Source organism: Oryza brachyantha, chromosome 2 (genome assembly GCF_000231095.2).
Source record: "Oryza brachyantha chromosome 2, ObraRS2, whole genome shotgun sequence".
NCBI classification, from domain to species: domain Eukaryota; kingdom Viridiplantae; phylum Streptophyta; class Magnoliopsida; order Poales; family Poaceae; genus Oryza; species Oryza brachyantha.
Window position 1 is genome coordinate 1,656,735 of NC_023164.2, and position 211,464 is coordinate 1,868,198.

Sequence of the window (211,464 nt, forward strand, 5' to 3'; positions counted from 1 at the left end):
ATTTATTTACTTGCCACATTATCTTTTATCGTAGATAACAACTTATTTAATATTATGGACACCATCCTAGTCATTGGGTTGAGAATGCCCTTAATAGTACCGTGTTCTTAGGGCAGTCCCAATGGAAAAAGCTGACACGTTTACCATGGTATAAAAATCATCTATAGAAACTATTGTTTCCAATAGAGGTGTCTTCAAGTAATAATTATTTTTTCTTTCTCTCTGCTAACCCTATATCTTCCACCAATGATGAGTATGACACATGCTCCCTAGAAACTAGTGGTTTCTTTCCAATGGTGAATTCATGGTTTCTTAGTGCATTGGGTGAAGAGAAGTCTTGGTTTCTCCATGAGGAAACCATTTCTAATTTTTTTTCTCTCTTTCTTCTCTTTCTTCATTAATTAGGCTGTCATGTCATCATTTTGCTTATGTGGCAAGCTATTTAATGAGGATAGAAACCACCATTAATACACCATTGGGACTGCCCTTATGACACAAATGCAAAAAACAAAAGGACATCCTTCTCCATAGATTTGAGTCCTTAAGCCTCTTAAGCAATTGTTTGTGCAAACCACCCTAAATGTTAAGCATGTTTCTCACCATCACAAACTTATTAGCACTCAAGAGCTTTAATAGCATTATCATTAATTATTTAAAACTCGATTATAGGTTAGATGCACTTTCACTTACTAATATTGTTCAACGAAAACAATACGTAGATAAACACATATTTTTTATTTGTTGAAATGTTGTTCATGCAAGTTTTACCATCGAAAAAACATATGTTGATTTTTTTTGGGGTAAATGAAAGGTCTGATTGTCTTGTTGGTTGTTGATTAATCATGTTGATAGAGCTATCGTAAGCAGCGGTGGATCGTTGAATTTGATGTAAATGATTTAAACCGTTAAATTTGTTTAATGAGTAAAATAAATCGGTGCATTATAGGATAGGGTAGATAAGACAAAGTAAATGCATTTAGGGAAGTTTTTTTAAACAAATGCTGATGAATAAATCTTTTATAAGAAAATCTACAGTTTAGGAGATAGGAGTAGTAAGAAAGTGTATCCATGATAATGTATAGGCGACAAGATTGATTATTAGAGTGGCATATTAAACAGAAAATATATTGCTACTGTACACGTCACATGATGGTACTCCGTACTTGTATATAGTAAGCACCCATACTACTACTTGGAGACCTCGACAGCCACATGGCAAAAGGTCAAATACTCATCAGCAAGTTCATCACCAAAAAGGTTTACATCGTTTTCTTTTACAACAAAATGACTCACCAGTGACAGGCCAGGAAACACATTTTGATATTGTATTATTTGGTATTGTAGATGCTAATTACCGTCTCTAAAATATAAACATTTCTCGATTGTTTAGCCAAGATTAAGATTCATTAGAAAAATTATAGTGTTTATTAATAGATGAGAAATATATAGAGGTGGGAGGATAGACACGGATAAAATGAGAAGACGTTTAAAGATACTTATATTATAGGATAAAATTTAAATTATAGAAATAGTTAATTTTAAACGGGAGAAAATATTTTCTAATAAATTTGGTCGACCAAAGTTAACATTTTTCTGACTTGGATAAACAATCTTGAAATATGGAAGAGAGGGAGTACTCTACTTCTATATATAAAAAGAGTAAAGTACGCCTCCGGTCCCTAAACTTTCCAAGGTGTGTCATTCCGGTCCATAAACTTTTAAAGTATGTCATCAAGGTACCTAAACTCAATTTGGGTCTTACGTTAGCCCGTAACGGGTCTTATCCCTTTGATATTAACATAAACCCTCACCAAACTGTCTAGCACTTAGAAAGAGTTGGATGCACGATCTGAAACTAACGAACTGAATAGAAACAACGCAGGCACTGCCAGGAAACTGAAACACACACACACGCGCTGAATAGAAACTGACGAACTGAATTGAAACACCCGCACGCAGCCGTTTGCACTCTAGCACTTATACGTTCGGTTAAAAAAAAGCATCTCTGTGCATCTCTGTTCAGTATACGATCACTGCTTTCAAGCAGTCTGAAACAGCGATAAAAAAACAGAGGTTCAGTCATAAACAGATTAGTATTTGACACAAAGATAGCCAGCAAAAAAAAATCACATAATTGTCATCTTAACCAACACAGTGCATCCAAACAAAAACATCTAGTGATCAACCAGTATTCCTTAACATAGTGCATAGAGTAACGAAGCTGCATACATAATGCATACAGACAAAAACATCCCATGATCAATACTATGCACTCTAGTACTTCACTAACTACATGTTGTGATGCACTCTTATTTTTTCTTCGACGAGGGGACTTATTTGCAAAACCAAAACCATCATGTGGGCAGGCCAGACCCGTTACGGGCTAACGTAACACCCAAATTAAGTTTAGGTACCCTAATGACACACTTTGAAAGTTTATGGACCGGAATGACACACCTTAGAAAATTTAGGGACCGGAGGCGTATTTTACCTATAAAAGATAACGTAAAAAGGTTGTTTTATAGCTTCTTTTTTTGGAAGATAACCATTTTAACTAAATGATTGGTCAAATGTACAAAGAAAGCCTGTGGACTGCGCTTCAGTATTGTTAAAGCAGCTAATCCCTCTTTTGGGGTTTTTTTTAAAAAGACAAACGACATATTTAAAAACAAAAAATGGTCTAGTGATTTTAAAAGGCAAAGCTAAAAAAACCTATAATGAAAAACCTTAAAATCAACTTCAGATCAAAAGTTGAAGTTTAAATTTTGGCTTATATAAGCATAATTAAATGACAAAATACGGAGATGTACCTATGTACTGGAAAGATCCATGCGTTGGCAGTGACAATACTGTGAATTTATAGGGAGGTCAGGTCAACAAGCCAATGGACAGCAACAGCAATCCTCTGTGTTTGATAGTATCAAATGGTATAGGCAGCATCTGTTGGATTTTTCATAGTTTTCTGGCTTAACCAAGGTGATTAAATTCTACGGCAGTAGTATTAGTACTAGTACAGAGATCAGTTAGATGTCTGAAGAATATCTGAAACAGTAACTATTATATCAGGTGCTCAACTCTGTATACTGGTACTAGTACTGAAGACATTCATACGGTCACAAACAATGAGACCAGATAATTTATTAGAGCAAGTTCAATAGTATAGCCAGCCGTTGTCTCTAATTTGTCTATAGCTAACTTAATAGGCAATTCATACAATAGCATAGATTACATAATTAATATTCGGTTTCACCTGTCATACACACATGTGTCTTGGAATCTGTGTTGGAGCTGGCTACAAATTAGTAACCCGCTGCCCTTATCTCTCCTCTTTTATTTTTTAAAAATATATTTATAGCTGGCTTATATCCTGCACATAGGGAATAGAAAAATAAGAGAAGAAAGCTGCCATGAAAGGAGAGCACAAATGGATGGATTTGGCTTGTCTCCTCTCAGGGAGGCAAAGCTTATTCTCTGGTCTCCTCCTCCATGGGTCACGCCCAAGACAGCTTTGTACGACCTAACCTCACCTGGTCACCTCCAAATTCCTCACGGGCAGCTTCACCCACACTGACCATACTGTAAATCTGTGTACTTAACTATGATAGTAATGGTAATTACTAATTAGAAGTGAAGAAACAAATGAAATCGATTATGAAAGTAGTCTTATAATGCAAATGTTTATAAAGAAGTTGCTACAATGCTAAGGGTCAAGTGGGTTGAGAGGAATTTTGTGTAAATTTTAGAGAAACTAAGGGCCCCTTTAAATCATAAGAATGAAAAAAACAGAGAAATAGAAAAAACATATGATTCTGATATAAATATAGGTGTAAAACAGATAATTACAAAATACAGAAAAAACATATGAATGACTGTTTGATTGGACCACGTGAAAAACATAGAAATTTGAGGAGAGATAAGACTCAAAGGATCTTTCCATGAGGTTCAACCTCTCATTAAATTTTCTTTAAAACTTGTATAGGAAGATGCATTTCATAGGAATTTCATATGATTTTATAGGGTTCATTCCTTTGATTCAAAGGATTTTGTAGAAAAAATTTCTAGAGGAATGAAATTCTCTAAAATTCCTATGAAATTTCTTTGAATCAAACGGGGCCTAAACTGTTTGTTACGAAAAATCCTATAAAATTTCCATGACCTGACGAAGAAACCTTAATTAAATGAGTAATCTGGACAGAGTTGTTAAACCTGAAAATGTACAATCAGAGTTAGCTCAAGCTGGAGTACTAAAGTTTAGTTTACTGCTTTCATGCAGGCATGACATGCATGATGCCGACCGCCTCGTCATTTTCAGCTTCATGCGTTATTTTCTTGATGGAAGATTATCTTATATTTTTAGTAGTTATCTAATGGTATAATTGATAAAATTTACTACTATATAAAATGGTAGTATATAAAAATATTATTTTAAAAAACATGTTGTTTAATATTTCGAAAAGTGTGAGAAAAAGTTTAAGAAAAAAACTAAGAATAATCTGTTAAGAAGAACACAACCTATCATTACTTTTTTCAGCTTCAAGCTACTTCTACAAAAGTTCTGCTGCCATCATCACAATAGATCTCAACTGTAAAGAAAGTCTCGTGATTTTCCCCTACTCTTCCCTCCTGAATTTCACCTTTTTTTCTCACTTTGAGTATTCATGCAAAGTATTCAAATACAGTATCATGAGAGTGTTCAAAAGCCAGGAGAAGCCAGTATGCATGCAGCCTTTACTGCTATGGACACCTGTCACAGACTCAGTCACAGCTCTACAACAGTAAAAGAAATTGCAGCACTATTAGTTAAAAAAATGTGGCTGAAAAAGTTACTGCTGTTGTTGCTGCGGGGTGGTTTTCAAAGACATTTATAAATGAAAAAAATATGACTAAAATTTTTATATACATATTTATAATTATTTAAAAGTGAATACTGAAAAATAAACTTCTATTTAAATTTTTAACCTGCAAATATAAGTATAAGTAAAAGGATTGGTACTTGGAGAGTAAAATGTTTAGAGATAATTATCAAAAGTTTATGGTTAACAGTTAAGCTAGCTTCTTCAAGCTGCCGACAAGATCATCTAGCCGGCAGGAAAAAAAAAGGAAAAGGAATTGCAACTTTTGTATCTCTCCTTCACAACTGGAGTCGTCAGGTCACAGCCACAGGCATATGCTGAGCTACATGTTCTGAAATGACCTGAGCAAACGGGTGAACCTCGCAGCTGCGCTGCACAACCTGCATCTGAATTCTCTTGCAGCCACTCAAATTCAGAGGAAAGAAATTTTCATCAGCAGTGACTGCTATGACTTATTACATGTGAGATAGGAGTAGTAAATTTGCCGACAAACACATTGGCTGCTTATCTGATACCTGTAGAAGCTAGCAGAACATGTTCTTGCTGATGAATTGCAGATGAAGAGGATCTTATCCTGTCAAATTTGCTGCTAGCTCGATGGATTTGGATGGCCACTGAAATCAATTATAGTCTTTTTTTTCCCTTTGGTTTTCTTTATCTTACAATTTGAAAAAAAAATTCTCATAGGTAATGATAGATATACTCACATAGCAAGAAAATCTCTTTAGCTTGAGTGGTGTCATCTCATGTTTGCCACTGCAAATAATCCAATAACCATAGGCTTCCAAAAGGCTTTATTCTGCTAGGATATGATCTAAGGATCTCTTTTATCAACTCCTAACAGATAAAAAGGCCATAGGTGTTTTTACCCCAATTCTATTAATCAAGAAACAAAGGCCTACTCATCATCAATTACATGCTTTTATTATGGTCCCAACTTTATGGATGCAACATTACAGCTAAATGACATGGAGGAACATCCAAGAAGCATAGAAACGAATTAGCATTGAAGAGTTGTGTGTGCAAGAATCTCAATGGATGCCAGGCTTTTGATGGATATGGCTCTAGGGTTCAACCCCCCTGTGCATGCATAATGCTGCTCCTGGTCCAAGTGCATGCATATGATTAGGATGGTGAGGTGACATTGGCACCTAATGTGTTCTCCTTGGAAGATACCCTGCTGTTGCAATTTTGCATTACCCTACTTATCTCCAAATTATGATCTGAAAAGTTCAGTCTAATTTATTTATGCTCTGAAGAATTCAGAGTCTAGCTTGGATTACTTTGGATTGTGTCTTAGTATGGACATTGCAAGGGAGGTTGGCCCAGACCCAATTAATTTTTTTTATCAACTTATCAAGTTAAGGGAAAAACAAACAGTTCTTGGGTAACTTGTAGTCAAGACAGGAACAATGTAGTGAAAAATTCAGTCTAATTTTTACTCTGAAAAATTCAGTCTAGCTTGGAGCCTTGGATTACTTTGGATTGTTTCTTGAGACGGAAATTGCAAGGGGGAGGATAGCCCAGATCCAATTAAATTTTTTGGTCAACTTTAAAATAGAAATATCAAGGGAAAATATTCAATTCTTGGGTAACTTGTACTCAAGACAGGAACAATGTGGGGTTCTCTTTGATGTCTGATGCTAACAGTTCTGGTCAGTTTGGACCTACAGAAAGCTATTGGAATCTTCTCTTTTTTTTTCTCGATAGGGACCAAAACGTTATTGTTGCAAGCCTCACAATCCAAGTAGAAAGTTTCTGAAAGAGCAATTCAATCAGAAATTTGTACTTGCATCTTGTGAGATTGCAGAAGGCAATAGGACAGAATAGGCAAATAGGCACTGATACTTCATTACTGTCAGACAACCGTATTTACTCTGATTCTAGACAACTTTCTGGCATCAACTTCAGCAAACAGTAACAAAACTCTACCAAGAAGCTAGAGCTAACTGATCAATTATTCGGCTAAATGATTGTTTCAGATCACACACTAAGCCTATTCATGATAAGCCTGAGATAATCCAGCTGCCTGATACCAGAAACGAAGAAAAGGATGGGTGACTCTCTGAACATTCAGATCTCCAGGTAGCCAACTTGCCATCTGAAAACAGATGCTTCTTGCTACTCTACAATGCCCAGTTTGCATCTGCTGTCTGCCTGATCACAAGCCATGTCTTGTCCCTGCAAATGCAACTGCTCCTTGATGGCTGCATTGCCTGCATATCTTGATCTAATAGTTGAAGTCGGCAGCCACTGTATATCGATGCCAATGGCTGCTGTTGAGGCCAGCAGAATATCTATCAATCTGTGTCCAAGAAAGATACATTTTATTACCTAGCTTTTGTATTTACAAAATGGAAGTTTGCACCAGAGGTTCACCAATCACTAGAATTACTGCATGAACTAGAAGAGCTTATTACATGGTAAGATGATGTGACGTGTGTTCCATATGAACAGGCCATATTCAGGTTCCTGACAAATGTTTGTGTAACCTAAAATACAGCAACTGATGGTTACGTGGATCGCCGTCGAATCTTCAGGTATCCAAACTTGCCCGCACCTGGAGATGAGCCGTCGAAAACAATCGGTAGGTACCCAGTAGCAGCTTTGTATCTCTTCTGAATCTGAAAACACCAAGATGATATTTTGTTAGCATGCCATGCCATGAACATACAAACATTGTGGTGAATCAACTCTAACAAGGGTTCATCTTGGATCTTTTGCAGTTAGGATCATCCCTTGTGTATGATGGACGGCGAATATACCTCAAAAATCTCTTCACTGCTTTTCAGGCAATTTTTCCCAATAACACAAACCGAGCCCCCAGACCCACCACCAGTTATCTTTGCACCAAATAAACTAGGACTTCCATCTTGTGAGTTCTTCCTGTGCTGGAATTCTTGCACTAAATTAACAAGCCTGTCGGTTCCGTCAGAACCAAGTCCACAAGCATTATAACTATAGTGGCACTGCCAAAAATAAAATAGAAGGGTGGTCAATACAGCACCATGGTCGCTAGGTCTTGCAAGTCAAGATATACAAAGATTTCTGGTTTTTTTTTATAAAAAAAATACCTGATACATCAGTTCTCCAAGGGCTGAAAGTTGCTCGTCTGTTTTAGCTGCTGTTAATAGTGCTTTAAAGGCCTGTATCAAAAGTATAAGAATTGTCTAAAATACAGGGGGAAGGAGTACGTTATTTATGGAGAAAGAAAAGTAAAGTTAATTCTGAAAACCATGGCTTCTGAATTTGATCCAAGATAGTTTTGGTGCACTATAACTTTATGACAAAACAAACATGCATCTATTTGTGTATAGAGGTCAGGAAACAAAGAATTCAAGATGGTGAAGATTTGCCTGCCTCTAGAGGAATTATTTAGAGTTAAAATCTACAAATAATGAAAATAAAACAGCACTCAAATGAAAATCAAGAAACATGATGCAAGGACCTTAACAACCATTATGTATGCAGAAAGTGTAGATAATCTGGTTTAAATATATCAAACCTCAACTCGGAAGTTCTCGTATATAGGATGTCTAGTAGGAGCCTTCACGCAATAAGATCGTTTTGGGTCAACAACTGTTACTGCATCATTATGATCTCCATACTTCTCCAGAAATGTATCCCCTGTTATGATCTCTGGAATATCTCTTGCATAGACAGCTTCATATCTGAAAGTATTGCCACAGGAAATCATAAAACATGGCATGCACTGGCGCGGAGCTATACAAAATTTTCTGCCAATAGCAAGGTAATGAGACCTATGAGGTGGTAGGCTGCACAAATATTCGAGCGAAGCTTCAGATTTCAGAAGATCTACACCATGTTCTTCATATTCATCAGAATTTGTGTCGCCTGATTGCATAGGAGGACAGGAGGGTAGTGATTGTGAAAGAAGGTCAGATGCAGCACACTTGATCATTTTGCGCCCCATGTAAGTGCCTACCCTTACAGAGCCATAGTCAGTCCCACCAACACTACATGCCCCAAAGAAGAGAATGGTTAACTCCAATGCATCCTTGCAATGACATCGGTCTTGAAAGCACATAAATTTCAATACAGAAAGTATCTACCTATGCCGTATCCCAGAGTCAAGACCCCAGAATCGAATATGAGTTGGAATGCTAACCAACTCTTTCACTTCTGCAGGCTGCAGCAAAAAAATTGATCAATTGATTATAGAGAAAGTACAAAGTGGACTAGAGGGATGAGTGGGTCTGGTTGCTACTCCCCCCAGGAGCTGATACCCTTACTAACCTGACAAATCATTGCAAGAAGTTTGTTAGCTTCTCCACACGCAGATGTCATTTGATCCATTACCCCACAAGGTGCTCCAACAATGCAATTCTCGACCTGCATAATTGTCACCAATAGAAGATCCCTTCATTACAAAAAACAGTGAAGCTACATCCATTCATTTATTAGTACTTTACCTTTTGACACAGTATAGCAAGATCCCTTGGAGGGATATTTAAACCTAAAACCAAGAAAAGGACATGAATTGATGTCAACCAGCATGTGCAGTTAAATTAAATGTGATGCTAACTTCAAATTCAACCAAGAGAACAACATGAATGACATTATCACTTACCATAGGCTGCAGCAATAGCAGACATACTGGCAACCTCGACTGATGCAGAAGAGGAGACACCTTTACCTTCAGGAACAGATGAAGAAACCTGAGGATTCAAATAAAACTATCATTGAATGACCAATACATATTATGAGTAACAAACGACTACAAGTTTACAACTTCATTCTGATTTAAAATAACATAAAAGATCAAAGCTGACCAGAATGCTCATGCTATCTCTGAAGACCACGCCTAGCTCGGTCATCAACACAAGTATTGTCCCAGCAACATATGCAGCCCATCTGAACCAGAACAGGTTTATCCAATGTGAATATGCATGACTTATTATTTTACAGATTAAAATGATGGATTTTTCTTACCTTTGGGATGGGTCCTGAGAGAAATACTCTTTGGCCTTATCATAGGACATTGGTTTGTCACCATCCATGAAATCAGACAGATCCATATCAAAGGTTGGTGCCCGATTACTCAATTCAGAACCAAATGATACCTGTGCAAACATATTTTCAAGACACAGTTGTCAAATAAGCTCTGAATCATCCGACTAAATATATGCCATATCTTTGGTTGTCAAATGAAAGATGAAGTTTAAAGAGTGCATAACAAACTAAAGGGAAGTGAATGCTTGGAGATTTGGTCACAAACAACATACAATCTGTAACAACGGCACTGCTCCACCATTTGCTAGTTGCCTAGCCTGTGTGTGCTTCCATAGCTTCTGCTTGATAGGATTACTTCTCTGAAGAGCAACATGACAGGCCTCTCGAATAGGCATCTGGTAATTTGGAGCATCCCAATGTCAATCGCACATTCCAAAAGAAACAATTACTCTGTTTCTAAAATATATAAAATAAATCCTACAACATAGCAACTTACTAGGAAACATAACTTGCATATAAATATTACACGAAGTTCTAGGTTTCTAGACAACTATTAGACATTCAACCCTAGGAACAAGCAAATAAATGTTTTCAAGGACAAGGTTCAGACCTAAACAAGTAACCTAAATATTGATGGAAAATCTCAAATTGACTTATAAAATATTACTAACTCACAGATTCATCTGTCTAAAAGCAACTATATGAATTCTATAAAACGTCCATGTGTTATGAAATTTCCAGGTATATGCCAGTATGCCACAATGCATGCAGGAGGAACCCCTAAACGAATATACAGGGTAAGTTACAGGAACAACATAAACAACAGTTACATGTACACTGGATGAATCTTTAAATATTGAAATCATTTTCAATTGTGCGATGTTTATCACATAGTGGAATTACATTAAAGCTCATGTATAAAAGAAATGCCAAATTTTCTTTCAATTCAAATTACCTGTAGTACAAGACTTCCTGAATAATCTGCAATACCACCCATGACATCTAATCGTCCAGGTGCTCTTGCAACATATATTTCCTCCTACAAAAAACTGATCATTCAAAAAAAGAGGATTTGCAAAAGGAGAGTGAGAGATAGCGTATTTTTGTTTTTTTCCCCTATCATTGTAATTTTACCCCGTCCATTGTGGAGAGAAGAAATGGTACAATAAGATAAAGAAACGACAAGTACCTCCCAGTCAAAGAAAACAGAAGCAGCAGACCTCTCTCGGGATTGCTTCTCAGGGCTCCTTGGATCATTTCCAACAAGTCCTGATAAACTCGTCAAAAATGCCATTGTATCAGTTAACCCTTGCATGTCTCCATGGAGTATCTCGAAGTCCTCGAAAGATCTGAAACCAAAACAAAATTATTTGAATGACATGACAAAGTGCACTTCTGGATAAAGCATATGTTATTGCGAGAGGGTAATTTTTCTTTCAAGAAAGGAATATACAGTGAAGGGATATGCAGACTTACGACTCCACACTTCCATTAGCCTCATGATATGTTGGTGCTGGACGAACACCAGTTTCCTTCTCAGACAGAGAATACCAATCAGGAATTCCTACATCCCTCCCTGGAGCCCTTTGTAGTTGATATCCTAGAACTATGGCATCACGCAAACGTCTTGCTCCGCTCAACTGTATTTGTAAACAGTGAAAATTCATTAAGACCAGAAATTGTGAAAATTTGACTGTAACCTAATTACAAGTTTATTGGTTCCCAAAGCTTTCCAAAGCAGCAAGTGAATCTTCTATTTAAAATTGGGAGTTAGCCACTACATGGACAGTTCCATAAAAAAAATATTCTAGTGCAAAAGAACTAATAATAACCTCCAGGCTGAAATGGTTTTAATGAGTATCAGGACAAGCAAAAGGCACTAGTGTTTTCTTATCCGACAGATCTCACTTTATATGTATAGGTGAAAGCATCAGAGCAACAAAATTTCCATACAACACTAAAAACAGATAACTGGAGATATCAAAAGTCTCACTTGATCTGAAAGTTTCAACATACATATTAAGCTCATTGATCACAGTAAGTAAACAATTATGTACAGTAACTGACCTTGCCAGAAATATACTTCTTGCCAACAGCAGTGTCTTGGAGGATATGTGCAGCCACCTGAACAATTCATTATTAGCTTATCATTTATTATCAAATGCAATCTAGACAACCTGTGAATCACATCTAGTTTAAGGAAATCAGGATCCTTATCTTTTTGCTTATAACCTAAAATTTGAATTTTAAAACTTAAAACTTAAATTTGAGTTGATTTTGAGTTTTTTTTTCATCGCACTTTATTTTTCAGTCTTTGCTTTTAGAATACTAAGAACACATATATAAAAGTTTTACCCAAAAATTATATTTTAATCACCGATAATCCATTTTTCTTATGCTTTATATAAGCCTAAAGATGGGGTATGTGTGTATCCAGTTGCCCCTTCCTGAGGAGATTACCTCGCCACCATTTGTTGGACCATCATAGCAAGGATGAAGTGTTACAGCACGTTGCAGATAAGGTTTCCAATGTCCAGTGAGTAAATCCCTCCGTATCATCTCAATGCCACATTGATAATGCTGTTTTATTGGGAGAAAAAGAGAATACCGGACAGCATGTCAAGCTTCATGAGCGACTGCCACGGGTGGAGCCATGAATACAAAAAAAAAATGAAGATAGAGATGTTTCAACCTCAAGCATATTCCTCAAAAATGGCTCTTCATTGAAATAATCTCTACGAACAAATACAAATGGCAGTTTATATGCCAAAGCCTCACTCACAGTGCCATACCCAATTTTCCCTGCACAACAACCAACAGAATTGTTACATGTTTAGATCAGAAAAGGTAAGTAAATAGCATTTAAGGCCTTAACACAGAGAATATAACATTGTATTACCAAGCATACAGTCAGATGCTGCCATTAAATCAGGTGTGTAGGCATCCTTTGCGAGCTTAATGAAATTTGGAGGAAGCTCTTGAGTTGCAGATGCACCACATACCTTTAGAAAAAAAAACATAATTTAGCCAGGAATATTGATCAGGTATTGGAGGGAAGAAAAATCATAGTTGTAAAAGAAGACATACCAAACAGATCCATCCATCAGGCAACCACTCTTTCTTCAATTTCCATCCTGCTGGCTGAAGAGGAAAAATAGGACAGTCACAATGGCATTAATATTTACTTGCAATAACAACGACAATAAATCACAAGGCAAACTGATAACTTTTTATAAGTTCATTTATCCTTAAATTTGCTGTCTACATCAACAACACTTGGATAGTATGGTAAAAAAAAATCAATTATAGAATTATATTGTAATTACCAATAGATCGCACAGAACTAAATTAGTCTAAAAGGACAATAACAGCATCGGTTGAATTACAACATAGAGCATCTATATATAAGAAAAATAACATTCTGGCTAATTAAAGGTTCACCTGTCCTCCAAAGTTGAAAATGACCATCTTAACATCATCTTCAATTCCTAGTTCCTTCCTCACCTGATATATGGAGATTTTCTAAGTCAACAGAAACTGAGAACATGGGTAGAGTTTTCAGAGCAAAAGTCTCCAGGACAGCTGTACAGACCTCAGATCTAGATTTATGCAATCTTCTCACCACAAGAGGAACATCAATCACATCACGGAAAGCAGGCACTGCAGACGATAAAAAATTAATCACTAATGTACTTCAAACCAACATACAGGATCTTTGGTTGTATTATCATTCAGACAGACGTACTAGGGCAGTATCCAGGGAGTCGTAGTAAGAATTCACAATGTGAATAATCTTCTGCTATCTGCAGTTGTTCCCAACATAAATGTGGTTATTGAACAGGTTGAATTAGTCTAACTTGCAATGTAAACAATGAAAATATTACAGACAGCATTAGCCAACCAACTAGCTGATGGAATCAGGAACAATTTTGGGAAAGGAAATGATAGGCACCTGCCACACAATTGAACGATGATGGTGTCCAGCTACTACAACATATTCTGCATAAATGAAGTCCCAGCTGCACATAGAAGGCGGAAGTTAAAGATTGTACTTTGTTTCAAAAAGATTAAGTAAAGAAAACTGCAAAATGAAATTATCTAGAGAAAAAGATGGGTAACACATTTCATGGAAAATATATTTTTGTTTATTTTAGGCAAATTTTTTTATCATGGCAAAGCACGGTCATTTAGCTAGTTACTATACATTTCTTCGATAGTGGGAAATTAGAAAACAAGGGATGTTTATGCTCACAACTAGTCAATTTCAGGTAAAGTTATTGTTAGTGTCACTCAGAGCCACAGATTTTTTTATGGCTAAGTAGATAACTCCTGTGTGCAGCACCAGTGCTGATTACACGAGGAAATGAATGGCATGTAGAATAGTATTTCATTAGCAGTGCAAAACAGATAAAAGTTAGGTAACTGTAGCAACTATGCAGTGGTGATAGCACCTATGTCAAAATGTTAGCATAAACATTGCATAACGTGAGAACCTATAATGCTGCAACTACTTCTAAAATTCCCTGTGCATCATCATGCCCTTTATGACACCTAGATAGAGAACACTAACCTGAAATTTGTGACGCAAACCGATCGAATGCCCGCATCTGCAGCCGCCCTGCAGGCGACGGGGACGACATCCGAAACCTGACAAAGGCCAACACCACATTTGCTTCAGATGCCGTAAAGATCCATGGAGAATCAGATTAAAAAAAAAGACAGACAGTCAGTGGGTGGTATGTTGCCATCCTCAGGAGAAGCACCATACCACTAAATCGGCCTTGATCGAGTTGAGCCATTCCACCTCAGTCCTCAGAATCGACTCTCTTGGCACCACGGCCGTCTGATGATACTGCACTCCAGGCCAATGCCAACAAAATCAGTCACAAATCCACAGCAAAAAGCATTAGCGGGAAGTAGTAAGGTAGATTATGGGGCTCACGAACCTTCTCGAGGGAGGCGAGGCGGTCGACGGTGAGGGCGTCGGCCTGGACGGCGCCGCAGTCGAGCAGCACCTTGCGGATGTGGAGGTTGGGCAACTTGATCTCGGTGGTGAAGACGAACTCCGGCGCGCCGGTCACCACGTGCACGTCGTGCCCCGCCGCGATCAGGTGCCTCACCACCTTGCACAACCAAAACCAAGAACAATTTCAGAATTAAAAGAAAACCTCACAGCTGATGAACTGAAACGGCAGAACCCGCCACCCAACAAAAATCGAATCTTTATCTCACGATCAGCACCCAGACCGCCGGAGACGAACACGAATCCTCCCCCAAAACGACAAAAAAAACACACTAGAGAGAGGAGAGAGACCTCGAGCGCGCGGGTGGCGTGGCCGAAGCCATGGCCGGTGATGTAGTACGCGAAGACCAGGTGCTGCGGCGGCGCCGACACCGCCTCCTCGTCGCCTCCCGGAATCCTCATCCTCCTCCTCCCCCCAAAATCTCCCCACTTTCTGCTACAAAGTTCGATGTTTTCTGGGGCTCGACACTCCTCTCCTCTTATATAAGTCGATCACATCACCCATCCATCGATAAATCGATAGGGAGGAGACGACGTGGACTCTGTTGTTATCCGAAATTAACCAACTGCCGCGCCGATTTTTTTGTTTCTTATTTTTTGCGCGGTTTGTTGCGCATCTTTCTGCTGCTGCCAGAAGAAACATGGATGCAATCTGCATGGTGCCGGCAGAATCAAGAAGCCAAGCTGCAACAGAGAGCAGATCATGGAAGCAACAGCAAGTAGCTGGGAGAGTTGGGTTTTATCTTATCCAGCAGCCAGGATTCGCTCATATCCTATTATGGAGGATTATCCGATTGGATTATATGATGAAATTATCCATCCCTTGTACTACAGCCTATCCAGTGGGTTACAAGTTAGAACTGATAGCATCTGGTGGGATCATCGATCAACACCGCCCGTAAAAATGTTTTCTCAAGCGAGCAGCACGTGCGGTGTTTCGTAACAGAAAACAGAAAATATAGTATATTCCCTCTTCTTTCTTTATTTGACACTTAATTTCTTTATTTGACACGGTTGATTTTTTATTAAAAATTTCTTTAACATGATATATCATATTTTGTATTATATTTGTATATAATTGCTCAAATATTTTGGGGTATATTCAACTTCTAACATAATTAAATCAGAGGCAACCGAGTCATTTAAAATCAACATCAATGTTGTCAAAGCTAATATGATACACTAATTAAAAAAATGGTGATTTGGATAGAATAAATCTCTCCCCCGTGGTGTTTCTATAAAAAAAATTAGAAGAGTGACATATAAAGAGTGTCACTTCTGAAGAGTGGCAAATTGTTAAAATACCTCGCTAGCTCCTCTTAGGCACGTGGGGACAACTCAAAACTGATTCTCTATTTTGGAAATGAGGATAAATTTATCACAATACCTTTTAGTGCCAGTACGTGACAATTATACATAATTATATAAATAAATTATATGACAGTAAGTCTTTTAGGTTAGAGTGAAACTATGAAGCAACAAAATCCATTTACATATCCGTAGCCTATTTTTATGAGTAACTCTACTCCAAAAATATAGAATCTATACAATTTAACATCACTAGGACTCTATGTAAGCTAAAGTTGGGAGGTAAAGCTATGCAAACATGCTCATATAATATGACTCCCTAAAACTTTGTACTTGGACCATAAAAAAATTAGAGAGAAACTATGCAATGACACGGTTCCGGCACGGGATAACCCGATACCTAGGTATATGTGGACCGGTTTGATTCATATGTATCAAGCTACCATGTTTCAACGAGATGTCATTTTCTAACATTTATGTAAAAAAATATTAGGTCCAAAAAATACCTTCTATTTAAAGAGAAGCAAAAACTCCGTTGATATTCCTCGATTCTGAATAGGATCAGGTTGTAATGAATCCTAAGGTTCAATAGTTTCACTACGGTTTTATTTCCTTTCCTTCTAAGGAATCCCAGTAAGAAAATAAAGGACCTGTAAGCAAAGGCACCTTTCTCCGAATGGAAAAAGGAATAAAAATGAACTCTCGGCCTCTTAGATTTTGAGTATTTTCTTCCTCTTAGTTTTTGAAATGTCTTATGGGTAGAATTCACATGTCCCTAAAAGGTGCTATCAACTCCCTTTCTTGCCAATCAATTTCTCAAATTTATATCTATTAAAAAGCATATACAGAGAACTACTACCGTACGGGATGCCGCTACAGTAACGGGATACTTTAATGAGGAAGTAGCAAAGGGCAAACGTTCAAAACGCAAGCAGCAAAGCAGAGAAGCGGAGCACACGTGATCAATTTATTTAATGATCCCGTTGAGAACGATATTCCGTTCCCTGGACTTTCTGATATTAAAAAACTAACAAATTTTAGAAAAGCCCATCAAAGTTGTATAAAACAACCTTTGACACGTACCTTACGTATCATGGTTCTAAAGTTTCATAAAATTAACCCTTCATAAAACCATACCCTATACATGTTAAGTATACACTTACTATAAGTTTTAAAGAGTTTATAAAAAAATTGATTATTGATTTCTTAATAGAGGCAGTTAATTTAACCATTTGTATTTGAATATAATTGTTTTAGATGTGCTAAATTTACATGAGATTTGAATAAGGAGGGGTTTCTATACAGCCCTTTAACCATAAAACCTATGATTATATGGCGCAAGGCATAATTTATACTCGTGGTAATATACAACTTTAACCATTAAACGTAGAGTTATTTGAAATTTACTCATAAAATAGGAACATATATCTACAATATCACAATGGGAAAGAGTACTCCTAAAAGACATTGAGATGTTAAATCCAACATGCTAGATAAATTGACTGGATGCCAGCAATGCATACAGCCATGTGTTGTTTCGTAACAACAATGGTGTACAAGCACTCTAATAATGGAACTGTTGTCCAAGATCAGCACTACGCTAGGAGCTATTATGCACATAATAGTCATTTTCCAAGTGATCTAACGAGGCAGCTATTTGTTGTATAGCTCGTGGATGCTAACTAACTGGAGTATTTTCTTCATCCTTAGTGTAAGTGAAAAGCAGCAGTCAAGTCGCAGCAATGCCATCCGACAGTCACCTTGACCACATAACATGGGCTGAAGGGTTTGGTAGCGACGACGGGGTCATACAGTGTTGTTGCCATTGGTGAAGGCTGTCATTGTCGATTGTTGCAACAGTTATTTCAGGAGATTCCTCGACATCCATAGAGTCGACTTCTGTCTCATCAGACTCCATGGGCACTTCAAGAAATTCTGTGTTTTTCGAATTGGAAGTGGGCAAATCAGATATTGTGGCAATCTTTGGTGGTGTCCAAGGAACCAAAGCCAAGGAGTTGCTGCATCCAGGAGATTTGTCCTCCAGCCTATGATAGTTCCTTTCATTAAACGCTTGATCTGAAAGACGAGAGAAAATGGTGAGTAGCGATTTCAAGGTACAAATGATAATCTTGTCATGACATACAACACACAAGTATAACACTAGAAATTAGAAAATATATCCACATAAAGTTCGGGAAGCTATACAAAGCCAGTGCAGCAAGCTCTCCCTTGAAGTTAATCATATTATGCTTATCACTTAAAAACAGGACTCACATTAAGCATGTCACTATGTACAAGTATGCTAGAAGTATAGAGGCCTTTTTAAGATAAAAGTAAAAAGAAAATAAAAGGCAGGGCATGCAGCTAATAAGCTTGCATGACAGCGACATAGCACTCAGGTAGCATACATGTTTGACTACTAGCCAGTTAGCCACGAAACTAAACAGTAACTTTGCAAGATAAATTCTGCAGATATTATTTCAATATCAAACTTGGATACATTACAGATCTAGAGTGTAAAACACAAAAAAGCCTAACACTTCAGTAGCAATAGCATATTCTCCTACATATTTATGACATTTGACACACCCGTGACATATTGTAAAACTACAAAATAAAGTACTACAAACATTTAAATATTCAGAAGAATACAAAGAGTAGTCTATAAATAATAGAAAATGTTGTTTCATGATCAACTTACTCTTTAGACCACGTATCAAGTCTGGACTGATGATGATTGAAGGGTTCAAGGTCCCAGGCCCAAGGCAAACAGTGTTGTCTACTGGCTTGTATAAAACAAGTGCCTTATCCTCACTTGACGGATGAGATTCCATGCCACCTCTCACCATGTCTTCCATAATGGGCATGCTAACAACATTGTGGATTTCCTCTCCTAGCATCTCATGTCCAAATGGTGTGGAAGGACCTGGCATTTCTTCTTCCATAATAGGTGGGAGTCCAATATCCTACAAACAATAGTCGGCATCTGTTCAGCTAAATGTAACAGCACAACAAATTTTCTGAATATGTACTTACAGGGAAAGTAAAATATCGAACCAAATATATACTACAAATGGTAGAATGCACATTTATATCCTGAAGCAACTAGCCAACTACAAATGAGACTTACTTTCTTCAAGCAAAACACTCCTACTGGTAACATTCAGAACCAAAGGGAAATATGGCAATACATGCTCATCAGTGAGAATATCTCCCACTAGAATACTCAATTGGGACGGCGATGCCATAACAAAACCATACATGCAATGCCCGCACCAGCGATGGACATCTTATTAATAATGAAAGGAAACAACATTATCAGGAAAATGATCAAACAAACAAACAAGATGGTCCATTGAAGTACCACGGACCACAAAAAGAAGTTTGCTGGTGGTTCCATACAGATGCATGGTGCTGATAAAGCCTTTATAAATCTGTTGAACAACTGCATGGAAATAAAGTTTAGAGAAACAGCTGATACCACAGCTCAAGTACAAATGAACCCCAAGTACTCAAATACATAATGGCTATGCTTTCATTCAGTTGTTTTATTTTGTTGGAAATTTTGTAGTGATCTAAACTCTCATCGTACAGCATGCAGATGTAACCAAGCATCTCCTGGTAGTGGTACTGACTAGCAAGAAAGGAAATTCGGTAACAAACATACTGCAATAACACGCTGGATTCTTGGATGGAAACAGTTGGACTTGAGCAATGCACAAATCGTTTTTTCAGCTTCCCTGAATAATCTCATTGCAAACACAGCACTGCACAAAATTAGGGCATCCATATGCATCTCCAAATACAACCACAAATGCACCAAACGAAAAGCTAAACTACCGATCCCAACATGAACTGCACTAGAACAATCCAGCTTAGAGCGAAGCACAAAGCTACAAAACAAACCCTCGTATACCAAACGAGAGCTTGGGGGAGGGGGGGGGGAGAGAATGGCGATGACGGCGGCTCACCAATCTGCGGCTCTTCGCGGCGGGGCCGGAGAGGGAGAAGTCGGAGAGGCCGTCCACCACCTGGTCCAGCTCCTTCCTCTTCCCCATGAACCCCACCATCCCCCACCCACCTCGGGTGGGAATCAATCGGCTTGAAATCGCGCGGTTTCCTCGCGAGCCCCGCGCGAATCGAGGCCCGGGATGGTCGGGGCCGGGGACTGGGCTGCGGCGGTTGCGCAGGGCGGCCGGCGGCGCGGGGAGCGGCGGGTTTCGCGGGATCTCGGCGGCGGCGGCGGCGGAGGAGGAGGAGGAGGTGGGGTTCGTTCGTCCGCGTGGTGGTGTGTTTGGCGGAGCCGGATGGATGGTTCGAGAAGGCGAGGTGGAGGAGCCCACTCACCCGCCGCTGACATGTGGGGCCGGAGCCCTCCAATAGGATTTGCCTGATGGGACTTAAGCTCGGCCCGTACATGTTTTGTGGCCGGGATTGAGGCCTGTACGATTAAGGCCACTAATGATGAGTACGGCAGTAGCAATGAGGCCCGGCCCGAACACGTTTATGGTTCGATCCGGGAGCTGCGATTAGGGGTAAAAAAGATCGCTCGTTAGCTCGTTCGACTCGTGACAAATTTGGCTCGGTTCGAGTTGTTTTATTTTTCTAACGAGCCGAGCTAGCATTTTAGCTCGTTAGAGATAACGAGCCAGCTCGAGCTAGCTCGTGAGCTGCTCGCGAGCCTAACGAGCTAGACCAAATACACGCGATTCATCGGTGATCATTGATTCCACCCCAAAATACATGTGTTCAGTACTTCATAGGTTCACCATGTGATTTGTTAGTTCAAACTTTAATATTTAAATACAATTTCATATGATTTATATGTTTAAACTAAAAAATTGCTTGTATAATTTATTGAAAAATTGTTTAGATTCACTCTTCATCCATGGCTCATGAGCCTAACGAGTCAGCTCGAGCTTTGTAACGAGCCGAGCCGAGTTGGATTTTTAGCTCGTTACGATAACGAATCGAGCCAAGTCGGCTCGATATCCACCCCTAGCCGTGATCGAACCTTGCGACATTTGGTTTTGATGGATCCAATTGGGAAAAAAAGGCACGTAAAATGTTATATTAACATATAATTAGTTAATTACAAAAATAAAAAGTGGATTGATATGATTTTTGAAATTAAGTTTTCTATATTTTTTTAAAAAATATATCATTTAGCAGTTTAGAAAATATACACATGAATAAATAAAAGAATCTGGTTTAGTTAACTAGTCAGAAAAAATACGGCCTATACCTTTTCCACAGATCGATGGACATTTTTTTGATAAAAAATCCATACTCTATATTCACAGGTGGAGATATATAGCCATACACCATAGGCTCTAGGTGATAAAGCTATAAGTCTCTAGTGAAAAATGGCATGTGGGGATTTAATGTGACCACGGCTACTACGGATACAACCATTGCTCATGTCAAGATCCAGATGATCAAGTGTCGGAATTCGATTCGGCCACACGCTACATTGCTAACTTCAAACGCTCGCCAAATTTACATACGACCTCCGTTTTTGCTCCATGAGTATTTGATGGAAAGATCTTAGAGTCATCTTTCCAATGGATCCAGCCTCATCATCAAATTTCATCCCAATCATCCGCAGATAGAGAAACAAGTTGTTGCGTTAACTGTCATGGACCTTTGGCCTTGTAACTTTGTTTGGGACCCCGGCCCAAAAGGGCCCAAGTGGAGTGCGTCCTAATCTGTTGGAGCACGACCCTAGGGCACCATTGGTCATCCTCCTACCCCTATAAATAGCTAGGTACCCCTTTAGTGTTATTGAGGTTTTGTTAGATTAAAGTTTAGCCTTTGCGACACGTGTGTGTTGGCGCAACCACTTGGATACTTGTTCTTCGGAACCCAACTTATCTTTTGTATTCAGTTTCTATTTGCAATATCAGATTGCTTTTATCTCGTTCTTACTTGTTTCTTCGATTTGCTAGTAGGAATAAGGTTGATTTGCACCGGCAAGATCAACAACCCAAGGAGAGGTGTATCGATCGCTAAGGTGCAACACAACGTCTTGTACGGTTATAGTCGGATCGTTAACGTTTCTCTCAAATCGTAGTTATCACAACTCACAGAAAGATCGGACCACCCCGTGCACATTAGGATTAATGTGCGTGTGGTGAAAAAAAGTGGGATTAAAGTAGACCCGGATGAATTACTAGAAGTGTGAAATTCGCAAAAGTGGAATCTTAAATTTAGGACCTGTTTGGGAGCACTCCAACTCCAAAAAATCAACTCCAGGATTAGCCAATCCAGGATTCGCAACTCTATAATTAACAAATCCAGGATCCCGAGTACATGTTTGGCAAATTCGTGTCTCCAACTCTAGGAGAAAGAAAGCCCGGTGAGATATGACTTTTTTACCCTTTTACTATAGCGAGTACTTATATTAGAGGGATTACGAAGATTGGGAAGATATATTCCGCCATCCATGAAGGGCCACCGACAACAGAAGGGGCGTCGGTGCCCTAGGGTTTGGTGGTCAGGGAGGGAGGCGGGGTATTGTTCACGATGAACAGTACCCCGTGAACAGTAACGACGGGAGGGGGTCAGTTTTTTTTAGCGAAGGGGTACGTATGTAATGGGTGGCATTGGTGGGTAATTACCCCTCAACTCCATGTTTTGGTTGATAAGATTGGTTTTTGGAGCACCCCTGGAGGAGCTCTAGGAAAAACATGAAGTTGGCCTCTAACTCCAAGATTTTTTTGAATTTGGAGTTTCTGAAGTTGGACGTGTTTGACAGGAAAAGTTTGGAGCAAAGCTAAAAATATTGGAGTGGAGCTGTGCCAAACATGCCCTTAGAGTGACATTTGGGGTGAACTACAATCCATTTAAGTCTAAATGGGCCAGGCCTTTTGTATTGAGGCCCAGAGCCCAAAATTAGCGCGGCCCAAAGAAAAAAAGGGAAAAGGCCCAGCTCTCTGTCACCATCCCCCAAACCCTCGACGGGCTCAAAATTTTCTCCGAGCATTCCCCACCTCGCCGCCCAAAACCCGAGCGCGCTCCAAAACCCTCCGCCGCCGCCGCCGCCGTCGCCGCCGGCGAGGCCTCCATGGCCTCACCCACCCCCGCCGCCCGAAGAATAGCCGGCACCGAGGTCCCCATCCCGGGATCCGACAGGCTGCGGTGGATCGACGTCACCGTCCCCTCCACCGCTCCCCCTGCGGCGGAGGGCGATCCCGACCCCTTCGTCCTAGTGCCGCCGCGCGCCGCCTCGGGGTTCCACGTCGTCTCCTCCGGCGACTCGCAGTGTTACCTCGCCTGGTACGTGGTGTCGCCTTCCCGCAGCGGCTTGAGCTTCGTGGGGTTCTCTCAGGATTTTTTTTTCTGTGTTTGAGCTAGTGATAGGATCGAGCTTAGCTGGGTGGCAAGCAGTTTTCTGGAGTGGGAGTTGATTTTGGTCTTATTCAGTCGGTACTTGTGGAACTACACTGCACACTCTGAAATCAGAATCGCTGTAGTTGCCTATTTTTTGGGTGCTCCGAGAGTTAAGATTGTCAGAGTAACCCTAGGTCTGTGGTAACTCCAGCTAGGCATCCAATAAGTTGACTTGCGTGAACTTGATTCTGCATTATCCAGCATTGTACCATCACGCCATAGTTGTGGTCAGGTCTAGTGCATTTCGTTGAACACAGTACATGTCATCGCAGGACAGTGGCATGGTTAAAAATCAGCGGCATACATGACAACCATTTTATGCAGGAAATGTTATCATCTGACAGAAACTTATCTGCTAATAGTCCAGTGGAATTCCTTGCCGTGCAATTTTCTCGTACACTAAATTTCAGGAACATATGTTAAACTCTGTGCAAGTGCATGAGTTCCCTACATTTCCTACACTTTTGCCTTCTACTGATGAAGCATGTTGCGCAAAATACCTTCAGTGGATCTTTCTTTTTTGAGCCATTGGCATTATGCTGCATTAATATTTCTTGTGAAATAGCCTGTTATGAGCTAGCTAATAAGCATCATTGAGACGTCTTTGCTATGAAGCTAGGAACATGCTAAAATTGTTAATATGAGAAATCACTACTGGATGTGTTTTTTTCTAAAGAAAGAAGATGCCTTCTGTTACAGGAGGCTTCATGAGGAACACCAAAATGTACTAGAGGTCATCGAACTCTGTGCTTCCAAGGAATTCCCAAGCACTGGACTGCGGTTGGTATTCCAGGAGGCGCTATGCCCGTTCTCCTTCTTATGTTCACGCGAGGTTGGTTCATTTATGAGTCCTATGCAAATAAAGTATCATAGCATGTTCAATAATTTTCTGGCACATCAATACATGAGATACTGGCGTATTCACTTCTGTGGTAATGCAGGGTGGCAGACGTGGCACACCTGTATATATGCTGTATGTGCTTACTGTTTCTGGAGTTGCTCTCTTATGCCACTTGCACAGCCCATTTTCCTATATGTCTGGTTCAATATTTCCTGAAGACGATATAGTTGAATTTAGTCTCCAAACCCAAGCACAGAGTGCTAAGGTTACAGCTGTAACAGCGAAGTTAGGATGTCTAGTGATTGGGCGGCAAGATGGGTCAATCTGCTGTTACAGTCTTGGCAAGTTAGCTCAGAATTCACCAGGCAAGTCCATAGATGAGTTCTAGATGACTGTACCTTCAAAAGGTCCTTCCGAGGTTTTCTGAATGTTACACTGTCTGCTGCTGTAGGCTTCTTGAATGAGCTCCGAGATGATGCTGGGATAGGGCGTTTATGGACTCTCGTGTCAAGGTACTTATTTTCTCCTAACAGTTCACCTGAGAACATCTATATAACATAGCTCCAAAAACTACATAACCTAGGAGCATTCAATGCAATTTCATACATTGTAGACTCCCTTGACATTTTAATTAGGAGAAATAAATTACATGCTCCTGCAGAGGTTGACACCCTAGGGTTTGCCCTTCCCCATGTTGCTCACATGTGGTCTGAGGACCCACTTGTCAGTCATACATGAAGTGGAAAGTCCTAGAGTACCAATCTATGCAGGGGCATATAATTGATTCCCAGACTGTTGCAAGTCTGGGCTCAACATATTTTGTTGTGTATGGAAGCCCAGTATGCTCTGAAACTTGTCTTGTTTTTCTACATGTGACAACACATGTTGTCTACCATTTATGCAGAACAAAGGCTGTGGGCCCTGTACAAGATATAGTAACAGCTACCGTAAATGAAAGGGAACTGCTATTTGTTCTCCATCTGGATGGAAGTTTGCGCATATGGGATATTCTTAATCACACTAAACTTCTCAGTTACAATGTTCACTCGAATGATATCGAAGGTAATTTGTGGTGCCTTTATGTGCTTCAGGAAAGGTCTTATACCGAACTGGTATTTGGTTATTTATGTTATTGTTCTTTGTAATAAGTGCTGTGTTGATGTTGTCAGCAGTTAGCACATTTACATCATTGTTTAATATGTTAAGCAACAACTTACAATCGAGCTGTTACTAGCACTATATTCGCTCTGCTCAAGGTCCATATGATCTGCCAACAGCTTGCATGGTATGTTTATAAAATAGGGACAAGGGATGGATCATGGATGCATCCAGCAGTTGCACTAAAGTATACTACCTCCTTCTCACAATACTAAAACCTAGTACTGGATTTGACATAACCTAGTAAAATGAATCTGGACAAAGGGGGTGTCCAGATTCATTGTACTAAATTGTGCCAAATCTTGTATTAAGTTTTATTATTTTGAGATGGAGGTATATACTAGATTCCTAGTAATTGGTCAAATGTGGCAATTGTTGGTGTTGGTAGCCTGGTATAACCATCTAAGTATCTACCTGTGTCTATTTCAGTGAGCTCCATGAAATTTCCAACAGAGCAAAATAAGTATAACTAAGTTAGATAATAGCTAGCACATGGGGTCTATTTGTCAGCAATAGTTACTTTTATAGGTTTGATAGATTATTTTGAAAAGTGTAAGACTGCAAAAACATTTGATGCAAAACAACCACTGAATAGCAACCGCTTCTGCAATTATCCCTTTTGTTTTGGCTATCCTTGAAGCAAACAGGATATGTTTGACATCCTCTGAAAAAAAAGGATGTATTTAAGTTGTTACTTACGCTACTTGTTGTATCTATTCTTTTTCTTGAATTGTGTTTTTCTATTAAAGTATTTTTTTGTCTTTAGGCCAACCATCTAGGGTATGGATAGGTGATGCCGATGATGATCAAGAGTTGATATCTTTGGCTGTTCTGCATCAAGGCACTGTGGTATGTCAAGAAAAATGTCTCACCAATAAACTTACTTAATCATCTGGAATGCACAAATTTTTCATGCTATGCCTTTTCACTTATCAATCGACTCTAAAACATAATGCAGAAACTATAAAACTATGTCTGTTAAAAATGGATATGTATCATTTGTGGTGAAAATGGTGCATATTGAATGCCTACTATGTACATGGGGTCATCTAGAGTCCACAATGAGGAAAACAGTGCTTCATTAGTGATGCATTACACCTTGTGGCTACCTTGTCATTAATGATTGGTAGGGCAAATGCAGTTGACAGATAGGTGATGATGATTGTGGCTTGAACTTGTCAGTTTGTTATGGGTGATTTTGAAATGCAGAAACAAGAAAGTGGGTTGGAAGAATATGGAGTTGTAGATAGTTAGATACCATGTTGAAATCAAAGAATGCTAACCGATTGTTATTTCTGATCTCGGAGTTTCCAACATTGTATTAATGGCGAAACATGGTTTCTCTGTTGACAAGACAGGGCTTCCCTGGTCAAAGATTATGCCATCATGATATGCTAGGTGCTAATAATAGTTTGTTATTGTCTTTGCAATAAGATTTTTTTTTCTGTTTTATTGTTAAATTTTTCTTTGGTAATTATGCCATTCCATTGCAATACTTTCATTTATATACAGTAGAGTATATTCTTCTTAGTCTTCTGTTGCTAGATATGGCCTTCTATAGGGAACTGGGCATTACCTTAGGCTTAAACTTTAGATGTTGGATTTCTCTTTGTTCATGCTTATGTTAACCACTGTGTTGATTCTTTTAACTATTGTTGAATATTTGCAACATGACATGGTATGATAAAAGCTGCTATTCTTTCAGCATTGTTTCTGGAAGTAGATGACTAATTTGCTTTCTTACACTGTAAAGACTCCAGCTTGTGACCGCGTAGCTGTATATGGTTTCAGTTTTGGTGCTGGCGAAAGGTTCTTGTTCTCTCCTGAACCTTCGGTTTTTTCTATACCTTTGCTGGAGGTAAACAAAATCATCACCACATTACATTATGCTTCCTTATATCTATATATATGGCCTTCTTCAGGTTTCCTGTTTTCAGAAGAGAATTTGAGTGCCAGTAACAACTTATCATGGTCCAGTGACTATGTTCCTGCTCATTGAGGGGCAAATATTGTCAGCTTACTGATGGAGTAATTCATTTTCTTTTTCCCAGGGAAAGCTTTTTGACTTGAAGATAAGCATGAACAAGCTTTGGATACTTAAGGAAGTTGGATCAATGCTATATGAAATAGTGCAGTATGACTTTGATTCGTAAGTATGCTGTCCTTCATTGTTGCCTTAAGAACTGTGAGATGGCATTGATCAAATAGTTTTCTGCTTTGAGTTTGTGACTGTTTCATCAGCAAACCAACTTGCAATTTGTACTCATGGTCTATATTTTATGTGCTCTTATAATGATTCTCATTACGCTGCAGAAAGCAAAATTTAGGGCTCCCATTGTTTTGCTGGAAGAAAAACTGGAATGGTTTATTAGCAAATGAAAACAAATTTATGGATAAAACTTTTATATAGATGTCCATAGTGATTCAAAAGCAAATGCTGTAAAATAAACTATGATGGAAAAAAACACAAAATCAACTTCAAAGTTTAGTTTTAAAATTTAAATTTTGGCTCATAAAGTCATAAGCAAAAGAAGTGAAACGATTGGAGCCTAGGTTTATAATTCTATATTGCATATTATATGCTATTATTTTTATTACACGCAGACCGTGATTTCTTGATTGCCTCGGTCTCATTTGCATTGCTAGATGATTACATTTGCATTTCTTTGTTTTCGTTGGTATGATATAAGCTCCCTCTGCTATAGGTGGCCTGTAGAGCTATAGTAAATTTCTGATGACTGATCTGTGATGATAGTTGCTTTGTTAACCTCTGTTGTATGATGCATGTGCTTTGGGCCATGGTGAGTTCTGGGCCTCTGTCATGTAAACAGTGAGCTACGAAGCTGCCTTAAGGAGGGGGGTGGGGGGTGAATGTAACACCTTGGTCCATTTGAAGCCTAAGTCCCATGTGGCCCATAAGTGGTTGTGTAGTAGTGATTTAATACTACCTTGGAAGTTTAGATAGGTGAGAGACTGCTTATAAGCCTTGGTGCTCTAATCATGGTATTCCCTGGTTAACCCTTTTACACGAAGCGCGAACGAAAGTGTAAGTGAGATACTATGCGAACGTGGGTCCACTCAGTCTGTAGAGTGGACTAATGCAGATTTTGGAGATAGGGTGTTACATGCGGCCATTCTAAGTTGCCCTTAGGATGACTACTCCCTTTGTCCCAGCATTCAAATTAGGTCTTGGAATGAGGTTATTTCTCCACCTACCTCCTCATCACGACCACTCCTATTTGATTTCTCTACGCACCTCCTCTTCTCAACCAATGATAACTTCCATTTAATTTTACAGACTTTCTTAATACTCGTGTTCAACTCCAGAAATACTTGCATTTTTGGGATAGAGGGAGTAGTAAACTATTGGAGTAGTGGTCCCTACATGTGTAACTCTGGAATTGCTATCTCAGTGCTGAGGTCAATAAGCATTGAACATTGCTGAAAGATTCCTAAACCTTTACTTCAATTCACCTGCCATAGATCAGCTGAGCACTCTGTTTAAATCTATCAAGTAGCTGATTAGCTAATGGATTTGTGACCATGCTTATGCACTTCCTCCATCCCAAAATAAGCTTGCTCCCTTTGTGGTATGCCGATGGGAATTGTTCTGAGAACTGAAAACAAATCATAAACAATCATTAGAAAAAATAAAATGATTATTGGACATGCACAACTGGAAATTATTGGGCATACACTCATGTGCACCATACAAAATGGTAAGAAAAGAAAAGAAAACAAAGTTTGACAGACGAATGCAAAATTTTATTCACAGATCTTCATATGTGTACTGTACATTTTTTTTTTCCATTTCTGCAATTACAAATTAGATCAATTTTTTGCATGAAAATTTTCAAGTTCATATGCACTAACTACTAGTTACATGAATTTATGGATAGTTTACTGAACTGCACGTGTAAAATCATGTAATAGGTTCATATGCTAGAAATGTGCGAATGCCTTTCCACATTAAATTGTTTTTATTTTAGTTTTGACTTGATTTTGTCTTTGTTTTTTAAGCTAACTTGAGTACATACAGATAAAATTGGTCACACCTGCTTTTGTTCCTCAGTCATTTTTTGGGTGCCCCCCTCCTCTCTCTCTCCCACATCAGTATTACTACTAGGTCATTTTGACAGTGTCCAAATATTTGCCTCAATGTAAATAACTGCAGTGAGGCAATGCATTCGTATGTGCTACAAGAAGATTCTATCAGTGACCAGTTGTTTCAAAGTTCCGAGAATACATTGGATGATTTGGTCTGGACAGCTGATTCAATATTCTCTTCAAAGAAGGTAACTGTAATTTCCTTGAGGTTATTATTCATAGTTCTAAATTGACATGTCATGTACACCTTGAGGTTATTATTTATAGTTCTAAATTGATATGTTGTGTTCAGATAAGGTCTTCTATTGATTTGATTTGAGATATATGACTTCTGTTCAACTTGAATTACGAGGTTATGGCTTCACATTGCTGTTAGATTTCTTGTCCTCTGAAATACTTAAATTCCTGATGTGTGTTTGGTTCTAAAAAACTTGCTCATTTAAACTAAGAAATTCTTAAAACATTATAATTATCCTATTGACATGACCTTTTATAGTTAGTTTATCGTTTTTGCTCTATTTCTGTGGAATATATCCTTTAGCTATATAGATTTCCTCTATATTTTTATTTCATTGTCAGCCGTGTGAACCTTCTCGATGTTCTTCAGTTATGTAGACCTCTTTTGTATCTCTAGGAGCAAACATTCAGTTTTATTTCATCCATGTTTCTGCGGAGACTACTTCAACCAGGAGTGAATCACTGTTCTGCTCTACGTGAAACCTTGTTGGAGCACAAGAGGTTTATATCAGATTCTGATTTCCAGTCACTTACGACTAGTGGATTGCGAAAAGAAATATTATCCACCATAGAACAAGAGGTGCTTTTGCTTATTTTTTAATTAACCAATTCTTCTTTTAGGCTTCCTGATTTCTAGTTGTAGCATGTGTCTTAGCTAAATTTTCATATATCCCATTATTTTAGGGAAGTTCTCAGACGGCAAGTTCTACTGCTTATCATTGGAGAAAGTTTTCTGCACGGTATCTTCACAATTGGTGCTGGAGCAATAGGCCATATGGGTTGCTTCTTGATACAAACAGAGAAGTTTTTGGTTTAATAAGAAAGGGTTCATTTTCTCTCTTTCGTTCTTTGGAGGACATGGAGCAGCTTATTTACGGTTTGTTACTTTTTCCTAGTATTTGATAGTCATATTAAAAATTTCAACTATCATTTATGAGCTATTGGGTAATACTTATGAGCTTAACACATCAGGCTCCTCTGATGACCTGTGCAATCTTGATGGCATTGGGGTGAACTTATTGGATAATAAATCTCAATCTGAAATCCTCATTGAAGTCCTAAGGTGCATGAGCCATATAAACCATCTACTGGGGAGATCTGCTGCTGCGATATATCATGAATCCCTCATCAGTTCTGTTATATCATCTGATGAAATCATTTCTCAGATCTTAAAAATTCTGGATACTGGTTTCTGTCCTCAATCTCCCTCTGCCCTCATTACATTACTTGGAACAGATGCTTATGCAGAAAGAAGGCAGACAGCTCACAAGAGTCAGAGGAAGTTTTCTGTTGAAATGTTACTATCTTTTCGTAAATTGCAATCAAAATCCACATCCTGGTCAGCAGTATTTGATGTGATTGAGAGCTTCATGAAGTATTTGAACACAAACGTGACCATACAAGAGTATGAGCTGAAGAGAGTTTACAATGTGAATACTGCATTATTGGTTCAAGCTAGTTCACAGGTAGCAAGAACGATGTTCGAATCCACTTTTGATCTGTTTCTGTTCCTCAGTTATCTGGTCTCCATTGGTGGACAGGTATGTCATATTTTTGTATTTTGATATTTCTATCTGATGTACATGTGTTTACTCAACTCGGTTACTGTAGTAGTTCTTGTCTGCCATATAGTTCAATATATATGTGTACTGAGACTGAGCGTGCATCCTTGTGTACCTCAAGGTCCTCAACAAGTCAAACTTGCTCCAAATGGTTAGAACTCGTGAACATCTGCAAATACTGATCAAGATATTAGGTTGTTCTTGGCTTGCATCAACCGGAAGACAGTAGACAGATAGCCATTTTAGTTGGCCACCTAGTGACTCAGTAAATCTCGTGCACATTTAGTTCATTTGACACCCCAACTTTCACTATCTATGCACTAAAAATAGTTTTAAGGTGAACACATTGCTATTTTTGCATGTCCATTTCAGTGTTTTTTTTTGTAGAGTCCAGTAGTTCACATGATTCTTGCAGGCCTATGTGTAATTTGTGTTGTACTTTTATTGAACTGTAACTCAATGCTTCTTCATTGATACACACTATTCTTGAATGGTGAACAATTTTTTTTTATCTGTTTCACTAATAAGACAATGGTCCAAACCAGGTCTCTTTATCGCAAAATGATGTTGCCAGAATAAAACTGAAGCTGTTCCCGGTGATTCAAGAAATACTGGGACAGTGGATTGTTCTCCACTTTGTAGGAATTTCACCTACGACACCACCAACTATTGAGGATTTCAGCTATCAGCTTTCTTCTCTCCAGCTAGGTTAGAACTTCCTACAGTATGTTCGTTGCTCTTATTGTTGTTTGATACGTGCTCTTGAATGTGGACCTTTTCTCTACCAAAAATATGTTTCCTGCTGTATTATGATGAGTTAATGAGTTCATATAAATAACAGAAGATATGCCATGTTGGTATGATGCACATGATCCTTACATCATTAGAGACTAGATTAGTTCATCTTCATTTCTTGCTAATGTATCATGGTGCCCCTTTTGTGGGAATGGCTTGATTTGATCCTTAAGAAATAACCATTATCTCGAATACATGGAATGTATCCACATGGAGGACAGACCCAACTAACAATGAAACTAATTATTTTTTATCTCTAAGTGCCAATTAGCATGGCAGCTACAGTACGCAGTTGTACTGTTCATATGAACATTTTCTGCCCGCGCCCTGGATATTGTTTTTTTGAGCCATCTCTGAATGCACCAGAAATAATTCTAAATACAGTGCACACCCAGCCTCTTTTGATATCTGGGGTCTTTTAGTCAAGTTTGGCAAATTAGGCTTAACAGTTAATACATTTTAATAGTACTACTTTCTTATAACTTTCTTGATTAAGAAATAACTCTTTCTCATTATTTCAATTCTTTCAGGAAAAGCTGATGACCTATCTTTGCACAGAAAGTTTGGCTGCTCTGATTTTACATTGGCCTGTTTACTTGATTTTCCAAAATCTGCTGACGGGAATGTTCTTTCACCCTGGTTTCCTAATCCAACTGAGCTTGTTAACTTGGTAAGGAGGTTTAGTTGTTCAATTATGAGTGGAAATAGTGCTGGGAATGTGGACAGTTTCTTGAGTTCCACAATTAATCTGGCAGCAGTTCTTGTTCGCCATGGTCAATATGAAGCTGCTCAGGTATCGTTTTTGTTGGTACCGCTTAAATTCATTATTCATTTCTTGTTTGATGTGGTGCCACCATGCTATTTACAATAAAAATATGACAACTATTATCCTTTCCCCCCTCTCTGTAGAGTCTTCTGGGCATTCTCGAAACATACATTAACTATGAGAAAGCATCCCAAGTTGACCGGGATACAGATCTTGCATGTTCATCATGCCTTCATCTCAATGGATTTTGCCTTCTGTTGCTTGCACATGATGAAGCAAACATTGTCCTGAAAGAATCGAAGGTTCATGAAGCTATCTGTTGCTTCTTCAGGTACCACCTTCAGCACTATGCAGAGTTGTGCACTGTGATTTACAGCTTACCAGGACATTAGTGTCATGAAGTGTTCCTAATGTTACGGAGTACTGATGAGTTACAAAAATCGTTATTATTTGAATGTTCCGAGTTGTACATTGTGCTATGCAGCATTGTAGAGATCCTTTTCTCAGTTTTCTGTTATCTTAATATATTTGTAATTGGATTATGCTCACCGCTTAATGGTTCTCGTAGAAAAGTCTAACTAACCAGACATTGAACTAACTTCCTGTTTTTCTTGCGGCTTGAATTTAGGGGAAAAATGAATTATCTTGCATCAGTCAGAAAATGTAGTTTGCATCCTCCCAAAGAAGTAAAAATAGTCTCCTTTCGGTTATGCTTATAAGTCTTTTCATTGTAGTTTATTGTACAGAATTTGCTTTTAGAACGATAAGAACACACATGCAAAAGTTTTACCCACAAATTGTTTACATTTGATTATTTGTGGTTATGGCAGTTTCTGAAAATCTCGTTTCCCTAATTAATTATTCAGTTCGCATAAGTTATTGGCATACAAATGCAATATGTTAGCAGTACATTTGGCATCACGGAACTAGTGCCTACCAGTAAATCCAATTCATGGTTTACAAAATATGTACTGATGTGTTTTGAGAATAAAGTGAACTTGGAATTAGACTGCATCTCTGGTCCTTAAGCAAATAACTAATTTCTTCTATCAGCCTATAAGTAGTATATTTCCATTTACCTGATATATGGAGTTCACCGAGCATTTCAACGGATGATTTCACTTTTCTGTAATATAAATTAATCAGCACTTAGGTAACAGCAACTATTAGTTTTTGTCACTATTAGTTTTGAGTATCACACCAAACATATCTGATGACCAGAAACTCAGGATCACATTGGATAAAAAATGCATGGCCTTTTCTGTTGGTTGTGCAAGGGTTGCTGGGAATCCAAAGTTCAAATAGAAAAATATGGGAAAAAATTATTGAATCCCTGGAGATTTGTGTACTTGCCTGGATTTTTTCTCTGTTATCAATACTCTCTTTTTCTATATTGGCGATTGACTGGCTCGTTCCTTGGAAAACAGAGCTGCATCTGGGGAAGAAGCTCCAAAGGCTCTGCAGAAGTTCTCTGTGGAAACAGGGTTTCAAATCTCTGGTGACATCATTTTCTTACTTCTGCTCGTCATATAAATGGTGGCATTGATTCTGGTGACATCATCCCAACCGTGTCCTAATCCCTTTGAATTTTTTCAGGGGAATGCAGATCTTTTTCATCATGGAGGCTTCACTACTATGAGTGGGCAATGCAGATTTTTGAGCAGCACTCCATGAGTGAAGGGGCATGCCAGTTTGCTCTTGCTGCTCTTGAACAAATAGATAGCATCATTGATGATGGAAATGAAGCTGAGGATGTCCCTGAAACTGCAACTATGATTAAAGGGCGGCTATGGGCCAACGTATTCAAGTACAAATTGGATTTGAAAAACTTTCGGGAGGCGTATTGTGCAATAGTCTCAAATCCAGATGATGATAGCAAGTATGTCTGTTTAAGGCGTTTCATCATAGTTCTTTGTGAGCTCGGCGAGACAAAGGTTTGCTCTGTTTATTTACTGTTTTCACTAAATGCATTGAATAGTTTAGTGATTTACCAGTTGTTTTGTCTGATGTCCTAGATTCTAGTGGTCATGACACCTGTTTATCTCTGCCATACATCTCTGGCTCTAAAAATAGGACATGTTGCTAGGTAATTGGCATTGATTCTGTTTGTGATTTTTTTATACTCTTTACAAAAATACCTTATTGAGTTGGATATTGATTTTTGACTATGTGCTGTCGGTTGGCAGAATTTGGCCGCGTTCGGCAGCCCCCCCTTAGTTAACTTATCTCCCTCGTTTTCCACGCACACGCTTCCTGAACTGCTAAACAGGGTATTTTTTGCAAAAATTTTCTATAGGAAAGTTGTTTTAAAAAATCATAATAATCTATTATATATTTTTTTAATAATTAATAATTAATTAATCATGTACTAATCTATTACTACGTTTTCTGTGCCAGAGCATAAGTTAACTTATGCCCCAACGCCGAACGCGGCCAGAGCATAAGTTAACTTATACAATGAAAAGGGGGGGAGACTTGTGTGATGACAGATTATGTTTTGGGTTGGTTATGTGAGGACCTATCAAGAGAAGTTTTGCTTTGTTAGAAAAGATCCAAGAGACCTTTAGTTCTTTTTTGTCCCTCCGTTGCAATGCCATTTGGTGGGATGGCGCTAGATGGTTAGCAAGAGGAGATGCTAAATGCGTTTGGTTTTCGTTTTGGTTTTTTTGTGTAAAAGTACTGTTACATTTCTAGTAATGGAAATGGGAGAGGGCGTCGACCCTTTCTAGTTCCAAAAAAAAAGTAACAGTTAAAAATATATAATTGTTCTTTTTTTTTTGGATAAAAGCCAAAAGGCCCAGCCTTTCATTAAAGCCAGAAAGAGAGTTTGGGGACCGGGGTCAACCGGTTTTACATGAAGTTCAGCACCACACCATGATTACAAAGAAAAAAAAACTTCTACCTCCAAAAGACAGCACCTTCCGGATACAGAACAAACAAACTAACGAAAACAGCCAACTTTCAGAGAGCTGGGCGCACAAGAGAAACAGAAAGAAAAGCAGCATGCCAAACTTCAACCTATCCCTACTCTTGTTCCTTTGAGATTTCTGGTAGTAAGCTGCAAAGACTTGATCCATCGATCCATGATTTCATCCTCTCCAGGTTTCAACAGCTTCCTCCACTGCAAAAGGAGACAAATCACCCTGAACATAAGAAGAATAGGAGAAGAAATGATAACATCTCTAAACACCATGTCATTTCTCACTGTCCAAAGTTGCCAACAACAAGCAGCAAGCAAGCAAAGATTTAATCTAACATATCGACCTCTATTATTACTTAACATGTAATTATCAAACTCCTCAAAACTGGCAGGAGAACCATCCCACCCCAATGCATCTCTACACACACACCAAACAAAACAAGCAATTGGGCATTTAAAGAAAATGTGATTTGCATCCTCACGGCAATTACAAAGCTGGCAAAGATAATTGTTCTATTTTCTGTATTGTGAGCTATTCAGTTTGATTTTTCACTGTGCAATCCATGTTCACTGGGTGATTAGAGTTTAAAGGAGCTTGTCATCTGTTGAATTAGGTTCTTTGCAATGGCGAGATACCATTCACTGGCTTGGTGGAAAAAGTGGAGCAAGAACTCTTCTGGAAGGTTTCCTCTCTCTCTCTCTCTCTCTCTCTCTCTCCCCCTCTCCCTCTCCTTCTATTATGCATTACAAAAAAAATCTTTTTCTAATGCACCTGTCATGTGATTTTTTTTTCTATTCACAGGCTGAGCGGTCAGATCTTCTGTCTAGACCGAATCTTTACAAGGTCCTTTATTCATTTGAGGCTTATAGGAACAATTGGAGGAAGGCTGCTGCATATATGTATAGATATTTTGTTAGATTGAGTAGAGAGGGTAATGCTGGTGGAGCCCGCCAACTCTCTCATGTGTTGCAAGAGAGGTTGCATGCTTTGTCTGCTGCTATCAATGCATTGCAGCTTGTCGATCCCTCATTTGCTTGGCTTGATTCTGTATGTGAAGCGGATGATCAAATCTCACCAAGTAAAAAGCCACGTAATCTTTTGATGGAGAACTGTATGTTCTGTTACTCTCAAGTACAGAAGTACTTAGCAATACCTTTGCACAGCTATTTTTTTACTGAAATTTGCACAGCTAATTTCGTTATTAAATATTTCTTTGCTTTACAGCTGCTTTTGGCACAGATTCAGAGCTGTCTAGGTTGAAGTTTTGTGTTGACATTGGAATTCTTGAAAAGGAATATACACTAACAGAATCACTGTATATGCTTAGCACTATAAATTCTAGATTCAACTTTTCAGGTATATGTCCCCAACTTCATGCAAAAAATGTAAATATTACTTGAGACTTGAATTTGTGTCCAAGCTTTGGCCAATCTATATCTCGTGAGAATGCAGATAACCAATCTATTGAAGCACTGATGGATATTCTTATAAATGAGAATATGTATGACCTGGTGTTCACGATTGTGCTGAAATTTTGGAAGGAGTCAGGAATGAAAAGGTGATTGGTAGCGTTGTATTGATAGGTTCTTGCTTATTTGGATCAATGCTTCTTTGTATTATGATATTATCTAACTTTTAATGTTTCATATTTCAATTGTAGGGAGTTGGAACGTGTATTTGCTGCCATTGCACAGCAATGCTGCCCTAGTAGAGTGGGCAACTCAGGGTGTGTTTAACTGTGTAGTTCTGCCCATTCTGTTTCTCTGAAATTGATTTTAATCTAATTGACATATATTGTCATATTGTAGCAACTTTTATACTAGTAATAACAATGGTTTATTTTATGATCTTATCACAGGAAGAATTTGACCAACATCCAACATGTTTTACTGCTGACATCTTCTGAGGATGATGCGCGGGATGGCAATGGTAACAGTATTGCCAGGGTCCATCAATCCCAAGGAAGTTGCCACTGGGAAACTCTTGAACTATATTTGGTCTGTGCTCATTGCTTCTTATATTTAGTGTTTCTCTGAAATGAATTTCGTTTTTTATTCAAGTTTATGAGAAAATCTTAACGTATTGCATGATACTCTGACAGTTCTGAAGGAGCTTCTCTGTCCGTTTACTAAAAATATAACCTTTTTACCTCTGTTCCACAGGAGAAATACAAAGATTTGCATCCAAGGTTGCCTATCATTGTTGCAGAAACACTTCTTTACACAGACCCTGAGATTGAGCTACCACTTTGGCTAGTTCAGATGTTTAAGGTGATCTCCTGGTGCATAAAGTCCAGTTGTTACATCGACTAACTGTTGATTGACCGCTGACCTTCCATTTGTACTTTTAGACTACCAAGGCTGGTAACAGGATGATTTCATGGGGTATGTCTGGCACGGAGGCAGATCCTGCTGCATTATTTAGATTGTATATAAATTATGGCCGGCACACAGAAGCGACCAATTTGTTGGTCGAGTACTTGGAATCATTTGCATCATCGGTAATGGATTTTATACAAACTTCAAGTATCCAATTTTAAGATGTTTGTAAGCACATGTTGACGGTTAGACCCTTTGAAACCATCCTGCAGAGACCGGTGGACGTTCTCCACCGCAAAAAGATGTCTGCGACCTGGTTCCCATACACTGCCATCGAGAGGCTGTGGTGTCAGCTAGAAGAGATGCAAAATGCTGGGCACAGCATGGATCAGTGTGACAGGCTCATGAAGTTGCTACATGGAGCTCTGATCAGTCACCTGCAGCAAGTTAGTAGACATCCCCCCCCCCCCCTCAATTCTTGTTTTTACTTTCTAGATGTCACATGTTGAATTTTAACCTGTTTTGTTTTGGGCTACTAGGTTGTGGTTGACTCAGATGACGTGCTTTCATCAGTCGGAGGAGGGCAAGGAATAGGGAGCCAAAGCAACTGATTTTTTTGGTTGTTCTTGATAGAGAGTAAGCAACTGAGATCTTGTGAGCTGTGGATTAGGGTGTTTTACTATGTTGTGTAGTAGTATGTAATAGATCACCTGTTCCTGTAGACAGGACGATGGCCCAATTGTAAATCTTTTCAACACTTCTGTGAAGGATATGGTTCCCTCGTTTGAAGTGCCAGTAGACATAGGTAAAGTTTTCTCCTTTGGTGTTTTCTCCTGGCGAGTTTGTCTGGCATGTATCACCTTTCCTGGAATGGAACTTTTCGTGGTGACGACAAATAGCTTTATTTTCAAGAGGCTTTCTGCACATTTCCGTCCCGGCGTTCTTCTCCCTTGCCCAATCAAGACCGCATAATTACGATCGGACGGGTGCAAAGTACCCAAAGCCTTATGATTGTTTTTTTATCTTTAAAACATTTTTAAATTAAAATTTTAAAATCAAAGCCATGCCAAAACTTATTTTCAGATTTAAAATTTTTAACCACGTCACCCTAAACATTTGACAAAATATATCCAATGACTATTCAATTAAGCTAATTTAGTGTAGTAGATAGTGTTATATTTTCAAATATATGTAAGAAGTTTAACTTAGAAAAAAGTGGAAGAACTTCTTACTCCTTTGTTTTTTATCTGATGCCGTTGATCTTTGATGTAAAATAATTAATAATTACTTTCTGTAGTTTAATATATGGTGTTGTTGACTTTTGTTACACATTTGATCATTTGGCTTATTTGAAAAGTTTTATAAGAATATGCGGAAATGTTAGTTATAATTAAATTACATTAGTAATAACAAATTGAATCACAATAAAATAAATAATAATTACTTAGATTTTTTTTAATAAGATTTAGATTTTTTTAATAAGATGAATGGTCAAATGTACAGTAAAACATCAACGACATCATTAAATTATGAAGTATACATTTCTTTTAAAGGTGAAGTCAAACCATAGATCCAAAAATAAATGATATCAAATAAAACAAATGAAAAGAAGTATAATATAAAATGAATGGAGTGAGAGAAAGGGTTAACGTGTTAACCTGCACGAAAGCAACTCCCTATATACAAACTTTTTGTATATAAGTCTATATACCAGCTTTATATACAAGATTTTTAGTGGATAATATTTATAAATACATATTTTTTAAGATGGTATTTTTAATATAGATATTTTTTCTTCTAGATACTACCTCTATCTCAAAAAACTACACTTAGCTACTCTTGTTTGTCTCACAAAGACTCTATTTTGAGTAATTATTGCATCAGAGTTGGGTAGTGGGAGACTAACACAGTAAAATTTGAAAAAAAAACATGACACAAATGTATTAGTTTTTTAAAGCGAAGGAATTTTAGTCTATGTGGCTTTATACAGGTATACGCGAAGTGAGTTAAAAATAAAGTCTTTCTGCGACAGATTGGATTGTTCCTACAATAAAAACATATATAACTTTCTATCCATAAAACAAAATTTATACATATAAAAATAAAGTTCACAAAAATTGTATATATAAACTTTCTACGTACGCACAGAACCATTTATCCAGGCATGGATCCATTGGTCCGACCCGATAAGGAATATATTCTTCTTTTTCAGCAACCCACCGCCCGTTTGGGACCTTTAACGGGTATGGGCGAAACCGCGAAAAAGCAGCGGATGCGGGGAACCCTCCCCGATGCAACGGCATCTCCCTCTCCCATCTTCCCTCACACACACAATCAACCGCCACCGCACACCTCTCCTCCCCTCCTCCGCCTCCGCCTCCGCCTCCGCCTCCACCCGTGCCGCGCTCCTCCGGTGGTGCGTCCGCCCTCCGCCACCGCCCGCGCGTCGCAGGTGCTCCCTCCCCCCCATGGCCCCGTCCCTCTGATCTGATCCCTCCTCACTCCAGATCGGCTTCGTGTTCATCGCTCCCTCTACGCGGGTAAAAAGGTGGGGGTGGGGAGCTGCTCGGCTCGCTGCCGATTCCCCGATCCGCACGCGGTTTCTGATTTGTCTTGCGACTTTTAGGAGCGCATTGCTTTCTCTCATCGGTTGGCTGTGCATCGCATTGGGGATTTGGGGATTGGTTCGTGTGCGATCGTGTAAAATTTTTTACTACTGTTTCGCGCAACAGGTAAGAATCATGCGCTCCTCGACACGCGTCCTGTGCTCTTGAATTCACGGGCAGACAACAAAGGATCGATTCTAGCATTGGGTTCACCGAATCGCGGTGCCTGCTTCACTCTTCTGTAAAAAAAGTGAAATCGATAGTTAGTGGTTGGCATCAACCATCAAAGCTGACGGGAAATTTGGGGTGTTGTCACAGGATTCTGTAATTCTATCCACTTTGGCATTTCTATAGGCCTTTTGCTTTTTGATTGAGATGTATCAAGCTCCATTGAAGCACTCTACCTTCTGAACTTAACACAGGGTGTAATTTTCCAAATGATATCTATCGCCTTGCCAACTGCATATAGTGGAATAGTAAATGCACTAGATTATATAGACAGAATGCATTCAGCAATCTATCTTATTAGAGGATATTTAATATTACACATTTTTAATATATCCTACAATGGTTTTAATAGGGGGAAATAAAATCTAATGTGATTCTTTTTAGTACACGCATGGACAAAGTTGAGTATCATTTATTTGTACACATGCTATAAGCTTAAGTGCGTTTACTGTTTTGCCCTACCTCTTAAGATCACAGCCATCTTTACAGGCTGCTGAAATGGATAAGCTCGGTGGTTCTGCGCGTCTCATGATTGTTTCAGATCTCGACCATACAATGGTGTGTTTCTTTCAGCTCATACCTTGGATTTGATCAGTGCTAATTACGGCATTTTGCATATCTCGTCAATGCTCATACTTTTGAGCATAATACTTGCAGGTTGATCATCATGACGATGAGAACCTGTCCTTGCTTCGATTTGGTGCCCTGTGGGAGTCTGTTTACTGCCAGGATTCTTTGCTTGTATTTTCTACTGGAAGATCGCCTACTCTGTATAAGGAATTGAGGAAAGAGAAACCTATGCTAACTCCAGACATCACTATCATGTCTGTGGGCACTGAGATAACATATGGGGAGGAAATGGTTCCTGATGGTGGCTGGGAGGAATATCTGAATAATAAGTGGGACAGGAGCATTGTTGTTGAGGAGACAGCTAAATTTTCTGAGCTGAAACTTCAGGCATGTTCAAAAACTTGCATGGTTGCTTTTTAAAATAAATTTATAAACGTTTTGATAATCTGATGGCTAAACTAATAAGTAATAACATTTTAGTGCTGTACATTTGCATGGATATAGGTTGAGACAGAACAGCGCCCGCATAAGGTCAGCTTCTACGTTGACAAAAAGAGTGCTCAGGAAGTGATAAAGTCTCTCTCTGAGAAGTTGGAGAAACGTGGGGTGAGGAATCATTTGTCTTGATTACATCGTGGCTCAAGTTTTGGATAATTTCCTTGTTGAGAAACATTCATGTTTTCTTTTCATGTTATGTTTAACTGCTATTTTTCTTGTTCTCAGCTAGATGTTAAAATAATCTATAGTGGTGGCCAGGACCTTGATGTATTACCTCAAGGTGCTGGAAAGGGTCAGGCACTTGCATATTTACTCAAGAAGTTAAGCTCATGTGGGAAACCACCCAACAATACTCTTGCTTGTGGTGACTCTGGTAACGATGCAGAACTATTCAGCATTCCTGGTGTACATGGTGTCATGGTCAGTATGCAATAAATTTGCATGAAGTGCCTAACAAAGTTCATGCCAGATTGAATGTGTACTCTCTGCAATTAAAATATTTTAATAATGTTTAGGTCAGCAATGCCCAAGAGGAACTACTTCAGTGGTATGCAGAAAACGCGAAGGATAATCCTAAGATAATTCATGCAACTGAGAGGTGTGCTGCTGGTATTATACAAGCTATTGGACACTTCAAACTTGGACCTAATGTTTCACCAAGAGATGTGGAATTCCCTTACGTCAAGGAGGACCTCAAGCCTACAGATGCTGTTGTAAAGTTCTATGTTCTCTATGAGAAGTGGCGTAGGGCTGAGGTTCCAAAATCTGATTCAGTTATACAATATTTTAAAAATATAACTGTAAGTACATTGCTTCCCACTCTTATTTTGTTTTCTAAACTAATCTTGGTTAACTTATGTAAAAAAATTTCTGTCTCACCTGTCTATACTTTAGTTGATAAGGCTAATAAGTAATACCTTCCCTGGCTTGTTATTATACTGTTGATGTTCCAAACTAATATGTTTTATTTATTGTGTGTGTTAGCATGCAAATGGAGTTATTATCCATCCTGCTGGGCTTGAATGTTCTCTTCATGCAACCATTGATGCACTGGGGTCATGTTACGGTGACAAACAAGGGAAAAAATACAGAGCATGGGTGGACAGACTGGTTGTCTCACAACCTAGTTCAGATAGTTGGCTGGTGAAATTTGACTTGTGGGAGTCAGAAGGTGAGTCCTTACCATTCTGTTGAATAACTGAATTAGCCTCTTATGCTATCGTAAATAATTGAATTTCCTATACACTTTGTTGAAAATAAATTAGTGTTAATGTGCCCAATTTTGACTTGTTCTATTGGTATTCTATTAAATAGGAGTAGCTTTATTTTAGATCATGGCACTCCTGGCCTACAAAGTTCTCATTTCAACAGAAAAAGATGTGCTGCATGATCTTGGATACAGTTCAACTGTACTCTTTTCAACACGAACTATTGGACTCTCATGTTGTAAAGTGACACATGGGTTACATTAGCTTGCCTTGTTCTTCGATTAGTAGTATCTAATAGCGAGCACAACAGAAATACAAAATACATAAACTCCTTTCTTTGACACGATCCAATTATGTTATGTTTTTTTATGGCATATGATCCTCACCTGATTGTGTAATGCATTGCTCTGCCTGCACTTTCAGGTGATGCGCGGCTGTGTTGTCTGACAAGTCTTGCACTGAATGCAAAGGTAAAGTTTACATCATATATGACTTATGTTGAGCCCAGAACCTCTCTCCCTCGTATACATATGCATTCCATTTATATTGTTCTACGTTTTTTTGATAAGCTGAACTGTAGGTTAACTTTGCTCATGTTTTTTTCTTAATGGTCTCAGCCTGAAACCCCTGAGGGCTTCGTGATAACACAAATCCACAAAACATGGCTCAAAGGATACTCATCAACGGATGAGCAGTCATCCAAGCTTTAGACCTTCTCTTTCCATCACTGTGCACACGGAAGGAATTCACGTGAGGATAAATAATGAACCTTCTCGTCTTGAGATCACCTCCTTTCTCCTTTTCTTGTTTATATCATCAATTTTGTTCAAAACACTATACTGGAGGATGCCTAGATCAGGCTTGATCTTCTTTGTTTAGTGTTTAAGATAAATGTATCTCATAGACTATCATGAGAGCATAAAGCAAACTATCTCACTTGGCATATATATTTTCATTGTTCATGTACAATTCTGGCCAGTTGGCAATATGAAGTTAATATGCACGCATCAAGTTTAAAGGCTGTATCAATCTGACAGGTTGAACAAACCAAGTTGCTACTCAAACAAAAATCTGATTATACTACTTGTTACTTACAAGTAATAATTTATTATTAAAAAACATACTGTAATCCATAATACGACTTCTATTCAACGTAATTTAACCATAAAAGAACTGCTACATCCATTTTTAATACTCCCTTCGAATTTTCGAATTTTAGTAGATGACATTGATTTTTTTTCACACATTTGATCATTCGTTTTATTTAAAAAATTTGTGTGAATATAGACGATGTAGGTTATATATCCAATTGTAATAAAATAAATAATAATTACATAAGTTTTGTGAACAAATAGTTAAACTTGTGCTAGAAAGTCAATGACGTAATCTATGAAAATACAGTTTTCAGATAGAGCATATGACAGAGTTGACTTGTAATTCGTTTGACTATTCATATATTCTAAAAATGTGTAAATATTACTGGAGCACTTCCGGTAGCGGGTGTAGTGGTATTCTTTTCAGTTAACTAAGTAATGAGCAAATATTATTGGTCTTGAGGAAATATTCAACTGCATAATATATTAAAAATTGAAGGTAGTACAAGTAATGTTGTCGGTATCGGGATATTAACGTTTTTTATAAGTTGGATAAATCGCGATCCTATCCAATTTTAGAAAACGCATATTTTTTTATACATGACCAATTACAAATTTGCTACTGGTTTGAAACTTTTTTGTAAAACTACAGCCAGAAAATTATAAAAATGTCAACAAAACTGATAGTTTTAGTGACATTCTTGCAATAATTAGAAAAAACTAGTGTCAAATTTGCAAAAGCCACTTTATTATAAGATACGTAATATGTTGTATAATTTGAAGCTTACAACAAACTTAATTGTTCATTAAACTTGGATAGACTTATTCACACTATTTTCAATCCACTATATTCTAAATAATATTTTTTATGGTCATATGATTATACAATTAGATCCGGTATAACTGTATTGAGTGAATAGTAAGATCAATATTCTACATAAAAGAGAATATTAGATGAGATTGACATCGCTTCGGCTCGAAATGACTGTAGTTATGGATAGGCGATGCTAAATTTGGAGTTGATTTTAAGATTTTTTCATCAAAATTTATTTTGCAGCCTTGACTTTTAGATCTATAAAAATAAACATATGAAAGTTTTATTCATAAATTATTTTTTATTTACAAATATATCATTTGACTTTTTTTCATAAAAAAACCAAACAATTAACCTCATAAAATCTTATAAGCACATGTGACACAAGATTTACAAAAATAATATATGTGGAAACAGTTAACGATGACAAATACAACTAGTAGAAATGCGATCATTGTTTGTGTTGAAAGTGAGGTGTAGTTTATTGATTGATCACTGTACATATTTACAGATAAGTGTGGAAGCATGTATGAGCAGTTCCAAGATCGTGGGAGGCATAGGCGGTTGTCGGCGCTGGAGGCAGGTGTTGGGAGTCGTGGAGCAATGGTGTAGTCAGGCCTTGGGGGGCGTCCAAAACCATAGATGACACACCACTGGCGAGGTATTGGCTCGTTGGTGTTTGCCGCAACCCAGCTAGGGCCAGCCCCTAGGTCTCCCCCTGGACAGCGGAGGATGCCAAGGTCCTGGGCTGCCTGGGCGCCACCGAAGTGGTGCCGGCGGTTGTTGTCGTGCTCATTGGAGCAACGTTCGTGACAGCCATTGAAGACGCTGCGTCGACGACGACCATGGGAGCGCGACGACGACCATGGGAGCGTAGACGATGGAAGAAGTTCTGGTGGTAAACACCGCAGAAGATGTTTAGTTTCTCTTGTACGTGGATCTAAGGATAAGATGGTTTTTGTTGAGAATTAATATGATTAGCCTCCAGCGCCGTCAACTGCCTGCAAGCAACCGCTTACGCTCCCACGATCCTAGAACTGCCCATGCATACTTCTACACTTGTCTATAAATATGTACAGTGATCAATCAATAAACTACATTTCACTTTCAACAGTTTGGCACTAGCTGTAAACAAACAAAACAATGACTTGGAAGAAAAAACAAAGAAGGCACGTGGAGGGTCTAGCCTAGATGAGGGGAGGGGAAGAATTTCTATAATTTTTTCAACCTTTTTTGTTTTAAAATTTTAAAGCCAAACCCTCCTAAAGCTTCTTCCTAGATATTAATATTATTTTTATCGCATCACCATAATACTATCGTGCCCTGAGCAGTTGATGTGCCAGTATTTTTATACCACACTAGAGACCGATATGGTCAAAATGTTTACATCTCTATTGTAGGAATTTTGGAGTAAAAAAATTGAAGGATTCAATTTTTATAGGATTTGTTTACTTACTATTCACTCCTTTGGATCGGAGGAAAATGGCATAGAAAATTTGGAGGAAATTTTACTTTGCCCATGATTTCATAGGAATTTGAACATTAATTAGAAGCTTTTTGTTTACTTTTCTTCAAGAAGTTTAAGACAAATCAATACATGTGACCTCAAATAATTGTAATCTAAACATTCATCAAAGCAATAAAACTGTATTTTATACTTAATTAAAAAGAACAATGTGTTTTGTGTGTTCCACACGTGATGTTTTTCAATTACATGTTTTCGATATACGATCCTATTATATTCCTACGTTCTTACTATTCTCGCGTTTTTTCATTCATGCCCCTCAGATCTGGAAATAAGTTACGAGATCATTGAGGTTTAAAATTTTAAAAAGAAGTTCAAAAAATAATTAAAAAAAACTCGGAGGTGGGGGGGGGGGGGGTTTGAAAATGGAAGGAAGTGGGGTGTTTGTTGGCCAACGCAGCACGCCGGTCGTGGGGGCCACACCGCACCTGACCCGAACCGAAACCAACCAATTTCTGGGAATTCGCCAAATGCGCGCATCTCCCGCGAACCCCGGACCGGCCGTTGCTTGGTTGCCTCCACGATTCCACCGCCTCCTCCCACTCCCCGTCGCCGGCGGACGCCGGAGGCATTCCCCGCAGCGCGACGGCGGCGTCTCCGCGCGCGCGCGCCCTGCAGCCTTGAAGGAATCGGTCGGGGAGCGGGGAGATGGGCAGCGTGGGGATCAACGGCGCCGTGTCCGGGGTGGTGTCGAGGAAGGTGCTCCCGGCGTGCGGCGGCCTCTGCTACCTCTGCCCGGGCCTCCGCGCCCGCTCCAGGCAGCCCGTCAAGCGCTACAAGAAGATCCTCGCCGACATCTTCCCCGCCACCCAGGTCCCCATTCCTCTCCCTTCCGTCCCCCTTCTCTTACCCTATCTGCTCACCATTCCGCCCCCCCCCCCCCCCCCCCCCCCTGGAGAGAGATCGTCCCGGAAACGGATCGATTTCGCGTTGCGTTGGAGACGATTAAAATTGCTTCGATTTCTTACTGTTTTGTTTTTCGTTCAATAGGCTTTCACTTTTTCATGAGATATATGCTACTTACATTGCTTTGCTTGTGGTAGTAGTAGCTGATGCCTGAATCCTGATGCTCTGTACAAACACGGGATGACTTCTTTCTTTCTGCAGGAGGAGGAACCGAACGTGAGAAGGATTGGGAAGCTGTGTGAGTATGTTGCTAAGAACCCTCATCGTGTGCCAAAGGTGTTGCCATCGTCTCCTACTCGGACTTCATCTACTCATCCAAGTTCTAGTTCACCTTTTTATTACACAAACACTTGATAGAGAATGGCTGTGCTATCTGAATCTTCGTAATTTGTAGTCGGCGGTTGACTTCTGTTCTCTTGCATGTTGCATCTTTGCAGATCACAGCTTACTTGGAGCAAAGGTGCTACAAGGAGTTGAGAAATGAGCAGTATGGCTTTGTGAAAGTAGTTGTGCTAATATACCGCAAACTACTTGTCTCCTGTAAAGACCAGATGTGAGCCTTTGTTATTCGCATTTAGATTACATTGAGCTGACCAGTACCAAATATACCTCATTATATACCTGTATATTATGCTCAAACAGATGTGGATTTCAAACAGAAGTTCCATTACCTGTAGATTATTTTCAAATAGCTGTAAAAAAAAGAATCTAAAAACTGATTTCCTCAGTGCAGGCCATTACTGGCAAGTAGCGTATTGAGCATCATAAGCACTCTTTTGGATCAAACAAGACGGGATGACTTGCGGATTATAGGTTGTGAAACCTTATTTGATTTTACTGTCTCTCAGGTATTGCATTTGTATAGTCTGCAGTGATCAGTGGGTGCTTTATTTTCTCAAATATCTGTTTCAAACAACATCTTCTGATCTCTGAGTTGATTCCAGGTGGATGGCACATATCAATTCAATTTGGAAGAACTTGTTCCAAGAATCTGTGAATTAGCTCAGATAGTAAAAATAGAGGAGAAGGATAACACGCTCCGCTCATCAGCCTTGCAAGCCCTTTCAGCTATGGTAAGTCTCCCTGCATGATATTGTTTAATGTGGCCTCCTAAATGAGACGAATAATAGGTGCGGTTGTATTGGATTTCCCTACCGGTTTTAACAAGTCATACAGACATGCATTTCACTTTGATCAAATTAATCTTAAGGAGTCACTCCTACAAATCAATTTGGAAAACTTGTTGAGTGTCGATAATGCCAAATGCAGACTCAATCAAAGTTTTAGTGTGGTAATACCCGTATCTCCTTTATCTTGAGACATAGGTTAAATAATAACTATATATTGCCATTTTCCATAACTGTTTACAGAGAAGATGAAGTATTGTAGTTCTATTTGCTAAACATTCTGCTAGAGTTTAGGACCCTTCTTAGAAGTATATAGCACCTTGTTGCATCAAAATGTTTAATATGTATACCACTACAAATCATGCGGCTGTCACTAACATCGTTGATATTCGGATCCACCTTCTCTTCCTTGCGGTTTATAGAGTTGTTAATCTAAGCATTGCATACTTCTTTCACTAAATATGATTCTTGCAATATTGACAGATTTGGTTTATGGGCGAGCTTTCTCACATATCCTCAGAGTTTGATACTGTAAGTAGATGGCAATAATTCTTGAATTAGTGTTGTATGTATGCAAGCCTGCTCAAATGTTATGACAGTTGTAATACCACTCATGATCTCTCTAGGCGATATGCTTCTGTCTAGATGGGAAAATATGATTCTTTTTTTTGTGGAAGCATCTTGATTTCCAAACTTATATTCTCTCTTTTCACTATAACTGCTAGGTTATTCAAGTAGTGCTGGAAAGCTATAACCCTCAAAATATGCAAAATGACAATATAGACAGTGAAGCTCCAGGCAGTCAATGGGTGGAACAAGTTGTCAAAACAGAGGACCACGTCTCTCCTCCCACATTCACCATATCTAAGATACCTTCTTGGAGGAGCATAGTTACTGATAAGGGAGAGATTCATCTACCTGTGTAATATAAATTTCTTTGGCCTTCTCTTACCTCATATGTAGCCATGGCTATGTTTCTTAGCCGATTCCTGTGCTGCAGGGAAGATGCCAAGGATCCTAACTTTTGGTCACGAGTCTGCGTGCACAACATGGCCAAGCTGTCCAGGGAGGCAACAACATTCCGTCGTGTTTTGGAGTCCCTATTTCGTCATTTTGATAATAATAATTCATGGTCTTCCCAGAATACACTTGCTTTCTGTGTTCTTTTGGACATGCAAATGTTTGTGGAAAACCAAGGTTATCTGTTTGCATCCCATTTCAGGCAACTGATTTTATATATTTGATGTGCAAATGAAAGTGTTTATTTATTTTGCTTTGGTTTCTGCAGGGCAAAACACTAACTTGATGATATCGATACTGGTTAAGCATCTTGAACACAAGTCTGTACTGAAGCAACCAGAGATGCAACTCAGTGTTGTGGAGGTTATAGCATCCCTTGCAGCACAATCAAGAGCTCAAGCGTCAGCCGCAACCATAGGTGCTATAAGTGATCTTGTTAGACATATGAAGAAGATATTGCATGTCACTCTTGGCAGCAGAGATTTGGAGGTCATAAAGTGGAACGACAAACTCCGGAAGACTGTTGATGAATGCATAGTCCAACTGTCGAAGAAGGTCCTTTTCTCTTGAACCGGAACTTCTTTTATGACATTCTGCTTTCTGTACTTTGTCCTTATCCCTACCAAAATTCCAACCAGATGCTTAGCGTGGTAATTGGATTTTCATGGTAGGAACGTACAACTTACTCTCTCGGTATTATTAAACAGGTTGGCGATGCTGGACCTGTTCTTGACATGATGTCGGTGATGCTAGAGAACATCTCTCGCACTCCTCTTGTCTCTATAGCAACTACATCTGCTGTTTATCGTACAGCCCAGATAATTGCTTCTATCCCGAATTTGTCATATAGGAATAAGGTATGCTGTTGAAACACAGATATTAAATTTGAAATTTGTATATCCAGCAACACTTGTATTTGTTTGGAAGCTCACTCTGCATATTTTTCAGGTATTTCCAGAAGCACTCTTTCATCAGTTACTCTTAGCAATGGTTCACCCTGATCATGAAACCCGTGTAGCTGCACACCGCATATTTTCTGTTGTCCTTGTCCCATCTTCTGTTTCTCCCTTTTCTAAATCAACTTCTCCAAATCAGCTTATGAGTCATGATATTAAGAGGACTCTCTCAAGAGCTGTCTCTGTCTTCTCGTCTTCAGCTGCTTTGTTTGATAAATTGAGAAGGGACAAAGATTCCTTCAGAGAAATCCCACAGGATGAAAGCGTGAAAAGAATTTGGCATGCTACTGATGATGATACTTCTACACTCAAGGGCCTGCCAAGCTCACAAAGCCGAAGGCATAGCTTCAAAGTTCCTAGTTTATCTATGAAAAAGGTTGCTTCATTGTCTCTGCGATCTTCCATGTCCCCTAAGGAATGCCAAAATACCTTGGCTGAGTCATGTAGTGAAACGGTATTCTCGTGTAGAACCTGTCTTTGTTTTCAATATTTAACAAGCTAGTAACATTTGAGCCAAAGGAATATCCTTTTAATTATCTTCTGTACAATTTCAGGAGTCAACTTTGTTGAGACTAAGCAGTCGTCAGACCACACTTTTGCTGTCATCTATTTGGTCTCAAGCAATTTCTCCTAAAAATACTCCTCAAAATTATGAAGCTATTGCTCATACTTACAGTTTGCTTCTGTTGTTTTTGGGATCAAAGGTATTTCTTGTATTGTCCACCTTGCATATATTCTTAATTGAGCCTTCACAGAGATACCAATGTTTCCCCCAAAACTGTAAAGTTGATTATATGATCATATATGAGAAATTTATTACCATTCTAAATGTACATTATTCATTCCTGTCCACATTGCTTTTAGTCTCTATTCAGGCATCATTTTTATGGTATTTCCACATCTGATACTTAGCTTCATCACCCAGTTTTAATATAGACATCACTTCTAGCAAATGGTATCACCTTATTATATTTTATCCTTTTGCTCTTCCAGGCATCAATCTTTGAGGCTCTTGCTCCGAGTTTTCAGGTGGCATTTTCCTTAATGAAGCATTCGCTCGAAGGAACAGGTGAGGGGGTTAATCATACTGACTAGCCTCAGTGGTGAACTACACAAGTTATTGTCTACCCACATAGGATGAAACTCTGGTGGATGTATCTAGCAGTTACTAAAGTACGACAGAGTTAGTTCCTTGATGATTACCTAACCATTTAAATCTCTTTTTTTAGATTCGTTGCCACCATCACGCCGTCGGTCCTTGTTTACTCTGGCTACATCTATGATTGTGTTCTCTTCAAGGGCTTTCAATGTGGCACCTCTTATCCCAATTTGTAAATCAATGCTCAATGAAAGAACAGTAAGTCTGATCAAAATGCCTCATCTCTTCAGCTCCTCTTTTGTGTAAATATCCTGGTATAACAGAATATTGCTTTTTCAACAACTGGACAATTTTGAAGGAGGCATTTGGTAATGCCTACATGGATTGTATCATCAACCATATACAAATCTTTCCATATTGTCTTTCGAAGTATGTTTGTTGCATTGATGTATGCCCCCGTTATTTACCATGCAATCTTAATAGCTAAACTATATGTATTGTTTTCTTGGCAGGTGGATCCATTCCTTCATTTAGTTCATGACACCAAACTTAAGGCTGTGGAGAACTGCTCAGAAGAAACCTATGGATCACCAGAAGATGATGATAATGCACTGAAATCTCTTTCAGCTGTTGAACTAACTCGGAGTCATTCCAGAGAATTCATGGCCTCTACAGTCATGAACAACATAACAGATTTAACAGATGTAAAGTTCCATATTTTCTTCTGAAGAATCTATAGTATTGTTTCAATCTTGCTTCAGAGTAGAAATTTGTTTGAAGCAAACTCTGCAAATTTTACTGATAATTGTTTCCAACTTGTGCAGCCAGAGTTACAAAGTATAAAGACTCAACTGCTAAGTGACTTCTCCCCTGATGACATGTGTCCAACAAGTGCTCCCTTTTTTGAATTACCTTTCGGAAGTCCAGGATCTGATGAGGATTCTTGCAATCAAGAGGTATCTGGATCCCACGTATTATGTTTTTCTCCCGTTGTTTTCTTTTTTCCATTCTGACCACTAGGAAATGAGCAGGCTGTGCTTATCAATATGGCAAATGACAACGATAGCTTTGGGGAAGTCTATGAAAGTACTACACCTACTACAGCATCTGTTCCCACAGGAAATCTTCTGGGTATTGATGAGCTTCTAGAAACAGTATGTTCCTCTTGTTCCCAAAATCTATTGCTCTCCTCCCTTTCTCTCCTACGTATATATCTACCTAACTGGATTTAGCATGAGTGTAGACTACAGTGCTTTCAGCTAAAATCATAGTCAGAACTCGAAAATACTCTCTGAAGTAGATAACCAAAAACAAAGGAAAACATGTCTGACATGATCAACTTATACATGTATGCATTTTACAGGTTGTCATTGATACATCAGCTCAGACTGGAAGATGTTCAGTGTCAACGGCCCCTGACATCCCATTCAAGGAGATGACTAACCAATGTGAGGTTCTTTCGATGGAGAAACAGCAAAAGATGTCTGTGCTCCTGAGCTTCAAACACAAAAACCAAGCGCCTTCCCTGAATATCGATCAGGTTAACAACATGGAAGCAGCCAATATCTCCTCTGACGATCAGGTGCCTGAGATAAAGAACAATTTGCTTGCTAATACCATCTTCTTTCCTTTGCCCAATGCATCAGTAACCGGGGGGGAAACAAAACTAATAACTATCATGAATGCGATGCATCACATATAGATCAGTTTTACCAATTAACTATTAATCATTTTGTATTGCTGCACTGCAGAATACAAACCCTTTTCTCCAGCAAAACCTTGATGGCTACCCCAAATATGTTGCTGGTGGTGAGGCAATGGCAGCGGCCGGTGATGAATTCCATCAGCAATTCTTGAAGCTGCCAGCATCAACCCCTTATGACACCTTCCTCAAGGCTGCTGGCTGTTGATGCTATAAATCCAATGCAGGCAGCCACGAATTAAACCCCGGCGACTAATTAATTGTATGTATGAGTAGAGCTTCCTCTTAACAACATATTCTGTAATCCATTGTATGCGTAGAGCTTCCTCTTAATTGCAAGATGCAAATTTTCTCTTTTGATGATCCGATCCAACGGTTGGTAACCACCTGAATGCACGACATACATCACATTTCACACCTGCATTTGATCTTGCAACGGCGGAGGAAACGCACGCTTCCATTTAAGGGGCGATTGCATTGTCAAACTGCAAAGTAGCTAGCTGGAGCATCTCCAAGAGAATGATTAAATGACACTCTATATTAAATTTTAGTAATTATATTGAAAAATAATTTTTAAGAGACCATTCATATAACTTTGACATGTCATCTGAATGGCTAAACTCGTTACTTCGATGACCAAATATGGCGTCATAGGGATAAGCTTATATGTTTTAGAGAAATTTAGAGAGCGGATATGAAGAGTTTGTTGAAGGTGTTGAAGTTTCTAAATTTTGAATAATGGGAACTAGCCTTAGGATTTACAAAGTAAGGATAAGAGCCTTGAAGTGTACATCAATTTAAAGATATAATATTTCACAGGATAGCTAAATTGAGATTTAAAGATATAAATTTTAACCATGCTCTTGTAGATGTTCTTGGAGGAGAAGCATTGGTGGTGTGATGTAAAGTATTGAAACCGAATAGCATATTTTCAAATAAACAATAGTTTATGAATAAAAAATTATATATGTTATGTGTTTTTAGATATCTAAAAGCAAAAGGTGAAAAATAACCTTTGATGAAAAAATCCTAAAAAACTCTAAATTTAAGACTAAAAATTTAAATTTTAATTTATAAGCATAAACAAAAACAAAAAGACGAGGTGTTGGGTGCGTTACTCTATCCACTAGGGTTCAACTTTGTGCTCATAAACATGAAATACAAAATGGGTTTTGAATAGAAATTTATTGAAGCTAGGGAGCAAGTCTCCGTATCGTCCCATGCACATTTTTTTTTCTTGGCTTTGTTCATATTTTTTCACGCCTTACCAGCTCGTGTAGTAACAAAACCTCACGGTCTTCGTGAAAGCATTAGTGGCCGGTTTATAAAAACCGATTGGTTTTGGCTGGTATCCGTATAAAATTGACCGAAAGACGTTGGTTTTACCGAGTTTCACTCCGTTTTTGACGAATTGGTGTGGAGCGGGTTTTACTCCCAAAATAAAAAAAATGATAGTAAAAAATCGAATAGCATATTTACAAATGAAACATAATTTGTGAATATTTTTTATAAATATATCCTTAGTGATGGAAAAGTCATTGAAAAATAAACTATGAGAAAAAACTTTAAAATCTGCTCCAAATTTAATCCAAATTTAATGTTGAAAACTTAAATATTGGTCGGTAGGCATAAACAAAAATGAAAATGAAAAGACGTGGACGAAAGAAAATCCTTAAATAAGATCATTTGTATTAATACTTCTACAGTATTACTCACTAACATGTGAGATTAATAGCACATGAGGACCATACGTCATTAAACAGTACTACAGAGGATTTAGACTCCGAGTACTTGTATGCAAGCTAATGTTAGCCTCTGAAGTTCGGTTTTCAAGATATTTTTTAGATAAAAAAAGCTTTATTAATTTTAGATAATTACATCGGTTAATGCAATAAGTTAAAGATCACTTTCGGCGAAGAGCTAGATGATGACGATCTCCAACTGAAGCTTCATAGACAAAGTACGATTATATAAGGTTAACGCATTAGTCAGACCATGTTTAAAAAACATAAAAAATAAAACAATTATTAATCAGGATTAAGAAACAAGAGAGTGGGCGGCCACCAATCCTCCTCCTAGTGCCATCCGTACATCGTGCGACGCGTTCGTACGTACCTGGCCTCTTCTGTCCAAGCACAAAAAAACAAATATTTTTTGTTATTTTCGTACCATTTCGCCCTCTTCCGGACACTCTGTCATCAACGTCGTTGACAACTCACAGCTAGCACCGATAAATTTTATGTTTTCTATGATATCTCAGGGGCTATTTAGTTTTCAAAAAATTTCACCCAAAAACATCACATCAAATCTTTGAACATCTAAATAGAGTATTAAACGTAGACAAAACGAAAAACTAATTGCATATTTATGTGAGAAATCGTGAGACGAATCTTTTGAGACTAATTAGTACGTGATTAGCCATAAGTACTACAGTAACCAACATGCGCTAATGACAGATTAATTAGGCTCAAAAGATTTGTCTCACGGTTTCTAGGCGGAATCTGAAATTTATTTTATAATTAGACTATGTTTAATACTTTAAATATGTGTTTAAAGTTTTGACGTGATGTTTTTGCAAAATCTTTTTACAATCTAAACATGGCCTTAGAATTCTCTCTTGGACTACTATATAGTATATCTGATCCTCTCTCTCTTCTGTGTAGGGTCCATTCTTTCTTCCGATAAACTAAATTAATTAACACCTTATTTTTACGCTTATGCTTATATAAACCGAAATTTGAAGCTTCAATCTTAAATTTGGAGTTGACTAAGGTATTTTTATCGAAATTTATTTTACAGCCTTGGTTTTAGATCACTAAGATTTTTTTTCATAAATTATTTTTCATTGCATATATATCGTTTCGTTTTTTTCGTGGAATACCCGAACAATCACCCCAGGTCTGGCACGATTCTTTTTTCCTTGTAGTTTTCATCAGATTATACGAGTGACTGTTTCGTGACTTTGAGTTCAAATTCAGAACTTGAACGATTGTGTATTCTCTCTACTAATTTCGAGGGTGACTGGGAAAAAAAAGCAAACGATATATTTGTAAATGAAAAATAATTTATGAATAAAATATTTATATATTTATTCTTAGAGATAAAAAAAGTCAAGACTAAAAAATAAACTACTTAAAAAAACCACATGATCAACTTTAAATTTAAAGTTAAAAATTAAAATTTTGACTTATAAATATAAGCAAAAGCGAAAGGACGGTATCTTGGACCTCAGGTTCCTGCAGCAAAGGTTTTAGGAGGATAATGATTGTATATAGATTTCGGATAAAGAATTGAACTGCAAATCTATTTCTTGTTTTTATTTTAGCAATAGACCGTTATCTCTATCGTGTTCCAAATAGTTTCTCTTGCTTTTCGTTAATTTTTTTATTTTACAGTTGTTTTGAACTCCAAATTACTTTATAACAATAACTTTTTCAAAACAATTGGAATGAATTATTTTATTAGTAAAAACAATATTTACACAAGTGAATGTGATTTGATGAACCCATTTTATACTATGAATGTGGTAATTGCGAAAGTTCAGGTAGAGTTCGGTTTTCTTGTTTGCCATAGCTACATGCATTACAGCACATACCTGCAAAAAAGAATATTACGTTAAAGTAGTTTCACTGATATACTTGCATATAGAACTATAAATGACGGTGCCAATCTTAATTAGCAGGTGATTTTTTAACATGCCAAATTATTTATAGCATGGCCCATGCTTTTTTGCAGAAAAGCCGGTTACTAAACCAACAAATATCCTGGAACAACAACAGCTAACTACGTACTACTACAGCTAATTGACTCCTTAATTCCTCATCAAAATTTAAAAAATATTTTTTAAGAAAAAACAGACCCAAACCAAATCATTATACTAGTACTCCACATAGCTCCATATCTCCAGCTTAAATTAGTGAAGATCACACACACCCACAACACTACTTCCCCCATGCATATTCCTACCAACAGCCACTGACAACAGGGCCCCACCAACTGCCTCAACCAAACCGGGCCCACCTGTCATCGAGGCACCTCTACCATGGGACGTGGTGGAACAACACAAACGTGTTTGCAATTAAAAACAACACAAACGTGTTTGCAATTAAAAACGGCACACTTGCTGCAAAGGCTACAGCTTTGGTTGGGATGCGATTATCTCCTGCCCAACCCAACCAAACTGAACCAAATTAATAACCTGCAGTGCAGCTCGAATGCTTCGATCGCCGTACTAGTATAAGAATCCCCCATTGCTCGATCGATTCTTTCATCATATCCATCTAGATCATATCGAGCTTTTGTTTCTTTGGAAGCAAGATTTGATCTTGGCAAGAAAGGTTTGGTCTTGGCCGGGTTTTCTTGCAAGAAAGATTTGAGCTTGGGTTGGATGATGATGATGGGATACTTCCGGGCGCCGAGGAGGAAGGCGGGGAGGGAGGAGGGCGTGCGGGCGGCGCTGCTCGTCGGCGGCGGCGGCGGCGGCGAGGAGGGGGCGGTGCCCAGGGGCTACTTCGCGGTGTACGTCGGCGCGGAGGCGAGGCGGTTCGTGGTGCCGACGAGCTACCTCGGCCAGCCGGCGTTCCGGGAGCTGATGGAGCGCGCGGCGGAGGAGTTCGGCTTCGCCCAGGCCGGCGGCCTCCGCCTCCCGTGCCGCGAGGAGGACTTCGAGGCCACCGTCGCCGCGCTCGAGGCCACCGCCGCACGCCACCGCCGGCGGCCGACCGGCGGCGGCGGCGGCAGGAGGAGCGGCGGCGCCGGCGTGATCGTCAAGGCCAGATCATTGTAGCTACTGCATGCAGATATAGAAGCAGAAAAAATTCAGAAAGAAAAGAAATCATTTGGTTGATTCTATTTTACATGTACAAGCTAGCATGTTTGATGGTCTATTGAATGATCGAAATCTCCATTGTTCATACATGTGTGATGAATCATCAAGAAACAGTAGATGGATTGATAGACACTATGAAGAATTACTGGTGATTTCTTCAAAGACTCTGAGACTGACACTGAAGGTGAGAAAATTGCATCGATCTTGGTCTAATCCCTCTGGTTAACCAGCAGCTTTTAATTTGATCATAAACTTCTCATGATTGATTACAAATGGAGGACTAATGCTCTGCTCCATCCATGAAGGTGCTGTGCAGTTGTGCTGAGCTTGCTTGCAGGCTTGCAGCAAATCTCAGGTCGATGCATATGAGCAATTATTTACTGAATTCATAATAATTAGTATGCGTGGGGTCATCTGAAGTGATGATCATCCTAGAATGAAGCATGCATGTGACTGGATGATCACACTTCCAGCCAAGTCTTACAATTTTCATTTAATAATCTCTCTCTATCTCTCTCTTCCCTATCTGTCAACTGAGAGAAGAACAGCATCTACTTCCAGCCTGCTGATCTTCGGGTTAGGTTCTACTACATCCGTCCCGAAATAAGATTATTTTTTAGTTTTTTGATACAATATTTTGACTCTTCGTTTTATTTGAAATTTTTTTGTGATTAATATTTTTATTCTTACTAGATGATAAAACATGAATAACATGAATAGTACTTTATACATAACTAATTTTTTAAGGTTTTTTAAATAAGACAAATGGTCAAAACGTTGGATGGGACGGAGGTAGTACGAGCCATAGAAGCTGTGTCTAGCTCTGTACAGATGGCACCTCAATCTATTCTGAATCATGTCCACATTTCTTCAGAAAACAGAACATCAGAGGACCTACCATTCCTTCTGTTTGCAGCAAGATCTGTATACTTGCAGCTGGCACAACTGAAACAGGTGGCACAAGTATCCCACTGATGCATAGGGAACAGTGATTAACTTTAACATTGTGATTCTTCCAATGCGGTTTCATCTTGAAACATGACAAGAGGGGAATTACAAGGTAGATCTCTTTGCATCAAACTAATGTGGTGTTTAGTTGCCAAAATTTTTTGGCAAAAACATCACATCGAACGTTTGACCAGATGTTGAAAGGAGTTTTCGGACATGAATGAAAAAATGAATTTCACGGCTAGCCTGGAAACCGCGAGACGAATCTTTTGAGCCTAATATCCGTCATTAGTACATGTTGGTTACTGTAGCACTTATGTTTAATTATAGACTAATTAGGCTCAAAAGACATGTCTCGAGATTTTTTTCATAACTGTGCAATTAGTTTTTTAGTTCATCTATGCTTAATGCTTTATTTAGGTGTCTAAAAATTTAATGCGATGTTTTTGAAAAAAATTGAGAACTAACATGATTTTGCATCTGTCAGAATACATGTGCAAAATATTTTATGCCAACGTATTATTCCTAAGCTTTCCTTCCATGTGTAACTGTACGGCATTTTTCTTCTCAGAAACTCTCGTTATGTCTGAGTAATATAATTTGGGATTAAATTACATGTCATGGCATTCCTTAGTACACTGGAAATGAGGATTAATCGAAGGTGCTAGTAGACTTAGTACATGTGTCAAGAAGTGATTCAACAAGGGAGAGAATATTAGGTTAACTTAAAGAACAGAGATTAGGGAGATCAGAGAAAGCATGTATCAAGAAGCAATTTTATTTTAGAAAAAGGCACTAAGTTGAGGATTGACTTTCCCATAATTCTTGCAGATCTATTGAATGATTGTGTTGTTAGAGAGGATTGGACCATTGAGAGTTGACTACATCTGAACACATACTTGAGGATTCAGAGATGAGTTGTCATCATGTTGCAATCACATATATAGAGAAGAAAATTACAATTATTAATCTTTTACTTCCCTGAGACACTGAGTATACCCCGAGTTCAAATAGCACAATGACCACTGTTCAACTTCAGAACACATACAAAACAAAAGTGAACAACAACGATCGAACAAGCTGGGGAAAGAATTATCAACAAAGAACAAGTTTACCTAAAAAACACTTGATGAGAAGAATCCTTCTTTTTATTTTTCCCTCTAAAAAGAATGTGAATCCATAACTCCATCCTCTTGTACAAATTACCAAGGCCATCAACTGCAAACTCTTCCCTCCTCTCCTCTTCTCTTTAGAAGACCAAGAACCATGAAAAAACAGCAAGAAACTGAACCTGACAACTGGCCAATAGTAAGAAAGAACCTGACAACCAGTCCAACAAAAATACCTCGAGATACCGGTGCCTTGTGGCACCAAATTATTTTTTATCATTGAATCTCATCTAGGTGAGTAGAATATGCACCGTTAGATCCAACGATCAGAAATAATTTGGTATCGCGAGACACGATACCTCAAAGTACTTTTTGTTGGACCGAAACAAATCGCAGTAACCCATCATCTGCACAGGAGGATCTGATGCTCTGAAGAACAGTGGCACAGTGCCTTCACCTCCTTCCTGCCAGTGCCAGTGCCAGCCAGCCTCAGGATGCCCTGGAACACCTCCACGTCGCACGGAATCCTGAGGGCCCCCTCGTGCTGGAACCCGAACTCCTCCTCCGCCCTGCTGAGCAGCTGCCCGAACGCCCAGTGGCCCAGGCACCCCGTGGGGATGACGAACCTCCTCATCTCCTCCCCGACGCACACCGCGAAGAACCCTCTCGGCGGCACCGCGCCGCCGGCGTTCTTGGGCGCCAGCGCGAGCCTCTTCCACTTCTTGAGAAGCTGGCGCAGCCTCACGATGTCCCTGATCTTGTTGCTGCCGCCTCCTTGCTGCTCTCCCATTGTTATTAGTGATGTGAGGTGAGGAGGATAGCTTCTGTGTTTCTCGATCAGATTATATAGGATGTTGGGTTAGTGCTTAGTTGCAGCTAAGCTTGTTGCTTAGGTTAGTTTGGATTTACTAATCAATGGCTTGATATGATCCTTTTCTTAATGTTTGAGATCTCTATTCCTAATGCTGATGTTCTTAACATAATACTTCCTTCGTTTCATAATGTAAGATATTTGACTTTTTTACTTGCAATGTTTGATTATTTGTCTTATTTAAAAATTATAAAAATATTATTTATTTTAATTGTGACTTGCTTTATTATCAAAAAAAAACTTTAAGCATGAATTGTTATTTTTATATTTATACTAAATTTTTAAATAAGACGAATGGTCAAACATTGCAATTAAAAAATCAAACATCTTATATTATGAAACGGAGGTAGTAAGTAAACTAAAGCAAAGGGAAACAAGCTCTGCTAGTTTCTGAGAGTTGTTTCTTTGTAATGACATAACTTATACTGAATAGTTGACACATATAGGGCATATTGAAGCTGGGATTGCTTCATTCTGCAGTTAAATCAACTGAACTTTACTTCCTTCAACTTCATTAGACTGACATAATTATCTAACAGAATAAATTGACATAATAAGGTACATTTATTTCAAGGAAAAGAAAGAATAAGTCAAGTGTGAAATTGGTGAAAGATTCCTGACGTTTTGTACACGGTCATTGGATTATTATAATTTTTCTTTTGATGAAGTTGTTCTTTCAATATGATGTCAAAAGCTGACTGCCTCCTGTAGAATGCAAGTGTGATCCAACTGATGAAAGATTCCCTCACCCTGCTAATGATGAGCAAAGGGCCAAGAGATGCAATCAACACCTACTCTAGCCTGTTTATCAGAAACAACTACCATGCATGATTTGCCTCACTCTCATCATTGCTGAGAGCAAGTGCAATACCATGCTATAAACTGGTTGTAAACATATTTTAATGAGATAATAGAGTAGAGAGAAGAGCAGTGAGTTACATATTTGTAGCCAGCTATAGTACAGACTCTAAGACGCAATGTGTATGACAGGTGAGACATAGTAGTATATGTTTCGTAGGTAACTATTATATAAATAGATTATTAGATTGACTATAGATGAATTGAAGCTAATAGTTAGCTATATTATTTAACTTACTCTGAGAGCCAAAGGACAGTTCATGGATTGGAAAAGGACTCCTCCAGTCCTAGCTTTAGGTAGCATCACAAACTACTCTCGAAATTTTCAGTGCCTGACTCTGAAACAGAAGGTTGGTTAGTATTTTAGAATGTCTCTGTCTCAGTTTTATTTATACTGCTGAAGTACTGCTAATCAAGTAATCATTGGCAATTATGCACTTTTCTGCTTATTTTCATTTATTAATCTTCTGTATCTTCAAATTAATTTGGGGGTTATTGGGTCAATATCAATAATCAAACAGTCATATTTCTGATTTCTCATTCTTAGTTAGGCTCTTCATCATCAACTTCTCTCTTGGAAATAGACACGCTTCCAGGAAGTAAAAGCATAGCCAAGGGAGATTACTTTTAAACCTCTGATTAATATTCTTCTGACACCTTCGTGTAGCTTAGGGGGTGATCTTATGGTATATTTGTAAACGAAAATAATTTATTAATAAAACATTTATATACGTGTTTTTAGTGATTTAGAAGTAAAGACTAAAAAATAAGCTACAATAAAAAATATATCCCAAATCAACTCTAAATTTAATGCTAAAAATTTCTAAATTTTAGCTTATAAGTATAACCAGAAGCAATAAGATGAGATGTTTTTGGCCTGTATAGATTGAGACACCAGGGTTTCATTTGGGTATCAGGTACAAGACAGGACACCAACTGCTAATATACCGTACATTCATCTGAATTCTGAACTAAGGTGGTGGTGTTTGGGACAAGGGGCTAAACTTTAGCCGTTTGTCCCATCGAATGTTTGAACATTTATTATAAATAGTAAACGCAGACTATTAATAAAATAGATCTATAATCTTGGACTAATTCACGAGACGAATCAATTGGGCCTAATTAATCCATAATTAGCTTATGTGATGCTACAGTAAATATGCTCTAATTATGGATTAATTAGGTTTAAAAAATTCATCTCGCGGATTACCAATCATTTATGAAATTAGTTTTTTTATTAGTCTATGTTTAATACTTTAAATTAGTGTCCAAACATTCGATATGACATGAGACTAAAAAGTTTAGCTCCATCTAAACAACCTCTAAAGCAATGTCTGGTTCACTGATCACCACGTCTTAAACAAAATAGAGATACTATCAGGATGCAGGAGTCATCGTAAACAAAGCAAAACCTTCTGCATCTGTTGCGAAACAAGACCAAAGGTTGTTGCATCAAATGATAACTGAAGAAACTTTTGCTCCCCTTGTTCTGACATAGTGAATCTGAGGAATTCTTTTATTTTTTTAAACCTTTTAATGAATAATTTTATTACTAAACCTCTCACACAAATATTTTCACCATCTAAATCCTTTTTTTTTGGCTAAGTCACCCCTCCTGGCGTGATAAAAATAATTGTCACACAAGATGGCTGATGTGACAGGTTTGCCACACCACCACCACTAGGATAGCAGGAAGCGTTGTCACGTCAACTATTTAGCGTAATAGCCGGTAAACAGGATGGTGTGGCCAAAAGATTTAGATAGTAAAAATATTTACCTATAAGGTTTAGTAATAAAATTATTTATTAAAATGATTATATTTTTTTAAAAAAAATCTCTTAGATATGAGAATGGGTCATGGGAACTGAAATAAAGCATCTGAGAATACCAAAGTAGGTTCATATCGCTCTACTATTATGACCGTGTCATTAACTCACATGACAGAGGATACACGGTCAACCAAAGCGGATATGAAGTGCATAACACTGAAGATCATACTTTTTAAAGATAATGGAAGTTTTATTGAACTCAATTAATTGTATCAAGGTGATAAAATTGTTCAAAGAACACAAATGCTTGCACAAAATGCCATGGGAACAGCTAGCTGACACAAAGTGCCTCGTACCATTCAGGCTTGTCATGGAATGCACATGTATGCTATTTTAATCTCCATATTCATAGAGATAATGACCGGTATACTTCAAGATGAACACCAGTAAATAAGCATTCTAAATTCCTGTAACAGATGATAACTATACCTGTCACAATCATTTTTCAACGTAGGTTGCGTTCTTGATGAAAGATTATTTGATTTTTTAGCTATTTAATAGTATAAATAATAATAAAATTACCTACTATAAAGTTAAAAATCTAATTTAGAAAGATAAGATAGTGAACTTTTGTATAAAAACATTTTGCAAAAGAAACTCACTGTTTAATATTTCAATAAACGTGCACATAAAAACCGATAAAAAAATCTACGGTTAATTAGGTGGAACAAACTCAGCTATAGTAACTACGGATTTAACTGTTACTGAAATAATGCCCACTAATATGATAATTATGTATACTATTCAAGGAGACCCTTCTAATTAAGGTCTGTGTTGTTTTGTCAGAAACATAAATGTGTACATGAAATTTGAAACAACAATGTTTGGGTAGCTCAGCTGTCAGATACATGAAAAAGTTCTCTACTTACTTTCAATGATATGAAAGGGGTACTCTACGATCGCTTTCTGCGGTGAGACCTACCAAATCTATGCAACCACCAATCAGGATCCAGGACCTTCAGATTAGAAACTTTAAGGTCGAACAAGAAGCATACATGCAATGATTAGCATGATCAAGACATCACTTTGTAAATGAATATTAATCTTCATCTATGCATTTTTTTTTTTTGGTCCTGCTGCTGTGCCTTCGATACAATTCTTTCAGTTACACATTGGTGTCTGATCGCAAGTCCGACATCATATATAAAATAATTCAACTTGTAGAATATTACATGTAGTTACTATATATACCGTGCTGACACCGATTAGGTGAAAAGATGAACTGAATCATCACGGTGATGATACACACACTTAGTGATATGCACGGACGATGGTGGTTAACTGTCTTAAAAAAAGATTACATTGAACAAGGATTTGAGTCAGACAAATTTAAGCATGAGTAAGTATATGAACAACAAAGACCAAGTGATTTTGTTTTTTCTCTTGCCTGCTAATTTAAATCCACCAGTAACATTGAGTATTTAAAATTTTTATGATAGCTATTTAAGAATATAAACTATTGAATAAACCACTAAAAAATAAAAAAAATCTTAGAAAGGTCAAATAAGAAGCTTTGTATATAAAATATATATGCGAAATATATTATTTACTCTCCCCTTTTATAACGTAAAACTTTCTTTCTAGCTCAGGCCGGCTCTCCGCGCTTGGCTTCCCGCCGGCGACGATGGCTGGGCTTTGTTTTTTCTTTTCTTTTCTTTTCAACTAACTAACTATGGGCCGTTGGATGGGCTTTGTGGGCCAGGCATCGAGATGGGCTGGACGGGTCGGGCTGAAAGTATATTGGGCCAGAGGGAAGAGAAGAGGAGGAAATGGGGCGGCTGGGAGAGGTAAGAGCCTGTCGGGCCTTGGGCTGCCAAAGAGATTAAAGTTTACAATGAAGCAGAATAAAATAAACTCCACCTTCAAAGAGTTCATTTTATTTTCAAGATCCTTTGTGTTTCCCAAACTTATCTAGTATGGCATTTATTGAAGTTTAGCGACTAAGTATCATAAAAGATAATATTGCATTGGTCAAGGATTTGAGGCAGGCAAATTTCAGTATGATTTTCTTGAAGTTAAGCACATGGACAATAGTGACAAAAATGTTTCTTTTGGACTGTCATAATCAACAAAGAGCAAAAAAATATGCACTAGAGACTATACTTTGATTTTAGTTCCAATCTAATTTTTGTTAATGGGGTGAACAGTATGTGTTTGTTAACAGCCAAACACTGCCATACTTTTATCTGCAGCAACCTGTTTTAAGCATTATTCACTGTAACTACATTTATAGTGCAGATGATCCTATGCTATATGCACTGCCTGCTCAAGGAATATGAATATTATAGACATGAGCTAACTCAAAAGATTAAGGTCCTGAAGTACCATTATTGATTTCCATGGGATATCACCCAGGAAGCGCAAGCTGCCAATTGTTGTCACTGACTAGAATTGTCATATTATAATGTCCAATTGTGGCAGAGTTATTGTTGGGAAAAAAATAAAACAAAGAATTCGACATACTAAAATTGTCGTATCATAATGTTGAATGAGTAATTATAAACAATGTTAAACATTTTTTAGTTTGCCTATCCATTTATACAAATTTAGACGATGACATCTCAGACAATATTTTTTTATAATGTAGTTTAACAGAAACATGATTTATTTTTAGCTAAGCTTTAATATTTTTCAATTTAAGTTTTGTACGCTATGTTTATTAACATTTTTAGTAGTTATTCACATCAATTAAGAATTAACCGATTAAAGATCGCTTATTTTTTTAATAGTAATTTAATTACATAAACAATAAAATTAGCCACTATAAACTTAAAAAATATACTTAGAAAGTTAGAATAATAATATTTATATGAAAATTTTTATAGAGTAGTCTAGAAAACATGTGTGCAAGAAAAAAATTAGAATAATAAATTTTTACATAAAACTTTTATAGAGTAGTCTAGAAAACCTACGCGAAAAAAGCGAAGAATAATATGAAGATAAAATAAAAACCGGTTTAGTTTATTTCCGAATGGACCGGCTAAAATGGTACGGGAGCCCAACTCAACTCAACCCAACACAACACCTGTTCCGTTTTCTTCCCCGTTCTCCCGTCGTCCCATCTCCTCCCCACCCCCAAACCCTAACCGCCTCTCCCCTCCGCCCGCGCCGGCGCCGGCGCCATGGACGCCATCGACGCGGAGCTCGCGCGCGCGCAGGAGGAGCGCAAGAAGATGGAGGAGGCCCTGGCCGCCGGCGCGCCCATGGCCGTCTCCTCCGTCACCTTCGACACCGACCTCTACGGGGGCGGCGGCTCCGACCCCAACCGCTTCGCCGGCTACGACACCTCCATCCCGGCCTCCGAGGACGACGCGCCCGAGGACGACTCCGAGCCCGCCAACCCCGCCGCCCGCCGCCTCGCCTCCTACACCGGCCACGCCGTCGCCGCCGCCGACATCCCCCGCGCCGCCGAGGACGACGGGCTCCCCAAGAAGTCGCAGCGTATCATCGACCGCGAGGACGACTATCGCCGCCGCCGCCTGGCCCGCATCATCTCGCCGGAGCGCCACGACCCCTTTGCCGCCGGGGAGGCCACCCCGGACCCCTCGGTGAGGACCTATGCGGATGCCATGCGCGAGAACGATCTGCAGCGCCAGAAGGAGCAGCTGCTTCGTGACATAGCTCAGAAGAAGAAGGAGGAGGAGGAGAAGGCGAAGGAGAAGAAGCCTTCCGCTGAGCAACCGGTGGCGGCGACGAAGCGCCGCAATAGATGGGATCAGTCGCAGGATGGCGACGCTGCTGCTGCCGGATCCAAGAAGGCAAAGACCTCCTCTGATTGGGATGCTCCCGACGCAACTCCTGGAATTGGGCGCTGGGACGCCACCCCTGGTCGTATTGGGGATGCGACACCTTCAGTGAGGAGGAATAGGTGGGATGAGACACCAACTCCAGGGAGGATGGCTGATGCCGATGCAACCCCGGCAGCTGGTGGCATTACTCCAGGCGCCACACCTTCGTGGGATGCTACTCCTAAGCTGCCTGGTGGGCTTGTCACTCCAACACCCAAGAAGCAGCGATCGAGATGGGACGAGACTCCTGCAAGTATGGGAAGTGCAACACCTGGAGGTGCTGGTGCGACGCCTGCGGGTTACACTCCTGGTCCGACTCCATTTGGTGGAGAGAACCTTGCCACGCCAACACCTAGCCAGATCGCTCGTGGTCCGATGACTCCAGAGCAGTACCAGCTCTTGCGGTGGGAGCGGGACATCGAGGAGCGGAACAGGCCTCTTACTGATGAAGAGCTTGACACTATGTTCCCGCAGGAAGGCTACAAGATTCTCGAGCCTCCAGCTTCATACCAGCCCATACGCACACCAGCAAGAAAGCTTCTCGCTACACCGACACCATTGGGAACACCATTGTATGCTATTCCTGAAGAGAATCGTGGGCAGCAGTTTGATGTGCCCAAGGAGTTGCCTGGGGGGTTGCCCCTCATGAAGCCAGAGGATTACCAGTACTTTGGAACATTACTGAATGAGGATGAGGAGGAGCAGCTATCTCCAGAGGAACAGAAGGAGAGGAAGATCATGAAGCTCCTGCTCAAGGTGAAGAATGGCACACCCCCACAGCGAAAGACAGCACTTCGACAGCTCACAGACAAAGCACGGGAATTTGGTGCTGGCCCACTGTTCAACAAGATTCTACCCTTGCTCATGCAGCCAACACTTGAGGACCAGGAGCGGCATCTTCTGGTGAAGGTCATTGACAGGGTACTGTATAAGCTGGATGAGCTAGTCCGTCCATTTGTGCATAAGATTCTTGTGGTCATTGAGCCACTTCTTATCGATGAGGACTACTATGCCCGTGTTGAGGGACGAGAGATCATCTCAAATCTTAGCAAAGCTGCTGGTCTTGCTACTATGATTGCTGCCATGAGACCAGATATTGATAACATTGATGAATATGTGAGAAATACCACTGCTAGAGCATTCAGTGTGGTGGCTTCTGCTTTGGGCATTCCTGCCCTCCTGCCATTCTTGAAAGCTGTCTGTCAGAGTAAGAAGTCTTGGCAAGCTCGGCACACTGGTATCAAGATTGTTCAACAGATTGCTATTCTTATGGGCTGTGCTGTTCTGCCTCATCTCAAGTCACTAGTTGAGATCATTGAGCATGGTCTTAGTGATGAGAACCAGAAAGTGAGGACAATCACTGCCCTTTCTCTTGCTGCACTTGCTGAGGCTGCTGCACCATATGGCATAGAAAGTTTTGATACTGTTTTGAAGCCTCTGTGGAAGGGTATTAGATCTCACCGCGGAAAAGTTCTTGCTGCCTTCTTGAAAGCTATTGGTTTTATCATTCCTCTTATGGATGCACTGTATGCCAGTTACTACACAAAAGAGGTCATGCAAATCCTGATTAGGGAGTTCCAGTCACCAGATGAAGAGATGAAGAAGATCGTCCTCAAGGTCGTTAAACAGTGTGTCAGTACAGAGGGTGTAGAGGCTGATTATATCCGGAATGACATCCTTCCGGATTTTTTCCGTCACTTTTGGGTTAGGAGAATGGCTCTAGACCGCAGGAACTATAAGCAGCTTGTGGAAACAACGGTAGAGATGGCAAATAAGGTTGGAGTTGCTGATATTGTTGGAAGGATTGTTGAGGATCTGAAAGATGAAAGTGAACCGTACAGGAGAATGGTGATGGAAACAATTGAGAAGGTGGTGGCTAATTTGGGTGCTTCAGATATTGATCCTCGTTTGGAGGAGCTTCTTATTGATGGCATCTTGTATGCTTTCCAAGAGCAGACAAGTGATGATGCAAATGTCATGCTTAATGGTTTCGGAGCTGTTGTCAATGCATTGGGACAGAGGGTCAAGCCTTACCTTCCTCAGATTTGTGGTACCATTAAGTGGCGGTTGAACAACAAGAGTGCAAAAGTTAGGCAGCAAGCCGCTGATCTGATCTCAAGAATAGCCATTGTGATGAAGCAGTGCCAGGAGGAGCAGCTTATGGGTCACTTGGGTGTTGTACTGTATGAGTATTTGGGAGAGGAGTACCCTGAGGTGCTGGGTTCAATTCTTGGAGCACTGAAAGCCATTGTGAATGTTATTGGTATGACAAAGATGACACCGCCAATCAAGGATCTTCTCCCTCGGCTGACTCCCATCTTGAAGAATAGGCACGAGAAAGTCCAGGAGAACTGCATTGATCTAGTTGGTAGGATTGCTGATCGTGGAGCTGAATTTGTGCCTGCCAGGGAGTGGATGAGGATTTGTTTTGAGCTTCTTGAAATGTTGAAGGCTCACAAGAAGGGTATTAGAAGAGCCACTGTGAACACATTTGGTTATATTGCGAAGGCTATTGGGCCACAGGATGTGTTAGCCACTCTGTTGAATAACTTAAAGGTGCAGGAACGGCAAAACCGTGTCTGCACGACTGTCGCGATTGCCATTGTTGCTGAAACCTGCTCACCTTTTACAGTTTTGCCTGCCCTGATGAATGAGTACCGAGTCCCAGAGCTCAATGTTCAGAATGGTGTCCTGAAGTCTCTCTCTTTCCTCTTTGAGTATATTGGCGAGATGGGTAAAGATTACATATACGCTGTTACTCCCTTGCTTGAAGATGCTCTAATGGACAGAGATCTGGTTCACCGGCAAACTGCTGCCTCTGCTGTGAAGCACATGGCTCTAGGTGTTGCTGGCTTGGGTTGTGAGGATGCTCTTGTCCATTTGCTCAACTATGTCTGGCCCAACATATTTGAGACATCTCCCCATGTAATCAATGCTGTCATGGAGGCGATCGAGGGGATGAGAGTTGCTCTTGGTCCAGCTGTAATCTTGAATTACTGCCTTCAAGGCCTTTTCCATCCAGCAAGGAAAGTACGTGAAGTATATTGGAAAATCTACAACTCACTATATATTGGTGCACAAGATGCACTTGTGGCTGCTTATCCTGCACTGGATGATGATGGGGATAACATCTACAGCCGTCCAGAGCTGGCGATGTTTGTCTGATCAATGTAAGTGTTGGTCATTTTTTTTATTGTTTTACTTTAATGGCTGCAAATATTGTTGAAAGTTCTGCTATTAGTTATGAAGTAAGTTGTCAACTTGTATTATGGAGTTGTTATTGTTCATTTAAGTGCTTTCTTTTTCTAATTTGCAACAAATGCATCCTCGTATGCATGGTTCCTTTTGGTTTGCTATTGCAATGTCATTGCAAGTGTTTTCTCAGTTTGTACTGTTCGTCTGTTGCTCAACAAATGGGCATCCTTAGCCTTGCTACTGTATGTTATTAGGCCTTATGTAGTTTGACCTGTTGGTATGTTAGCTTGGTATAACTGAGAAATTAGAACTGCAACCATTTATAAAACTATTGATCTGTTAGAATTGCATGGTCTTGTTGGTTGGTTGGTTCAGTGAACCTCTATCATGGGCTGCCTAATGGACTATGTTGCACCAATAGATGGTTTGTTCTGCTTGCTGTCTCTCCTTTTCAGTGGCGCCATTGCTCTGTGTATCATAGCATATGAACCGAAACCAGTACCAGGCACTAGTTTTTTTTTCTTTTATATTTATTTCTGCAGATTTATGTTCTTTGTTTTTTCTTCCCTCAATGCAAAGAACTCATCTGATATGAGAACGCATTGGCAGGCGGGATGTACATTTCCATGTAGCCATCATCCAATATATGCGTGTGAAGCTTGAACTCGTGGTATTTGGGTTAGAGCTGGCATTCAATTATTTGGTGTTACTTGTGATGTATGCATTTTCATTGAAGTTGCATTTCCTCTCTATTTGCAGGTTTGTTGCTTCTGAAGGGGGTGCAATGTTTAGGATATTTTCCCCTGGTTTACTTGTAATGATAAATGCTACCTATTCTGATGCACTGATCTTTTTGTTACTTGTTTTGTTTACAGGGTATTTTGGTCCGGTTTGCTGAGTAGTTCCCCTAGATTAAAGATCACAAGGAGAAGATATCTTTTCTCGCAGCATGTTTAGTCGGCCTTTGCATAATCCTATGCTTCGAAGATGAAGAATGGCCACCCTAGAATTACTGTTATCTCAATAACTTTGTATTATTAGCCAATGCTACAACTTATAGGCCATCGAGCTTGTGAACTCGCCTTGTTATTAGCATCGTTCCCTGTATTAGTAATGTTATTAGTATACCTGGAACGCCTTGTATGTCTGGAACGTGCTATTACCAGTTTACCACCCTGCTGTCAGTACTTATAATCTCGGATGGATAGTTTTATCGTACGGTGCCTGTTTTCTTCTTTTATTGTTACTCTTTTTTTTAAAAAAAATAAAGCTATAAATTGTACTCTGTAGTTTATCTATTTGTACCATCCGACCTGACAGTATATGTTGTGATATGTGTGAACCATCGACAGCTACCTATCTGAGAACATGAATTATGGATATCGACCTTATTTGATGTTGAATCTGTACAATTTTGTTGCACAGTGTTGCTATTAATTTCATAATTCAAAAAGCTTTGGAGTCAAACTCTAAACTTGGCGTAGGGATAAGGCGAATGATCAAACGTATGGTAATTATGTCAATAAGAAGAAAGTATCTAATCTTAATCTTATTATTACCTAGGTATCTGGGTACGGCGGCATAATGATCAATTTTTGGGCTGAGTTGGTCCGCTGTCGTGTGGTACGTCGGCAGTGAAAGTGTAAACTTGGTTCTGGTTGCCTTGCATTATTCTAGGCTCGATATCATATTGTACTTTTCAATAAATCTTACATATGTATTTTCTATATTTATTATAAACCAAAGCGTAGTACGTACTATTTTCTCCTTCTGTGTCAAGATGTAAAAGAAATATTAATGTTGTAGGGTCTTTCACATTAAAATTGAATTTTACATACACGATGTTGTTGGATTTTTCTGTCAGTAAACCTATAAAAATAACCATCCCGAATAATAAATTAACGATAAAAAATAATGATATTATTTATTAAAATAGATTGGGAGTATGTTTTTATAGGATTCGACTGCACTCCACATCCGTGTGTGTGTGTATATATATATATATATATATATATATATATATGTATGTATGTATGTATTTTAATAAAACCTAACACTAAATTATTCTTTTTATCTCGTGACGAAGTAAATAAAAAATCAGATAATGCTGGTGTCCATCGTATCTGGAACACCGTCAAAACAGCAGCGGCGGACACCATTTTGCGTTGTTTTCCCCCGCGTCGCTGACACGCCACGCAAAGACTCGGCCCCGGCACACGACGAGTCGACGACGACGACGCCGACGCGGCCGCCGCTCGCCGGCTCTGACCAACCAACCGAATCTGGGTCGGTGGGCCCACCGCGCAGTGAGACGAGCCACCACCCCCAATACCTAACCGACCGGTCCGGTTGGCCGACGCCGCCCCGCGCTTCCGGTGCGGCTTGCTGCTTCCGCCCGTCGGTCGCCGGCGATGACGCCGCCGCCGGTGGTCTCCGGCGAGAGGACCGTCGTCCTCCTCTTCGTGGCCCGCGTCGCGCTCGCGGCGCCGGCCCACCTCGGCGCCCCGATCGCGGTCCTCGCCGCGGCCGCGCTCTCCGTCGAGCTCGCCGTGGATGGCTACTCCTCCTCCGCCGCCGGCGCCGCCTCGTCCCCGCTCCGCCGGTTCAGGACCAGGTGCCGCCTTTTACTTTTCTCCGCCGTCGCATCTCATCTCCACGGAGCTGGACTGCTAGTTCGCGGCCGGGATTTGGGTAGCTAGGTGATTCCTCGATGTGAATTTGGTCTTATTCGAGTTTCAACGTAGACGAATTAAGTGTAGTGCTGCTACCCGTGAGGTTGCGATTGCTGAAAGGCTTAGTCTGTTGGGATTTTTCTTTTTTTGCGGGGCAACCGAATAATCCAAGGCGAATTCATGATACGATGGTTCAATGCTGGCCGCCTCCTTGTGAGGGACATGAAATTGGGGAAACAATTGGTGTGATTACAACATCAGTTGGATTGAGTGTGCAGTGAATTTTCTTTTGGTTCATTGGAGTGTAAAATGGTCAGATTTTGGTGGTTTTGGGGACAAATATTATTTCTGAATAATAGGGTTTTCAGCACATCTTAGTTAACCCGTCATACAGATGGTAAATTCAGGGTGCTTTGATCATACACCCCGTCAAAATATTGCTCCCATTTTGGGGGCCAAAATACTGCTCCCACTCTGATTTATATGGGTTCTGTGATGTGCAATCCTAGTTGCTTACTGTAAGATTTGTCGCCTCTTGTATTGTGAATAATGATAACATAAAACCTCACTTGCTTGTGGTGGTGGCTTGATTCTCTTGTGCATGCTTATTGATGATATTTTATATACTCCAGGCCAGGTGCTTCGTCAGGCATACTTCTTGGTGCCACCACTCTGCCTAGTGTCATGCTTTCACGGTTAATTCAACTTTCTAGAGTCTTGCTGACAGATCCTAATGGACGTGATGGTAAATTTCTATCTTGTCAAATTTACCAGATTCACTACTAAATGGAAATTTTCCAAAGTATTCATCAACATTTCAGATCTTGTTCTGATGCATCCTGTTTTCTAACTACATATCTGTTTACATTGTCAGATTATGCATACCTTGAAATGCAGTACTGGGCAGTGTCTGTCAGCTGCCTCAGTGTGTTAGCATTCTTAGTTTGGCATATGTGGCAGTCTCCCAGCACTGAAATTTCTAAAGCTTCAAAATATGGCTTGCTGCTCATCATTTTATACCCCCTGGCGTACTTGTTCTACTTTTTACTGAAGGGTGATGGAGGTATATGCATATTTTATCTGCATGTAAAGATAATTGCGCCCATTCTTTTTAAATTTGATGGAAGTTCATCAGAAGCAAGGAATTACAAACTAATCTAGGTTTCTTCTTAATAGGTCTGTTGGTGATGAGCAATTTGGTGTATTTGCTCTGTCATGGAGCGGCTGCTGTTATCTTAATCAAGCATATTCTAGAGAAGTTCCCTTCATGTTCATCTTTTGGTTTGTACCTGAAGTCTAAGATGTAGTTAGATCTTTGTTTTTTTTTATCTGATTGCATATCTTCACACTTCAGAGAAATACAGGCTAATTTGTGTGGTTTCTATTGTCTGAGGCAATGTATATTTCTCCTTTTCATCATGACTTAAGTTATTGGCTTTCACTTATTTTTACATTCTTCTGTAAATTTCAGGGGAAGCCATTTTGGTCTCAAGTGGCCTTGTTCTTTACTGTGGTGATATGCTGGCTCAAATTCTTTCAAAGGTGTGATCTATTCCTCGAACTATGTTTACCATTAAAATGGTAGAGAATCTGATGCCTTTTCTGTTGCCTGCAAATTTGCAATCATCCTTGCAGATGGAGTTCTCTGTATCAGCAGAAGCATTTATTCACATTGCTGGAAGTCGAAGCGAGATAGGCGCAGTTATTCAGGTACAGGTTATTTGGATTGTCTGTCTTCAGGTCCTTAGTGCATAATGCCCTTTCCCTTTTTCTTTCCTGCAGGGGGTTTTGCTTGCTCTTTTTCTACTCCCCTTGTTATACAAAAGTTCCCTTCAAGTTTTGACCTACTGTAGAAAATCGGAGAAACGAAGTTCCCAAACAGTTGGGGAATGCATACAAAAGAGAATTGACTGTGTTGTATTTTATGTCTCATTGTTGGTAGCACTGTCGTTGTTAGTGCCATCATGGACACGCCTTGTTCAAGGCTTTGAAGTGCATCCATTTGTTTGGTAAGCATATGAGTTTGCATTTCGTCAGAAGAGCGTAAAAGCTCTGTGGTGCTGATAAAATCTTGCACATTTTTGTAGATAATGAATTTTTGTTCATTCCATGGTTTATTATTTCGCAGGGTTTTTAACTATATCTTCACAGATTCACGTGAACGGCTTGCTTTATGTGCATACTGGATATTTGTCATATATGTATCAATTAGAAGGTTCTACAGTATATCAAAACAAAGCAAAACAGAGCGGATCCTTTTGCGCAAATACTACCATCTTGTTGCTGTCCTGATTTTCTCTCCTGCAGTAATATTTCAGGTGTTGTATTTGTTCTCCGAATTCGATCCCCATCAGATTGTTTGAAACACACTCAACAATTTGTTTATCTTTGCAGCCTGATTTCTTGGACTTAGCATTTGGTGCAGCATTTGCAGTTTTCTTAATATTGGAGATGATTCGAGTAAGCATATTTATGTATTTCTCCCTTTTCTGTGGTTTTCAACAGTTTGGATGCCAGCATGTGCTAATTTCTTTCCCTTTGAAAATAAACATGTGCTAAATTCTCCCACAAAATGTTTCACTTTGACCTCAGGTTTGGGAAATATACCCCCTTGGGCATATTGTGCATCAATTTATGAATGCCTTCACTGATCACCGTGATTCGGAGACTCTAATTGTTAGGTCGGTTTTGGATTAATGATCAATGTTTCTCACATTTTATATCTCATCCATGTTGAGTGCTAGGATTAAAAAAACCTAACACTGTATTTGTTTTGTTCAGTCATTTCTCACTCTTGCTGGGATGCGCACTTCCTAAATGGATGTCATCAGGATTCAATGACCGTCCCCTTACCCCTTTTGCTGGAATTCTCAGCCTGGGGATAGGTGATACCATGGTAAGACTATGTTCAGCATGTGATCAGATAATAATTTCTTATGTTAGTTGCTAAGTATGATGAATTCTCTTGTTTTTCCTAGGCATCAATGATAGGTTATAAGTACGGTGTCCTAAGATGGAGCAAGACGGGAAGTGAGTTTAATTTCCATCAATTCTTTACTTTTCTATGGATGATAGTTGATATCTTATGCACGTTTTTGTTCACATGTTAGAGAAAACTATTGAGGGAACAGCAGCAGGTATAACTTCTGTGTTAGCAGCCTGCTCAATCCTGCTGTCACTCTTAGCTTCAAGTGGATACATTCTTTCACAGGTTTTACTTTCTCCCCCCTGGCATTGAAGTGTTTGAATCTTCATTCTGTAATATGCAAAGCAAGTGTAAATTCTGACATCTTTCTCATATTGACACAGCATTGGCTATCACTTTTGGTAGCCGTAACATTGAGCGGATTGTTGGAGGCGTATACAGCACAGCTTGATAATGCCTTCATACCCCTTATGTTTTATAGTCTCTTATGTCTATAGGATTAGTTGTACAGCAAACTGACCTTGAGTCCCCTCTTTGCTTTACAACTAATGTGTAGTGACTACTGACAAGTGAAAAATAGTATATATATAGGTGTAGCCCTTGATATATATATATTCAATCCTCTTATTGGTCTCATTCTTTGCATTCCTGGATCCAGAAGCTGTACCCGTTACTATCTTTGTATTCATGGATCCAGAAGTTGTGTCCGTCACTAAAATGTGAGTTTAGGTTTAGGACATAAAGATGAAAAAAATAAAGGTTATTTAGTAAATCGTTCAGTAGAGAGCATCTTTGGTATGATGGACTTTTGAGCTTGTCTGGAGGCGACAAGGCGTCAATGCATCATGGAAAGATATGTTGTCTTCAGAACTTATTGTGCAGGTGGTGATACCTGTTTCACCCCAGGAGCAACTGAGCAAGAACAGCAAGGTGATAACCATGCTGCGGTCTTGCAACTGCAATGAGACAGAAATAGAGACTTGCTGATTCAGAGTTATATGCTAGCTTCTTTCCATGTGTAAGCCAAGTGTAATTAGTTGTAGTAGCTCATCTGCCTTTAAACCTATGGATCTCCTGTAAGGTTTTTTCATCATCACTGTACGGAGTAAAAGACCACTATTGTAGTACATAGATTGCAATCATACATTGTTGTAATTTGGTTCTTTATCGGGGAAAAATAAAAATCAAAGTAAGCAAAGCTGCATTGAGTTGAGGCTTTCGTGTTTCCTGTAGATTGGCAGATTCTTATCTAGTTGTTCTGTACTCTCTCTCTTATGACTTTCTAGTATTACTTAATTCATTTTATCGGTCACTGCATACGATATATATATATATGGCTAGATATATTAGCTATACTAGCAAAATACCTATACGTTGCAATGGGCTTAAACAAAATTAGAAAGTTATAAAAGATGTTCGATTGCCCTATGTTTGTAATTCTTCTTTTTTGATTTTGCATTTAAACTTGAATTTTTTAACATGAAAAATGGACAGTTTCAAATATAGGGAGAAAACTGGACGGAAATAACATTGTTATTTTATTTTACGAAGAATTCAACTATTTAGTGCCAAATTCTAAAGTAGACATCATCATAAAAAGCAGAAACACAATAGAAGACGACGATCCGCTATCGCAGTTTTCTCAAGATATTGTAGCTAAGTTATAATACCCGTGTGTCCAAATATATTTTTTTTGACAACAATTAATAGGAGGTGTAAAAAACTCAACTTTTATACCATTTCTCAAATCGATGATCGGAGACCGTGCACGATTTGGGTTCTTCATGTAGTGCGAAATAGACTTTAAGTTTGTATTAATCATAGTCTAGATGAATTGATAGTGATCGGATAAATTTGGATAGTTGGATATATATTAATATCATCTATTTAAGCAATAAAAAAATCGATGATCGGAGACCGTGGACGCGTAGGGTTTGTCGAGTAGTACAAAATAGACTTTAAGTTTATATTAATCAAAGTCTGAATGAATTGATAGTGATCAAATAAATTTGGACCGTTGAATTTTCATTAATATCATCTATTTAAGCAATAAAAAAGAGAAAAAGAGAAATAAAGACCGATCGGATAGATCTACCAGCCTCCTCATCCAGCGGGCCACGCACGCAGTCGCATCGCTCGTGCTCATTTCCATCCACGACGCCGAGAGAAAACGACCTGATCAGCCCACACACGGCAGCCCACGTGCGTCTGGTTGGTCCAAGTAGACGACATAGTAGGCAAACAAGGCCGGGAGAAAGCGCTCGGCCCACGTGCAGCAGCCCACGCGCGACTGGTCGGCCCAGGAGGATGACGGACGAAAAATCCTGGCAGAATCGTTATCGCTTTTTATAATAGTATAGATTAGAGCAACTCCAACAGCTCTCCATCCTAACTTGCCATCTTTGTTTTTTTGGCAAATTGCAAAAAAATGTCTCCAACAGCTTCGCCATCCAGGTTGCCAAATTTTAGCAAGTTGCCAAATCCTCCTGTTTGCGTGCATATATGGGAGTCGGCATTTCACTTGGCATCCAGGAGAGTACGATGCTCGCGCCTCCACCAGGAAATTTCATCGAACTTTTTTTTCTTGTGCTGACGTCCTTCCGTCGCCGCTCGAGCATCTCCCCTCCCCCCGAACCGGTCGGCATCTCTTCCCCCCCCCCCCCCCCCCCCGTTGCTACGACGAGGGCCGCGAGCCCCGCTGCGCGTCCTCCGGTGCCGCGCGTCTGCTTGCGCCGTGCGCCCGTCCGCGCCCCGACGCTCGTGGTCCCGTGCCGTGGCCCGGCGCCGCCCGGACGCCTGCGCTCCAACGCCGCGTGGCCGCGCCCCCGCGCCGCCCCGCCGCTCGCGGTCCCGCGTTCGTGCCCCGGTGATGCCCGGCCGCCAGCGCGCTGCTACCGGGCCTTGGCACCTCGTCCCCGCCTGGCATCTCCTCGTCCTCGTCCCGGCTTGGCGAGCGGCGGCGCGGCGCGGGCCACGAACGGGCACAACGGCGGCACGGCATGGCCCGGGCCACAGGCGCAGTGGCGAGCACGGGGGCGTGGTGGCGGCGGCGCGGTGGCGAGCGCGGGGGCGTGGTGGCGGCGGCGCGGGGGCGAGCACGGGGGTGCGGCGGCCCGGCCGGGGCACAGGTGGGGCGCGGGCGGAAGCGAGCGGCGGCGCGGTGGCGCGGCGACGGGTGGCGGACGGCGATGCGGCACCGGAGGGCGAGGGCGACACGGGGAGGACGGACGTTGGCAATCTACGATCTCGTCAACAACCAACCGTTTTGGTAACTATATCTGTTTTTGACATGTGAAATTTAGCTAACTGTTGGAGATAAAATAATTTTTTGATTGCCATATTGTTTACCAAGTTGCTAAAACAGCAGATTTGGCAAACTATTTTTGCCAAACTGTTGGAATTGCTCTTAGTATTTATGTGAATCTAACCGAGCCTAGAAAATCTTGCATGGTAAAACGGAGGGAGTAGATCTCATTCCGTGTTATTGTGTGCATATAGTGTATTTTGTGGCGTGCTTATCTATTAGGACATGGAAAACTCTTAATCTTTCCATTTCTTATCTGTTTCTTGTTACCTCTATCCTTAAATATAGAGAATTATGAAAATAAATTTGGCCAAGTACTCGTCTAGATCTATTGTAAAAATCCCTTTTGTTCTAGGATAGAGATACTTAAATGTAGGGGATTATAAAAATAAATCTGGATAAGTACTCATTTAGATCCATCCCTAAAATTCCTTCTAGGATAGAGGTAGTACCTATCATCTAAGTAAAAGTAGTTATGATTTTTTTTAAAAAAAATGGCAAGATGAATTAACATGTGAGACATCGCAGCATAATGTGTGGATTAAATTCGACTTGTACCTTTTACAACATTAATTAAACAAATATAATTATATACATTAATTATAGTGTAATTTGTTTCTTTTGTTATGAACTATAGAAACCAGTTTCTAATATGTATGTTTGTAAAGTGAAAAATCATATATATTATAGATATTTGTATGACGCGGCGGCGCCCATGCTCTTTGTTGACTAAATTACTTGGTCGCGACGCAAACGTAAACATTTCGTAATTGTTTCAGCTCAAGTTCACCTCCGAAATTTTGCCTTTGCCTTTGCCTTTTTCTGTCATGTTTCTTACTTCTCCGTGTCAAACATCACCACCCTGCTGTCCAAGGAAAGTTCACAACCCGTAGGGGTGATTACTTGACATATTAATAAATAAATATTAATTATTGAATCAAAATTTTATGTACTTATTTTTAGCTATTAAAAACAAAGGCTAGAAAATAATCTCCGATAAAAAAACCCTCTCAAAATCTACACTAATTTTATGCTTAAAAGTTTGGCCTTACAAATATATATACAGAAACGAAAAGGATAGTGCTAGTAGAAAATAATGGAAATTCCACGGAAAGAAATCCAAATATACATTCACAATTCATTCATTCATCCTGCGCCGCTGCCCCCTCTTTGTCATCCGCGCGCCGCCGTCTTCTCTGGCTCTGGCTCCGGTCGCCACCCTTTCCATCTCCAGCCTGCAGGTGAACATCTTCAACTTTTTAAATTTTTTTTTAGGGCCAACAGATCCCCGTTTAGAACCAGGGATCCACCGAGAACCGGGACGGAGAGCGTTCAGAACCAGTGATCCAAACAGGAACGGAGAGCGTTTTTTTTCCTAAATTCATGGCCATCTAAGGGCCTGTTTGGGAGAGCTTTTCCCGGTTACAGCTTTTCTCCAAAGCTCCCGGTTACAGCTTTTTTCCGACACTGCTTTTGCCAGAAGCTGCCCAAACGATCTATGACTTCTGAGAATCTATAGTTATATAGTTATAGATTCTGGAAAATAAACTAAGAATTCAGAATCGAAAGAAGCTGGGTAACAAACAGCTGTTTCTCAGAATCTAAAGCTTCCCAAACATGCTCTCGGTCCCGTCCCGTTGCCAATCCTGCTCTCGACACACACAGAAGGGGAGGCCCATGAAGAGTCCGGCCCAACGACGGAACGGAGGAGTGGTCGAGCCCCTCCTTTATAATGCGCCACCTCTCTCCTCTCCTCTCCCCTCCCCTCCCCAAAAGACGAAACCCTCCTCCACACATCGCCTCCGCTCCTCGCTCGAACCCCACCGCGTGCGGGACTCCGCTCTTTCCCCCCGATCCCGACGAATCGAATCGAGTCCGGGACGCCGATCTCGGATTCGACACCGCTGGTTTTCTCCTCTTTTTTTCCCACCCCGTAAGCCCCCCGGATCGATTCAGGTAAGTAACCAAACGAACGATGCTTTAGCTGCTTGATTTGTGTGCTCGATCTGGATTTGGGGCTGGCTCTAATGCGTCGCTCGCTCGCTCGCTCGATCTGGCCTGGCCTGGCCTGGCCCGGTCCTGGGGGGTGGAATCTTGGTTGGGTTGCTTCGGTAGCGGAAGCTGGGGGTTTTGATGCGGTGGGAGGATGTGATCTCGGCGGGTCCGTGAGGGGTTTGGTTGTGAGGTTACGTGTTTGTAGCTAGATGTGTGATTTTGGTTGCTGCGTCGAAAAAAGTTTAGATTTTTATTATTACTGCACTGCCGGGTTGACGATTTTGTTATTAGAGAGTTTGGTTCTCCTTGCTCCTCTTTGATAGAGCTATAGTTGTGGTGCTTGACGATGCTTTTGGGTGTCCTAGAGTTGTGCAGATCATCCAAATTTTGTGCTATATACTAATATGCACTTTGATGGCTGCGTTAGATTATTGTCCGTTTGTATGGCAAGGACAGTGGATGAACCTCAGGCCAACAAGTTTGGTCTGTTGGTTATTGAGTATTTTCTAGGCTCTTTGTTAGGAGGATTCCTTGGATTTACTACTCACGTGCAAAATTTACTGCATACTGAGCTTGATCTCAACATGTTAGGTCGGTTAAGTAAATTCTAGACTGTCACAAGTTTGCGTGTCCTTGTTTGAAGAAATAGTTGTGCATAATCTTGAACTATGGATGCTGCTTGTGGTATAGTCTTATGTGCAGCAGAAGCTGTAAATGTATTAGCATTTACTATATGGCCTTCAAACAGTATCAATGTTGATTCATTGTTAACCTGCTCTTTTTCCGCCTTTAATGCAGCCATGGCAGGAATGGCACCCGAAGGCTCCCAGTTTGATGCTAAGCACTATGACAACAAGATGCAGGAACTACTGTAAGCCATGTTTCTACACAACTTATAATCTTAGCCACTAATGGATGTATCATTTTTCCTTTTCTCCTTGCTATGCTTTATGGGTTTCATAAAATGTATCATATGATTACAAAATGCAGGCACCAAGGTGACAATGAGGAATTCTTCACTTCATATGATGAGGTTTTTGAGAGTTTTGATGACATGGGCCTCCAAGAGAACCTTCTCAGAGGCATCTATGCTTATGGTATGCCATTATTCTTGCTCCTTATCCGTTGTTTTAACAACATTTGTTTTTGTATTATAATAAATTGTGATATGTTGATGTGTAGGCTTTGAGAAGCCATCAGCCATTCAGCAAAGGGGGATTGTTCCCTTCTGTAAAGGGCTTGATGTGATTCAGCAAGCTCAATCTGGAACAGGAAAAACTGCTACCTTCTGTTCTGGAATCCTGCAGCAGCTTGACTATGGATTGGTGGAGTGCCAAGCCTTGGTCCTTGCTCCAACACGTGAGCTTGCCCAGCAAATTGAGAAGGTCATGCGTGCTCTTGGGGACTACTTAGGTGTCAAGGTGCATGCCTGTGTTGGTGGAACATCCGTTCGTGAGGACCAAAGGATTCTTGCTAGTGGTGTGCATGTTGTTGTTGGTACACCTGGACGTGTGTTTGATATGCTACGCCGTCAATCTCTCCGCCCGGACAACATTAAAATGTTTGTGCTGGATGAAGCTGATGAGATGCTCTCCCGTGGTTTCAAGGATCAGGTTTGCTTGACTGAATCATTGTTCTGCTATAATATAACCTCCCCAACATTATGTATGGTTGATACTTTTGCATTAGGTCTTGATCCTGTAGTTTTTGTGTTTGTGTTTAGAGTATTTTGAGCACCAAAATCACTATGTTTATCAAATTGTTTTCTCAGTGTGATAAGCTGTTGTTTATGTTACTCTTCTTGAGAAATCATAGGTGGTTACTGGTTTGTAGAGCTGGCAGTTCAAATTTATTTTTAATATACTCCAAACAATATATATCTATACATGTGATATCATTGGTTGTATACTGATAACAACTTGCCTTTTCATAATGAATAGTGTTGCCTGCTAATTCTTTAATATTTTTAGGTGCTTCATTGGCTAATATATATGTTAACACAACTATGATTGCATAATTATAATATGTGTTTGTGTGTTTGTGTTTCGAATGGTTGATGAGCTATGCTGGAAGTTGCATCTCATTTCTTCAAGCTGTAGTGTTGCATGGTCTGAATTTACATGTGGTTTTCCCTTTTCAGATCTATGATATCTTCCAGCTTCTTCCACCAAAGATACAGGTTGGAGTTTTCTCTGCTACCATGCCTCCTGAGGCCCTTGAGATCACCCGCAAGTTCATGAACAAGCCTGTGAGGATTCTTGTGAAGAGAGATGAACTTACTCTTGAGGGTATCAAGCAATTCTATGTCAATGTGGAGAAGGAAGATTGGAAGCTTGACACGCTCTGTGACCTGTATGAGACACTTGCCATCACCCAGAGTGTCATCTTTGTGAACACCCGCCGCAAAGTGGACTGGCTCACTGACAAGATGCGGAGCAGGGACCACACTGTCTCTGCCACACACGGAGACATGGACCAGAACACTAGGGATATCATCATGAGGGAGTTCCGATCTGGTTCTTCCCGTGTGCTTATCACTACTGATTTGCTTGCTCGTGGTATCGATGTCCAGCAAGTCTCACTTGTCATCAACTATGACCTTCCCACCCAGCCTGAGAACTACCTCCATCGCATTGGTCGTAGTGGTCGGTTTGGCAGGAAGGGAGTTGCCATCAACTTCGTCACCCGCGATGACGAGAGGATGCTGTTCGACATCCAGAGGTTCTACAACGTGACCGTTGAGGAACTGCCGGCCAACGTCGCTGACCTTCTCTAGATTATGTCTCATTAGGAATGTGGTAAGGTGCTGGATAAAAGCTTGTTTTTGTTTAATATGACCCAACTTTCTCGTTTGGGAGGAGTGCTAAGGTCGGGATCTATTTGAATTGTGGTTAAGGACGGCATCATGTATTTTTTTTTCCCTTTTCTTCCTTTTCGTATGCAACAATGCAACAATGTTTGGAAATTTTTGTAGCGGTTAGGCTGTGCATCCCGGGCTAGCTGGAAGAGGTACACTACTGGAATATTTACTTTGTTGTTTAAACTATGTTTGTCCTGTGTTACCAATCGGCTGCTGGTAGTTTAAATTTTTGTCATCCTGGACAATGAAATCCTTTGTGTTTGAAGGAAGACATCTCTAGATCGGTAGAAGACTAGAAGTAGAAATCTTGCTTATTAACTGGCGCTCTATTAACTGTTACTCTGGATGAAATCAGATGATATATTATTGTAGAACCAGCTGGCTGTGTTCTTATTACCTTTCTGGTCCAACACAGAGGAAATGCACGTTTATATAACTACTAGCAAAATACTCTGGTTTGCTATTGAATTATATTACAAAATATTATAAGATTTCTTTTATCAGCTATGCTCATATAACTTGTTTGAACCACCATTTTATAATATCAGAAAATACCGTGAGCTATTTTGCAAAAGAGCTCTCTACTGGAGAGTCTCTAAAGTAGTATAAATAAATTACCAAGCGAAAGAGATGGCGATTGATTTAAGATTTATTGTGCGTGCTATCCGATTCAGAGCCTCATCAGCAATTCAGCATCATCCTCTCCTTTGGGCATTGTCCTCTCTGGAGTGATAGAGCTTGGGCATCTTATTCCTCCACTTGCTGCACAAAAGAGCTCTCTTTGAAAGTGACACTTGAGATCAACTTCTGTGCCTGTCCAATGTGCCACTACTCTTGTGGTACTATTAGCAAGTTACTTGCATTTGCATTTACGGTTTCTGCCCTAGATTCCAAAACAAACAAATCTGGAAGTATGAGTAGTTTGATATTCCGAATTTAGATAGTGATAACTGATGAGTGAGATCTGCGATTAAAAAACTTCTAACTCGAGGGAGGTCAACTTTAATTTCCTTTGTTTGGTAGTCCAGTAATACTACCTTCGTCCCTAAATATTTAACGTCGTTGACTTTTTTATATGCGTTTGACTATTTGTTTTATTTATTTTTTTGTCAAATATGTAAAACTATATATATATATATATGCATAAAAGTATATTTAACAATAAATGAAATGATATAAAAAATAATTAATAATTATGTAGATTTTTTTAATAAGACGAGTAGTCAAACGTGTATAAAAAGTCAACGACGTTAAACATTTAGAGACGGGGGAGTATATTCCATTTTTGTGCATATACTTGGATATGATGTGATATTATAATTTAGTTTGCCGCTAGCGAAAGGTTATACAAAAATCTTCCAACTCTAAAAGGCCGAACCATTAAGGGTCAGTTTCAACTCAACCTATTTGATGTTCCCTAATTTCCGAAGTAGAGCCGGTTATTAATGTAACTAGTAATGTAAAAGAGATTACAACCTTGTTCTCACGAGAAATAGCAACAAAACAATCTATATTAAACTAGAACAAAGAGGCTCAACATCTTGATACTGTATGAGATGCAAGCATACGAGCATCTATAGTGTTGACCAACTCCGACTCGTGTAAACGAAAGCTTTAAGATGAAGCCTAAAAAGAGGCGAACATACGTTTACATTAGGGCTTTGATGCTCCAATTTTGAACTTGAAATATCTAACTTATCTATATTATTTTGAGAAATCAAGATTTTCTAGTATTTATTCGTTCTAGTAAATGATATTATGGTTTAATTTGTGTAACTAGAGAAATATTCGAGTAATAAAGCCTTTTATGTTAAATGTTATAAACATGAGATCACCCTTATGAAGAAGAAACGGGGAAATAGTGGGGTTCAATCTAGTTGTTGCAATCATAGTTTTATACTAGATCTTTTAAACCCACGTTTACATGTTGGACCAAACGGACCTTCTTATTTTTATTTTGGACCTCTTTCCTCTTTTTGGTAAATACATAATGTCATCATGATATCCTTGTTGATTACACCTAGATCTTCACCGCTATCCTAACATTGATGGTGAGATAAGGACAAGAATGAAGATGGGATTGAAGTAAGCTATAAAAGAAGGAGAAGAAGAAAGGACAATAGATGCACAATAGAAGTACTTTCTTGGTTTTTAATGTGTGACCTCATTGACCTTTTGTTCCCTATTAGACCTTATTTATTTTTTGTTCCATGTTTGGTTATTTGTCTTATTCCTCAAAAATACATATTTATCATTTATTTTCATGTGATTTATTTTATCAATAAAGAAACAATAAGTATAACTTATATTTTTGTCGTTTCCAAAAAAGATTGTCAACAGCATGAATGATTAATTATAAAACCAAAAGTCAAGACCATCAAACATAAAAAAGAATTTAGAGGGAGGTATGGCTAACACATTAGACATAAAATCTGATAAGATAAGGGGTCATACTGAATTGTTGTTGGTTAGAAAGAAAACGTAGGCCCTGTTTGGGGCTTTCTAGTAGCCGCAACTTTTCATAGAATCTCCAAAAATTAGAAGCTCTCTTGAGAATACGAGAAAGTGACTTCTCATCAGCTGCTTGTTATAATCGGCTTTTGAGAATATGAGAAGCTGGCCAGCTGCTTGTTATAATCATTATCTCTTCCAAACATACCCGTATACTGGTACCACACGGTGCTACGAGGCCCAACTAACATCCCCTCTCTTAAGCCCCAAATGGGCCATGAAACCGGCCCACGGCCAACATCCATTCTTGCAGGAGGGGGCAAGGGGAGCGAAACGAAACCTCCGGCCGCAAGCGAACCGGAGATCCCCTTTCCCTTCTCTGCTCCTCGACTCCACCACCACCACCGCCTCCACACCAAGCGGCGGCGGCGGATTTCTCGCTCGCTCGCGCCCCCGAACCCTAGCTCGCCTCGCCGGAGAATCGGTAGTGGACATGTCGCCGCCCGAGAACCCCAACGGCGCGGGCCCCGCGGCGCCGTCGGACCCCGCGCAGCCGCAGCCACCGGCGGCGAAGTCCAAGGGGAAGAAGAAGGAAGACAGGAAGGACGACGATCTGGTGAGTGGCCCCGACCCCGCCGCGTGCATCCGTCCATCTATCTATATCTCGGCCGATTGGGGGGAATCGAGATTTGGGACCTCGGTTTGGTCGGCTTGATTCGATCTGTGCCCCTGATGTGTTGCTCGGTGGGTTGGCAGTCGGAGGAGGATTTGGCGCTCAAGGAGCAGCTCGAGCTCTACGTCGTTCGGGCGCAGGACGCGGATCCCGGCGTACAGAAACTCGCGCTTGAGAGCATGAGGTACTACTATTTTGCTCGCTGAAACTAACCGATTTGTTTTGAGGTTGTGTTGCTTCCTGAGTTACCTAGGTTTGTGGATCTTCTGCTAACTTTTCAAGGTTTAAATTTGTGTGCTCCGTATAAATTTGGTGAATGCCGTATTGCCGTGGTTCACAGGGTTTAGTTTTGATCCATCTTAGTTAAATTCATGTGACTTAAGTGTAGTGGAAAACTGCTGCTACTGTAATTTTTGCAAAACCAAATTTTGTTGTTGAAACTCCCTCTGCTGCCACTGAAATATTGATCCCTAAAAGGCAGGAGATTCGTTCCGCCACAAGCTCAATGACTTCTGTTCCAAAGCCACTGAAATTCCTCCGGCCACACTATGGAACACTCAAGTCTTACTTTGAAACCATGGCAACATCTGATTTGAGGGTATGTTGTCTGTTGATATTCATGTTGTGCAGTCGTTTAGCTTTCTCTTTTTCCCAGTGATGAATGCTCATATTACTCCTTTACTATTCCCAGAGGTACATGGCCGACATATTGTCAGTGTTAGCTTTGACAATGTCTGCTGAAGGAGAAAGGGTATGTTCCTGCCACAATAAATCCTTTCATATATATTCTGGAAATATTTCTTCGTTTGAAATCGCTGTTGAGGCAGCCCTCTAATGTTTACTCTTCTATTGCTTGTTCAGGAGAGCCTGAAGTACCGCTTATTGGGCTCTGAAGGTGATATCGGTTCATGGGGTCACGAATATGTAAGGTAAGAGTAGGCCTTTATAGTCTGCCTTCTAAAGTGATATGATAAGCTTGTGCCATTATTCTTAATTATCATTTCTTTTGTGTTAGTTAGCTGCAACTTGCATTTTCTATAATGAACTATCGCTTCCTACCCCACTCCAATTTGAAAAGTCTTTGTGTTGTAATTCTTTACTAGTATTCCTTCTCTGGATTATTAACTAGTATTCCTTCTCTATTCCTTCTGCCACGATGTTAATTCACGTGTATTTGTAGCATCATGGGACAAAACTAACTTTATATAGGCTTAGGATTACTGTATTGAGTTACTTATACCATCATGTGATTATACAGTTTCCTTTACGATTAGGAATATTGGTATGAATCAGTATGTCAGAACTCATGGGGTTGGAGTTGGACCAGTGCAACCTTTTAATTGATGTCGTTGACATCTTATTTTGCAGCGACCTATCCCTTGATTTATCTCCAAATTGCCAGAAATTCAGCTATATTTCATACTTTAGTAGCTTACTGAAACTCAATTTATTATCCCAATAATGATGGGTGGTCTTTCACTGTTCTGATATCTGATGTATTTTTTGGATTTTTATTACATATTTGGGTTCTACTAATGAAATATCTATCTCTTGTACAGAAATTTGGCAGGTGAGATTGCACAAGAATTCCAAAAGCGTCAGGTTGGTCTTGCTTTCATGTTAATGGAAGATCTGAATTTTTCATATTATTTTTTCTCAAAATTTATGAAGAACATTTACCTCGTATTTATCGTTCCTTCATGCTACTGTTTGACTTGATTTTAAAGTTGTGATAAAATGTCTTTTTGTTATTTGTGGGCCTAATTCACTACCCCATACTGTGATCCTTTACTGATTCCGGCCATTTCAATAGCTATGTATTTTTTTTCCGTTTTGTTTGGGGTTAAAGCTGGTAGACATTTGAATAGCATTCTTGGAAACTTGCATTGATGATTGTTGGTTAACTGAAATAACTTATGAGGTTGCCATGTTAGGAAACTCTGCCTTTTGTTCCTTTTTGTCCCCTATTTTATTCTCTCGCCATGCATACTACCATTTTAGTTCCGTGATGCCTGTACCAACCAGAACATTTCTTTAAATGTTTATTTGTGTGGTTCAAGCTTCTGATTTTATTCAATAACTAAATGTTTCACAGGATGATGACATGCCAATTGATGCCCTTATGGAACTAGTGCAGCAAATTGTTTCATTTCATATGAAGGTTGGTTCTGATTAAGATTTTTTGGTTTTTAATTATATTTATTTGTTCTGTAATAATGTTGTGATAATTGTAACTCATCTATGTAAATGTTTTGTCATTTCATAGCTGTAGCAGTTGTTATTATTTAACACTAGCATATTACCCACGTGTTGCAACGGGATTTTCTTAAAAAATATCATTAGCATGTTATGAAAGTAATAAAAGTGGTTTGGTATATAGGTCTCAGTTATTTTTCCTTTCAAAAAATAGGAGGGAGTTAGTGGTGGGGTAGGTGGCAGATTCACCACCCACCATCACCACTACTCCTTTTACCACCCACCATCACCACTACTCCTTTTTATAGGAGTATAGATAATCAATGCATTAATGACAACTATTATTTGTAATGCAGCATAATGCTGAACCTGAAGCAGTTGATCTTCTGATGGAGGTATTTTCAAGCAGTGTACTAGTTAACTCGAATTTTATTGCCATAATTTGTTTACTTGGCTATTCTGATGCATGACATGTCATCTCCTTTGAAGGTTGAAGATCTTGATTTGCTAGTTGAGCATGTTGATTCTACGAACTACAAAAGAACTTGCTTGTACCTTACAAGTTCCTCTAAGTACGTAAACATATATTTGTCTTGTTTCCCCCCTAATGTATGCGTCTCTTTTTCCATGTGTTATATACTTTTTAATGTTGTAGATCTTATGGTCCTAGTCTGGAATGATTGACTTGAAATAGTCGGACTTCGAAGTTTTCTAAACCATGTTAAATTTCTCTGGAATCAAACTAATAGGTGTATCTTCTCTGAATGTAAAACCACAGATACCTCCCTGCTCCCGATGACATGTTGGCACTTGACATTGCTTATACCATTTACATGAAGTTTGAGGATTTTACAAGTGCTTTGCGGATTGCTCTGCTCCTTGATAACAAGGTAAGCGCATGCTTGCAATGCTGTACTCCTTTGTTGATGACTGAATTTGAACTGACATACATCTGCATGTTTTCTAGTCGATGCAGTATGTGAAGCAGGTGTACACAGCAACTGACGATATTCAGCTCAAAAAGCAGTTCTCATTCATCATTGCACGCAATGTATGTATCTCTCACGCTCCATCTACCTTGGTTACTCTTTGCATTTTAGGCTAAAAATAACTAGCCCCTTAAATTTGACCCATGAGTTGCTCTTCTGAAGGGTTTGGCCATGGAGATTGATGATGAGATAGCTGCTGATGACAATGACAAGGAGTGTTTGCAAGAGATTGTTAATAATACTAAGCTGAGTGAGGGTTACCTGACCCTTGCTCGAGATATTGAAGTCATGGAACCAAAATCTCCAGAGGATATATACAAGGTCATCTATATTTTATATCCATGTTCCATATTTATTGAGGTTTTTTTCGTTATAATAATTAATGGTCATATTTTATAATCTACAGGTCCATTTAATTGATGGGCGTGGTGCCAGCTCCAGTCTTGATTCTGCACGACAAAATTTAGCTGCGACATTTGTCAATGCATTCGTAAATGCTGGGTTTGGCCAGGTTAGCTTTACAATCAATCTGTTACATTTAGTCCTTTCTGAGGAATGAGTGAATCGCAAGACCATATCTTCTATGCAGGATAAGCTGATGACCGCTCCATCTGATTCATCCAGTAGTGGATCTTCTGGAAACTGGTTATTCAAGAACAAGGAACATGGGAAAGCCAGCGCAGCAGCTAGCCTGGTAAGTTACATTCTTATTTATATTTGAGAAAGCCATAGGCAAGTGATTGATTAGACCTGGTTCTTTACTGGTCAACATTAATAAGGAAAGTATTGTTTCACATTTTCAGGGAATGATTCTGTTGTGGGATACTGATTCTGGACTTGCTCAGCTTGATAAGTACTTACATAGTAATGACTCTCATGTTGTTGCTGGAGCTTTGCTTGGTATTGGCATTGTCACATGTGGTGTGAAGAATGATTGTGACCCAGTATGTGCTACACTGTCTAAGCTCCCCAACCTCAATCTGATAGATTAATATTGCAAATACTTTCTTTTAATACCCTAAATGTGCTGCCAGGCACTTGCCATTCTCATGGAGTACATCAACAAGGATGACACAAATATACGGATTGGGGCAATCTTGGGTCTTGGTATTGCATATGCTGGTTCTCAGAAAGAGGAGGTGGGAATTAAGACTTGATAATCTGTGCTTTACTAAAATATTTTCTATATGCTCCGCATAACATGGTTTCTGAAATTTCAGCTTAAAACTTATCTATCAACTGTGTTGGGGGACTCCCAATCAACTCTTGAGGTCCTTATCTTCTCAGCAATCGCTCTGGGATTGGTGTTTGTTGGTTCTTGCAATGAAGAGATTGCTCAGTCTATCATATTTACCTTGATGGAGCGAAGTGAGACTGAGCTGGCGGAACCCATTATACGCCTGCTTCCTGTAGCGCTTGGTCTTCTGTATCTTGGAAAGCAGGTACTTTTGAGCAACCCGTGGAGGATCTTCTTAACACATTTTTTTTGTGTTATGTTACCATTGACTGACAAACTCCACTATTCCCTGCATTTATGCATTTTATGCATTTGAAATAGTCTATGCTATTGCCTCCTCCCTTTATTTTATTTTTCTAAGCAAGTGCTTATTTATGTGGTTTGTATCAAGCACCTTACCTGTTGTAAATGCCATGTCATGGTTCCGATATGATATCTGATCTTTCTCATTGTAATGTCAGTATTGTTTCTATATTGGATTGCTTCTCTTCCAAATGTACTGTTTGCATATATCTGTAGCTGCCCTTTTTCTAATTGTAGTTTATGCACATATGTACCATTGCACCTACCCCTTTTAGATAATCCAGGAGATGTGTATAACTTCTTGTTGCACAATTTCCATTTCAGGAAAGTGTAGAGGCTACAGCTGAGGTTTCTAAAACATTTGATGAGAAGATAAGAAAGTACTGTGATGTAACACTTATGTCACTAGCATATGCTGGAACAGGAAATGTGCTTAAGGTACTTTCATGTTTAATGCTGAGAGATTCTTGTGGCTTCAAGCTCATGCAAATTTTGAGGTTTTAATAATGCTTTCAAATTTTATATACAGGTTCAGAAGCTCCTTGGGATTTGCTCACAGCATCTTGAGAAAGGTGAAACCCACCAAGGGCCAGCTGTCCTTGGAATTGCACTTATTGCCATGGCGGAAGAATTAGGAGCTGAGATGGCTGTACGGTCACTTGAGCGTCTTCTACAGTATGGAGAGCAGAATATCAGACGGGCAGTTCCTCTTGCTCTTGGCATACTCTGCATATCTAATCCGAAGGTACTCAATATTTGACTGACACTAAGTTTTGTGAATTGTCATGATCTAATTTGTATTGCCTTGATGATTGAGTGGGAAAAAAACAGAGCATGCAGAATCTGATCTCTATTTGAATAAACGTGTTATCAACTAAAATAGAAGAGTTTCATGTTTGAAATAAATGTTAAAAAAAAGGAGTTATGCTCAAATCCTCAACTTAATAGCTAGTACATTGGAACAATGTTAGGCCTGGGTATAGTAATTTATGAAACAATATTCTATCTGTGAGTCTGACTTGTGTACAATGAAAATGTTTCTGTAACAGGGCCATTTTACTGGAACTATTACTTGAAAGTGCTGAACTTTGATGTTCCAGTCTTTTGATGTTCAAAGCGTTCTAGTATTAGATTTCTTACTCAAACAACTTCATTAGCTATTTATTTCAATCCTTACTGGTTTGCAAGGAAAGGATATTACCATGTTTAGTTTGTTTTATGGTCCAATGTACATCCATTGGTGCTATAATATAGTATAGCAATTTATGCGCCACCTGACCTTGTGACTACTCTACTTACATTTTTATTGTCTGCCATCTCAGGTAAATGTTATGGACACACTTAGCAGACTTAGTCATGATGCGGATGCTGATGTGTCAATGGTTTGTATTCATAACTTTTTAACCCAATATCATTAGACCATATATATTTTGTTCTAATTGTCATCTTACATTTTACACTTGGATCAAACTGCTCTAGGCTGCAATCATTTCATTGGGTTTGATTGGTGCTGGTACAAACAATGCTAGAATAGCTGGTATGCTTCGCAATCTTTCAAGTTACTATTACAAAGAAGCTGCGCATCTGTTCTGTGTAAGTTAATAAATTCTCAATGATCCTTTTAAAACCTGCACTCCATTCTGTTGTGCCAGGTTGCATATAAATGCATATATATTGATAAAATATTGCATGTATCAGGTAAGAATTGCTCAAGGACTTGTTCACCTTGGGAAGGGGCTGTTGACTCTATCTCCATACCATTCTGACCGGTTTCTTCTTTCGCCGTGAGTATAATAACTATCTTCAGTGCAGTGGATTTACGCCTTTTTGTTGTATTCAACATTAACCCTTTGATTTTTTTTTTAGGATGGCACTTGGAGGGCTTGTCACTGTATTGCATGCTTGCCTTGATATGAAATCCACCATTCTGGGGAAATACCACTACATTCTTTACATTATTGTCTTGGCGATGCAGGTTTGGTCCATGAGTCAACTGGCAATTTTTTTGCTAGTGCAAACAACTATTTGGTACTAAGCTTGCATTCTCTTTCATATATACAGCCTAGAATGCTTTTAACGGTGGATGAGGATCTGAAGCCCCTTTCTGTTCCAGTACGGGTTGGGCAAGCTGTTGATGTAGTTGGTCAGGCTGGAAGGCCCAAGACGATTACCGGCTTCCAGACACATTCCACACCGGTGTTGCTTGCAGCAGGAGAGCGAGCGGAGTTAGCGACGGAAAAGTACGGGAGTATAACTAAGAATATATTCTATTCTACACGATTTCTACAAGTTTCCCCATGGAGGCTAAAATCTACTCTCCGTGTTGCATTTTGCAGATACATTCCACTCACATCGGTATTGGAGGGCTTTGTAATTCTGAAGAAGAATCCAGATTACCACGAGGAGTGAGGGGCATTCTAGCCTCTTGATACAATGCTGATTTTAGGGGGCTCATCGGCAATGGCACAAGGCAAATGATCTTTGTTATTCAGCTCATGCTCTTGGATTTCGTCCTGCTCGACTCTTCCGGGTGTTAATTGGATTAGACTTTGTATCTGAAGTCTTGAGCGTTGGAGCTCCCAGAAATCCTTTTTGGTTGTGCAATGACTGACATACCACTTTGTACCCAAACAGGGGCATGTAGGAGTTGAACTGCTTCCTTTTTTACCTCCAGTTTATTCATTTGTATGTAGTAAAGTATGTAGGGAAATTCGAGGTTACTGTCGTGGAGGTGATAAGAGTCTGAGATACTCTATAGCAAATCATTTAGATTTGAATTCGTAAGTGCCATCGCAATTTTTTATTCTCCTAAATTCTTGTTCATTTATCACATAATTTACTCCCTTCGTTCCCAAAAAAAAAAAACCAACTTTTTAGTTTCTGTGTTAGTATTTGACCATCTGTTTTAGGTCAGATTTGGAGGACTGAGGAACGAGCAAGGCCGGTACTCCATCTCCATGGGGATAATTGTTTGATTTTTGATGATAAAAGATAAATGATATATTTATAAAAAAATAATTTGCAGATAATTTTTTCATGTACATATAATCTGAAAGGCAAGGCTAAAAAATAAATTTAGGTAAAAAAATCCTAAAATTTAGTTAAAATTTTAAATAAGCTCTGCCTCTCCTCTCGATCGGCCACTTGCTCCGCCATCGATGTCATCGTCTTCGGTTAGGGTTGGCAAATTTTCCGTTGAGGGTGGGGACAGGGCAATCAAGGTGGGGGCTCGGTTTTCGTGAGAGCGGGCGGGGTTGGGGGACAATTTTATTTTTTTAAAAAATAGGCTCTTCTACTCATCTGTTGTTCCGCAGCCTGCCAGGCCTAACAGTCAACAGAAAACCCTAGTGCAAATCTCATTGCGTTCTTTGCTCGAAAAGGCTATTTAGCGTGCGCGACGAGACGCGCGAACACAGCCCACGGAAGAGCTCGTTGGGCCGCCAGCTATGGGGATTTGGTGGGCCGGTCACACAGTAGAGAATTAAGACCCAGTGACGCTAGGCATGAGGTTTTTTATTTTACAAAATATATATTTTTATCTTTATGTGTATAAATGTTTACATGTATAAATTTATATGTATAAAATTTTTTATATATTAAGCATATATCTATAATTTTTGTGTATGTATAATATTTTTATATATATGTAGATTTTCTATGTATGTATATATATATATATATATATATGTTATATATAAAATAAAAGTTTGCATGACGTTATACGGTAAAGTGATCGTCCGTTTTTTACCCTCAGCACCTCGCTGCCCGCCTTCCGCCCACCGCCGTTCGCCACTTTCCGCCGCTCGCCGCCTCCTCCCCGCGACAACCGTCTGCTGCCTTACGCCCTCCGCCGCTGCCCACTGCGGCACCGCCCCCCGACGCCGATTCGCGGATCCCCTCTCCGGTTCGCCCGAGGCGGAGAGGCCCCGACGCCGCCGGTCGACGAGCCCGACGCCGATCTGTCATCCATGAGACAGTGAGAGATAGCTGAGACTGACGCCAATATGCCATCGGGGAATTTGGGGGCCCATTTAATGGTATCTATTGGGCTTCTATTGGGCCGGTTAGTGTGAGTAACCTCAGATCCGCCGCCGCCGCCGCTCCAGCCGTCCACCTCCGCCGCCATCGCTCGCCGCCGGCGCCGCCTCGCCTCAGCACCTCGTGTCCAAAGCAGCCGCAGGCATGGTGGGTGAGGAGGAAGAAGACCCCGACTGGCTCCGCGCGTTCCAGGTACCTTACCCTATCCCTCTCTTCTCCGCCACTCCCGTGCGTGCGATGAGTTTCCCTGCTCGACCCTGCCCCCATCGTTTTGATTTATCCAGTTTTCGCCTCTGCGGATTTAGGCTGAGAATCGAGCTGTAACCAGGGGAGATGTGGAGTTTGTGGCGCGCTAATAAATTGAGCTGTATCACTTCACAAAAATGGCACTGTATCACTTCACAAATTGAGCTGTAACCAGAGGATATCAGGAGTACTTTACATGTTTCGTGATGTTCGTGAGAAGCTAGTGCTCTTGATATCCTCCGTAACTGCAAGCATGTGAATGTAGACGACGCGAATTTCTGGAATTAGTGTTTGGGCTTGTGCATCTATTAGCTGATCTATGCCCATGATTTTGGTTAAAAAGTGGTTACTCCACTATGCTCTTGTGAGGAAAACACTGTAGGGGAGGCTCCTGCAGTATATGCATTGTATATAAAAAAAATTCCACTGTACACAGGTTTTTATAACGCATCTAGCCATCCTGTAATTTGTGGGAGGTAACTGCCTTTTGCTCTATGGATAACCATGGCAAATTCAAATCCAAACCATGATCTCTTGCCCCACTATGCTATTGCCGATTCCTAGTTTTACACTATGAATGAAAGGTATTAATTTGGTGCCAAATTCCCAATGGGCTCCAATGCAAGCCGGAATCGTTGTTGTCTCTCTACTTATCAGCTGCAGTTACTGTTCTCTGTACAACATATCCAGCCTTCAAGGATTGTGACTTGTTAGTGCTTCTACCATATATTTGATTTTGCTTAATTTTTTGGTAAGGCGCCAACCACTTCAATGGTGATGCTTTCTTCTGGCTCCGATGATTCTCCTGAAAACAGTCCTACAAGGACTGCTCCAGCTGGAGAAGAAAAAGGGGGAGGAATCAAGGCTAGTTCGGAACACGCAGGCGATGGAGATGTGGCTGCACAAAATAAAGGAAAAATGGCAACACGTACTAGGAGAAAAACCCCTAGTAGTCAAGAAGGTACGATTAGTTTACTTTTTGCAGTATATTTTTATAACAAACTTCCAAACTAATGACACCTTCGCATTCACCTTCTGATCTGTTTGTCTCCTCACGGTCGCTTATAGATGCTTTTGACAAAGATGAGGGACCAACCATCGATGGAAAACAAGCCAAGCCTGCAAAACGATCAGTAAATATTAAAATCCTTTGATCCTTAATTTTCTACTTCCTATTGATTATGCTGCTGTTATCTGGCATGCCCATGTAAAAAGACTAATTTAAATGACTTATAGATATATTACAAGCTACCCAAGTTCATAAATGAAGTTGAGCAGTCCCCCCGCCCCTCCTTTTTTTCCCTGATGCTTTGTTCCTGATATTAACAATCCTTCTTTAACCTTATCTGTCAACTGTTCTACATTGTTTGTTACCGATGGTCAGATAATGCAGCCACTATGTTTAATTCTAACTTCATTGTATATATTAAGATGCAAACACCAGGCCAACTCTGTTAATTTCTGTGCCTAATTTTTTTGTACAGACTCCAAAGAAGAATTTGGTTAAACTCCCATCTGATTCTAATTCTTCACCTGGAAACAACCCTTCAAGGACTGGTGAAACTAATAAAGAAGAGGATTCACTTAACACTTCTAACACAAAACATGGTCAGCAAGTCAAGGGAAAAAAAACAAAGGTTACTGGACTAAAAGCTGGTCCAGATCAAATAGATGGTAAGACTAATGAAAAGGGTTGCATTTTTCTTGAGAAGTCAGTTTGTGAATTCTTTGTTTCAGATTCAGTGATGTATAATTAATGTTTCATGGTCATGCATAGATACCTTGGAACAACAAGAAGATGGAGTTGCAGTTGCTGAGGAAGACGTGCAGGATAAACTTACAGAGCACTCAGTAAGATGCCTAAACTTCCTTTTATTTTGAATCCATATTTGCAACAGCCCACATGACGGTTCCAGAATGAAAACGCTGACCCAAAAGGGAACAAAGAAAAAAAATTACAGTCCAGATCTTACTGGGAGTATCCCAACAGGTGTGACTTTTTGCATTATGTTGAACTGGTGAAAGTTGGGTAAATCCTTTTAAAAAGGTATTGACAAATGTGAAAATAAACATCACGTAGTATGTATTTATCAAGCCCAACCAGTTAGTCTTGTCCTTGATTACCATATTTTTTGTGGAGCGTGATGATTTCTTGAACTAGTTATATCAACATTCTGAGATATCATATGGACTGTAAGCTCTTCTGAATTCCAGGTCTCTCAGAGGCTGCCATTGATCATTCCTGATAAAGTTCAGCGTACAAAGGTATGATCAATTCTAACTGACATTATTAAGGCTGCTAAATTATAGAGAATTAGGGACCATTCTTCTCATAAAGGGTCAACGCGTGTAACCATAAGTTGGGAATGCAATGAGCTACCCTGCTGTCATCCCCCTTTCTTATATTTTCTTCATGGAAAATAATCAATCGACTTAACAGTGGTGGTAAAAAGAATATTAATTATACAATCAATAGAAACACAGCAATGAGAATTTGTCATGGCATGTTTTAGTATGATGCTATGGACTTGTTCCCTTTAACTACACCAGGAGTACAGGCTATATGAGAAGGCCATTGATCTTTGCTAATCCACCCAAAAATAGTGTTACATGTACTAAAATGTAATAACATTAATATTTTGACTTCTGCAAGTATCATCTAGTTGCTTCTACCTGGAAGGCTGGAAAGCCTGACAAACTCAATTGTTAATGATAATTTCCCTGAGTTTATAATCCTTGTTCCGTTAATTTCTAGGCATTGATTGAATGTGACGGTGACTCGATAGACTTAAGTGGAGACATTGGAGCTGTTGGGAGAATAGTAATTTCAAATAGCCCTAATGGAAATCAAGATTTGTTACTGGACCTAAAAGGTACCCAACAAACTGATTCCTACATTATTGTTTTTGTATTATGTACTTATATTCTGACCAGGCAGCATATTTCCAACAGCTAAGGGTTGAAACTAATGTCCTTGTTATCTTACTACACACACTATTGCAAATACTTTACCCATCTTATTATTTATTTACTTCTATACTCATACAGGAACTGTATACAAATCAACAATTGTTCCATCCAGGACATTTTGTGTTGTAAGTTGCATCCAAACTTTAGGTACAGTTATTCATTTGCCCTGTTTGTTAGTATTGGTCTTAATCCCTGGTGGATCTCTTTCTTTCAGGTCAGTGTGGGACAAACAGAAGCAAAGGTTATTAATAATTGCCTAAATCTCTGATGAATGGCTTCTCCATAGTTTTTAGTTTTAGTCAATTCTTATACTTTCTAGTACATAATGTGCTTTTTTTACTACTAAATTCGATCAAAGCATACTGTTCTGAGGAATTTAGCTGCTTACCTTGTTCAACCATTATTTTTTTTGCTGTGCAGATAGAGGCTATAATGAACGACTTTATTCAATTGGAACCCCAGTCCAATTTATTTGAAGCAGAGACTATGATGGAAGGTTAGCATTCTCCTATATGGTCTAATTAGATATCTTCAGCCTGCAGGTCCTAGTGTTTCTTATCTATAAAGTTGACTAGCAATGCAAGCCAATAAAAAGCAGCAATCTTATGTTTCTTTGATGAAGCTATTTAGCAGTGCATCTTTGTTTGAGAGTGTAGTCAGGAACAATCATTCTGCATCAAGTGATGACCCTATCATTTACATGATGATTGCATCTGCTGCAACAATTATTTTCTAATGTTCTAGGCTTGTCTTCTGTATAGGTACCCTTGATGGATTCACATTTGATTCAGACGAGGAGGGTGACAAACTTCTTGAATCACATGCTTCTCAAAACGATCAAAATAATGAAGATGAAGATCAACCTAAGGCAAAAAACAAAAGGAAAGCTGAGAAGCCCCTGGTATGAATTCTCTCTACCCTTATGTTGGTCCTATATGCTGCTTTTCAGTTTCTTTTGAGTGATCCATTACCAATTACCATTGTCATCTGGGAATTCAGAAATCAGAACCAATGACTGCATATGTTACTACAGAGCATGAATACCTGTTTTTCACACTGCTAAACGTGAACCACATTACCACAGTTTGTAACCCACATGTGGACATAGCTATCTCGAGGTTTTACTTATGTACTGAAGTGCTTCACCTGTTTTTAGTACACTTGCACAAATCTTGCTATAATGCCCTTCTATCCAGTGTCTAGTACTTTATGACTTATGAGGGTCTTATTGTTTCGCACTCTGTTCTTTGCTTCAGTATCTACAACAGTTACTAAGGAAACACACACATTTAGGGTTTTATAAGGGTCTATTGATTTACCATCCGAGGTGGTCTTGCTTGTCTTTAAGCTTCTTCCTAGCTGTTTCCATGCTCTATTTAGCAGTTTACCATATGAATATGAAAAACATGACATGCCTTGCTCTCATGTTTTTTATTGCTGTTTGCATCATCGGCTAGTGCACTGCTGTGTTATCATGCTAATCATCACTAAGCAAATCCCTGTACCATGAAAATAAGGAACCATATTACAACATTTGCGGCATTTTATAGTTCCTGATGGTGAAGTCGGTTTATTCTCGTGAAATGTAGGTGAAAGGACAGAAGAAAGCGAAGGCGAAGGTTGCAGGAAAGGCTGCTAAAAAGGGCACAAGGAAAACCCAAATTACAAAGAGAACAAAGAAGGCGAAGAAATAGATCAGATCAGTTATGAAACCGGGACAACTACCAGTAAAGACTAGAGAATCCACTCCAAACCGATCTGATTCGAGTCATCAGTGTAGCATCATGTACTTTTAAGTGGAGAATGAAAGTAGTAGGGTTGCATATAATTGTGAAATCCATTTTTTTTTATGGTTTATGAGCTTTTTATGTATCCCAACTTGTATGTTGTATAACTAGCAGATAGTCAAATTTAGCCAGATTTGAAAATGTATGGATATCAAACACTTGCCGTTCATCTTTTAAATTATTTGAACTGAAAGCGCAATGATAGTGAGAACATTCTTATCAGTTGTTATTATGTACATTTTGCTGTTCGTTTTGGCTAGAATGCACACATCCAATCTGATAGTAGTGTTTCCCAGCTTTTATAGTTTATTTTCTAGATTTTGTAACTTCACATTCTCAATTAAGTACTATTTAGAAGAGCTTTTGATTTCTGGAGATTTGTTGAGAAGCTATAGCTGCCAAAAGCTCCTTCAAATAGGCCCATTATGGATCCTCCACCAACTCTCTGCCTTATATATGTAAAAGAAGTATATACACACATCAATTAATAGATAATATATACAAAGTGATGATAATAATGAGTTAATGATAATTTTTTAATCAAAATCCTGCTGTAACGTACAGACGATATAATAGTCATTGGAATATTTTTTTTTAAAAAAAGAATCTTCGACTCAACCTGAATTTATATTTATAATGGATGTAGGCTATATTTTTTCCTCCGATTATTCTCAGATTTTTCCTCGGCTTTTATGTACGTTTACCAAACTGCTAAACTGTTTTCTAAAACGTTTATATCTCTAGCAATAGATTTTAAAATTTACAGTACCTAATTCCATAGTTTACACATGGTCACACAAATCAAATAATCTGATCCAGTTTAGTTTTCAAATTTTTTTCCCCAAAAATATCACATTGAATCTTTAAACACCTATTGAAGCATTAAACCTAAATAAAAAACTAATTACATAATTATGGAAGAAATCACGGAACAAATTTTTTAAACCTAATTAGTCTGTGATTAGTCATAAGGTCTTCTACTGTAATCCACATGTGTTAATAACAGATTATTTAGGCTCAAATGACTCGTCACGTGATTTCCATGTGAGTTATGAGATTAGTTTTTTTATTTGTATTTAAAACTTCTTCTGATATCCAATCAAACATTAACACTAGAAAATTTTATTTTCACGAGATAAAAAACACTCCCTTATTATAATTATCATGAAGCCGGGAATAGCGCGAGACAGGTAAAGAAATAAGAAAGAAATAGCGCGGACGGAGAGAAGAGTCCGCGTTTGCTGGGCTCGGTCGGGCTTTCCCACTGCAGCGGCGAACCATCCGCAGCGCCGCAGTAGTAAAAGCCACTGTACTGCACACAATTCCTTCTCTTCCCTTCTCTCCTCTTCTCTTCCCCCAACTCAACCCGCCCCCCGCCGAATCCCCCAAATCTCCCCCGCGGCCGCGGCGGCGGCGGCGCAGGCGCAGCTGGGCCTCTGCCCCGCCGCACGGAGGCGGCGCCGCCCCCCTCGGGCCCTCTCCGCGCGCGCGCTCTCTCTCTACTTGGTGGTGCTGGACTGCCGTGGGAGCGGAGATCCGCCCGGGGCCGGGGCTCGTTTCCGCGTTTGTTGTTTTTCTCGGTAAGCGCAGCAAACCCTAGCTCGCTTCCTTGCTCCTCTGGTGGGGTGGTGGGTGGATCGTCTGCTTGTTTTTTTTTTTTTGGTGTTTGCGGAGCAAACGAGGACAAATATGTATAATCTTACTCCCGATTCGGCTGTGTAGTCTACTAGTCGAGCACTTCTCCCGTAGGATTTGAGCGGCGAGGTGCGGGTGCTTTTGATTTCTGGGATATTTTCGGGGGTGGGGTTTAACCCAGCCCCAATGCACCGCGTTGAGTCTGCGCTGCACGCTTGGTGAGATGTTTGTGTGGTGTAATGCGTGTGCTGGAACTTGTTCCTCTAGTTAGAGATCTGAAATTCTCGTTGCTAGGGATATGCATTTCCATAGCTGGCTTGCCAATAAGAGCAGGCAGCAGATAGATGTATATGGTATGGGCGACTTTGTTTGGATTACAAACATGTCTCTCTCTCTTTTTTTTTTTACATTCTGTAGTCAGTACATTTTCTTGTTGCTACCATGTAAATTGTAATGCCGCCTGCTGTACTTATAATAATGATGCCCATTCAGCTTTCAGTCTAATACTGTTATAGTGCATTGTTCTTTATGGTAGGTCTCAACCAGTTGTAGCATTATCCATCAATAACAATGCATACCCCGGAAAACAAACCGCTATGCTATACTTCTAGAAGATCATCGCAGCAGAGGACAGGGTCCTCCTCGGAGCTGATTCCTGTTTCAAAAAGAGCAACTCGCCAGAATACTTCACTCAAGCCAGATTCTCCTCCCAAACGGACAACAAGAAGCAGTGCTAAACTGGCGAAATGTATAAAGAACAAACATGATTGCAGTCCTCTGAAACACCGGCAGGGTTCAGGTGCGGCTACTGGAAATTCTGCAACAGGACCGATAAGAAGGAAGCATAAACAGAAAAGGAATAATAATGAGTGTGATGAAGTCACTCGCATGGAAAAAAGAGCAAGATATTTACTCATCAAAATAAAACAGGAGCAGAATTTACTAGATGCATACTCCGGAGATGGCTGGAATGGGCACAGGTGTGCACTGCTCTCTCTTACTGTAGTAAGCTTGCCAAATTAATCTTCAAATCCAACTAGTTTTAGATGCCAAAAATGGGAAAAGGAAACCTCATTTTTTTCAGGTTGGCATGAATATAGTTTTTGACCCAAAAGATAGGGTAATAATGACCCAGATCTTAGAATGAGGTCTATAACTTGTCATGAAGAGAAAAGCCCATGTACTGTATGCAAGCCAGATGGGAAGTCATGTTTTAACCACCATTAATATCTTAATAATTGGTGGATCAGATAATCAGAATCCATCCCAAGCTTATTGGTTCTGACCATTTGTCCATTTAACTACTCATGGGTCAGAAATTGTACTGGTATATACACCTGCTGCCTGTTGGAAGTAACCAATTTGACTTGCATAGTTGGTGTATTGTCTTGGTATAAAGGTTCTGTACTGTGCTGTACCTCTCATTCGTAGAGTTGTGAAATACCAATATAGTTTGCCTGCTAATTGTAAGTTTGTTACCATCAGTTGTCAATGAGCTATCAAAGAATTGTTTTATCATGCTCTATACTAATGTTCTTTAGTAAGTTTCACTTGTCTTGTTTTGTATATTAATCTATCTCTTTCTCTATCTCCTCTAATGTTGCACAGAATGAAGTAATGATAATATGATATGCTATTAATACTATACTAATTAAATTTATTCCTTTCCTAGCAGTCGGGAGAAATTAAAGCCAGAGAAGGAGCTACAGCGTGCTAAGAAACAGATCATGAAATACAAAATCGCTATCCGTGATGTCATTCACCAACTTGATTTGTGTACTTCCAATGGAACTAAGGATGACTCTATGATGCCACCAGATGGGTGTCATGAGTCTGTCAATGCACATCATGTATGTATGTCATCAAGTGAATTTTGAACTCCCTACTTTCATAGGATTATCCATTGATATATTGTCGATATTTTTCTTTTCTAGACCATATGTTCAAGATGCAACTCCCATGAATCATTTCCCGACAATAACATTATATTCTGCGAGGGGAGCTGCAAGCGGGCATATCATCAGAAATGTTTGGAACCTCCTTTCGATAAAAGTGAGTAACTGTTTCTCTCTCTCTCTTTTTTTTTCTTTCAAACTATGAGTTTCCATGGTAAACAAATGCAGTCTTACTCAATGTAAAAACTACTAGCAATTATATTGAACACCTTAAAAACACTTCTTTGTGAATTATGCTCATGTTTCTTCTGCACAAGATAGTAGCAAGTAAGAACAAAAACCTCTGTAAACACCATATATTCAGTGCTACTTGATATGCTGATATTTCTAATTTATACAGTGATCAGTGCAGTGTACAAACTCAACTCTTTCCAGTTTCCTTTAGAAAAAAACTGACCTTTCCAATTAATGGATATCGTTGGCACTGTACTATGTTATATTGGGCTAAAACAAATGGAATATCTGTACTGTCTAAACTCTGCTGTCATGACATGAATGAGTTGTCTTCTGCTTTTCAGCATGACTAAGAATTTGTTCACCTTTTACTGAAATCGAATTTTGACATGAGTTCCTCGTAAAAAAATGTATGGCATAAGTTATTGCTTCAGAATAATCCTGATGGTTGTTATGCATCCATATCGCCTGCTGCAGTTTTTGTTCCACATGGCATACACTTACGCTTTTATTAGTTGTGATGAGCAATTGAGCATATGTTGCTGCCATGGTTACTTTACAGTTTGTAATGTATCTAACTTTGTTTTGTGCTATCTCTCAGTTCTATCCACTACCCGCCATGGGCAGCTTTGCAAATACTGTTTTTCCAAGATAAAAATTTTAGAAGCCATTAATGCACATTTGGGAACAAGTTTTACAACGAAGTGCCCCTCCAATGTAAGTGTTTTCATTTCTCATATTCGTGTTTTGATAACCCTTTTACCCAAGTGGCATCACCGTATTCAATGAGCCTTGACTCTACTTGCTCTCTATAGGATATTTTCAAGGAAGCAACTGAATATTTAGACTCTGATAATGGGCTTGGAGAAGATTGGCTATCTGAGTATTCAGGTGATGAGGACTATGATCCTGAAGAAAATGAGGCCAGCAGCAGCAGTGCTGAAGAAAATAAATCTGCTGATTCCAATTGTTCGGGGAGTCCACTTTATTCTCCAAACGACGATATTCCAGATTTTATATCAGCGGATTTCAATGAAGCTGAGGGATTCTGTCATGACAGTTCGAATCTAGGCATCGATTTTGGTGAAGATGGTTTGGCTGAGATCCTTACCTACCAAAGGCCAAGAAGAGATGTTGACTACACACAACTTAATGAGGTGTGTTTTATGAACAGGAAATTATATTCTGTTAGTAATGGAATAAAAATAGATGTCTTTGTAATTGTGTTCGCTATATTATTTGCACCTTTAGTAAGTTCCTTTTCAGCAGTAAGTTAGATCAACACTTTGCTAGTATGACTGCTTTTCATCGTTCACAGCAAATGTTTGGTGAGCCTATTGGCAATGGAGAGCCGAGTGAAGATGAAGATTGGGGTCTTAACAGGAGAAAGAAAAGAAGAACTGGTTCGACTGGTGCTGGGACTAACTCCGTAGTGGATCTATCAGATGCCATATCCAAAGAGAAAGTCAAACCTCAGAGGAGAAAACTTTTCAGGATTCCTCCTGCAGCAGTTGAGGTAGCTTGGGATGTTTATTACCTCAAAGGATTTATAACCAGCATTACATCTTAATACAATGATAGATGCAAATTTTCTGTAATACAATGTAGAAAACCAATGGACGGTGAATTTCACTGGGTTTACTATGGCTGTAGCTGTGAATGTGTTTTTTGAGAGCATTTGCTTACTGAGATTGCAATATTCTCTGTTAAATTAGGTGCTTCGTAAAGCTTTTGCTGAAAATGAGCTTCCAGCCCGGAGTGTCAAAGAAAATCTCTCAACAGAGCTTGGTATTTCTTTTGAAAAGGTTTGTTGTGCTGGATGAATAATTTTGAAAGCTGTTTATAAATTATTGCTTGCATATGTTTATTCACCTGGGAATTTTATTTTGCCAGTAAATTCTTGGCAGCAATCATTAGATCATACTCTGGAAGTCAATTTTTAAAATACAGCAAATAATGTGTATAACTTTTAAGTTATGATTCATATTGTTGTTTATCACTCTTTCCTTCTAATGTGATCGACAGAACATCTTTGAAGTATAGAAGTATCACAAAGTTATCGTTTCCTAATCCACATAATCATTGACCAATGACAAAGTTATCTCTTTGCAGATTGACAAGTGGTTCAAGAATACACGGTGTGCTGCTCTCAGGGATAGGAAGGCATGCACTTCTGTTTCACATTTATTCATACAATCTGAATACATTTTTTGCATTGTCACTTGCCTCAAATATTCCATTTAATTCTGGGCTTAATATGTATATTCCATGTGAAATGAAGTCCTAAAATGTGTCGTTAGATTTCATTATGTATGAAGTTACTCTGATTTCTTTAGTTAGCATACCATACCAGTTGGCAAATCCATTCAATCTGATGCATTGAATTCATCGATTGAAAATTTGTATTTCATGCATTACATTTCTTCACTGACATATTTTGTTTCCAGTTAATGTTCAGTATATCATATTAAGTTCCCTTGCAACATCTCACATATACCAGCCTGGGGTTTTGTTGACCATTGGCACTATCTTTCAGGGTGAAGGTCGTAATTCTGGTCCCAGCAAAAAGTCAAGAACAAGTATAGAAAAAGCTGAAACTTCAGCTAAAGTGGATCAAATGGACAACTCATGCTTTCTTCCCTTGTCTGAAATCATCAACGTGCCCACACGTTTACAAAAGAGTATTGATAGGAAGCCAAAATCAACTAGCAGCCCTCCAAGATCTCATGATGATGAAGCTTGCTTGTCGCCGAATGGTAATATCAAGGTACTGATAAGGGCTTCCGCCCACCTGACATAGTTTACTCCTATTACATTCACTCTGCTAATTATGTCGTCTCAACTTGTCTTGTTTGCAGGAGAGTGTACCACCTGCAATCAAACCTTCCATGGCTGATTCTAGTCAACTAACGAATAACAACATTGGCACTGAGACTGCTGTTTCTTGGGTGGACACTTGGGCCTCTGATGCTCTGCATTTCTTGGACGTGAGTGATGATGAACATTTCTTTGATGTGATCGAGAAGGTGTGTGGACTCGAGCATCGGTTGCAGCGGTTGAAGGAGAACATGCTATCATCATCTTCTTCTACAGACAACAATGTAGCTGCTGAGAATGGCTTGCAAAACCAAGTTGTGCTTGTACCGGCTGCTGAGCTCAAGGACAAATCATAGGTCTGCATCTGGATCAAATGCTTACTTCAGTTGGCCATTGCCCATAGGATTTTATACAGCAGAAAATAGTATAGAAGGGGCTGGAGTGTAGCTTTGCCCTGTTTATCTTTGAACTAGTATACCAGTGAACTGTTACCGTTCTATATGGAGGCACAGATAATTCGGATTAGGTTCCTAATGATTTGCAAAAGGAGTTAGTTTAACTGTAATCTTTCAGCTGAAACTTTTGTTCAAGATGCCTGCGTTTACTGATGTGATGGTGCAAGCTTTTATGCCCACAAATGTAGTACATATTTTATTTTTGCATAGGTTAAGGACATACTAGAGTATCATTATTATTTTCTACCTAATTAGATTTTCATTAAGGGTACAGAGGAAAATATACACTTTATGTTGGTATGGATATACCAGTGGTTCTTAAAGCGTCACCTAGGCGTCTGTGCGCCGATGAAAGCGTGGTTACCACCTAGCGTTCTTGTTGATTATTTGCCTTACTTTCATATTCTAATTAAAAATATAATTAGATATCTAGTTAGGCTCATGTGTGTAAGATGAGGCTTAGAGCATCCTTAACAGCTCTTTATCTCATTCTCTATCCTAAAAATAGAGAACGAAGGGTAAAATATAGCCCTAACAAAACATCTATCATATCATTTATTTTTAGATGTCATCTATATCAAGAGAGAAACTTTATTTTAGATGTTCTCTTTATCCTTTAAAGAGATATGGAGCATGTCATATACGAAGACCTGCTGGAGTACAAAGAGATACGCAGGATGAAATTGTTTTAGAATACTCTTATGTCCTTTCCGTTTGCTTTTGCTTATAAACTAAAATTTAAATTTTTAATCTTAAATTTAGAGTTGATGGAGGTCTTTTTACCAAAGTTTATTTTTCAGTTTACATCAATAAAAATACGTATATAAAAATATTTTTTGTTTTTAAATATGGCGTTACACTCCAAACCATAGGGGTCGCCTAGTCAATTTGGCATGGGTGGATTGCCTTGTCTTAAGAACGCTGGATATACCTATGGACATGAAGCATCATTATGGTTTACCGTCTTGCAGAGCATCCTTAATAGCTATTTTATCCCATTATCTATCCTAAAAAAATAGGATGGAGGGTAAAAATAGTGCTTCAACAGAACATCTATTATATCCTCTATTTTTATATGTCCTCTCTATTATCTAAAACTCAAATGTCTCCACTTTGATCACTATAAAATATAAAACAAATGCATGGTAGTTATATGTATCAATAAAATATAATAGATTAGAATATAGATACTCTAACATAAATGATCTGTTGTTGCAGCACACAAATATATAGAGGATAAAACTATTTTAGATGCTCTAATGTACTGTGATTTGAAATCTTCGTTTTTACTGTTACATATCTCTCTTAACAACTTTATACAGCATGAATAATACTAATGTCTGCACCATAATTTACATACACCTGAAACTGAAGGACATAAAGCTGCATAGAATCATTTGTAACAGTAGTTCATTTAAAGGATAAAGCAGATTGTCATATGCCTGAGGCCTTTCTCAGGTCACATGTATAGTACGAAAAAGAGACCAGGAGCCTACAAAAACATCCATCTCTACAGTGAAAGGGATCTTACCTCACTAAACTACCCAGCCAAAAAAACCTAATCTTTCTCTTCAGTTCAGTGATTAGCAGCAATCTGGTTTAGCAGCCTGACAGTGAGCCGCGTAGTAACTAATTGGATAAGCAGCAATCCCCTGCAATCTGATGATGATAAGAGTGACCTTCCTCCCTCTGCTTTTTTCAGCGGCCATGATCCGTGTGCATCTTGTGCACATATATTTTAGTAATTAGTACACTGCATTATCCACAGCAAATGGTAGATGGTTTAGCTGGCCAAGTGTCCCCATTGCTCACCATCCACCCATCCATTCATCCATCTGATGAGAGAGAGAGAAAGAGAGAGGGTCAGACAAATCTAGAGAGAGAAAGATAGAGGGTTAGAGAGAGAGAGAGAGTACAAGGTGACAGAATTGGGAGAGGAGATAAGATGGGCAGCTCATGGGGTTTAAGGTGATGGTGACAGCACTTGTCGCCCTTTTCCTGCCCATGGGGGATATGTGCATATATTTCCTTTGCTTGGACCATTGTGAAAACGTTTTTCGCACTGATTGATGTAATTTGCTGTAGATTTTGTTTGTTTGGTGTTTTTTGAGTTTGACAGCAACATCTTTGTGCATCACAGTCTATACAGTTCCATGCAAACGCGGCCTGAACTTAGGGCTTTTTGGATTGGGTTTCCTGCAGTAACTGAGCTAATGATAAGGGACCAATAACCCTACCAAGCTAAAGAAAAGGTAAAATATATAAACAGTAAATTTTACTATATGTTTTTCACGGTTTATCGTGATAAGCAGAATACCACTCAGGTGCGGTAACACCTCCTCGAATGGTAAGGGTGTGACAGTTTGACTTTTACATGGAAAATGACAAACACTGTATTTATGAATTAAAACTTTCATACGTGGGTTCTTAGCGATTAAAAAACATTCGTTAAAAAATAAAACTATAATGAAAAAACTCTAAATTTAAGGTTAAAAATTTAAATTTTGACTTATAAGTCTAAAACCTGGAACACATGGATTAGTTCATTTATCCAAAATTCCAATAAATCCCAGCATTCCAAAAGAGGAACTAGGTGGCTTCGTTTGAAATGCAGAAATTCTTCACAAAATCACCATGTATCAAATCAATTTCTTGCCGGAGGAAATCAATTTCTTGCCGGAGGATTTTATTCTTACAGAGAATGTATATATTGCCCACAGATCTGGGCTGTCACTTGCAGAGAAGCTTATAGTATTGTATTGTACAGCTACAGTTATTGTATAGCTTGCAGGACAAAAGAGAGTTTTAAAATTTTCCAAGAGACCAAGAGGATGTGTGAGAATACAGATCCAGGAACATGCACATACATACATATCCTAGACATGAACTGCAGAGGGGTCTAATTTCATGCTTAGCTTGCAGCAGGTGCAGAGCAAGAAAATAGGAAACACTCTGAATGGGCTGTTTTGGTCAGAAATGGATATGTACCGTATCCTACCCTGCCTGTGAATTGGACCTGACAACCCAGTAGCTATCTAGCGTGTATTAAGGCTTCTTTTTAGAGGTGTGAAAAATTCACAACCAAACTCACCTATGGAAGCCAAGCATCTCGCGGTTAACTACTGTGCACACTTGTCTTTTCATTTCTGTTTAAAATTTGAATTTTAATCTTAAAAATTTATTTTGTTGCCTTGACGTTTAGATAGCTAAGAATACACATATAAAATTTTTATTTATAAATTATTTTTTATTTGTATGATCGAAAAGAGTACGGGTGATCATTTGGATGATTAAAAAATTCAAACAGTATATTTGTAAACAAAAATCATTTGTGATAAAATTTATATATATTTTTGGCAGTCTAAAGATCAAGGATGAAAAATAAAATACGATAAAAAAGTCAAAATCAGCTCTAAATTTAAGATTAAAAAATTAAATTTTAGCCTTGAATTTTGACTTACAAGCGTAAATAAAATCGCGGCTTTATATGGTCTGGTTATGCCTCACGTATACGCTACGTGCAATGTGGATCGGTGGCCCGTACGTATACACATACACGGCCCACGAAGTACACGTACTTTCGTGTGCCATACTAGCATGTTCTTCAGTACCAGGAGCAACTGAAACTCTCTTTCTAGAGAGCTCTCTTCCCTTTTCTGTGTGATGGTGCAGTGGTCACACAGACCAAACCATCAGGCATGCACTGTTGCAGCTAGCAACCACAAGCGGTCACATGCGTCGATTGGTGTGACCATTTGGTCGCATTAGGCCTCCTCTATCTACACCACCATGTTTCGCTTATCGTTTTCCCCTCTTAAACCATGCACCGATTGAGAAACAATTGCTCATGATGATTATAGAAAAAAAATCCTTTTATATATATATTTTCCAAAATTTTTGAATTCTTACCGTATTTGCCAAACAAAACTATGGGACATCGTTATCATATCTTGGCGGTTGGGGTAATCGTCGCAATTATCGCGATAAGCAAAACCTTGATGTACACAAGTTGTTGATACTCCCTCCATATTTTTTTATATGACGCCGTTGACTTTTATGTCCATATTTGATCATTCGTCTTATTAAAAAATATAATTATTAATTATTTTGTTATAATATGATTTATTATTATAGGAACTTTAAGTATGCATTATAATTTTGCATATTTGGATATAAATTTTTAATAAGACGAATGGTCAAACGTAATCTAAAAGTCAACGGTGTCATACATAAAAATATGGAGGGAGTACGTATATACTATCTCCTCCCAAATTAATTTTATTTTCAATTATCATATTCATACACATATCAGAATAAAAGCTAAAACTTTAGAATATTTTTCACTTCATCAAATTTCAATATAATTATCTTTTATTTTATCTATTTTAATGTATTTGTTTATTGCTTTTATAAACTTTAATGCAATGGTTACTTATAAATAAACTTATTTTGAAATGAATTAGAACGAAGGAAGATGATCTTATTTTGAAATGCATTTTCTATATACGTCCATAATTCATCCGTATATACGAAACCTAGCTACGTATCCATGCAATGCATGCATGCACGGACAGCACGTCAATATATGCGCTATCATCATCACCCATCAATATATCAAGATGCACGCATGATTATCTCTGTTTTTTATTGGTTTTTTAAATAATATAAATAATTAAATTAATTATTACAAAATTGAACATCTACTATTTTTAAAAAAATATACAGTTTAACGGTTTGGAAACAGTAATCAAAATCCACCTTTGTTTGGATGACCTGATGATGGTCGATGCACGCACAAGTACTATTGTGCACTTTGTTTGGAGGTTTGCGGTGAAAAAACGGCGGCCAGATCTAGATAGTACCCTCTGCACGTAAGTCTATCTTCGATTTTAAATACTTTATCTGATTGATCACGAATGTTTTAATTTTGATTATTAATAAATTCTAAATATTAGTTTATAATCAATAAAAACATACATTTCTATCGATACAACATAAACTAACTTCAATGCATGTTATTTTTAGAAAAAGAAAGAGTGGTCAAGATAATAAAGCACACGCTAACCTTTAATAAATATTTGAAACCGGAGACAAGGGCGGAGCTAAAGTACCGATGACACTCGATGGGGTTCTCAAACACTAGGTCAAGAAAATCTCTTAGTTAGAGTTAATATATTTTCACCATTTAATCAGGCTTACTGTTTATATATAGTAATCTAAACTCAGTTTAAAACAATAAAAATAATAAAAAATAAGTAAGTGACTCGTCTCTATATTTTTTTTTCTATATCCGCCGGTTTACTCGGCTCCTGCCATCGGATGCCACACCATGCTGATGCAGAGGACGCGGATCCTCTCTGCAGTTACCACTACTACCGAAAATTTTTCTCCGGCGGCCAAAATGTATTTACATTTTCGAAGGCAGCTGGTTGCCCGCCTCTAGTATAAGGTCTTTATTTTGACGGGATGTATGCCACGTGCTCGTGAAAACCGATTTTCACAGGTATCCTATTAAGAGACGTATATACGAAAATGTATAAAAATAAATTTTGCGGTGGTCCCTTAAGATACCTACATATGAATATTTTTTTGCTAAAAAGAAAGAAATTCAAATCCAATCACCCTATAATTTTAAATTCTCAGATCCAACGATAGCGGAGAGGTGAGGAAAAGGAACGTGAGGGAGAGCGAGAAGCATGGTTGACGGATCAATCGGTGAGAGGATGAAGATTGAGGAATCAATCGGTGAGAGGACGAGGGTTGTCGTTGCAAACCAGCTTTAATATTTCTCACAATTTTCACATATAGTGCTCTCTAGCGAGTCTGTGAAAATAAAACTATTTTTATAGGTAATTCTCTTTACTGGCCACCTATAAAAATCAATTTCCATATACAGGTTTAAACCATGGTAGTGTTTCATCATTATTACATGTGGGTTTTTGTTACCGGAAAATTTCTTCCTCGACATGATGCTTCAATTCATTTTTCTCTCTAGAAAAATAGAACCCTTGCTATGAAAATAAATTTTGTAGTATTAGATAGCCACTACTTACACAAGCAAAGCTCGTTCTTTTCTAAATTCATATCTCAATAATCATTACTACACATAAGTAAGTGTAGAGTCCTAATCCTCAAGGAGAGAGGAGAAGAGATGCATCCTCTTTAGAGGGTGGGTTAAGAGAATTAAACTTCTATAAGATATATCACTAGATTTGTCAACAATAATAGAGAGCATGTTGATGTGGTTTGAGATAGAGCTCATAAAAAACTCTACCATTAAACATATCCTTCTTATTATTATACTATAGTGAAGTGCACGCATAGGTGTAAAAAAATAAAGATGCCGATGCATGGCCCCTTGACATTTTGGGAAAGCAGGTGAACGGACCACCACCCTCCCCTCTCTCGTTGGCTTCTTCCTCATGGCTTTTCCCCGCCGCCCGGGAAAAAAAACGATAACTTCTGCAGCAGCAGCAGCGGCAGACGAGCGTCTCGTTTCTTCCTCTTCTTTTGCAGCAAGTCGTCGCTCACTAGTTGCCAGGGCTGTAAAAATATCTCCACGTACTCCGCCGTAATATTTTCTGACTTTACCATTCTAAAATTTTAAGAAATTTTTTGGTTTAGGGCTTGTTTAGTTCATGAAAATTTTAGGATTAAGTGTAATATCAGATGTTTAACTAGATATCGGAGGATTATTTTGATAACTAATTAAAATAATAATTACATAGGCTGTCAGGAAACCACTAGACGAATTTTTAAAGTCTAGTCTAATTAATATGTTATTAGCACATATGAGTTACTAGAGCAGTTATAGCTACTTATGGACTAATTAGGCTTAAAAGGTTCATTTCGCAAATTCCTTCCAAACTATGTAAGTAGTTGTTTTTTTAACTATATTTAATGCTCTATATATGTATTCAAAGATTCGATGTGAGGAGTAAACGCGAAAATTTTGAGAACTAAATAGGGCCTCAAAGTAAAGTTTGTCTGGTACCAGATTGTGTATGTAATAATATTTGTTACTCCTAATATTAGGAGGTGAAGCTATATTTAGTTTGAGACCAAAATAAGCTAAATCAAAGTTTGATAAAAAACTTATTCAGCTTCTAGGCGAAGACATGGTCAAAATTTGACACCGAACCAAATATTTGAAGAATGCTTTTGAGATGGCCAAATCTAGTATGGTCAATTTCAGCCCCCAACTAATTTTATTTTTTAAAATGCAATGATCGTCCAAAGTAACTTATTTTACGATAAACAACAAAAGGACAAAAAATATTTTATTTTTAGACAAAGGACAAATTTGATCTTATTTTTAGACAGGGTGTATATAATTCTACGATTTACGATTTTTTACTCTGGTTCTATAATTGTAATCCTACTTAGAAGTTCTGGTTTCATTTCAGGATCGTGATTTTAACGACCTGGACAGTTATTAATTACTTACAACTTCTAATCTTAATTTAGGACCACTATTTTAACAGCTTTGACAGTTATCAGCTGTTGCTACCTTGCAGGCACATGTTCAGAAATCAGAAGAAGAGGGCAAAAAAGGGGAAACAGATATGTGTACTTCTCCGTATATTCAACGTCTTAACAAATCACAACCACATTAATTAATTTATTCTGTCTCGGCGAAAATAATAACCATCATTTATTTACATATAGTTGTTTTTCTCATGGTCGTGTCATTCTCTAAGAAATTATATTTTCGGTACGAGGGAGTATCTCCATTGACATTGTTGTGTATAAAAACCAAACCTAAGCAGAATAGAAGTCCTAGGTATATATATGCAGTACGTGTGGTTCATGTTTTCTGGAATTCCCTAGAGCTACCGAGTGCAACTATTTTCTCAAAAAGAAAAAAAAACATCTCTTTCCTATGGGAGAAAAATAAATATATATATATATATATATTCAGAAGGGTACTACATAAATTCCTCTAAAAATTGTATGCAATATTGGAAAGTTTTATTCACATATTATTTTTTATTTTCAAATATGTTGCTGGCAACATATTTGAAAAAATAATAATATGTGAATATAAATTTTATAAACATGTTTTTATTGATTAAAAAACAAGGTTAAAAAAACTACAATGAAAACTCCAAAATCTACTTCAAATTTAAGGTTGAAAATTTATATTTTAGCTTAAAGTATAAGCAAAAGCGAAATGACGGTGTACTAATATATACGCATGGTCTAGCTCTGCTAGAAATCCAGATTTATTAAGATGTCCAGTAATATATAAAATCTAAATCTTTCCCCATCATAGTTTTTTCTGGCTCCCTTCAGTGGCTAGCTAAATTCTGAAAAATCAATTATCATGTCCGTGCGTGTGGTACCACCATTCGGCAAGGTCTCGTGTCATGCCTGATTCGCCATGCTACACATCTTAATTCATTTGGCACTACAGTGACAAACAAACGGACCATATCACCCCTCTCTCTCTCTCTCTCTCTCTCTCTAAATTGCTTATACCTAGCCACAAATATCTAGCTAACTTTGAGGTACTAGCTAGTCAAATGCTACGTACAAATTCATATCCAAAACCCAATAGTACATGAGTAGTACAACATACTACCTCCATCACTGAATGTTTGACGCATAACTTTTTTATACACGTTTAACCATTCATCTTCTTCATTTTTTTTTTAAAATATGGAAAGCTATACATATGCATAAAAGTATATTCAACAATAAATGAAATAATTTAAAAATAATTAATAATTATGTAATTTTTTGAATAAGACGAATGATCAAACGTGTATAAAAAAATCAATGGCGTCAAACATTTAGGACGGAGACGGAGGGAGTATCACATATGATTTCTCTTTTCCTTCATGTAAATGCATGGCAGGTTCAATGAGGAAATTTTAATTAGCTATATATTATACTCCATCCATCCAATAATATAGGCAGTTCTATGTTGTTAAGCAAACATTAACATATATCGAGGCAATAGATTCCCCTTTTAGTCACTTCAATGATCAATTTTTGAATTTGAATTTGTTGTATTTCCTTTCCAAGCACATAATTGGCTGAAAAATATATGGATTTTTTTGCATTGATATCAGCGCCCTGGAGATATTTATATTACGGTAAAGATTTAAATTCTATAAATTCTTATGTCTCGAAACAGATGGGTATCGGAGAGAATATTTCAGATTGGAGTTGTTTTTTCGTGCTTTTCGAGAAGATGTTCGCACATATGTCGACAGCGAAGGAGGGCCGTAAAATGGGCCTTTGCCAATCGTTCTAAAAAGACAAAAATGCTTCAAAATAGCCGGCGAGCATCAGCACACATCTGTAAGTATGTTCTGGGGTCACCTGCTGGTGCTGGATGAGCCCTATCCTGAATTCTATTGTATCTACTATACGTAGATGCACAGGATTGGTTGGCACATCCTGGCCATTCAAGCCTGGGAAGATCAAGTGTTGTGTTGGAACTTTGGTGGCAACAACTGTAGGAGAGATATTTATCTTCACAAAGGAAAATGTCCCAGTTATTCTTAAAAGTTAATCAAAATATATACATGAATACCGAAATAAAGGACATGTATATGTGTATATAAGTAGCAAACAGTTAACATGTGTTGATACCTCCCTATATCCAATTGTCATATCATCAGCTTCAGCTTGTGCATAATTAGGAGATCCACTAATAGGAATACCTTTATCAAATAATTCATGGTAAGCTTAATTAATTATTAATTATTAATTGCATAAATTCTCCAATTCCCATTATCACTCATACAAAAAAAAATCTTTTATAATATACAAATGCGTAAAGAACAAAGAGTGGGCTGCCAACCACCAAGAGATACTTTTGGAGTAAAAATAAAATAAAATATCCTGCAAAAATATCCAGCCAAATCTGCCCTAAGAGGGGCCAAGGGGAGGAAAACCTCATCCTAAACAAGAGCAAAAGGATTAATTTGGTTGGCCAAGAATGGCTCAAATGGCCCCCTCCTCCCTATCATTAGTGGTTGAACCATGGGGTCACAACGTATGGGGCATGCCCACCACACACCCTAATTCTCCACTACATGGCCCAATTAATTTGAGACCAAAAAAAAAAGATTAACTAGAAACTCGTGGCTTTTTCACCCACTGACAGCATGGCCCCACCGGCCGACATACTTCGCTGAACCCCAATCTTCTCCAACCGAATGTTGTGATGTAATTCTTCGTCAGGCATAGTTTCATGTAAAGAGAAATGATTTCTCGTTTGAATTAGCATTCTCGTCTTTTCGTTCATCCTTATATGTTAAAATTTGAAATTTTTAATCTTAAATTTAAAGTTGCTTCAGATTTTTTTTAGTGTAGTTTATTTTTTATATATCTAAGAACATATATAAAACTTTTATTCACGAATTATTTTTTATTTTTAAATACATAATTTCACTTTTTTTATAAAAAACCCTAAATTGACCTCCTTGCATTATTTCTCGGTTTAAATGGGACCAAATCTTGTGACACAAATCCCAGATCCGTACACAGAAACAAGAGAGGAAGAGCTTTATATTGTGCATGTAACAGTAATCTCTCTCTCATGGAGTTGGGCCAATCATGGTCAGCCATGGATGATGCATGCAAGCCTCCAAGATCCGGTGGGGCCCACCGCTAGCATCTCGTGAAAAGGTTGCCGAGCCGATAAAGGGCGCGCCACGTGTGCGGGAGAATCCGGGCGGCCAATGGGAGGGCGCCATGTCAGCGGATAAGGGCAAAATCATATAGGGGAGGGCCTTTTCGTTGGGAGGTCAGGGCTCACAGCTGATGGGTGGAAGGGGGTAGATGCGATGGGCAATCAGAGGATTTTACTGTAATGCCCCTCCTGTGCCTTTGCTTTTGCTGTTGGTGTGATTTGGAGCTTTGCACTGGATGCTGTTTGAGGTGGATTTGATCTAATTTTGTTGCAAAGTTGTGGGCAAATATCTTGGCAACTGTAATTTGATATACTCGATAATTCACTTATGTAAAAGAATTGGTTGTATAAAGAAAACATCCATGTGCGTTACTGATTCGGTATGTTTAACGAATTGATCAGTCGAGCTAAGCTGGTCTAATTCAATATATAGGGAAATCATGTCGATTAGAATCCATGTTTTGAGTGAAACATGTATATTTTGCTCAATCCGTTCTATATTATAAAACTTTATGAGTTTGCTTATATTCATCTATGTATCAATGTATGTCTTATATATGTGGCTAGACTCATTATCACACAAATGAATTTAGGCAATAGCAGAAAGGCTTATAATGTGGAATGGGGAGACTATATCATAAGAGGTGGTGCTGAGAATGCAATTTTTCACTTGTAAATTCACCCGTGGATATAATATTAGATGACAAGCTGTATCAAAGGTTTTATCGTTTTTCTGCTGGCATTTAGTTAATGTTTTGTCATCTAACCAAAAAGGTGTAGAGAAAAGAGAAGTACATAATTACATATGCTGCATAAGGTAGGTACATGTACTCAATCTGTAGATACATCCGACAAATTATGTGTGTAATTAACACCTAGTAAATGACAACAAACTTGATCAAACAAACTATATTATATTTTGTATAAGAGAATCACAACAGATAAAGATATTATAACGATTGTTACTATGGCATACCAAATCAATAAGATAATATATTTAGCATATTCACACAGACGTGGAGCCAGCGTGAGACAATCAGGAGAAGTGTCACTTGACATTTCGCCAAAAACATATGGAGGAATGCTTCAAAGCTTTTGGTTTTCATCCAGCACAAGAAGCATGTCGACAAGGTGTACTGGTCCAAAATACTGTATATAATATAATAGAATTGAGTAATGCTTAGTCCCATGATTCATTGGCCAGTGCCGTCTACAGAGTAGGTAATTATTGATTATTAGGGGAATGGTTAGCAACAGACAATCAGGAAGTACCTAAAGAAATTAACACTCACCTTTTTTCATGGGTTCCAATGATAAATATATGGGAATCAACCATAAAACTTATTTTATGTTCTATAGTTCAGTTTATTGTCTCCCAAAAATATTGATCAATAACCCTAAATATTCTCTAGTTTTCTGATAATTATGCCGCCATTTATTTATCTCTTCTAATATTGCACATGTATTATGATTTTAGTTTTCCCTATCTACAACGTATGGATATGTTGCTAGTCGATATAAACTGAATAGGAGTTCAACGGCGATGAACTGGTTCCGTTTTGTTACACAACTTTAAATATGACTGCATGATTTTTTTTCAAGTTGTCTACGATTACCAGATGAGGGTGGTGAGGTTTGCAAATACTACTGCCTAGGGCAAATTGGTCTCAGTTATGGTAGCTGCAAATCCCAAATCCCAGATGCCCCAAACAATGCCAACATATGTAAAACCTAGAGAGAGAAGAAAAAACACACACAGAAGATGAAGAGAGGAGGGGCCTGCACAAAATGCAAGTGTGGGTCCAGCTGATTGCAGTGGGTCCCACAGGCAGGGAGGGTAGGAAAGGGACCCAATGAGAGGAGGCTTGTCTCTTCCTCTAGCCTTCTTCCTCTAAAACCCCACCCCCTCCTCCCTCCTCTTGAACCCTTTCTTCCTCCTCCTCACCCCTCTCCCCCACACCACCAAGCTCCAATTCCCCACATCTTCCTCTCTCTCTCTCTATCTCTAACCTCTACTACCATAGGATCAACCATCTTCTCTCTCTCTCTCTCTCTGTATCTCTCTCCTCACCTAGAATTAGCATTGCTGCTCTGCTCATCTATCTCCAATCCCAAGAGGTTTCTCAATTCAGCTCAGAGAATTCTTCTCCCAGCTGCAGCTCTGCCTCTGCTCTGCTCTGCTTCTTGACCTCTTCTTGCTCAGAGGAGTACAGCTTCAAAGGCAGGGCCTTTTCGATTCCCCAATCTTTTTTTCTTCAAGGTGTTCTTGGAGGTTTTTCTCTTAGCCTTTTGGAGTCCCCAAGGTAGCAGCTTGAAGTGAGGTTGGAAAACTTGGAATACCTTTTTTTCATCTTGTCGGGAGCAGCAGAAAGTTTCAGTGGCGAGGAAAATTTTCCATTTTGATTGGTTCAGTGTTTGGACATTTTCTTGCTTCTCTTGTGTGGAATTCTTGGGAGCTGATCGGTGGTGGTGGGAGAGGCCATTGCAATGTCGTCTTCTTGCATACCGACCGGCCTGAGGCTGGACCTGGACATGGTGAAGGCGGCGACGTCGCCGGGGGCGCACTCGTCGCCGCTGCGGCCGGCGCACTCGTCGCCGTCGTCGACGCTGTCGGAGGCGTCGAACTCGTCGTCGTCGGCGACGTCGGTGTCGCTGAAGCGCGCGAGGGCGCCGCGGAAGCGGCCGAACCAGGCGTACAACGAGGCGGCGGCGCTGCTGGCGTCCATCCACCCGTCGGTCTTCCCCGTCAAGAAGAGCCCCAAGACGGCGTCGCGCCCGCCGACGAGGCAGCTCTCTGGGTTGTCGGCAGTGTTCGACCCCTCCTCCGACCTCCTCCCGCCGCTCCCGGTCCTCGCCGACGCCGCATTCCTCCTCCGCGACGCGCCGTCGCCGTTGCCGCAGCCGCAGAGCCCGTCCGGCGGCGGCAAGAACTGCTCGTCGCCGGCGCCGGTGAGCAGCGCGTTCCGGGAGTTCCGTGACCCGGCGCCGTCGCCGGCGAGCCCCGACACCACCGACGAGCCCGGCGAGCTCGACTTCGACGACGACTGCTTCGACGCCGACTCCATTCTCGACGTGGACGAGGCTGCGGCCGACGGCGCAGCCGAGGGGATCGACGGCATCATGGGCAGCCTCACGGTGGAGACCAACACGACCTCCACAACGTCCGACGACTCCATCCTCTCGAGCTCCGGCATACACCCCTACCTCAGGAGCCTCATGGTGGTCGGCCTCGCCGGCCGGTTCGAGCTCGGCCTTGGGTCCCGGCACGGCTCGCGGCCCAACCTGAACCGCGCGCTCAAGCGGCGGGACGACGACGGCGCGTGGTGGATGTGGCCGGCCGTGCCAGTCAAAGACATCACCGCCACGCCGCCGCCGGCAGCGTCGAACACCGCAATGCCGTCAGCACCAGCAGCGCCGGAGAAGAAGAAGAGCAAGAAGAAGAAGGTGGTCAAGGTGGAGAAGGTGATGGCGAGGGAGAAGGAGGAGTCACCCAATGCGAAATGCAAGGAGGAAGCAGACGGGACAGTGGACGCCGGCAATGGCGGCGACGGCGGCGACGCGGACAGCCTGCCAACGAAGGCACCCAAGACCGGGTTGGGGCTGAAGCTGGACACCGACGACGTGCTCAAGGCGTGGTCCGGCAAGGGGTCGATGTTCGCCGACGGCGGCGCGCCGGAGTCGCCCAAGTCGGCCGCCGAAGTGCGGGTGAGTGCATGAATTCTCCCTCCTAAATTGCTGAAGCATGGCAGCTTAATCCATCTTCTCTTTATTGCAATTTATTTTCCTGAAAAAAAATGGTGTCTTGCAGTAGGAGAGTAATAAAATATGGACATCAATTTGATGAATAAACAGTAACTGGGCATATAAAAATTCAAATTTGTTTTGCATGGAGTGAAAGCTCCTTTAGTAAAAGTTTACAAGTTAAATTTTGGCAAACTTGGATGAATTTTTACCTCTTCTATCGCATTGTTACTCAGATTGAACGGGCATATCAACAAAAGCCCAAAACAGATGAACTCTGAATAGGATGGTTAAGGTTTCTATTGAGTTGTACCACAAGAAAGAATTTTCAGTACATATCATTTTTAACTTACTTTCACCTCCCTTCGCCCAATTCTTCTAATAAGAAGTTCATTGTAGAAATAAGATAAATACTTCATATTATATAAAGTTTTGATCTTACTTAGATTCATTCCTAGATCAATCAACGGAGGTAATAAATTTTATATATGTGTCTAGATTCATTAGCATTCATATAAATCTATGGAGAGCCAGAATATCTTAGAATATGAAACGGAAGTAATAAATTTTATTTGTAGAAATTTGTTGTCAATAGTGAAAATAACAAAGACATAGCTAAAAACACGTGGTCGATATGTAACAGCAATTTGGATTTTGGAGAGCTAGCCTTTGGCAGGGAATTGTTTATCCAAACTGATGGTCCATAACAACACCAGTACTCTAGTAGCTCAGTAATGTTAGTACATATTTGTAAGTACGGACTTTTTTACACTTTCACGAGTACTCCAGTTAACCATAAAATGGATGCATTCATAAAAGCTATGAAATTCATTTGAAAAGATCTAAATAGTGAGTCTCAGCAAATCAAATGGGCAAAATGGTTTGTTCAAATTTTTGCAAAATATTTGGTGAAGAACTGCTAGAAACAGGATAAATTAATTCTATGAGCTAATATCTGCACCTTGAGTTCAGATTATTAAACCAGTTTTAGAGGTTTAAAATAGACCTATGCAGTTAAAATCAATCATTCAACAGTGGACCACAGACAGTTGGGCCTGGAGATCGACTGACATAGATTACATGGATGTCTTCTTGCAAGGATTCATTTGGGCTCGAAATCGTTGCCCTTTGGGCCAATGATAGAGCAACTGCAACAAACTCCAGCCCCAATTCAGTTGTCATTTTCTGCAATTTGCTCTCACAAATGGCAAGATTTGCAGCTGTCATAATGGGGGAAGCATAACCGTTTCAGATGTGTCCGGCTCCATTATATTTTGGACACACTCTGCATTGCATGTATTGGACTATTGCAACCATGGAAAAACATTTTAACGATGATTTTAACTGTATACATAGTTTGCATTTCTTTTCTAGGATTGCTGAATGAAAAAGAAGCACTTACAGTCTTTTCACTGTCGATGCAGGCAAAACTTGCAGACATTGACCTGTTCCCTGAGAATGGATCTGGTGCTGGTGGCATCAGGGAAGCCAGTGTCATGAGGTACAAGGAGAAGCGGCGCACCCGGCTGTTCTCCAAGAAGATCCGGTACCAAGTCCGGAAGGTGAACGCCGACTGCCGGCCTCGGATGAAGGCAAGCACTAGAACTGATTCTTGAAAGCATAAAAAGGTCTATTTAATTGTAAGGCAGAAGATATTCTTGAAACCCATTTTTTTCCACACCAAAAATATCATTTTTTTTCTCTCTTTACCTAGAGTTTTATCATAGCACTATCAATGCAAAATCTTGCAGGGTTGTACTGATGTGTTGTTTTTTGTCTGTTTGGATTCTTGCAGGGAAGGTTTGTTAGGAGCCCATCTCTTCTTCAGCAAGTCCTGGAGGAAGAGAGCTAGACAGACAGACAGTGATACTTGCTAGCCTTTTTATGAACACCTTTTTTTTGGCCTTTTAGTTCCTCATTAGCTAAGAGATGTGAGTGAGAGTGTTTTTTTTGCTCTTGTTGGAGTTTTGCTTTGGGGGGAGATAGAGATGATGCCTTTAGAGTGAGTTGTGATGGGGGATCACATAGTTTGTCTCAAGTTTACAATGTGAGGTACAAAGGAAGGAAATAAAGTGATGTTAGAATATACAGTCATACACAGTTTAATCCTAAAATTCTCGATTCACCGGCAAATTCTTCGAAACGTGCACAACAAAGAGAAACGAACAAAATGGTCAAAAATCGAGATTAAGAAACTACTTCTTGATGTAGCATGTCCCACTCTATGAAATTCATGCTTAACAGAAAGCCTTTTCAGAAATTCAGAGAATAACATGCAGACAATCTTTCATGTAAAAAAAATACATTGCAGTTAATTATATCGAAACAAAAAGCAGGATTAGCAGCAGGATTACCTTCAAAGAATCACATCCAACTCAAAGACTTGGAAATCAACATCACCTGAAGCAGTAGAGAAGCATCACTGGATTGGCAGTAGGTTAACAACATCACCTCGAAATCAAGAAGTGGAGACTGAAACTGCATGCAGTAGAGAAAGCAATTGCTGGATTAGCATTTCGAAAGGGCGTCTCCCCTTTGCAAAAACTCTGCACCTCCCGTCTCCCCACGCACACCGTGGCCTTTTTTTCCTGATCCTTTGCACTATCTTCAGCTCAAGATGAACAACTGAGCATGTTTTGGAGCCGGACTGATGGCTCGTCTGACACTGAAGATGAAGTGAGCATGTTTTCAAGCCGGACTAATTGCAGGTCTGTATAAACAGGACACATTTGCAGCAGGTCATCTTGAAAGCAGCTCTGGAAACGACAATTATGTACACTATAAATAGTATCCAAAATTAACACTTCGCAGCATTACTGAATTCGATTTAACAGCACTTCATGAACTCGTACAACAACATAATTGTCCAGTGGAATGTGGGATACATACACCAAGTAACGGTCCACAACAACAACTATAAGGATACAACGTTCTTATTTCGCTCATATATACATGAAATAAGTCTTGCACATCTTGGTTACTCAATAGGTGCAGTAATCACGATTTTAGAAGGGAAAAAAGGTGAGCCTGCGAAGTTTCTGTGGGGAGAGTTGAAGATCATCGTGCACTCATTGCTGCAACAACTTCAGGGTGGTAGTGGAGCATCTCATGCCACATCATTTCCCTGATCATATCTGCACTAATGTTTTCATCTATGTCCAGATCAATAGGCACTTGTGCAGGAGGATTTGCACTTGGATCATACAGAGGAGACATGTAGGGGTGCTCAAGAGCCTCAGTGACGCTGATTCTTTTGGTAGGGTCAAATATGAGCATCTTCTGTAAAAGATCAATGGCAAGAGGGTGTGCGTGCGGATACATACTTGCGAGCGGCACACCAGGAGTGTAGGGAAGGGATTTGATATATCTGCGAGCTTTTGGGTTGTCAATGAATTCCAGGTCAGACTCACTCATGGTGCCGAGAACGTTGACTATGAGCTTGAGTTGATTTAGGCACTCAGTTCCTGGAAAAATAGGCTTGCGACCAAGTAGCTCAGCAAAGATGCAACCAACAGACCAAACATCAATGGAAGTGCCATAGTTGTCACAGCAAAGGAGCAGCTCGGGAGCTCTATACCAGCGGGTGACAACATATTCAGTCATAAACTGGCCTTTACTACTGTTTGTACGTGCAAGACCAAAATCGCATATCTTGAGATCACAGTTTGCATTAACTAATAGATTTCCAGGTTTGAGGTCTCTGTGGAGTATCTCTGCCGAATGGAGATATTTCAGTCCTCGAAGCAACTACAACAAAGAAAACGACAGTATCTTAAATCATCTGGAAGATACAGATTGCAAAAAACAAGAACTAAATGGTAGATGATCCAAAATTAACTCATGATAACAGATCAAATGAATCTGAGGGTAGGGTGAACAGGCAATTCATCAAGCAAAAAAGTATTTCTTGTAAAGAGAGGTCTACTTGTGTGGTTCAATGAAGAACCCTAGCATGTAAAGAAGAGGTCTACTATTCAGAACTATTTGAAAGAAGATCCTAGTTCACAGATTCAAAGCCATATTTGAAATTCTTGATGGAAATGTGGTTTGATGAAATTAATAAAATAAGTTAGAATTGATGCAAATCTAAAACAGAGCAAGAGGGTTTCAATTCCAATTATAGGTTGTTGCACGGACATTAGCCCATGGCTCGTGGCTGCTTTTTTATGTACTTGATGAGGCAACAAGGGAATGCATGGATGGAGGTGTCCCATGACACATAAGAAAATCAAGTCTAGCAAAAAAATGTTAAAATAAAATTATAATATGTAAAAAGAGGAATCATGGTGGCAATACTTAGTGCACATAGTGTGTCCAACTGGTTGCTGGCTCAGAACTGCAGGGAAAAAAAGAGTTCATGTATCAAGTATGCACTAATCTATTGAGAACAACAGCAAATAAGAGTAAGACCCTTTTGTCAAAAAAGAAATAGAAAGTCTTAACAATTCTAGGCCATCCAAGTTTAGTTTGCCTCGAAGCTGCAGACTACAGGAAAATAGTTTTACCTTCTACTATCTATTTATCAGTCTAAACTGTTGGAATCTGGGTTGGAAGTTAATGAGCCTTTTTTTCTCAGTTTTTTTCAAATACTAGTGATGCACAAACATGAGTCAAATTAGAATCGAACCAAATGTTACTACAAGTTACATTAGTTATTTCACATTAGGAATGCATTGCTCAAATTATTATTGTCATTGACAATATTCACAAATCATCGCTGGTGCAAAACATTCACATGTTAAAAAATTAGTCTGACTTTGAAATCCTAACTTACAGAAGAAATATTAAAATTAAGATTGTGCCTCGTGCATTCGGGGATGAACCTTCTTATAAGATTGGATAAGGTTTGCTGATATAAGATGCCTTCTCACAAATTCTAAGCATTTGTCAAGGAACATTATAAACACACTATTACTCTTAAGTAAATGTGAAAGATGATAGAAAAGAGGTCCAAGCAGGCTTACCTGAAAAAGAAAATATTGGCAGTGATCATTGGAAAGACCCTGAGGTGACTTGATTATCTGATGTAGGTCGGTATCCATGAGTTCATAAACTAAGTATACATCTTTAAAACTCCTCCTGTGTACTGGCATCATTATATCCTTCAAAGCAATAACATTCTCATGGCGGAGATGCCGAAGGAGTTTCAGCTCTCGCAAAGTCCTTAGTGCATCAACACGGTTGTCAAATACATTATGTATCTTCTTTATTGCTACTTTCTCATTGGTCTCACGGTTTATGGATGAACAAACTATTCCATAAGCTCCTCGCCCAATGGGCTTGATGGGCACATACTTAGTATCTATCTCAAATAATGTTTGCCACATTGAATAGTAATGTTTCCCTTGGTTACCCATCCCATTCGGAGGATCCACCATGATCGCCATTTCCTACTAAGGAAACAAAAATAATATAATTTAGTAAACAATGAAACAATGGTTTTGAGCTACAAAACTGGCAAATTATGGATGCCTACAGATGAGTGAACAGCTTCATTATCAAAGAAGGGATATAAAAATGCGGTCGAATCTTTGAGAATACTTGGGAAATGCACTTTCTAGCTACAATAGCCCTTGGTAATAATTTTACATAATATATACTAATACACAATAACACATGGTAAATGGATGTAACTCCATGCAATAGAAGACTTCCACTTCTACTTCGGTAGCCACCGAGGTAGAAATAAGTTAGAAGAATTTAAAATCTAAACCTAAATTGTACCCTGTTGGATACATCTATAAGTCTCATAGCACTCTAAGCGTATGTCACATCAGTTTAAAAGGTACATAAGTACGCCTTTAATAAGTTTAGAAAAGGAAAGGGTAAGAACAACAGAATAAGTCAATGGAAGGTTCATTTGCTGGTAACACTCTCTCAGCATCTCCAAAATTGGACTCTACAAAGCATTCCAGTTTTGCACAACGGGACCCTCGGAGTATTCTTCTTCAAGAACGAACACTTGAACAACATCCGGGTCACACCATCGCCATTCGTTCTCCCCTCCGGCCATCGGTCGCCAGTCAGCAGATCAACATCTTCCAGCTATCTTGCTCGATCCTCTTCCTGAATGGATTACCCAGCGTCAACACCTGCACTCCTACCGATGCTCCATCGCCATTCACCAAGCATTGCCACTTTGCCGGGAGCAGCGCCCTCACACGAATCCAATTCCCAACCCCAGAAGAAAAGGGAGACACGACATCCGTGTGGTTCATATAGGCAAACGATTATCGATCATCCAGATGCTAACCAAGCAATCTGGCACCCTCATCACATCTCCCGCTCAGTGCCGCGGATTGCACGGAGCCCCGCCGCCCAAATTCATCACCGGAGCACAGAATGGCCTCACACCAAAAACTCACAGCTCAATCAATCACGCGGTTATCAGCCCAAATCGGGCCACGAAGGCGAGTCGCTCCAGCTACCCAGATCAACACACACCGAGCCAAGATCGATCCATGGAGTCCGGACAAGAACCCCGCCGATCCTGGACGACGAAGACGCAGCCAAACCCAGTACGGCCAAAAAAAAACAAACAAAATCCCTCACCCCCGAGGCACCCGCGCGCGCGAGAGAAAAAAGGAGCACGACGACGGCCTCTGCGGGGGAGGATCAGACCGCCATCGCCGCCCGCCCGCTCGGGAGAGAGGATCCGCCTCGTCGTCGCTGCGGTGGCCGCGGCCGGAGGAGGAGAAGAGGAGAGAGAGAATGGACAGCTCCCCCGTGAGGCGTGGATGGGGGAGGAGAGAGAGAGGGGGAAAGGAATATTCCGCGCGGGGCGTCCTGGGCCGTCGGTTGCGGAGCCCCCGCGGCGATCCTGGCCGTCCGATGGTCCCCCCACGTGCGCTCCGACCGGCCCGGCGGTGGGGTCCGGTCGCGACGAGTCGTCGTCCGCAAGGCACCGCCGCGCCGAACCGGACCGGTCGGCTGGGTTGGGTTGGGTTGGGTTGGAGCGTTGGATGGGTCGTAGTCGTCCATGTCGAGTGATAAATCGGTTGATGGATGGTTTGGGTTATCGTTGATTGGAGGTCGCCGGCGGAACAGTTGAATGATTTGTGTTATGAGGGTGATGGAGCTGGAAGCCTGTAATGGCGAGATATTTTATTTTTGGTTGTTTTTTTTATTTTTGGTAGTAGCAAGCAAAATGTTACTTTTTTTTTTCTCGTCCCCCAAATTAAATCAACGGACATTCACTTTATAAAGCTACGAAATGCTTACCAAAATTAAATAGTTGTATTTGTTTGATATCCCTTACCTACACATCTATTAATACTATAAGCTTTTGTTAATGTGAAAATTTTTGATATTTTATGTTTATACTTAACTTCACCTTATAAAGCTGCAGATGACTTATTTTAAAAATAAAGTGAGTAATCGTTTTAAATTAGGCACATCAATATTTATTCGCTGTAATCATGACGTTGGTATGTATGCATCTCATCATTAACAATGTTAGACTAAATATTGTTTTGAACATTAAATACTTAAATCTAACCATAATTTTTAGAATAATACGATACCCCTATACCCTATATACAACACGTGTAAAAATCCAAATAGAGTGATGAAATTACTATCCATATGTCTCAAATGCTTAGGACATGTCTATTGCCACCTGAGCAAATACAATGGCGTGGAGGAAAGAGAAGTGAGAAAGAAAAATACGGTTGTTATGCATGTCAACGGTTTAGAGTCGACTCTTAACATTTTTTATTATAACATTTATTTAATAAAAAGTTGTTGCATGAGGTAAGATTAAAAAGAAAGAAGAGTAATAAAAAATATATTTATTATATTAATGAAGATGACTCTACCTTTATACCGTACATACACTTATTAAATGAATTAATATTGCTGACGTTGACGAGAGCCAAGACTATACTCGACATTCCCTTATTTTACATTATACCTCTACATTCTTAGGTATAATATAATCGGTCCATGCCACTATTGACTTAAAATGGTCATTACATTTCAAGTGCACTTTGACTAAAACCAATAGTTTTATCAAAAGGGATGCTAAAATTTTCTCATGAGTCATGAGCTTCCAAAAAGTGATTATCCATTTTTTATCCATCCCCATCATCCAACACGAAAAAAATAAAACAAAAACAAAAACAAAAACACACAGCACAAAAACACTCGTGAAATGGAGAGATCAACCACAAAACCAAAAAAATAAAAAAAAGAAAAAGCGAGCGTCTTCTTCCTCGCTCGATCGAACGAACCGACACCGCCGCACCACCACCCCGCCACCACCAACCCGCGCCCCAACGCTAACGTGAACCGCGACGAAATCTCAAAAAAAAAAAAAAATCGCGTCAAATTCCTCCTCCTCCTCCACCACCACCTCTTCTCCGAATCCCCCAAATCCAAACCCCAGATTCCCTCGCCATTTTTTTGTTCTCGGCTCCGGGGGGGAGTTCCTCAGATCTCTCTCCCCGCCGAGGCGAGCGCCCGAGATCCTCCCGCTCCGCGGGCTCCCCCGTGCGCGCCAATTCGGTTCGGGGCCTAGGGTTTGGCGGGGATTGATGAGTACTAGACTCGCGTCCTGACCCGGCGGAGATCTCTCCGGATGGATCGCAGGGGCGGCGGCGGCGGTGGCGGGAACAGGAACAACCGCACTGATCTCCTCGCTGCTGGGCGTCAGAAGGTGCGGAATCCCGTGAGCTCGGTGTTGTTTTGGTGTTTTGTGTTTGAGGTGTTTTTTTTGGTGTGATCGAGCGTTTGGTGTCATTGGGCCGTGCAGCTGCAGCAGTTCAGGAAGAAGAAGGAGAAGAAGGGTCCTGGTAAGAAGGCCGAAGCCAAGGCGGATGCGGAGGCTGAGGGCGGCTCGTCCAAGTCGGGGGCAGACGCGGAGGAGGCCGTGTCGGAGCCGAAATCCCCTGTTGGATTGAAGTTGCTGGCTGGGGAGGCTGGTGGCAGCCATAGCACGCCATTTGAGGTGAAGCTCGTGCTTCTGCTGGGTTGGGGTGGTGGGTTTGAATGAGTACTTGCTGTGTTTAATACTGATCTTTCAATGCAGGAAGCAGTGAGGTCGCAGGTGGAGGAATGCAATGGGCAGGGGCCTGGTACTGCGGAGTCCTGCACGGTGGTGGATAACACCAACGTCTTGCCTGTACAGGAGGGTGGTGATGGTTGTAATGCACAGGATGTAGGAGTAAGTGAACATGGCGGTTTAGAGCACGAAAGTGCTGGACTGGGTGATGGTGAAGGTCTAACAGTCCGGGCTACCGGTGCAGATGGTTCTGGTGATCTTATAGAAGGAGCTCAGCTAGTGGAGGTGGATGTTGATGACAAACTGGCAGATTTTAGTTTAAAGGAAAACACGGAGCTGTGCATATCTTCTCAAGGCGGCATAGCTGATGATAACGGCGACAACCAACTAGGAGAACACCAGCGGGTGGATCTAAATCCTGTTGAGAGGCCGACTAATTCTGATTCCAAAGAAATTACAGAGACTGTAGCTCATTCTCAAGATATTGGAGCTGGTAATACTAGCAAGGGGGAAGGAACTAGAGAAACGGAGATTGATGTTCCTGGGATGCCGTCTGGTGCTGTGGCTAAAGATGAAGGGGAGTTGAATGTTAGAGCTGAACACGAGACTTCTGAAAGTACTGCAAGAGAAGATACTGACAATGAAGCTGATGAACTGGGTAAAGAAGCTGTTCAAGAAGATCCAGATACGACAAATGATACAGAGGAAGTTGTTGCCGTAGATGATTTGAGTTTACAGGATAAGTCACTAGGGGCAGTCACTATTCCTCTGCACCAGAAGATTGACCAAGCTTCGCTTGTGAGTGATATGTCGCAAGACATGGTGCCATATCATTTTGAGGATATCCAGAGGCATATGTACTTGGCAACTCTGTCAAGGGATTTTCTCCAGCTGCAGCTGGATGAGGGTGCGGACCTGAATTCAGATGCTACACACCGGTCTTCTAATGAAGTCAGCAATCTCCAGGTACTACTGGAAGAAACTGAAAAAAGCAAGCAAGCAATCTGTGAAGAGCTTCAGCAATGTAGGCATGAGCTCTCGGATATGAATACTGTGAAGGAAGAACTTGAACTTATTGTAGCTTCTTTGAAGGATGGTATCAATACTGGCAACAACAAATGTGAATATTTGGAGCTTGAGTTGCATTCCTCCAAGGAGAACAAACAACAAATTCTGGATGAGTTAGCTGGTTGCAGGGCAATGTTGGAAGCTCTACAGAAGGAGAACCTGGAGCTAACAGCAAATCTTGCTTTTGAGAAAGAAGCTAGAAAGGAAGTCGAGGAGCAGCGGGAGCACCTTTCTGATGAAAACAAAAGGATTTTATCAAATCTATCTGACCTTGAACTTAGTTTAGCTTCTTTAAAAGAGGAAATGAATGAAGGCAGTAATAGATGTGCAAATCTGGAGCATGAACTCCGATCCTCCAAGGAGAACATGGAACATACTTTGGTTGAATTAGCAAGCTGCAGGGCTTCATTGGAAGAACTGCAAAAAGATCATATGGAGTTATCTGCAAATTCTTCCTTTGAAAAAGAAGCAAACAAGAAACTTGAGGAGGATAATTTATGCCTATCTAATGAAAAGCAGAGCCTGCTGTTAGATCTTTCGGAAACAAAGGAGAAGTTGCATCTTTCATATGCCAAACATACACAGCTTGAGTCGCACACCAGAGATATGGAAACATATTTTGGACAACTCACAGAGAAATTAATTGATGAAAGCCTGTACACAGGTACCAGTGTCGATATTTACCAAACTGTCATAAAAGAGTTGAGTACTAAGTGCGAAATTTTGCTGCACAAAGCCCACAATGCACATCAAGAAAAGGCCCGTCTGGACTCATCAGAGATCATTGTTGAAAATGCTGAAAGAGAAACCACAAGTCCTGAATTTGTTGGACTCGATGATAATCAGTGTTCACTTCAGCTAGTCACTGAAAATGACACATGTAGCTCTACTGCTTTGCAATCACTGAAAAACCATCTGAAGATGGCTAAAGGTGATTTGCATGACCTTCAAAAGGTAGTAGAGAGGATTTCTTCTCGGTCTGATGGGCGTGTTCTGGTTTCAAAGCTCATTCAATCCTTTGAGTCAAAAGGAAACCAGGAAGATCCTGGGATGTCTGAGGGAGAGCATGATAATTTGCAAAAAATAACTCGGGAGATGATATGCCGCCTTGTGGAGAAGTTGAAGGCTATGACTTCAGACGTTGCAAACATAGAAGAATACATGGCTGAGCTGTGTGACAAACTAGAACTTTCTGTGAAGTCTATGTCACAGCACGAAGCAGAAAGAGAGCAAACTGCAGTTCTTGTGGCCAAAATGGATGGGTTTGCTGGGAAGCTAAGCAACTACAGGGACACAATTGATCAACTTCTTAGTCAAGTTGCTAGTGTACACCAGGATGCAGATATTCATGCTGGAAGGCTCATTGATCAAGCAGAACTTTTGCAGAATGATGTGACTGAAAGGATCTCCACTCTTGAGAAGGAAATGACGTCATTAACAGATGTGCTCATTGAAGTTACCAACAGGCTCATTGCTTTGAGAGATAATGTGCTCCCTAATGATTTGGGTGGGAGTGAAGGTCTTGGCTCTCTTGCTTTGAATTCTGTGGATTTTACTGCTAAGTTAGTCCAAGGTCTTCGGGAGAATCTAGAGGATGCTCAAAGCAACAATGCTAAGCTTAATGCTGCTCTGGTGGAGCTAAAACATGCACATTCTGATGTTCAAGAGAGGAGTGAACATGCACATGGAATTGTCAAGAAAATGTACAGCTCCTTGCAGGAACTTCTATTCAACTCATTGGGAAATCCAGATGAATCAGGTGTTGAATACAATGCCGACGAACCAACAGAAGCCCTCTTTAGTCAATATGGAGACATTGTTGAGCATTTGAAGAGTTTATTGCTTGAGCGCCACTGTTTGCTATCAAAGAATACTGACCTAGAGTCAAGATTGTTGAGCAAATGTGAAGAAACTGAAGCTCTCAGCAGTTCTTTGACAAAAAGTATGAATGATTTTAGCTTGCTGAATGAAGACCTTAAATCAGTTTCTATAAGTAGAATTGCAGCGCAGGATGAACTGCATGGTAGATGCCTCGCTATAGCAGAAAAGTTGGTTCATCATTCTGCAAACCATTCATCAAAAGTTCTCCCTTTAACAGCTTATAGTGAGGTGGAAGTGTCCAGCAAGGACCACCATATTCTTACCACAGTGCTGCCATGTATTGAGGAGGGCGTGGCTTCATACATTGATGAATTTGAAAATATGGCAGAAGAAATCCGCCTATCAAAGATCTGCTTGCAAGAAATCAATATTTTTGACCAAAGTTCATCTGAAAAGTGGTCTTTGCCCTTGCCTGTGTTGATCAAAGAAGGATTTATACCCATATTTTTTGACCTGCAGGGTAGAATTGACCAGCTCAGCATGTTAAACATTCAGCTGGAAACTGAAGTTCCAGTTCTGAGGGATGGCTTGGTGAAGCTAGATGGGGCTCTTGAAAGCTCACGTGCTGAGCTTCAGAAAAAGGTTTTTGAACTTGAACAATCTGAACAGAAACTTTCTTCTGTCAAGGAAAAGCTTAGCATTGCTGTTGCAAAAGGCAAGGGTTTGATAGTTCAGCGCGACAGCCTTAAGCAGACTCTGTTGGAGAAGTCTGGGGAGCTTGAGAAGCTTTCTCATGAACTGCAGTCAAAGGATGCATTGCTGATAGAGTTGGAAGCCAAGATAAAATCCTATGCAGATGCTGATCGAATTGAAGCTTTGGAGTCAGAGCTATCTTACATACGGAATTCAGCTACTGCTCTAAGGGACTCATTTCTCCAAAAGGATTCTGTTCTTCAGAGAATTGAAGAAGTTTTAGAAGACCTAGATTTGCCAGAGCATTTTCATTTCAGAGATATAGTAGAAAAAATAGAACTTCTGTCAAAGATGGCTGTTGGAGCTTCTTTCACTGTACCTGATGGTAATAAGCAATCCTCTGTGGATGGGAATTCTCAGTCTGGTGTGGCCGTTGATAGTATAAATGATGAGCAAAACTCAAATTCAAATTCAGGGTCAGAAGAAATAAAGATCAAATATGATGACCTGCATAGGAGATTCTATGAACTGGCTGAGCACAATAACATGTTGGAACAATCTCTAGTTGAGAGGAACAATCTTATACAGAAATGGGAAGAGGTCCTTGGTCAGATTGACATCCCCCAACAGTCCAGGATGCTTGAACCAGAAGATAGAATATCTTGGTTGGGAAACAGGCTACTGGAGGTTGAGCATGAAAGAGATGCGTTACAGTTGAAGATTGAGCACCTTGAGGATTCCTCTGAGATGTTAATTTCTGACCTGGAAGAATCACACAAAAGGATTTCTGAACTAACTGCAGAGATTGCTGCTATAAGGGCTGAGAAGGAATTCTTCTCACAAAGCCTGGAGAAACTGAGATTTGACTTCCTTGGACTCTCGGAGAAAGCTGTTCAGGATGAATTTGTCAGAAATAATTTGCGGAAAGATCTAGCTGAACTGCAGGAGAAGTTAGCTGAGAAGACTGAAGAGAGCAAGCATTATCATGATATGGAAGTGGAACTCGATAAACTTCTGGATTTGGTACGAAATGCATTGCGGGATGACAGTAATGCAGAAATCCCATCGGGTGCTGGTGCTGGTGCTGCCGTGTTGTGCTTGGGTGTGCTGTTGAGTAAACTTATAGATGAGTACAGAACTCATTTGTCAGAATCAACTCACTCAGAAACCAAATTGTCTAAAGATGCTTCCACATCAGAGATAGGTATTGAGGACAAAGAGATGGCACTGAATACTCTGAATGATGAGTTAGAACATGCTCGCAATAGCCTGGCCTTGGTGGAGCAACAGCGTGATGAAGCTGTGGAGAAGACACAATCACTCACTATAGAACTGGAGACTCTACGTGTTCAAATAAACCAGTTGCAGGGAGATAATGCTGAACAGGTGAATAGGTATCAATCTCTTATGCTTGAACTGGAATCATTGACTAAGCAGCGTGATGATCTGCAAGAGAAACTGAGTCAGGAGGAGCAAAAATGCACATCACTGAGAGAGAAACTAAATGTTGCTGTAAGGAAAGGGAAGGGCCTGGTGCAACATAGAGATAGCCTGAAGCAAACTATGGAAGAAATGAACACTATGATAGAAAAACTAAAAGTTGAAAGGAAACAACACATTGAATCACTTGAGTCTGAGAGATCGTCATTGGTGGGTCGATTGGCTGACAATGAGAAGACTTTGCATGATGCAACCCAATATCTGAGTAGATTATTAAATTCTTTGAGTACGGTGGATATTGGTAAAGAATTTGATACTGACCCAATCACCAAGGTTGAAAAAATTTCGAATTTTTGCCTTGACCTACAAAATGAAGTAAAGAAATCGAAACAAGCAACAGAGCTTCTTCTAGCTGAGCTAAATGAAGTTCATGAAAGGGCTGACAACCTGCAGGATGAACTGGTCAAAGCAGAAGCTGCACTGTCAGAATCACTTAAGCAGAACAACGTTGTAGAGTCTGAAAGAGCTGATGCTGTTCGCCATCTTGAACATATTATGGATATGCAGTCACATACAAGAAGGGAACAGTTAGATCGTTTGATGGAGTTGAACTCCACCAGCAGTCAACTAAAAGAGATCTTCTCTGAACTTTTACATCATCTTGATAACACGTTCAGTAAGGATGTGGACATAATCAGCTATATGGGGAACTTTGTGAAATCTTCTGATAAATGGATGGACAGCATGAGTATGGTGGAGATACCTATCACATCTAACCATCTTTTGTCTAATAGCATAAGCAGCAAGGTAATTCTTGGCTATCTATGAGCTCTTTGAAAAATATATATACACATAAATGCAAACTCACAATATTTCCTAGGGTTTAGAAAATATTATGCTGTTCAGAAATGTCGGAGTGATGCTAATCAAGATAATTTTTTTATTGCATTTACTGATGATTATCATGCGTTTTTTCATAATTATATAACTGCAATGTGATTTTTCTTCAGATGAGATCACCACTGTGTTTGTATGTTGATTCGTATGAAAGAAATCAATGTGTTTCTTTATTCTTGGAGTATAATATCCTGAATACAAATAGAAACCCAGATGGCTATGATCTTCCCTATGCTGTAATGATACACAATTATTTGTGCTACACGAAATTGGGGTAGTGCTTTAGTGTGGCAATTCATAATTCTCTGCAGTTTGCACTATGAGATTCTGGTACTGTTATTCTTTAGGGTTTGCCATCATTGCTTTCTGATTGGTTGAGCTTGCTCCTTGCAGAAGGCGCACAGTCCAAATGTTCCACTGGAAGTTACATTGGACAATGCTGATGAAACCCAGATTTTGCATCATCTTGCTACTTCATGCCATGCTGTGGCTGATTGTGTAAAGGACTGCAATGATCTCAAAAGAAGGATTCATGAGCATGGTTTTTCAGTTGACCTGAAAGCTGCAGAACTGTTTGGTGTTATGTCCAACTTGCAGAACAATTTTACTTCTCAAAATAATGAGTTGGAAGCTTTGAGAAAGAATATGGTTGAACTACAGTCAGAGGTCAAACAAAGAGATGAGGAAAATTTATCAATCCGCAGAAATATGAGTTTGCTTTATGAAGCGTGCACTAGTTCAGTTGCTGAGATTGAAGGAATGACTGGTATCGAGTCTTGTGACCAGAGTTGTTCTATTGTGCAGAATCATTTATCTGCAGACGACCACATAAAATCTGTAGTTAACCAGTTAGTTGCAGCCATAAAGACTACTCGGAACAGCAACGACGGCAACACAAAGGAACTAAAAGCCACCGTGCTTGAATTGCAGCAGGAGCTTCAAGAAAAACATATCCAAATTAGTACAATCAGTGCAGAGCTTGCATCTCAGGTAAGGGAAGCTGAATTTGCTGCGAAGCAGCTATCTGTTGAGCTTGAAAATGCTAGAGTGGAAGCCCACAACCTAGAGAAACAGTCTGAGATGCTGCTTAGTCAGAAGGTGGACTTAGAGACTCAAGTAAGTGAACTTAAAGATATGGAGGCAGTGGCACATGATCAGCATGAAAGAATAAAGGAATTGAGTGATGAACTTAGCAGAAAAGACCAAGGTGAATTGATGCAGCTTTCTTTGATTGGGTTTGCTTCTGCTGGTTCTCTTCTGTTTGTAATGATGTGATATTGTTTTTGAAGAGATATCCTTTTGCATTTCTGCATCTATTGTATTATTGATATATTTTGGTGTATTGTGCAGAGATTGAAGGTTTGATGCAAGCACTTGATGAAGAAGAAAGGGAGCTTGAAATCTTGGAGAACAAAAGCAATGACTTCGAGAAAATGCTTCAAGAAAAAGAATTTGCTTTGAAGAGTCTTGAAGTCTCCAGGACCAAAGCCTTGACAAAACTTGCAACAACTGTTGACAAGTTTGATGAGTTGCATAGCTTGTCTGAAAGCCTTCTTGCAGAAGTGGAAAACCTACAGTCACAACTGCAAGAGAGAGATTCAGAAATCTCTTTTCTGCGGCAGGAAATTACAAGAAGCACTAATGAACTGCTAACCACTGAAGAGAGCAACAAGAAATACTCATCTCAGATAAACAATTTCATTAAATGGTTGGAAACTGCACTATTGCAGTTTGGTGTGCGCCCTGAGAGCATAAATGATTATGAATGCACTCGAGTTCCTGTATATATGGATATGTTGGACAAGAAAATAGGATCTCTAATATCTGAATCAGATGAATTAAGGGTGACTCTGCAAAGTAAAGACTCTTTATTACAGGTTGAGAGAACCAAAATGGAAGAATTGCTGCGTAAATCAGAGGCTCTAGAATATTCTTTGAGCCAAAAAGATTCTCAGATAGGTTTGCTTCGTCGAGACAGGACATCAGGTCAACCTAGCAGATTTATAAACCTGCCAGGCACTTCAGAGATTGAACAAGTGGTTAGTGACTTTATTATATGCCATTTACCTGCACAAAGTGTATGAAACAAATTTGTGTTAATCCTGCTGACTTGTGTGCTCTTATTCCAATGCAGAATGATAAAGTAAGCCCACCTGCGGTTGTCACTCAGATTCGAGGAGCACGGAAAGTCAATACCGATCAAGTTGCTATTGATGTAGAGGTGGAGAAGGATAAGCCGTTAGATGATGAAGACGATGATAAAGGTAAATTTAGTCCTGTTATTAATTCAGATTGAAGTGTCCGATTCATTCTCCGGTTGATCTGTTGTTTGTTATTTCAGCACATGGTTTCAAGTCACTGACGATGTCACGCATTGTTCCAAAGTTCACTCGGCCTATATCGGACAGGATTGATGGAATGTGGTGAGTGTAATTTCAGTTCTTACTAATACTGATTAAAGGTGTTTTCTCAGGGTTCCACCTTGTTTCTTAACAGGGTCTCGGGAGATAGATTGCTCATGAGACAACCAACATTGAGACTTGGTGTTTTGCTATATTGGATTGTGCTACATGCATTGCTTGCTAGTTTTATTTGAAGATTATGTGTAAAGGTAAGTCTTTGTCATTAAAATCTGAGCTGTTATAGCTCTGCTGATGCATATTTTATTGCATCTATGCTTGAGATTGAACTTAAAACTTCACTTAATGCCACCTGGCTAGCAGCAGACCCTGCACTAACAAATAGTTAAGCAGTTTGTGTAACTCCTATAGTTCTTTGCACCAAACCGAAAGAACTTCACAATCTATTTCTATAATCTACTCCGTGGTCTAACCCAAACACTGGTGTTGGCATACAATTTCCAGTCAGATCTTGGTCAAGATAAACAGTAATATTTAGTTTGACATAAAGAGTTAAATATGAGCGAGATTAAATGGTAAGTTTTCTTCAACAAATGCTCTGGACCACCATTAATATTGGGTACCGAATATTGATGAGCTGACAGCAATCCTGTATTATGTACTGCCTCCTTGCCTTTTGTTTTCTTGAAACATTTTTAGAATGTGTTGACACTTCAGATTTATTATCTGTTCCACAGAGCTCATGGCACATCTTTTTTTTTTGCGCAATCAGATGATATTTACATGATTGAGTCGTGTTTGCATTCCAACAATATATATTAATTAAATACATTGAATGATATTTTTGCAGCCGTAGTTATCTCCTTGGGTGAGCTACTGTACAGTAGTATGTCTATACTCCATAGCAAGCTACAGCAGTCTGCGCTAATGTTGTTGATTCTTTTGAATACGTTACCGGATACCTGAATCAAACTGGCAGCTGCGAATCAACTTCAGGTTGTCTTTCTCATCCTCTTTGAGATGCATTTATCCTGCCTTGTCTGGAATAGAAACTGAAGAAAGCAGCAGCGGCAAAGACCCACCTCTGTACATACTCTCATTTTTGCTTGCTCTATTCTTTGCTTTTAGAAAGATGTAGGGCATAATTTTGCATGTAGCAATTAAACATTATACGTAACAGCTTTACAGAAGAATGACAAATGTAGTTCTCAAAGTTTTAGGATATTGGGATGGTCGCAGCTTTCTCCCAATTGAAGTTGGCTCCCTGTATTCTCTACCCACAATATTTTTGTTTACATGTGCAACACAGCAATTGTTTCATTATTACCACAGTGGCCCTGCTATGGGGAGCTTTAACATTTTTGTTCCCCAATCCGAAACTGCTCTTGAGAACATTACTATCAGCCTCAATGTGACGTGGGGAGCTTTGGCATTTTTCATCTTCTTTATCTTTCAATGAAACTGCAAGAATTGTATGGATCTCGACCTGAAGGCTAAAGTAATTGTTTGCATCTGGAATGTGTGTTCAGATGTCTCTACTTTGCATGGACCATGGAGTAACCTCGGGGATCATTTTCTTTTTTTGGCTTTTTCAAGCCAACGACATATTTGCGATCTGAAAGTAAAGATAGGAAAAGAAACTCCTATGAAAAGCTCGCAAAATTAACTTTGAATTTAAATTTAAGTACTACAATTTAAAAATTGATATTTAGACACAATCGAATAATCGAAAAGACGAGGACATTTCTTTTCGGCCCATGTAGTAGCACCCACGTAGTACGGTCCGTTCCGGCCCATTTAGGCGTGGACCTTTCGGGGCCCAGCTTTGTTGGGTGGGGCCCACCTGTCAGTGTCGCCGCGGGCGCTTGTAGTACGAGATAGGCACGCGCGCGCGGCATGTAGGGGACACCAATCTCGCTCATGGAGCCACTCGTGCGCTCCTCCGTCACGTCGCCGCCGGCGATCGCCGGCGCAGCGTCGCCGTCCCCGTCCCGCTCCCGCCGCAGGACCCCTCCGGACGCCGCAGCCTTCCCGAAGCCCCGGGCGGTGGTCCCTTACGCCGGCATCAAATCCACGTGTCTGCATCATCTGCAGCCGCGCGCCCCTCGCCGCCAGCGCGCGCGGCTCCGAGCAGGGGCAGGGGACTCCCCGACCTCCTCCAGCGATGCGGATGGCCAGGCGGAAGCCTTGCCCTCATTCCAGGTATTCTTCTGAGGATAGTTTAGATGGATGGATCATGGATGAATGGCTGGCTGTGTATTGGGTGGATTTCATGTCGTTTTAGGGTGCGTTTGGTTTGCTGGACATCTCTGAATGGGAGATGGCCGGGCAACTGAACTAGTGGAGAAGATTTCTATTTAATTCACAAGAGAAGAACTGATCCAGATTTTTGTTTATTGTAACATATGAGTAAGAACATGAAAAATTGCAAGGTTAAGAATGCCAGAATGGTAATAAGAGAAGAACTGACACCGATTTTGCTTATTATGAGGAAGAACTTAGAAAACTGAAAGTCCAAGGATGAATTGATTGGTTAATTATTGTCATGAGGTATCCAGGATTCCGTGAAAGATGATAGTTTTCCTCCTTTTATAATATTGCTAGGGTGATAACCATGATATGAAAACAAGTAAACATTGTGAGACTGGTGGGAGCAACTCTGGTGGATCTAGAGCTGGCCTTTTCAGAACACCAATTTCAGGGGGTGTACACACTGCAACTGCTGTTCATGATTTGCCACCGCCAGCTCGAGCTGTTCGCAATCTGATGGAGCAGGTATTTGATTCAAATATTTTGAACTCTTACATACCAGCCATCAGTAGCTAGTAATCACTCAGAACTATTGGGTTTATCATACCTAGAAAAAAATATAGACCAAAACAACTTAACAGTTCCATCCCTTCTCCAAAACCAGGCAAGGTTTGCTCATTTGTGTACTGTCATGTCTCGGATGCATCATCGACGCGCAGGATATCCATTTGGTTCTCTAGTGGATTTTGTGCCTGATCCAATGGGACGTAAGTTATCAATCATACTTTTATTTATCTAGAATTTGTTGGGTAGCTAACCTTATAGGATTGTTTCCCCACAATTTCTTCATGCAGACCCCATTTTTTCATTGTCGCCTTTGGCCATCCACACAAGAAATCTTCTGGAAGACCCTAGATGCACAATTGTTGTACAGGTAATTTTAATGTACTTTTTAAATAATATCCACGGTTTTATTGTGCTAAAGCTTCTTATCTTTCTTCAGGTACCTGGATGGAGTGGACTGTCAAATGCACGTGTAACAATTTTCGGTGATGTTTTTCCCTTGCCTGCTGACCTGCAGGTTTGTACTAAAACTGCTAGATGCTTACTAATGCCATATGATACCTTGATATCATTTTTAGTCTATGTTACTTGATTTGGTAAATTTAATGATTCGTCTGTTCAAATGATGAAGGTGTTTCAGACTTCTGGAGAAGTCTGTTTTACGCCTTTTTCACTCTACCACTTTACAGTGTTACCTGGGATCTATTTTTCCTGACTGGTCAGCTTATATGTTCACTCCACTTACGCTTATAGCCCTGAAACCACTCCCTAGTGACTTTACTGTATACAGTTGCGTATGGACGGAGGTTTTAACTTGTTAAAAAAGCTCAAAAGTACCTCCAAAACTGTAAGTTGAATCTGAATTTACAGCGGTCAATTTTGTTCTGGTACAGATGGAATGTCCAGAGCATTTTATTCAGCTGGTTCTGGGTCAAATGAAGCAGTGAGTTATGCCTTGCTAACTTCCAAATTGATCTGGATCATTTGGTAGCTCTTACGTTCATCCTAGCTGACATGTACTGCCTGGAACTGTTTCACTAACCATTCCAATGAAAGAAAATATACCCATACATGAGCTTTGACCTTTGGGTTGTACCTGAGGTTAATCGCCAAGAATGTGAGTCATATGACTCAAGTAACTGACATGGTCAACAGATTCTGAAAAGAAAGATCGGAATAAAGACTATTTACATATGAATCTTCCATTATTTTTTATTTCTTCAGTTTTTAGCTGATTTATCAATTGTCAATGGAAACAGTGACTTAAGTTAAACCTCTTTCAGGAATGGGCTCATGAACAGTATGTTACGAAGCACCAACAGTGGGCATCCCATCAATGGGGCAACTTTTACTATTACAAAATGCAGACAATAAGGTAGTTTTTGAAGTTGTACCTACATGAAGAACTACTTTTCTCAATATTCAGTTGTGGTCCTTTATCTTGCTTGTGGTATTTCACAAGTTTAGTAGCTTAAGTTTGTGATTCTATAATTATTATTTTATCTATTGATGGATACATCCTTTTGTAACATGCCATATGTCTTCTTTTATGGTTGTCATAATGTCTGCCAACATTCCAGTGACGTATATTTCATTGGAGGGTTTGGCACTGTTGCTTGGATAGATGTGAAAGAATATGAAGCTCTGAAACCTGATAAGATTGCAGCTGATGGTGGGGAGCAAAGTTTAAAGGTAAGGATATACTGATTTTCTCAAGAATAATCTGGGGAGTTTTTTGTTTTTTTCTGGAACATGTATTTTTTCTTATTCGGTCTGTAGATTATCTGAAATTCTTCTGATTGCTCTTTGCCACTTTCCATATTATTTATTGCATCTATATTCTTTTTAACAGGAACTCAATGCAATGTACTCAAAGCCTTTGAAAGAGCTTTTATCAACTGAAGGAGAGGTAGATGATGCAGCTCTTATATCAATTGATAGCAAAGGTATTGATATACGGGTTCGACAAGGTGCACAGGTACAATACTCGGGAACATTAGTAATTAGTTTATTCTTACAAATCTAAGCTACATCAATCCTCGTGCACCTTGCATTTCTGTGTAACTGAAGTTTGAAGAATGTCTTGCATTTCGAATGCGCTCTCTCTTTTGGTAACACTCTAAGAGGACTGTATCGCGCCATCCCATATGTGAGAGAGATCAGCTTTGAGCATTAATTTTTTCTTTGCCCTCTTTTGTGCATACGTCCTGTTGTGTTGTTGGTGAAAACCTCCCCATCTTAATACAAAGATATGAAAATCTAATGTGTATTCCTGAAAATACTCTAGGAGGAGTGAGCGCTGCAGGCTGCAGCTGTGCGAGGTCAGAGACCATCTGTTGTGCAGTGCTATTTATTAAAAACTTCGAACGCACATTATCATAGTTGTTCGTTCAAGAAGCATATATATTAAAAACTTAGAACACACATTATCATACAACTCAAAAATTGCATGCATGTTTGTTTTACAATATAGAGACAGGAAGGTGTTATACAAAAAAAAGTTGTGTACGTGCTATTTTGGTTAAGAACCTTTTACTAAAAGTAACTCTAAAGCTCAAAACAGTAAGCCTGTTTAAAGATGAAGTAAACATGTAATGCAGTTGTAAGCCCTTTTTTTTCACTACAAATTTCTCATTGGTGTACTTATTTGTATCTTTGACATGTTTGATACTACTTACCGCACTGTAATGTTTGTTTTCATCAGCAGTAGTCAGTATTAATTGTGTGTGCGCTGTAATCGTTGCTAGATACTCTATTTGTTTCACAATGTAAAACTTTTTAGCCTTATCTAGATTCATATGAATGATAATGAATCTAGACATATATATAAATTATATACATTTATTAATTGATGAATTTAGACAAGGCTAGAAAGTCTTACAATATGAAACGGAGGTAGCAATCCTAAAGTTTTTGTTGTGAGGTTTTGCAGTTCAACATCCAGAGGATAGCCTTTGAGTTGGATCACAGTGTAGAAACACTTGAAGAAGCCAAGGAAGCGATCAGAAGGATACTCGGTAAATCAAGATGGCATGCCAAATTTTAGACGTCCGTCGAATCTGAATCATGAGTTCATGGATGACAATTAGGAAGCGCCTGAAGCTCTGTAAAAAAATACTTGTATATACTCGCGTAATTTTTTGTCCTTGTGGTGTGCCACGTGGAATAAAAGATTTCCATTTTCACTCTTGTGTTTTAGGTCCTAAAGTCTTAGTAGTAAAAGGATGAGGATAGAGCAACTGTCACTAGCTTCTGTACAGTTAATTTACTTCCAGTGTGGGGTTCGATAAGAAACCAAGTACAGCTAACATAATGTAATCTCTGAAATCGTTTAATGATTAAAAATATATGTAGGAGCCTATTTTATAGGTGTTGCTCAGGTTTATGTACACGCTGAGTTCAAACAGTGAGATCTCAAAATTCTTTGAAACATGACTGCAGTATTAACTTTCATGAAACTGTATAAAACCAATGAAACCTGATCGTCCCCATTATCCCAACCAATTGATTGCAATAATTCATTATTACTAGCTTAGAACAGCAAATAAACAAAGTAAAAGAAATTTTTTTGGCGCTCAAATAATTCATTCCATATGTAAAATAGAGAGAATCTTACCAAAAAAAATCTTAGACATTCCATCTAGTCAATTGGTAGTTATGAAAGTCAAGATGCAACCATAATTTGCCACATTAATTTGTATGAATTTTTTTTGTGCGTGTATCATTTTCCTAAAAACAATAGCTTAATGCTTTTTTTTAAGAAACTGGCATGTCATATTAGTATTAGAATAAAAAAGAAATAGGTTAGAACCAGGGGCGGAACCACAGAATTCCTAGGCCTAGGGCTCAATGATTATATATATATATATATATATATATATATATATATATATATTAGAATAAATTTTAACTAAATTTAAGTATTTTCGAATGTATTTTTTCAACCAGGCATGGGGCTCGCGTCCAAGCTGCCCCACGGCTGGTTCCGCCCCTAGTTAGAACTCTCGTATAATAGCTCAATGCATTTTAACTGAGATAAATAATGCAAAATCAAGATGCAATCACAATGTGCCATAACAGTGTTTGTGAAAAAAAAATATAAATATCATTTTACGTGCATCATTTTCCTGGGTAGTGTTCAATCTTATGAGATTTATATATTTTCTAGATTATTTGATTTTGTGATATCTATTTGGAGGTATAAAAAAACTGAATTGACTATTACAAAGTTGAGAAATTGCTTTGAAAAGATCTGATGAGATACTTTTATAAATAATTTTATTTCATAGTAAACATTTTGGAGCTCGGCAAGCATGCCAACAAAAATTCAAAATCAACTATCTCACAATAACAGGGCCCTAGTAAAGCTAGTAATATCAATCATACTAATAATTCATATAACAACAAATGAAAAACGTAAAAGAAAAATACAAACTCTACAATCATAAAATGACATGCCCTAATAAAGCCAATGATAATGATCTCCTCCTAATTCATACAACATCAAATGAAAACGGGGGAAGTACAAAACAAAAAACTGTCCTTTAAGAAAAAGAAAAAAACTTTCAGTGTTTAGTTACAAATATACTCTACTTGACCCGTAGCTAACTAGAATAGGTCACAACCAATATAAAAAGAGAGCATGTTTATATTCATAGCAGAGATGACTGAAAAATAAATCCTTACTACTTACTACTACATCCATCATCTCAATTTAACTGTATTTGTAAATTTAGATGTCTAATATTTGACCATTCGCTTATTCGATTTTTTTAAAAGAATTAAAAAAATCACATAAAGTATTATTTATATTTTATCATCCAATGATATATAAAAATTCTGATCATAATTTTTTTTAAAAAAGACAAACTACATTTCAAATGAGACATTTTAGGGCGTGTCCACCTTATGGACTAACACGTGATTGGCTAGCTGGAAGCGGCACGGACGGCCACGATTCGCCCGCGAAATCCGCGCGAGCTCGCCCCCACCCCACACCGCGCAATTCGCAATTCGCAAACCGCCCGCACCCACACCCCCGACGCTCCTACGGATCGAAGCCCTAGGGTTTGCTCGCTCTCCGCCTCCATCCCCATCGTCCGATCCCCCCGCCATGAGCGGCCACCACGAAGCCAAGCCCTACCAGCCCCGCCGCGGCCCGGAGCGGCCCCCGCCCCCGGAGGAGGCATCGGCTCCTCCCCCGGCCGCGGCGGCGCCGGAAGAGGCGGATGCCGATGCCGACGCTATGGAGCGGTACGAGCACGAGCAGGAGCAGGAGTACGAGGAGGGGGAGGAGGAGGGAGAGGAGGAGCGCGAGTACGAGGGCGGGGAGGAGGCCGTCCCCATGGACGCGGCGGCGGGGATGGACGCGCACGGGGAGATGGTGCCGGTGGCCGGCGCGGAGGCGGGCGGGTACCCGCACGTGGCGTCGAACACGCTCACGCTGTCGTTCCAGGGGGAGGTCTACGTCTTTGAGTCCGTCTCCGCCGAGAGGGTGCCGTGCCGCTGATCCCTGCCTGCAAATTTTGCGTTTGAGTCATGCGGTGACTCGGTAGTGTGTTTGAATTGATTGTGTTGGCAGGTGCAAGCTGTGCTCTTACTGCTCGGAGGAAGAGAGCTCGCCCCAGGGTCGGGTTCGGCACCGTCGTCCTCAACAGCGTATAGTAAGGTGAAGTCATTGCCGGGCGAATTGTGGCATTTGCTATTTGAAACAATTATGAATTTTATGGTGCTCATTTCACTGTTTCTGTCCTCTTATGTAGAAGATGAATTTTCCTCACCGAATGGCATCATTGATGAGGTTCCGGGAGAAGAGAAAAGAGAGAAACTTCGATAAGAAGATCCGGTACACTGTTAGGAAGGAAGTTGCACTTAGGTTAGTGTTATCTTGCTAGCATGGCCATTTTTTTTCTTTTTACATTCTGAACTATTCTTAAGGTAAATAAATGTGCTATGTTGTGTATTAGCACTAGCTTATTTCCTGTTTTCAAGAAGAAATCATTTTCTATACATTTGCAGAATGCAGCGTAATAGAGGCCAGTTTACATCATCAAAATCCAAGGCTGATGAAGCAACATCAACTGTGACTTCTTCAGAAGGTTCGCCAAATTGGGGTGCAGTTGAAGGTCGACCTCCATCAGCTGCTGAGTATGTCCTCAAACTATTCTACTTTTTATATGTTGATACTTCACATTAGTATACAAAATTACAAATGCATGGAAATTTTTTTGACCGTATTTTTATGTTGGGAGGGATGGCTATTTCTTTGTGTGAATAGTTTGATGTTTGTGGATCCCTGATTTCCCACCTAGCCACTGAAATACGTGTTTCAAAAATTTGTCCGCAACTGGAAATATATTCAATATGCTCCAATGTAAGAAAATGAATTTCTATTGCAATGCATGGGCACACTGCTATGTAAATCTTCGACCGGAGCCAGGACACATTATCTCATGCTCACGCTGTCCACAGGTACATAGACCTATTGTGCAGGCGATGTCAAATCTGTGACGGTTCACCAGACAGCATGTGGGGTGCATGGAGCCGTGGATAAACCTTGCCGTTTTCTCTTAGTAGCCAACCCAGCCACCATGTCCCGTGCAGCATGCATGCACGTCGCAGGAGCTAGCTAGGCTATTTTAGTTGAACCTTTCTAGGTAGAGCCCTTTCCTATTATTATCCTGTGAAATCGTGAGAACTGAGAAGCATTGAATCAACTTACAGAAAAACTGTCTAGCATATATTTCAATTGGAGTTTGATGTGAAAAATAAAACAAAATGCTTGGGAGTTCTCTACTGGAAAATGAATCATTGTATATATTTTTGAGTTCCAGATAAAAAGAAAGCAGCATGAAATTTTTTACCAGGCAAGGTAGAAGCACACTATTCCAAATGTGGACTGTTCAAAGTGTTTTCATGTGGTGAATTCGACACTGCAACTTGTGAGCACATAACATCATTCTCGTACTGTAGACGTTCATGCAACATAAAATTCAAATTCAATCAATCAAAATATGAAGTACCTGACTTGCACCATTCACTTGCCTACCAAATCTAATTCTTCCATGTCACACAGGTTTCTGCTATTTGGCTGTTGATACCTGAAAATAATAGTTTGTGTTGATCAACTATTTGCTACACCCACATGATAATAGATGACTCCTCCACCTGTTCCCCACACATGTTACCTTCTATTTTCTAGCTGCTTTTGCTTCAGAATTTGGAACTTAGTAATTGATTTGATATTTACTCTCCTTATGCAATTCTTTCAGGTGCCATCATTGTGGTATTACTGCAGCATCGACGCCTATGATGCGCCGTGGTCCTGATGGCCCAAGAACATTGTGTAATGCATGTGGACTTATGTGGGCAAACAAGGTACTGTAAATTTTGGTTACACTGCATTTGTATCTTTCTAGAAGTTGGTGGTAATTGCTAGTTCTAGAACATGTTACATGCTGTTTGCACAACTTCCGCTGCATAGAGGGCTCCTCTTTTAATATTTATGATGAATAGTTCTTTGCCTTTCTAGAGGCCAGGTAAAATTGACCCTTCTACCATATGCAACGTTAGGCGGCAAAGAAATAAATTTGTACTGTTCCAGTTTGATTGTTGTAGCTCTCTGGGTGGATCTTCTGGGTGATCTGTTTTGTGTCCAATGCATATCACAGTTAACCTGTTTGGTCCCATCTTGAAAGTTGAAAGACCAGTAACATTCCTGCCAAAACTTCCATGCCCCCAGTACTTCACTGTTGCTAGTTTTAAGTCAGCCTGCAGACTAGGTGTACATTTAGCATTTTTAGGGCCAGTACTATTCTTAACTTTGTTTTCACATCTCTTGATGTTATTGATAACTTCCTGCTCCAATTTGTTCGTTTTTCATAGGGTACAATGAGAGATGTTACAAAAGGTCCCCCTGTGCCTTTGCAAGTTGTGCCATCTGGAACCTACGATGTCGTAAGTCACGAAGTTTGCACTTTCATTCAGCATATTAGATTGCACATTTTATTTAAAAAAAATTACCTGCTCCTTTTCTACCTCAAATTTATAGTGTGAAACCATCATCTGGGCCTATTGCATGTAATTTTAAGCATATTTACTTTCCCCTCATTGGCATTAGAGGGCAAGGCATATGGACTGATGAAATGCATCCTTAGGATGTGCTCCTATTTTCTTTATAGGATGATGTTTTAACTTGTGAGCAGCAGAGCACTGATCAATCATGATTTGCCTTGTCTAGGAGAAAATTAATTATCGCTAGATCCGTGAATCTAACAGGTTCAGTACTAGTCTTACTCAAAATGTGAATTATGTATCCTCAGCGGCAGAACGGAATCATGGGTGCGCCAGGTGTCGAGCAGCGAAATTCCACAGCAGAAACAGTGGAGGAAGCAGTTCCTGCCGCTAATGGCCATGAGTCGCGGTCGGGAGCTGCGTGATAATAATGCTCCAGATCATCATCAGATGGAGGATGCTGCACATCAGATCGTCATGATGCCAAAAAGAAAATGTAAAACCGGATGTATGATATGACCGGATCTAGAAAATTTATGTGCAAATCTGCAATGCCGGTCTATCCGGAATCATATGCTTGTGGCCTCCTATGGTTGTACCTGAGTTTATAGCTTTACCTTTGGTGGTAGATAAATGTACTTGTTAAGCATATGATTCCATGAAATATCAACGCTTTACTTTTATCAGGTGTAATCGTTGATTTTTACAGATGTAACTTGATCATCAGGCCAGTTAATTCCACAAACACAGCATCAGTGCATTTCTGTCTGATTTGCCTCTTCTGTCCTCATTATTTAGCTTTCAAGCAGCTTATAAGCGCAAGGAAAAAAATTAAATTTGAATTTTTAATTTAAAAGTTCTTTTATGGTTTTTTTAATCCTGGTTTGTTTTGGGGGGTTTGTAAAAAAAACTTGTATTTTTTAATTTTCAGGTAGTAGTTTTGCAATAATAGTTGAATGGTGGCAAATTTGCAGTCGATTCTTTATTTCTTGTTATTTATTTCAAATCACTAAGGGCACAAATATTAAAATATTATCTGTAAATTATTTTTAATTGTTAATAAGAGAAACGAAATTCTTGATCTCCGCGTTCGCAGTTTGCAGTGTGATCCGACGACCGTTCGATCTAGTTTTGACGGTCCAGATGATGCCACGAGTGCAGGAGATTTGCAAAAGAGCCCTCCCGATAATTTGAATTCCACCATCAGGCCCCCGGCGTCCTGCTTGTCGTCCATTCCCTTCCCTCCCGCCGCGACGACGAGAGCAGCAATGGCGGCGGCGGCGGGAGGAGACGAGGAGTTGGAATCGCTGCTCCGAAACTTCCACCGCTTCTCCCAGGTCCCCCACCGCCCCTCCGTTCTCCGGCGTGCCGCGGCTCCAACCTGCTGTTTGTTCTTGGCGCCGTTTCGTTTACGAAATTGGGTTAGGGTTCAAGTAGCGATCGAACTGCTGCTCGTCACCAATGTTGGTAGCTGCTTCCAGTTTCGATGCTCAAAACTCACTGCTCCTATCTCTCTCTCTGTATTTAACCCGCTGCGATTAATCCCGATAAAATTTGGGTGGGAGATCAGTACTGATTTCATGAATCTTATGTTATTTAAGAGCTGTACCCTACCGATGATCCATTTCCAATTTTGTATTGTGATCTTCTGTTGCTGTTTGATCTCTTGTTTCGAACAGGGGTACAAGGATGCACTCATGGAAGCCCAGGCTTTAAGAGTGAACTGCAGCTCTGAATCCGAGAAGCGTCAAGCTCTTGAGTCACACATTGCAGATCTCAAGAGTGGTTAGCTGATATTTCAGCATCCTTTAGCTGCTTAGATTCAGGCATTCAGTTTGTTGTTTTCCTGTTGATGTGAACCGTGTGGTAGCTGATATTTCAGCATTCTTTAGCTGTTTGTTGACGTTGAATCAAGAAGTGCGTTAAGAATGGTATTTGTTTTTTTTTTTTTGCTGTGCAGATAATGAGAGGTTGAGAAGGCTGTACACTGAAACTTTGTTCAAGTTCACCAACCAGGTCTGGTGCTATTTACTAAGTGCGATTATAAGGAGGATAAAATTGTATAGTTGTTCTATTTCAATGCTAGCTGATTGTTATAGATGGAATCAGGTACTTGGTAACTCACCTTAAGTTCTATGCAACACCATTTCACCCGTGATGTTGATTGCGTAGTGCTCCCATATTACATTAAATCTTGAACTCTGCAACTGGTTTGTTTTCCTACTTGGAGTCAGTTAACTGGTTTGTAAGATCGTCTGGTAACAGGACAGATTTTGAAATGATTATATGCAGCAAATTCATGTCTACGATACACTGGATTAGTTCTGAATGATTTTATATGCTTGATGTTCTTCAGATGAAATTTCACACAGAGTCTCGTAATCTGAAGGAAGAACTGGAAAAGGCGAACATAAGATTGTTATCCAGGGAAGAGGTAATCAGTGATTCCATAGTCTCTATTAATCCATAAAACATATAATGTATACTTTGTGTTCATTCCATGCAGGAGTATAAGAGGGAAATCGAACAGCTTAAGCTTGGCAGTGAAATGAACAGCAATGACCTGGAGAACAAGCTCAGGTTTAGTTTCCTTTCAAGGAGCGTAGTTGATTGCGGGTAATTTCTTTACGAATTTAATAGAGCTACCATCTATTGTGACCAGCTGCGCTCTTGTTCAGCAAGCAACCAATGAAGCTGTGATAAAGCAACTCAACCTGGAACTAGAAGCTCATAAAGCTCACATTGACATGCTAAGTAGCAGGTTGGAGCAGGTTACTTTTGACGTACATCAGCGGTGTAATGCTCTAAACTCTTTTCCCTATGAAAGATCAATTCCTTCGGAATACAGTCTCTTTACTCTCATGATGAACATATTTCTTGACTCCTGCTACAGATAAAAACGAGATTCAGGATCTAAAGGATGTGATTATTGTTGAACAGGCGGAGAAAAATGACATGCACATAAAGCTTCAGAATGCTGAAAATGAATGTAAGTTCAACCTGTGCTGCTCCGCTGACAAAAAAAAAATCATATATTTGCAAATTACCTCTCTTTCCTGTCTCAGTTGAAACTGAAGAATGGTCTATATCTTCACTCTGAAGTTGCCCATGGATTCGAAAAACATGACCTCCCCTTGAACAGTTGAACTCTAACACGTCTGTGCCTTTAACCCCCAGTTGGTTAATTCTTGACAGCATTGCTTTCTGATGGTTCAGTGAGGACTACGAAGATGAAGCAGGCAGAGCAGCAGAGGGATTCCATCTCGGCTCAGCACGTGGAGACACTGAAGCAGAAGGTGATGAAGCTCCGGAAGGAGAACGAGTCCCTGAAGCGGAGGCTGGCTTGACTGCTCATCAGAGAACCGGCTCCCCTCTTCCTTTGATGCTCACCCATTGGAGGCTAGAAAATTAACCACTAAGTTACATACACACAGCAATGGCGTTCTGTATTGGCTGACTGCAAGTCCACTTGTTCACTGGAAGACTGGAACTGCACATGCTTCAGTAAAATGAATATAATTAGTTCAGTCACTTATGCCCCATTTGAAATAGCTGAAATTACTGAATTATCTAATTTCTGTGATACCTATTTTAGAGTATAATAAGGGAATTAATTAACTCTTACAAGGCTGAAAGTTATTCTAGAAAGGTATTCCAAGAAAATTGGATGTTGCTAGGCGTCGAGTGCCCGATATTTATGAGAAGTCGAGAACTATTCTATACAATCTGATTCCATTCATGCGATCTACTAGCACATATACATCCCTCTTGTGAAGCACTGAGCATCCCATGCTTTTGCTCCCTCTTCCTCCTCCATGATGCTTTTTCTCACACCAATGCCCACTTGCATGATATTTCTTTTCTCATCATCAAGTTACAGGGATGCATGTAAGATTTAATTTTGTTCTAAATGAAATTTTTCTAAACAATTTATCCAACTTATTATCTGGTTGCGCCGTTGTATTTATTCTAATTAAATATTTATAACGAGATATTAGTTAATTAAACTTTAATGAAAAATATTTATAATGCATGATGGGCCATCGTGCCTTCGGGCCGGCCCTTGGGCCGTGCCTAGGCCGCCGGTGCTGCCTGTGGGCTAGCACGGCACGGCCCGACATGTTGATCAGGCCGTGCTGGCCCGATAGGCTTCGGCGCGGGCCCGACCGTGTCTGGTCCGTGCCATGCTTGCTCGTCCAGTTGGCCATCTATATCAATGACTAACTTAAATATTTAATGACATTTTTGTTTCACCAGGTAAAACATGGTATTTCATATTTCACTGTATCCATGACATTAAAAGTATGTAATAAATAAAATAAAAAAAATCGAAACCAAAGGGTACTGGTTTGGGAGTTGGGACTTTCGTTTTTTCTTTCTGTCCCCCCTCGGCCCCTCCTTTTGTTTGTCGTCGCGTCGCGTGCTCGCCATTTCCTCGCCGTCCCCCCAAAACCTAGCGGGCGGCCGCGCGTCCTCTGTTGCAATGGGCGACGGAGCCGTCGACTCTGACCTACGACCTCCTCCTCCTCCGCTGCCAGGACCGCCGTACGACGATCGCTCGCAGACGCGACTGGACCTGCCTCTCACTCCTCCTCCGCCGCCGCTGCCGCCGCCATCGCGGAGTTCGGGACGAGACGACCGCTCTCTACGTGGTAAGCGAGGGCGCTCGCCGGAGGGCGTGCTGCTCACTCCCACTCTCCCGCTGCCCGGCTCCTCTCGCCCCGAGCACCTCGGCGATCTCCTGGAGGTGGCCGCCGCGCAGCCGCGTGCCGGGAGGAGGAGCGAGAGCCCCATGCCGCCGTGGTCTGTCTGCCAACGACTCTCCCCGTCGCCGCCGTCTCCGGCGGCCGCGCCTGGACGAGAGGTACGTAAGGCGGTGGAGCATTTTGGTTCTTCGGGGTTTCTTGTGTACGTGCTCAAGGGTTTTGATGAATATATGGTCGTTGCAGCTTCAGGTTCGAGCACGGGCGAGGCAAGGGAAGGAGCATGGATACTTCACTTCATGCTCCAGGTGAGTTATACTTTTGAACATTTCCGTTCTTGCCTAGCTTCTGGGCACAGGCATTTACAAGCCAAATTGTGCGTTAGCTGTGCACTGTTTTGCATTAGACTGCCTGAGGGACGCCAATGAACGGGGTCATTTAGATGGGGCTAAAAAGTTTAGCCCCATGTCACATCGGATGTTTGGACACTAATTTAAAGTATTAAACATAGATTAATAAAAAAACTAATTTCATAAATGAGTGGTAATTCGTGAGACGAATTTTTTAAACCTAATTAATCCATAATTAGAGCATGTTTACTTTAGCATCACATAGGCTAATCATAAATTAATTAGACTCAATAAATTTATCTCACGAATTAGTCCAAGATTATGGATGTGTTTTATTAATAGTCTATGTTTACTATTTATAATAAGTGTTAAACATTCGATGGGACAAGTGACTAAAAATAAGTCTCTTGTTCCAAACACCACCTATAATTTGCTCTAGTAGTTGTCATCGTGTGTCAGTTGATGATGTGGAATCCTTTTTAAGCCTGAGGAGCGTGAGAGATTAAACACTTAGGTGGCTTGTAGTCTTGAGTGATTTTATAATACTCGGATAGTATTTGTATTACTAGCCTTGAAGATGAATGAACCCACCATATCGTTGTATAACTAAAATTTTTTAGATCTTGTACCCTCAGTTTAAACTGTGTTTAGTTTGCAAAAACAAAAACTTTTGTGGTCACATCGAACGTTTGACCGGATATCGGAAGGAGTTTTTGAACACGAATGAAAAAACGAATTTCACGGCTCGACTGGAAAACACGAGACGAATCTTTTAAACCTAATTAATCTGTCATTAGCACATGTTGGTTACTATAACACTTATAGCTAATCATGTACCAATTAGGCTCAGAAGATCCGTCTCGTGATTTCTCTCGTAACTGCGCAATTAGTTTTTTATTTCATCTATATTTAATGCTTTATTTAGGTGTGTAAAGTTTTGATGCGATGCTTTTGGAGAAAAAATTTTGGAAACTATGAAAACAAAGCCATCAATCAACCCTAGATCGCCTGGAGAGTGAAGCCGCGCAGGAGCGTGCCGGGAGGATGAGGAGCGAGAGCCCCACTCCGAGGTCCATCTGGAGGCGGCTTTCGCCGTCCCCACCGCCGAGGTCGTCGTTTCCCGCGCCCGCGCCTCCAAAGCGGCCGCGCTTGGACGACGGCCGGGTCGGCCGCCGCAGCCCACCGCGCAGCGTGAGGTGAGGCGTTCGGTCTACTTCTCCGTCTTGTTAGTGTTTCGTTCATCCTGTCCACGGCTTCAAGCTAACGCGCGCGTGTTCTGTGCGCGCGCGCGCGTTCGGGAACTGCATGGTTGGTGCAGGATCGGGTTGGAGCACGGGCGAGGCAGTAGAAGGGGCATGGACACTTCGCATCGCGCTTCAGGTGAGCAGCATTTCCGCTTAGACACCGGCACTTTCAAGCAAAATCGTGCATTTCGACAAAGTTTGCATGACGTTTGTCAAAGCAGAGTGTTATGGACATGGATCGATCCGTAAGTAATTTAGGATTAACTCTAATTTAATAAAATAAACTAAGTTTCATTATAAAATATAACTTAGTTTATTTAGTTGAATTAGAATTGATCCTAAAGTACTCGAGGGTAGTACCCACGACCATCCCTAAGTGTCAAGTTGTTACTTTACGGTTGAGGAGGGATGGCTCGGGCAATTAGACGGATGGACACTCATCTGTAATGTTTAGGCACTGCCTAGAGGCCAATGCTACAATTTCCTTCTCATTCCATCAAAACAAATGCACTTTGCTTAGTTGAGTAGCTGTCATGGTGAGTGTGATTCATCAGTTAGTGCTGTGGTATGCTTTTTGGGCACAAGGAGCGTCGGAGATTAAACAGGTAGGTGTCTTGTACTGTTGTCTGATTTAATTATACTCATCTTGATGTTGTCACTACGAATGGCACACCATATCTTAGTATGCAATTAATGAAATCTTCTGTTATTGCCCCCTCAGTTATTACTAAAAATACTAAGGCATATCTTTCAAAAAGAAAACACTAAGACATCAATCAATACCATTTTTATTGGTTACCGTCTAGGTAAGAGTTGACTTCAGTACTTGTCAATTTACTTGAGAACAAGAGATCCACCTGTTCCTTGTTGGCTTACCTCTAGTCACAGTTGAAATTCTTATGGCTAATTACGTTGGTACCGTAGCACTTATGACTAATCATGTACTAATTAGGCTCAAAAGATCCGTTCTATGATTTTTTCCGTAACTGTGTAATTAGTTTTTTTATTTCATCTATGCTTAATGCTTTATTTAGTGTCTAAAGTTTCGATGCTTTTGAAGAAATTTTTTTGGAAACTAAGAAAACAAAGGCATCAATCAACACTAGTTCTACTGCAACACTAGGGCCGCGTTTGGGGTGAGGGTGAGGAGAGTTAGTTATCCGGCGCGTACAACATACTAATAGATTAATACATGATTAATTAATTATTAATTATTAAAAAAATAAAATATATTAATATGACTTTTTAAAACAACTTTCTTATAGAAGTTTTTTTTTCAAAAAATACACCGTTCAGAAGTTCAAAAAACATGTACATGTAAGTTTAGATAGGTTAGCCACGCGGCCTAGAGGGTGGCTGTCTTGTTGAGTTACCAAGTTAATTTTGTAGGTAGGAATTGACTGCAGTACCTGTCAATTTATTACTTGGCAACAAGAGAGCTGGTTGATCAGCGTCACGTCATGCCTGTTTCTCTTGGCTGAACTGTAGGCACAATTTAAATTCTTAGTATGAAGGCATTAGCATTATATTATTTATGATTAACCTACTTGTGCAGTGTCATATATAAGTTAACATTAATGTTCAAAGTCATACTCTATTTCTATCTTTTTTGAATTAGCAAACTTATAGTACTCTGTATGCATTAAGACATATGCCAAAGATAAATACCATTTATATTATCTAAAATATAAATTCATGGTCCTTTATGTGAGCATGTTGCATAAGAAAGATGATTGGTTGTTATATGATTTAATACTCATTACTTTTCTTTTAAATTGCACTGACCTTGGATGTGATGTCTTGAATGATGAATATTGTCATAGCAAGAAAAGAAGGCACCACAACACCAGGAAGGCAAAAACACTCATGTTGTCAATGCTCCTGATATTTGCTCTTATTATATCAGAAGCGGTGGTGACCACCGTTGCCGACTCGCAGTCAACACACACTAGGTGATACTCCCTCCGTCCGGCATTATAAGGGATTTTGACTTTTTGTTTATGATATTTGACCACTCGTCTTATTTAAAAAAGTTTGAAAATATTATTTATTTTGTTCATTATTTTCTTTATTATTAAAAGTAGTTTAATTATTACTTATAAATTTTTATATTTACACTAAATTTTTAAATAAGACGAATAGTTAAAAGTTATAAGTGAATAGTCAGAATCCGATATATACTGGGACGGAGGTAGTACTTTTTTTCCGAGACCACACGGTTGAGCTACTTGCATCGTGCATGTCTGAGGACGTTGTTCTCCATCCCAGGATCTTCCTCTATATCCGGCACTGCTGCTGCTGTATGGGAGGATTCCAAGGAGGTCAGGTCAGGTCACAGAAGGTGGGACTTGGGAGAGAGAGGGACAGAAATTTTGATGGAGATGTGGACGGAGGGGAGTGTCAGCTCTTCGCGGACAATGGGTCAATACATGTGTCCAGGAAGAGGCAAATCAACCTAAAATATTATGGGCCGGATTGGGCCGTGTCATACGACATACATGCATAAACTAGCACATCACAGAAAAATAAAACAGCAACTACGGTTAGTGCTTGATCAGTTCAAGTTTCCAGTGATTATGGTCATGATCTACACGTACCTACTATCGCCAAGCATTAATTAGATTAGATGCGTTATCTTAGTTTGCTCTATTCCTGACTTAATTCTCCCAGGAAAAATCGATAACATTTAATCACAATACAGAAACACTCCGTATTTTTTAAAGAATTATAACTACATCTATACTATTATATATTATAAAAATGGAGCATTGATTCTGCCAGTGACGTCCTAGCGTGACGGAGGTGCTCTCCCCTCGTCGGTTCTTCTCTCCCCTCGCCGATAAAAGTTGTGCTTCTTGGTGAGGCAAGCGTGCCCTACGGATGTGACGAGGAGCTCTGCAGAGGCACGAGTTGAGCCGAGTTGGAAATAGAACTGGGTGTTCGGGTTACCCGAAAATTTCGGATCGGGTTTTTTAAATTTTGGGTTTCCAAAATCAATACCTGAAATTATTGATAATAATTCTAAGACCCTATATTTCGGGTACCGCAAAATTGGGTTCAGGTTTCGGGTTACCTGTTGTAACCCGAACAATACTCAACATAGTCGCCGTCAAGTCGTTGGCCCGCTTCTCTACGCGCGTCGCGCTCACGGCCCGCTTCATGCTCGTAGCCCACTCCGTTTCATATTGTAAGATTTTCTAGCCTTGCCTAAATAATACGCAAGCGTCGGGATCGAACTCGGGTGATAGGCGGGAATACTAACCACTATACTGCAAAGACTCCGCTGATTGAACGTTGTTCCTTGCATATCTGAACACCACATAGCTGTTGCAATTAATTGCAAACTATCTATATATTTGGTGGGGACGGGGATGGAGTCGGCCCACGCAACTTGCGCGTCGGTGCACGGTGGTTGGGTCATGCGCGCCATGGTCGTTTCATAGCGGATTACTAGAGCAGACGATGCCGGAAAAAAAAGGAGAAAATTTTTCGTGTGATTTTGTTTCTAAAATCACATGAATGCACATGCCTGTATATGGGCTAGCTGCGACCTAATGTTGGGCCGGAGCTCAGGAGGCCTCAAAGTGAATCTTTAGGGCCTTCACAGTGCTATCCACGTCAGCGTCTTTAACACGTCACCTAGGAAAAAGGTAAAGAGGACTTTTCTTCTTCCAATGCGAGCGGCTTCCTGGCAAATATGGCTTCTCTCTTCTCTTTTTCCTCCCTCCTCTGTCTCTTCCTAGCGGGGAGCGGCGAGGCCGCTGGAGCTCAGAGCGGCGAGTGGGCTCTGGACGGCGCGTGGTGGTAGCTAGATCATGCGCACGACAGTGGCGGGCTCGGGACACGGGCGACGGCCGGAGCGCGCGGCGGCGGCGGGCTCAGGACGGCGCGCAGCAGCGGCTGGAGCACGGGGGGCGATAGCTCGAGGCCCGGCAAGCGGTGACAGGGGTGGCGGTCGGAGCGCTTGCAGTGGGTGGCGGCTCTGGGCCCAACGACGAGGGGTGGCCGAAGCACGGAGCGGGTGGGCGCCGGCTCGAGGCAGCTCAACGGGCGGCGAGGGGGACGGCGGTTGGAGCACTAGCTGTGGGCGGCGGCTCTGGGATAGCCAAGCCGCTTGGCGACGGGGGCACGCCCCCCGCAATACACGCTTGCTGCCTTTTCGCCCCTCGTCTGCTTTTCGTTGACTCCTCACAAAGACACATATTTCTCTATAGGACGTGGATAGTTTGACAGACTCTGACAATTTTAAGCCACATAGGATACATGCTGAGCTGTCGTGTTGAAGCCGACTGCCACCTAGATGCATTCTGAAGGCCCTTATATGGATGCAACGTGGGCTCAAAGGCAAGGAATTAGCTTTGGTCCAGCAAGCGTTCTCATATACTCTCTCTGTCCCAAATTGATTATCATATAAGGTCTTGATATAAAGACCAAGAATCTATTTAATCTATATTGAAAAGCTAGAGAGTCATGAATCCTAAGCTGCATGTATACATGCAAAATCAAAATTTGCAAATCACATCAAAGCTGATGCTTTGATTGGATAGATGCATGTAAGCATTCAATGTGCGTGTGAACCGAAGGGTTATTCGCACTACAATTAATGCATGATAAACTCTCTTATCTTATGTGATGATTAATTTGAGATTTTTTTTCTCTTATATGATGATTAATTTGGAATAGAGAAAGTATTGCCTTGTTTACTTCTATACAAGTTTTGATCAATTGATCTAATTGCTGGATGCTAACTTTGATGACAATTTGGTTGACGAACCAATTATATACAACACAATTACACTAACACGGTTTAATAAATTTTAAATCGTAATGCAATAATTAATAATTATTTAAATTTTTGAATAATATGGATGGTTAAAGGAAACTATGTTAAATAAAAAAATATAACAAATAATGATCCACACTATGCATGTAGATTGTAGATTTAAATTGTATTTTTTTACTTCGTCATCCGTGCATTGTGTATTTATTTAGTCCATCCTTATGCAAGTCGTATTTTTTTTGCAAGTCGTATTTTTTTCATGTCCGTTTCATTCACGCTTGATGCCGTATTTTCTCAGGACCATTTTTTTATGCGTCACGTGTCGTCTATCTCTCGTTTTCTTTTCTTAATCCAGTTTCCGAGTCATGATTGCACGAGGTATCTCTATACATTGCACGAGGTTTCTTTTCTTGAGCTTTTTTCTCATTCTTGAGGAGATACCATGAGTACCACTCTTTTCTACGTAAAATTTGGTATCTTTTAATACATAAGATACCAAGCGGTACTAAATCTCTTTTCTACGTAAAATTTGGTATCTTTTAATACATAAGATACCAAGCGGTACTAAATTTTACATAGAAAACAGTGGTACCTCTTGGTACCTACTCAAGGATGGTAAAATTGGTACCACTCAAGGATGGTAAAATTGCTTTTTTTCTTAGTCTGGCTAGTTGGTTCTTTCTTCTGTCTAGTAGAAGAGGAGGGTTGGGGTATACAGAAGTTCTGATGATATTGCTGATGCATTGTATCTACTTTGCTGGATCTAAATTCAAACATTATGAATTTATATATTTTCATCACAATATATCTGACCAAGGTATTTAGAAGCCTATGCAAATGTTTATTATCAGTACATACAATATTCAACCAATCAAATAAAAACACCTTCCCAAATTAAAAAAAGAATTAGTGTTCACTTTTTAAATTGCCATTAAATCAATATTTATAATCGGTACCACTAATATTTTCAACATTCGCTTCACATATTTCGATAGGGATGAAATCTCTAGATTTTATTTTTTCTAAAAAATTCAGCATTGTATTAAAGTTGACAATAAATAGTTGAATTCATTAATATGAAAATTTCCGTACCATTTCCAAAAATAAAATAAAATTATATTGTTAAAGCCCGTTGCAACGGACGGGTATTTTGCTAGTGTGTGTGTAAATATATATAATTTATTGATCTATATAGATGAGTCTAGGCCTGCATAGCATATGAAACATAGGGAGTAAAAGGGAACACATTTAAATGTGTGCATGTATATGCTAACCTTTGATAAAGTACACTATCTAACTATTGTTTTCGAATAACTTGATCCAGCATGGTGTGTATGGAAATGACTGTGTTATATCAACTACGTGAGATAGGGCACCCAGCTCTTGAACCTTTGATGTATTCAAATGATAAGATACTGCTCTTGAACAGTGGACCCAAAAGAAAGCAATCTGTTTGTAAGGATGAAACCCAAGGAAGAACACTATATTATCAAACCATATTCTGTTCTTCTTATTTTTGCTTCCAAGGATGGTGCCATTTTCGTAGTCCCAATCGAGATTCTCATCTTCTTGTAACCGGCGTCTTGCTTCATCGGTCACATAGTTAACGATCCATGGTGTTCTAAAACTATCATCATTGGTAATTTTTGAATTATCTATAACTGCTTCAAGGCTGATATTAGTCTTCAACACCCACTCCATGTGGCCACCGCATGATGGTGATGATGATTCATTGAGTAACCAGACTCGAAATCGCGGCAAATTATTGTCATCCCAAAGCAACGCAAAGTAGACTCCTTTCTCCGATTTTCCCAAGTGAAAAGCACCCTTGTCATCATCAGCAATTTTGCTCCTCGCTGGCGATCTGATCATCTGATACGTGTCATTCGATAGGGCTATTCTGCAAATTGAGATCGTGCCATCAAAAAGAAACCATGTTAGTAAAATCATGCAAACACGGAGAGTTTTTTTTTCTCTATATTTTTGGCATGGAGGCACGCTAGCTGTGAAGGTGCTGCAATATACATCAGTATTTTTTTTAATCATGATCTGTCATCGAAGCAACGGACTTTGTTTCTCCTAAGCGATTTTTTCTTTCACATTTAGTATGTTAAAAAATCCTTGAAGTTCTGAGTGTTTCAATATTAGCGTTGAGAAAAATTCATGGAATCATTATATATATATATATATATATATATATATAGAGAGAGAGAGAGAGAGAGAGAGAGAGAGTATGCGGTAAGAAACAATTATATTAATGCGTAAAATAAGAGGAAAAAAATGAGAGATTATGGGGGCAAATTATTTCATATGTACTATTTCAATCAAGCAAAGAAAAAGTTATTGATTACTATATATTCACCTATATATGTACATACCTCATGAGAGAATTATTTTTGCAATGCACATAAATTGCTCCCTTCAAATAAATGGCATGGCGTTGGAACTGGTTGGGCCAGAAGTCCAGGTCAGCAATGGTCTCCTCATCGGCAATAGGTTGTCCAGCAGTTTGTTGGCGGCGGACAAATGACCTCTCCTCCCACCTCCACTTCCTCGAGGAGAAGACGTGCGTCGTGCACGACGACGACGACGAGAGCGGCCACCCCGACGACTCCTCGACGAACTTCTTGGCGTCGTCGCCGTGGGGATCCAGTTTCTTGCTTTCGTGGAAGACGCTGTCGGGGATCAGGGGGACGGAGAATACCTCGAAGTGGTGAGGCGACACCATGGGATCGTACACGAGGCAATCGCTTGTGCCCAAGCCCGTAGTCCGGCAGCATGGCGACGGCGGCGGGGCAGGGATGTCCATCCATTGGCGCGTGGCCGGGTTGGCCACCCGCTCGTTGAACAGGAGCAGGCCGTTGCAGTGGTCCAGGATCCGGAGGTCGTCGTGCGAGGGGTCCGAGGTGTCGAGGAAGTCGAGGTTGCCGCCGCCGACCCGCCGCGCCACGGAGGGTGGCGAGAAGAAGTTGTGCTCGCTTTGGACGAGCAGGCCACTGAAGAAGAAGCCGTCGAGGCGGCGAGGGAGGAGCAGGCGCCGGTCGTCGACGACGGCGAGCCAGCCCTTGCAGACGCAGCGCGACGCGGCCAGGCTGCACGGCGGGAGGCGGCCCAGGACGTTGGCCAGCAAGTCATCGGGTAGTAGTGTCGACTCCATCCTCTTTGTTTGTTTGGTCACACGGTCTACATCCCATCACTCAAAGTTAGAATTCCTTAATTAATTAATTTGCACAAAAACTATATATACGGAGTAATCAAGCGAGGAGTTCCTTCAATCATCCTAGCTACTTAGTTCAAAGGCTGTGTGACCTAGCTTGTATGATGCAAATCACCTAAATAATACTTCCATTGGTTATATAATTTGTCGTTTTCGATAATGCTAAAGTTAAACATAATATTTTGTTTATAGCCACCGAAACATGATGGAGCCTCATTGTTTTACTGAAAAAAAAGCATAAGCGAAACAACTTATTAATAACTAAAAAATATTTTTTTGCTTATAAAACTTTTATATACATGTTTTTAGCTATCTAAAAGCAAAGACAAAAAATAACTTTGAAATCAATTACAAATTTAATTTTTGAAAATTTAAATTTTAGCTCATAGGGGAAAAATATTGGAACACGCGCGCGCGCATATATATATATATATATGTATATATATATATAAAGTACTTTAGTGAATTAAATATTTTTATTTACTTTTATATATTATGATAGACAAAGATATATCAATTTATCACCCCAAATATAGTCAACGAAATTAACATGATGAGTCAGAAGACAATAAAAAACAAAGCAGGTAGTTAGGAATGGATTAGCTGTGTGATGCAGAATGGTGTACGTAGTAACCTTTAATTTTACTATACTTCCGATCAGCTAGGTGTATCAAAACGAGGTACAAAATGGTCTATTAATTTTTTCACTCTACTATCGAACCGAGTAGATAGTAAGCCATTTAACAGTAATTTTATTATTACATGATATTATGCATATTGCTAGATAAATATTGGTCCTGGGTAAGGGCCTAGCTAGCATATCTCACGTAGCTAAATTACTCTGAGATCAAAACCAATGTTTGACATTCATGTGCTCTGATACGCATGCCCACATTCCTATGTATTGCTAAAAGAATACGTTTGGGAGCACTACATAAAATCAATAATAAAATTACTCCAAGTTTTCTATGGTGCGAATATCACTGTTATTTTCTTTTTTAGCACAAGATAAAATTTTTAGCTTCTTGTTTCTGACCGAAGGTGCGATTTATCAGGCATAAAGTAAACTTCCCTAGTCGAGTAATTAAATAGAATATACTAATTTCTAATTTTGTAACCGGGTAACCAGTGCTTGCAATTTAGCAGTGTGATTCTATCTAGTGAAAAGCAATTTGTTTACTCTGAATGCGAGGTGCTGGTAATTTATTACTGTGATTTTCTCTACCAGATAGTTCTCGTTTACTTTGAATGAGAGTTGTGGCAATTTAGCTGCGCGTGATTTTTCTCTAACAGAGAGTAATTTGATTACTCTTGTAGTGTAATCACGTAGAAACTCAAGGCATAACAGTTACAACCAAAGAATTTCTGGAAAAAAATTAAATAGGGCCCAAATTCTATATCCAAATGCAATCGTCATAAATATGAATTTTCACGTGCATGACTTGTATTAGCAATTTTCAGAACATCTCAATACAACATCACAACAGAAACGTTGGGTTGTCTGCCCCAGATAACATTGCATAAGAAATCGGTAAGCAGAAAAGGCAGAGTAAAAAAAAAAAAACCCGAAACGTTACACACTAAACCAATTGAGCCTCCCATGACTTCACAATAATAAGATTTACAATACATAACGTATACAGAGTTAACGACAAATACACCCCAAACACGTGAGTAAAGTAACCAATACCCAGGAGATTAAATCAACAACATAGAGAAACCAAAACTTTCAAAAATCAACAATTTTACACACATGCCAACATAAGGATCAGCACAGGGTGTGCTATGAAAAAAAAACCGATTTTTGGTCTAAACTGATAGATAGAAGCACATGCGGGTTCTCGAGAGAGAAGATTAACAGGCGCAACAAACCGATTTTTGGTCTAAACTGATCTGATCTCTGAAGCCACCACCCATAACCTAATAGATGCTAGCAAATCGTTTGGTAATTTCCAAACCCATTGCAAAATCCCCAATCGCTACGTGGTCACTCAATGACACAAGAACCCTAGTTCACACGCAGGCAAAATCAGCAAGCAGAATTCGCTAGAAATTAACTAACTAACTAAAAAGAAAAAAAGAAAATCCCCATCGGAGAGAGACCGGGACGCCGGCGACGATCGAGCGAACGGATCGTTAATTAGAACGGGGGATGGAGTCTCACCTCAAGCGTCGGAGGCGATCCGACGAGATGAGCGCGGCTCGCTTCTGCGGTGGTGATGAGATGAGGAGGGCAGGGCGAAGAAGGCGAGAGAGGCCGGCGGGTTTTATACGGCGGGGGGCTCGATTCGAGGTCTCGTGGGCCGCGCCGAATTCGTCTCGAGCTCAACCAGGTAGCACATCGCGTGGGAAGAATCGATCACGGATGAGCGCGGGTAGGTCCATTCGGCGATCCGGCGCGCGCGCGATCCGATTCAGAGTACATGTGTACACCATACATACATACATACGTACTACGTACGTATTCTTTAGACATACTACATGTATTCCGCTTTGCAACGGATTTTATGATGTGTTATTAAATTTTTTTATACGAAATAGTCACCTTAATTTAAATTTATATGTAGATATCAATCTATATTTATATGTTTTTAATATCAAAAAATTTGAGAGCTAAGATAAAAAACTATAGTAGAGGGTAGGTGGTACCACTACTCCTTCTCCAAGAGTATAGATACAACCGGTAAGAAAGAGAGGGATGTTTATTTTCTCACCTAGTTGTCGCATGCATGCGGAGTATGAAGAGAGGGGGAGTACTGACGAACAAAACTCCAATTCTAAGAACATCTGCAACAAAGTACCAAATAAGTTTCTAAGATTTTTTTTTTTTGAGTTTTGCGTTTAAAACAGAGGTTCAACACCACCTATGTTGTTCCTAAAATAATAGTGCTCCTAATTGAAGCCCAAATGCCACGCAAATTTAAGGATACAATATGTCCTCCCAATCTCATTTGGTGTGAAATTGATCGCACGGAGAATGAGTCGCTAGACTCGTATGAAGATAGAGCTAGAGGATCCGGAAGCAGCAAAGTCTATACTCCATCACGCCTACCCTTTCCTTGGTACGTCAAATAGTTCGAAGCCATGTTTCAAATCCCACCTTACCTATTTTGGCATGTGGTTAGCACTAAATTACTTCCAGGGTTTCCGTGAACCGGTCCTTAACTGCCATGGGTGTGACTCTCAAAACCATGCACCCACAGTCCACCATTATCACTATTTTAGTTGACAATAACCCGAACGGGGTAATGAATCATTATTACAGTTATTCAGAACTAATCATGATTAATGAGTGATCCCATGAGCTACTTGTTCTAAGCACGGCTAAGCATTAACCTAGGCCTAACTCTAATCAAGTTACCCCTGGTAATCACGAAATAAAGCTGGATAAACAACGGCATAATACTAAGGATTACCCGAAAAATAAACACAGTAAATACCTTAATTAAAACAATGCACGTTTGAATAAATAAAGCGGGGAATTTGCAATAATAGGTTCAATATGATCAGATATGAGGGCCACTTGCCTTGCTCTGGTCCTTGGGGTACTTCAGCGACGGTCTTGAAATAAACCGACGCTTCGGCGGGATCCGAATCTAAGCGACAAAGCACAAAAATAAATAAAACAGGCACAAACTCTACTGAAACAGTAAAAGAAAGTATTTTTAATGGATTCTTGACAATTTTATGAATTTAATGAAATTTGAATGGACTTAAATGGAGACCAGATGAATTAGTTATGAATTTTAGAAGTTTTCTGGTTTTTTAGCTAAACAGAAAAGTCCTAAATAGATTTATTGCGCAATTAATAGGGCGATGACGTCAGCGAGGAGAGAGTAGGTGGCGCCGACAGGTGAGGTCCACCTGTCGGTGAGGGGAGAGGGGAAGAGAGGCCGACCGGTGAGCCCAAGGGGAGGAGAGAGGGGCGAGAGGGGCCGGTGGCTGGCACGCGGGCCCCACTGGCCGGTGACACAGAACAGAGGGGAGGGGGAGACAGCTTTGGCCGAGCGGAGGAAAGCGGCGGCGCTCGGGCATGGAGGACAGCGACCAGTGGAGCGCGACGCGAACCAGCGGGCGGCGGCGCGGGAGCCGGCGGCGACACTAGGTGCGGTGGCGCCAAAGGGAGGATGGTGGCGGCTTGGGGAGGACGACATCGGCGGCGCGACAGAAGGGCAGCGGCGCTCCGACAATGACGGGGTTGCGTTGGCGACGGCAAGACGGGGGCGACGACGAGCGGAGGGTCGACGACGATGTCGAAGGCGCGCGCACGCGCGGCGGCGGCAACGGCCTCGGCGACATCCCGCGAAGAGGAAAAGAGGGGGAGAGGGGAGCGGCGACGGCTTACCGGCGACGGGGACGGCGACGGCAAGTCGGCGAGGGCGGCGAACACCGTATGACGGCCGGCGGCGAGGACGGTGAGGCGCGGACGGCGAGATCGATCGACGACGGTGAGGGGACGGGCGCGGTGGCGGTTTGGGTAGACAGGGGGATTTTATAGGGGGAAAGCGCTGGCTAGGGCGGGCGGTTGTTGGAGAAAGGGTCGGCGACGAGGCGGATACGGCAGCGGCGATTGCGGCGGCGGCGGTGTCCGGCTCGGTTCCGGCGCGAGGAGGAGGGGTGGACCTCGGCGCGACGCGTGTGGGAGTTGGGCCGGCGGCTCGGGGCAGCTGGGCCGAGCCGGCCCAGGAGGAAGAGAGGGGGCGCGCGACGCGGAGGGGAGAGGCTGGCTCGGCTGGGCCGGCCCGAGGAGGAGAGGAGGGAGAAGAAGGAGGAGAGGAGAAGGAAAGAAAAAAGAAGGAAGGGAGAAAAATTGGACTTCGGCCCAATTTGGGAAGGAAGGGAAAAAGAAAGAAAAATGAGGGAAAAAGGAAGGCCCCACTTTTGCCGAATTTTAAATTAAATTATTGGGCAAAATTTTATACTCTACAATTTGAGTTTACATGCAGTTAATAATTTGCGAACCTCGATTTAATTAAAATTAATTTGTTTAAAGGGATTTTTCCTGAGTTAATTAAGCCAATTATTATTTACGAATTTCCTTTCTTACGAATTAGGCTTAGGATAAAATTCCGAGTGTGACACCCGCGGACTTCAAGTTCTCAATCAAGTTGAGCAAGGAATTGACATGTGGCATCTCATCGGCGGTTGGTAGCGCAGACCAGGAATCTCGTGCGACTCGGGCGTGGCCGACAAAAGGAGGGAGCGAATTGGCTAGATTCGCACAGTAAAACCAGGCCGCACACCAACCTTTGAGGGAGGTTTTCATGGGTAAGGTGAACCAAGCCTTCTTGCTCCCCTCACGGAGCTAAACGCCAGCACCGCCGACAACTGACGGATTGTACCGATTAGGTTGCGGCTTAACGATGAAAAGATGGCGAAAGAGGTTGAAGTGAGGGGGAATTTTGAGGAAGGTCTCGCAGATGTAAACGAATAACGCGATTTGCAAGATGGAGTTGGGGTTCAGGTGATGGAGTTCGATTCCATAGAAATCGATCAAACCCCGGAAGAAGGAAGACATAGGAAGCCCGAATCCCCGTTCGAATAAAGGTTTCTCATGAGAACACTAATTAATTGGCAAATTAATGTGAACAACTATACATTAGCAAGCAAAGAACCCCAAACTCCTCGAAGAAAGGCAGCCACGGTTCATTGCAACACCAATTCGATCGTTCCGAAGAACCATACAAAGATTGGCTCGATTTATACTTTCCAGAGAACTTGATGCAAGCACATCCAAAAATAAACCCTTTTTGTCCAACATGTACTAAAATAAAAGCCATGCTGTATTGCTACCAGCATTAAATTTTGATATGTGAGTACTGTTCACAAACTAAATATATTTATAAAGGTGGATTAATACATAAAATCATCTGAACTGATAAAAGATGTTGTTTTGTTGGCCTAATTGTAAATAGTAGGTTGGTGGTTGGTAGGGCACACAACGTGTGCCGTCCACACTAGTTTAGATACAATCTTTTCAACCTAGAAAGCTTGTGAATGAGGGAGGGTGTAAAGGTTGTGATTGAGGCAAAGTATATAAAAGTATCCTCATATATATATCCAAGCCGAGTCAGCCGCCAGAAACCCAATACGTACGTACGTGATGGATCATCGTCTGAGCTTGGTCTTGCTGCTGGTTGTCGCCGGTTTTTCGCACCCGCAGGCGCAGCCAGCAGTTGGGCCTGACATTGTTCCTTTCAACCTCGCGACGGAGACATATGAGGAGTTCTTCACCCGGCTAACCAGGCTGCTGCGTCGGCGGAGCACTACTCCACCGTACAACCCACCCGAGGTCATGGGACGATACGTCCTCGGGAGGCAGCGTCCCCAGTTCTACGGCCCAACGTCCAGATGGCTCATGGTGGACATCGTCGCCGGCGGCGGCGGGCCATCACCCTCAGACGATGATGATCATCAAGTGAGGAAGACGACGCTAGGAATGCTCCAAGAGGATCTGACAGACTTCGACCCAACAGGCTTACCCGGTGAGGTCACGAGGCTGACGGTTGATCAGATCGCACATAACTATGGCAGGCTCATACCTGGGGAAGAGGTCCGCCATAGAAGCCGCAGCCACACTTGCAAGCTACGACCCTACCACGGCCACCGAAGCAGCCAATGTGCAAGCCCCACAGGCTGTCACCAGGTTCGTGCTCATGATTTCTGAAGCCCTGCGGTTCAGTGCGATCAGGGATACATTCAGCGGACAGAAGTGGGGGGAGGAGTCCAGGATCGACGAGATACACACGAAATATGTGGTTTTTTTGGGGAAGGCTCTCAAAATACCTTGTGCGGTGGGAGCAAAGTCGCCGTCGTTCTTGGAGCCCAAACAACGAGGATAGTGCTTCCTTCCGTAGTCTTAATATCAACACTGCTGTCGATGCTTGGCAAATACTTGATTTTCTGCTACGCCCAAAATCATAACATGACGTCCATCTATAAATCATCATCATTCCAAGTTCATACCCGCGATACATCTGCATCTATACTTAGCATAGAAAGAAAGCAGTGCTTTTGATTTTTGCTAGACGCACCCGAATTATTTTGAGCCATATGATCGAGCTATGCAGCGGTTGAGATAGTTAGTAGCGTGGATGCTATGTGATTAGAAAGCCAGCACGAATTGCTGTTACCGCTCGCTACTGCAGGTTTTACACGGCGCCTCACTTCAACTTATGTTATATGTATCTGTCAGAGAGGGCGTAATGCTTAAGTTGCTCGACCTATACCAAGATTACCGAAAGAAATTCAAAACGAATGAGTGAACGTAACCGACACAGTTAAACACACTCACTATGACGTAAGGACAATATCTTCGTTTTTGTTAAAGGTTTGTTAAAGAGTGAAACCTTCAACTTCATGCCTTCAATATATCCAACTTGTTGATTTCCGAGCTTTTTAATTTATTTTTTTTGCCAAGCAACATGACATGAAATTTATACCTGACCTCTTTAATTAGCCACAGGACATGGAGTTTATACTTGCTCAGGAATTATTTTCATAGAAGAGAGTGGTGGCTCGGTGGTCATCACTGCTCTCTTCTAAAAACCTCTGGAATTATTTTTATCATCACTTTCTCCAAAAGGAAGAGGAAGCCACTAGGTTGAGTTCTTCTCAGCATATTAAGGCTTGACTGTGCGTGCTCTATTTAAGAATTTACTTAAATTCAGGGCATAGCCCAGTTTCCTAACATTAGAATTGAATATACTCCATCCGTCTCTAAATATTTGACGTCATTGACTTTTTTATGCATGTTTGACTATTCGTCTTATTTAAAAAAATTAAAAATTAAAAATTATTTTTATATCATTTTATTTATTGTTAAATATACTTTTATGCATATACAAAGTTTTACATATTTTAAAAAATTGAATAACATGAACGGTCAACTATGTGTCAAAAAGTCAACGGTGTCAAATATTTAGGGACGGAGGGAGTATTAAGCAAAATCCGGTTCAATTTTTGATATAGTTTAGCCATCTTTGCTGCAGGTCAGTAATATTCTGAATTGAGCCTAGAGCAGATGTGATACTTATTTCCATCAACAACAATATAATTTGATAGCGCACATGAATAGAGTTGTACTTGCACAATCTGCTGATTCCTCATTCCATGCTTGCAAAATATCACCACCTGATCAATCCTGAGATAGCCAAGTAATCTTGATCGATCCACTATTGCTTCCAATCAGTGCTCATGTATGTACATATGTGATCACTGATCTCTGCACAAACATGTAATGACACATTCATGTCTCCAATGCTCCAACTTTCAATTCGTCAACCAAACTCTCTATACGTACAATATATGCTATCTGAAGTCCCTCTCTATGTGTGTATTTCAGAATAACTATGCGAAGCACTCAAGAACTGGCAAATCTGATACCAGTCAAAAAAATATTTTAGCCTTGTCCAATAAAAAAAACCACTGGCAGTCAGGGAGTTTGTGAATATCTATGTAGGGTTGGCAACCGAGCGGATCAGGACCGAATTGGGCAAGGACGGTCTCGGCCCCAACCCTGAATTCCATCCCCAGTCCCGACCCTAAAAACCAAAACAGGGCTAACTCCTCCCCCATCCATGACCCGGCGAATCCCCGTCTCCGGACAGGGCCCCGACGCCCCGTCCAAACAATGCACACAGCACACACACAGAGAAAAGTGAGCGCTCACCGTCGCCAGAGAGGGGGCGAGGATGCCGACCACCGTGCTGCCGCCACCGCCCACAGCCCGCCCCTCCGCGTTACCACCACCGCCCCGCCACATCGTCCCTCCACGCCGTCGCTGCCAGTGCCGCCCTCTGCACCGTGAGAAAGAGAGAGGAAGAGAGTGAGAGTGCGACTGAGAGAGAGGATAAGGTTTGTGTATTTAGTGGACTTTAGTGAGCCTTTTTATTAATTGGACCTTCAATAATCTAGGTTTTAAAGTTTAATATGTATACCCGGGTCCCCGCGGGTATAAATCCTCCCCCGGCCCCAGGCCCGACCCTATAACTATGAACTCCTAACAATGAATATCGCATAATGATGTTTCATATTTTGTTGAAGTTGGGAGGGAAAAAAATGCAACTTGCAAGTAATTATGCATACAGGTATCAAATGTCTTTCTGTTTCCCTACTTTAGTAGGTTTCATCCATTTGCTTCGGCTTATGTTTACTAGCTAAAATTTAAAATTTAACCATAAATTTGAAGTTGATTTTAAGGTTCTTTTCAATGTAGTTTATTTTTTAGCATTTGCTCTTAGATCACTAAAAACACCTATATAATTTTTATTTACAAATTATTTTTTGTTTGCAAATACTTTAGTTTAGTTTTGTAAGATGTTTGCGACATCACAGTGCAGCTGTGGAATTACAATAAATTTTGGTATTTCCACCGTTGACATCATATTTACAGTCGTCTTTGAATTTACCCTATCTTTTCTCGTACGAAAACATATGGAGATTTTTTTAGTCTATAAACATAACTTCAAAATTTTCTTATTTTTCACTGATTCAGCATTCAGTGAATACTAAATGATAATGAATTTAGAAGATGACCTTACTATTTTATGCTTAGAAATGGACTAATATATAAGGCTCCTGCATTATGTCTGATTATAATTGCTTTTTGGATGCTTTCTTTAATCTTTAAGATTTTTGTTATAAGAGCAATTTTACCATCACTAAAAAGTACCTCAAGATACCAAAATTTACATTTAAAATTATGTCTGATTATAATTTAAATCTATTTTTTATGAGTTTAAAAAACAAATTTTGTTGTGTCTTCCTATATTACATAACAAGAAATTTAAACGATCATATAGTCCCGACATCGTAGACTTTTGGATTTGCCTTTGACTTTTCATCTTATTCAAAAAATCTATCCAAATATGCAAAACTATAAGTCACACTTAAAGTTTCTATAATAATAAATTAAATTATAACAAAATAATTAATAATTATATAATTTTTAAATAAGATAAATGGTCAAACATGAACATAGAAGTCATATTAAAAATGGAGGGAGTAATATCTAGCAAATATTTATGGCTCAAGTTCTTTTTAATATATATATATATATATATATATATATATATATATATATATAATATATATGACCAATTTTAATAACGTGAGATTACTAATTGTGCTTCCATTTGTTATGTTCCCCTTCGTTATTATTAGGAGTTATTATTAGAAGGTGCATATATCTTTCAATGATTAAAAGTATATTCTACAGTTATGCATCATTTGACAGATAAAGTAATTTAGTTATTTCACATAAAACGTTGGTGCCAACAAAATATTTCTAGAATCTCAAATACTCATCGTATTTATCAGAGATTTATCTCTAGTGTTATTGTTAGTGATTTGGCTACTTGGTCATCCAGGAATAGTGGTCTATAGCCTAGATCCATCCTATGTTTAGTGCAACTGTGATATGATGTTGAACATGAACTATATTATCTTGTATCGTTGTTGGTATTCTAATGTTGTTTCGTGTTGGTTTGCGCTAATGCGCATGCCGCGTCAATGTTGTGGTTGAATTTTGATTCTAAAAGGTATACGACACATATTTATAGAAACTTTATGATCGAAAAGTTTATATATTTATATTTATATAAAGTCTCTAATATATAGAAATATATAGAAAGTGTATGATTTGTTTTTAATTGGTAAGAAGATTCTAACATATGTAAACTCTATAGTTAGTAAGGTAATTTCTAATTTAGAAAGTTTATAATATATAAAAAGTCTGCTTAAGAGAGGTGGAATCTGTTCTAGCTGCCTGACCTAAAGGAGGCGATGTGTATCCCTCGAATTTAAATAATGATGAATAAAGAACATAAAATGACTAAAATATATTTGTGCACGGTAGGTCAGATTCAACTGACAGAACCCGCCGTCTCTTGCAACGGCGACAAGGCTGCCGCAGCCTATGGCCGAGGCAAGTTCAACGCATACTGCTCTGTTCAAAGAAGCAAATCATACCCCCTCCGGGTTTTTATTTTTTTCTGACGTAGTTGATTTTTTGATTTACGTTTAAGTCATTTGTCTTATTCAAAATTTTTGTCCAAATATACAAAATTATAAATCATACTTAAAGTTACTTTAGTAATAAATTAAATCATAATAAAATAGTCAATAATTATATAAATTTTTTGAATAAGACGAAGGGTCAAACATAGATAAAAAAGTTAATTGCGTCAAAAAAAAATAAATCGGAGGGAGTATTTGCGAGCACCCAGAAGAATGAAAATTCGAACCATGGTGCATTAGTGCTTCAGTATGAATTCAGTGATCCATGGATTCTAGAACAGAACCGGGGCTAACGAATTACAGCTGTTTGTGATCATCCTGCCTATAGTTGGTTAAACCTTGACAGGATTGTTTTCTCATGCAATAGTGAGGATTATGAAGATGAATCAGGCAGAGCAGCATTGTTTTCTTATGGTTCAGTGAGGATTATATGAAGATGAATCACGGAGATCGAGCAGAAAAGAGATTTGCAGAAGGTGATGAACTGGACAACGAGCAGGACTCTTTAAATCTAACAATATTATGCCCTCCACTTTCCATTGATCCTCTACCCCAGTCATCATGTGTAGTACTATTTTGATGAAGATGAAATATCCTTTTATTTTAATGATAACTATCTAATGGTATAATCATTGAAATTAACTACTGTTACTACCTCCATCCCTAAATATTTAACGCCGTTGACTTTTTAATTCACGTTTGACCATTTGTCTTATTCAAAAAATTTACAAAATTACTAATTATTTTTATATCATTTTATTTATTGTTAAGTATACTTTTATGCATATATACCAAAAAGTTTTTTCAAAAATATCACATCAAACATTTAGACACATAAATGGAGCATTAAATATACATAAATATTAGAACTAATTACATAGTTATGAAAGAAATTATGAGACGAATCTTCTGAGCCTAATTATTACGTGATTAGTCATAAGTACTATAGTAAACTACATGTGCTAATGACGGATTAATTAGGCTTAAAAGATTCGTGCAGTTTCTTAGCAGAATATATAATTTATTTTGTAATTAGACTACGTTTAATACTTCAAATATGTATCCGTATATCCGATGTGATGTTTTTGAAAAAGATTTTGCAAACTAAACAAGGCCTAACTTTACATATTTTAAAAAAATGTGAATAAGATGAATGGTCAAACGTGTATTAAAAAATCAACAGTATCAAACTTTTAGGGACAAACATTTAGGGATAGAGGGAGTATTTGGTAAAATTTACTTTAATTTATGAGATGATGAATTATATATTATAATGGCAAGCGTGCGAGCACAAAAAATCGTGGGAAAAAAGTGAGATAAGCTGGGCCTTAAACGCAACTATACGTAGGATCAAACCATCGCAATGGCATGCACACAGCAATGGCATTCTGTATTGGTAGAACTAAACAAGCTTCAGTAAAATGAATGCAATCCATTCACTCGGACTGACTGAAGATGATCTCCTGATATGAAGACTCAGTACACGGTACTCATCCTATTTCAAAAAATATAGAACATATATTTGTTTCATTAGAACAATAGTGCAATAAAAAATTACTCGATTAATATAGTTGTGTTAAAATAAATATAATCATAAGATAGTATTTTTTAATATGAATCTAACAATATTAATTTTGTTTTATAAAAAATTTAAATAAGACGTATGGTAAAAAAAACCAGATAATCTTACATCTTTGGGTCTGCATCCTCTGTGTATTACAGCAGAGGATCACTGTTCATGTGAGCTGCACAGTGAAAAAATTCATGAACAACACAAATACTGTAGCAATTAGATCTGATCCAACGGTTAAAAACTAATGTAAGGCCTTGTTTAGTTCCCAAAAATTTTTTCCAAAAACATCACATCGATTTTTTAAACATTTAAATAGAGCATTAAACATAGATGAAACGAAAAACTAATTGCACACTTATGTGAAAATCTCGAGACGAATATTTTGAGCCTAATTAGTCCATAATTAGCCATAAGTGCTACATTAACCAATATGTGCTAATGACGGTTTTATTAGGCTCAAAAAATTTGTCTCGCGGTTTCCAGCCGAGCTATGAAATTCGTTTTTTTCATTCGTGTCCGAAAACTCATTCCGTCATCCGATCAAACGTTCGATGTAACATTTTCCCAAAAAATTTTGCCAGACATGGTCTAAATGCACTTATTCACCTCTGCTCTGCAGTAGCTACTGCGTAGATCGTAGCTCTACCTCTTTTCTTCTTTCACCGCAGAGTGGGGCCCATGGGCAATCCGTACGAATTGGTTGCCACCTGGCAAGCCCTAAATGTTTATAAATTCATGGTCTTTATGTGAGCATGTTGCATAAGAAAGATGATTGGTTGTTATATGATTTAATACTCACTACTTTTCTTTTAGATTGCACTGAAGTTGGATGTGATGTCTCGAATGATGAAGATTGTCATAGCAAGAAAAAAAGAAGGTTGTCAATGCTCCTGATATTTGCTCTTATCATATCAGAAGCGGTGGTGACCACCGCTGCCGAGTCACGGTCAGCACACACACTACCTCGAGGATTATCAGTGGTAAGCATGTTCACTGTGTCACTTTCTTAGTCTGATGCTAATTTATATGGAATGAAATTAGTTTATGTGTGCAATGTAGTTTATGGTAGCTTACCAAGCTTCGTTACAGGATTGAAGTGTAATTCAACTCTGCTGGCTTCAGAGTTGTCAGCACGGTGCATTTTAAATGACAATGTCCATGTCATATCAGAATGTTGTGCAACAGTTTTGATGACTATTGATGACAACGATAAAGAATGTTTTTGTGATGTCGTCGACGAATTTGCTTCTGAGGTATCATCGCTGGGTGCTAGAACGCTCTGGATGATCTATGAGACCTATCGAGGGAAACAACGATTGCCTGTGGACTTTGATAGCTGCCATGGTCGTCCACCGCCCCCGCCGCCAACGTCTCCTGGTGATAATTCAGGTGCGTAATAACACCTCTGGAAATTCTTGGAATCATAGGAGCATGTCTGGTTTTTATAATAGGAGTAATTGCAGTAGAAAAGCAAATAAAACAGAGACTGAGATCGGTGCAGAATGAGCAAGTTTCTGAGGAAGCCCATGCGAGCTCTACCATTGAAGCTCTTACAGATGCTGTCGTGCGAGAAGCTATCTTGGACCTTCCACTATGTGCTGATAACACGGCCGCAAGAGTTGAGATAGAGATGACTGTATTACCGTCAGTGGAGGGAGGAGACACTATGGAGCGAGACATGTCAGAACTAGTTGTGAGACGCAACGCAGAGTCAGTCGCGTGAGCCCGCGTGAAATCTCCATTCATCCAGGCTCCTCCGCCAGCGTCACTACCTAAGATTGCTACTAGGGTTCTTGCTGAGTACTATTCATATTATTATCGTGCACTGTGGGATATCTGCCCAGGGGGGCGAGATAGGGCTCGAAAGTCTCGTCAACGAAAGAGAGTGTAGAGCGGAGAGGTTCAGGGGGGTCGGGCCCCTCGGTGGACACAGAGCAATTATACATGTATCAAGCCACCGTGAGGCGTAATACCCCACTCCTGTCGCTTGTGCACTACGGGAGTGAATGCTTTACAAGCTTATGTAAGAATCTTCTACTTGTCTGGTGTTGTCCTCTTTTTCATTGGCTAGGACCCCCTTTATACTGTGACGGCGATGCGAGGGAAACATGCCATCCCTGCGGTGACAGGGATATCACTGCGTGGTCAGGGATAGCCTCCCTTTCCTCGCTTTTTCTCGAGGAGGGGCGCAAATGAGAGCGTGCGCCTGCAACCGCATTTAATGCAGTGAGGCGCACGCTCCTGTGCCCGTAATAAATGTGGCATGACGTGCCACCAGATATCCTCACATCGCCATAAGTGTGGTGGTTGGACGCTGATGACACGATGCGTTTGCACTCATGGTAGGCCCCGCATGCACAGCCCCCACGCCGAGGGGATCGGGGATGACCTGATCCCTCTGGCACTCGGCCGAACGGCGACCTTCCGGGCCCGATCCTCCCCTTCCATGGATTTTCAGAACTGGACAACCAGCAGGACTCTTTAAATCTCACAATATTTTGCCCTCCACTTTCTTTTGATCCTCTACATTTTGATGAAAGATGGAATATCTTTTTTATTTTAATGATAACTATCTAATGATATAATCATTGAAATTAACTACTATAAAGGTAAAATTATTTTAAATTATGAGATGATGAATTATATGTAGAAACTTTTTAAAAACATAATATTTTATAATTTGGCAAGCGTGCGACCCGAAAAATCGAGAGAAAAAAGGTGAGATAAGCTGGGCTTTAAACGCAACCATACGTACGATCAAACCATCACAGTGGCATGCACACAGCAATGACATTCTGCATTGGTAGAACTGAACAAGCTTCAGTAAAATGAATGCAATCCATTCACTCGGACTGACTGAAGATGATCTCCTGCTATGAAGACTCAGTACACGGTACTCGTCCTATTTCAAAATATATTACATACTCCCTCAGTCGACGCCCATTAACTTTTTTTATATACGTTTTACTATTCGTCTTATTCAAAAAATTTACATAATTATTAATTATTTTTATATCATTTTATTTATTGTTAAATATACTTTTATGCATATATATATAGCTTTACATATTTTTTTAAAAAATTAAATAAGACAAATGGTCAAACGTGTATAAAAGTCAACATCGTCAAATATTTAAAGACGGAGGTATCCGTGTCCCACGGAAAACCAATTTTTCGTTTTTTGTGTGAACATTTGGCCATCCTTCTTATTTGAAAATTTTTCAATATTTTTTTAAAAAAATTAGTCACACATAAAGTATTATTCATGTTTTATCAACTAATAAAAATTAAATTATTATCGTAAATTTTTTTAATAAGATGAAAAGTTAAACATTGTATCTAAAAACTGAAAACTTGATTTGTTTTGGGACGGAGGGAGTATTTGTTTCGTTAGGACAAGAGTTTGATAAAAGATTACTTGATTAATATATTTATGTGTTAAAATAAATATAATCACAAGATAGTATTTTTGAATATAAATCTAATAATATTAATTTTTTCATAAAAATACATCATAATAGAATAGTCTTTAATTAATCTGTATTCTAACTAAACAAAGTATGCCCTATATTTTTAAAATAGAGCGAATTGTATGGTGTTATGTTCCTGCCTGACATCTGATATCACAAATCTTGTTAGGTGTCACCTTGGTTTTTACTACTCTACTGCCATTTCACTTCCCTTTTACTTTTCTTTGAATTACTCCTACTAGCTGAGCTGTGTGATCTTGAGCAGTTCAGACCTGCAGCCTTTGTGTTAATGGCAGTGGTGGGGGTTTCTGCACTGACGATAACCACGACAAACCATAAATATCATATCAAATTTATCAAAAATTAAATTATTTTCTAAATATTTTTAAATTTAATAGAATTATGATAATATTGGTATTGTCATATCCAACGGTAACCACAATAACCGGCTATTTTCAAAAAACCCCGACACAAATTAAGAGTGACCGGCGATTTTCAGAAAACACAGGCCGTGGAGGCCCATTGCAACTTCAAGTGCATTCTTTTACGCGATTATTCTCATATTTTTTCTTCTTGATGGTTATACATACTCTTCCTAAACAATATATTTTTGAAAAAAATTATATAAACAAATTCATGTCTCATATTTTCAAAATAGATTTTTTAATTTTTAGTAGTTTATATATTATTAAATAACTATTAAAAACCACATAATATTACATCTTTCCTCCTTTCACCGCAGCCTGGGGCCCATGGGCAATCCGTACGAATTTGGTTGCCACCTGGCAAGCCTAGTCAGCAAACTTCTCGTCTCTCTCTCTCCTTCTGCTTCCCCCCCCCCCCCCCCCCCCTCCCTCTTGGCTTCTTTTGTCTTCTTCCTCTTCCTTCTCTCCCAAGCCTCCCTCCCCTTCGCCGTCGCGTGCTCGCCGCCTCGCCCTCCCGCTCGCCGCCTGAGCCGCCAAAACCCTAGGCGGGTTCGGAGTTGGGGTTGGTGTCGCGCCTCCTCCGTTCGCTTCAATGGGGGACGCGCTCCGCTGCTCCCCCGACGAAGACCCCGAGCTCCGGTCTCCACCACCGCCGCCGCCGCTGCTGAAGCCGCGGCCTCCTCCCGGTGGCGATCGCGCGCCGGTGGGGATGCCGCCGTCGCCGACTCCGGAGTGCGACGAACGCTCGGTGCGTCTTGTTCAGCGGGGGCGCGCGCCGGAGGACGTGCCGCTCCCTCCCCCACCGCCGCTCGGCTCCTCGCGCCCCGAGCGCCTCAGCGATCGCCTCGAGAGGGAAGCCGCGCAGGAGCGTGCTGGGAGGATGAGGAGCGAGAGCCCTACCCCGAGGTCCATCTGGAGGCGGCTTTCGCCGTCCCCACCGCCGAGGGCGCCGTTTCCCGCGCCCGCGCCTCCAAAGCGGCCGCGCTTGGACGACGGCCGGGTCGGCCGCCGCAGCCCACCGCGCAGCGTGAGGTGAGGCGTTCGGTCTACTTCTCCGTCTTGTTAGTGTTTCGTTCATCCTGTCCACGGCTTCAAGCTAACGCGCGCGTGTTCTGTGCGCGCGCGCGCGTTCGGGAACTGCATGGTTGGTGCAGGATCGGGTTGGAGCACGGGCGAGGCAGTAGAAGGGGCATGGACAATTCGCATCGCGCTTCAGGTGAGCAGCATTTCCGCTTAGACACCGGCACTTTCAAGCAAAATCGTGCATTTCGACAAAGTTTGCATGACGTTTGTCAAAGCAGTGTCCGGTTGTCACTTTAGGGTTGAGGAGGGATGGCTCGAGCAATTAGACGGATGGACCCTCATCTGTAAATCTGTAATGTTTAGGCACTGCCTAGAGGCCAATGCTAAAATTTCCTTCTCATTCCATCAAAACAAATGCACTCTGCGTAGTTGAGTAGTTGTCATGGTGAGTGTGATTCATCAGTTAGTGCTGTGGTATGCTTTTTGGGCACAAGGAGCGTGGGAGATTAAACAGGTAGGTGTCTTGTACTGTTGTCTGATTTAATTATATTCATGTTGATGTTATCACTAGGAATGGCACACCGTATCTTAGTATGCAATTAATGAAAATCTTCAGTTATTGCCCCCTCTGTTATTACTAAAAACACTAAGGCATCAATCAATACTATTTTTATTGGCACACTAGTAGGGTACTGGGGTTACCGTCTTGTTGAGTTACCTATGCAATTTGATAGGTAGGAATTGACTTCAGTACTTGTCAATTTACTTGAGAACAAGAGATCCACCTGTTCCTTGTTGGCTTACCTCTAGTCACAGTTGAAATTCTTAGGATGAAGACATTGGCATCCATTTTTTATTTATAAGTAACCTACTTCTGCAGCATCAGATAAAAGTTAACATTAATGTTCAAACACATACCCTATTTATTTGTCTCTTTTTTCTTTCATTACCAAAACTTATTGATTGTGTGCATCAAGACATAGGCTGAGATATAAACCATTTCCATCAGCTAAAAAAAACAACTCATGTTCTTTTATGTGAACAATCCTCATAACAACGATGATTCACTGTTTAGAAGATTTAACACATATTGCTTCTTTTAGACTGCCTGGACTATGGATATGATGCTCCTTATAGTGGTCAAGGTAACACCCAGAGGTATGTACATTGCCTAATCATGGCTAGTTTCAATCTGTTAGGTATGTCTGCTCTTGATATTACTTCCAAGTTTGTAAGTGCAGTTTTGAGTTTCAATGAACTTTTACTTTCTGTTTACCCCCCCCCCCCCCCCCCACCCCACCCCACCCAACCCAGTTTTGAATGGCTGATAGATAGTTGAGTAGTTGGAGTGCCACTAGTATGAGATCTTATGTGATTTCAAATCATTTCAGGAAAGGATTGATGACGTACAAACAGTTTACGCAAGAACTTGAAGATGATGTTTCCCCGGGTGAAGCTGAGAACAGGTATTTAACAAAAAGTTACACAACACAGCAGAACTTGAATGTAATATGTTGGTAGTAGTTTACACTTAAACTTCAACCACTTACTTGTCTAATTGCACTGCTATAACTTGGTTAACAAGGTACCAAGAATACAAGGCATCATACATTAGTACTCAGAAAGAGGTCTATTTCGATCAGCATAAGAATGAAGATTGGTATGTTCAAAATGCTTCCTTCTTGTGGCGTTATATGTTCACTGTAAAATAAATAGATGTTTTTATAGGATCATTACTTTGTTGTTATAATTTTAGGTTGAAAGACATGTACCACCCAACAAACTTGCTATCTGTTATTAAAAGGTAATAAATTTACTCTTCCTTCACTCTAAAAGAAATTTCATACATGAATTTGTGTTGAGCAGCATTCGTAAATAGAACAGCTCCTTTTTATATGTGTTATTCATTTCCCTCAAAAAAGATTATGTTACTCATTGATTTCTTATGTCTGTTTGTACTTCACTCAGGAGGAATGAGCTTTGCAGGACTGCAGCGAAGAAATTGATTCTTGATTTGCGGAGTGGAACTTTGGACCTGTGAGATGAATCTATGTATAATTTAAATTATGAATGATGAATCCTATGGCATTTTAAGTTGGTTTTGCTGATATCTTGATTTTTTTTTCAGTGGTCCTGGAATGACTGCTGGTGCAGCAAGTAAATCAGGAAATGAGAGCGATGGAATCTCTGCAGATGATGAAGATTATGATAACAAGAGAAGTCATCACAGAGTTCTCATTAAAGAAACTGAACCACTTTCAGATGCTCCTAAAGCTCACCCAGTCAGTTCACATTATCGACGAATTCAAACTGACATAGAACAAACTCTTGCCTTAGTGCAAAAGCTTGACGAAGAGAAGGGTATTGTGGGAAACATCCTGTCAACCGGTGATCACGGAAACTCAGATGGTGACAAATCACATGCTGGATCCACAGGGCCTATAGTTATCGTCCGGGGTTTAACTACTGTCAAGGGCCTTGAAGGTTTGGAGCTCCTAGACACTCTCCTTACTTACCTGTGGCGTGTCCATGGTGTTGATTACTACGGGATGTCTGAGAGTAAAAATGCAAAGGGTCTTCGTCATGTGAGAGCTGATAAAAAGAGTACCAATACATCCAGAAGTAGTTCTGCTGATTGGGAGAAGAAACTGGATTCTTTCTGGCAAGAAAGACTGACGACTGGCAAGGATCCTCTAGTTGCATTGACTGCCAAGGATAAAATTGATGCATCAGCTGATAAAAATCTAGAATCTTATGTCACAAAGGTTAAGGACGATAAATACGGATGGAAATACGGCTGTGGAGCCAAAGGATGTATAAAAATTTTCCATGCTCCTGAGTTTGTTCTCAAGCACCTGAACCTCAAGCATCTTGACTTGGTCTCCAAATTGACTTTAAAAGTTCAAGATGATATCTATTTCCAAAATTACATGAAGTAAGTATTTGGATCCTCAAATGCAAATGAAAAGAAAATTATTTCCGACACGTCAAAAGATGATGCTTCTTCTGTTGTTTCCTCTTGATGCAGTGATCCATCTGCACCAGGTGGAATACCTGTTATCCAGCAACACGCACCAGTAAGAAATTAAGCACTGTTCAGCTTGTTCCTTCACTGATATGCTTATCAGCATTTTCTTGTTTGTATGGTGGGGCAAGAAAAACTATTGTACTTTTCCTAATAAATTCTGAAACTGAACTAATTTATATTGTCTTTCTCGGTCTTAGTAGGTTTACATTGCACTGGGTTGTTAATTCCTTGTGCATTTTCCCCCATTGAGTTGCTTACGCCCTGTTTTGTTGTTTGTGCTTATCATAAGAATAGCTGTTTCTCTTGGAGTTATGTCCTGTTCAATTGTCAGTTGTCACTATTACGCTTACTGTTTGTTCAAATCCTGAACCTGGAGTTTAAAAACCCTATTCATAGGACAATTCTGGTTTGCAGGAGAAGCAGGACAGGATACAACAAAGACCTACATCTACCGAACTAGGTGTTTCTGGCGAGCAGAATTGCTTTGCCGTTGAAATTCCCACTCCGCCAATACTAATACCTGTCCCTGGTGCTGGGTAGGTTAATTATGTTGGCCGTTTACCTAAATAACTTAATACTCTAAAAAGAAATTAAATAAGGCCCTCTTCGGTTTGGAGGAATTTTACAGGAATTTTAGAGGAATTGAACTATTTCCTCTGAAATTCCTATAAAATTCCTGTAAAGAAATTAAAGAAGCCCTAAGTCAATTATCGAGTCCAGGCACAGTTCTAACGATGGCTATCTTGGTTTCAGTCCATTGGGTCCATTTGTTCCTGCATCTCCAGAAGTAGTCATGCAGATGATGAGAGGTCAAGGATCTCAGCATGGGATGAACAGTGCGATGCTGGGACCAATGATGCCCATGTATCCGCCCCGTCCGCCTAACCCTCGTCCTCTGCGAAGGTCAGTACTGCTCAACTTAGTTCGATTAACTGCACCCCCAAAAAAACTCTAAGCTTCATCATCTCATAAAATTTGGCACACCATTGGAATCTGAAATGTTCAAATGGGCTACTCCCATGGTTATCCTTTGCACTTTCTAAATGATGTGATGAATAAGATTCCAGTGGCTATATGCAATGCTCCTTCCTCTCTTGTCGTTGCCTGTGTCTGCACCGCCGGTTTACTTCTACTTTGTATTGGCTCTCTTGTGATCTTCTCCCGTTGCATTTGATTGTGGAAGCAGAAAGTGGGATATATCTTTGTCTCGAACGTATTAATGCTTCACTGTAGTTTCTGTTGGCTGGCTCTCTTAAACTTAACCAAACTTGAATATTTTTAACTGATGCTAGATGCAGTTACAAAGATCTTGATGACCCTGGGGAAGAAGTCACTGCCGTTGACTACAGAAGTTTGTAGAGCGCGCTTCGTGTTAACCAGCAGGCTAATTTGGTGACAGTTTTCTCCAGACAGCACAGAAATTTAACAACTGACATAAAGGAGGATTAATTCCAGGACACGGATGACGGATAGGAAATTTTGTCAAACCTGACATTTAAGATGATTGTTTCGCTCGAACGATCAACCATTTTTATTACTAGCTTCTTTACCTTGATATGCTCCTGTGTTTGTTGAAACGTAGTGCGCGTAACAAAATATTAACATCATTCGGTTTGCCTCCTCTTCGTAGACATATGTTCTTTGTTGTTGGTATTACTATGCACTCCGGATTAACATCCTATATGAAACGTGAATTTAAGAACAGGGACAGATTCTATAATTTCTTAATAAAATACTTTTCATATTTAAGTATGATTATATTGTTTAACGGAGCTGAGTTCGGCAATGTTTTCGGCTGGCTTCGCCACTTATTAAGAGCCTTGTATCAATCAGTTAATTTGTATCAATGCCTCGTCTTATCTGATCTTTTAACCGGCGCTTTTGCGAGTCTTATGGGGATCTTACTGGCTCAACCGAGCTGTAATCCAACGGGCCTTAACAGGGTATGAAACTACTTCGCCCAAAATTTTCATTTTTTTTTCTTTTGAATTTGGTCATAATTTAATTAATGTTTGAACTTCTTCCTCAAACCTAAAATTTAAACGAAATCGCAAAACCTGGCCTTAATTAAGCCTTTATACAACTTTCCTTCACCTTATTGTGGTGGCTTATCATGATACCATCGCACTAATTAGGTGAGTGGGGGGGGGGGATGTGGCGGGAAGGGACGACAAGGAGAGTTTGAAAAGGAGAAGCGGAGAATTGGAGCTCGAGCCGAATTCGGCCCGGCCCACGAGACGTCGAGACCCTCTCTCGCCTTCGCTGCTCTTCTCGTCTCATCGCCACCATCGCAGAAGCGAAGAGATCGCCGCGACGACACGCTCTCATCCGGACTTGAAGTTCTTTCTGATGTTATTCATTTTCATGAGAGGCAAAACAATTTAATTTTTGCTGATCCCCACAAACATTGCCACAAGCTAGAGCCTTAAGAGCCTCCTCAATAGCTCATCTATCTCATTCTCTATCCTAAAAATAGAGAATAAAAACTCTAAGCGCTCCAACATTTAACAGAACGGTCATCTTATCATCGATTTTTGGATGTCATTCATTCTCTCCATACTCTAAAGAGATACAGAGGATGTCATATATAGATGATCTGGTAGAGTATAAAGAGATATAAAGGATGAAACATATGGATGACCAAATTTAGATGAGCTGTTAGGATGCTCTTAACTCTCAACTCTGGTGTATATATTTAGTTATTAAGCAATCTACGGGAAGAATGATACGAGTAGGTTTCTTCAAGTCTCAGACACAGGTGATCTCATATTTGAAAACCAAAGACTGGGGAGTTTACATCTAATAGGAATTAGAATACCCTACAGTATATTATTACCATGAGAAATATGGATGCAATGAAATAGAATACCCTACACTATATTATTACCATGAGAAATATGGATGCAATGAAATAGTCTGTACAAAATGGGCAGTTGTCCGGTCCAGATGTAATTGTTGAAAATATTTCACACTATAGGATTAGGATTAAAATGAACATCCCAATTTTGACACTTGCATAGGAGGCGGCACAGGTTTCCCTTCTTTCCTTGGAGGAAAGACAAACTGCAGGGAAAACGCTGACTATGGAGACTCCATGAGATCTTCAATTCATCCTACAGCTAGACACACAAATGAATACTGGGAATACAACAGTTACTGAGGTACTCCAGCAGACACACCACACATGAACTGAGATAGATATAATCATACAACACCAGTATTAGTAAACCATTCCAGACCACAGTCAATATGTACCATAAGAGAGAGAGATGGGACTTAACTTGAACAAGTCAATTTTCAGCAAAAACAGGAGATGCAATGCACAGCATTCTGGCTTATTCTTCAATTATTTTACAACACTAACATCGGGTGTATATGGTCCATTTTGCTAGAACACAGAGCTTCTGAACACTGAGAAATCAAGGAATTGATATGAAACAGTTAGCTCCTTGTGGTCTTCAAACTCTAGCTTTTCATATAATACATTGCATATTGGAGCTCATTTGGTAGCACATGAACATATAAATAAATGTCAACCTAAAATAAAAGCAATTATACATACACTACACAGCTGATTAAATATCAACATGTCCCCACAGAAATTCCTAAATGAATTGTCTATGGTGCTAGGGACAATAACATAATAACAGAAGGGAAGGCATTTGATAAGTAGGAAATGTCCCAAGTACGCTCCCCCCTCCCCCTCCCCCACCACCATCTTCTGTTCACCATGACAACTATAGAAGAGCCTATGTTCATATGTTGCTACTGTTCTCATCATAGGTTCATTATTGGGCCTCATGTCCAGCGTGGAGCTATTTGCCGACTAGCCGAAAATGAATCATTGTCGCATATCCCATTATTCCATAAATAATAGAACCAACAATTTGGTTCTTCAAGCAAAGCTATTTCACTGTAGAAGCACTCCGATAAAATCCTGTCATCGCACTAGTAATCTTTTCATTTGAGTGCCTGATTTGGAAGCTCCCAGCCCTCCTGGGCCGCGGGATGAAGAGAGCACTGAGCATCTTCTCCAAACCTTCAACAGTGTACTTTACATACTTGCTAGCACTCACATCCTGCTCCACTAGTGGCCCATAGTTCTGCATATAACTCCGGTAAGCAGGAACAATTGCCTGAACCACAAGACCACATGTCTTCTCCCTCAAATCCTTGTCTGGTATAACCCATGCAGATTGTTTCCGGAACATCTCATCAAAGCTCGCATTGAACGTCTTAAGACGCTGCTTCACCAGGTCCTTTGCTGTGGCCCGGCCCTTGGAGAACAAGATTAGCCCCTCGCGGTTAAGCAGTGGTGAAACCACCCCCCAACTATCCCTCATAAACACTGTCAAATAGTAGTCCTTAAACTGTTCATGCTCTTGGAGCCATGCATCACCCAAAAGTTCGCCTAACTTAGTAGCCTTCAAGTTCTTAAAGAAATGCCAATGTGTGTTCATCATGAAGAGATATGACAGTGTCACATTGTCATATGCCTTCGACCAGACATCAAAATTAGCTTCAAGGGCCTTGACGATGTTAAGCACAGCATTGAGAAGCATCTTGTCACTGAATGTCTCTTTGCGCCAACTGCGATGGATGGTAAGAACCTGCGCAAGCACAGGCCTGTATTTCTCACTAAGGAGACGGTTGCAGTACTCAACCACAAAGCTAACTAGGCGCGGCACACCACCATCAGGTGGGGGAGGCATGTGCCGCTGTAGCTCCACCTGCACAAGCAGCTCCTCAAAGATCTCAACAGCACCATCCACTAACAACTTCACAAGGTCCCTTGTTTGGCTCTGAATCTCTGCACATGCCTTCTTTCCACCAAACAACCGGTTGAAGTCCAACCTTAGCTTATTCAAAGAATCAAACACCTCCAGCAAACGCAGGAGCTTAATGGGATCCTTCTTGGCATCAGCAGCTGCACGGCCGAATCTCAAGAAATCAAGAACGCCAGCATGTGCTGCAACCTCCGCAAAGCTCGCTGATGCGCCATCCTTGTGTTGTCCGAACACCTTATTGCAGAGCTGTCGCTCAGATTCAAGGAGGCAGCGCACAACAAACTCCAAATGCCGCCCCCACAACTCAACGCCAGGGCCCAATGCCTGTGCATCGTCGACCGGGTTTCGCAAGTAATCGAGGCCAAGGGCACGGAGGCTGGCACTCACCACGCTTCCGCGAGCATCGGCATAGACCGACAAACAATGGTCTTGCCTGCCATTGGCAATGAGGCGGTCAAGAATTAGGCTGAGCTTGTGGACGGTGGTGGCCGGGATGAGAGATGGCGCCGTCGTGGTGTTCAGCTGCTGCACCGCGAGTGGGTCGGTGTGATCGGCGAGAAGGCGGCCGAACTCGGCCTCGAGCATGTCCAGAGCGGCAGCCAGGAGGCCACCGTCGAGGTCACCGGAAGGTTTCTTGAGCCCCTCGAGGGTGACGGCGAGGTCAGCGAGGAAGCGCGGGTCGGCGAGGTCGTGGTCCCCGAGGTACTCGACGATATCCGCAAGCCACTGGGCGGCGAGGCCGGAGTTATCGGAGAGGAACCTGAGCGCCTCCTCGAGCCTGCCGAGCACGGCGAGGTAGCCCGCGAGGTCCCCGGCGACGGCGCCCGCGGCGAGGAGCGGCGGCTCAAGGCCGTGCACGGCGTCGAACACCTTGAGCACGGCGGCGGCGGGGCCGACGGCGCGGTCGATGTGCGGGCCCGCGGCGGCCAGCTCCGCCCGCGGCGCCCGGATCGGGCGCACGGCGGCCTCGAGCGCCGGCAGCGCCAGCTGGATCTCCTCCATCCTGGGCCCCGCCCGCGCCAGCGCCTGCCCCAGCGCCCGCGACTTCTCCACCCCGGCCCGCAGCGACCGCGCCGCTGCCGCCACCGCCGCCGCGCGCTCCGCGCGCTCCCCTTCCTCATGCCCCATCGCGGGCTGGGGACGGCTCCTCCTCCTCCTCCCCTTCTCTCTCTCCTCTCTCCTCCACGCGGCTTGGGGTTCGTCGGGACGGGGAGGGGAGGAGAGGAGAGAGAGAGGTTTGAGGAGGGTTTAGGTTGGGGAGGAGAAGGTGGTAGAAGGGGGGAAAGGAGGAGAGAGAGAGATGGAGTGGAAAAGCGGAGGGGAGTTTTTTTTTTTCCGGGCTGGACGCCACTTTCCCTTCGATTCGTTTTGTCCGGTGGTTTTCGGAGAAAATTTTTGAAAAAATGTCACGTTAAATATTTGATTGGATGTTGGAAAGGGTTTTTGGACATAAATAAAAAAAGAATTTCATGACTAGCCTAGAAACCGCGAGACGAATCTTTTGAGCCTAATTAATCCATCATTAGCACTTGTTGGTTACTGTAGCACTTATTGCTAATCATGGGCTAATTAGGCTCAAAAGATTCGTCTCAAGATTTCTTTCATAACTATGTAATTAGTTTTTTGGTTTATCATATTTAATGTTTTATTTAGATGTCCAAAAATTCGATGTGATGTTTTTAAAAAAAAAAATTTGAGAACTAAACAAGACCTTATTCTAGTTTGTAGCCTACCAGGGTCAGTTTTTTTTTCGGATCCCCACTGTTGTAAATCAATCTCATAAATACACTAACAGCAGTTTCAAACACTGTTTGCTACTGTAGCAATAACTGTAGCGATAAATCTCGGTCGTCCATTTTGATCCAATGGTTGAGAAGTGTACCAAATGCAAATTACCGTAGCACCTCTGCATTTTGTACTATCCCGTCTCCCTTTTTTTAGCAATTTCATCGACCCTGTTTCCATTTCTAATATTAATTTTACCTTTATATAGGGTTTTCGCTTTTAGCCCTGCTTTTTTAACTTAATTTAGACTGTCCCTCTTTTAGATGGAGTACACTAACGGTGTTAAGTTAGTCGCTAAAGTATTATTTTACTCTTTGTAGTGAATTTTATTTTTACCATTGTATTCTTAATAGTGGTTCTATTGATGTATATATACTGATGTGATTTAGAATGGAGGGTAAAACCGCAAATGATAAAAATATAAGAATAAAAATAAAATTTCCGACAGAAGGTAAAATGGTACTTTAATGGCTGACTTAACACCGTTAGTTCTTCTACCCAAAAAGAGCAAACTTAAAAAAACAGGAGTAGAAATAAAAACCTAAAAAAAAGGGTAAAATCAATATTGGAGTTTAAAATATGGGTAAGAATGAAATTGTCCCTTCTTTTTTCGGCTTTCGAGATTTCGCAGCCCTTCAATGTTACTCTTCTTTGTTCTATGTTAAAAGATATTTTAAATTTATCCATATATCAATATATATATTTCATATAAATGTATAGATTTATTAGTATGTAAGACTAAAAAGTTTTATAATATGGGATAGAGATAATAAAACTTTCTAATTTTAACTAGATTTATTTGTTTACTAATGAATATATATATATATATATATATACACATTGATATATAAATGAATATGGACAAATCCAGAAAATCTTATTAATGCTAATAATGAAATAGATATATGAAAAATTTATATGAATTAATGGATATGTCTAGTTAAGGCTAAAAAATCTTATAATATAAAATAAAGCAACCAAGCGAGTCGCTAATTTTTGTTGCTTTGAGCATGTTTCTTAAACTACTAAACGATATATTTTGTATAAAAATATTTTATGTATTTTTTTAAAAAAATAATTACATATATTTTTAGTTTTAATAATTAACCACCACTCGTTTGGTTTCTTAATTCTTGATGTTTTGAACAAGATTAAATTCAAAGTTTTGTAACTTTAACTATCCATAAGTTTTAAATTCTTTAGTTTAAAGACACTAAAATATAACATATAGATTAGTATTACAAAATTCTTTCAAAAACCTAAATATTTATTTTTTAATTATATTTAAAAATATTTTGAAGACCGTGTCATTATCCTTATCCAAAACATCCAGAGTTATTATTAACCGGAAGGAGTAATTAATCATATGCTAATCTTGTTTTGCATGTGGCTAGTCGGCTTATTTCATACCGTACAAAAGAATGCAACCTGAGTCAAAATGTGGGAACGAGATACTTTTACGTTATCTGACTTTTGCTATGTTATTTTGGAGACTTTTTTTTTATGAATGATAAAATATTATCTGATTTTTTTAGCTATTTAATGGTGTAAATGATGGAATTAGCTACTAAAACATTAAAAATCTATCTTAGAAAGACAAAATGATGAACTTTTATATATATAAACTTTTTGTAAAAATATATACTATTTAATAGTTCGGAAAGCATACACGCAAAATAAAAATCAGAAAAAAATTGGTTAGAGAACACAGATTTTATGTTAGTGACATGTTGGTCTCAGATATAGACCTATATGTCAATAATAAAAAAGGTATCTCATTTTATTCTGAATAGCATAAAAGCAAGCATGGTTTGTCATCGTTTCCATTTCTGTAAGATGTTATAGTTCATTTCTTACATGGAAATATGATGCATATGCAGATATGCTCGACATAGGAAGGTTTCAGAAAAAAAAAACTCCTTTTAAAAAACATCATGGGCGTGTTATTGGGGGTGATAGTTTGGTATATGCATATTTACAAACGAAAAGTAATTTATAAATAGAATATATATATATATATATATAGCGATATAAAAGACAAGGTTGGAAAATAAATCTATGTGAAAAACCTCAAAAGTTAATCCTAGATTTAAGATCAAAAATTTAAATTTTAACTTATAAACAAAAGTAGAAGCGAAAATATTAGAGTGATTATGTCAATGTTATCTAAACCATGTTAGATACAACCATCACAGATACCTCTCCTTGTATGACGACCCTTGCATACAATCCCATTTTGTAAATTAATTGTAACTTTCTATCACTATTACATAGCAATCATACATACATACATACATACATACATACATAAATTATTATTATTATTATTATTATTATTATTATTATTATTTTCTAAGAAAAGAAGCATGTCAGCAGCTGGATCTCAATCTCACATGAATCATGACCAAATTGAAACATTGTCAAAAGGGCAAAAAAAAATATATCATATGATCATTACATGTGGAATCCGGAATATTGGATCCAATCGGCGATGGCCCATGCACGTGCACCCTGCAGAAACTGCTACAAGGTGACAAATCACAACGAGTTGAAGAGCAAACATTCTTGTGGGCCCTTTTCTTTTCTTTCTACCACATGCATTTCATCTCATCTGCCTGAAGATTCTGAATTCTTGTAACATGAAAAAGTTTGGACCTTGGAACTATGCAATCAAGTTCACATTTTTTTATATTGAAATTCATCATGTTGATTTGAGGTCAGATTTGAAAATGTGATTATAGTAGCATCGAAACAAAGTTGTAATTTGGCTCTTTATTACTGTCTGTCTTCAATTCGACAGGCTTGGATGGCCTTTTGCTCTGGTCAAATCAGGCCACAATTTACTGGGATTAGAACTTAGTTTTGTGAGAATATGATTCATGGGCTGCATGTTTTGGCCCAGCTAAGCTCAAACTGTATTTTTTATGGACTTTTTGCTGGGCCTTTTCTTGAGTCTCCAAACATGAAACTGAACTTTCCATTGTTCAGCTACACTCATCACCCTCTCTCTCTTTTTCTTGTTTCCTCTTTTGCCTTTTGGAACATTTTCATCATCTCTTTCTGTGCCAACTCACCAAGTTTTGTCACAATTATGCAAAAGGGGTTTAAAAACAAAGATCAAAAGACACATGAGGTGCGGTACAGGCAGAACACAGGGTGCAGTGGCAGCAACATCTTTCTTGATGATGGTCCTGGAGATGGATGGATCACCATTCCTCTTGGAAGAAACTGCTGCAAGAATCTCTCACCTTTTTCTCTGCAAACCTTTTAGTGTCCATGCACATTATCTTGCAGCTGGCACACACTGTTTTATGCTCCGAATCAAGACATATTCACTGTTCACATACTAGTCAGGAGTACTATGGCTGCGTTCGCTGGTGTGGCGCTTAGTTAACTTATCCGGCATGGAAAACGTAGCAAGAGATTAGTGTATGATTGATTAATTATTAATTATAAAAAATATAAAATAGATTAATATGATTTTTTAAAAAAATTTTCTGTAGAATTTTTTTTTAAAAATACACCGTTTAGCAGTTTGGGAAGGGTTGCACGCGAAAAACGATGGGGCTTAGTTAACTAGTTGGCTCTGCCGAACGCGGCCATTCTCAGACACATGAATTTTACATGATGTTGGAAAAAAATCCTACTTTCCAAATTAACCCAAAAGTATTATTTATGTATTTTTATCTTCTTTCAATTAACCATTTTTGGATTTTTTTTTCTGTAATTGGATCAACTCGCTGAATATATATTGGCCAGTTGCTTATGTGAAATGGACATACATAACTAATCCCTTTTTTGCATATCATTAAGAATACCCGGGTTTACAAGGGGCTGTAGATAGAAACCGTGGGAGTTCTATCCACTGATTGCAATGATGTTCTAAAGATGACTTGTCCATCTTTCTTTTCTTCTCTTCTCTTCTTTTTTTTTTTCAAGAGATGAACTTGTCCAACTTCCACTTTGCAGTATCATCAAGAGGAGAAGAGAATGGAGAAAAAAAAACCTCACCTGAGATGATGATACTACATGCGTGCAAGGATTGATCTGCCTCATTTTTTTTATTTAACTTATATTTACAACCCGAAATTTTGATCTATAACCTTAAATTTAGGGTTGATTTTATGTTTTTTAATCTTAATTTATTTCGGTTTTGGCTTTAGATCACTAAGAATATATATATATATATATATATATAAAATTTTATTCATAAATTACTTTCGCTTATAAATGTGTCGATTGGCCAAACAATTACCCCAGATTGATAGCTGTTGGGTCTCTCTTCTTTCCACGTCACACGTCTTCATCCGTCCATCCATTCGTCAACTTGGCACTATGAATAGGAAACAAGATCACAGCATCTCAGCCATGTCTACCACTAGGGTTAAGCTGCCGTTTGTGCTCCAAAAGCAATAGACAGGTAGGGCTTGCTTTTGCTGCTCATTCTCATCTTTAGCTCCAGGTGCTTTTTTTTTTGGTTAATTAGCTGACACGTCATGATGTTACACGTGTGTTCATGCGAGTAAAGTATGCAATTAACTAATCAAACAATGGGGATTAATTGATGGGTTTATCTAACTAACAATACCTAAACCAGCCAACAGATGGTTATTGAGCTTGATACTCATTGTTGTTTTCTCTGTTTTAATTTATTCAAGTACATTTTTGTTTAATTAGATGATGTTGCATATGTCCATTTCTAGCAAAACGTGGAGTTCACTAATTAAGCAGTGGAATTAATTGGAATTAATGAGTCTATCAAACAACACCTAAAGCATTTATAACAAATAATTACCTAAGTAAGGCCATGTTTAGAGAAGTTTCTGATAACCACAGTTGTTCACGTAAAAACAGAAACCAGAGGTTTCTCCAAACATCACTTATTTTTTGAAAATGTTAAGAAATAAGCTAGAAGCCATAATCTGGAAAGCCTATCAAGTTCTGAGAAATTAACTTCTCATAAGTTGTTTATTGGAATCTAAAACCACTGTAAAACCATCCTGAATGTGGTGCTCATAGATGAGCATGGAGGAGAAAAACATGTTTCTTTTTACCATAATGAAAGTGATCATGTGCCATTATATCCTTGTCATAAATAAAATCATAATAATCTGGCATCCAACCCTAAAATCGAAATTCATCCTGGTCCATACTATTGAGTATCCGGCAAGGTTATTTAATCGAAACATTGCGAATAAGCTACACCAGTTAACACCAAACAATAAGACACGTAGATCAATTGGTAATGACCAACCAAAGTATTCATAATGTTGTTCAGGGGTCCACCAAACTTATTAAAAACGGTCACACAAAATGATCAATGTCAGCTGGGTTTTACTGTTTTATAAATATAATCCCATGATTCTTTGTATATTTATATGCATGACAATAAATCTAGATACATATATAAAATTAATAGATGATTAAAACATCTTATAACATGTAAAGAATTGTACAACCTCGTGTTTCACTTATAATAAGCATAAGCGAAACTACATATTAGCAACTTATCTGTAAAACTTTATACGTGCTCTTGTTATTCTAAAAGCAAAAGCAAGTACGATAAAGTAAAATACGATAAAAAAATCCCTAAATCATAACTATAAAGTTCAAATTCTGGCGTATGTTTATAGGTAGTTGCCAAAGAGCCCATATATCATCAAAAAGAAAAGAAAAACAGAGACAAAAAAAACCAGCAATTGCAAAACCAGAAGGAAAAGCCAGCGGCGCAACGCAGGAAATAACTAAATAAATAAAAAGAAAGAAAGAAATAAACGGAGGAGGTGTACACGCAACAAGGCGAGGCGGAATGGCCGGTGGGTGGCCACCCCCGTTGACCAGGTCTCCTCCCGCCACGTCACCACCCCCCGCCGATCATTCCCATCCACTCCTCCTCCCTCCTCTTCCTCGCCATCGCCGCCTCCTCCATCCATTCTCCTCCTCCTCCTCGACCTCCCCTCCCTCTCATGCACGGGAGGCCGTCGAGGCCATTAGCTCCCTCGCCCCGCTCCCTCTTCTTCTTGGCCGCTGCCGCCGCCGCCGTCTTCTTGCTGCTGCCGGCGCGGTCGTCTTGCTGGTGGCTGGAGAGCACGGAGGAGGAGGGGGAGATGGGGTTCGCCGGGGACTGCTCGCCGGTCAGCGGAGGCGGGCTCAGGTGCGTGCTCGCTCGCTCGCTTGCTCCTCTCGGTCTTCTGGCTTCCGTCTGTGCTGCGGTGTGGGTGGTTCGGTGGTTGCCTCTCCGTCGTGTGAGGCTCGGGGTTCCTGTCTCGGGTGGTGTGAGATCCCAGAGGAGGAGGAGGAGTTCATGGCGTGTGGCTGCAGGTGGGGGTGGATAGATATCGAGTGGTGATCGTGTGTTAGGGTAGGACCTGATAGGACTTGGGGTTGGATCTGCCCGATTTTGCTCTGCGTTAGCTTCGCTGCGGCCATGATTTTGTGTTTGAAGGAGAAAAGATTATCCTTTGTGAGGGCATCTGGTTGAGGAATTAGCCTTTTTCTTGTTTACTCTGATTTTGTTTACTGGTTTCCATGGAAGGGTTTATCGGTTGTTATTACTCTTAGGGATCTGGAGAGCCTCTGATCTGCTTCAGTTGGTGTGTCAAAAAGCATTCATGAAATAATCATGTGCGCAATTCATTTTAACAAACAAGTTTCTGTCCATTTTAGACTTTTTTTAGTATCTAGTAGTAACAATTTTGAGCTATTGACATAAATTTCCCCCAACATTCATGAAATAATCATGTAAGCAATCGATTTTAACAAACAAATTTCTGTCCGTTTTTATGTTTTAGGGTTGACATAAATTTCCCTGCGTATATTGTCCTTTTAATGTAACTGAGAACAAAAGGTGCTGCTAGTTAATAAAGATAACACGTTTGATTTTCACAGGAAATTAAGTGCGCTGGAGTCCATGAATTTCAGTTTTGCGTATGATCAGTTAATAAAGGTTTCCCTTTCCTGTGACAGTGAAAACGGCAGGTTCAGTTATGGGTATGCGAGTGCTCCTGGAAAAAGAGCTTCAATGGAGGATTTCTATGAGACAAGAATCGATGGTGTTGATGGAGAGACTGTCGGATTATTTGGTGTATTCGACGGTACTGTATACTTCGACGAGAAATACTATTAACTGTCCGGTTTTTGGTATGTCAGGACATCCTTGATCAACTTAGCTGTATATATAGGTCATGGTGGAGCTCGAGCGGCCGAATATGTCAAGCAGCACCTTTTCAGCAATTTAATTAAGCATCCAAAGTTCATCACTGATACTAAATCCGCTATCGGTATGGCATTAATGGTTTATGCATTATGGAACAAAAATAATCATAGCCAACCTAGAAAGTGGTTGTGATTTCTCTGTAATTTTCTTGCAGCTGAAACGTACAACCATACAGATTCAGAATTTCTGAAAGCCGAAAGTAGTCACACTAGGGATGCTGGCTCAACTGCCTCAACGGCTATTCTTGTAGGCGATCGCTTGTTGGTTGCAAATGTTGGAGATTCTAGAGCAGTTGTTTGTAGAGGCGGGGATGGTAAGTCACTAAGTCCAATGTATGTAAAATACTTCAGCCAGTGTCCTGTGTTTTCCTCTATACTCGGTTTCAGCAGCATTCTCAAATTATCTGAGAAGAAATTTGCTGTCTTTCTTTTCTGTGGTTGGGGTACATGGCAGTTCAAATAAACCGAGTAACAGGATTTCACATTAGTCTTGTTTAACATTTGTTAGTCTCGGTCATAATGTTTGTCATGTCTGTCCTTGCAGCAATTGCAGTTTCAAGGGATCACAAACCTGATCAGTCGGATGAGAGACAGAGAATTGAGGATGCGGGGGGCTTTGTGATGTGGGCTGGTACTTTCATGATTCCTCTGGAACTATCTGTTTTGTTTTGTAAATCATGTTCATTGGTTCCTTCTAACAGTTGAATGACTTTTGCAGGGACGTGGCGTGTTGGTGGTGTTCTTGCTGTTTCTCGAGCATTTGGTGATAAGCTCTTGAAGCAGTATGTAGTTGCTGATCCCGAGATCAAGGTTTGACATAATTTTGTTTGCTTAGTTCTCAACTAAAGCCTGCCATCTGCAAAATAATATCTATCATCGTAATTGCCATTGCCATGCATGTCATTCTAAAGTAGTCCACCAATGAACTCTACTTTCTATCTAAGTTCTGCATGCTTTTATGTTAGGAAGCAACAAGAGCCTGCTTCATCAATATCCATATCATTTCTCTTTCCATTATGTAAAATAAATGCACCTCCTCTTTTTCAGGAGGAGGTTGTCGATAGCTCCCTCGAATTCCTCATCCTTGCTAGTGATGGACTTTGGGATGTCGTAACTAACAAGGTAAATACATACATTTCTTGAGCCTCCTTCACCTGCATGTATGTTTCCATCGGCCTATATATATGTTACTCGATACATGAATCCCAAATTCTATTTCCAGGAAGCCGTCGACATGGTCAGGCCTATTCAGGACCCCGAACAGGCGGCGAAGAGGCTTCTCCAGGAGGCGTACCAAAGGGGTAGTGCTGATAACATCACGGTTGTCATTGTCCGCTTTTTGGAGGGAAGAACAACGACGACCGGTGATGGACCGAGCAAGGAGGTTGCCAGTGACCAAAACTCATAGTTGCTCCAGGCAGCAGCATGGCTTCGTTTCTGTCTCTGTTGTATCTGATGCTCGCCGTAGATGCTACCATGGCGGCGCCACCCATCCTGCTGCCAAGAACTGACCCGGCCTGAATTTCGTCCTCGCTTTCATGCTCCTGGCTGACCTAGATGATGGTGGTAATGTAGGAGCAGAACGGCGATGGGGGCTAGTGTTGTTACTCTATGATATGAATCCAAGGTGTACTGTGTCTTGTATAACTTTCCAATGTAGATTCTATGCTCGTGTTCCATGCTAGGTTTTTTTTTTCCTTTTAGCATCAAAATGCATGTAATAGCAGTAACATTGAAACGATTTGAACGAAGTTGTACACTGCAGTATGTAACGAAATCTTTGCGTTTGTGTTGCGTTTCTCACACGCCTCTATCTTTACGCTTCTGTAAGCCAAAATTAGATTTTTCAATCTTAAATTAGAAATTTAGAGTTAATTTTGGGTTTCACCGGACTTTACTTTGCAGAATTGGCTTTTAAATCACTAAGAATGTACGTATAAAAGATTTATTTTTAAATTATTTTTTATTTGTAAATACACCGTTTCAACCCCCTCAGTGTTTAGAACGGTCTCTAAACCCATAATAAGCTCTAGGGTCAAAACTCCAAAATCTATATAATTATTTTGTGCCTTTATGTCACAGAGTGAAAGCTTCTAGCAATATGTTGGAACTCGGCTGCTTGGTGGTATCATTATGGGGGAAAAATATATCCTGTAGTTTTACACGCAGTCAGTTATTGGAATTTCTTTTTTTTTTCTTCTTAACATTGAAGATGCACATAACACATGTTATCACAAACCCACTAAAATTATATTGAAATCACACCGTGTGTAACCGTAGACATCATGATTTAAACCCTTGGAATCGAATCATACACGTACGGCATTACAAAGACATGCTTCACAGAAAACAAAATTGATAGATTTTCGCTGTGCATGAAAATCTAATAGCCCCTTACTGAAACGGCCAATGGATTTCGGAATGGTTGCATTTCATCAACGTAGAAGAGAGAGACCGAGATGGGCTTAATTCTGGGCCTCCGTTCCAAAAAAAATGGCATCTTCTCTCTCAAGCTCGTGGTTCCTCGTGAAATCGTCGCCAACATTTTCGTGGTGTCGGGAGCAGAGCAAAACTGCATGCAAGAAATGATTTTAAGTATGTCAACTTAAAAGATTCTGAAATCAACCCATAAAATACTTGCAGGTGAAACAATCTATATATAAGAGAGAGAGAGAGTGTGTGTGTTTACGACAATTGAAGATTCTGTAGCCAACATAAGCTCTTTCAAATAGTTCAGATTATCAAAGATTGTCAGAATCAATAGGCCCTGTTTGAGACGTCTAATAATTTTGGGTTTTTGGCTTATCTAATTTTTGTGATGGCTATTTGGGATACAAGTGAATGAATAAACCAAAGCGCATATTTGCATAGAAAGCGTGACCGTGAAATACACAATATTTGCATAGAAAAATAACAATGTCGTAATCTTACAATCTAAAAAATAACCTTAGAGCCGAGAAACCCATCATTTTCATATTCTTACCAACCATTCAGCTATTTTTCTAAAATTTTAAGCTTTCTTAATTTTTAATAAACTGTTTGGGAAACTGAAGATTACGGAAGAAGTTAGCTGCCACCGCTAGAAGGAACTGGCTACAGGGCGAAGCAAGAAAATTAATTCACTAGTGTCATAGGTGTCATAATATACTAATTTTGTTTAATTTTTAAAGTCATATTCATTAAATAATATATATATATATATAGATTTCGCCAGATTTCATCGGAATCAGCCGACCATGTTAGGTCTACTGTAGCTCCGCCCCTACCTAGCTAGATTCAGATATAACCTTATCTTTTCGTTTTTGTTTATACTTACGAGCTAAAATCTGAAGTTAAATTTAAGGTTTTTTCACCGAAATTTATTTTTCAGCTTTTGTCTTTTAAATCACTAAAGATATACCGTTCACCGTATGGACGATGAACTGGACGAGGAAGGTGCATGGTCGCCGTTTCATCCACAAGCGGCGCAGCCGGCAGCGCGCTGCCGGCACGGACGAGAGGAGGCTTCTGACGAACCACCCCCAAACCCATAGATCATCCAGCCGATCAAACACAACGAACTCTCTTGGTCAATTCATTCACTCGCCTTTTGTCTTGGTCTCTTCTTCTTCTTTTTTTTCTTTCTTTCATCACTGCATATAATTGCATATATACGGCCTTGACAAGATCATATATACGGTCCATGGCGACGTCGTGGTCAGAGAAAAATGTCATCACATGTGACTGTGACAGTATCATACAGATTGGAATTCAGTGACATTGCACCGTGATATTCTCGGTGACATTCTATCACTGACGTGTGGGTCTAGGCACATACGTGTCCCACATGTCAGCGACAGAATGTTACGGTGCAATATCACCGAATCTGGATCCATACAAATTAGGGTGTTTTTTTTTATCAATAATTGGTTAGAGTTTACCAGAGCAAAAGCAGTGTACTGCTGATTAATTAGTAATTTGAGGGTCATATGTCGAGATATTTATAAACAAAAATAATTTGTGAATAAAATTTTTATATATGTGTTTTTAGCGATCTAAAAGGCAATGCTGAAAAATAAACTACGATGAAAACACTCTAAAGTCAACTTCAAATTTAAGGTTAAAAATTTAAATTTTAGCCTATAAGCCTAAGCAAAAGCAAAAAGATTAAGACGAAATTGTCTCTCTATGAAGATAATAACTTCTGTAGAAGAAACGTATTTCTTTTAGAGATATGGAGCAGATAATCCTCGAAGAAGTAGCTGAAAAAGGATAATGCGATATTGTGATGTTAATTGTCTTTTCAGATTTTTATATGTTAATTACCCTTCTAATTAAACGTTAGATTCAACTATATACAATATCCTTTTACACTTTCACATTGTGAATTTGAAATTTAAACACTATGATAAGGGAGCATGGAGCATGAGTCAAAAAGTGCAAATCTCTGACCTTATCTCAGAAAGCCTTTTTCTCTTAGGAACCTTTCATCAATTAGCCAAAAATCAACCAGATCAGTCGCTGTTATTAGCAGCTTTAATTAGCTTCAGCATCCTTGCTAGAGAAACAAATGAACAGGAATAAACTCTGTGGTTGGTACATGACAGCTTCCGGGGCTTTTGACTCCATCCAACAGCAGACTATTTCAAGATTTTTTTGCTCTGCATTTGCATCCAAGCAAAAATTAAGACTAATCTCTGAATGCAATCATCGTACGATCAATCAATTGATTACTGCAACAAGTCTGACGAACAGGAACGTTTGTTTCACAGCCTTGGAACAGGTCTTTTTAAAATGTTAATTAGTACCAATTTAATTTGCAGTGAATCTGAAATGTATAGAGATTGGAACGGGTAAAATTAAAAAAAGAAGAATAAGCTGTCGATCGATCTGATCTTCTGCTACATTTTTCTGCACTAAAGTCTTTGTTTTTTAGGAAAAAAAAAACCAAGAAACTCCTGTTCATCGTACGTGCTAGCTAATTAACTAGATCACGTGAAATAGTTACTTGACCAGTCGTGTTTAGACTTTTAATTACCAGTTTGAGTTGCAAATTTGGGCTGCTACCGCCATGGTTTGGAAGATGCAGCCTGGCTATGATTATTCAAGTTTGGTGTTATTTTCTTCTTACAAGATTTTAAGTTTTCGTTCTGGATTGTCTAATTTTATACGGCTATTTAAGGATGTAAACGACAGAATTAATTACTAAATATAAATTAAAAGTTTGTTTGAAAAATATTGGATGAATTGGGACTTTTATTTACAAAATTTTCACGTGAAATATATCGTTCAGTTCATTAGTTTAGTTTGAGAAACGTGTCTACGATAATCCATAATCGATAATTATAAAAGAAAACCTACTAATAAACATCAATTGATGATAGCATCCAAGACGATACCAGAGCCCATGGCATATTTACTTCTTTAATTAGGATCCATATTTTTTTAAATAAAAACATAGAACTGTGTGTTTATTATCGTAGCAACAGATATATTTTATTATACTTCAATATTTGAAGTAATATATATTTAGATGACAAATAGATTGGGTGCTAGTTATATCACTTTCAAGCGCATAGATAGATATATCTCATCATGTTTTTCCTTGACTCTCGAAGGATCCTCTAAAGCCTTTTTTTTTCCTTTCCTTTTTGTGAAAAGCAATATGTCTTCTTTCACTACCAGATAAATTTGCTTTGGGATCATGCATGGCTTTTTAGGATTTGCCATGTCGGCTGGTTGAGTGGACAGCACAATTTTCAGCAACTACTGCTCATATCCTAGAATTTTCTCTACATGTTAGATACAGCGTGGATGCTGAGGGCTCATGCCCATGCCCCTGCCCCCTACCCGCTGGATCTCTTAGAAGATAAGAGGAAGGGAGGGAGGACAAATATGAAAGGTAAGAAAAGTGAGAAGGGCTAAAGGAGTAAGAAGATAATTAGCCTCTCTCTCTCACTGGGCTAGATCCGCCGCTGTCTACAACACTTGTATCAAAAACCCTCACAAAATCTATGATGTTCATATCCACGAATATGGTGTCAAAATCATGAGATCTTGTGTTCATCTAGTTTCAAGGAGAAACCATATCTTTTTACATGTTCATAGACCCATTTGGTGTGCATTGTTGTTTTACTTGTCCAATGGGTCCATTTCACATGAGTAAGCCGTGAAAATGAAGGCAAAGAAAATGTTAGCCATATAGTCAAATTGTTCTCCTGCAAGTTATTAGATTTTTTTTTCCAATCAAAGACCTATGTTAGCTCTAATATTTCTTGCAACAACCACACAGATAGATTGGACTCACTACTAATATTAATCATGCTCTTCAAATTAAGTATGTTTATTTAATATATCCTTTGCTATGCGGCTGCTTGTTGGTTCCGACATTGACCATGCCATGATCACGTACATATTATTTTGTGACGGATTCGCGCTAATTTTTATATGATTTGTTTTGCACAGTATGTTGGACTTCTCATTTCTAAAAAGTTAAAATAGTGATGTAATACAACAAATATACTATATTATTTCTAGCAATTTGAAATCAGGGTGAGCATTTTTTTTCATATGGAACCTCTGACATAAAGGCCATGTTATTTTCCTAGGTGGATTTTGATTTTCCGCGAGCCCGGCATCTAAATAGTGTACTTTTATAAAAAAAAATCTATATAAAAGTTTCTCTTCTGATATTTCTGAAATATTTTTTTAACTTTGCACTAATCAATTCACTTGTTTCTACTCCTGATAACAATAAAAAACTTGATAATCTAAAAAATCTAAAATATTATAATAATCGAAAAGTGCGAAAATTTCGAGTAATGATTTAGCTAGCTACTGAGACCGTTCATGTTCCAAATCGTACAGGCTAGTCGGGCCGTACCATGTATGACTGGTCAAAATGTTGGACTAGCTAGATTGTCTAATTAAGTCGTTTTTTTCTTAAGTATAAATGACAAAGTCTAGGGATGACATGCATGAACCGTACCCATTTTCACGTGTACATACTTACTACCGGCTATACATGCTGCAGCTGCAATTAAGCTAGGTTATATTAAATGGTCATTTTGTCTCCTTGACCAGGGATTAGTGATGGTAAGAAAATTAAGTAAAATCATATACTACCCCCGTCCCCGGTTAACGTCGTTGACTTTTTTATATACGTTTGACCATTTATCTTATTTAAAAATCTATATAATTATTAATTGTTTTTATATCATTTCATTTATTGTTAAGTATACTTTTATGCATATATATAGCTTTACATATTTTGTATTTTTTTAATAAAACAAATGGTTAACGTATATAAAAAATCAACGGCGTCAAACATTCATGACGGAGAGAGAGTACTAATTAAGCATAATTATTTAGTATAATTTTCTCACGTTTGATCAATTATTAGCCTACGACCAGACTTATACCTACAATATCTGACTAATTAACTCTGGCACGTACACGAACGTACCGTGTGTTTATCACCTGGCTCTTGTTGCAGTAATATCTCTGTCTTGACTGCTAACCGACCACTATGTCCGGTTTCTAAATAGATGAGCCGTTCTTTTTTTTTTTACATACATACGATATTTTAGGCATTCGTCTTATTCAAAAAATTATGTAATTATTATTTATTTTGGTGTGGTTTAGTTTATCAATAAAGATACTTTAAAATGATTTGATTTTTAAATAAAGATACTTTAAAAGTGACTTAATTTTTTATATATATGTATAAACTTTACGAATAAGATAAATGACATTCTTAATAAATCAATGATGTTATTTATTAAAAACAGAGCTTTGGTAGTACTGTATAGGAGTATTTTTCACTAGGACAATCAGACCGCCATGTGAATTAATTAACCAGTCGAAAATAGTACTACCTCCATCCCTAAGACATTGTTATATACGTTTGACTATTCATCTTATAAAAATTTTACATAATTATTAATTATTTTTATATCATTTTATTTATTATTAAATATACTTTTATGTATATATTACATATTTTATAAAAAATTTAAATAAAACAAATGGTCAAACATGTGTTAAAAAGTTAACGACGTGAAACAATTAGGAGGGAGTAACTGACTGGTGGTTATAGTTGGGCCACCGGGATGCAAAACTGTCCAGGTACGTCAGATGCTGAATGCTCTGATAAGTTAAACTTTCTTTGACTTAATGGCTTTTTAAGGGCGTTTTTTTCAGACATAATTTGGGAGACACAAATCCGTACGTGTGTACGTACATGCATGCATGTACGTATAGCAGCCTACCAGTTAGCAGGATTGACCCGAAATTGAGGTGGTGAGCTCATGTATACCACCCTTCTGTCTTTGACTATCTGTGTTTCAATTTTGACGACCAATAATCACCTCCAGATGTAATAGTACAAAAACTGAAAATTATACCATTATGTTTTGAGAATATGGCTTAACAAAAATAAATGGTCCAAGTTCAAAGTTTGAAGATAAATAGTACTATAGAGCATTCGTTTGTCACGGTAAGTAAGCCAGATTTACTCATTTTCCACACGTATGCTTCTCGAACTACTAAACGGTGCGTTTCGAAAATTCTCTATTGAAAAATAAAGTATAAGAATTTTTTAGATTCAGATTTGGTAATATAGTATAAACATTTTTGGCACCAGTTGTAATAAATAAAAATTCATACTTTTTAGCCAATAAGACTTTACGGAAGCGAATATAAGAAATTTAAATTTTACATTTTGACCACTAAAGTGGAAAGTAAAAAGGAGAATATTTCCTCTCTAGCTTAGTTTTTACTTAAAGAAACTAGTAATTAATCCTTAAATTTTAGAACAGACGTGGTATAAGCTACACATATATATCTAATACAAATGTAAGAAAATATTTTGTGACAGCTGATTGCATTTCCAATTTTAAAGCTTTTCCTTTGTCAAGATTGGTATCATATCTCTACTGTGAAGCCGAAAATGGAGGGCAATATTGTACAACCGACAGAAATATTTTACAAGAATATTCACGAGGAGAATAAAGCCTGACCATTTTCAAAAGAAAAGAAAGGAGAATAAAGGGACGGTATACATTTTCACGAGTGTTCGTGAAAATTCAGAACGCACATGCCCAATTTTATAGACTATACTCCTATATTTTTAACCGGTGTATCAAGAATATCTAGCTACACATTCGCAATTAGGCCGCATTCGGTAGCATGGATGATGGGGGTTAGTTATATGGCGTGGAAAACGTAGTAATACATTACTACATGATTAATTAATTATTAATTATAAAAAATATGAGATGGACTAATATGATTTTTTAAAACAACTTTTCTATAGAAAATGTTTTCAAAAGATACACCGTTTAACAGTTCGGGAAGCGTGCGCGTGAAAAAAGAGGGGCTTAGTTAACTTATGGGGGCAGTACCAAACACGGCCTTAGTATCCTTTTAAGTTTCAAGTGAATAAGTTCTATCATCACCCACTAATAAATATTTAAATATTATTGGTTCCAAACATCTTAAAACTTATACAAGGCATATCATCTATAATTTACTTTATTTATTATATTAGAGCTCAACATATATATATACGAGCATATCAAAATCATCGTCTATAATATTTCATTGTATATTAACTCGTCAATTTTGTATTTAATATATATTTATTTATATAAAATTTAAATATTTCATAGAACGGAGCCAAAGCGAATCACCCGGCGTAACCAAATTTAAATTTTCAATCTTAAACTTAAGTTGATTTCAAGGTTTTCACCGAAGTTTCTTTTCCCGCTTTGAATTTTAGATTGCTATATAAAAATTTTATTCATAAATTATTTTCTGTTTACAACCATACCGTTTGACTTTTTCTTCTAAACACCCTAAATATGACCCTATCTAGTTTAATTGAATACTATGCTCCACAAGAGAACAAATTAGCACACAGCGTTTAGTTCACTCCAGTCCTGCTCGTGGATTAACCAACCAGCCCTCGTTTTCAGAATACACGTGCTGCAGAGCCCTCGTTGATTAATTATTAATTGATCGTGTGTTTCAGCCGGTGAAAACATTAAACATATTACTGGCTACGGTGATTATATAGGTGGTCACTTTTTTTTTTTGCTTTTTTGAGAGAAAGAAGGGAAATGGTATATTCATAAATAAAGTAAATTATAAATGAAACTTTTATATATGTGTTCTTACTAATCTAAAAGCAACTATAATCTAAAAGCAACTACAATGAGAAAAAACCTTAAATCAACTTCAAATTTAATATTTAAAATTTAAATTTTGACTTATAAGAAAAAAAACAGAAAGATCAGGCTAATAGTACAGTATTGGTTACTGCGTAGTGCAAGTAGTAATTCCTCCATCTCAAAATTAGTGATTGCTTTCATCAGTTTAACACAAATTAGTACTCAAGTGAAATAATATATATGTTCATATTTATTTAACCTTCTGATGATCAAAATTTGTGTATGATTGCCACCCCCATCTTTTTACTTATGATTATGCTTATAAGACAATTTAAATTTTCAACGTTAAATTTGAAGTTAATTTGGGGGAACCAAAGTTTATTTTTCAACATTGTCTTTTAGATCGTTAATAATACGTATATAAAATTTTCACAAATTAATTTTCATTTAAAAATATACCATTTGGTTTTTCTAAACAATCACCCTCTTTGTATGCTTTTATTTACCATGTTTTATTTCCTTTTAAGCCCAAAAGTAGTACTCACTCTGTATTTTAAATGATTATGTCGTTGATTTTTTGATACATGTTGGATCATTCGTGTTATTCAAAAATTTTATACAAATCTGCAAATGTGTATTTTACAATTAATATATATACAGTAATAAATACAATTACAACAAAAAATACATGATGATTATGTAAACTTTTTGAATAAGACAAATGGTTTAACACGTGTCAAAAAGTCAAAGTGTTATTTATTAAAATATGGATAGAGTGCTTGTTTGGGAAAATTTTTTTATCAAAATATTAACTTATTTTTGGATGGAAGGAGTAGTCAAACTATTTTAAGCTTCAACTAACAATATGGATATATTTAATATTAAGTGCTATTTGGAAGAGAAAATATTACCAGTTCAGCCACCCTAACTGAAAAATGTTTTTTTTCATTCGAAAGTAGAAGTATGTGGGAATGTCCCTTATGTAAATACACATAGTTTTCAACGAATATGATTTTATTTTTCAAAATAAGGAAAGGCCGCTGAACATTGTCTATTCGGCGCTGGAAATGTTTTTGAAAAGTTAACGGCAAATGTATTGAAATATGATACAAGTATATAAAGTTGACTGAATCTTTTTTACTGGCTTCCGTTTGTTTTCGGCAAACCGGCGAAGATCGGTGGATTTGTTTAGTTCACGAAAAAAATTTTGGTTGGGTACAAAATTTTTAAGCCTAATTCATCCATCGTTAACACATATAAATTACTATAGCAGTTCTAGCTAATCATAGATTAATTAGGCTCGAAAGATTTATCTCGCAAATTTCTTCCAAAATATACATTAATTATTTTTTTACTATATTTCATAATATATATATATATATATATATATATATATTCGATATTGAACACGGAAACTTTTAGGAACTGCCTTTGACTCGCAAAGCGAAAAGAAAAACCTTGTTTTCACTCGTGGTTAGCAG

The 211,464-nt window shown here is 39.7% G+C and overlaps 22 protein-coding genes and 1 long non-coding RNA gene across 30 annotated transcripts; 17 read left to right on the forward strand and 6 right to left on the reverse strand.

Annotated features, from left to right (window-relative positions):
• Nucleotides 1-7,159: 7,159 nt before the first annotated feature.
• Nucleotides 7,160-15,586, reverse strand: LOC102703656 (L-arabinokinase). The gene is made up of 28 exons (XM_006648237.3): nucleotides 15,142-15,586; nucleotides 14,774-14,950; nucleotides 14,596-14,679; nucleotides 14,398-14,474; nucleotides 13,780-13,846; nucleotides 13,573-13,630; nucleotides 13,420-13,487; nucleotides 13,269-13,331; nucleotides 12,915-12,968; nucleotides 12,727-12,829; nucleotides 12,520-12,629; nucleotides 12,288-12,407; nucleotides 11,895-11,951; nucleotides 11,304-11,467; nucleotides 11,017-11,176; nucleotides 10,783-10,866; nucleotides 10,100-10,222; nucleotides 9,807-9,937; nucleotides 9,647-9,728; nucleotides 9,445-9,532; nucleotides 9,287-9,330; nucleotides 9,111-9,206; nucleotides 8,927-9,003; nucleotides 8,615-8,830; nucleotides 8,359-8,524; nucleotides 7,928-7,999; nucleotides 7,619-7,822; nucleotides 7,160-7,477 (listed from the first exon to the last, which is right to left on the reverse strand). The coding sequence occupies exons 1-28, from the start codon at nucleotides 15,250-15,252 to the stop codon at nucleotides 7,367-7,369; spliced, it is 2,967 nt and encodes a 988-aa protein (XP_006648300.1). The 5' UTR covers nucleotides 15,253-15,586; the 3' UTR covers nucleotides 7,160-7,366.
• A 1,932-nt stretch (nucleotides 15,587-17,518) lies between these two features.
• LOC102707836 lies at nucleotides 17,519-20,388 on the reverse strand. The gene is made up of 3 exons (XM_006646810.3): nucleotides 20,130-20,388; nucleotides 18,860-19,124; nucleotides 17,519-18,234 (listed from the first exon to the last, which is right to left on the reverse strand). The coding sequence occupies exons 1-3, from the start codon at nucleotides 20,226-20,228 to the stop codon at nucleotides 17,915-17,917; spliced, it is 684 nt and encodes a 227-aa protein (XP_006646873.1). The 5' UTR covers nucleotides 20,229-20,388; the 3' UTR covers nucleotides 17,519-17,914.
• A 2,744-nt stretch (nucleotides 20,389-23,132) lies between these two features.
• Nucleotides 23,133-39,183, forward strand: LOC102703937 (nuclear pore complex protein NUP160). Its single transcript, XM_015834028.2, has 27 exons — nucleotides 23,133-23,436; nucleotides 24,250-24,382; nucleotides 24,492-24,756; nucleotides 24,843-24,903; nucleotides 25,296-25,453; nucleotides 26,316-26,398; nucleotides 27,303-27,407; nucleotides 27,601-27,698; nucleotides 29,724-29,844; nucleotides 30,291-30,473; nucleotides 30,578-30,770; nucleotides 30,866-31,434; nucleotides 32,001-32,163; nucleotides 32,781-33,043; nucleotides 33,160-33,347; nucleotides 34,444-34,514; nucleotides 34,613-34,950; nucleotides 36,551-36,619; nucleotides 36,739-37,048; nucleotides 37,162-37,293; nucleotides 37,390-37,495; nucleotides 37,598-37,663; nucleotides 37,796-37,934; nucleotides 38,100-38,207; nucleotides 38,288-38,437; nucleotides 38,528-38,701; nucleotides 38,795-39,183. Exons 1-27 carry the CDS (start codon nucleotides 23,225-23,227, stop codon nucleotides 38,864-38,866), a joined length of 4,530 nt encoding a protein of 1,509 aa, XP_015689514.1. The 5' UTR covers nucleotides 23,133-23,224; the 3' UTR covers nucleotides 38,867-39,183.
• Nucleotides 39,184-40,640: 1,457 nt separating this feature from the next.
• On the forward strand, nucleotides 40,641-44,388 carry LOC102708121 (sucrose-phosphatase 2). The gene is made up of 9 exons (XM_006646811.3): nucleotides 40,641-40,707; nucleotides 41,579-41,647; nucleotides 41,747-42,046; nucleotides 42,164-42,265; nucleotides 42,383-42,577; nucleotides 42,673-42,957; nucleotides 43,142-43,328; nucleotides 43,789-43,835; nucleotides 43,983-44,388. The coding sequence occupies exons 2-9, from the start codon at nucleotides 41,588-41,590 to the stop codon at nucleotides 44,073-44,075; spliced, it is 1,269 nt and encodes a 422-aa protein (XP_006646874.1). The 5' UTR covers nucleotides 40,641-40,707; nucleotides 41,579-41,587; the 3' UTR covers nucleotides 44,076-44,388.
• A 2,934-nt stretch (nucleotides 44,389-47,322) lies between these two features.
• On the forward strand, nucleotides 47,323-54,180 carry LOC102704216 (protein SEMI-ROLLED LEAF 2-like). The gene is made up of 19 exons (XM_006648239.3): nucleotides 47,323-47,611; nucleotides 47,906-47,980; nucleotides 48,142-48,257; nucleotides 48,438-48,552; nucleotides 48,649-48,777; nucleotides 49,315-49,362; nucleotides 49,557-49,753; nucleotides 49,832-50,028; nucleotides 50,120-50,406; nucleotides 50,559-50,708; nucleotides 50,800-51,261; nucleotides 51,362-51,511; nucleotides 51,801-51,876; nucleotides 52,037-52,164; nucleotides 52,419-52,610; nucleotides 52,731-52,862; nucleotides 52,938-53,060; nucleotides 53,270-53,488; nucleotides 53,658-54,180. Exons 1-19 carry the CDS (start codon nucleotides 47,447-47,449, stop codon nucleotides 53,814-53,816), a joined length of 3,120 nt encoding a protein of 1,039 aa, XP_006648302.1. The 5' UTR covers nucleotides 47,323-47,446; the 3' UTR covers nucleotides 53,817-54,180.
• A 3,552-nt stretch (nucleotides 54,181-57,732) lies between these two features.
• Nucleotides 57,733-60,224, forward strand: LOC121053440 (auxin-induced protein 15A-like). Its single transcript, XM_040520338.1, has 2 exons — nucleotides 57,733-58,298; nucleotides 60,216-60,224. Exons 1-2 carry the CDS (start codon nucleotides 57,996-57,998, stop codon nucleotides 60,222-60,224), a joined length of 312 nt encoding a protein of 103 aa, XP_040376272.1. The 5' UTR covers nucleotides 57,733-57,995.
• A 66-nt stretch (nucleotides 60,225-60,290) lies between these two features.
• Nucleotides 60,291-61,288, reverse strand: LOC102708404 (auxin-induced protein 15A-like). The gene has a single exon (XM_015833682.1). It carries the CDS (start codon nucleotides 61,281-61,283, stop codon nucleotides 60,897-60,899), a length of 387 nt encoding a protein of 128 aa, XP_015689168.1. The 5' UTR covers nucleotides 61,284-61,288; the 3' UTR covers nucleotides 60,291-60,896.
• Nucleotides 61,289-67,076: 5,788 nt separating this feature from the next.
• Nucleotides 67,077-77,857, forward strand: LOC102709141 (splicing factor 3B subunit 1). Its single transcript, XM_040520339.1, has 16 exons — nucleotides 67,077-71,003; nucleotides 71,794-71,923; nucleotides 73,395-73,648; nucleotides 74,339-74,451; nucleotides 74,581-74,769; nucleotides 74,883-74,987; nucleotides 75,178-75,248; nucleotides 75,342-75,416; nucleotides 75,489-75,715; nucleotides 75,835-76,024; nucleotides 76,101-76,166; nucleotides 76,299-76,387; nucleotides 76,488-76,602; nucleotides 76,685-76,736; nucleotides 76,817-76,917; nucleotides 77,016-77,857. Exons 1-16 carry the CDS (start codon nucleotides 67,174-67,176, stop codon nucleotides 77,127-77,129), a joined length of 5,721 nt encoding a protein of 1,906 aa, XP_040376273.1. The 5' UTR covers nucleotides 67,077-67,173; the 3' UTR covers nucleotides 77,130-77,857.
• On the forward strand, nucleotides 71,702-72,389 carry LOC107303680. Its single transcript, XR_001549627.2, has 2 exons — nucleotides 71,702-71,793; nucleotides 71,910-72,389. It is a non-coding gene; the product is annotated as an uncharacterized LOC107303680 (long non-coding RNA).
• Nucleotides 77,858-81,701: 3,844 nt separating the features above from the next.
• Nucleotides 81,702-84,993, forward strand: LOC102709429 (eukaryotic initiation factor 4A-3). Of its 2 annotated transcripts, XM_006646815.3 has the most exons (5): nucleotides 81,702-81,892; nucleotides 82,730-82,802; nucleotides 82,922-83,028; nucleotides 83,114-83,544; nucleotides 84,072-84,993. In XM_006646815.3, exons 2-5 carry the CDS (start codon nucleotides 82,732-82,734, stop codon nucleotides 84,705-84,707), a joined length of 1,245 nt encoding a protein of 414 aa, XP_006646878.1. In that variant the 5' UTR covers nucleotides 81,702-81,892; nucleotides 82,730-82,731; the 3' UTR covers nucleotides 84,708-84,993. The 2 variants fall into 2 exon arrangements, with proteins under 2 accessions (XP_006646878.1, XP_006646879.1); XM_006646816.1 differs by lacking the exon at nucleotides 81,702-81,892 and having other exon boundaries at nucleotides 82,727-82,802.
• A 2,596-nt stretch (nucleotides 84,994-87,589) lies between these two features.
• On the forward strand, nucleotides 87,590-95,436 carry LOC102704491 (26S proteasome non-ATPase regulatory subunit 2 homolog A-like). The gene is made up of 25 exons (XM_006648240.3): nucleotides 87,590-87,858; nucleotides 87,999-88,099; nucleotides 88,393-88,513; nucleotides 88,607-88,666; nucleotides 88,777-88,844; nucleotides 89,475-89,517; nucleotides 90,011-90,076; nucleotides 90,468-90,506; nucleotides 90,601-90,683; nucleotides 90,890-91,001; nucleotides 91,079-91,162; nucleotides 91,263-91,421; nucleotides 91,507-91,611; nucleotides 91,690-91,794; nucleotides 91,904-92,044; nucleotides 92,135-92,239; nucleotides 92,321-92,542; nucleotides 92,965-93,078; nucleotides 93,170-93,385; nucleotides 93,963-94,022; nucleotides 94,120-94,233; nucleotides 94,339-94,424; nucleotides 94,507-94,615; nucleotides 94,702-94,880; nucleotides 94,977-95,436. Exons 1-25 carry the CDS (start codon nucleotides 87,736-87,738, stop codon nucleotides 95,047-95,049), a joined length of 2,688 nt encoding a protein of 895 aa, XP_006648303.1. The 5' UTR covers nucleotides 87,590-87,735; the 3' UTR covers nucleotides 95,050-95,436.
• A 1,037-nt stretch (nucleotides 95,437-96,473) lies between these two features.
• Nucleotides 96,474-101,887, forward strand: LOC102709899 (DNA-binding protein BIN4). Its single transcript, XM_006646817.3, has 12 exons — nucleotides 96,474-96,870; nucleotides 97,681-97,885; nucleotides 97,993-98,057; nucleotides 98,409-98,598; nucleotides 98,702-98,775; nucleotides 99,139-99,189; nucleotides 99,680-99,797; nucleotides 99,973-100,019; nucleotides 100,109-100,135; nucleotides 100,315-100,390; nucleotides 100,656-100,795; nucleotides 101,484-101,887. The coding sequence occupies exons 1-12, from the start codon at nucleotides 96,823-96,825 to the stop codon at nucleotides 101,586-101,588; spliced, it is 1,146 nt and encodes a 381-aa protein (XP_006646880.1). The 5' UTR covers nucleotides 96,474-96,822; the 3' UTR covers nucleotides 101,589-101,887.
• Nucleotides 101,888-103,168: 1,281 nt separating this feature from the next.
• Nucleotides 103,169-108,894, forward strand: LOC102710177 (pathogenesis-related homeodomain protein). Its single transcript, XM_006646818.3, has 11 exons — nucleotides 103,169-103,261; nucleotides 103,852-104,296; nucleotides 104,992-105,166; nucleotides 105,251-105,368; nucleotides 106,047-106,162; nucleotides 106,261-106,602; nucleotides 106,764-106,961; nucleotides 107,161-107,250; nucleotides 107,558-107,608; nucleotides 107,982-108,212; nucleotides 108,304-108,894. The coding sequence occupies exons 2-11, from the start codon at nucleotides 103,887-103,889 to the stop codon at nucleotides 108,616-108,618; spliced, it is 2,046 nt and encodes a 681-aa protein (XP_006646881.1). The 5' UTR covers nucleotides 103,169-103,261; nucleotides 103,852-103,886; the 3' UTR covers nucleotides 108,619-108,894.
• A 12,295-nt stretch (nucleotides 108,895-121,189) lies between these two features.
• Nucleotides 121,190-125,192, forward strand: LOC102710464 (protein CHLOROPLAST IMPORT APPARATUS 2). 2 transcript variants are annotated; one of them, XM_040520680.1, is made up of 3 exons: nucleotides 121,190-123,070; nucleotides 124,531-124,746; nucleotides 124,902-124,993. In XM_040520680.1, exons 1-2 carry the CDS (start codon nucleotides 121,853-121,855, stop codon nucleotides 124,720-124,722), a joined length of 1,410 nt encoding a protein of 469 aa, XP_040376614.1. In that variant the 5' UTR covers nucleotides 121,190-121,852; the 3' UTR covers nucleotides 124,723-124,746; nucleotides 124,902-124,993. The 2 variants fall into 2 exon arrangements, with proteins under 2 accessions (XP_040376614.1, XP_006646882.2); XM_006646819.3 differs by having other exon boundaries at nucleotides 121,196-123,070; nucleotides 124,531-124,698; nucleotides 124,902-125,192.
• A 727-nt stretch (nucleotides 125,193-125,919) lies between these two features.
• Nucleotides 125,920-129,801, reverse strand: LOC102710755 (mitogen-activated protein kinase 3). Of its 2 annotated transcripts, none has more exons than XM_006646820.3 (3): nucleotides 129,659-129,801; nucleotides 128,071-128,496; nucleotides 125,920-126,853 (listed from the first exon to the last, which is right to left on the reverse strand). In XM_006646820.3, the coding sequence occupies exons 2-3, from the start codon at nucleotides 128,491-128,493 to the stop codon at nucleotides 126,164-126,166; spliced, it is 1,113 nt and encodes a 370-aa protein (XP_006646883.1). In that variant the 5' UTR covers nucleotides 128,494-128,496; nucleotides 129,659-129,801; the 3' UTR covers nucleotides 125,920-126,163. The 2 variants fall into 2 exon arrangements, with proteins under 2 accessions (XP_006646883.1, XP_015689349.1); XM_015833863.2 differs by having other exon boundaries at nucleotides 128,071-128,499.
• A 1,477-nt stretch (nucleotides 129,802-131,278) lies between these two features.
• LOC102704777 (nucleoporin nup211) lies at nucleotides 131,279-141,893 on the forward strand. Its single transcript, XM_015833767.2, has 9 exons — nucleotides 131,279-131,762; nucleotides 131,859-132,053; nucleotides 132,135-137,936; nucleotides 138,420-139,233; nucleotides 139,377-140,065; nucleotides 140,161-140,290; nucleotides 140,368-140,449; nucleotides 140,523-140,637; nucleotides 141,237-141,893. Exons 1-8 carry the CDS (start codon nucleotides 131,685-131,687, stop codon nucleotides 140,620-140,622), a joined length of 7,890 nt encoding a protein of 2,629 aa, XP_015689253.1. The 5' UTR covers nucleotides 131,279-131,684; the 3' UTR covers nucleotides 140,623-140,637; nucleotides 141,237-141,893.
• Nucleotides 141,894-142,298: 405 nt separating this feature from the next.
• LOC102711040 lies at nucleotides 142,299-146,533 on the forward strand. Its single transcript, XM_006646821.3, has 9 exons — nucleotides 142,299-142,588; nucleotides 142,991-143,161; nucleotides 143,301-143,403; nucleotides 143,491-143,570; nucleotides 143,640-143,717; nucleotides 144,484-144,575; nucleotides 144,781-144,892; nucleotides 145,053-145,178; nucleotides 146,133-146,533. The coding sequence occupies exons 1-9, from the start codon at nucleotides 142,307-142,309 to the stop codon at nucleotides 146,244-146,246; spliced, it is 1,158 nt and encodes a 385-aa protein (XP_006646884.2). The 5' UTR covers nucleotides 142,299-142,306; the 3' UTR covers nucleotides 146,247-146,533.
• A 1,692-nt stretch (nucleotides 146,534-148,225) lies between these two features.
• LOC102711318 (GATA transcription factor 17-like) lies at nucleotides 148,226-151,976 on the forward strand. Of its 2 annotated transcripts, none has more exons than XM_015833368.2 (7): nucleotides 148,226-148,694; nucleotides 148,782-148,868; nucleotides 148,966-149,075; nucleotides 149,219-149,347; nucleotides 150,472-150,577; nucleotides 151,085-151,156; nucleotides 151,522-151,976. In XM_015833368.2, exons 1-7 carry the CDS (start codon nucleotides 148,314-148,316, stop codon nucleotides 151,636-151,638), a joined length of 1,002 nt encoding a protein of 333 aa, XP_015688854.2. In that variant the 5' UTR covers nucleotides 148,226-148,313; the 3' UTR covers nucleotides 151,639-151,976. The 2 variants fall into 2 exon arrangements, with proteins under 2 accessions (XP_015688854.2, XP_006646885.2); XM_006646822.3 differs by having other exon boundaries at nucleotides 148,227-148,694; nucleotides 148,963-149,075.
• A 476-nt stretch (nucleotides 151,977-152,452) lies between these two features.
• LOC102705048 (protein At-4/1) lies at nucleotides 152,453-154,940 on the forward strand. Of its 3 annotated transcripts, XM_015833657.1 has the most exons (9): nucleotides 152,453-152,550; nucleotides 152,893-152,998; nucleotides 153,174-153,229; nucleotides 153,570-153,647; nucleotides 153,720-153,793; nucleotides 153,876-154,009; nucleotides 154,107-154,202; nucleotides 154,279-154,354; nucleotides 154,430-154,521. In XM_015833657.1, the coding sequence occupies exons 1-8, from the start codon at nucleotides 152,482-152,484 to the stop codon at nucleotides 154,311-154,313; spliced, it is 648 nt and encodes a 215-aa protein (XP_015689143.1). In that variant the 5' UTR covers nucleotides 152,453-152,481; the 3' UTR covers nucleotides 154,314-154,354; nucleotides 154,430-154,521. The 3 variants fall into 3 exon arrangements, with proteins under 3 accessions (XP_015689143.1, XP_015689142.1, XP_006648305.1); XM_015833656.1 differs by lacking the exon at nucleotides 154,279-154,354 and having other exon boundaries at nucleotides 154,409-154,940; XM_006648242.3 differs by lacking the exon at nucleotides 154,279-154,354 and having other exon boundaries at nucleotides 154,430-154,938.
• Nucleotides 154,941-163,382: 8,442 nt separating this feature from the next.
• On the reverse strand, nucleotides 163,383-167,812 carry LOC107303717. Its single transcript, XM_015834161.2, has 3 exons — nucleotides 167,672-167,812; nucleotides 164,669-165,473; nucleotides 163,383-164,190 (listed from the first exon to the last, which is right to left on the reverse strand). The coding sequence occupies exons 2-3, from the start codon at nucleotides 165,445-165,447 to the stop codon at nucleotides 163,584-163,586; spliced, it is 1,386 nt and encodes a 461-aa protein (XP_015689647.2). The 5' UTR covers nucleotides 165,448-165,473; nucleotides 167,672-167,812; the 3' UTR covers nucleotides 163,383-163,583.
• Nucleotides 167,813-182,956: 15,144 nt separating this feature from the next.
• Nucleotides 182,957-187,746, forward strand: LOC102705319 (serrate RNA effector molecule-like). Of its 2 annotated transcripts, none has more exons than XM_015834158.2 (12): nucleotides 182,957-183,026; nucleotides 183,149-183,210; nucleotides 184,121-184,175; nucleotides 184,409-184,483; nucleotides 184,603-184,677; nucleotides 184,774-184,821; nucleotides 184,986-185,054; nucleotides 185,146-185,952; nucleotides 186,046-186,094; nucleotides 186,460-186,581; nucleotides 186,799-186,948; nucleotides 187,338-187,746. In XM_015834158.2, exons 2-12 carry the CDS (start codon nucleotides 183,186-183,188, stop codon nucleotides 187,402-187,404), a joined length of 1,542 nt encoding a protein of 513 aa, XP_015689644.2. In that variant the 5' UTR covers nucleotides 182,957-183,026; nucleotides 183,149-183,185; the 3' UTR covers nucleotides 187,405-187,746. The 2 variants fall into 2 exon arrangements, with proteins under 2 accessions (XP_015689644.2, XP_015689645.2); XM_015834159.2 differs by having other exon boundaries at nucleotides 186,463-186,581.
• A 1,580-nt stretch (nucleotides 187,747-189,326) lies between these two features.
• LOC102711590 (exocyst complex component EXO70A1) lies at nucleotides 189,327-192,068 on the reverse strand. The gene has a single exon (XM_006646823.3). It carries the CDS (start codon nucleotides 191,958-191,960, stop codon nucleotides 189,951-189,953), a length of 2,010 nt encoding a protein of 669 aa, XP_006646886.2. The 5' UTR covers nucleotides 191,961-192,068; the 3' UTR covers nucleotides 189,327-189,950.
• Nucleotides 192,069-198,553: 6,485 nt separating this feature from the next.
• LOC102711859 (probable protein phosphatase 2C 10) lies at nucleotides 198,554-201,627 on the forward strand. Its single transcript, XM_006646824.3, has 8 exons — nucleotides 198,554-198,771; nucleotides 199,584-199,711; nucleotides 199,799-199,897; nucleotides 199,988-200,146; nucleotides 200,377-200,463; nucleotides 200,551-200,642; nucleotides 200,880-200,954; nucleotides 201,055-201,627. The coding sequence occupies exons 1-8, from the start codon at nucleotides 198,584-198,586 to the stop codon at nucleotides 201,238-201,240; spliced, it is 1,014 nt and encodes a 337-aa protein (XP_006646887.3). The 5' UTR covers nucleotides 198,554-198,583; the 3' UTR covers nucleotides 201,241-201,627.
• The last annotated feature ends 9,837 nt before the right edge of the window (nucleotides 201,628-211,464 follow it).

What these genes read in the sequence shown, in the direction of transcription:
- LOC102709141 (XM_040520339.1), top strand. Translation starts at nt 67,174, where the DNA reads ATGGACGCCATCGACGCGGAGCTCGCGCGCGCGCAGGAGGAGCGCAAG. An exon ending in CCCTTCATGTTCATCTTTTG is followed by an intron (nt 74,988 to 75,177) that starts GTTTGTACCTGA and finishes TGTAAATTTCAG; the next exon opens with GGGAAGCCATTTTGGTCTCA. An exon ending in GAAGTGCATCCATTTGTTTG is followed by an intron (nt 75,716 to 75,834) that starts GTAAGCATATGA and finishes ATTATTTCGCAG; the next exon opens with GGTTTTTAACTATATCTTCA.
- LOC107303717 (XM_015834161.2), bottom strand. Translation starts at nt 165,447, where the DNA reads ATGGAGTCGACACTACTACCCGATGACTTGCTGGCCAACGTCCTGGGC. An exon ending in AAAAATAATTCTCTCATGAG is followed by an intron (nt 164,191 to 164,668) that starts GTATGTACATAT and finishes CTCAATTTGCAG; the next exon opens with AATAGCCCTATCGAATGACA.
- LOC102711318 (XM_006646822.3), top strand. Translation starts at nt 148,314, where the DNA reads ATGAGCGGCCACCACGAAGCCAAGCCCTACCAGCCCCGCCGCGGCCCG. An exon ending in AGTCCGTCTCCGCCGAGAGG is followed by an intron (nt 148,695 to 148,781) that starts GTGCCGTGCCGC and finishes TTGTGTTGGCAG; the next exon opens with GTGCAAGCTGTGCTCTTACT. An exon ending in CATCTGGAACCTACGATGTC is followed by an intron (nt 151,157 to 151,521) that starts GTAAGTCACGAA and finishes ATGTATCCTCAG; the next exon opens with CGGCAGAACGGAATCATGGG.
- LOC102705048 (XM_015833656.1), top strand. Translation starts at nt 152,482, where the DNA reads ATGGCGGCGGCGGCGGGAGGAGACGAGGAGTTGGAATCGCTGCTCCGA. An exon ending in TGTTCAAGTTCACCAACCAG is followed by an intron (nt 153,230 to 153,569) that starts GTCTGGTGCTAT and finishes GATGTTCTTCAG; the next exon opens with ATGAAATTTCACACAGAGTC. An exon ending in GACCTGGAGAACAAGCTCAG is followed by an intron (nt 153,794 to 153,875) that starts GTTTAGTTTCCT and finishes TATTGTGACCAG; the next exon opens with CTGCGCTCTTGTTCAGCAAG.
- LOC102709429 (XM_006646815.3), top strand. Translation starts at nt 82,732, where the DNA reads ATGGCAGGAATGGCACCCGAAGGCTCCCAGTTTGATGCTAAGCACTAT. An exon ending in AACAAGATGCAGGAACTACT is followed by an intron (nt 82,803 to 82,921) that starts GTAAGCCATGTT and finishes TACAAAATGCAG; the next exon opens with GCACCAAGGTGACAATGAGG. An exon ending in CCCGTGGTTTCAAGGATCAG is followed by an intron (nt 83,545 to 84,071) that starts GTTTGCTTGACT and finishes TTCCCTTTTCAG; the next exon opens with ATCTATGATATCTTCCAGCT.
- LOC102711040 (XM_006646821.3), top strand. Translation starts at nt 142,307, where the DNA reads ATGGAGCCACTCGTGCGCTCCTCCGTCACGTCGCCGCCGGCGATCGCC. An exon ending in TGTGCCTGATCCAATGGGAC is followed by an intron (nt 143,404 to 143,490) that starts GTAAGTTATCAA and finishes TTCTTCATGCAG; the next exon opens with ACCCCATTTTTTCATTGTCG. An exon ending in GGGTTCGACAAGGTGCACAG is followed by an intron (nt 145,179 to 146,132) that starts GTACAATACTCG and finishes GAGGTTTTGCAG; the next exon opens with TTCAACATCCAGAGGATAGC.
- LOC102709899 (XM_006646817.3), top strand. Translation starts at nt 96,823, where the DNA reads ATGGTGGGTGAGGAGGAAGAAGACCCCGACTGGCTCCGCGCGTTCCAG. An exon ending in TGGTCCAGATCAAATAGATG is followed by an intron (nt 98,599 to 98,701) that starts GTAAGACTAATG and finishes GGTCATGCATAG; the next exon opens with ATACCTTGGAACAACAAGAA. An exon ending in TGGGACAAACAGAAGCAAAG is followed by an intron (nt 100,136 to 100,314) that starts GTTATTAATAAT and finishes TTTGCTGTGCAG; the next exon opens with ATAGAGGCTATAATGAACGA.
- LOC102710177 (XM_006646818.3), top strand. Translation starts at nt 103,887, where the DNA reads ATGCATACCCCGGAAAACAAACCGCTATGCTATACTTCTAGAAGATCA. An exon ending in ACTACACACAACTTAATGAG is followed by an intron (nt 106,603 to 106,763) that starts GTGTGTTTTATG and finishes CATCGTTCACAG; the next exon opens with CAAATGTTTGGTGAGCCTAT. An exon ending in CTGCTCTCAGGGATAGGAAG is followed by an intron (nt 107,609 to 107,981) that starts GCATGCACTTCT and finishes ACTATCTTTCAG; the next exon opens with GGTGAAGGTCGTAATTCTGG.
- LOC102704216 (XM_006648239.3), top strand. Translation starts at nt 47,447, where the DNA reads ATGGGCAGCGTGGGGATCAACGGCGCCGTGTCCGGGGTGGTGTCGAGG. An exon ending in ACATCTTCCCCGCCACCCAG is followed by an intron (nt 47,612 to 47,905) that starts GTCCCCATTCCT and finishes TTCTTTCTGCAG; the next exon opens with GAGGAGGAACCGAACGTGAG. An exon ending in GGAGAGATTCATCTACCTGT is followed by an intron (nt 49,754 to 49,831) that starts GTAATATAAATT and finishes CCTGTGCTGCAG; the next exon opens with GGAAGATGCCAAGGATCCTA.
- LOC102705319 (XM_015834158.2), top strand. Translation starts at nt 183,186, where the DNA reads ATGGACAATTCGCATCGCGCTTCAG. An exon ending in CAATTCGCATCGCGCTTCAG is followed by an intron (nt 183,211 to 184,120) that starts GTGAGCAGCATT and finishes TGCTTCTTTTAG; the next exon opens with ACTGCCTGGACTATGGATAT. An exon ending in AACCCTCGTCCTCTGCGAAG is followed by an intron (nt 186,949 to 187,337) that starts GTCAGTACTGCT and finishes AACTGATGCTAG; the next exon opens with ATGCAGTTACAAAGATCTTG.
- LOC102710464 (XM_006646819.3), top strand. Translation starts at nt 121,853, where the DNA reads ATGTCGTCTTCTTGCATACCGACCGGCCTGAGGCTGGACCTGGACATG. An exon ending in AGTCGGCCGCCGAAGTGCGG is followed by an intron (nt 123,071 to 124,530) that starts GTGAGTGCATGA and finishes CTGTCGATGCAG; the next exon opens with GCAAAACTTGCAGACATTGA. An exon ending in ACTGCCGGCCTCGGATGAAG is followed by an intron (nt 124,699 to 124,901) that starts GCAAGCACTAGA and finishes GGATTCTTGCAG; the next exon opens with GGAAGGTTTGTTAGGAGCCC.
- LOC102707836 (XM_006646810.3), bottom strand. Translation starts at nt 20,228, where the DNA reads ATGGTGGGGTTCATGGGGAAGAGGAAGGAGCTGGACCAGGTGGTGGAC. An exon ending in CCGCGAAGAGCCGCAGATTG is followed by an intron (nt 19,125 to 20,129) that starts GTGAGCCGCCGT and finishes TATTGTTTGTAG; the next exon opens with GATATTGGACTCCCACCTAT. An exon ending in CTTGATACGTGGTCTAAAGA is followed by an intron (nt 18,235 to 18,859) that starts GTAAGTTGATCA and finishes CTCGTCTTTCAG; the next exon opens with ATCAAGCGTTTAATGAAAGG.
- LOC102704491 (XM_006648240.3), top strand. Translation starts at nt 87,736, where the DNA reads ATGTCGCCGCCCGAGAACCCCAACGGCGCGGGCCCCGCGGCGCCGTCG. An exon ending in TGAAGAATGATTGTGACCCA is followed by an intron (nt 92,045 to 92,134) that starts GTATGTGCTACA and finishes ATGTGCTGCCAG; the next exon opens with GCACTTGCCATTCTCATGGA. An exon ending in TTCTGTATCTTGGAAAGCAG is followed by an intron (nt 92,543 to 92,964) that starts GTACTTTTGAGC and finishes TTTCCATTTCAG; the next exon opens with GAAAGTGTAGAGGCTACAGC.
- LOC121053440 (XM_040520338.1), top strand. Translation starts at nt 57,996, where the DNA reads ATGATGATGATGGGATACTTCCGGGCGCCGAGGAGGAAGGCGGGGAGG.
- LOC102711590 (XM_006646823.3), bottom strand. Translation starts at nt 191,960, where the DNA reads ATGGGGCATGAGGAAGGGGAGCGCGCGGAGCGCGCGGCGGCGGTGGCG.
- LOC102711859 (XM_006646824.3), top strand. Translation starts at nt 198,584, where the DNA reads ATGCACGGGAGGCCGTCGAGGCCATTAGCTCCCTCGCCCCGCTCCCTC. An exon ending in GTCAGCGGAGGCGGGCTCAG is followed by an intron (nt 198,772 to 199,583) that starts GTGCGTGCTCGC and finishes TTCCTGTGACAG; the next exon opens with TGAAAACGGCAGGTTCAGTT. An exon ending in TTGCTGATCCCGAGATCAAG is followed by an intron (nt 200,643 to 200,879) that starts GTTTGACATAAT and finishes CCTCTTTTTCAG; the next exon opens with GAGGAGGTTGTCGATAGCTC.
- LOC102704777 (XM_015833767.2), top strand. Translation starts at nt 131,685, where the DNA reads ATGGATCGCAGGGGCGGCGGCGGCGGTGGCGGGAACAGGAACAACCGC. An exon ending in GCCATAGCACGCCATTTGAG is followed by an intron (nt 132,054 to 132,134) that starts GTGAAGCTCGTG and finishes CTTTCAATGCAG; the next exon opens with GAAGCAGTGAGGTCGCAGGT. An exon ending in GACAGGATTGATGGAATGTG is followed by an intron (nt 140,450 to 140,522) that starts GTGAGTGTAATT and finishes GTTTCTTAACAG; the next exon opens with GGTCTCGGGAGATAGATTGC.
- LOC102708404 (XM_015833682.1), bottom strand. Translation starts at nt 61,283, where the DNA reads ATGGGAGAGCAGCAAGGAGGCGGCAGCAACAAGATCAGGGACATCGTG.
- LOC102710755 (XM_006646820.3), bottom strand. Translation starts at nt 128,493, where the DNA reads ATGGCGATCATGGTGGATCCTCCGAATGGGATGGGTAACCAAGGGAAA. An exon ending in GCCAATATTTTCTTTTTCAG is followed by an intron (nt 126,854 to 128,070) that starts GTAAGCCTGCTT and finishes TCTTTGTTGTAG; the next exon opens with TTGCTTCGAGGACTGAAATA.
- LOC102703656 (XM_006648237.3), bottom strand. Translation starts at nt 15,252, where the DNA reads ATGAGGATTCCGGGAGGCGACGAGGAGGCGGTGTCGGCGCCGCCGCAG. An exon ending in ATCGTTCAATTGTGTGGCAG is followed by an intron (nt 13,631 to 13,779) that starts GTGCCTATCATT and finishes GAACAACTGCAG; the next exon opens with ATAGCAGAAGATTATTCACA. An exon ending in GACTCTGGGATACGGCATAG is followed by an intron (nt 8,831 to 8,926) that starts GTAGATACTTTC and finishes TGGGGCATGTAG; the next exon opens with TGTTGGTGGGACTGACTATG.
- LOC102708121 (XM_006646811.3), top strand. Translation starts at nt 41,588, where the DNA reads ATGGATAAGCTCGGTGGTTCTGCGCGTCTCATGATTGTTTCAGATCTC. An exon ending in TTTCTGAGCTGAAACTTCAG is followed by an intron (nt 42,047 to 42,163) that starts GCATGTTCAAAA and finishes GCATGGATATAG; the next exon opens with GTTGAGACAGAACAGCGCCC. An exon ending in GTCTTGCACTGAATGCAAAG is followed by an intron (nt 43,836 to 43,982) that starts GTAAAGTTTACA and finishes TAATGGTCTCAG; the next exon opens with CCTGAAACCCCTGAGGGCTT.
- LOC102703937 (XM_015834028.2), top strand. Translation starts at nt 23,225, where the DNA reads ATGGCCTCACCCACCCCCGCCGCCCGAAGAATAGCCGGCACCGAGGTC. An exon ending in GTCAATATGAAGCTGCTCAG is followed by an intron (nt 33,044 to 33,159) that starts GTATCGTTTTTG and finishes CCCTCTCTGTAG; the next exon opens with AGTCTTCTGGGCATTCTCGA. An exon ending in TTCTAGATTCAACTTTTCAG is followed by an intron (nt 37,294 to 37,389) that starts GTATATGTCCCC and finishes GTGAGAATGCAG; the next exon opens with ATAACCAATCTATTGAAGCA.